Here is a 288,358-nt window from a genome sequence, read left to right as displayed (position 1 = left end):
AGGGAAGTGATCTCATTGTTGGAAGCATCCAGAATGTTGAGTGTCAGCGAAGAGGACAAGGGCAGCAGGCTGGAAATCGTGTTATTCTGAATGTAGAGCTCACGAAGCTGGGGCAGGCCCTGGATGCCATCCAGAGATTTCAACTGCAGGACAAGAAACAAGAAACTGCCAATATCATTCGCTCAGAAACATTTGCAAGACAAGTTACCTGCTGCAAACAGTCTGAGCATGGGGACTGAGGGACCGATAGCAAAAGGTCATCTTCCAGATCAGACAGCAAGGAGTTAACATTGCCCGGCTGCATCACCTGACCCTACATGAGAAGGGGGGGGGAGGTGGAACTGTAAGGGTTACCTAGATTAGGGAGCTTAGTGAGTCCAAATCCCCATCTTCTTTCCTGCCTATTGTATCTGCTCACTCCAGCACAATCTTTGTGTACACAACCATATAACTGTGTATATAATGTTTATTATCTTCCTATCTCAGTTTCCTAAGTAAAGTATCCTTGCATGCTACCACAGAAGAGTACTGAGCTATTTCTACTTCACGGTACGTATTTCTCCTGGAGGTGCAGGGGTTCTGGCCCTGACTAGTATCATCAAAAACCAAACAGCATTTACCCAGTGAAAAGGCCTGTGCTCACAACTGCAAATGATCTTCGAAGGTGATGATTCGGAGGAACTGAAGCAAATAACTGTGAAATTGGAAGGAGAAATACAGCAGGAGTGGCCACCTTCAGTCCTCAAGAGCCACAAACAGGGCTGATTTTCAGGATATCCGCATTGAATATGCACAAGAGAGATTGGCATGCGAGGCAGTTCATGCAAATCTATCCCATGCATATTTATTTTTTTATGCATTTATATTCCACTTTTGGCAAAATTATATTTCAAAGCAGATTCCAATATTCAAAGACATATCGGTTGTAAAACATAAATCAAACCATAGAAATGCAATCTGATACATAAAACCAGAAATAAAACAATTTAAAATTTTAAGAAGCTGACATCGGGTATGCCACATAACAGTCTAAAAATCTAACAAGCAGACAAGATATGCCTCCACAAATAAATAGGCTTTAACCGCTTTTAACCGCTTCCTAAATAAGGAAATAACCTTGATCCTTCTCAGGGCCAAAGGTAAACAGATTCCATAGAATTGGGCCTACAACCAAGAAAGCCTGAGCATGTGTTATCTGGAGCCGTACTTGATTTGTTGAAGGAATCAACAATTGGCAGCCATTGGTAAAACATAGCAAGACCAGGTCTGTTTGTGGCTCCTGAGGACCGGAGTTGGCCACCTATAACAGAGCAACTTGACAAACTAAAAATTAACAAATCACCAGGACCAGATTGTATTCACCCCACCAGCAATCTGCACCCTATCATTAAAATCAGCCAGTGGGCCAGAAGACTGGCCAATGTAAGGTCAGTTTATAAAAAGAGCTCCAGGAGTGATCCAGGAAACTATCGACTGGTGAGCCTGACCCTGGTGCCGGGAAAAACAGTAGGAGTTATTTTTAAGAACAGAATTACTGGGCATATGGATAAACATGACTTAATGGTGAAGAGCCAACACGGAATTAACATAGGGAAGTCATGCCTTACCAATCTATTAGAATTTTTGGAAGATGTAAATAAGCATATAGATAAGGGCAAGCCAGTTGATAAAGTGCATCTGGATTTTCAGAAGGCATTTGACAAATTCCCTCATTAGACATACCTCAAGAGATTAAGGAATCATGGGATAGGAAGCAATGTGCTACTGTGGGTTAGTAAACACAGCAGTTAAAAGATAGGAAACAGTGTTAGACTAGACGGCCACTTTTCCCAAACGAGAGAGGTGAATAGTGTTGTGTCCCAGGGATCTGTGCTGGGACCAGCGTGGTTTAACATTTATACAAGCGACCTGAAAAAGGGGGGCGATGAGCGAAGCGCTCAGATTTGCAGACGGCCTCAACCACGAAACCGTACGCGACATCAGTTGCCATCAGCCCAGGAAAAATGGGTCCAGGATAGCGGGGCGGGATTTCTGCCGTGATTGTGAGAAAGCCCCACCCCCACCCCACCCCTACCTTGTTGGAGTGTAAATGGAGCTGGGTCAGGCTGCTCAGCGACGGCAGGTCTCGGACGGCCTTCACTCGGTTGTGCGAGAGGTTGAGCAGCACCAGGCGCCGGCAGGGCTCCAGCCCCCTCACGCTCGTTACGGCATTGTAACTGAGGTTCAAAACCGCGAGGCTGGGGAGAACGCCAACCCCTTCCACACTGAAGCACAAGAAAAAAAAAACACACACACACACACACACACACGCTCACAATAAGCTTTTATAGTTTATACAATATAGTATTTATTTATTTATTTATATGCTTTTATATACCGATATTAGTGTGAAACATCATATCGGTTTACATCCAAACTGAAGATGGAAATTACAAAAAACAGGGTGTGGGGAAGGGGGACAAAGAATAAGAATCTAAACGGAGGTAGTTAACAGAAGGCAGAGTGAGAAAGGAACAAAACTGCGGAGAAGGCCAACAAGATTGCATCATAACATGATGAAGTCATAGCAACAATCAACGGCAGAGTAAATAATGAGATTACATGAACACTGAGTGAGTGAGCGGCCAAGTTGTAAGTGAGGCCTCTTAACCGGCCTAATCAAATAAATGTACGAGAAGCTTTCGAGACTCAAACTGTATTCTGTGTAAAATGCTGAAGGGAGCATACCTCTCAAATCCTAGCCACGTAAGATTAGTCCAATACTGAGGTATTGCGCTCCTGTCGGGCCGTGCATCCCCCATCCCCCAACCAAGGGGCGGGAGGGTTCGCATTTCAGGAGACCTCCTTCCCCTGTTCTTTTCAATAATAAAGATCAAGCTGCCCCTGCCCCCATCGACGACCCACCTACCCACAGTCCCTAGGTTCAGCGCTGCCCACTCAGGCCCTCCCTCCCAGACCCCCTCCTGATACCATATCATCCTCTACACAGTTCCCCCGTTCCCGGCGCTTCCAGAGCTACCCTGTAACAACTTCTGCTTTCAGCAAGCCTCTGCTTTGTAAGTGGACAGTAACTTAAAAGAGTACAAAAACGAATACAATGCCTAGGCTAAGCAAACAAAAAATTAAATTAAAAACAAACATTAAAAATCTTAATCACAACAGCAAACTAATTGCTACTTCTATGCAAGCAACAGTTCATATTTAAAAAATACTTAAATAAAAGCACTGTTAAATAGTTGATATACTCTATCTAAAATGATGAAGCCTAAATATTCCAATCTTAACAGCAATAGTGCACTGGCTCATTAGAGCAGGACAGGATCTGGACTGCATTTCTGGGGAACGACTCATAGCCCGGTGCATTCTGGTAGTTGTAGTGGTACATTTCTCACCCTTTGCTCTGATTAGTCCCCCATATATTCAGAAGTGCTGGGCGCTAGGGATGTGCAGCAGGGACGGATTCGTCCCATTCGGTATTCGTATTCGTCGGGACCCAAATCCATTGCATCCGTTCTCGGGGGACCCCGATCCGTTCATTAGTTACATATATATTCGTTTCCCCAAAAAAAGCCATCCCAATCTTTTAAATTTAATTTACTACAACCCCCCACCCTCCTGACCTCCCCAAGACTTGCCAAAAGTCCCTGGTGGTCCAGCGGGGGTCCTGGAGTGATCTCCTGCACTCGGGCCGTCAGCTGCCGGTATTCAAAATGGCATCGATAGCCTTTGCCCTTACTATGTCACAGGGGCTACCGGTACCATTGTCACATGGTAGGAGCAATGTGCTCCTACCATGTGACAGGGGCCGACCAATGGTACCGGTAGCCCCTGTGACATAGTAAGGGCAAAGGCTATCGACGCCATTTTGAATACTGGCAGCCGACAGCCCGATTGCAGGAGATCGCTCCAGGACCCCCGCTGGACCACCAGGGACTTTTGGCAAGTCTTGGGGGGGTCAGGAGGGTGGGGGTTTATTCGTTAGTGATATGTTGTATTCGTGGGGGTTTGCCATATGTTTCGTGACCCCCACGAATACAACGAATATGGCATATACGTTGTGGATTGCCAATACGCTGCAAACGAATGCACACCCCTACTGGGCGCTACTCACTTGCTCAAAGTATTGAGGGATGCATCCAGTTCACGGAGATTCTCAAAAGGCAGGAGGCTCTCTGTTCGCAATTCTTCCAACTCGTTCAGAGAAATGTCCAACTTCACTATTCTATTGAACAAGGAAGATGGCCAGACATTGTATGAAAATCTCTTCCCTTCTCCAAGCATATATACACCCACACGCGCACGAAACTGTGCACATATATGCACAAATTCATACAGCCACATGCACACTTACCACACACATAACCCCCATACACAACTGAGTACACACATGGTACATGCTTACCCCACATACTGCACCCACCTAATTCATACATGCACATCCTCCCTACACACATACACAACTGCAACACACACATTCCCCCATCTGCAAACAGCCAAAAAATGAATGCCAGGAGTTTTGCTTTTCCTTGACAAAGCTCAAAATCTGGTTACAGTGAATGAAAACCAGAGTTTCATCAACTCCAGTCAACAACGTATCACTTAAGGTAATGTCTACACAGCACTGCAGGAGGAGGTGAAGGAATTGCCGTGCATCTGGAGTCACTGAGCGATAAATTTTCAAAGGCTTGGGTGCCTGTTCCGGGGGGTTAACCCACCCACATCAGCCGTATCTGGGCATGGGGATTTTTAGCGGACTGAAAGCCCGTGTGCACTCTCACAATGCATGGACTTTTGGCCACTTAGAAAGGAGGCATTTTTTTTGGGGGGAAGGAGGTTGAAACCTAGGCACAGACATTTCGTTTTCTAAAACGCACACATGCACAGGGCCAGCTGCTAAGGTGCGCTCCTTTTGCCATCGTTTTAAACCATGTAAGGATACTTTCAGGCAACAAAGACAGTGTACACGGGCACTGTGTGTCTGAAAACCGCTCAGGTTTGTACAGATTGAAAAGTACCTGCCTACAGCGTACCCCTTACTGATTACACTTGGCAAGCTGTGACAAAGAAAAGAAAAATTGCCCTATATGATGTGACTATGAATCAAAACAGCGGGCCCCTCAACTTCCTAATAATTAAAAAACGCCATCATTTAAAATGCAATTATTCTCATAAAAACGCGAGATCAGCACTTGCAATAGGAAAAGCAACTCAACAAGGTTAATTGCTCAGTTATTGCCAGTTCTCAATCTCGCCAAAAAAAATAAATAAATAATGTAATGTGCAAAAAGTTTTTCTTTTAAAAATGATGCCCTTCACATAAATCTTCAAAGAGACCCGTGCATCACCATTTATATAAATGTTAGCACGAAGCCCAAGTCCCATCACATGCATGACCAGTACTCTTCTCGATTGTAGTCACAAATCCCCCCCAAAAAAAACCCACTCTGAAAAATACTTCTCTGATTCACAGGAGGCAAATCACTTCCATTCTCCAAAAATAATGTAATCTCGTAGGAGTCCAAAATCAGTGAAAGGCAATAAATCCCAGGATCTTCACTTTCTACTGCAACTCCCGATGAACCACGTTTCGCCAGAAGGTTGCACCAGGAGAGATTTCTTCCAATCAAACCATCATACCTCACTGAGCGGAGCAACTGCTTCCTGTAGCCTTCTGGCAAAAGCGTGGTCCGAGTCAGGACTTAGGGTCCGAGTCAGGTTTTCTCCAAGATCACTATGGGCTAGGGCAATTGTGGTCCAACAGGCCTCATGTTTCTGACACATGATTGGGTGATGACAGATAATACCAGTCCGAGGAGGAAAGTTGCCCCACGACTGCATCACTGATATGCAAATTGAGCCCTGCCCCTCTCCCCTCCCTGTACCCTCCAGCTCCACCCCTCTCCTTCAGTATTGTCCAATCCACTCTCTACCACCACATATGGAAAAATGAGCTCCAGCCCTCTCTCTGGCTGTACTCTCCAGCTCTGCCCCTCCCCTCTCTCTTTGAATAGTCAATTCACTCTCTACTGCCACACAGTACAACCGAGCTCTGCATGCACTCTCCACCACCACACATCTCAATTACGCACTTCCTACACGCCACGGTGTTTCCTCCTCCTTGGACTGGCTTTTACTACTAGTTAAGAATACTGCTCCTTCTTTCCTATCTCTTTTGGAAGCGTTCGTGCACACCTGAGACCAGGCCTGTGCTGCCTGTCTAGCCAAGCATTTGGAATCTTGTTCGGGTGACGGGGGGGGGGGGGGGGGGGCTAAACCGTTAACGATTACTGGCTTCAGCATTTGCACAAGCAATACGGGACGTCGTTAGCTTTCCACATTACCTTCCAGGAAACTCGGTCACGGGGAATTCTTGCCTGTATGGAAACAAAAACCAGCCTGCGTGTTAAAGCAGCTGCCATTGCTTTTCACCGATGATCTGCCTCTACGTGCACACCCACGCCGAGAGCCCGATTCATTCGGCCTTTCCCCCATAGACACAAAAAATGGGAAGAAAGTCTTACAGGACGATACCGTAAAGTGCAGTCGGCCGAGCGCACAGCGTTTAACAGACGGTTGGACGCGCATTTTCGACGCGCAACCACTACCCCTTATACTGAAAGGGGTTTAGCGCATCGAAAAAACGTGTCCAGCTCCCCACGAAATTAATAGCGTTCATCACATACAAATGCATGTTGATGAGGCTATTAGTTATGCACCTGGGATACCGAAAAAAAAAATGTGCGGCTTTACGCTCAGAAATTAAAGCCTGCCCAAGGGCAGGCTTTAATTTCTGAGCAGCCCGAAAAAGTGTACAGAAAAGCAGAAAATAGGTTAGGAAAACGGACGCTCAATTTTCACGGTGTCTGTTTTCCAATGGCTGACAGCGGGTTTGGAAAACCGACCCTGGTACAATTGAGCGACGGTTTCCTGAACCCGCTGACAGCCACCTCTCCTGGGTTTCCGCTAACAAGGAAGCGCTAGGGACGCGCTATTGTCCCTAGCGCCTCCTCTGTAGCGCGACCCCCCCTCATTTAAATACAGGATCGCGCGCACAGGGGAGGTGGCTGGGTGCGCGTCGGGAGAGCGGGCGCTCAACACGGAGCGCCCGCTCTCCCGCACTTCTTACTGTATCGGCCTGTTAGTAGAAAACAGTGCCATACAGGTTAGAGAAATGAATGCTTACACCTACAACATTTAGCAAAGGAAAACAATGCAAAAGCAGCAGGTTTTGCTCCTTTACCTTGCCATGGGCTGTTGGGTGAAGAGAAATGGCGACCAATCAGAAAGCAGCTATGCCGTTAGACCTGTTTAACAAGCCCAGTCCTTGTTAGTGGGGTGCAGCTCTCTTCTGTCCCACAGAAGGCTCAGTCTGACATCAGTTTCTCCTCCTTTCTGTTGAAGGGGTAGGTGGCGTCGCCGCGCCTGCCGCAGGGCACAAGTTGTAGGCCTCTCGGCAGCGGGGGAACAGGACTTTCAAGCTCATGCAGCAGCAAACTATTCTATTTTTAAAAACCAGCGTCCAGTCAGCAAGGTACTTCTAGCTGCCTGGCTGCAAGGCCTGGCCTGATAGGCAGCGTAAAAGCTGTCTGCTACCTTTCACCTCAAGATAATCAGTTAACGAGGTGAAATGGTACAGTAGCTTAGGTCACTGTTTTTTGGGGGGTTTTTTCAGCTCTACAGACCTAGAAGGTCCCAAATTAAAGGAGTCTTAGCTCCGCCTCATTACCAGCTAAAGTTAGCATGGAGAGAGGCCCAGGACTGACAGAAGAGAGCAGACAGGCCTGAGGGGCACTGATCAAGCTCTCGGGGCAGGCGTTGCATGTCAGAGCTGCATTGGTGATTGGCAAAGATGTGTTTAGGAAGCAGGGGATTAAAAAAACCCTCTACCTCCCCCTCCCTGGAGGTCACAAGCTCGACGAGGGATGCTGTCACCAACCTGGAACTGCTTTCTCAGGACCCTGGTGCTGCCTGTGCGCAAAACCTTTTGGATAAAAGTTAATTTGCGCACTGAGAATGTTGGCATTTTGGCTTTGCCTTCAAGCTCGGGCTTTTGAGGGGGAAGGTTTTTTTTATTTATTTATTAAAACGTATGGATCACTTTCCAGGTCCCATCCAGATTTCTTAAAGCGATGTCCAAAATCCTGAAAACACACATTTCTGTTTTGCATCAGAGCGGTGAATTTGCACCCTGACCCATTCCTTTTCAGTTCGGTTACACTGGCCCGGTAGCTCCTTCTTTCTCCTTTCTCTTCCAGCTCACTCGGAACCAGGCCTGCGATTCCGGTGCCAGAAGCCTTCATTCACAACCAGTCAGGCATTTTTCCCTTCTTGTCCTCGGACCCACCCTCCGGCTATTCTTAGTTTAGGTCCTGAGGCCGGGGGTCGTGCATCAGGGCTCCTTCCAGAACCCAGCTCACAGGCTCCAGATCCAGCCACCAGATGGCACCCTTTCCTGGCTTCCCTCCCCCCACTCCTACCGCAGGGGCTGTATACAGCTCCACAGCAAACCCAGCCAACACAGGGCATGGAAGGCCCAATGTGGCATTCAATCTATGGACCCTCCGCATGGCAGCGCACAGCAGTGCCACTAAGCCATTGGCCTGGCCCCCTTTCTAATTCACTAAGTAGGATGCTACTTTATGGGTTTTTTTTTTGGGGGGGGGGTTACTAGTTTGCCTGGCCTACTTTTTTAAAACACATTACCTGGGATCTGTGGCTCCAAATTCAAACCCAAAGACCAGCTCCTTCAGCCGGGACATTTTCAAGTTCAGACAGTAGTGAGGTCCCGACTGCTTAACACCCCAGATGAGGGGGAGCACGTCCATCACGGCAGCTCTGTCCTCAATGAATTGACGCTCCATCTTTCTCTCCTTTGCCAGGGAAAGCTTTGAGATAGAAAGGAGAGCGAGGACCATGAAGGCATTTATTCTTTGACCTACTTGTGTTTTCCCCCATCTCCTAGCATCATCCCCAACACCACACAACATTATGCCTCATAGTTTCTATGGGTACCCCCCTCACTACCCCCTGTTCCCAAACACAGAAGGACCCAGCTGGTTTCCAGAGACAGAGGACTCAGAGCCAGACCCCTTGCTTCACCCTTCACTGCTTCTTTCCCCTTTACCTCCTGATCGGATGATGTGCCCTTGCTTACAGTCTCCTAGCAAAGGTGGCAGGCAGCTTCTCTCAGTGCCACACTGCAGAGCAATGCAGTCTGTTTGCTCCTCTGCAGGGACTATGACCGATAACGCCTGGGCCCAAGGGTCTCCCACCGGGAGATGCACAGCAGGAACTACTGAGCTGCTGACTACAGTTTGAGAATATTTTTTTTATCTCATTAATATTGTGAAAGTTACTTTATAAACGTAATTTATTACATTTGCAGGTTACTGTCACAAAAAGCTGAATAGTTAATGCTGCTAACTAGGCAAAAATCAGCATTCCCAGTAACTCTTACTTGTTAGTTTCTTTTCAGCCACCTGAAAATTAGATGAAACATAAATCTATTCAGAAAAAAAATGAACTTCAAGAAAAACTGTGCAGGAAACGGATAAATGGAAACTGATACAGCCAGTTCATTCGTGCAGTATGGATTACTAAAGATTCATCCCAGAGGCCTGGAACCAGAGGTAACCTTTGAGATCCACAGACTTGTTCGGCATTTTAAAACTGTTGACAAAGTTAATTGTATGCCCATTAGCAAAAAATTAAAACCGTGCTTTGCAATGTCTTGCCAGAGCCTTGAAATACCAAAGCATGCATCCTTACACATAACAGAAGTAAACCTTAGTATGTTACCGTCCATGACAATGAATAGGAACAATGCCAGACAATTTCTAATTGCATTTTATTACAACAGTCTTTACTCGTTACAGGAAGCCAGCATTACTGGACACTATTAAATATCAGCCCACAAGCAAACATGAACCGGCCATGGCAGCTGAGCAAACAGTGAAAAAGCGGTAGACCCATCATCTCTACAAACCTTCTTTTTAAGTTATTATACCGTTGTTGGATTATCAAGGCAAAGTGGTGCTGTACAAACACATACAAGAGACAGTCCCTTCTGCGTAGAGCTTACAGTCTAATCATAATAAACATATAGGACAAAACAGACATCTATCCCAGCTACCCAACCACCCAGTAAGAAAATAGTTTATGATGCATGCAAGCTACTAAGATAGGGAAGATTAAAAAAAAAATTGTATTAAATTCAAACATCGCAAATAATAATATCTTCAATTCTTGGTACACTATCGTGTGCTGCTAATTTTGCATTATAGTACATAATACAACTTCTCCATACATGTTAAAGGTTTTTCAGTGATCTTCACAGAAAATGTTATCTCCATGACTTGTTATGCTCCTCTCCTTTCCGATCCACAAGCCAAAAAAAAAATGTAATTGGCTCCCATTCCTTTTGCATGGGTGTGTGCTTACCTCTATGCTTAGGGGACAACAGTTCCAATTCAATCATTCTGCTCAGGTCTTCAAACCATCTCTTACAGTAGTTGAACATACTTTACCACAGTTTCTCAGAATCACTCTCTTTCCAATCCAGATCAACTTCCTCAACACGCTCATGTTTTCTGCACCCCACCATTGGTGAGAAATTCAAAGAATGTAGAGTCTAGTACATACGGAGATGGTCAATCCCAACATATACTGTACATTTCTTTTGATATTTCCCCAGAAAAATGGCCAGGCTTGAAAACAAAGTATGCATTGAATCTGCCTTACCACCATACCTTCTCCAGCACACATTGGACCTGGTTTTGTCAATAGCTTTCACTTTTGTAGGGGAATCAAATATAATCTCAAAAAGATTCTGTACTGCTGTTATCCAAAAGAGCTGTATGTGATGGGGAGGGGGGGGGGGGGGGTGTGAAAGGCTGTTGTGCACAGACCAAAAGAGGGACCTTGGGGTGATAGTGTCTGGCGATCTGAAGATGGCAAAGCAATGTGACAAGGTGATAGCTAAAGCCAGAAGAATCCTGGACTGTACAGAGAGAGGAATAACCAGGAAGAAAAAGAAGGTGATGATGCCCTAGTTCAGATCCTTGGTGAGGCCTCACCTGGAGTATTGTGTTCAGTTCTGGAGACCGTATCTCAAAAGGGACAGAGACAGGATGGAGGCGGTCCAGAGAAGGGCGACCAAAATGGTGGGGGATCTCTATCAAATGACTTACGAGGAGAGGTTGAAGGACCTAAATATGTATACCCTGGAGGAGAGGAGGTGCAGGGGAGATATGATACAGACATTCATATACCTGAAAGGTTTTCCATTAGAAATGCTACCATGGGCTTGCTGAGCAGACTGGATGAACCGTTAGCCCTTTTCTGCTGTCATTTCTATCGGGCTGATACAGAAAACCTCGCGGGAGAGATGGCGAGCGCCCGCTCTCCCGATGCGCACCCAGGCCACTCTCCTGGGCGCGCGATTCAGGAAGCCAAGGTATGCAAATTAGGGCCCGCCAAGGTATTCAAATTAGGTCCCTAGCGCCTCCTTTTTGACAGAAGTGGCGGCTGTCAGCGGGTTTGACAGCCGACGCTTAATTTTAATGGCATCAGTTGTCAAACCCGCTGAGAGCCACGGGTTCGGAAAACGGACACTGGTAAAATTGAGCGTCCGTTTTCCAACCCTCGGGCCACAGGCAGATTTTTAATTTTTTTTTTTTAGATTTTTAATTTTTTTTTAATTTTTGGGGCCTCCGACTTAATATCGCTATGATAATAAGTCGGAGGGTCTACAGAAAAGTAGTTTTTTCTGCTTTTCTGTACACTTTCCCGGTGCCGGCAGAAATTAACGCCAGCCTTTGGGTAGGCGTTAATTTCTGAAAGTAAAATGTGCTGCTTGGCTGCACATTTTACTTTCTGTATCGCACGGGAATAGCTAATAGGCCCATCAACATGCATTTGCATGTTGCAGGCGCTATTAGTTTCGGGGGGCGGGGGGGGTTGGACGCGCATTTTCCACATGCTATTACTCCTTACTGTATAAGGTGTAAAAATAGCACGCAGAAAACGCGGGGGCTAACGGTGCGCTCAACCGAGTGCACCATACTGAATCGGCCTGTATGTTTCTATGTTTCACCGACCTTGAACAGTTCTAGATTACAGTGACTGAATAACTTGCTGCCACTCTTCTTTTGGGGTATCCATACAGTTTTTCTTTACCCCATCCTGCCCAGACTCTCAGAGGAAGCAGGTCCTTGGACCACTGAATCGCTTTGCATGTCTTGCTTATATGCCCTTTGGGAGTTTTTTTTAAGAAAATTATTCTAATAATGTAGATGGCCATGATGCATTACTCCATATCTCTTCTTTTTGTAGCTACCGGTATATCTCTCGGCTGGAAAAAGGCAAATGGGAAATCCCTCTAACTTAAATTTACTTCCAAAATCATCCCATTTACAAAATACCCCCTTATCAAATAATTGAAAGAATGTCTTTAACCCGGAATGCCGAATCATATTGTAGATATTCTGATCCCATGTATTGCTAAGATCACTGCATGCTAAAATAGGCCTCACTCCGATAATCCCTCTACCCTTCCCTTTTCCCCTCCAAAGCCCATCATTTTCAGTTGCTAGTTCAGACCCCAAAATCCTCTTTGCATTAAGAGACCCCCATGGATACCACCCTTGTTTTCTTCCCAATTCCCTCTTTTCAATTTCAATCCGACATTGTTTTTCTGGGGGATTACTCCAATGTGAAAGAAAATTAAATAGGGGATGTTAAATAATACTCAAACAAAATGGGCAAATTGATACCCCCATCTTTTATAGGCCTTTGTTGTATTTTAAGGTAATCCTCGTGGCTTTATTACCCCATAGTTGGCCTATAACAGTTTTAAGCGTATGATAAAAGCTAGCAGGCGATGCCAATGGTAACACGGAAAAAAGATACAGAGCACGCGGTGACCGGTTCATCCTAACTGCATTAGCTCTTCCCGATCAGCTCACATACAACCTTCTCCACTTGAGACCATCTTCCTGAAACGCCTTCGAAAGAGGGATGCAGTTCTGCTGGTGAAAGCACCTCTAAGCTGAGAGAAATCTTCATTCCCAGATATTTTAGACTCTTGTGGTTCCACCTAAATGGGCACCTAATGCAGCCTTTTAGGTTAGCAAACTGTTCGCTGTTAAGGGGCAAAAGTTCAGTTTTAAACTCATTCATTTTGTACCCCAACACCCCCACCCCCAAAAAAACATTCTACCATTTCTGGTAACTCTAGTATTGAACTTTCCAAGTCTGTTAAGTACAAAAATAAATGGTCTGCATACAGTGCAATCTTTTGCACCCTTCCCTTTACTGACATTCCCTTAATCCAGGAGGACTTCCTGATATACCCAGCAAGAACCTCTATTGCTAATGCAAACAGTAGAGGGATGGAGAGCATCCCTGTCTAGTTCCTTCAAAAAGATCAAAAGAGCCCAAGGAAATTCCATTCCCTCTCGCTGCCGCTCTAGGGACCTTATATATAGCTGGCACCCGCAAAGCCAAATCCGTACCTAACCAATATAATCAAACATAGCGGCCCATTCAACTCCGTCAAACACCTTTCCTGCATCCAATGCAACCAAGACAGCATCCCCCTTCCTACCACGTCCAACATCAATGAGATCCAGTGTTCTCATTAACCCCATCATTCATCAAAAAGTGTTAATAACGCATTCCCACGGATAAGCTAGGGTAGGGAGGGAGGGAGAGAGAGAGAGACTATCTACAAGACCCTCATAGTAGGGAATTATTTATATCTCTATAGGAGGGCCACCATTAATGCCATAACGCATTTTGATGAATGATGTGGTAAGATATCATTAGGATGCCTTCCTCTCTTTGTATTAATTTGCTCAATATAAGATCCTTTTTTAGGTTACCCCTCTTTATGAATCGCAGTTATGATAGCACTGCACATTGGTTTAGGGAGTTCCCCCGAAATAATCACCCCTTGGAAAAGCTGTGCCAAGATCGGGTCCAGTAATTCAGAGAACTATTTATGATATTCTTTACCCAAACCCATCGTTTCCACAAGCCTTTCCCTCCTTTCAGCTTCATAAACGTCAACTCTACTTCCATAGCAGTGACTGGGGTTGGGAGACTAACATTTCTCAGTCAACTGGGTCTAACTTGGGTAGATCAACCACCCTAAGAAACCTGTTGAGTTTCTCCACCTCAATAGCTCCCTGAGAGGTCTACAATTCTGTATCAATAATCCTTAAAAGGCTTCTGCTATCCCTTTTCGGGAAACTATAAGCTTTCCCCCTCACTTTGATTTCTTTTATTCCATTTTTCCCTCTCTTTTCTCTTAGCTGATGAGCCCATGCATTCCCTGACTATTGATTCTTTTGAAGTATTGAGATTTCGTTACTTATATCAAGTGCACTATTCGTTCATTCAATAAATCAATATTAAGCTTTCAGATTATAGCATTCTCTCATTAATTTATCCCCCCCAGCCCTCACCCCACCCTTGACTTTGTGTGCTCCGTCACCTTGCTAACAATGGTGGCTTCCAAATGTCTAACACTAGCCCTCTTTTCTTAAAAGTGTCAACAGAAATAAAATATCCTCTCATCATAACGTTGCCTGCTTCCCATAGGGGCAGATTTTAAAAGTTACGCGCGTGGCCTACATTTGTGCGCGCTACCCAGCATGCACAATTGTACGCCCGATTTTATTACATGAGTGCGTGCATGTTATAAAATTAGGGGTCGGCGCGCGCAAGGGGGTGCACACTAGTGCAACTTGCGCCCGTCGAGCCCCCCGGGGAGACCAGCTGGCTTTCCCCATTCCCTCCCCCTACCTGTCCCGCCCCCCCCCCAGCCTGAAAAACAAACAAACCCCGTACCTTTGTTGTTGAAGTTACGCCTGTAGGCAGGCGTAACTTGCGCACGCTGGCCGAGTGCTGGCGCACAATCCTCTGGCCCAGCTGCAGTACGGAGGCCTCTGGCTATGCCCCTGCCTATGCCCCGCCCCCGGACCGCCCATTTTTTCAAGCCCCGAGACTTACACGCGTCCTGGGGCTTTATGCGCGCCGCTCGGCCTTTTGAAAATAGGCCCGGGGCACATAGGGCTTTTAAAATCTGCCCCTTAGTGTTTTGATATCTATCTCTGGAAGCCATTAAAATCTAATAACTCTTTCCATTTAGCTACAAACTGCTCCCATTTATTTACAATCCACTTTTTCGTGTGCTTCAAAGCAGATTCCAGTCAGGTACTGTAGATATTTCCCTGTCCAGAGAGGGTTCACAATCTAAGGCCCAGATTCATGAAGGCCTTTCAGCTACTAAGTTAGTACCTGAGGCAGTAGAGGGTGAAGTGCCTTCCCCAAGTTTGCAAGGAGCAGCGGTGGGATTTGAACCCTGGCTTCCTTGTGTTTACTGCACTGCTCTAACCACTAGACCACTCCTCCTTGCCATAGCTCAGGCTCCTGTATGAGCAATTAATTCAGAGTCCATCGTTCTTTCCTGCCTTCTCGCAGGACCATTCTAATTCTAAAGTAACTGGGGCTTGACCTGATATTGCAATGGACCCAGTTTCACAGTCTCGCATCCTCCATACATCTTCCTTTCTCGTCCGCCACATATCGATCCTAGCGCAAGAGCCATGTGGTGCAGAGCAAAAAATGTGGTTTTTGGTTTTTTTTTTACTTGGGTTCCACAGACGCCAAGTATCTACTAAGTCCACATCCCTCAGCTTTAAAAATTAGAGAACCCCCTTCTCTACCAGATACCTTACTCAACCTATCCAGCATGAGATCTCCCACAAACCCAGTACCCCCACACTTCCGAGTACTGCACCAAATGAGCGCTCTGAGTCCTTTTTCCAGCAAATTAAACATTTCCTGGAAAAAGGACTTAGATTGCTAATTTGGTGCATGAATATTTAACAGCGTAACCACTCTCCCAATTTAGGTGACCTTGGACCAAAAGAAATCTAAATTCAGGATCCCTTATGATTTTTTTCACATTGAACGTTAACAATTGTAACCCCACTTCTTTCCCCCCCTTTGTAGGAAGATGAGATACAATCTTCCATCCATTTCCTTTTGAACAGCTTTCTTCTGTAATGTCAGGCCAACATGCTCCCTGTACGTCCAGTTTCAGCTGCTGAAGGGCTTGCAGTGCTTTCTCACTGCCCTTTTACAAGGCCGATAAAACATGCACTTAATCTGGTTGAACAGAACTTCTCTTCAAAGGCAACCCTGATGAAGAAATATCTCAAAAAAAAAAAAAAAGTCAGCCGCCATCTTAAACGTGGCTGGAGTCCCCCGTGAGAGGAAACGGGCGACTTTATCCTCTCTCAGGAGACCGCGCACAAAAGAATTCGAGGAAACAGAGAAGTTATAAAGGAAGGTTTAAGACCCTCAGCAGAGTATCATCCTGGCACGGTCTCGAGACGCAGAAAGCTCTGCCGCCAGGCATTCTTACAGTGGATGGCCACCTGCCATAGGATATGGACATCCTACAAGAGATGTTCAAAAAATGAGGGTTAATCCTGCTGAAACCCAGCCAAAATTAAAAAAAAAAATATATATCTTAAAAGAGAAGGCCACTCAGTCCTGCAGTATCTTCAGCCAGTCGACAATGAATACCCTCTCATCTTTACTCTCTCTCCCTTTCCCAGCAACCTGTCCGCTCACACATTTTATGATACTCAATACAACTTTATTGCATGTTTAACCTGAGTATCTCCTGCACGCCAATTTCCATTTAATGCACCATTCATAAAATAAAACATACAGACATAAGCCATAAAATTTTACGATAACATCACACAAAAATGTTACTTACCAGTACAAGCCACTTGGCTTGATTACACTGTAGAAATACCTCTGTTAAAGAACTGGGCACCGTATGGAAGAAGGCCTTTTCAAAGAGGTTAACATAAGAGGTCAAGGCGGTGAAGTCTTACTGCTAAGCTACGGCTCTCTCCACCTGTCATCCTAATGATTTATGTCTACCTGCAGGCTTTATCCAAACCTGATGTGGAGTCTCTTCCCTTGCTAGCAGATGGATGCAGAAAGTCATTTTCCTACATCTGGCCTCGCCGACAGCTCCAGACCCCCAAGCGCTCAGAACCCCAGGCATCGCGCTCTGTTACCAATCAGAACCAAAGTAAGCTCAGGGGGGACTTGAGAAGGTGCTGGGTCTAGGTGAAAGGGTCTGTCGGTAGAATCCAGAGACATTCTTTTATTTAAAAATAAATAAATAAATCTTGGAATATTTATTGTATGTGGAGGGACTTGTGAAGCTCACTCGATTAGAAAGCAAGACGGCCTCAAAGATTTAAATGCGGGATTGTGCAGGACACATGGATCTGATGGAATCCAAAGGCAGAGAGGTCAGCTTGGATCAAAGAGAAAGGGAAACCTCATAAAATGTAAAAGTCTGGATGATGCAGCCCTGGAAAAGTCAACCTTTAGCTCTAAAGCAAATTTGATTAAGGTATTTAAGAAGACTAAATATCTTGAGCTGCTACGAAACAGTATAGGCATGGGTGAACAGCTAAATAACCAGCACGAAGCCAGTAAAGCTGAGGGGAATAAACAAATGTAAGGTTGTATCCTCTCGAAATAGAATTTTAAGGAGCATGGTAGGAAAGCATCTGCCTATCTGCTAAGCCTGAAGCAGGCATCGATTCTGGTTTCAGGCTTCCTCGTGAGTCATCTGCTAGCTGATAGGGCTAATGGAATATACACAATTAATGATGCTAAATCACTTAATGTAGGGATTCATAGTCCATTACGCACTAGATTATGCATCAGAATAAGGAATGAGACCTGGAACAGTCATAGGACACACTGCATTTGAGCAGAAAGGAATCACCACTTTTTTTTTTTCAGTAACCTTTAGCTAATCATGATGTTCCATGATATTTATACTGAATAATCAATAATTTCACATCTTCCATTCCCTAATGGAATTTGGAATTATTTAGTAGAAAAGAGTGACGGCGTGTCATTATTTTTCGCCTGTATCACTTCAGTCCAAGCTTATTGTTGCCTCGTTCAGCTAAAGGAGTAAATATATGCCCACTTCATCTACATTAACTGAGGCTTGAGATCTGGACTGAGGTTTTATTTGCAACTAAAAGCTAAAAATAGAAAAGTGATGGCTATATCTGACACTTGCTTTGGGGTACACGATTACATCGAAGTGTTAACCAGTGTAAAACTGTTGGTTTAATGGCCACCATATGTGATACCACCTACAACTGTCCGCAAGGAACCAGTGTTCGCAGACATAAATATTTATATTCACACTCCTTCCCTCTAGGGCCCACAGAGAGGGTATCACTCCCAGATCTGTAAGAGAAGGGCCTGGTTATCTAAGAGGCATGTGTCTGTTACCTCTTTGCAAACCCGCGCTTCTTGGCTTCGAATCCCTGTGCGGTCAACCCAGCCTTTCACCCATTCAAATGAGGAGCGGACAACGTTGACGAGGGGCTCTATTCCCAGCTGCACATAAGAAATCTAATTGAGAAATAAGTGCTTCCCAAGCCATTTGCGGGCATAAAGCATGAGTTTCTGCATCTAAATGGCCTGGCTCTGAAAGCTCCGGGGATTTTGCACATAGCAATCGGCCCAGAACCTGCTTTCGGTGCATGCTATAGCTTTGTGCGCACAAGAAAAAAAAAAAAAAGAGGCATTTTGGAGAGCAGAGCTGGCACGGAGTCGGGATTTACAAGCGTGCTTTTGATTTTCAAAAGCACGCGAGTAAATTGGCACGCCCAAGCTGTGCCCTGCAAAGAGCAGGTGTAACCTCTTGCAGGTGGGTTTGTGTGTTATTTTGCATAATTTAATAAAGCAAACCTATGCACAAAAGTTCGTGGATAACTTATGCTAGATAGCTGTGGCGTAAGTTATCCACGATGTTATAAAATTACCCTTCTGAACCGCAAACTCTTCTGTCAAAGAAAAGTCTGGTGAGACCCTGAAAACTACAGCACAATAACCTCTAGGTCAAAAAGCTTTTGTTGGTTGGTCCCAATAAAAGATATCACAACTTCTGAAGGATTCATTTGACCCCCGGACCAGGGCAGTCACTGGACAAATTTGCACCCCGTGCCCTTCTTGTCTACCCCTGGCAACAACCCTGCCCGAGACTACTATGGCAACCAATGCATGATGCCACCAATCTGTCCGTGAAATGCTTGCAGCAGAGGTCTCTCAATCCTTTCCTATGGCAGAACTTCCTTTATGCCCGGGGTCTCAAACTCCGGTCTTCAAGGGCCGCAAACCAGTCGGGTTTTCAGGATATCCCCTCCCCTCCCCCCAGTGATAATGCATGAGATTGATTTGCCTACAACTGAGCCACTCTGCGTGCACTACATCTCATGCATATTCATTAGGGATGTCCTGGAAAACCCGAAGGCTTTGAGGTCCCCGTTTGTGCGGTCTTACCTTTGGCACGGACCGGCTGCCAGTCTGGGTTCCCGGGCTGGAAAGGACGTGCGCTCTGAGGCCAGGGGAAGCCGAGGCTTCAAGGAAGCAGCGATCTTGCCAGGCGCTGTGTTGTTAGGAACGAAGGTGCAGCAGGGTGGGGGAGAACCGAAACAGAACGACTCCAAAGTGAATGCATGGGCTTTCATCCATCGCCTGGCAAGGTTCAAGCAAATAGTAACGCTCTGTAAAAACATTACGGGGCTTGCGTAGCACCTTTTGTCCAAAACGCTTTGTAGGCAAGAGAAAATAACCAAGAGGATGTGTTTGCAGTTAACAGAGCAAGCCACATTTTCACTCATCTGCAAGCTTCAGGCAGGGGAAGGGACGCTTCCGAAACCTACCGACTGTTATGGGGCCGGAGCGCAGCAGCCCCCATTGCTTCCGCTGTCACAGTTTTCGGTTCCACTGGTGCCTCGCAGCTGTGGAAAGACCTTGGTGTCGCAGATTTCACTGCTGAGGTGGTTTTTAGGGTTGCAGGGAAGCGCTGCTGCCCAAGACAATGGAGCCGGCCACCCTTTCCGGGCCGTGCAGTGCATTGCTAGAAGCTACTGCTGGATCTGCAGCGTTTTTCCTCAGCAGGAAACCTCACTGCCACGAAGAGCAGGTCGCTTCGCCTCCCTGTCCGCTCAAACGCTAAGTGTAAGCTCTTCGGCGCAGGGGCATTCCGGGCCCCTGACTGCACTGGACAAATAAGCATCATTATTACCGCACTCCTAACCTCGGCATGTGGTGATGCCTGCAGAGTGGACATCAGCAGCACTTATTTTAAGGACAAGGTCTCTGGAGAAGTTTCCCTTTCTATTTTTCAGCAAAAGTTGCCCCTGGAAGTACATTTTCAGTAAGGTGCCCACCTGCAAAGCTCAATGCGTATTTTTTTTGTTTTGTTATTAAGACTTTATTTCAGTTGGAGAAATGTACAAACATGGTGCAAGCAAGCCCTCTAATCTGAAAGGGCATGAACCACAACAACAACAACAACAACATATCTTAGCTTTCCAAGTGCACAAAACATCCAAAAAGATACACAATATTTCTTTTCTTTTGTCCCCACCCCTCCTTCCCCCTCCCATCTTCTTGGGAACTGAAAATGCATTATTGGTAAAAGGATGATGAAAAGAAAGAAAAAAATGAGTACATTCTTGTGCATCAAATGTGGGCTCACATTACAGATAACTTTTCTGTTCCTAAAAGTTAGCGTCCCCATGAATTATTCAGACAGATGAGCAATAACCCCCTCTCCATCATAAAAAGGATTTGTACAATCCCGTAGCCCTCAGGAAAGATACCTAACATAGGCTGACCAAGTCGCATTGAATGAAGATAAAACAATCATTTTTAGCAGCAATCGATATAGTCGATGCATATTATCTAGGACCCGAGAGAAAGCTGGCGTCTTGTTCGTGTTTCCAATGGGCAGCCACAACCGGCCTAGCAGCAACGAAAACCTGCACACTAAGCTTTCGCTGGTATTTCGTTAACCCCGGTAGGGGATAGTTAATCAACGCCAAAGCGACGGTAGGTAGGCAAGGAGTGTCAAAAGGTTTCCCCAGTCATTCAAATTCCAGTTTCCAAAAGATCCTGACGTCCCCACATTGTCGCCAGCAAGATTGCGAAAGGTGTGGGAAAATGTTGTGGAGTCTCTCAGGCGTGAGGCACCAATGATAGAGCATCTCATAACACTGTTCTTGGAGGCGTGTAGATATAGAGCATTTACCAGCCAAAAGGTAGAGCCTCATCCATACTCTAGGCCCTAAGGTTTGACCCAAGTCCCTTTCCCAACCAGTTACATGTGATGGTGGGACTATGCTAGGGGGTTGAAAGGAGAAGACTATAAATCTTAGAGCTGATACCCTTTAAGGAATCGCTATTCAAGAAATAATTGTCAAATAGAGATCTTCCTTCACGTAGGGTTTGGGCTCTCTTCAGGAACAGTACAAAATTCTGGACTTGGCATTGGCCAGAAAATTGATTGGCCCAGTAGCGTAAGATTGCTCCAGCTCATCCTTCGATAGTACCCTGCCTAGTTTGATTATGTGTCCTATTGTAAGGACCTCAGCTGTTTTCCAGGAACTGAATAACGCTGATTGATATAAATACAGAGAACGTCCTACCAATTGCTTTTTCCAATGATCCCAGACCTTAAGAGTAGTGTGGAGGGTCCAAGGTATGCCTCGTGTGGGCAGCCAGGTTGGCCTATCTCTCAAGGGCATATCCCCAACTATTGCCTGTTCCAGTAGAACCCACTGCTTTATAGTGGATTTGCGACCAAGATCGAGTAGTGCTCTAAACTGGGAAGCTGCATAATCCCAAGCTAAGTTGGGCACCCCGAGTTCTCCCACTATTTTTGGTTGAACAATCACTCTCTTTGCCACTCTTGGAGGCCGTTTTTTCCAGATAAAATCAAATATCTTCTTCTGCCAACTTTTAAGTATGGCAGACATGATAAAAATTGGAAGAGAGGCAAATAGATACAATAATCTTGGTAATATTGACATTTTAACAATGGCTATCCTCCCAAGCCAGGAAAATGGGCCTCAGTCCCACCGCAATATATCACCAGGGGTATGTAGTTTAGGTTGAACGAGTTTCTTAGCTTTGATCCTATATGTATACCTAAGTATTTTATAGAGGTTTTTGCCCACCGAAAGGAAAAACGATTGCAAATCGTATTTATCTCATCGGCTAACAAATAATATTGAGGAGCTCTGACTTTTGAAAGTTAACCTTAAAGCCAGAAACTTTGCTAAAGACGTTTAACTCTTCCTCCACCGCCACAAGGGAGGAGCTCGGGTTTGTCAAAGTAAATAATATATCGTCTGCAAATAAAGATAACTTAAAATGGTGGGGACCCAACTTAACACCCATTATAAGAGGCGTATTCCGGATTCGAAAGGCAAAGGGCTCTAAAAAAAGGGCAAATAATAGGAGGGGATGGTGGGCATCCCTGCCTTGTCCCTCTGCCGATCAAAAACTCCTTCCCATTTTCTCCATTAACTTTGACCTTCGCCCGTGGGGACTCATATAGCCTACGTAACCAGTGAATGAAAAGGGAGCCAAATCCCATCCGCTCTAGGGTCATGAATAAGAAGGGCCAATGTACGAGGTCGAACACTTTTTCCGCATCTACTGAAAGCAGAGCAGAGGGGATTTGCTCCCTGCAAACCCACCAAATCAAGTCAATGGTTTTCCTAATGTTGTCAGGCAGCCATACGTTGGGGCACGAAGCCGACTTCGTCTAGATGGCCCAATTGCGGTAAGTATTTATTTAAGCACAAAGCCAATATTCTCGCTAGGATTTTAAGGTCCAAATTTATAAGTGAAATTGCTCTATAGGACCCACACAGGAATAGGTCTCTTCCGGGCTTTCCGCTAACTGTTATGCCTGCAACATTAGATTGTGCCGGTATATAGTCCCCTAGCCATATGTTATTAAAAAAATCAACCAAAGGTTCAGATAGCGTTACAGAGAAGTTTTTATAATAAGCACGTGACAGACCATCTAAACCTGGTGCTTTACCTGTTTTTAGGAATTTAATGGCTTGTGTAACTTCCATTATAGTAATAGGAGCATTTAACAGTTGCTGTTGATCGGCAGAGAGAGAGGACAGCGACACTGTTTGGAGATAATCATCAATTTCATTATCCATTATAGAGTTATCTTTGTTATAAAGTGAGACATAAAACTCTGTAAAGCATGCCTTTATCTCCGTGTCTTCTGTTTGGATTTTCCCCCGTATCTTTAATTTTGGATACAAGGCTTTGAGCAATTCGCTGCTTTAATTGCCGAGCTAAATATCGGCCGGCCTTGTTACCACCTTCATAATGTGCCTGTTTGGCTAAGTCTAAAGCGTGAGCTAAATGGGAATCATTTAATCTATCCAGGTTGGCCCTGGCCAATTGTAGTTTATGATAAACACTCGGGGATTGTTTGCACATATGCTTATGTGATAGGTGCGTGATTGTGTTCATTAGGGCTACCCGTTTTCTTTCCCTATCTCTCTTGCAGGCTACAGCCCTTGAAATGAAAAGGCCCCTTGCTACAGCCTTGGAACACTCCCAAACGATCCCTGGAGATGTTTCAGCCTGGGTATTTAGCTTAAAGTACTCTTCTAAGTGAGCCTCGACTGCTGATTCAAAAGAGGTATCTTTCTTTATTTCCTTTTATTTAAGTGTTTTTATATACCGTTGTTTGGAGCTGGCCTTCACAACGGTTTACAAGAGAAACAACCATACATGGAACAGTTAACATGGTACATTGAAACGAACGTAAATAGGATACTGTTATGATTGTGGCTGCCCGACATCTCCACTCCGCCCTCCTTACCTCTCTGGCGGCTCCTCCTGCGGTTAACGGACGTTTGGCTGCCGCAGCATCTGCCTGCCGTCCTCTCCGGCGTCCCCGGTTCGGCTTGGGCGCTGCCTCCCGCCATGCTGTCCAGTTGCCTTAGGGCGCACGCGGCATGCGGCCCTGCTTCAAGTACCTTCTTTGGCGTGAACCTCAGGGGCGTCCCCCTGTGATGACGTCACGCATCCTGGATACATATAGGCTAAGCGATTGCTAGCCGACGAGTTAGCAAAGGTTTCCTAACGGATGGGATTCACTCTCCGTACCTAGCTACTCTGCCTCCACCATTGGACTACTCTGTTTGGGGTACCCGCTCCTCGGGGGCCTCTCTCCCTTCTCTTTCAGGTCGCTGACTGGAACTAGTACTCGCTCCTCGAGGACCCATGTTCCTGGACTCGCTACCTGGACTTCTCTTCTGCCTGGAAGACACCGCTGCCTATACCATCAGTGAGTTACTATCTCTATCTCTCAGAGCTGTTCCCTGGAACCAGGTACTCGCTCCTCGAGGGCCTGCCTGTACTTCAGCTCCTGTGCTCCATACCGAGAGACCGCTCTGTGAGTACTATACCAACGAGGCTCTATTCCTGAACCCTGCATATTTTGCTTGTACTCACGATCTCAGTTTCTCTCCACTACAGCACAGCCATTGTGGGATCGCTGTTCCAGAGCCTGAGGGACTACAAGCCCAGCCGGGCTACATTCCTGCTCACTACCGCCACCTCTGGTGGCTCCTCAATACTGTTTAATAAAAGATCTAACTGTGTGTGTATCCTAAAGCTGAGCCTGACCTGTGGCCCTCATGGGACTTCCCCCCGTGGGCGTGGTCAGCAGCCACAGAGACCAGGGGTCCACCCAAATCTTACAAACAATAACAGATGCAATTTGTGATTGAACGTGAATAGTATACAATATGTGGCTGAATGTAAATAGGATATAGATGTGGATAAATATAATAGTATACATGTCAGATGCATTGTGGAATTACAGACAGGTCAATACAGTAAAGTGCGGCCGCGGTTACCCTGCTCCTAACCCGCTTTCTACTCACTTTTCGGCCGCGTTAGTCCAACCCGCGATACACTATCCCCTTTAACCCATTCTTACCGCCTCTTTAAATCACCGGGTAACCCCTTCCGCCCGCGGCATGTATATTAGATGTAAACGATCGAATTAGCTATTCCCTCCCATACAGTAACGCGCGCCCCGACTATCGCTTTTTTAACCTGCTGTTTTGCCGTGCGTTTAACCTGCTAACTTACCACCTACCCTTACCCCTGCGTTAGAGGCAGGGGTAAGGGTAGGAGGCAAACCTTCCCCCAGCCCCCGCTCACCTGCTCTGGCCGCGTCCATGGGTGCTGGTCTCCGGGGCAGCCCCAGTCCTCTCCCCTCCTCCCGAAGCAACGAAAGCGGAAAAAAATCGAAAAAGCGAAAAAAAAAAGCAGCGAAAAAGCGAAAAAAAAAGTAGCAACGAAGTGGACGATTCTCCTACGCTGGGGATTGCCAGTCCTCTCTCCCCTCCTCCCGAAGCAAGATGCTTAAAGTAGCCTTGCTTTGGGAGGAGGGGAGAGAGGACTGGCAGTGTAAAGCAACGAAGCGACTTACTCTTCTTGCAGCCCCCCTCCGGAGACGGACCGCGGCTCCCCTGCCTCCCGGAGGCAGCTGACGGCGAAGATGGATGCCTGCACGGGCGAAAGCGGCCCCTGTGCGTGCAATTGGGCCGTTCAAGGCGTGACATCACAACGTTTGGCGTCACGGCATGTGATGTCACGTCTTGAGCGACCCAATTACACGCACAGGGGCCGCTTTCGCCAGTGCAGGCATCCATCTTCGCCGGCAGCTGCCTCTGGGAGGCAGGGGAGCCGCGGTCCGTCTCCGGAGGAGGGCTGCAAGAAGAGTAAGTCGCTTCGTTGTTTTACACTGCCAGTCCTCTCTCCCCTCCTCCCGAAGCAAGGCTGCTTTACACGCCTTGCTTCGGGAGGAGGGGAGAGAGAACTGGCAATCCCGAGCGTAGGAGAACCATCCACTTCCTGGTATCTGTCATTTCAAATGACATTTGAAATGACAGATACCAGCGTGTCCGTGAAGCGTTAGGCCAGCGCACCCAGGATACTATATAGCGCTCTATACAGTAAAATGGGTTGCGCGGGCCTAACACTTCACGGACGCTTCTTGGACGCAGCTTGCATTTGTAAGCTATTTACATACAGTATCGAGCGGTAGGTGAGCCGGACTGTGTGTGCGGCAACCGCAGGTGCGCCCGGCACTAACACAGCTCTTCCTACCACTCCTTACTGTATCGGCCTGAGAGTTTGGAAGAAGTATTAGGGAGCTATAAAATATTTAGAGAAAGATAAAGAATTTGAAATAGTTAACACAAGATTTAACGTGCATTGGTTGATTATACGTAATGTTGGATTGGCTTATATAACAGGATAGTGACTCAGTGTGTGTTGTGTGGTGTCTGTTTGGTTATCTTATCTGATGCCTTCTTTGTAGGATTGCAGGAATAACCAGGTTTTGAGCAGTTTTTTTAACATTTTGATGTCACTTTGTAGACTTAGATTTTCAGGGAGTGTATTCCAGAGGGTCAGCCCTGCTTTTGAGAAAGCTCTTTCGTGTACAGTAGTGAGTGTGGCTGCTGCAACTGTGGGAATTTCTAATAATGCCTTGTTTGTGGATCTTGTGTTGCGCCGTGGTATTTGTGTGTGTGTATCGTCGTTGATCCATTTGACTTCATTCCCGTGTATGGTTTTGTGGAGTATGGATAGTGTTTTGATTTCTATCCGTTTGTCTATGGGGAGCCAGTGAAGTGATTTTAAGACAGGTGTGATGTGGTCTGTTTTCTTTTTTCCGGTTAGAACTCTAGCTGCTGCATTCTGTAGGATTTGGAGAGGTCGGGTAGTAGATTTGGGTAGACCTAACATCAGAGAGTTACAATAGTCGAAGCTTGAGAAGATCAGGGATTGTAGAATGGTTCTGAAGTCCAAATGATTTAACAGTGGTTTTAGTCGTTTCATTATCATTAATTTGTTAAAGCCTTCTTTGACCTTTGCCGATATGTGCTTTTTGAGATTCAGTTCTGTGTCTATCCAGATTCCTAGGTCCTTCACTTTGTCACTGAGTTTGATGTTAGTATTATTTATTTGAATTAAGAAGAGATTCATTTAATCTCCACTGTCTCAAACATCGATTAGCCATTAGGGAACTAATATCAAGCTTAATTGGGGTGTGGTCAGTCCAGGTTATTACGCCCAGGTCTGCTGCTACAACCTTAGGAAGGCGGGTCCTAGAAAGAAATCTATTCGAGAGTAGGATGCGGGAAGTGCAGAAAAAAAGGTATATGAGCGGGAAGTTAGTGGGGAGTGGCGGCAAACATCCACCAGGCCCCAATCTTCCATTACGATTAACAGAGCCCTTCTGGGTTTGGATAAAGTTGAGGTTTGTTTGTTGGAGTTATCTAAATCGGGTTTGAGAGTTATATTAAAATCACCCCCTAGAATGATAAACCCCTCTCCATATAAATTAAGGAGATTGTCGAGTTGGGAAAAGAAATTAGACTGATCCTGATTAGGTGATACACTGAAATAAGTGTAAGAATCTCCCCAATCATTCATATCTTCACAAGCACATATCTCCCACCCGGATCTGCGACCTGGAGTAACAAATCATGCATTAATGAGCTAGAAAGGAGAATGCCCGCCCCGGCATATTTTGCATGTTTCCCACTGGTTGCTAGGAATTTATAGGGGAATTCCCTAAGATTTAATAAATGCTCATGACGCCTTCGAAGATGCGTTTCCTGAATAAACGCGATTGTAGCTGCTTGTGCTGTGAGCTCCTTATCTAAGAGGTATCTTTTCCTGGGTGTATTAAGACCCTTAACATTCAGGGATACTATATAGGTCGCCATAAACTAAAGTAAGTAGGATAGGGAGCATACCCACTAAAGAATAGGAAATATAGCTGAAAGTTTAAGAAAATTAAGATGAGAGCCTCACACATTAAAACTCCAAACTTTGCTTGCACCCATTCCGGAGAAGATAGCAGTCCCCCAAACACCCACCATCCCTCCCTCCCTTTTCCGTTCGCTACTTCCACTCCAATCCTCCATTAGTGAGGTGTCCCACATGGAAAGTGCCGCTCATGACTCCAATCCCCCCCCCCCCCCCCGGTATAATGGGATTCCACTAAAAGCTAAGCTATAATGTAAAACAGTAAGAAAGATAATCAAAACTGCAAACCCTGCAAAGGAAAACGAGCAATCTTATTACAGTCAATTTGATTGCAGATATCACCTGCCACTCGTAAACTGGCAAGGAACCCCAGTGTGGAGTCACACTCTCAGAATAGTACACCTAGGTGTCTATTGTCTACAGTCAACCTTGATCTGAGAGCTGAGTGCTGGAAAGATCCTCATGTCTGCAAAGGCGGCGCCTCCCTTGCCCCGCTCGCCGCCATCTTGGAGTCGTGTTTGATGCAGATGGCGGCTGCGATGAAGTCGAAGGTATAGCAAATGGAAGTTCCAATCCGGCCTGTTTAAAAGCTTCAGCCGCTTCCACTAAGTTCTTAACCCAGTATGTAATTCCCTTAATTTGAAAGAACAAGGCGAAAGGAAACATCCAATGATATTTGATATTAGTAGCCCAGTGAACTCCAGTCACTTCCCTGAGGTCATAACGTTTCCGCAGCGTGCTTGGCGCAAGGTGACTAAAAATAGACACTTCTTCACCTTTCCACAAACATCACTGTTTTTCTTTTGCAGCACAGAGAATAGCTTCTTTTTGTTGGAAGCTATGCAAGTTTATTATGATATCTCTGGGCTTGTTATCCTTGCGGGCTCCCCAAGGCCCTGTGCGTCCTCTTGATTTTGATGATGGGGTCCATTGGCGTTGCTTCTCCATCCTGGCTGCCCTTGTTAAGCAGAAGGTATTTGCAGAACTCTACCGCTATTTCGGTGCAATTTTGAAAAGCAGGCTTTTCGGGGATCCCACAAATTCTCAAATTGGATCTCCTGGGATCTATTTTCTAGATCCTTAGGTTTATCAGCTAAGGTCTCCATCTCTGCCATTAAGGTCTTTTGCTGGCCTGATAGCACCGATAGTGTCGCCACGTGGTTCTCTACTCTCGAGTCCATGTCGTCTACTCGATGTCCGAGAGAAGCCAGGTCTTCCTTGATTTCTGTGATTGAAGCTGAGTTCAGTTTTATGTCGCCTCATGTCCGAGTGTAATTCGCTAAACCATTCCCTCAGTTCTGCTTGAGAAGGCAGATCAGCTAGCTCCGGCATGGCATCCGATGTCATAGGAAAAGTAGGAATCAAGGCTTATATGACGTGCTCGCTCGACGCCTCAGGGCCTGTGTTTTCCTGCTTGTCGTTTCCGGCGGCGAAATCTGGCAGTAATTTGCTGAAAGCAAATTGTTTGAGATCCGCAAGTTCTCTTCCTAGTAGCCATCGGGGGTCACCAATTTTCTGAATTCTAGGTTTGGCACGAAAATAATAAATATAGCTTTTAAGTACAGCTTAATGATGTTAACGCATGGGGGTGAGGATTGAAGCTCAAAGATCATGCGGCCATCTTCCAGCACAGCAGAACAGCGTGTCCCCCCCATGCGTACTTTTAAGCTCACATGTGAGCCTATTATCAAATACAAAATAAGTGCCTACTCTGTGTTTGAATGTGAGGTGTTATGTAGCTAAACATCTGCGAGCAACTTTAGCCATTTCCGAAAGAGGGTGTGAGTTTTGCGTTACTGGATGCTGGTTACGAGCCTACTTTGTGAAAATTAATGCTATGTACAGTAATTCATAATATTCCCCAAAACTTGCCCCCTCTCCACCCTCCTAAAATGTTTCATTTTTTTATGGTCAAATTTATGCACTGCCCAGTGGTTGCTGGTGGTGGACATCCATTGCTGTCTGTTCCTACGTCTCCAAAGTGAGTGACTGGTGATGGTGGTGTTCGAGATCCAGTACTGTCCGCTCCCATGTCTGCACAGCGGGCGATGGACTGCTGATGGTAATGGAGAACCAGTGCCGGGTGATGACCTGGCTGCGGTGTTGGAGATCTGCTGCCCACTCTCATGCTCGTAGAATGAGGCTGGTGGTGGTGGAGATCCCAGCAAAAAAAACGTAAGTTTTATATAATGTAAAATCTATTCAATTTAAAAAATGTTCATTTAAAATATTTTTAGCCTGTGTAGGCGTCAGCATCTGAATTATTTTTCCTTTTTCAAGTCAGAGATATTTTCCCTGAATGTATGTGCCCGTTTCATTTTATCTGTTTCACAAATTGCATCTTGCTCTCTTCTTTTGCCTCATTCTCTCAATGGGGAGTTTTCCCTTAACTGCTTCTACTCCCCTAGGGGCTGATGAAATAGAAGTGCACCGAAAGCGGACGCTGAGTGAAGCGGGCACTGAGTGTTCAGCGCCCGCTTTCCTAACGCATACCCAGGGGCGCCATGCAATATTTAAATTAGGGGTCGTGCTGCCAAGGAGGCGCTAGGGTCGATTGCTTGCCCCTAGCACCTCCTTGGCAGTGAGCCCCCCAGAAGAGGTCGGCTGTCAGCGGGTTGAGAAAGCGGACGCTCAATTTATCTGCGTCCGTTTTCCGAACCGGTGCACAGCCACAGGTTCGGAAAACGGATGCTCGTTAACTGAGCATCCATTTCCCTAACCTGACCGCTGGCAGTGTTTTCTGCTTTTCTGTACACTTTTTTGGGCTGCTCGGAAATTAACGCCTGCTCGGGGCAGGCTGTTGTGTCCGTCTCTGTCCGACGTCTCTGCTCCGCCCACCTTACCTCGTTGGCGACTCCCTTCGGGGTTGATGGAAGGCTAGCCGCTGCGGCGTCTCCATGCCGTCCTCCTCCGGTGTCCCCGGACCGGCTCGACGCTACAAGCCGCCATGTTGACCAGATGCCTAAGGGCGCGCGGCCCGACTGATGTACCAGCGTTGGCGCAAACCTCAGGGGTGAACCCCTGAGATGACGTCACCAGCTCCAGATATTTAAGGTCTCAGTTTTCGCTAACAGGACCCCACATCTGCTTATCTTTTTTTTTTTCTCTTTTAGAAGGCTGATTCATTACAGCATTTAGACACGGATGAAACAGGCGCTTAATCCCTTTTCCTGCTAGTGCCTTCTGTGCCCAGACCCACTTTTAAAATTTTAATCCAAAGAGGCGAGCGTGGGATCAGGGACAGTTGCCTCCTCACTACTCCCTAAAGCCACTGCTAGGGAAAGGAGGGGCCATTTCTACTTCAAAAAGAAACTTAAGACTTGGTTTTTCACACAAGCATTCCCTGAGAGCTAAGAGCAGGAAGAATGACAATTTCAGCTTAGTCGTTGTCCCCCAGCCCCCTGCATACAAGTTCCTGAAGAGTTCACTATTGAAATGTTAATAATCATGTTTCTGTTCACTGTAAGTTCCACTAAGTTCCTCCTTGCGCCTTCATGTTCTTTGTTAATTGTTCAGCAAATAATTATTAATTGTTCAACTGTTCAATGTAAACCGCCAACGAGGCGATAGTTTCTCTTCCTTGTAAACCGGTGTGATATGTATATTATACAGGAACATCCGGTATATAAAATCCAAAAATAAATAAATAAAAAATAAAATTTCAGACAGAGGCAGCCAGCAGCCTGACATGGGGGCTGAAGGAAGAGAGGACCCATATAATCTCTTCATTGTTCTACCTCCTACATATACAGTACCTTTATTTCGTTTGCTGCACATCATATCGTACTTTAAAGTACCTCTCTGATGTATTTTCCCTGATTTATTTTGATACTTGTGATATATAAATGTGATGTCTATGGTGCCTATTCGATAAGTCGATGCAATAACCTGGGCGTTAAGAACCTGAAATTCAGCGCACAGTTAAAAATGTTTTTTAAGCCCCGATGCAGTAAGCTAATGCTATGCTAATGCTCTGGGAGTTAAAATGTGCATACATTCGAGTTAAAATGTGAGGGAGGGGAGGGGAGGGGCTGAATGGGAGAGCACTCCACCTCTGACCAGGAATAGAATCCTAGTGCTCAGCCAGTGCACCTCTTCTGCATTGGGAGGGAATGCTTAATGCGCTCATTTGCATAGATTTTCCATGCGAGGGTGCTGAGCGCACATTTTTAAAGGAACTTTGGGCCGGATTTTAAAACATACGCGCGTGGGGGTACATGTGTGCACGCTACCCAGCACGCACACATGCATGCCAGATTTTATAACATGCGTGCGCAGCCGCGCGCTTGTTATAAAATCAGGGATCGACACGTGCAAGGGGGTGCACACTAGTGCACCTTGTGCGCACCGAGCCCTCGGGGAGACCAGCTGGCTTTCCCCGTTCCTTCCCCTCCCCCATCTTCCACTCCCTTCCCCTACCTGTCACCCTCCCCCCCCCCCCGTACCTTTATTTCAGAAGTTACACCAGCCAGAGGCAGGCATAACTTGCACACACCAGTTGACTCCAGGCGCGCAATTCCCCGGCCCAGAGGCAGTGGAGAGGCTGCTGGCCACACCCAAGCCCCACACATTTTTTCAAACCCTGGGACTTCACACGTCCCGGGGCTTTATGTATGCAGCCGGGCATTTTGACGCGCATAGGGCTTTGAAAATCTGCCCCTTTATGTGCAGGTAAAACTACTTCCTGCATGGGGAGTAAGTTTACCTGTACATAAATGTGCTTTTAAGTGTGGGTAAATCTAGGCCCACATTTAGGCAATGGCAACTGCCTAGGATGCCAAATTTTGAAGGCGCCAAATATCCAGGCCAAAGGTGTTTCTGCTGGCTTTAGAACCATGACCTGGAGGAGAAATGACCCATAGACCCTGACTGCCTAGTCTGTATGTGTGTGTAAGTAAATGGGAGGCTGCCCTTGATGGATGTGGTGTATGTGTGAATGGAAGGCTGCCTAGGATAAGTGGGTGTGTGAATGGGAGGCTGCCTGGTTTGCATATGTGTGTGTATATAAATGGGAGCCTGCCTGGGATGGGTGTATGTGTGTGTGTGTGTGTGAATGGGAGCCTGCCTGGGATCGGTATGTGTGTGAATGGTTGACTGCCTGGGATGGGGGTGTTTGTCTTTTTATGTGAATTGAGAGCCTGCCTGGGATGGATGAGTGTGTAAGTGTGTGTGTGTGTGTGTGTATACATGCATGCATGGGAGCCTTCCTAGGATGGGCAGGATGTATGTGTGTGTGTGAATGGGAGCCTGCCTGGGATCGGTATGTGTGTGAATGGTTGACTGCCTGGGATGGAGGTGTTTGTCTTTTTATGTGAATTGAGAGCCTGCCTGGGATGGATGAGTGTGTAATTGAGTGTGTGTGTGTGTATACATGCATGCATGGAAGCCTTCCTAGGATGGGCAGGATGTGTGTGTGTGTGTGTGTGAGAATGGGAGCCTGCTTGGGATGTAAATAGGAACTTGTCTGGGGTGTGTGTTTGTGTATGTGAGCGTGAGAGAGAGAGAGAATGGGGGCTGCAGATGGATCCCAACCTGCCAGCAGCATGAAATGAAGATGAGGGCTTGAGGCTGCTGGCAGATCGCAACCAAAGAAGAGCTGGAGATGCCTGCGGGTTTTCTGAGAGGGAACGTATGTGTGTATGAGCTTGTGTGTGTGTATATAAGAAAAAGAAGAGAAAGTTTGTGCACCTCATTCCCACTAATCCACGACAATCTCGGGATGACTGGAAATCAAAAGCTTCCAAGTATGGAGAACATGAATTTTTAATATCCTTTTTAGTTTTATTTTTCAGGTGTTATTGATGTCTTTCGTTTTGAAATATTTTATTGGTGTTTGGGACATTTTTTTAAAATGTGTATATTTATTTATTTATTTATATATAAACTTTTATATACCGGTATTAGTGGGGACATCATACCGGTTTACAGTTGAACAAAAAAATTGAAAGTACATATTAACAGGGGAAAATGAACAAGGAGGGGATATATGAGTTTTTAATTATTTGATCTTTTATTCATCAGCTTTTTTTGAAATAATATTATTACTATGTTTTAGTATTATGATTTATGTATTTATTTTATTTCCTGATTTTTTGTTTGATGTTTAAGGAATAGTGATGGTTCTGTTTTTTCATTCTTGCGGTTTCCAGTTGTTTTTGTATGCGCGTTTGTATTTCTACTTTATAGTTGCTCGATTCTGCATTTGGTGAGGGTCTGTTTATGTTCTGTATGTGTGACTGAGGTGAAGCATTCTCCTAATAATTCGACCTGTTCATTGTAAGACATTTACTTGTCATTGTTGTTATTGTTTAAAATGTAAACCGAATTGATCAATAATTTTGTTATTGGAAAGTCGGTATAGAAAAATGCTAAATAAATAAATAAATAAATAAATAATAGGAAGTGTATTCGTGTTTTAAGGTTTTCAGAAGGTCAAGCCCACACCCAACATCCATCACAATAGATCTAATACCATATGAGTTCCAAGTGTCTTTTTTGCAGGGATTTCTGGTTGGCATCACAACAGTGCATGTAACAATATCACTTACATTATATTTATCTCAGAATATTGTATTTTGAAATGTTTCATATAAAATATAAATGCATAACTCTTAACTATGTGTGGAATGGGAGGGGGGGGATGTTGTGCAAGGTTATAAGATTCGCCTAGGGCACCTAATACCCTTGCAACAGCCATGGATTCGGGGAATGGTGACAGTTTTTAAAGTTTGCATCACTGAAGGGGGCTGGGCGTTATTTCGGTGGGCCCGGCCCAGAGAATGAATGAATGGGGGGCACAGTAATTGTTCGCACAGGCAGCAAAAAACCTAGCACCGGCCCCTGAGAACAAATTGGGGAATATATAAAACTGATAGGACACTGCTAACTAGAGGGAGATAATTCACCACTGGTATTCTTTATTTTTTTGAGAATTTGCTGGGAGGTTTTGTGGGTTATTTCTCAGGATTGTTCACAGCAGTTCAGTGACCTGATGGAGGTGGAAGTTAATTCTTGGAAACTGCAGGACCATCCCGGGTAATCTGCAAGGCTACCAAACCATCAGCAAATTGTGCAGCACGTAGTAATAAATACAAAGCCATGCATCCATTCTCTTTCAATTCGCTAAAATCGACAAGCACAGGAAATTACCGGCGGCAAATCACGCCGTCTGATTCTGCCAGTTAGTTTAGATTGAGTTTATTGGGTTTTCTATACCGTTACATCGGCAATGCCATCACAACGGTTTACAATTACATTAAAATAGAGAAATACAATAATATCATAAAAGAGATAACAGCTAAAATTAACAATTCATTATTTTTATACAGTTTATACTCGAAACCACTTTATCAGGTCAGTTGCTACAACAGATAAGAAGTCAATATTGAAGCACACAATCTGAAGCCTATTAGGACGCTTCTGCACTAGCGCTCAAACATTTGCTGCCTGGTTAAAAAAAACCAAACAAACCATAAACTACAAACCCTACAACTCCCACAATGGTTAGCGGTCCGTCACGCAGATCGAACAAGCAGGTATTAGGCCGCGGAGTGCATTGTGGGGAGAAAGCTAATACGTCCCAGCCCGCTGGGGTCCTGGGACTTGTAGTTCTCAGGGAAGAGGTGGGAAACGCGGGGCGGAAGAGGCGGTAATACCGGGGGAGGAGAGGGCGGGACTGACGGGAGTGGAGCCGGTTACCCGTACGTTCGGCACCGCGTCATTCAGCGTCCGTGGCGCGGAGGGCTCGGGACCACCATGCACCCGGTGGTGGCGATGGGGCTGGTGTTCCTGGGCTGCTGCAGTAACGTGGTCTTTCTAGAGATGATAGCCAGGTGAGTTGGCGCGGGCAGCGGAGCAGGCTGAACGCCGCAGGACCCCCCCCCCCCCCGCCCCGGGCTGGGGAGGCCCTCCTCTTGTTGGCATAGCAACGCCGATCTCCTGGCGGGACAGCAGGGCGCTGCTTCAGATCGCCTTAGTGGCGCGACGGTTTCATGTGTGTGGCCAAAGTAATGCACCCAGCGAGTAAAACGAAAGGGTTGGAAGAACGCTACAAAATGGTAATAAGTGACGGTACAGGCCAGGCAAAGAGAGGCGTCCTGACTGCTTCCTCAGATGACAGCATGCCGGGCATGTCTCGGGGCCCACCACAGCTCTCAATACACCCACTTCCTTAGTTTTCTTGGTTTGCCCTCTCTTTGGGTCTCCTTTCTTTTCAGTCCGACTAGATTTCACGGGTTTTTTTTTTCCTTTAAATAAAAGGTATGTACTTTTTCTTATGGCCACTCGATTGAGTTTTAAAAGTCTCCTTTCCTTCATGCCCGGTTTGTACTTTTACATGAATCATCGTGTGGCTTGCATGGTGTATGGACAAAAATTGACACACAGTAATTGATGGCAGATAAAAACCAAGGAATAACATCTGCAAATATTTTTTTCACAAAAAGGGTGGTGAACGCGTAGAATGCCCTCCTGGTAGTAATGGACTTCAAGGAGGCAGGGAATAAAAACAGAAGCTCCCTTTTTGCAAAAAAAAAAAAAAAGTAAAGAGATCGTGGAAGCAAGCCTCTAGCATCACCACAGGTCATTGAACAGAGCCATGTTGGTATAGCAGGCTACTACTACCCAGGGGTTGGCTGAGTTGCTGCTGAACCCGAGCAGGATATGATGGGTCAATGTAATGGTAGTTTGAATCTGCGGTTGCTCCTTTGTTTTTTGGCCAAGAAGCAAGTTGTAGATATGAGAGGGTGAGAGGATTTAGGATTAGAACCAGATGGGTTCATGTAGAATGAGATGGGTTCAACTGGTACTAACTTTAATGTAGAGAGGAGAATTCCTCTTCATCTTGTTCTGATTCACCTAGGACAGTGATGGGTAAACTCCAGTCCTCGAGTGCCACAAACAGGCCAGGTTTTCAGGATATCCGCCATATGTATGCATGAGATCATGTGTATGCAAATTTATCTCATGCATATTCATTGTGGATATCCTGAAAACCTAGTCTGTTTGTGGCACTCGAGGACTGGAGTTCGCCATCACTGACCTAGGAGGTGATGACCTTATGGCATTACGGGAGTTGAGCTTATAGCACGAATTAGGAAAGGCTTGGATAACAGCTTTAATCTTGCAAGCTAGTAGTGTCTGGTTGGATATCAGGATCCAGATAACTTTATTGGCATGACAATTTTATGTGTGTTGCCAAAGTATTGTAGATAAAAATTAAAATTAAAGGGTAAAAAACCCTATTTAATTCATATGCAGTACTTCTCCCTTTCTATGCCAAACCGCAAAGCTGTTGCCTGAAAATATAAGCTCCTAAGTCTCTTGTCAAACAGACTTGATTATGTGAGTACCTGCGTTTCCACTAGGACTTCTAGTTAATTACAGATTTCCTAGCATGTGGACAGATAGACTTAAGACCAGTGGTTTATGCTCCCCTGCTAGCAGATGGAGACGGTGCAAGCTGACCTCACAGTATATATAGTCCTGCAGTGACCGCCATCCTGCCAGTATTCTCCGTCTCCAGCAGATGGTGGACATGCATCTCCCTATGGGGATTTAGTGTTTTTTGTTTTGGTTTTTTTTTTTTGAAGGAGAAATTTGAAATCTTAATTCAGGAAAAGAAACCCCTGCTCTCCTGTGGTTATATCTAAAGGTCCCTCCCCCAGTTGAGAATTCCTGAGGAGATTTCCGTGGTCCCTCAAAGGTGTGCCTTGGTTCGGTAGCTGGTTTTGCCGGCGTGCACTTAGCTGCTTTAGTGGCTGAAAGGCAGCAGGTACAGGAAGCCGAGTGCAACGGTGATGGCAGTTGCCCTCTCCTCTTGCAGTCGAAGACCATCTCTGTGCTCAGCAAGGTAAGGCTGCGTTCCAGTAAGGCTGCTCACATCCCTAGACCTCCGTGGGAGGTCTAGGGATGTGAGCAGCCTCTGTAGGCTAGGCCCCACTCCGAGGCTTTTCGACGCGCACAGTATGGTAGGCTGCATTGGCTTTTTGCGCGCTTTCGGAGGCTGCCCTCTACTGGCTTGTCTGTCCGGCATATGCATCTTGCTGTGCATCCAGTTTAGCCTTGGATTTTGAGCGCCCATGTTAAATGCTACCTAGTGGCTGCACACTTCCGTCAGTGCTCAAGTGGCACTGTGCGCTTGAGTTTTTTGTGCGCTCTCATTTTGGTCGCATAAGTGTGCACACACAAGTCTTGGAAGCATAATTTTTGGGCGCATAGTCAAGCACCAAAGGGTGTGTGCACAAGTATTGGACGCATGATTTTGGGCACCTAGTTGAGCGCATATTTAAAAAAAAAAAAAAAAAAGGGCAAAAAGCAGCTAGCCGCATGCCTCCGGCCGCGGCTCAGTGCACTGGATTATCGGCCATGATAGCGCCTGTGCCTCAGAAGAGGCCTTATCTTTGCACTGACTGTTCTTTTCGGACGTCTCCCCTGGAGTGCCCGCTGCTTTGTGCCAGCGCTGCTTGGAGGCTCAGAGTGTCTTGTCTTCCTCGTTTTTTGGCTAAGCCTGGTTCTTCCCAGCCGGATGTGGTCTGGTTGGAGATGTCTCAGGTGGAGCACCTGACCTTGGCCCTCCCCTAACTGTTCCTGAGCAGGGCAAGGTGGCTCAGTAAGTAGTCCTTAGATGTCTCTTGGTCTGGATGCTTCTACCTTTTTTCAGTGCCACAGTGCCCCTCGAACGGTAGTGGGGTCCTCTGGATGGAGCTCAGGCTGGCTCTGAGGATGGCGCCGGTCCTGCTTTCTTGAGGATAGGGAACCCCACCCCCTGGATTGGAGCCATATAGAACTATGTGATGGTTCATTTAGTTATTTATTTGTTTGTTTATTTGTTTGTATGCTTTTATATACCGAAGTTTAGCGAAAGGCCTTCACTCCAGTTTACAGGTATAACAACAGTTTACAGGTGTAACAGGTATAACATCAGTTTACAAAAAAAGATCAACGTTTATATTCATAACTGTGGGAGGTGGCGCAGGCCTTCACTCCGAAGAACAATTAAGAGAACATAGGTTTATAAGAACAGACATGAGGATTAGAAAGTAACTGTGGGAGGTGTTAAAACCAGAGACAAATGAATCATCAAACTGTTGGGCCGATACAGTAAAAATCGCGGGAGAGAGGGCGAGCGCACAGGCCACTCTCTTGTGCGCGCGATTCAGTAAGTTAATTTATTTAAATTAGGGCCCGCGGAAAAAAGAGGCTCTAGGGACACTAGCGCATTCCTAGCGCCTCTTTTTGGACAGGATCGACAGCTGTCAGCGAGTTTGACAGCTGACACTCAATTTTGCCGGCGTCGGTTCTCAAACCCGCTGACAGCCACGGTTCGGAAACTGGACGCCAGCAAAATTGAGTGTCTGGTTTTCAACCCGCGAGCCGCAGGCCCATTTTTAACATTTTTTTATTTTTTTTATTTTTTAACTTTTTTTAACTTTTGGGACCTCCGACTTAATATTGCCATGATATTAAGTCGGAGGGTGCACAGAAAAGCAGTTTTTACTGCTTTTCTGTGCACTTTCCCGGCACCAGCAGAAATGAATGCCTACCTTTTGAGTAGGCGCTAATTTCTTAAAGTAAAATGTGCGGCTTGGCTGCACATTTTACTTACTGTATCGCGCGGGAATGACTAATAGGGCCATCAGCATGCATTTGCATGTTGCGGGCGCTATTAGTCTCGGGGGGGTTGGACACGTGTTTTCAATGCGCTATTACCCCTTACTGAATAAGGGGTAAAGCTAGCGCGTCGAAAACACGCACTGTACTGTATCTGCCTGTGTGTATGTTAATGCAGCTGAGTATTGTTATGGTATTTGTCATCTAGTGTTAGTGGTGATATCTCGTGATTTTTATAATTTACAATAAAGATCTGTTGGGCATAATAGGCTCAGCTGGGTATGATGCAGGTATACAAGCTGGGTGATGTTTGTGGTTAGTAAAGTGCTTAATGGGGAATTGAGATTCTTGGGTGTGGCAGAGTAATCGATTAGCCTATCCCTTCTTTGTAGGCTTGTCTGAAAAGCCAGTTTTTGAGCAGTTTTCTAAATATTTTTGTGTTGTACTGTAGTCTTAGGTTTTCCTGTAGGGCGTTCCAGAGGCGAGGTCCTGCTATTGATATAGCTCTTTTTCTTATGGTAGTGAGTTTGGCGTTTGTGACTGATGGGATGTCCAGCTGTGCTTTGTTTGTTGATCTAGTGTTGCGTTGAGAATTGAGTCGTTGTATAATGGTGTTTAGGCATGTGCTTTCACTGTTGTGTATTGCATTGTGGAAAATGGTTAGAATTTTGTATTCGATTCTTTTTTCTACAGGTAGCCAGTGTAGTCCTTTTAGCACAGGGGTGATGTGGTCTGTTTTTTTGCGGCCGGTGAGGATTCTGGCTGTGGCATTCTGTAGTATTTGGAGTGGTCAGATGGTTGATTTGGGTAGGCCTATCAGGAGTGAGTTGCAGTAATCAATGCTTGTAAAAATTAGTGATTGGAGAATGGTTCTGAATTCAGGTTGGTTCAGGAGTGGTTTTAGGTGTTTGAGAATTAGTAATTTGTGGAAACCTTCTTTGATTTTCATTGCAATGTGTTTTTTGAAATTCAGCTCTGGGTCAATCCATATTCCTAGATCTTTCACGTTTTCTTTTAATTTGATGAGCATGTTGTCAATTTGGATGGCATGGTTCTGGTGATCTCCGGAGTTTTTTCTTTCAAGCAGTATACGTTCAGTTTTTTCCATATTAAGGCAGAGCTTCATTTGGTTTAGCATGTTTTTTTATAGTATTGAGGTATGTGGCCGAGAGTTTCATTGCGTTCTCGAGGGTGTTTGTTACAGGTATGATTAGTTGGATATCGTCAGCGTACATGAAATATGTGACGCCGAGACTCGAGAGTAACTGGCATAAAGGCAGGAGGTATATATTAAAGAGTAGCTGAAAGTGCAGATCCTTGGGGGACTCCGGTTTCTAGTGGTATGGCATCTGAGGAGTGGTTGTTGATCTTTACCTTGAAAGATCTGGTTTTAAGGAAAGAGGTAAACCAGTCTAGAGTTTTACCTGATAGCCTGATTTCGGCTAGTCTGGATATTAGACTTTTATGTTTGACTGTGTTGAAGGCGGCGGAGAGGTCAAGTAGGATGAGGATGTATCTTTGTCCATTGTCGAAACCTCTTATGATTGTGTTTGATAGATTGAGGAGTAAGGTTTCTGTGCTATGATTTTTTCTGAATCTGTGTTGGGTGGGGTGCAAGATATTGTTTGTTTCGAGATGATCATTGAGTTGTTTAAGTGCTGCCTTTTGCGTCAGTTTGGCGAGGAAAGGTAAGTTTGAGATTGGGTGGTAGTTGTTAAATTCATCTGGATTGAGGTTCTTTTTTTTATTATGGGTTTAATTGTGGCAATTTTTAATTTGTCTGGTAGTTCACCACCTTCTAGAGATTTATTTATAGTTGGAGTGATGGTTTGAGATAGTTCCTTTTGAGGCTCGTATCAGTAATATATCGCATTCTTTCATAGAGATGAACTGCCAGCTCTGGATTTTGGAAGGCCTGTACACTCTGGATTCAGTGGTGAGAGAGCACTTCGTTTTCTGAAGGTGGATGTACTTGTGGGTGCAGTCTACAAATGGACCACTATTCCCATGAAAGGGGGAAAGGCCTTGAAGGATGCTCATGTTAGCAAGATTGAGACTTTCCTTGAGTAGGCGTTTGAAGCTGTAGCAGTGACCTTGCATCGCTTCATGATGTTCCTTGGTGGCTCGCTCTTGTTTGCTTCTCTTCCAGGAGGTTGCTGACTCTGGCATAAATCCTAGTACTGTTCTGGAATCAGCTGCTGCCTTTTTGGCTGATGCGCGCCATGCCTTGGTCCACACCTTGACCAGAGGGGTGACTTCGATTGTGGCGGCCAGGTGCCAGATATGGTTGAGAAATTGGTCAACCAATGTGACCTCCAAGGCTAATCTCACCAAATTGCCTTTTAATGATTTGCTCTTGTTTGACAACGAATCGAAGAACCTGGCTAGTAAGTGGAGCTCCTCATTTGCTGTGCTGCAGGATCCAGGCGTTTGCGAAAGACGAGGCGCAGGCTCGGGTTGTATACCCTCCCGTACCTCCCAGTGACTGTTTGCTGACCCACCTTCGGGAACATGAGATAGGGGATGTCTCTCTCTCTCTTATCAGAGGGGGTCAAGATCACATCAGACCGGTGGGTCCTGGAGGTGCTACAAAGAGGATATGCGCTGGAATTTTGCAATATTCCTCGGGATGTGTTCACGGTGTCCCTTTGCCACTCCCAGCAGAATAAGCAGGCAGTGGAGTCCATGCTTCAAAGGCTCCTCAGGCTGAGGGCTGTGGTTCCAGTGCCCATGTCTCAAGAAAGTATGGGGTGCTATTTCATTATTTTGTTTTGCCCAAGAAGGAGGGTTCCTTTTGTCCCATCCTGGATATCAAGAGGGTAAACCATCATTTGAAGGTGATTTTTTCACATGGAAACCTTACACTGTGATAATGGTGGTGCAGTCGGGGGAATTTCTGACCTCCCTGGATCTGTCAGAGGCTTTCCTTCATATTCCCATCTAATTGGAGCATCAACGCTTTCTACGCTTTGTGGTATTGGGGCGCCATTATCATTTTCGAGCATTACCTTTTGGCCTAGCTACCACTCCCAGAACATTTTCCAAGGTTATGGTGGTCATAGCGGTGGACTTGCGAAGAGAAGGGATCCTGGTGCACCCGTATTTGGACGACTGGCTGATTCAAACGAAGTCTCAGAAAGAGAGCTGCCTGGTGACACACAAGATGATCTCCTTATTGCGGGAGCTCGGTTGGGTGGTGAACCTGACCAAGAGCAATCTTCAGCCATCCCAGTTGTTGGCGTGTCTGGGGGTCTGATTCGACACGGAACAGGACAGTTTTCCTTCTGGAAGTTCAGATTCAGAAATTGATGTCTCAAGTGCATCAGTTGGTGAACACCATGCGCCCGACAGTGTGGTCCTACCTACTGGTACTCGGCTTGATGACGGGAGCCCTGGAAGTGGTGCCATGGGTGAGAGTGCATGTGTGTTCTCTCCAGCACGTCTGTTCTCGTTGGAACCCGCAGTCTCAGGACTATGTGGTTTGGCTCCACTTGCTGATGGAAATCTGCTCCCACCTCCAGGGGTGATTGCAGGAGGGTCATTTGAAGAAGGGAGTTCTCTTGTCTTCTGCAATCTGGTTGGTACTCAAGACAGATGCGAGTCTCCATGGTTGGGGGGCTCACTGTCTGGAGTTGACGGTCCAAGAGCGTTGGCTTGTCGGAGAGGCCCGCTGGAACATCAGTTGCCTGGAAGCCCAGGTGGTAATGCTGGCATGCTTGCAGTTCAGCCACAGGCTGCGGGATCCAATGGTTCGCATGATGTTGGACAAAGCGACGATGGTGGCCTACATCAATAGCCAGGGAGGAGCCAAGAGCCAGCTAGTGTCATAGGAAATAGATCAGCTAATGATATGGGAAGAAGGTCATCTGCAAATGATCTTGGCCTCTCACATTGTAGGAAAAGACAACGTGGGAGTGGATTTTGTAAGCAGGGAGAGTCTGGACCCAAGAGAGTGGGTGTTGTCAGCCGAGGCATTTCGGCTGATTGTGGATCGGGTATTAGCTCTCCTTGCATCTTTCGGTTGGATAGTAAATTTCTCCAAGAGCAGGCTTCAGCCCTCCCAGGTGCTAGAGTTCCTGGGAGCCCACTTCGATTCTCGTGTAGGAAAAGTGTTTTTTTTCTGCCTCGTGCGCGGGCCCTCAAGTTGATCGACCAGGTTTGGAATCTGCTCTCGCTCCCTCTTCCAACGGCCTGGGATTCCCTAAAGGTCCTAGGGTCCATGGCTTCCTCATCGACTTAGTTCAGGGGTCTTTGCTCTTATGCGACTATTACAGAAAGCTTTGCTATCCCGTTGACAGCCAGTGTCTGAACAGTTTCACATAGTCCTCCCTCTTTTGGTCTCTACTGTCGCCACCTTACATTGGTGGTTTTCGCTCTCTCATCTGTTCAGGGGAATGCCACTTCGCTCTCCACAGTGGACGATAGTAACCACAGACGCCAGCCTCTCGGGTTGGGGTGCGGTCTGCCTGTCTCAGTCCACTCAGGGGTTCTAGTCACCGATTCAGATGCGCTGGCACGTCAATCACCTGGAGACCCGGGCGGTGCGTTTGGCTCTGCAGGAGTTTCTGCACCTGATATGCGACAAAGCGTCAGGGGGGCACCCGCAGCCGCTTGGTGGCCCTAGAAGCCAGTTGGCTCCTTGTCTGGGCGGAACAACATTTGGAGTGCCTGGCGGCCTCCCACATCGCGGGCAAGGAGGATGTTCAGGCTGACTTTCTCAGTCGTCAAGCACTCGATCCGGGGAGTGGGAACTCCGGACATAGCCATGGATCTGAGTGTTGACAGGTGTCCCGTCCCCCCCTGTTCCCCCCCCCCCCCCCCCCCCACCTGGACCTCATGGCAACCTTACGCATTGCCAAGGCCACTCGGTTCTTCAACCGCCGGAGGGAGCGTGGCTCGGATGGCGTGGATGCACTGGCTATCCCTTGGCCCACGGAGATCCCTCTGTACTTGTTCCCTCCGTGGCCTCTGGTGGGAAAAGTTCTCAGGTGAATAGAACTCCACCAACTGACGGACCTCTTCGGCTGGGCCATCTTCTTTGTCTACTTCAGCAGGTGCCCGTATTTTTCGACCGGGCCGATCGCCTTTGTCTAGCGGCCTGACTTTTGAACGGTGACGCCCGAAGGGCTATAGGGCGGAGGTTATCTTCACCCTGCTGCGAGCCCGGATGCGGTTGACTTCTCTATCTTATGTGCGCGTTTGGAAGGTCTTTGAGACTGTTTGTGAGGAATCTAGTGTCTCAGCGCGCCCCGTGCCGATCTTGTTGGTTCTTTCTTTCTGCAGAAGGGTCTTTCCTTCAGTTCCTTGCGCGTGCAAGTTTCCGCTCTCGGCTCTCTCCTGGGATGGATCGAGGGTCATCCCCTAGCGAGCCACCCGGACGGGGTTCGGTTCCTGAAGGGAGTCAAACACCCGCGTCCACCCACTCACAATACTTACCCGTCGTGGAGTCTTAATTTTGGTTCTCCGGGCCCCCTGTGCTGCCCCGTTCGAACCTCTCCGTCGGGCTACGGTAAAGGATCTCACACTCCAGGCAGTTTTCCTTGTTTCTATTTCCTCTGCTCAGCGAGTTTCTGAGATTCAAGTGTGGTCCTGTCGGGAACCTTTATTGCACTTCTCTGATTCCGGTGTATCCCTCAAGACTGTGCCTTCTTTCTTGCCGACAGTTGTCTCCACCTTCCGTGTCAATCAGTCGGTAGAGCTCCCAGCGTTCTCTCCAGAGGAGATTGCAGGTACCGCCGGCAGCGATCTTCGCAAACTGGATGCCAAACGAGTTCTACTCAGGTATCTCCCAGTCACCAGTGACTTTCGGGTCTCGGACCACCTCTTTGTCCTCTGGAGTGCTCCCAATCGGGGCAAACCGGCTTCTAAGACCACTATTGCGCAGTGGTTGAAGGAGGCCATTTCCTCGGCCTCTCGTTACCAAGGTTGGGTGGTTCCGGAGGGCCTAAAGGCTCATTTGCTACGTTCTTAAGCTACTTCCTGGCGGAGAGTCAGTCGGTCTCCACGCACGAGATTTGCAGGGCGCCACATGGACGTCCCTTCATACTTTTGCTCAATGCTACCTTCTGGATGTACAGGCTCCGGTTTTTTGGCTCTTTTGGCGGCAAGTGTTTCGAGCGAGACTGTCTCTGTCCCACCCGGGATAGGGAAGCTTTGGTACATCCCACTGTCTGGACTGATCCGGGTACGTATAGGGAAAGGAAAATTAGTTCTTACCTGTTAATTTTCGTTCCTGTAGTACCACGGATCAGTCCAGACGCCCTTCCCTGTTTGTCTTTCTTTTCTGTCCTCTCGAAGCTTGTTCTTGCAGATTCATAGATTTTGATACTTCATTCTTTGCAAGAATACTGAGCAATTACACCGGAAGCCTTGATTGTTCAAGCACCAAGTTTATGCAAGAGCATTTAGTCCTACCATGGTTCTTACAGTTGCTCCATTGAGCTTTCTGGTTACTTGCTTGATCCTATTCTGGTTTTGTTGTTTTCTGCTTTGACAGTGGTTATACTGAAAGGTTATAGGATATCCTTTCAGTTTTAGTCTGTCTCCAACTGCTGGAAAGGAGGCTCAACCCACGATCTGGACTGATCATGGTACTACAGGAACGAAAATTAACAGGTAAGAACTAATTTTCCTCTCTGTCCCCCTGTCATCCTACCCAATGTGCCCCTCCAATGTCTTAACACGAAGCTTTGTAATAATCTTAATAACTAGTGAGGCAGGTGCTCCAATATCCAGCGTAATAGGTCCCTTTGCCTTACTGGACGCTACCTGCTCATTGCCAGCGTGCTGGCACCAACCTGGTTGGTTTCTGGGGAGTTGTAGCTTGCTGATACTGACCCAGTTACCCATGGTCTGCAGTATTGCTAGGCTGTGCTTCCATTCTCTGCCTTTTTGTGCTTATCACCTTTCCCTTTGTTCTTGATGGTGTGAACGGTGGGCTATTTGCAGTATTGCCTACTCACCCCTGTCCCTACTACTGTTATAGAATATGAACACTAAGGACTGTTATGCCTAGCTGCTCTGCTCAGTTCCACACTGGGTGCAACATTTTTGTGTGTGTGTACATTGTCTCTGGGAAATAGGCCTTCTGTCTTGTCTCCTTAAAACAACAGTGCTAGCAAAACTATTTAGCTACGATAATTCACCTACAAAAGGCCATTTCTATTCATTTTGTTTAATGCCCTTGCTAGTCGCTCCCATTAGTTGGATGCAGAAGGGCAATGTCGTATTTTGTTTGTATTTGTTGGTTTTCTTATTTTTATGATATTTTATCTTATGTTTTTTTGCAATGGCTAGTTATGATTCTTTTAATTATTGTATTTAATTTGTACTTGCATTTTTTATTTCTGTTTTATGACTGTGACTGTATTTTATAAACCACTTAGGAATGTTGATAGGTGGTATATAAATTTAATAAATGTTTTCTCCCACACATTCTTGCCAAACATAGGCTGAGAACCCCAACTCCCAGCTGTCCATGGCACAGAAGCCTTCCTGGTGCTGGTCTTGGGTGTCTAGTATTGGTCTCCGCAAGAGTGGTGGGTAACTTAGTTGGAACAGTGAGAGCAGCACATACCAGCAGCCTTCCCTAAAGGCCCCTTATTTTTCCCCTCCTTATTTAACACCTCGCATCAGATAAGTGCCATACTGGCTCAGAATAATGGTTGGTCGCGCCCAGCATCTTTTCTTGGTGGCCAATCCTGGTCTCTTGAATTTGAATTTATTGAAAATTAATATTCCGCAGTTTCACAGGGGGAACCATTTCAATGAGGTTTACAAAATAACACTCATAATAAAACATCAGTATAAATAAAAATACATGCACAATACAAACAACAATAGATTGCCATACCCAAATGATCCTAACAGGGAAAGGAGATCCATTTCATATTGTTCACGTCCTGCTCCTGGCAGTAAGAGGTTCCCAAGAAGGGAGTTGGTTAGTGTGCAGCAGTGGCACAGGAAGGGCCGAAGGAATGACCCTACAGCCTGAGCCATTTGATATGTTGTTTGCAAAGGAAAGGATAGTGTGTATGGAAGATCCCAGCTGTGAACTGGAGAGGTTACTACACATTTCCATTCTTCTGAACTTCCTGCGTAGGTCGCTGTTTCTTCATTCAAATTTTAGATTTGACTGAACCCAGGAGAGGCAAAGTAACAGTCACACAGGAAGTTTAGGGCAAAGAAATGAAGCTGATGTGGCCTCCTATAATAAACTGGTCTAGCAGTTGTGGCTCCCTGAGCTTTCAAACTCCCCTCATTCCTACATGCTGGAATGAGCTATGTGCTATCCCCTGGTTTTCTGACTGCCCCCTAACATTTCTTTCTTTCTTTCTTCCTTGTAAACTGCAGGAGGTTTCCAGGATGCGGGAATATAGTCACATTTGCACAGTTTTTATTTATAGCAGCAGAAGGATTTATCTTTGAAGCTGATTTTGGGAGGAAGAAGCCAGCCATACCAATCAGGTAATGTGATGTAGGCTTCTTTCTATAGATGAAAGATTTGTTAATTATGTGGCCAATGGGCTCTAAGTAACTATTATATGGAATTTTTTTTAATGTCTGCTTGTGGCAATTCCCTCAATTAAACATAGGACATGGAGACAGAAAATTGATTGAGCTACATCTTATTTGTCTATATGTTTTATGTATTGTCTTTTGAGTTTTAATGGATATTGTTTTATGATATTGTTGTAAATTATGTTAATTATATCTTTTGTACATCACTTTGGGTGATAGTTTTTAACTGTAAAGCGCTAAAAAAAAATGCCAATAAATAAATAGAGCACTTGACTTATTCTCAGAGGACAAGCAGAGTGTTAGTCCTCACACGTGCGTGACATCATCAGATGGAGCCCCGGTCCAGAACTTTGATCTCTAAAGATTCTAGAACTTCCAAACATGCCGTACTGAGCATGTGCAGCCGTAGTTATTCTGCCCCCTAGGCAGAGTCCCTCAGTCTTTTTTTTTTTCTTACAAACCGTGTTGTCATAGGAGCCGTTTGTGTCACGGTATTCAGCTTTGCTCTGACTTCACAGATTTTGTAAGTAATTTTTTTCCAGAGCTGCAGTTGTTTTTCTTTCCCTTACCTTATGGTAGTTTTATTTATTTATTTTTTTTCTCTCTTCCTTTTTTCTTCTTTCCACTGTTTGCCGGCCGCATGGCGGGCCTTAGTCACTGTGCAGCCTGGCAGAGTCTAATACTAACCCTTATTAAATAAATACTGCACCTGCATGTTTGATATGTGTTCTCTCCTTGCTTTTTCTGTTTTTTGTCAGGTGCTGGCAGGACTGACAGAATGCAGACCGTGAGTGAGCAGTGTAGGCCGCTAAGCCTGGGGACTCGTCTGAGTTGTACCTGGGCAAGAGTTCCATGTCATTTCACTGATCGATCAGCATCGAAGGATGTTCAGATAGGGAAGAAATTGAAGACCTCACTGTTCCTGTGGGGGGGAGAGCTCATCCTATCCACATTCAAAGGAACTAGTCTCCATGGGCAGGAGTCCTGGGCGACATAGCCTCCCCTCCTGCTTGCCTGTGATGGCAGTGCAGTCTCCTTGTGAGAGAGAGTGAGTTAACAGCTTGCTACTGCACCTTCAGTACCATGCCAAGTAATGGTTGCCCGCGCACATCTGTGACCAGTGCACTGATGATCTGACATGTCGATGTCATGACCACTTCGGGGACCAGGACTGCCATTGAGCACCATGGTCATTCTTGATGCTGTCGAGGTGCTGGGACGCCCTCGAGGTCATCGAGGTGCATGCTGCTATAAGCATCTGTGGACTCGATGTGGCGGTGTAGTAACACCGACCAGTGTCTGGGACCAAGAGTGCCATCGAGCTCGATGCCCTTGGGACCATCAAGGCCATTGAGCGTGTTTGCCAGTGATGCCATTTGTTGCCTCTCGACGATATCAAGCACCATCAACAAGGCACTGGGATCGCAATTGAGCACCCTAGTCGCCCTTGAGCCCATCAACCGCCGAGTGCTATTGAAGCTCTCGGGTGACGGGTTTCATCCTTGGACGGACTTGGTGCTGTTATGCACCAGGCTCGCCATCTACTCAAGGCACTCTGGAATGCTGAGGCATCCAGGTCTAGTATTCCGGTGCCCTTGAGGCTCCTATGTGGTGTCCAGACAGGGCACAGAGAGGCATTGGGCTGTCCCATCACTGGCCTACTGCTATAGGGCACCATGGATGCCAGTGATCTTGGGGCCCTGAGCTGTTGGGATCAGGGGGCATCAGAAGCCCTGTCTGGCTTCATACTCCATCGGCGCTAATGAGAACTAGCGAGGCTATCGTCAGCCATAGCTGCTGGCGAAGGATGCCATCGAGCTTGCACCATCAATGCCTTCGGAAGTATAGGTGAGCCAAGAGGAACCATCAATGGTGCTGGCAGTCATTGGTTCCTTTGGGCACCAGTGAGGCGTGTTGGGGCTGCAGAGCCTATGCCTGAAGGTGCTCCTCGTATCCTCAGTACCACTGGTCCATCGATGCCTTCGGGCACCAGGGTCTCTATCGGTGCCATCGGGCTGTCAATGTCTGTGGGCGCCTGTGGTACCAGGGATGGTGCTATATATCATTGAACTGATCAAGACACAGTCAAGTGCCGTCAAAGCCTTGGGTGCAGCATCATTTGGTGCCATTGATGCGATCCATCATTGGTGAGCGCGAGAGCACTATGGGCCCTACAGGCACCGTCACCAAGGTGGGCACCATTGGATGCGGTCAGATGCCACAGGACATGACTGCGGAACACTTTGGACACTGTTGGTCGCCATGGCTTTGGTGCTGCCGTTCCATGAGGAAAACGGCGGTGAGCCATTCCTGATGCAATTTCAAGGACCTTGTCCAGCCTCTTGCAGCATTATCAGGTACTGGGGTACCATGGGGTTGACGCCATAGACGCCACCCACCACCATGCCATAATCAGAGCCCCAGTGGTACTGGGGAGCCGTCATCATACTGCTACTATCCACTCCATTGGGAGTTAGTGTGACAGTGGAGCGCAGCATGCATAGTTGGATATGGCAGGGTATCTACTGCAAGCACCTCTGTGCTGGCAGGCAGCATTCTCCATGTCTGTTCGATACACAGCCATGCCAGGATTCTGCCATCGTTGTGTCAAAGTATCAGCCTCCTCGTCTGTTCTGTAACTGGCGAGGAAGTGCCATCACACACTCTGTGATTGCATTTTGGTAGTGCGCTGCCACCATAACAAATGGTGCTCGGAACTTGCTGTGCCATGGGATTCTACTCACAAGCATGGCGAGTGGTTTTGTGGGTGTGCCGCCATCCATAAGATGGAATACCACTGTATGAGTACTGGTCAGCATGCTTTTACATTGGAGGGCCACTATTCTTCCAGTTGCTCTCGAGTGTGTGTGTGTTTCTTCGTGGCAAGCAGAAAAGGTGGTGCGCCGCAGCCTTAGGACTGACCTAAGACTACGTTTCTGGTCGAACCCCTATGAGAGAGGATACTAGGAGGGTAGTGTAGGGAGACTTCTCCTTCCTCAGCAGAGGAATATGTTTTTTGACCCCCCTCCTGTGTTAGAAGTCCCCTTTGTGGAGAAACCCCTGGGACTCCATCCCTCGCCGTTTTATTGCAGAACTGGAGCCTCGGTTCTTTTGAATCAGTGCATCTCCTCGTAGGCCAGGACCAGGGGACAACAGTGGCAGTCATTGGACTGTTTTTGCTGGGGGTCCCTCCGTTTATTACTATGGTGGCTGCAAATGGCAGATTGGTCGCTTCTGAACCTCAGCGATCGGTGACAGATTCAGAATCAAAGATTTATGGTTGTTTGTGAACGGGCGAGTCGCAGCGCAAAATCCAACTACACTTGCTGATATTGAAAACCGCTGTAACCCATTTGATTCCAGAAGGTGCGCCGTCCTGTTCTGGTGCAAAATCCTAAAAAAGTGGAGTTGAAATGCCTATGTTATTCCATGGCTAGGACAATCATACTCTTGCATACCTTCATCACCCGATGAATCTTCATCACTCGAATTGAAAGTCACACTTTTTTTTGCCACTAGTTGTAAGACTCCCCATCCAAGGGTATACCGTGCCTTTTAAATCTTTTCCATCTGTGCAAAATTTGTCATATTTTACTTTCTTCAAGTCTGAACTAAATTTCTCTTAACATATCCTCCATAGATTTTAATTGTGCAGTGTAATACTGCAAATCCATAGTTGTCTTCAACGTGGATTTGTGCAGATCAATCTCCTTGCATAATCGCAATTCCGATTTCTGAATTTGTCATCATTCCTTCTCTCTGCAGTCCAATGCAGAATTTTGGAAAAAGGATTGTCTTGTGCCAACCCCTCGTTTTGATCCATTCACTTGTGAAGTAAGCATTTTTCATTTTGTGCATTTGCTTAAAATCCAACACTTTTGTCCAACAAACGCTGTTATCGGATTCCTCCATTCTGAGTAATCTGTCGGTCTGGGTTTCCCAGGCATAGAAGATGCTGCAATCAAAACCACTCTAGCTGCAGACTGTTCATGCAGCCGTTTTTGCAATTTGAATCAGCAGGAATTTCAAATTCTGCAGGACTTTTAGAGCTTCTGATAATCGTCATAAGATCGGTAGATGAGGGGTAAGATTGTATTACTAGATCAATAAACAGTACGAAGGAAAGAACACCCGACAATTGAATGACACTCGTTTCTATTGGCTTTTGACACAAGATCCGACATCTGCTCTACAACAAGAAATTTCAGTTGTGATGACATCCGCCCTTGAAAAGGGCTTTTTGAAAGTTAAGGAGGTTTCCTTTCTATTAAAATCATTTCCTATGATTCCTGTTTTTTACACACTTCCGAAGATTCATAAGAGCTTTGTGGACCTGCTGGAGAAGGAATTCACTTTTAGAACCACTATCCCGTTTTCATAGACTAGTTTTTGGCACCATTTGTTTCCCTGCTTCCATCCTGTGTTCATGTTTCCCAAGCAATGATCACTTGTCTGGAGCAGTTTCATCTGGATACCACTGATTGGACTTTAGTAACACTGGATGTCGAAGCTCTTTATACAAACATCCCGCAAGAAGAAGCAATTTTGGTAGCCACTTATCTTGAACAATGACCAAGACCACACCGAATATCAACCACTTTTTTGATTGCCCTTTTAGAGATTGCTCTTAAGAAAAATGTTTAATCGGATGTTTTACCAGCAAGTGTGCGGTATGGCCTGGGTGCTAGCATGGCCCCAGATTTAGCCAACACTTGGTGAGTTTGAAGCCCGTTGGTTGGTGGATTTTTCTTTCAGATCACTGGTTGTATTTTGGAAACATTACATCAATGATATTTTTTTATTATGGAAAGGGTCGATGTCTGTCTTTGAGAAATTTCTACTCTGGCTCAATTCCTTGGACAGTGATTTGAAATTTACAGCTAATACACACATACACAACAGATTTCTTTGTTAGCTATATTGATTTGTAAGGCACCTACAGGTTTCACTACCATGTTGTATCCTAAGCCAGTCAACTCCAATATTTTGTTACATTTTTCCAGGTGTCATCCACTTTCCTTAAAGGAAAGCCTCCCGGTGAGCCAATTTCTTTGACTTTGCTGGGTGTGCTCTTCGATAGAGGATTTTAAGCTTCAAACTAATTACTGAATAATCAATTCTTGGATAGGGGATAACCCTAAACTTGCATAAGGAAGGCATTTCTGAGAGCAAGGTTTAGCCATCGGGAGTCGCTATTCCTTCCCCAGACAACTGAAGATACATCACACTGAACCTGCATTCTCCCTTATTCACCTCAGGTTCATGCAGTCCGGGCCTCGATGGTGCGCAATTGGAGAGTTCTAAGATACATGACACTTTTGAAGAACCCCCAAGAACTTCCTGTACAAGAGGCAATAACTTGAAAGATTTATTGGTGCATTCAGATTTTTCACGACAGTCTCTTGGATCCGCTAGTACCTCTAATGGCTCACATCGCCCTTGTAGCCATTGCTCTGTATGTTATGTGTCAATGGATGTTTCATCTTTGACAGTGGCCCAACAAATTTTCATATTAATTTCAAGCTCAACCCATCATGTCTTATTAGATGCCCCTGCAACAAATTTTATGTGGAGAAGACAATGCGTATGTTGAAAACTAGAATGATCTAGCACTGCTCGAGTCTGGCTCACCATTGCGTCAGTGCCTCTCTTGTATCCCATTGCAATGAGATGCATCATCTTTTTGACGATTTACAATTCTGTGCCTGTGATCAATGAATTGCTTATTGGTGTGGGGGTGAAAGTAATCGCAAAATTTTGCAACTTGAACAGAGATGGTTACACACAGTCTGTCTCCCCTAATGGACTGAATGCTGAGTTGGACTTGAGTGTATATCTAGGTTAAGGGGAATGTCTGTCTGTGTGTATACTGAAGTCTGTTCCTGTCATCTTGATGTGCTTAATGATTGCAGGTGGATCTCTGCTCTGACATCATCACTGACCTTTTAAATTGAAAGTTTTTCCTTCAGTGATTCAATGAGACATCTCGCTGAGACCTCGTGTCCTGCCTTGAATGGTATTCTTTGGCGTGCAGATAAGTATTTTTCATATTTGGTCTTTAATTTTGTGTTACAATGTGGTCAGTTGCTTTTTCAGACAACAGTCTTGGAGGATTACAAATGTTATCTTACTCCTGAGGAAGTTGTCTTCATGAAACACCAGCCGTGTTGGGTTTATTATTTATCGCTGATTAACTTGTCAGTAACTGGGACTGTTGTGGTTATTAAGTTTATATGCTTTTAAAAAAGTGCTTAGAAAAATGTTCTGAATTACAGGTGGACATTGACCCGTCTGGGCAGTCCTAGCTTGCCACAGCAGGACACGCCTTCGGGCTTGCTGACACTTATTTATAGAGAGAGACACTTTATTGCTGCCGACCAAAGATTTATTTCAAAAAACTTTCTTCGGGTCCTTTCTATTTTTTGATATCTTAGTATATGCCTGCAGGGAATGATACACCACTTTTTCCCTATATTCTGGCCAGTACTGCCTTTAGCTTTTCTCACTTCACTAGGTTGCCCAGAGTGCCTTCCTGTTCACCTGACAGGATGGCTAGCCCTACCCTTGACGGGGTGCAGCGTGGGTGAGCTTCAGGCCTAACTTATCTCCCTACTCGGGGGTTTGGGCTAGCGCTCCCATTCAGGAATTGCCTTTCATCACCTGAAACTCTTGATGATGTCCTGGTGGTCAGCTGTGTCTGGTGCTTTGGCTCGTAGAGTCTTGTCACACATCCTGCCATTGTTGCTGATTATTCTTCCAAGCGTTGCTTGGGTTTTTTTGCCCATTGTGGCTATCGGTCAAACATGGGTGCACTTCAGTAAATGCATTCTGTCCTTCAGATGCCAGTGGACCACAGTTTCTTTCTGGGTAGCTGTCAGGCCCCAGTTGGGTTTTCGGTTGTCTTGTAACACCGAAGGAAACTATGCAGTCTTCATCCAAGAGTCCTCCTCTTGCTTAAATCTCTAGATTTTTTCCTGTATCCAGGAGGTTCTAGACTTACTGTTGTTGTCAGGGTTTACTGATCTGAAACCCTGCTTCTAATGTTTCCGTGATGTATGTTCATTGCTAGTACTCGCATTACTCTTCTGCTATGCACGGGGGTTTTTTTTTTGTCTCAGTTGTTTCTATAGTTTTCTCTTTGTCGAGCACAACTCTTTTCCTGCCTAGACCCCTTTGTGGGTCGGCTGCCTCAGAATAGTGCGGTTTCCCACTTTGTCCTGCTTGGACAGCCTATAGCTTGGGAATCACCCATGTGTGAGTACTACCATCCCGCTTGTCCTCGGAGAAAGCAGAGTTGCTTACCTGTAACAGGTGTTCTCCGAGGACAGCAGTATGTTAGTCCTCACGAAACCCACCTGCCTCCCCCGGGAGTTGGTTTCTCCATGTATGAGCTATATTATGGACTGAGGGACTCTGCCTAGGGGGCAGGGTGATAACCACAGCTGCACATGCTCAGTACGGCATGTTTGAAAGTTCTAGAATCTTTGAGATCAAAGTTCTGGACCGGGGCTCCATACAGTGATGTTAACCATGTGTGAGGACTAACATCCTGCTGCCCTTGGAGAACACCTGTTACAGGTAAGCAACTTTGCTATCTCTTAACACCCTGCAAATTCTTGTTTCCACTCTTTTTTTGCAGTTTGTTTAGCGAGTTCTCAGTAGAGCTGTGGCACCAGGTTTTGGGTCCCACTTCTACCATGCTCTGTGTGATTTTGTGTTGTGCCACTTGAGCTCCTTCCCTTCAACTTTAAAGCTGCTTTTTTGGGCAGGGACCTTGTAACTATGTGCCTGTATCTTATATGGCACCCTGTATGCTGACTGTGTTCTGTTATATAGTTAATCTTACTTTTGTCCTCCTTTGATTTTTTTTTTTTTTTTTTTTATATATTGATTATTTAAATATGTTTGTTTTATATGCACTATTGTGTTGGCATTGCTTGTTTGTCAGTTTGTTTTTGAATCTTACTGTTTTTAAACCATTTTTTTATTTTAAGCTGTTGTACCTCCCTGAGCAAGGGTGGATTGGCCTAACTGGATCGGGCTTCCCCCGCTGGGCCAATCACTCCCATCACGTGGTCTTATTTTTTTTCAGTTTCCCGGCCAAAGAAGAGAGGGGTTACTGTGGCCCGAAAAGAAACCTGTGCCGCGGCCTGGACGAGACCTGTGGGGCCATGGCAGAGCCTGTCCTGCTGTGGCCTGGAAAAGAGGCCGGCGGCCCCACGGCAGAGCCCATCCTGCCGCAGCCTAAATGAGGCCTGTGGGCCATGGCAGAGCCCATCCTTCCGTGGCCTGGAAGAGAGGCCTGCAGGCCATGTTGGGCGTCCCACCCACCCCCCAACCTTGCAAGAGCAGTTCAGTAGCAGTGGCCTCTTTCTACCTCCCTTTCAGCAGTGAGGAGCAGCACTGCTTTTTAACAGTAGCCAAAGACAAGGCCCAGAAGAAAGGAGGAGGCCTGAAATCTGCATGTGTGTATGCTTCTGTGTGTGAGAGAGAGCCTGCATGTGTGTATGAGAGAGCCTGCATTTGTACAAGAGCGGAGCCTGCACGTATGTATGAGAGCCTGTATGTATATGAGTGAGAGAGAGCCTGTGTGTGTGAGGGGGGCAGAGAGAGGATAAAGATTGTGAGGCTCCCTCCCCTAATCCACAACAATCTGTGGGTGATTGGAAATCAAAAGGTCCCAGATAAAATATTTGGTGTTTGAGAAATATTAGAAAAAATTTGTCACTTTAATTACTGGATGTTCATTGATTGTTGCCTGCTTGACATATTTAATCTTTTATTAGTATTCAAGTTGTGAATGTTTTATATTTCTTGATTATATTAATGTTTTATGAGCAAAGTTTTGTGCTTTTAATCATTGGATATTCTATTCTTTTTAGGGGTATGATTTTACTATTACGATTGATTTATATATCTTGATTTTATTTAATATTTAATGAGAAATATTGTTTCTATTTTTTCATTGTTATACTACATACGGCGTGTCTTGTTATGATTTCCAATTCAGTTCTTGTCTGCATGTTTCTAGTTATAATTTGTCTCCTTATTCTGTATTTGGTGAGGGTCTGTCTGGGTTCTGCATGTGTGACTGAGGTGAGGAATCCTGCCAGCATGTAGTTTCAGTGTAGGGTTCTATAACAACTTGGCTTTTCTGTTTTCCTGATATCTGGTATATTGGTGTTTTAGTGCCTGGTGTAATATTTTTAGTGTTGCATTTTCATAGGTAGGGTTGTTACTATTTGAGTGTTGGCAGTTGTTGGTGCTGTTTTCGTATGGGAGGTTTACTATATTGTAATTCAGTTTACTTAAAGCTTTCTGAGGGCCGACATGCTTTACAATAATGCCAGTACCATATGGATGCAGGTGTCTTCTTTGCAGACTTTTCTGGTTGGTACCACAGCAGTGCATGTAAATAATACAAATGTAAGTGATATTTTTGACCTTAGAACACTGAATATTCTTTTTCATGTAAAATTTGTTACTATAAATGCATGTTTTTAAATTATTTGTGGGAAGAGTGGGGCCAGGAGTGTGTGCAAGGCTGTAAAGTTCACCTATGACACCTAATACCCTCGCACCAGCTCTGGCTGCACTGGGTCCACAAGAGAGAAAGTAGGATTCCATCTAGAGCTGTGCTACTTTGGGTTAATGGCTTTCCCCAGTCTTGGCCAGGCATTAATTTTCTCTTTTTATAAGCCCAGGGAACAGTAGGGGGTCACATCTGTTCTCCCCCCCCCCCCCCCCCCTCCCTGGAGTCTGTATCCAGAGCAGAGCCTGGGGAAGCATAAAAGCAGCACATTGTCAGACTATGCACAGCCTGGGACACATAACAGCTTACAAGAACAAGTCACTACATACATTTTATAAGACATGGGGCTTATACGAACGCTGGCAGCGGTCTTTTTTTGGTTGCCCGCAGCCTTCCCAGTCTGGGACATTGTAATTCACAGGGGTGCGGTGTTTGAAATAGCACACTCATGGATATCGGCGTCCTCTGGGATCCTGGAGGTCTGGTGGACTCACTATCGGGTTGAGGTGTCGAGCTCTGCCTCTCAAATGTCTTATGTCTGCATTACACTTCTCTTTGCATTGACCTATATATCATGCAATTAGTTGTACACCTCTATGGGGGGAGGGAGGGGAATCGGGGATCTCATTCTTATAATGGCATTTGCTGTTTCTATGGTGTATTCACAATTATTATGTATGTTTTCTTACTGTTTTGATTCTAGAGGATTGTGTATAGGTTTTATACTATGGCCAATAAAAGACTTAAATATTAAAAAAAAAAAAAAAAAAAAAAAAAGCAGCACATTGTGTAGCCTGCAGTCAATAGGAATGCATTAGAGTGGTGGGAGAAGTGGAGGCAAGCTTTACAGGCACAGGAAGGAAGGGGGTAAGCCAGGAGAAAGTGCCTATGCTGTGTTGGGGAGGCTTCTGTCTGAGGTGACTGTACTGAGCTCTGAGAGAAGCAGCTGGCTGGGCAACCAGCGAGTCTCCTAGAGAATGGGATTGGGAAAGGGAGGGTCCTGCTACAGAATGGGGAAGGGCTGGCAGCAAGCAAGAACTTTACACCATGATGCAGCAGTACTGGACTAGGGGCACTCGCTGTGTGAGCAGTACAAAAGTAGCATGTCTGAAAGAGTGCGTGCATGTCTGTGTCATAGAGAGTGAGACACATCCATCCATACACACTCTCTGTGTGTGGTGTGTCTGAGAAAGAGTATGTCTGTGAGTATCAGCATGTATGTGCCAATAAAATTTCTGCAATCTAAAAATCTGTTTGACTGAGCATGTGTGTGTCTGTGTTGCACCCGTCGGTCGCTGATGGCTGTGCCCTCTATTGCTCACCTTTTTTCTACCTGACTCAGTTCATTTTGGAAAGATGGCTGCCTCCGCTTCTCCTCACCCTACACTCCGGCGTCCCCGGTCGGCATGGGCGATTGCGTTTGCCATCTTTCTCCAGGAGTCGCCGTGTGCGCAGCCCCATCCTTTACATGCGTCATGGCGGGAACCTCGGGGGCGTCCCCACTGCATGACATCACCAGCTCTGGTATTTAATCTCCGTTCATGATTCCTTTTACGAGTTAGCAAGGAATCCTCCATGCTGATCTCTCCACGTTACCAGACACTCCCGCTGTGTGTACTCTCGCTCCAGGACGACTTAGGTACCCACTCCACGGGGGCCTTGCCTCGCTCCTCCTTACCCTCTAGGGTTACCTGCTACCATCTAGGACGTCTAAGGTACCCGCTCCTCGGGGGCCTTGCCGTGCTCCTACCTTTCAGGGTTGCCTACCTATTACCAGGACACTTACGGTACCCGCTCCTCGGGGGCCTTGTTCGTCCAGAACCTCCGCTCCTCGGGGGTTCCCTTCTACTTCGACTACCAGCATCAGAGTGAGAACTTCTGCTCCAGTTCTGTCTTTGTATTGTCTCCTCTCTCTCTCCATAGATCCTCGGCCTACCACAGACCACTACTGGATCTATTGGCTTCTCCAAGCTTGGGTTCTTGGCCTACCCCGCTTCGCGGACCACTACTGGACCCATCTCCCTCTTGGGACCTGGTGAACTGCCTTTTCCACCCTGCAACTTACAGATGGAACATTGCCATCTGGTTCCTCCTCTCCTAGCTGGAGTCATCACCCGTTCCTCGGGTTACCATCTACGTTGCAGTACAATAAAGCTAATTCTGTGTCCATCTCTGCCTTGAGCTAGCCTATCGCTGCAAGCCCCCACAGGGCAGAGCCCTGTGGGAGGTGCCATCTCTTACAGCGACCAAGGGCCATCTCTTACAGCGACCAAGGGCCCATGCTTCAATGTCCAAAATACAACAGATTGCTAACTCCATGGACCCGGCTCAGCTTGCAGTCTTACAGGCCATTCCTGGCCTGGCCCAGCGGATTACAGAGCAACAGAAATCTCTGGGTACACTCTCCGCCGCTTTCAATCAGTTGAATGCCCAACTTAATACTCTGGTTCCAGAAAAAGATCCTTCTCCTCAAGTGGTTGCAGTTCGCACAACTGTACCGCTACTAGCTCCTACATGCTTCTCTGGTGATGTCCAGATGTGCAGGGGTTTTATTAACCAGTGCTGTATGCACTTATCGTTGCAACCAAACTATTTTCCCAATGCTGTTTCCAAGACTACGTATATCCTATTGCTGCTCGATGGAAGAGCCCTGGCCTAGGCTTCACCTCTCTGGGAACGCAGCGACCCTGTTTTGAATGATCTGACTGGCATCTTGAACCTGTTCAAATCCGTATTTGATGATCCAGGGCATCAGACCATCGCAGGGTCTATTCTTCTTCACCTTCAACAAGGAAGCAAGCCTTTACCAGACTGTTATTGAATTCAAGACACTAGCATCTGAGCTTCATTGGGACTTGGGATGTCTACGTGCTATATTTTTAGAGGGCCTCAACACCCATATAAAAGACGAACTAGCGGCTCGTGACTTGCCAGACACTATGGAATCTCTCATTGATTTAGCTGGAAGAGTTGATCGCAGGATATGCGATCGGTCTCAAGAAGCTTGGGGGTAGATTTTCAGACGAGCGCGAACAGCCTACTTTTGTTTGCGCTCCAGGCGCAAACAAAAGTACGCTGGATTTTAGTAGATACGCGCGTAGTCGCGCGTATCGGCTAAAATCCTGGATCGGCGCGCGCAAGGCTATCGATTTCGTATAGCCTGCGCGCGCCGAGCCGCGCAGCCTACCCCCGTTCCCTCCTAGGCCGCTCCGAAATCGGAGCGGCCTAGAAGGGAACTTTCCTTTGCCCTCCCCTCACCTTCCCCTCCCTTCCCCTACCTAACCCACCCGCCCGGCCCTGTCTAAACCCCCATCCTACCTTTGTCGGGGGATTTACGCCTCCCAGAGGGAGGCGTAAATCCCCGCGCGCGAGCGGGACTCCTGCGCGCCGGGCCGCAACCTGGGGGCGGGTACGGAGGGCGCGGCCACGCCCCCGGGCCGTAGCCACGCCCCCGTACCCGCCCCCAAAACGCTGCCGACACGCCCCCGAAACGCCGCGACGACCGGGCCCGCGCCCCCGACACGCCCCCCTCCGAGAACCCCGGGACTTACGCGAGTCCCGGGGCTCTGCGCGCGCCGGGAGGCCTATGTAAAATAGGCTTCCCGGCGCGCAGGGCCCTGCTCGCGTAAATCCGCCCGGTTTTGGGCGGATTTACGCGAGCAGGGCTCTGAAAATCCGCCCCAAAGTGTCAGAAGAAGCACCCTTAAGCCATGCACACAACTTCAGCCCAATCTTCTGCGCCCAGTGAAGATGAAGAAGAGCCTCTGCAGTTAGGACGCAGTCACCTGCTTCTAAAGAGACGTTTTCGCTCCTTGGGGGCCCTGCCGTGCTCCTACCTACCCTTCGGGGTTGCCTACCTATTACCAGGACACTTACGGTACCCGCTCCTCAGGGGCCTTGTTCGTCCAGGACCTCCGCTCCTCGGGGGTTCCCTTCTACTACAACTACCAGCATCAGAGTGAGAACTTCCGCTCCAGTTCTGTCTTTGTATTGTCTCATCTCTCTCTCCATAGATCCTCGGCCTACCACGGACCACTACGGATCTATTGGCTTCTCCATCTAAGCTTGGGTTCTCAGCCTACTCCGCTTCGCGGACCACTACCGGACCCATCTCCCTCTTGGGACCTGGTGAGACTGTGGAACTGCCTTTTCCACCCTACAACCTTCGGACGGAACATTGCCTCCTGTTCCTCCTCCTGGCTGGAGTCATCACCTGTTCCTCTAGTTACCATCTATGTTGCAGTACAATAAAGCTAATCCTCTGGGTCCATCTCTGCCTTGAGCTAGCCTATCGCTGCAAGTCCCCCAGGGCCCCACCCTGTGGGAGGTGCCATCTCTTACAGTGACCAAGGGCCCACGCTTCAATGTCCAAAATACAACAGTCTGACAGTGGCTGGCAGTGTCATTACTTGCAACTGGTTCAAGAGCCAGACCAGGAATCCAGAATATATCTCTATAAGAGATATAAGCAGATGTGTAGGGGGCCCAACCAATTTGCATGGATGGAACAGGGGCTGCAGTTCTGCTCACCCTGGTCGCGAATGTGCTCAACTTCTTAGTTATTTAGGAAAGATGACATTTTATTTTGGAGAGATTTTGGCTCAATTCTGCGAGGTTCCAGGGTTGACCTGTTGTGCTTTTGGGAGCTATTGACACATGTGCATGAGCACGCCAGATACCCCATGGATTGGTTTTGCTAAAAATTCCCCGGGCCGATATTTTCCTGCAATCTGCCCTGTTTTCTGCTTCCTGGGTTAACAGGGCTGAGGATACTGCATTCACAGACCCTGGGGGGGGGGGGGGAGGGGAGGTGAGGGAGGGAGAGTGGAAGGGAATCTGCCATTGTGCAATGATGACACCTAATGGCCAGATTAGGGCCCATGTCTGCAGGGCTCCAGAAGAATACCTGGAGCTTGGATTCCCCTGGCTAAATGCTGTCATTGAAATGACTGAACCCCAAAGTAAGTTGGGAAGGGGAAAAAATCCTCAGGTGGTTGTGGTTTCCCATCTTAATTAGAGAGAGAAGTTTGTATCTACCGTATGGTGTATGATATTTTCAACATTTGCGGAGCGGGCTGTAGGGTAAACGACAGTGACCCTAAACAAGATGTGCCTCATGATCTTTTGAGGCCTACAGCTATGCACTCAGAATAAAAGTGCAGATCTAAAGCAATGCAGACATGGAGTTTGCAGCCATGTGATGATTTTGGTAACTTTATAAGAGACTTTTTTTACACAGAGGAGAAAAAGACTGTGTTTGTTTCTTCATATCAGAGAGTTGAGAGGAGAACCTTGGACAAGAAGTGAGAGCATGTCTTTGGTGAAACTTTGTATCCTGGCTGATACCAGCCATGACATGGGTATTGTTCTAATACCTGTTTTGCAGATGGATTCTAATGAGCGTATGAGAATATTCCTATGCATTGGGACCTAGATGACATCATTTGTAGCCCTCCAATCCTGTGTCTGTAGAAGGTGGCAATACCAATCCGGATCAGTGTTGGACCCCTATAGAATCAAATATTCAAGTGGTTTGACTCTGAGAAAAGAACACCTGACATTAGCCTGAGGACACTATCTGAAGGAGTCCTTTCCCCGTGGCTTTCCTTTACGGACTACCCACAGCAACCTCAGTTGGAGAGCCGTGCTGCCAAACTGATGTGCAGGTCACTGCAACTGTGACTTGTAAGCTAAGACCGAGTTCTTATTTAGCAAAGTTTCTCATTAATGTGAATGCAACTGTTTACCAAATATTCCTCTGGAAGGACTTTGGGACAGTTAGTGAATTTTATCCTTTTCTGCCTTCATGTCTCACGGAGACGTCTGTGAGAACTTTTGGGTTTTATGTGCCATCCACCAAAGGGGATTTTGCCGGCATAATCCCTTGGTTTTGAGACAGCGTCTTGTTAAAGGCGTGACCCTGGACTGGCGTAGTACAATGGAGGATGAGAACACTGGCTTAAATTACCTTGCAGCAGTGGCCATTGTGTAATTCTTAAGTGCTAAGTTGAGCTTAAGGATAACATTTATTTTCTGCTTATGTAACATTACAGTGTAAACTAAACTGTAACAAAACCAAAGAAAGAATAATTGTACCATATCACTCTTATTATACCTTAGGCTGCTAATAAATTAATTGATCACCTAACAAAAAGTGTCTGTATCTGCTCGCTAAAGCTAATGAATTCGTATCACAAGGTTATTGGTTAAATCTGATAATCTCCTGTAAGGTTATTTACACTTACAGTGCACGGTCACAAATTACATCACGCAGAATGTACCTGATTGGTTTATGCTGTGTATGATGTCCTGCACGTCAAGCAATCGGATGCCAGTGTGTGTGAAGTTAAGTTCTGATTCTGTTCTGAAGATGCTTCTCTGCGTTCTGGGTGGAGGAGGGCAGGTCAGGGTATCACAGTGGCAGCACTGCCCCCTCCTTCCAGGATCGCAGAGGAGCATATAAAGAATTAAAACGATACAAGCTTGAGAGAGCACAGCTGGGTAGAGGTGAGGGAAGAGGAGAGGAACGAAAGGTTTAGGGTTCTTTTTGGAGGGGATGACATTAAATTGTCGTGATGCAGGAGTAATTCATGTTGTGTTGGTTTTTGCAGTTATTACACTGTCATGGTAGCAATGTTCTTCACAGTCAGCGTGGTGAATAATTATGCCTTGAATCTCAACATTGCCATGCCTCTCCATATGATTTTCAGATCAGTGAGTATCCATCAGCTTTTCACTTTTAAAAGTATTATTATGTTTTCTCTGTTTTTCATTGTCTAGCATGTTGCAGCCACCATGAATATTTATTTTCAAGCAAAAATGTGTTAAATAAACTATATATAAAAAAAAAAGATGCCTCCATCACTTCCCCTACCCCCTTTATTGTGAACCTGAAAACCTCAAATATTCCAGGGGACTACATCTTCTTAGATATGCAATGGGAATATTTCTTTATGGAGGATATGATTATTGGTCTTAGTAATGTATGCTGCATACAAATACAATAGGAAAACATTGGATGAGGGCACTACCAATTGACTGCAGCTGAGACCCCTGTCACTTTCCCAGCTGAAGATCCCACAACGGAAGAGTGCGCAGTGTTGAATTAAACATGGCATTTTAAAGTCTCTCTTGTTTTCCCATTGAGCACGTGGTAAATATGGACTTCTGGGGAGGCCAGCAGTGGAAAACAGCCCCGAGGGAGGGAATGACAGAGGATGTGAATCTGTTTTAGGAAATGTGATCTCTGAAGTCCCTAATCCCTATCACAGCACCAGTCATCTTGCAGTATTGAATGAAAGTGGTGGCCCGTATTTCATTTCTTAAGCAATTCTAAAGAGGCTGCAGAGAGTTAAGGCTGTCGATGTGTTGACTGTTGGGCAGCCATGCAAGTTAAGAGGGTAATACCGTCTCACATGATCACACCTGAGCCAATAGGAAGTGCAGTTACAAATTTAAGGCATCACAAATCTTAATCTGATCTCCAGCAGCAGCTTCATTTGAACTTTTGCTTTCTATGTGTTCTTGGTGGGATGGGATGGGAGCGTTTAGCAGGTTTACTTCCATGCACCTGGAACTGCTAGTAGTTTTATTTACTGATGTTTAATTCTCAGGTTTTAAGGAATAGAGAATATAATGTTAAGGGTGTGTGGACTGTTCCCTCTTCCAGGGGTCTCTGATAGCGAGCATGGCACTAGGAATGATCATTCTGGAGAGAAGGTAAGTTGGCCCAGTTACTTGATCTTTTGATGCAGAAGACCTTGAGGGCAATTTTTGAAACTTTGTACCTTGCTTGTGTGTTCTGTACCCTGACCTAACCCCACCCACTTTTATTCGTTTACAGAAGGGGGAGAGGGCAGTATTCAAACCGCATAGGTTTTCACGCCCTTACCTGCATAAAATCTTTTGAATATTGCCCGCTTTGTATTCAGTGCTTAGTTCATCAGGAGGACTGCCAAGTAATGGTAGGACAGAGTGAGACCACTCGGATAGGAAAAGTCCCTGACAACACCACATTGCTCGTTACCGTATATTGGGAGGCACCCAGAGGTTACAGGTTATTTTTTTCCCCTCATTCTCTGTCATCTGTCAAAGAGTTATGAAGGGGATGAAGCACAGAAATAGAAACAGTGCCATTTCTCAGCTTCTGTTTTGATCCTTCTTGTGCCTCCCGGCCTGTTCTCCTGCCACTGCAGAGGGCTGGCACTCCCACACCTCCAGCCAGCAGGAATCCAGTTCTGTACTTTGCTTGCCTTATAAGTCTATGAATGAATTCTCTCATACAGAGCCAAATGGGCTCTGGGGCTGTTTTTGTATTACTCTGCCTCTTCCTCATATGTGGCAAGAATCTCCATGGATTAGGCTCTGGGGTTTCCATTGTTTTAATAACAGAACTGAAATGTTGGTTTTCACCTGTATTTATTTTTTGGCTGCAAAAAAGAAACAGAATGTAGTTGAAGGTAAATGTCTGTGAAAATTGGAAACCTGTTTCCATGGTTACAGCTGGATTCTGTGCAGGTGTGACATTTTTCATTGGCTTAACATAAGCTGAACACCTTGGGAGAATTTTTTTTGTGAGCACACAGATTCCATCTTCAAGTGATTCCCAGGTGGTCTGGAAAACTCAGCTACGAGATCATCTTTGGATAAATCCGCTGTTGATCCACAAATTATGCTTGCGCTGCCTGGCTCCTAGACCTCCGTGCTCTGAATGGTGCCTTGCACCGCGCAAGAACGCTCTGGGCTGCGTTACAAGGCGCTGTGAGGGCTCGGCCATAAGTCAGGGAGTGGGGAAAAAGGAACACTAATTGGTTCTCAAGGGTACCCAAAGAGCCAGAAAAAGCCATTGCTATACAAAAGTGCAGGTTCCCGGTACGTACCTGGATCAGTCCAGACTCCTGGGTTTATTCATTCGTGCCAGCAGATGGAGACAGAGAAAAGCCTTGCTGACACTGCTTGAAAAGCCCTGGTGCCACCTGCAGTAGCTCAGTATTTCTCTGTCTCCAGCAGATGGCGGGTGCATAAACCTGCAGTTCCTTTTTCTTTTCCCTTGCTTTTAGATTTTTTTCTCTTTTTGGGTGAGCCTTCCTCCCAGGGACGGGGTTCCTTGTGGAACCATTCCTTGTTCGGTTGAGGTGGACCAGTTAAGGTCCAATTTGGTGCCGTGGGGTGTACATCTCGTGGTCCAGATTCCTCCCCTCATGAGGCAGGCCGTGTGGTTTCCAGCCCTTCTTTTTCTTTTCAGGGGATTCTCTCCTTATCTAAGAAGCTGATTTGTGCTGGACAGCTCCTTTCAGCTTAGGAGGGAAATCTTTCTGTCACTTTTTTATTAGCTTGATTAAAGTTAAAAAAAAAAAAAAAAAAAAAAAAAGATTTTACAAGGAAAAGGAAGTCTGTTGAAGGGTAAGGTTCTGGGGCGCCTCCCCGTCCCACGGGTCACGCCGGGTTTTATCGCTTATTTTTTGAATTTTTTTTGAGTTTTTGTTTTACTTTCTTGTGTTACCGGCATGGTTCGCGGCTCGGCTTGCCATGCGTGTGAAGTGGTCCCAGGGCGTCTTAGTCGGTTGGGGCTCTGCTTGGGGTGCATTTCGGGAGGGGGAGGGGGAGGGCCCTCCCTCCTCCCTCCTCCCTCCTCCCTGGGGTTGCTAAATGCCGGTGCCTGTGAAAGCGCACGGCTGCCACGGTCAGGCCATTTTTTCAGTCTCCTGGCTCTCTTGAAGCAGGAGCGGTGGCCATTTTGGCGCTGGATTCGTGCGTGCCACCATCTTTGGAGGGGGAGGGAGATCTTCCACTGCAGCTCTCCCCTGTTCATCCCGGACTCCCTGATGCGCAGGGGCTCTCCGGGGGGGAGGGGGGCCAAATCATCCAGGTCCTTTACCTCAGGGACCTGGGGGAGACCAGATCCCCATTTTACTCCCGGATTTGCGCCCTTTTTCGCCAGATTTTATTCTTCTGCTACACCAAGCTTATCTGGTGCAGCAGGACTGTTGGGGGGGGGGGGGCACCTTTGCCTCTGGCTTCTCAGGTTCTGGGTCTGCAGCCTCCGGGTTCCGATGCAGGGTCCTCGCGGCTGCGGGACTCGGGCATCCTGTTGGTGCCCAGCAACGGGGGACTTACGGGTCCCGGTCCCTCCGGCAGGGGCAACGCCAGGCTCCTCAGCGCAGGATCTGGCTTCTCCAGATATGGATCAGTTAGATGACATAGGAATGCTATTGGTGGCAGAAGGGGATGATCCCAAAATTCTACGGTTGTTCTGGAGGGAAGAGTTGGTACCTCTGCTTCCGCAGGTCCTTGAGGAGGTGGGTTTAAAACCTCCAGAATTGGATGGAGCGGACCCTGTCCTGGACAGTCTTCGGGCTCCTCCTTCCACCTTCCCTTAACATAGGTCGGTGTGGCAGTTGGTTGAGCATGAGTGGGATTCCCCTGATTCCAGTTTGAGGGTAGGTAGGGCTATGGCCAAACTCTATCCCCTGCCGGAACAAACCTTGGAGGTTTTTGTGCTTCCACTGGTGGATGCACCAGTTTCCGCGGTCATTAAAAAGACTATGATTCCGGTGGCGGGGGCCACTGCACTCCAGGATGTCCAAGATCGGAAATTAGAGCTTCACCTCAAGAGAATTTTTGAGAGTGCGGCCTTGGGGCTCTGGGCCGCCATTTGCTCAGGATTTATGCAGAGCGTATGTCTGAGATGGGTGCAGAATTTTCAGGATGCACTTCCTGGTTCTGATACATCGGATGCAGATCGCATGGAGGCGTCTGTCGTGTATGTGGCAGATGCGCTGTATGATTTGGTGCATTCGCTGTTGCGAGTTATGAGTTCTGCGGTCGCGGCCTGATGTTTACTTTGGCTCCGTCACTGGTCTGTGGATGTATCCTCTAAGGCTCAGTTAGGTTCCTTGCCTTTTAAGGGTAGATTCTTGTTTGGGGAGCAGCTCGAACAGCTGATCAAGCAACTGAGTGAGACAAAGGTACACAAGCTGCCGGAGGACAAGCCTAAGAATCGCCAGGCTTTTCAATCCCGGTCCCGCTTCAGGGATGAAAGATGGTCTCGTCCTTCTAGAGGTCCCGTAGGGTCGCAGTCACAAAAACCTTTTCAGCCGCGGGGCTCGAATTGGGGTCAGTCCTTTCACGGCAGGTGAAGACCCTTTCAGAGCTCCCTCAGCAGCAGACAAGTCCTCCCAATGAAGTGAGGCCAGTTCACTCCACCGTTCCATATATAGAGGGCTGGCTGGACGATTTTTACGGGGAGTGGACCAAAATCACGCAGGATCAGTGGGTCCTCTCAGTAATAAGAGTCTGTTATGCTTTAGAGTTTGCACCTCTTCTTAGTCTCCCTTGCGGGTACTTAGCGAAGCGTCGTATGGTTCGGGAGACTTTGTGCAGGTTGCGCGGCTTGGGAGTGGTGGTCCTGGTACCTCCATGTGAACTGGGCAGGGGTCATTACTCCATCTATTTCGTGGTCCCGAAAAAGGAAGGAATGTTTCGACCCATTCTAGATCTCAAACGGTCAATGCGGACTCCGTCAACTCCCACTCGCCTGGATCTAAGCTCTGACGACTGAGGAAAATTGGCCTGGATGTTGTCTACCCCTGCGATATGAGAAGCCGCTAGCTGAACCAATTACCGCTCCGCCCATTGAAAAAATCCTGAGCTTCCTGTGCCATCCCCTGGCTCTTGGTACCGCCCTGACAATTGATGCAAGCAACCGTTGTGGCATTGTCCAACAGAATCCTGACCGAATGACCCTGAACGAGGGGGAGAAAGGCTTGAAGTGCCACCCGGTTGATAGGCCACGAGGCTTCCACCGCCAACCAAGTGCCCTGGGCCAACCGTCACTCACAGCCCACTCCCCAACCAGAGAGACTGGCATCGGTAGTGAGAACCACCCACTCTGGAACTTCGAGACTGACTCCACACTGTAGATTGGAAGACTGTAGCCACCACGAGAGGCTGGTCCGTGCCGATGCATCCAGCATAACTGGTAAATGAAAAGCCTGCGACCGGGGATTCCATTTGTCCAACAGGGCCCTCTGAAGTGGGCGCATATGCACTAAGGCCCAAGGTACCAAGTCCAGGGTTGAGGCCATTGATCCTAGAATCTATAAAAAGTCCCAGGCTCGGGGTATCTTCAGTGCCAACAAGCGTCAAACTTGTGACTGTAGTTTGAGTATCCTCTCCCGAGTGAGCAATACCCTGCCTTGGCTCGTGTCGAAACAAGCTCAGAGTATTCTAGCACCTGGGACAGCTCCAAGTAACTTTGTCCGGTTGACCAACCAGCCGAGAGACTCCAACAGGCGAACAACTTTCTGAACTGAAGAATGGCAGCCATCCAACGACTTCTCCTGAATTAGCCAATCGTCGAGATAAGGGTGCACCAACACCCCTTCGCGTCGGAGAGCTGCCGCCACCACCACCATCACCTTGGTGAACGTGCGAGGAGCCGTCGCGAGACCGAAAGGGAGAGCCTGGAATTGGAAATGTTGACCCAACACTGCAAACCGCAGAAAACGCTGATGCTCTGGACGAATAGGGATATGCAGATACACCTCTGTCAGATACAGGGAGGCCAAAAACTCCCGAGAGTGGACCGCCACAATAACTGACCATAGGCGGCAGTCTACATCCCTTTCGTATGTTTGGGTCTGGAAAGTGTTTGAAGCTTGGTATATGGAACGAGGGTTACATGCGGTTCAGGCCTCGATTTTCTCAAGTCTTGTCTTTCCTACAAGAGGGTTTAACTAAAGGTCTTGCCTTTAATTCTCTTAGAGTGCAGGTGGCGGCTCTTGCCTGCTTGCAAGGAAAGATTGAAGATTATTCCTTATCTTCTCATCTGGATGTACAGAGATTTCTTCAGGGAGTTAAGAATTTGTGTCCTCCGGTGCGGAAAGTATGTCCTTCCTGGAACTTTAATCTTGTTCTGCGAGTATTTTTGTGACGCTCCATTTGAACCAATTCGGAAAGCGACCCTTAAGGATCTGACTCTCAAGGTGGTGTTCTTGGTGGCCATCTGTTCCACCAGGAGGATTTCGGAATTGCAAGCCTTGTCATGTAGGGATCTGATTCCGGGATTACGTTGCGTACGGTTCCCTCCTTTGTCCCAAAGGTGGTCTCTGCCTTTCATGTTAATCAAACTATCGAGCTCCCAGCATTTGTAGACTTAGATGATTCTACGCAGCATGCTCAGGAGCTCAAGTTGTTAGATGTCCGCAGAACCTTGCTTCACTATCAAGGTTACTAATGAGTTCAGAAGGTCTGATCATCTTTTTGTTTTATGGAGCAGATCAAAGAAGGGTACCCATGCCTCCAAAGCAACTATTGCCAGATGGCTTAAGGAGGCTATTGAGTCGGCGTACATTCTCAAGGGCTGTCAAGTTTCTGAGAGTTTGCGAGCCCACTTGACGCGGGCTCAGCCCGCTTCATGGGCGGAAGCTCAGTTGGTGTCTCCGCAAGAGATTTGCAGAGCGGCGACTTGGAAGTCGCTGCATACTTTTGCATGGCATTACCGATTAGATTTGGGATTTTCTGATTCCAGGTCTTTTGGTGAAGGTGTCTTGAGAGCAGGACTCTCCAGGTTCCACCCTCTCTAGGAAGCTTTGGTACATCCCAGAAGTCTGGACTGATCCGGGTATGTACAGCGAAAAGAAAATTGGTTCTTACCTGCTAATTTTCGTTCCTGTAGTATCAATGGATCAGTCCAGAACCCACCCAGGTTGGAGGGAGAGTCTCCACTCAGCCATAATCTTTTCAGCAAACTTCTGTTCTTTGTTGTAAACTTACAAATTTTTTCAAGTTGTTTGACACATTTTTAAAGTGTTTTTTTAAGTGTTTTTCAGCTTGGGTACAGATCAGTACTGAGCTACTGCAGGTGGCACCAGGGCTTTTCAAGCAGTGTCAGCGAGGCTTTTCTCTGTCTCCATCTGCTGGCAGGGATGAATAAACCCAGGAGTCTGGACTGATCTGTTGGTACAACAGGAACGAAAATTAACAGGTAAGAACCAATTTTCTTATTTGAGACCCTGTGACTTTCTGCCCGCATCGGGGAAAACGACACAAATTTAGGTGAAAAACACAGAAAGAAAGAAAAGCTTAGAAAGAAGTAAAGGTGAAAGTGGGGCCCCTTCCTCTCCCTGTTCCTGATTGATTGGCATGGAAAGTAGCACGGGTCCCCCTCCCATCCCAGGTAGCCATATCTAAGAGATCCCAAGGGCCGGAGAGAAGTCTCCTAGGACACTGTCCCTCAGCCATGCCACCCTGGTGGCAGCCACTGCCTTCCCTCCCTTCCTGAGCTCCAGCACACACCCCCTGTGCCACGTTCCCGATCCCTCTCGGAAAAGGCAGATGCCAACCCAGGTCTGCCGCAGTATTGTGGCCTAAACCACGGGGCGGTGCTGCCGTGGTGGTATCCTGAAATCTCCTCTCTTGTGTGCATGTGCACGGTGCAATATGTCCACATTCCGGTTAGTTATTTTTATATTGTATTGTTTTGCATTTTTTAAAATTGTGATTCGCCTTGAACCATTTGCTGGTAAGAAGGCGGATGATAAGTCGCGGTGAATAAATAAGATGTTGGCCTTTGAGACGTCTCTCACCATGATGAGCTCTCTGGCTGATTTAAATGAAGGAGCCAGAAGGTTGAGATTTCTTTCTTATATCGTTTTATTTCATTCTTATTTTCACAGGTACAGTACGGCAAAATATATGTCGATAGCCCTGGTGTCTGTGGGGATTTTCATCTGCACGTTCATGTCTGCCAAACAAGTGGTAAGAAGTATGTACTGACTACAGCCCTTTTTGTGTCTGCCCTGCCACGTTCGGATCACACAAGCCTTCTGCTAGTGTTGCAGTTGGTCTCGTTAACATTTTTGTTTATTTTATTTATTTATTTATTTTTAATTTTTATATACCGGAATTCCTGTATGCAATACAAATCAATCCGGTTTACAAGTAACAAAAAGGTTGCCCTGGTCTGGGAGGTTAGACCGGGGTTTTTTACTTAGAACATTGAACAATAACAATCAACCAATGAACATTATTACAAGGAACAGTGAAATATCAATAATATTTAACAAATAATAAATAACCTTGTTCGTGTTTTGAATAGTATGTGTGTGTTCCCCTTTTTACAATGGACTTTTAGTAGCGTATATCGACTGCAACGGTTATATAATATGTCCTCTGTTAAATGACTGTTAAGTAGGCAATTTTAAATAGTTAAATGTTAAATAGGCATTGCGAATAAGCAAGTACGTGTAAGAAGTTAAGTGTCAAGCTATTCGTGACACCCTACAATGGTTGGATCTGAAAGACAGGAGGAGGTGCTTAGTTACACTCTGGGAATTGGAATGCTTGCCTGAAGAGCCAGGTTTTATTTATTTATTTTATTTAGTAACTTTTATATACCGACGAACGTTGGGAACATCTCGTCGGTTTACATATAACAGAACTGAGCAACAGGCTTTACAATTTTTGCGTAATTAGATAATTAAATAAGGAACATTCAGAGCATACAAATAACAGATTAGATTATATAAGTAAAATTATAAAAGTGTGATACATGAAAGGTTTGATGATACAAAAAAGGTTTGATGATACAAAAAAGGTTTGATGATACAAAAAAGGTTTTTAACCTTTTTTTGAATTCTGGTAGATTGGGTTCGAGTCGTAGGTCTGGTGGGAGCGCATTCCATTGGTGTGGTCCTGCAGTGGAGAGTGCTCTTTTTCTTAGTGTTGATTTGGCAGGAGCTGCGACTAATGTGCCTTTGTAGGCGCTTCTGATGGGTCTGGAAGATAAGTGTGGCTGAAGTTGAATTTGTAGAGATATAGGTGCGGCGTTATGGATTGCTTTGTGAATGATGGTTAAGGTTTTATATAGGATTCTCTGTTTGATGGGTAGCCAGTGGAGGTTGCTCAAGATGGGGGTAATATGGTCTCTTCTATTAGTGTTAGTTAGGATTCTGGCTGCGGCATTTTGTACCATCTGTAGGGGTTTGATGCTGTTAGAGGGGAGGCCAAGTAAGATTGAGTTGCAGTAATCAAGTTTCGAAAAAATAATGGATTGAAGAACGAGGCGAAAGTCATTGAAGTGAAGGAGTGGCTTTAGCTTCTTTAGGACCTGTAGTTTAAAGAAGCAATCCCTGGTGGTTGTGTTAATGAATTTTTTTAGGTTAAGTTGGTTGTCAAGCCATGCTCCTAGATTCCTGACGTCTGCAGAGAGCTCCATGTTTTGTGCCAGGCTGGGTGCGTGGGTGTTCGGTTTGTGAGAAATCAGTAGCAACTCTGTTTTGCTGGAGTTTAGAATCAGGTTCAGGCTGGAGAGTAGATGTTTAATTGGTTGAAGACAATTCTCCCAGTAGGCGAAGGTTTTTTGAATTGATTCTGTGATGGGGATGAGGATCTGGATGTCATCTGCATAGAGGTAATGAGTAAGCTTGAGTTGTGATAGGAGATGGCAGAGGGGGAGGAGGTAAATGTTGAACAGGGTGGGAGAGAGGGATGAGCCTTGTGGTACACCTTGGTCTGATAGGATGGGGTCAGATTCCTTGTTGTTAATTCTGACCTTGTAAAACCTGTTTGATAGGAACGATTTGAACCAACTGAGAGCTGTGCCTTTGATTCCTATGTTTGATAATTATTCTAGTAGTTGTGAGTGATTTACCGTGTCGAACGCTGAAGATAGGTCTAACAGGACCAGTAAGAATGACTGTTTTTTCTCCAGGTTCAAAAGTAAATTATCTGTGAGAGAAAGCAAAAGAGCCTCTGTGCTTAGTGATTTACGAAAACCATATTGTGCAGGGGAAAGAATGTTGTGCTCCTCGAGATATTCGGAAAGTTGTTTATTTACGGCTTTTTCCATCAGTTTGGAGATCAGGGGCAGGTTTGCAATGGGTCTGAAGTTGGCTGGGTCCGTGGGTGATGCAGTTGTTTTTTTCAGTAGGGGTTTGAGGATTGCAAGTTTTAGTTGATTAGGAACTGTGCCCATGGCTAGAGAGGTATTGATGATTTCTGCAATAGGTTTTGCGACGGTGCTAGGGATGGCGGTGAGCAGATTAGTAGGGAGTGGGTCCGAGGGATGTGCAGATGGTTTAATTTTTTTAAGTAAATTTTCAATCTCCATGGCTGATGTGGGCTCGAATGACTCTAGTCTAGAATTCAGCGTGGGTAGGTATGTGCTATGAGGTGTTGGAAGAGTTTGATGGGTTGTAAGGGAGCTAGTAAGGTTTGAGATTTTGTCTTGAAGTAAGTGGCTAATTCGTTGGCTTTGCTGAGCGCTAGTTGGTCTGGAATGGAAGGTGGCATTGGTTTGGTGAGAGATGACACGTAAGAGAATAGAGCTTTAGAGTCGAAGATGAAGTTATGAATTCTTTTTGCATAGAAGTCCTTTTTTGTTTTGTGTATGGCGTTTCTGTAGGTGTTGAGGGTGGCTTTGTAGTCCAGTCTGGATGTGGGTGAAGGGTTGTTTCTCCACCTTTGTTCTTTGTTTCGTAGTTTTTGTTTTAGGGCTTTGAGTTCCGGGGTGAACCACGGTTTTCTGTTGTCTCCTGCCGGTTGAATTACTTTTGAGGAGGTTGGGCAGCGTTGGTCCACTATTTTGTTCGTGAGTTTGATCCATGAAGTGGTGGCTGTGTTGGCGTCTGAGAGGTCTATTTGTTTGAGATCTTTAGAGCATTGTTCGGTGAGTAACTCCAGTGAGCATGGTTTCCTGAAATGAATGATGGTTTTGGAGATGTTTGGAGGTGGTGTGTTTTTCATTTTGAGGGTTGTGTCTATGATCTGGTGGTCTGACCAGGGGATTGGCGTGCAGGTGGGATTGGTATGGATGGACCAGCTCTCGTTGATAAATATGAGGTCTAATGTATGACCTGCTTTGTGAGTGGGCCCGCTGATTATTTGTGTGAATCCAAGGTGACTGAGGGAGGTGAGGAAGGTTTCGCAGTTAGTGGATTGCGGGATGGAGTCCACGTGAATGTTGAAGTCTCCCAATATGATGGTTGGTTTGTCTGAATTTAAGTGTTTAGCTATCATCTCTATTAGAGGGGAGGGGTTAGCCTCTAGAGTTCCTGGTGTGGCGTAAATGAGGAATATTTGTAGATGTTGAGAATTGAATATGGAGCATTCTAGTTTTGAAGTGGAGTATGATAGTTGTAGGGTTATGCCCAATTGTTTTTTTGCTGCAAGTAGAATTCCTCCTCCTTTCTTTTTCGGTCTAGGTATTGAGAAAAGGTCGAAAGATTGTGTTGGAAGTTGGTTTATTAATGATATGTCAGTGGGTTTTAACCAGGTTTTAACCAGGTTGTTGCAGGTTTCGCGTATTGTAAATGACTGAGTTTGCCTTCTTTAAAAAGTCTTCAGTGGGATGGCTTGATGCTGCACACTGTTGTACAGGAGGTGTCCTGCTTTCGCGTGGTGAGGGCCTGCCCCAAAGGCTTACTCCAGTCACACACAAGCAGCATCCAAAGATACAACTCCGCAGGACAATGCCTTTCCTGTCGTCATCTGGCAAGGAATCTCCACTCTCCCAAGTAATCATCAAGAGAATGAAAAGGGGACAGATATATCTTGAACTGTAAAGATAGTTAACTCACGTTATGAGCATCGTCTTGAAACCTATTAGCTGTTTCTGATTCACGTCAGACTGTGAAAGCCTACCTTGTGAGGAGGACTTGAAGTTAATGTGAAACCTTAACTTTCAGATTGCAGTAAAACATGCACGGACAAAGGCAGTGTGAAGCTGGATTTGTGGTGTTCCCCAGATTATTCCCTCTGCAGATTCCCGCCCCATATTCCCTGTAGATTGAGATTTTCTTCAGAGTTCTCACTTAGTGTAACTTTAGATCAACCGTTGTGACATGAGTCCAAGCCAGCTTGGCACCTTCACTAAATGGGCTAATGAAAGGGAATGTGTGTCCTGGGACAGTGACGGGATAGGCGGCTCATCCTCTCCCTCTCTTGCACTGTTCACTTGTGTGGTTTATCTCTTTCTCTAGAGCTTGCACAGAGTAATGTGTTATGTGCACAAATTCCAATTATTGCATAGTGAGGAACAGGAAGTGCATAATGTCATCTCTGGAGAAGGAGCTTAGTCTAGTGCTTGAAGCAGAGAGAGCTGCTTCTGGCTTAGAATCCCTTCTTCCTGCCAGCTTTCTGTGTCCCTCTGGGCAGATCATTTCATGTGTCATGTCCCCATGGCCTTGTTTACCCAGGTAAAGTTTTTACTTTTTATGGAAAGTGTATTGTTCTTTTTCCCTTTTAGAAGCAATCATGCAGCGTCTATGTCCTGAAAGGACCCTGCGACATACATGCTGCCACTTCTGAGGTGGCTGTTTCTCTAGAGCTGTTGTGCAAAGTATGTCCGTACCCTGTTTGAATGGAATCCACACTATTGTGATCCAGTGCCCATGTTAATGTTAATTGAGTTGCTGAGGCCGCCTTACTTCTAATGCGCTTGCTTTTATAATGCGTTTTGAGAGGATGAATTTTGTTTCTTGCATTCATATGCATTGCTGACTTTTTCCTATCTTTTGTCCCCCCCAGACGTCCCAGGCCAATTCCAGTGAGGAAGATGGATTCAGTGCATTCTTGTGGTGGCTTTTAGGTGGGTAGGGCAGAGCCTTGACGTACAAAACAAATAACTTCCACTCATGGTGATTTGCTATGCTGAGCAGCTGTTTGTTGCCACATTAAGGCCTTCATATTCAGTTATAAAAATCACCCAGAAAATGGAAAAAAATAAAGCGTGTAAATGTAACTAATGGATATGAATTTAGGCCTTGTGTAAGACAACAGTAATACCCATGCAGACTCCAGTTTGTGAGTGGGGGAGGTGTCTCGCTGGGCCTTTTGACCACTGAGAGCCAGTCACTTTGCCTGGGGCTAATTCGGAGGTGCTTGTGTGCTAAATGTTTAACTCTGGACACACGGAGCTTTAGTTTTTGGTGTGGAGCACCTGAGTATGTTCTCAGAAGAGTGGCGAGCTCTAGTAACTCCTGGAAGCTAACACAAGTACCAGTTGGCAGAGAACAGGGTATGTCCTGTCTTTAAAGTGATCCGAGATCTTAAGATAGGCAGCACAATATTAGCAGGAGTCCTGTTTCCGAGAATATTTTCTGCAGCGCTTGTTTCTTTCGTTTATATTTCATGGGAAGTAAAATGAACTCCTGCTACAGTGAGGAATCTCTGAGCAGCATGGTTTCATAATAAGAAAACAGCTTGCTTGCTTCATTGTCTGATTGTAAATGTAAAATGAACATGATTCACGATTGAATCATAAAATATAAAGGCAAATCAATGTGTTCTTTGTGCATTTGTCGGGTTTTTCTCTTGTTTACACTCAGTCTTTTGTGGGTTTCCTCTAGACAGAGAATATGTTTATAATGCCACATAGGTGTTCATCCCAAATTACTAGAGACTCTGGGTCATTGGTGATGGGCTTAGCCAGCCCTAGTTTTATCCCTCTGTGCTTGGGGACTTGTACTTCAGATATAAACTTGTAGAGAGAGAGATATTCAAAAGCCATTTAGATGGATAACTTAGTTATTTGTCTGAATGGCAAGTTTAGGTATATTCAACCTCTTTATCAGGCTAGATTTTTATCCGGATAAATCATTATCTGTCTAAAATATAGCTGGATAAAAAGGTGGCGTTCTGGCTCCATAAAAGCAAAGAGCTACATACAGGCTGGTTTAGCCGGTTAAGTAGCGATATTCAAACTTCTCTGGCAAAGGTATCCAGCTAACCTTAGACCTGCTATTGAGTAGGTCTAAAGTTAGCTGGTTATCTTATCTGGCTAACTATAAACTTAAAAACAAGAGAGGAGCACTGCTGCACGCTAACAATCAAATAAATCAGGAGAATGTGCAGGAAAAATTCAATGTCCACATACAATTTTGAGTGAGAAGTGTATTCTTTTGAAATGGCAACTCCACAGTGTTATGACAGGATATAATTCAAAACGGGTCCCCCAACACGGACCAGTGTTTCGCTGCGAGGCTGCGTCGGGAGGGACAAAACAGAACTTTATTTCTTCTACAAAGTAAAACAAGGATAACGTTACAAAAACAGCAAATCGAAAGGTGGACAACAAAGAAAATGGTGCCGGCATAACTTAGAGTGTAGTATACTATAAATCAACTTTATGGCATAACTGAAAATAGCACTAGCATGAGAACTAGTGCCTATGTAACCTCGGCAATATTTAACTTTTGGCAGGAAAAAAAAATTTTGACACAAATTTCATAGCAGTAAATATTCTAACACAGAATATTCCAACAAGACGGACGTGGGAAAGTAAACAAGGGATATTTAAACAAGCTTAGTAGAATAAATTAGAATAAAGTGGACATATTTAAACCAGATTAGCAACATATTAAAAAAGGTTAAACTGATACCTGTAATCGGTTTCACTTTCAGCATCACTGGGAGTGCAACGCTTGCATAAAGTCAGTAGCTATTTAACTTTAAACAAATTGGCACGAAAAATTCAGTAGCCAATCAGGAGTGAATGCTGTATGCCGGATGTTAAGGAACCCTACGGGAACAAGTGAAAAAAGGACCTAAAAGGTAAATGCAGCAAAAGGGTAAAACTCCACCGGGATGCCATATAGAACATGGGAAGGCATTGGATAGATGAGTTTAGATTAAGTGCCTTATATAACTACGGCAATACTTAGCAAAACCTTTTTTTTAAAAAAGACAAGTTCATAGCGGTAAAATTAACTGGCTCAAAAATTCCAACAGTCGGTGCTGAAAACAAAAGTTAAATATTGCCGAGGTTACATAGGCACTAGTTCTCATGCTAGTGCTATTTTCAGTTATGCCTTAAAGTTGATTTATAGTATACTACACTCTAAGTTATGCCGGCACCATTTTCTTTGTTGTCCACCTTTCGATTTGCTGTTTTTGTAACGTTATCCTTGTTTCACTTTGTAGAAGAAATAAAGTTCTGTTTTGTCCCTCCTGACTCAGCCTCGCGGCGAAACACGGGTCCGTGTCGGGGGACCCGTTTTGAATTATACTTTTCATAACACACTGGAGTTGCCGTTTCAAAAGAATACATTTCTCACTCAAAATTATGTGTGGACATTGAATTTTTCCTGCACATTCTCCCGATTTATTTAACTATAAACTTACCCAGGTATATTCAATGGCATGGCTGCACCACTCAATATTCTGGCTAAGTTAACCGGATAAGTCTTATCTGGCTATGTCGAACATTGACCTTCTTGTCTTGCTTTTCTCTGGAAAAAAGCAAGGACTGGAAGCTTAAAACCCAGACTGTTTCACCCTGTCTCTGGTGTACTGGATCTGCCTGGTCCATTCTTCTAAGTGGATGCATGCATTGGCTTTGAGTTGCACCCTGTATCTTTTTTTTTTTTTTTTTTTTTACTGATAGCATGGTCACCCTTTTCTTTTGCAGGCATTGCTTCCTTGACGTTTGCCCTCATAATGTCCGCCAAAATGGGAATTTTCCAAGAAACTGTTTACAAACAGTTTGGGAAGCACCCCAGAGAAGCATTGTTTTACAACGTAAGAATCTGGACAAGGAAATCCTTGTTTGTTTTTTTAAAAATCTTATATTCCACAGCTTCCAAAAATAGTTCTGTACAGTGCAGATAACAGATCAACGATCATTAAAGCTACATATAAAATTGCATAAAAATACATTCAGCAAAAACATACAATTCAGCATAAAAATAAGTACAATCAACAGTCGGCTGATTGGCGCTGCATGGAGGGGTTCAGAGCTCGACGTTTGGTTCTCCTTCTGCCCTTGGAGAATGAAATGAGCGACAGGCTAAAGTCAGTCTCAGTGCTGAGGTTCGAGAAGAATAGCCTTATTTATTTATTTTAAAAGATTTCTGTTCTTCCGCCATATTCAGATATGTTCAAGGCAGATCACATGAAAGCCTTACACAAAAAAAAATCAAGGAAAAAGTCAAACAAACAAGACTAACGAAGAAGAAAATTAGCCCGCTTCCCAAGCCACAGGTATTGGGCAGAGTGCTAAACATGTGAAAAGAATAGACTGCCACCAAATCTAAGTCCACAGAATGATGACTGGACGAGAGCAGTAATTTATGGATGGGAGAGAGTCTGAGAACGGCACACAATCCTTTCAAGCAACTTCAATGCAAGCCTGTGTAAAGAGAGAAGATTTTAAGGCTTCTTAAATGTCTTCAGGCAAGTGATAGAGCACAGTTCCTCAGGAAGAGAGTTCCAACAGCGAGGACTAACTACTGAAAAGGCTCTATGTCGTTCAAGTAAGCTAGTTTTAGTGAGGGAACTTCCAGTAAATGTTTATTTGCTGATCTAAAGAAGCAAGATGGCTGATGGAACAACAGCGTGCTATGAATATAAGGGACTAGTTTATTATGCAAAAACCTGAAGACTAAAGTAGCAATTTTGAATTGTATTTATGATTTTTTTTTTATACTGGTATTCGTGAGTACATCATATCAATTTACAGAGAACTTAACAAAAACTACAATAAACAAGGGAGGGGAGAACAGGAAGTCAGGGGACACAGAACGCAGTGTCCATAAGGAACAAGGAGAAGAGACTTTATATACAAGGGGGTAAAATACTGTACAGGGATGTGCAGGGCAGTCTATTGTGATGTAAATGCATGATATAAAAATGTAGTGAGAACAGCATAATAAAATGTAATACAAGATGATGCATGAGGGGGGGAGTGAGGGCGATAATGTATGGGTGGTCCAATATAGTACAAACATAGTAAGATGTAATAAAGATAATGCAGAAAAGAGGAGAAATGAGGATAATAGGAGGAAAAGGGTTGTACAACTATACACGGGGTGAAAAAAGGGGGGGGGGGAACAGGGCAAAGAAGGAGATTAACGGAAGGGGGACGGAGTGAAAGGAGGAGGTAGGAAGAGGGGACAGGAAAGAGCAGAGAGGAGATTACAGGGCTACCAGTGGGGCGTAACAGTGGGATAGCAACAGAAGGTAGAGAAGGAGGTGGCTATTAACAGGGAAGGTATTAAATGGGGGGAGGGGAGTGAAGAGGCTGGGTAGGCGATGGGAGGGTGCAGAGCTAAGCAAGAAATGTACGGTATTCACCAGTATATTGGCAAACCAGTGCAAGGATAACAAGATGGTTGTATGGTCCTGAATCTTGGAGCCAGTCAAGTTTCGGGCAGCTGCATTCTGAATAATCAGCTTTACTCGGATAGTGCATGCTGGGAGAGCTACAAATAAACAGTAAACTAAATTGGACAGGAGAAGAGCCTGAAGGACAGATCTGAAGACTTGCAGTGTCAACTGTGGCTTTAGATGTCTAAGCATCTGTAATTTGGAAAATGAGGATTTCACATCAGGATCTAATAGGGTCAAGTCTTACTCCCAGATTCCTGACTCTGCACGATTGGAATGATAAGATCATTATAATGAAATGCAGTGAGGATGTCCAATGGTGGAAACCTGCAACCACTCAAAACTATTACTTCTCTTTTTTTCCAATGTTAAGGTTTACTCTGTTATGTAGTAGCCACCAAATAACTGAGTTAATACATAACAAAACCCGATTAAACGTATCAGACCATGAGGATTTGTATAGAATAAAGAACTGCATGTAATGGCATAAACTTTCTCTTTCATACAGAGAAATGCCAGATCCTTGCAAAGAGGAGATAAATGTTGAAAAGCATCATAGACAAGGAGAGTATTAGTCCAATCAAATAGTCACCAATTCTAATTTGTTGTATTCGGTTAGACAGGGCTGTCCCAGGAATACCCATGGACTTCAGACGGGATGGTAGTATTTCATGGTCTAATGTAGCAGTAGCTGCCAATACATCCAAAGGGCCATGAAGTAGTCAATGCCTGCGTCAAGGCTCCTGAGGATGCTGTTGAAGCTCGAAAGCAGTTTGTTTCTGAAGTTGAAATGAAACTGATCTATGAAGAGAGTAACTTCTTTGAAATCAGTGAATTGACTAAGACCGCTGCTTTGATTATCTTTGTAAAAAAAAAAAAGGGATGTTCCCTATATGTAGCCAGATCAATCTGGACTCCTGGGTGTTGAATCCCTGCCAGCAGATGGAGACAGAAATGTTTACTGACACTGCTACATAATCACGTGTGCCACCTGCAGTTCCTTAGTATTTCTCTATCTCCAGCAGATGGTAGATGGTGCAATACCTGCAGTTCTGTAGTCTGGAGAGTACTTTGCATTTGTGAGCCTTTCTCCCAGGGGGAGTTTAGGTCCTAGTGGATTCTTCCCTGTCTAGTTGAGGTGGATGAGCTGGGGATTGGTGACCTTTTTGTAGGGTCCCTTCATTATCCCATCGGGAGTAAATCTGGTGGTCCCGATCCCTCCCTTTCACAAGGCTGCTGAGGCAACTGTGGGCTCAGGATGACTGGGTTTCTCAGACTGTCCCTTTTCTTTTTTTTTTTTTTTTATTTGGCTGATCTTCCTATGTGGTGCTGGGCCTATGTTCCATGCTAAGGGAAGTTTGTTAAAGTTTCTTAAAGTTTTCTGAAAAAAAAAAAAAAAAAGACAAGTGAGACTGAGGTAAGGAGTGGGAGGCCTCAGTGAGTTGAGGGGACTGCTCTCTGTCTTTGCGGTGTTGGCGGCCGGAGGAGGGATTTTTTTTTCTGCCTGTCCTGTGGCGTTGGCTGCGTTGACAAGTTTTAGTTGAGGGTTTTCCTGCTGAGTAGATTATGGTGCGTGGCTCTGCACCAGAGCATCTGAGCAGTATCGATTTGTATGTTGCTTGTGTTTCTGGTGGAGAAGGGCTTTCCATTGGCTGGGTGGCCACAAAAAAAGAGTAGAGGGTCTCCTGTAGAATTTGCCCTGTATGCTGGGGATCGGAGCAGGTCGGGGCCTCTGTCTCTGTTGGCACAGGAATAGTGGCCATTTTGGATTATCATGCGGTGCTGGCCGTGCCAACAGAAGAGGGGGTGGGGATTTGCCTCCAAGGCTTTCCCTGGTCTGCTCGAGCCCTGTGGAGGAGCAGGGGAGGGTAGATGGGGTAGATGCTTCCAATCTGTCTGTTGCTGGGTTCTCTGTAGCTGGGATCTTTCAGAAGTTGCCTGCTGCTTCCTGGCCTTTTTCAGCAGATTTTTTCCTGCTGCTGCATGAGGCTTATTTAGCTCAGCAGGCAGAGCTGAGGACCCAGACCCGACCTTCCGAGGGACTGGAGTTAGGTTCCGGACCAGAGCAGTCTCAGAATAAGTGGCCTTTGATGGTTTAGTGTTTGGGTCCTAATCCATCTGGTGATGAGTCAGAGGGGGCTCAAGGGGATCTGGGGCATTGCTGTTGCAGGACCAGGGGTTTGATTCGCATGCAGCTGGCACGGTTCAGGGAGATGATCTGGAGGAGATCCCGGTTCCTGAAGGGGATGACCCTAAGGTGGTCTGCTTGTTCTGTAAGGAGGAATTAGGGCCTTTGATTTCTCAGGTTCTAGAGGAGCTTGGGCTGAAGGTTCCGCAAGAAGACTTAGATATGGAAGAGGCAGACCTGGATGGGCATACGGGTCCTGAGAGGGCCTTCCCATATCATAAGTCTGTGAAGAAGTTGGTGGATCGGGAGTGGGGTGCTCCCAACGCCGGCTTGAAAGTGGGAAGGGCGATGGTGAGACTTTATCCTTTGCCTGAGCAGACATTAGAGAAGGTTTCCCTTCCAAAAGTGGATGTTGCGGTGTCTGCGGTAACAAAGAAGACTATCCCAGTTGCGGGTTCCGCGGCTTTGATGTGTAGGATCGAAAGCTGAGCTTGTGGACGGCCATCTGCTTCAGTTTTGCAGAGAACTTGTCTGTGTCGGGTGCAGCAGCTTCAGGATGGTCAGGTGAGGTCTGGTAACGAGGCATTTAACGCTGACTGCTTAAAGGCGATGGTGGCGTATGTTGAAGATGCTCTGTATGACCTGGTGAGAACTTCATCTTGGATTATGGAGTCCGCTGTGTCAGCCAGACGGTTGTTATGATTGCGCAACTGGTCAGCAGATGTGTCATCTAAGTCCCAGTTGGATTCTCTGCCTTTCAAGGGATGCCTTTTATTTGGGGAGGACCTGGAGCAGTTGATGAAAGTTCTGGGCGAGAATAAGGTGTATAGGTTGCCAGAGGATAAGCCTAAGGGCAAGCGGTTTTTTTCAGGCTCTGTCCCGTTTTTGAGACAGTAAGAGGTCTTGCACCAGTGAGAGGAGTTCCAGGTCTTCAGAAACAGTTTTCTCCCTAAGGTCAGTCTTTTCAAGGAGGCCAAAAGCCCTTCAGAGCCTCCACAAGGGGCCTAAGTCCTCACAATGAGGCGAGGCTGGTCCACTCTGCTGTTCCTTTTATAGGGGGTCACTTGGTACGATTTTATGGGGAGTGGGCTGCAATTACTCAGGATCAGTGGGTCCTCAGCGTAATAAGAGATGGTTCCACATTAGAATTTTCTCAGCCCATCCGCGACTTGTTTCTAGCCTCCCCCCTGCAGGTCTTCAAACAAACATGTGCTGTGAGAGATGCTGGACGTTAGGGGCAGTGGTTCCAGTCCCCCAGGGTGAACGAGGCAAAGGAAGGTATTCCATTTACTTCATTGTTCCAAAGAAGGAAGGCACTTTTCACCCAATTCTGGACTTGGAAGTGGGTAAATGTAGCGCTCAAGGACCCAAGGTTCCGAATGGAGACCCTGAGGTCGGTAATAGCAGTGGTGTGCAAGGAAGAGTTTCTGGCTTCTCTGGATTTGACGGCGGCGTACTTGCATATTTCCATCCGGCTAAATCATCAAAGGTTTCTGCGATTCATGGTGCTGGGTCAACTTTTTCAATTTCAGGCCCTTCCCTTTGGGTTGGCCACAGCACCTCGTACATTCACCAAGATTATGGTAGTGGTAGCAGCGGTGTTATGTTGCGAAGGAGTGCAGGTGCATCCTTACCTGGACGATTGGCTCATCAGGGCAAAGTCGGAGGACATTTGTCGTGGGTCAGTGCAGAAGGTGATCAGTACTCTGGAGTCACTCAGCTGGGTGGTAAATTTAGCAAAGAGTCGCTTGGTGCCGTCATAGTCCCTCAAGTATCTGGAAGCTCGATTCGACTCTTGGAGGGGCAAGGTGTTTCTTACGGAGGAGAGTGTTCCGAAGGGGCAGGGTCAAATTTGGTGCTTATTGGGGTTACCGGTGCCCAGAGTCGGGGATTATTTGCAGATTCTGGGTTCGATGGCTTCAACTCTGGAGTTAGTTGCTGTGGGTCTTTGTGCATATGAAACCTTTGGATAAAGCTTTGTTGGCTCGGTGGAATCCACTTTCGGAGGAATTCCAGCTTCCCTTGCCGCTCGAGGAAATTACACAGGACAGTCTGTCCTGGTGGCTGCTGGATTACAGTCTGCTTTGTGGTGTCCATCTGGAGGTTCTGGATTGAGTAATTCTTACTATTGATGCCTGTCTGGATGGGGAGCGATGTGTTAACAGCAGTCTGCTCAGGGTAGTTGGCCTGCAAAGGAAGCCTCCTGGTCTATCAATCAGTTAGAGACCAGAGCAGTGCATTTAGCTTTACTTGTGTTTCTGCTGTTAGTGCAAGGTCCTGTCGGACAATGAGACGACTGTAGCCTACATCAATCAGCAGGGAAGAACCAAAGGTCGAGCAGTGGTCCAGGAGGCTCAGGAGCTGGTTCATTGGGCAGAACAACACGTGGAGCGGATAGCAGTGTCCTACATCGCAGAAGTGGAAAACGTCCAAGTAGATTCTAAGTCAGAGTATCATGTGGGAGCTGTCCGAGGCAGCGATGCAGCTCATCCATGAGAGGTGGGGCTGTCCCCATGTGGATCTAATGGTGACTCGTCTCAATGCAAAAGCGGCTCAGTTTTTCAATCGGAGAAGAGAGCACAGGGCCGAGGGAGTCGATGCTCTCATGCTGGCTTAGCCTCGGGAGGTTCTGCTTTATGTGTTTCCTCCTTGGCCTCAGGTAAGCAAGGTGTTACGACAAATAGAGAGGCATCCAGGTGAAGCGATGTTGGTAGCCCTGGAGTGGCCACATTGGCCATGGTTTGCGGATCTAGTCAACTTAGCCATGGACGGTCCACTGTGCCTCAGTCTTATTAACACAGCGGATTAATTTTAACTGTGACATTTGTAGAGCTGTGTGTATAGATAGCCCCATTATTGAGAGAAGGCGATGTCTGTAGCTCAGACGTCCTTATCTTGTACTGAAGCAAGATACTTCCCCCTCCCCTCACCACTACTCTGGTTTCCATATCTGTAGCCGTCAAGGTTCAAGGCCTGGACTGGCGGAGACCTGGAAGTGTTGCATTCTCTACCAGTTCTGTACTCTGAAAGAGAGACAATCTTGGTCTGAAAATCCACAAATTCCAACAGTTGCCGTTAGTAGGAGAGACTCCCATTTTCTGCAGTTCTTGGGCATTAAGGGACCACTCGGGTTGCATCTCTTTTCACTAGCACACTCCTACCTTTCCCAAGCTGTAAATTCACTGGAGGGTAAAAAAAAGAATTTGGACGCGGGGGGCTGGTTTGATGGTTGCAGAAGCAGTGCTCGCAGCCCCTTGGAGCTCGGACCCAGTCACTGTTCCACAGCGACATCTCATGGTCAGGCTTACGTTGCACATTAGTCATGTCCCAGAGGGGAGCTGTGATCTGTGGTCCCAACCGAGGACTGTTGCGATGGGAAAAAATCCCGGTTAGTTGTGCATGAAGAACCTGGCACCGTAGCCCAGTAGAGAGCAATTCTATTGAGCTGGAGTTGAACGGAATAGGTGGAATCTGCTGAGCCAGACAGAGAATCTGGGTGAATACAACGTACTTCAGATTTGTGAGTTTTGGTAACATCATATGGATGTTCCATCTTGCTTGGCTTAAAAGTTTAAATTACCCCTTCTCCCCATGAGCATTTAGCATAACATATTTTATTGTGAAGGCTTGAAAGGAAAAAATAACTGTTTAATATAAAGTTCCCTTCTCATTAATTTCATGCCAACATTTCAGCCTCCTGCTGACCCTGTTCGAGAGCTGTGTGTTACCTGCTGTGATTCCGGCAGGAGAGGGGGCACCTCTGTCCCCATAAGTGAGTCTCCATGCACAGGGGCTGCAGAATGCTCCATGTTAGCACTCTACACCCAACGCATAGAGCAGGCTTATTTCAGCATAGCCAGCTTTTGAGTCGGCCATGCTGAGATGCTACCTGGCAGGTTGGGATTACCCAGTAGTCCATTCTCCCATCCCCATAGGCAGTGCTGAGGATGTTATTCCTGGTATTGATTTGAATCTTTCTTTCCTCTTTCTCCATACAGCACTTCCTACCTCTGCCAGGCTTCCTGCTCTTCGCTCCCGATATCTATAATCATGCACTTCTCTTCAGCCAGTCTGGTAAGCGGATACATTCCAGGTCGATTTGCACTTCCAGGCAGAATATCTTTCAACTCCTGCTACTTAGAAGCAAAAGCAAGCCCTCCACAGCCTCCCCTCTGAGCTTTCCTCCCTTCCTCGCACCTTTTCAGAGATTTCTGGGGTGGTGGTTTCAGTACATTTCTCCAGTCAAGCGGTGGTTTGCATAACAAGATGTGTCTGTGAGTGCCCAGGCCTTCCTGCAGTTGGCTCAATTAGTTTCATTTTGAATGCTTTGCAGTTAATTGTGGTTGCTTTTGTACATTTTGTTTTGGTAGTGATACATTCCCTCCTCCTATTACATATACACATACCCACTTGTTGCTGCTAACAATGCTTCTGCACACATCTGTTTTTTTTAATTTGGAGATAATAGTAAACCTAGATAAATCAATACAGGTTATATGATGGAGTTTTGATGCGTTAAGGACTTCTCTGCTTACAGTCTAAATGGAAAGGAAGGGAGCGTGGTGCAGTTGCTAGATCACACAGGGGAGGTGGTGGCTTTAATGCCAGGTGTGCTCAATGCTTTTTTCAGATTTTGTATCGGGGGGGGAAAAAGCCTTAGTGTATCTGCAGGCTAGACCTGGTGGTGAAAAGTTATGGGGGCCTGACATATATTGCAAGGCAGGAGATGACCAAGGGAAAGGCCCAGAAGCAAGACTCTGAGCTAAGGATACAAAAGATGGCCACCAGGAGAGAGGCATGGCAAAAGCTGTCAAGTCACACAGCCTCAGCTGACCCTGACTTGTAGTGTCAGGAATATGCTTCCTCTTTCCTCCTGACACTGTCTTGTCAAGAAGTGAACACTTTGTTCTGGATGAGCAGCTTTATAAAATGGTGATTTTCAGTAGATCATGAGTGTACATTACACATCTGCACACATTTTTAAAAAGGCTGTCCGTTTCTCTGTATTTTTAGAAAAGGCACTTCAGTGGGCTGCACTCTTTTTAATATCCAGCACTGCTCTGGCAGTGACATCTGCCGGCTGGGGCTAGCAGTGGAGGAGGCTGCCTCTCTGTTTGTTGCCACAGGACCTCACTAGAGTGCCTTAGCTTTATTCGGGGATTCTAATGGGAAAATCTGGGGGTGGGTTATTCCACAGAACCTGGTTAGAGATTGGGGTGGTTGACTTGGTTTACCCACGTGGGATGACTGGGGGAGCAAAGAGACCCCAGTCATCCCACGTGAACAAAACAGAAGTCCTTGTTATAATCCTAGCCTTCCAGTTGTTTAAAAGCCAAGCTAACATTATTCTGTCTTTCCTTGCAGAGTCGTTTCATGAACCGGTCTTGGGGTTGAAGATACCTGTCATGTGGATTTACCTGCTAATGAATGTTATTACCCAGTATCTTTTCAGTTGTTCCTAATCTTCAGTGCTGTGCTTGGTGGTAGAGAGACAGGAGCCAATCTAAGTGACGGCAGCTTTTACCAAAGAGTAGAGCTAGTTTTGGTTTGGGGTGCATCAGTAATGATCATAATCCATCTGCTTTCTTTAGCGCCAGTCATTCACTTGGACCAAAGGATTTTGCAGGTTGACCTTCAAAAGTCTTTCATGTGTGTGTTGGATTACGGTTTGGGGAAAGCCATGAGCCTGGAGGCAGGAATGCAGACACACATCTGCAGCTTACTGCTGTCAGTGTGGATATGGCGAGAAGTTCAGAACAGAGCAACAGCAAAGGCACTCGGGTGCTAAATGTTTTCTCCTGTCGCATCCCGTCGTGTTGCCTGTTGTAATGCAGTTTGGATAGCGTAAAAGCAAAACCAGTCAGAAGAGCATGTTCCAAGATTTCCTCTCTGTGTAAACACCTCTAATAGCTCAGTTAGAGCTAGCAGGTTTCTTCCTGTGGTGCTTCCTTGTGCTGCTTCAGTCCCTTTGTCTGTTCCCATGGAAGTCATTGTAGTAATAAGAACAGTTTGGTTACATGAGCTTCTGGTAGCATCTAGTGTATTCCTTCCTCTGGACAGATATTAAGGGCCAGATTTATGGTTTGGGCAAAATTTGGGTTGAAAAAATATGCCTCTGTGCTTTTTATGTACATAATTTAGAACTTTTGCCGATCAGTTTGCTTACATATTTTAGGAATAACGCATTTTTCTCTCAAGGCTTTTATTTCCTGCAACTTTTGCAAAAGACAAACTTATGCAAGCAGAATCTGTGGTAGAAAAGATTCAGCTGGGGCAAGTCTGGCCTTGTGCGTCTTTTCTCTAACCTGTGTCGGGGCAGGAAGGGCTTACTGCACCATTTTCTTTTCAAACCTGGCAGCCCGTTTGTACAGGGGAAGGAAGCAGCCCAGACAAGGGTGAGATGAAGGAGCTTCCTTTATAGCTTTCTATTCTGTGTTGCCCTTAACCCACTCTGCAGGTACATCTGCATTCGGGCGGTGTTCATCCTCACGACAGAGTGCACCTCCCTCACCGTGACCCTGGTGGTGACCTTGCGCAAGTTTGTCAGCCTCATCATCTCCATCCTGTACTTCCAGAACCCTTTCACGGCCTGGCACTGGGTCGGCTCCGGCTTTGTCCTCCTGGGGACCCTGTTGTACACAGAGATGTGGAACAGGGGTGCAGCCCTCTCTACGACAAGGGAGGGAGTCAAAAAGGATTAGTTGTATGCTGGGACTAAGGTGACTTTTGTAGGAATTTCTTTTTTTAAATCCTCCTTCAGAGCGCTGAACATAAAAGCCTGTAAATCTTCCAGGGAATCCGTGGAAGGTCTTACGGTTGAAGAGGTGCTGATGGCCATGCCATACTGTTACACGCTGTATTCGGCCCTTGTGCAATAAAAGGGTTTTGATTTAGTCTCTTGCACGGCGTGTGTGTGTATGAATATTTTATACATATATTCTGAAACTCGGTTTTAGCTGGCTCTGTGGGAAGGGAAGATGTTCTCTCTGGACTGAAAAAAAACCAGCCTCTGGACTTTTTAAATCAAATTCCTTGGCTTTCTTCTTTTTAATGGGGAAAATCCAAGGAATCTTGACCTCCTGGCATTATGGGCAAATGTGTTCTGGTCAGTTTCTCTCCCCATCCATGGGATATATCTGTGAAATTTCTCATAATTCCTTAAGTGCTAAATAGTGTTGTGGGGCTGTGGAGTTGTGATCTCACATCAGTCTTCCCCTTCCTTCCTGCTTCTGCAGTAGGTAGCCAATTAATCAGGCATCTAAATCTGAGAAGCTACCATTTTGGACCTGGCAGTTTTTCCCTCCTGCTGATTTGGGGCTTCCGGGTCTGGGAATTGGGTATCGTTGAGCCTTCATGTGCGACCACCAAAGATGTTTCTCCAATTTTATATGACCTCTGAACTTAGCGTAGCCCAGCCAGAGCAGCGACAGTCTTTTGGCCAGGGACCATGCATCGGGGCTTTCTTCGGGAACTCTGAAATCATGGGCCCTAAATTCGCCCCTAGGTATCGCCACTGCACGCTGACTACGATTCCTGCCCCTCCCATGCTATCTCCGCAGCATGCTGATTTATCCTGCACTTCTGTCACAGCAGCGCTGGAAGCACCGGAAGCAAGTAAATGAATACTTCACTCCTGGCTGGGAGAGGATGGTGGCTCGGGGTTACAGAGCTTGTGGAAGGGGTGGTGAGGCCCAAGTTTATATAAAAAAAAACCCAAAACAAGGAAAGGGGAGGGTACTGACCTGGGGGGTGCGAGTGCATAGCTCGGCTTGGCCATGTATAACTTATGGGAAAAGGGATATGGGAATTGAGCCACAGGCCCAAAAAGCACTTAAAAAAATTAATTGTGCCACCTATTCAGATAACTTTCCACTTAACTGGTATCCGTGAAGATATCTGGCCAGAAAACTTCAGACCTGCTCTAAAGCAAGTCTAAAGTTATCCCACTAGCTTAAGTATTTCAAACAAAAATTGGGCCCAGTCTGAAATGCCCTTTTTTTTTTTAATCCTTCTATAATTTAGCCAGATAAATGCCCCAATATTCAAAATGTTGCTTTGAATATGGACCTCTTAGCTTTCTCCATGGACAAGCAGGATAATAGCTGCCAGACAATTGGGGAGTCCCAGGCTGAAGGCTGCATATGCTTATCTTATTTTTGCACATCAGTTGCAAGAGTGGAGGATCGAGTTGAAGGAATCAAATAAGCTTTGAAGAACTGCCTGTCCAAAGTTTCTGTCTTGACACGAAGCAGTCTGTAGGCACTTAAAACCGCTCTCTCTGAAGAGAGAGTGGTGTTAAGCGGTGTACCGCAAGGATCGGTGTTGGGACCGGTCCTGTTCAATATTTATTATTTATTTATTTATTTAACATTTCTTATATACCGATATCCGTTCGCACATCGTATCGGTTCACAGTGAACATAAAACTTTGGGCATTGCCCTTACATATAACAAATAAAGATGGTGAACTCAGTAACATATAGATAATCTTCGGGAGGAGCCCTTAGATATAACAAGCATCAATGGGGAGATGCTGATTATAATAATTATAACTAGAACTATAGACATGAAAGTACACAGTACAGAATCAGCAGACATAAAGGCGTTCATACCAGGATATCAATCTAACAATTCACATGGGGGTTTATGTAATAGGGGGTGAAATGGAGTAGGCTTGCCGAAAGAGCCAGGTTTTAAGTTTCTTTTTGAAAATGGGGGTATAAGTCTCTATTCGAATATCATGGGGCAGTGAGTTCCATAAGGTGGGTGCGGCAAGAGAGAAGGCTCTGTTAATAGTAGAGGAGAGTTTAAAAGATTTGATAGAATGGGCATGGAGTGTTCCTTGGAGTGCTGGGCGGGTGGGTCTATTGGAGGAACGGGGTGAGATGGGGGGGTTAATCCAGTTCAGGTTAGAATTTACTAGACTCTTATGAATGATCGAGAGTGTTTTGTAAAGAATTCGTGACTGTATAGGGAGCCAGTGTAGTTGAATAAGTGTGGGGGTGATGTGGTCTCTTTTTTTTGTGTTTGACAATATCCGAGCGGAGGCATTTTGTAGGAGTTGAAGGGGCTTGGTGTGTGATGCAGGAATGCCGAGTAAGAGTGCATTACAGTAGTCGAGCTTCGATAAAATAATAGCCTGGAGGACTGTGCGGAAATCGTTGAAGTGTAGTAGGGATCTGAGTTTCTTTATTGTTTGAAGTTTAAAATAGCAATCCTTTATTATGGATTTGATGAATGGTTTGAATGAGAGGTGATTATCAATAATAGCTCCTAAGTTGCGAGTGTGCGAAGGGAAGTTGGTAGCTGAGTAAGCAAGAGGGATGTCAGGGAGTGGTTGTCTATTCGATATGATTAAAAGCTCAGTCTTGTTAGAGTTGAGAGCAAGGTGCATGTCCTTTAGGAGTTGGTTGATTGAGGAAAGACAGGATTCCCAGCTATGTAAAGCAGTTTGGATGGAGTCAGAGAATGGGAAAATGAGCTGAACGTCGTCAGCATAAATAAAATGTTTGATATGCAGGTTAGTGAGAAGCGTGGTCAGGGGAAGCATGTATATATTAAAAAGCGTAGATGAGAGTGAGGAACCTTGGGGTACACCTTGGGGAAGACTGATGGGCTCAGATTCATTATTGTCCATTGAGACAGTGAAAGAGCGATTCTGGAGATAAGATTGAATCCAATCAATGGCCTTGCCTGTGATCCCAATATTTCTGAGAATGTTGAGTAGGACATCGTGATTGACTGTGTCAAACGCAGCTGAGATGTCAAGTAATGCGATGAGATAGGAGGATCCTGAGTCGATTCCTTTGATAAGGGTATCGTGTAGGGAGAGGAGCAGAGCTTCAGTGCTTAAGTGTTTCCTGAAACCATATTGGGTGGAAGGGAGGATGTTGTTCTGTTCAAGGTGATCGGATAGACGTGAGTTCACTAGCTTTTCAAGAACTTTAGCTAGGAGGGGTAGATTGGACACCGGTCTGTAATTAGAAAGAGTGTTGGGGTCAAGGTTGGATTTTTTAAGTAGAGGTTTCACAATTGCTTGTTTCAGAAAGTCTGGGACGGTGCCATGCTCTAGTGAACAGTTGAGAATATTTGAGAGGGGTTTGGCGATCACATTGTGTATGGATAGTAGGAGTTTAGAGGGGATGGTTTCAGAGGGGTGAGTGGATGGTTTCATTTTCTTTAGTATGTTCTCCACTTCTAAGGAGGAAGCGGACTCAAACAATGAAAGGGAGACTGGAGAGTTGATATTGGGAAGACAGATATTGAGGTTATTGTGCGAAAACTGTGCTGTGATGGAAGATACCTTGTTTTTAAAAAATAGAGCTAGTTCGTTGCAACGATTTGTGGAGGAGTTAGCTAGTTGTTGTGTGTGTATGGGAGAGGTCAGGTCAGCAACCATGGTGAAAAGGGCCTTGGGGTTGTATTGCAGACCATTTATTTTTTTGGCGTAGTAATCCCGTTTGGAATGCAGGATGGAATTTCTATATTCATGCATGCGTTGATAGTAGAGGGTTTTGGTGGCAGGGGATTGGTGTTTGCGCCAGGACCTTTCGGAGGCTCTGAGTAGGGTTTTGAGATTTCTGAGGAGAGGTGTGTACCAAGGTTTTCTATTTTTGCGATTGGGATTGATAGTCTTTGTTACTAGGGGGCAATGATTATTGGCAATGCTGAGCGTACAGTTCACCCAGGAGGAGAATGCATTATCTGGGGATGAAAGGTCAATGTGTTTGTCTATGTCTGAGCATGCAAGAGTGATGGTTTCTACATCACAGGGTTTGCGAAATTTGAAGGATATGGGTTGACGGGGCGCAGACAAAGAGCTTTGAGGAAGTGAAAGAAAGGTCTTGATCAGGGAGTGATCAGACCATGGTACTGGTGTACACAATGGTGGACTGTTCACACTGATGGAGGAGTTGATGAAGATCAAGTCAAGGGTGTGGCCAGCTTTGTGTGTGGGGGAGTTTACTATCTGTTGGAAGCCCATAGCTTCGAGTGAGGACAGGAAAGCTTCACAGGCGGGTGACTGTGGTGAGGTATCCACGTGCAAATTGAAATCTCCTAGGAGGATCGTGGGAAGGTCAGGTGATAGTGCGTTTGCGAAGAATTCGATAAGGGGTGATGAATCTTTCTCGAGTAGACCAGGGGGGGTATAGATGAGACATAGTTGGAGTGATTTTGACTTGAAGAAGCCAATTTCATATTGATGTGGTATGTCACATTTATGGGCCAAGAGCTGGAGGTCTTTTTTTACAGCTAGGAGTAAACCGCCTCCTCTCTTCTTTTTCCTTGGGATTGAGAAAATATCATAGATATCTACGGGTAATTGGTTGATAAGGGGGGTGTCCTGTTGTTTGAACCAGGTTTCAGTGATAGCGCATATTTCAGGATTAGAGTCTGTGAGAATGTCTTGTAGAAGATGGGTTTTCTTTTGAAGAGATTGTGCATTAAATAGGATGATGGACATAAGAGATAGGCTAATGGCTTGAGTGCGAGTGATAGTGTGTATGGGGATGAGTCTTCTGTTTTTTTGAGGGGTTTTGTGGTGTGTGGTTTGCTGCGTGGATAAAAGGTGGTTGTATGGGTGGATTTCTGTTTGATATGTTACGGTACAATGTCCAAGGAAAGGAGGCATTGTTGCACGGTGGTGTAAAGCTAGTAACAGGGTTAGGGGGGGTACAGGAGTGATGGCAAAAATATGGCAAAACAACGAGGAGCAAACATACAGGTACATATAAAAAGGTAGGGTATCAGTATGTTTGCAAAACAACAATGCGGTAGGGATATGCAAATGACAAAGCAGGCTAAAGTAGTAGTGAGTAGCAAGACTAGCGGTGATGGTCTTGGAGAGGCCAATTCAAATGTTAAGCTGAGTAACGGAGGGGGAATGGGGATAGGGGGGGTTAGGAGGGTAGGGTAGTGTATAGCTTTAGCAGAGAGATGGTATAAATTTCATAGCTATATCGTTAATGGCTCATACATACAGCAGGCTTGGGTGCTTCACCAGAATCATTTTGGGCTGGTCGTCTGGGAATTGGTGCTGGGCAGGAACGATGGTAGTTGGAGCCGGTTAGGTGCCGCATGGACACAAATTATAATTCCTTCTTGGGTGCCTAATGGGGCTGCTCGAAGGGGCGCTCAAAGGGGCAGGCCCCTTTGACGCGCTCCTTAGGCGCGTGACGCTCGGCGCGTGACGCCTAGAAATAGATTGAGTTTTATAGAGGAACAGTCTCCTTAGTCGCTCTTCTCGGACGTCATCGGGCGTGCGACTGACTCGTGGTGGCTATGGGAAGCAAGGGGAGGCCTGCTGAAGGTAAGTAAAAATCGGGTGCTTGGTCGCGTCGAAAAGCCAGGTGGCCAGTGCGGTGCCGTCGGAGGTAGGGCGAGAAATTAAGGCCTTACCCCGATGGGTCCTGCGCCGGCTGCGCGGCCCTTCTCCCAGCGCCTACAGGATCGTGCTCGGTCAGCTCCACGGACAGGACGCAGGCGAAAGGGCGATTTTAGCTGATGCGGCTCTTTAAATCCCCCGCCTTAGTCGCTCTTCTCGGACGTCATCGGGCGTGCGACTGACTCGTAGCGGCTATGGGAAGCAAGGGGAGGCCTGCTGAAGGTAAGTAAAAATCGGGTGCTTGGTGGCGTCGAAAAGCCAGGTGGCCGGTGCGGTGCCGTCGGAGGTAGGGCGAGAAATTAAGGCCTTACCCCGATGGGTCCTGCGCCGGCTGCGCGGCCCTTCTCCCAGCGCCTACAGGATCGTGCTCGGTCAGCTCCACGGGCGGGACGCAGGCGAAAAATATCTTTGTGAGCGACATTGCGGACGGGATAGAAGGTAAGGTTTGTCTTTTTGCGGATGACACTAAGATCTGCAACAGAGTGGACACGCCGGAAGGAGTGGAGAGAATGAGACGGGATCTAAGGAAACTGGAAGAGTGGTCGAAGATATGGCAGCTGAGATTCAATGCCAAGAAGTGCAAAGTCATGCATATGGGGAGTGGAAATCCGAATGAACTGTATTCGATGGGGGGGGGGAAAGGCTGATGTGCATGGAGCAGGAGAGGGACCTTGGGGTGATAGTGTCTAATGATATGAAGTCTGCGAAACAATGTGACAAGGCGATAGCAAAAGCCAGAAGAATGCTGGGCTGCATAGAGAGAGGAATATCGAGTAAGAAAAGGGAAGTGATTATTCCCTTGTACAGGTCCTTGGTGAGGCCTCACCTGGAGTACTGTGTTCAGTTCTGGAGACCGTATCTACAAAAAGACAAAGACAAGATGGAAGCGGTACAGAGAAGGGCGACCAGGAAGGTGGAGGATCTTCATCGGATGACGTACAAGGAGAGATTGAAGAATCTAAATATGTACACCCTGGAGGAAAGGAGGAGCAGAGGAGATATGATACAGACTTTCAGATACTTGAAAGGTTTTAATGATCCAAAGACAACGACAAACCTTTTCCATAGGAAAAAAATCAGCAGAACCAGGGGTCACGATTTGAGGCTCCAGGGAGGAAGATTCAGAACCAATGTCAGGAAGTATTTCTTCACGGAGAGGGTGGTGGATGCCTGGAATGCCCTTCCGGAGGAAGTGGTGAAGACCAGAACTGTGAAGGTCTTCAAAGGGGCGTGGGATAAACACTGTGGATCCATAAAGTCAAGAGGCCGCCAATGAAGAGTGGGTGACTCGCCAGAATGATGGCTACTGCCTGGACACAATACCCTTATTCAATAAACATACACATGCTTACTGTGACTCCAACATCGCTCTAAGCTTCAACAGCAAGAGGAAATGTGAAAAAAGGATTTGCACTCACAAAGAGGGGAGTAGCTGGCTTGTTACGGCGGTTACTACCCCAAACCAAATATGCCTGATACTTCACTTTCAATGCATATACAGCATAGCTCTCTGCTTCAACGGCAGGGGAGAAGAATAACTGATACTTCACACATCCAGCAGAGCTCTTTGCTTCAACGGCATGGGAGAAAGACTGATACATCATGCATTTCCAGCATAGCTCTCTGCTTCTACAGCAGGGGAAAAGAAAAAACTGATGCTTCACGCATATCCAGCATAGCTTCAACGGCAGGGGAGAAGAAAAAAGGATTCACAATCACAAAGCGGGGAGTAGCTGGCTTGTTACGGCGGTTACTACCCCAAACCAAATGTGCCTGATACTTCACTTTCAATGCATATCCAGCATGGCTCTCTGCTTCAACGGCAGGAGAGAAGAAAAACTGATACTTCATGCATATCCAGCATAGCTCTCTGCTTCAACGGCAGGGGAGAAAAAAACTGATACTTCACGCATATCCAGCATAGCTCCCTGCTTCAACGGCAGGGGAGAAGAAAAAACAACCAACAAGGGCTGTACAACATAGTCTGGGTAAAACAAATAAGCATGGGTGTAGCTTGCTTATTGCGGCGGTTACTTCCCCTACTACCCATAACTAATCAAGCTTGATATTTCACTTGGATGCAGCTCCATCACTGCTCTCTACATTAAGGGTGGGGGTGGAAGGGAAATAGAACCAAGAGCTAAGAGAAACAGATAAGTATGAGAGAAAAAAATGTGTGAAGCTTGCTGGGCAGACTGGATGGGCCATTTGGTCTTCTTCTGCCGTCATTTCTATGTTTCTATGTTTCTAATAATGTATGGATAAAAAAAACATGCAGATATCTTCTATGGAAGCAGAGCACATATGCACTAAAGAAGCTGTTGTAGCCCTAACCAGATGGGCCTTTACTTTGAAGATGTAGTCCTGCTTGATTGTAGTAGTAAATAACACAGATATCCAAATAGAAAGAATTGTTTTTGTAGCTGAAAATCCCATTCCTCTTCATGCAGTCAGACCAGTCCAGATGAAGGGGTTATGCCTACTGACCAGCAGATGGAGATAGATCAACAGATTCGCTGACATCACCCCTTATAAGCATCCATGCTGACCTCTGCTTGCCAGTATTCTCTGTCTCCAGCAAATGGGAGGCAGCCATCCCATACTTGGATTAAAAGAAAGGAACATTTGTGAGGTCATTCCATGGCACTGTATTTTGAAAATAGAAAAGTGAAGCTCTTCTGCAGTCCAGTGTATGACAAGCATGCAGTCTCAGAAAAAATGTTGGTAACACAATGGATTGATTTAAATGAAATTGAGAAACCACTTTTGGGAGAAAATTATAATGAGTTTTTAAAACTACACTGTTGTAAAAAAACTGAATATAAGAAGAGACTAGTGTTTGTAATTCACTTATTTTTCAAGCAGAAGTAACTGCTATCAAAATAGAACTTTCCAAGAAAAGAATGTTTAATTCTGCTGTTGCCAAGGGTTCAAACTAGTTTCAAAAGCTGAGCAAGGACCAGGGCCTGCAGGACCATTAGGCGTTTACCTAGGGTTCTGGAAGTGGGCAGAGCGCCTTAACACTACACAAGGGCGGCGCTTTTGAAATGGTAGGATGATGGAAAGGCGGATGCGGGGATGCGGCTGAGATTGTGTACGCAGATGAAGCCGTGAAGGTGCATTCTGCACGAGGCGGGGGTCGGAAGAACGAGAGCATCACATGGTGATGACGTCACTGCCTAGGGCAGCTGCATCCCCTTCCACCAGCACTGATAAGGACCACATTTAGATCCCAAGAAACAGGGGCTTCTTTCATTGGAGGTTTTAGATATGTAAATTTGGCAGTTGTAGGCTGGAGGGAAATAGGAACACCTTCTGAGTCCTCATGATATGCTGCAATAGCACTAACGTGAAATCTGAGCCTTCATACTGGAGCAGGAGAGGTTTAATATGTATTCTAATAAGAGGAACAGGGCATTTAGAGGGGTTCTGTCTCAATTTTGAGCACCAGATTGTAAATCTTTTCCATTTAAAATTGTGCAGTTCTCTGAGAGTACTTCCTTGAAGCAAGAGGAATTTCCTTTACTCTGGTAAGCAACTGCATGGATGAAATTAGTTGACTTTCAACAATCAGCATCAGAGCCAAAGACTGAAGGTTAGGATGTAGTATGATAAGGAATGGGGATATCCACAACTTTTATCAGTGGTTCCCTGTACGTACCCGGATCAGTCCAGACTTTGGGTTATGCCTCCCTTCCAGCAGATGGAGACAGAGAAAAACTTGAAGGGCACCCTCTCTTAACCTGGTGTGCCACCTGCATCCCTTCAGTATTTCTCTGTCTCCAGCAGATGGAGGTGGTGCAAACCCTGCAGACTTGCCCTGATTCTGGGATTAAGACTGTTTCCCTTTAAAAAAAAAAAAAAAAAAAAAAAGGGGGCAGAAACTTTATAACTTTGAATCAAGCAAGCAAAATAAAAAAAAAAGAGGAGAAACTTTTCCAGTCCTCCCAGGGGGGGTAGGCAGGTCTATCCACAACTTTATCAGTGGTTGAACAACTAGGCATTGTTGCTAGGGAAATCATAGTTGAAGCTATAAAAATCATTTGACTTCCCACCCTTCTCAGTTTGTTTTTGTTTTTTTTAACAGTCCTTGAAATGAGCAGAATTGGGGAAAATGTGTAGAGAAGCCCCTAAATTTCACCAAATTGAGAACACATTAGCTGGCCTCTTGGAGCAATAAGTGGGAATTTTATTGTTGAGCAATGTTGCAAAGAGGTCTATTTGCAGCATGCCCCAAAGTAGAAAAAGTTCCTGTGCCATGCAGTCATGTCACGCCATTCGTCCAGCTGTAGTTGATGGCTTACACTGTCTGCTATCTGATTCTGGTTTCCTGGAAATTAAACAGCTCAAAGAAAAATTTCTTAAATTTTCCATTTCATCCTGCTACACCAGTCCAGACAGGTAGGTTATGGCTCCCCTACCAGCAGATGGAGGCAAAGCACACATCTTTCTCCGTGATGATATTGCCACGATGTAGAGGTGGGGTAGCACAGACAAAAAACATGTATTCTCTGCCTCCAGCAGATGGTAGGACAATTGGTAGCGCAGGAGGATTCTTCTGTAGGCCTGCTTCCTGCCTGGAGCGATTTAGGCAGTGGCTGTTTTCTAGGAGCCGAGGGGATAGATGCCTGGGTGCAATCTTGGCCGAAAGTGGAATTGCTATAGATGTTCCTACCTTAACCATTGACAGGGTCTTGTAAAGGATAGAATCGGAGAGGAGTCATGTGGTCCTCAGGGCTCTGGACTGGCTGAGGAGGCCTTTCTCGGTATGTGGAGCTCATAAGGGTGCAAATTGACTAGGCTTTTCAGCTTCCAGCTGCTCAGGTTTTCCTGATGCAGGGATCAATGTACATGGGAGATCCATAAGAACATAAGGCTTGCCATACTGAGTCAGACCAAAGATCCATCAAGCCCAGTATCCTGTTTCCAACAGTAGCCAAGCCAGGTCACAAGTACCTGGCAGGATCCCAAGGGGTAGATAGATTCCAAGCTGCTTATCCCAAGAATAAACAGTGGATTTCTGCAACTCTCCCTTAATAATTGTTAATAGAATTTTCCACCAGGAACTTGCCTAAACCTTTTTTTAAACCCAGCCTTATTAATAGCTTTCACCACATCCTCTGGCAATGAATTCCAGAGCTTAATTATGCATTGAGTAAAGTAAAAAAAAAAAAAGTTTCTCTTATTGGTTTTAAATGTATTACCCAGTAACTTCATTGTGTGTCCCTTGGTCTTTGCCTACTCTTTTGAAAAGTACAATTGATTAATGTTTACTCATTCATAAGAATATAAGAAGTTGCCATACTGGGTCAGACCAAGGGGCCATCAAGCCCAGCATCCTGTTTCCAATAGTGGCCAATCCAGGCCATAAGAACCTGGCAAGTACCCAAAACATTAAGAAGATCCCATGCTTCTAATGCCAGTAATAGCAGTGGCTATTCCCTAAGTCAACTTGATTAATAGCAGTTCCCTGTACATACCCGGATCAGTCCAGTCTCCTGGGTTTTGCCTCCCCTCCAGCAGATGGAGACAGAAAAGTCTTGACAGACTCTGCCCTATACCCTGAGGTGCCACCCACAGTCCGTCAATATTACTCAGTCACAAAGCAGAATGGTACAAAACCAAACTAACTATATACAGTAACCGTAACGTGAAAAACTGGATTACTAACCTCCAATGAGAAACAGAACCCGTGAAGCACAGTAGGCTAAATTGGTCTGCAGAATAAAACTAACAAATGCTGAATTGAGCGGACTCTCCATTATCTCTATGCCTGACGCAGGCGGGACTCTGGACTGATCCGTGGTACTACAGGAACGAAAATTATCAAGTAAGAACCAATTTTCCTTTCCCTGTACGTACCCGGCTCAGTCCAGACTCCTGGGATGTACCAGAGCTATCTTACCTGGGATGGGATCCAGAGAAGCCTGCTCAGAGCACACCTTCTCCAAATCCTCCAGACCCCAGAGCCTGGACAACCAGTCTGTAATGCCTCGCAAAGGTATGTAAAGATTTCCAAGTGGCTGCTCTGCAAATCTCCTGCGGCGAAATCTGTTGGCATTCTGCCCAGGACGCAGCTTGCAAACGGGTAGAATGAGCACGTAGACCAACCGGTAAAGGTTTACCACAGACCAAGTAGGCTGAACTTATGGTCTTTCAGCCAGCGGGCTAGTGTGGTCTTAGATGCCATATTACCTCTTTTTGGACCACTCCACAGCACAAAAGATGATCCGAAACACAAAAACTGTTCGTAATTTCCAAGCAAGTCTTTGAGATTGCTGGATGTTTGCCAAGTTGTCCTTAAGTATCTGGAAGTCATGAATCCTTTCTGCAGGAGAGAGGCTATTTGTATTTCTGGGAGGATGGGGAAGCAGCATCTAAAACTACTCTAGCATAGTGGGTCAAGGAAACAATTTCTTCAGCATGTTTGCTGAAAGGCTGTCGGGTGCTGGAGATTATTCAAGTTGATTCTAGCAGAGCCTAGTCTTCTGGACTTTATAAGGCAGCGACAGGGTCATCATTGCATTTGTTTTCAAAGCATTACAGGTTGGATGCAATGGTTAAACAGGACACAGCTTTTGGGACTGGCATTCTCAGAGTGACTCTTTAATTTCCTCCCTCCCAGATTAGATGGGTGTTGGTACTTCCACCTGTCTGAATTGGTGTAGCAGGATGAAATGGAAGGAGACATCGTACTACCCATTAACTTTCTTTCCGTGAATCCTGCTTTGCCAGTCTAGGATAGAGATGTGAATCGTGTCCTCGATTGTCTTAACGATCGATTTCGGCTGGGAGGGGGAGGGAATCGTATTGTTGCCGTTTGGGTGTTTAAAGTATCGTGAAAATCGTGAGCCGGCACACTAAAACCCCCTAAAACCCACTCCAACCCTTTAAATTAAATCCCCCACCCTCCCGAACCCCCCCCAAATGCCTTAAATTACCTGGGGGTCCAGTGGCGGTCCGGAATGGCCTCCTGCAATTGAATCGTGTTGTCTTCAGCCGGCGCCATTTTTCAAAATGGCGGCGGCCATAGACCAACACGATTCGACTGCAGGTCGTTCCGGACCCCCGCTGGACTTTTGGCAAGTCTTGTGGGGGTCAGGAAGCCCCCCCAAGCTGGCCAAAAGTCCCTGGGGGTCCAGCGGGGGTCCGGAAAACGATCTCCTGCCGCGAATCGTTTTCCGTATGGAAAATGGCGCCGGTAGGAGATCGACTGCAGGAGGTCGTTCAGCGCCGTTTTCCTGCCCTCCCCCTTCCCCCGATTTACGATGTTTTGACGATAAATCGGTGGAATTGGTATTGTATCGTGGCCCTAACGATTTTTGACGATTTAAAATATATCGGACGATATTTTAAATCGTCAAAAAACGATTCACATCCCTAGTCTAGGACCCTCCTGGGAAGTTGGGCTATAATAGAAGGGAAGAAATGATGGTTCCTGGGTCTGCTATGTATATTTTCTTTATGAAGTGTATTTCCTTTCCTCATCTTCATGATTCTTCTTTTGATGCTTTCTGTTTCCTTCTTTTAACTTACCTATTCATCCTTTGTTTCTGGGGTTGGAACAAGAATTGTGTTCTGAGATGATCTTCTCTTTCCATTACTGAACTTTTGACATTTTGAAGTTTATTGTGCTAATGTTCTGGGTAGTGCTTTGGCACAGGGCTACTGGTTTTCTCTGTGCTGCATCACCTCTGTCCAAGAGTGATGTCACAGTGCTCTACTGGTAGGGGGACATAACCCCCCTCTCTGGACTGGTGTAGCAAGATTCATGGAAAGAAAGCTAACGGGTAATAACATTTCTTCTTCCAAATTTTGGAGGTTTCCAGGGTAAGAACCCGTTCTCCTAAGTTTGTTGATATAAAAAATTGCCAGCTGTGGTGGTGTTAACCATTAATGCATTTTGGAGCACTTACCTTTTCTTGCAGCTGTTTCTGCTACCTCAGCACGATGAAGTTTAATTTTAGCATGCCATGGAGTTGATTAAACTCTGCATTTAGGATCCAACTTTCTTGAGATAGGAAGAACGAATAAATGTATTAATTGTAGTTTCAGTACACAAGCTATCTGCTTAGCTTTAGGAATGTATGTGAACAAGTTGAAGATATCTTTTCTAGGTTCTGATTCTTGCGATTTTAAAAGAAATTTCCCTAGTCATCTTCTTTATAAAGTTGCACCAGGACATGTTCTCAGAAGGAGATGTACACCTGTGCTCCTGCAGGGAGGAATCAGATGGAAGACCTGTGCCTTCTTTGTTCTCTGAACAGATAAAGAGTGTGCACTAGAGAGATCCAAACCTTCTTGGGATTCAGTTAAATTAATAGGATGGTGTGAGACTGTGCCCCCAGTATTCCCCTACTTACCTGTGCAGGACCAGGCTAGAGGCATGGTCCACCTTAAATTTCTTAAGGAGAGTATGCTCTATGGGGTAGATTTTAAAAGAAGCGCGATCAGCCTACTTTTGCTTGCGCATCAGACTCAAGCAAAAGTACGCTGGATTTTAGTAGATACGCGCGGAGCCGCGCGTATCCACTAAAATCCTGGATCGGCGCGCGCAAGGCTATCGATTTTGTATAGCCTGCGCGCGCCGAGCCGCGCTGCCTCCCCCCGTTCCCTCCAAGGCCGCTCCGAAATCGGAGCGGCCTTGGAGGGAACTCTCCTTTGCCCTCCCCTCACCTTCCCCTCCCTTCCCCTACCTAACCCACCCGCCCGGCCCTGTCTACACCCCCCCCCTTACCTTTGTCGGGGGATTTACGCCTCCCGGAGGGAGACGTAAATCCCCGCGCGCCAGCGGGCCTGCTGCGCGCCGGGCCGCGACCTGGGGGCGGGTACGGAGGGTGCGGCCACGCCCCCGGGCCGTAGCCACGCCCCGTACCCGCCCCCAAAACGCTGCCGACACGCCCCCAGAACGCCGCGACGACCGGGCCCGCCCCCCAACACGCCCCCGACACGCCCCCCTCCGAGAACCCCGGGACTTACGCGAGTCCCGGGGCTCTGCGCGCGCCGGGAGGCCTATGTAAAATAGGCTTCCCGGCGCGCAGGGCCCTGCTCGCGTAAATCCGGGCGGATTTACGCGAGCAGGGCTCTTAAAATCCGCCCCTATGGGTGGGATACTGTGGGGCTCAGAGGCCATAACCAGAGACTGGGGCATAAGAGCTGGGATCCAGGTAGGGATGACCAGGCCCAGGTCTTCAGGAGGAAGGCAGCTCCTGTACGTAAACACTGAGCTGAGATGAAGCAGTACAGACTGTGAGTAGAGAGTGTACACTATCTGAAGGTAAAGGCAGTCTACTGTTATGTATATGATTGAAGCTGTGAATAAAGATTGTTTTAAGAAAGGCTGGAGTCCGACTAGTTTTGTTTTCAGGCTTGTGGGAATCACCGCTCCTTCCCACTTATGTGTCTTGCATGGGTTTTTTTTCTAAAGCTCTGCACAAACCCCCCCCCCCCCCCCAGTCTCCAAGAAAGTGACTATTTGGAGTACAGAAAGAGTTTTGAAGAGAACCTGTGGTTCTAAATGTAGTACAGAACACAGGGGGCCTGTGGCTCTCAAAGTACAGAGTGCAGGGATGCACGCAGCATGGTAGCTTGTGAAAGGGTGTTGCTCAGAAGCTGCATTGAAGAAGAAAAAACAGTTAAAAGTTTCAGGTAGAGAGGAAACTGTGAGTGTGCCTGGCTGCAGGGACAGCCAGGAAGTGGTAGGTTTGCACCAGCTAACGGGAAAAGCCCAGCTGGAGGCAGATGGGAATTAAAAGTGATTTAGTTATTGCTGGTTATGCAGGCTCTTTTTTTTTGCCTTTAAAGAAAACAGGAAGGAATACTGGTGCAGCAGGACTGAGGGGAACAGAGTGTGGCCCTGGAAAAGCTGCCAGAGTGGACTGTGAGTGTGGTGAATGGAAACAGAGCGGGGACCTCTTCCAGCAAGCAAGCCATTCTGTAGGGAAGGTGTGCAGCCATGAGAGAACCTGGAGTGGAGCAGCCAGGGTCCTGCAGCAGCCTGAGAGCATGACTGAAGGAGGTTGGCAAGCACTGATCCAGAATCTTCAGGCAGGAGATAGGAAATTACAAGAGAGCCTTGCAAGGAGTCAGCAGGCCTGGACTGAGCAAAAGCAAAACCAGGAAGCACACTGAGCTGTAGTTAATTTCTATTTGGAGTGGAGCCTCATGACCTTGTCAAGAAGTGGCGAGAGAGTGCCCAGGAGGGGTCACTATAGAGTGGCCAGTGGGTTGCAACACCCATTAGCCAGAGGATGGTGCTACAAGTGGTCCTGAGGAAGACCCTGTAAGGTGCCCAAACACTATCGGGAGGCCAGAGACTGCTTCTGTGAGAATCCCCAAGAACGGGGTGGTGAAGAATCCTGAGAGCTCTGGAGAGGGCAACACAGACTACCCAGAAGGAGGCACTGTTGAGAAGTTGGGAGTTGGCGCTACATGAGGACCTGAGGAAGACTCTTTACGGTGCCCAAACACTACCGGGAGTCCAGAGACAACTCCTGTGAGAAGCCCAGAGAGAGAGGGCATGGAAAGGCAAGCAAGATATGCCATGGAGAGCCCATGAAGTGGCTCTTCGGAGACACCGGCAACTGGTATGGATGAGTCGCCAGAGTGTACAAAGGTAGAAACTGCAGAGAGCCCAGAGGGAGTTGCTGCAGAGTTTACAGACCAGAAAACCACAGACAACCTGAAGAAAGAGTCCACGGAGAGCCCAAAGGATGGCGCTGTGGAAACTCCATCAACTGAGGATATGGAGAGCCAAGGAAGGGCTCTACATCAGAGATACCAGCTGCCAGGAAGTAGGCACAGATGATTAGAGAGGAGCCAGCACTGGTGGTTCTCCAGTCAGTTCAAAAAGCTCCATCGGGGTGGAATTCAAACCTGGAGCTAGCAAAGGACTTAAAGAACTGGAGATGTGCACTGCACGAAGGGCACACTGGGTGGTGGTCATGATGCTGTTTAGCATGACCATTAGAGATGGGGGTAAGCATGCCACTAGGTCCCTGTTCCCACGCTTAGCTGATGGAAAACTAGAGGAAGGGGAATGGGTTGCACATGTAGGTCTCTTCTGGTTGGGAATCAGAAGGGAGTAGGTACGAATGTGAGGCAGTGTCCCTAGTCTTCCCCTTTTTACTTGTGCAGAATCAGGCTAGATGTCTGCTCCACCTTACTTTCCTTAAGGAAAGTATGCTTTATGGGCAGGATCCTTCAGGCCAGGTGGGGTTCAGCGGGCATAATTATAGAGACTGGGGCATAAGAGCTGGGATTCAGGTGGGGATAACCAGACCAGGCCCAGCTCTCCAGGAGGAAAGCAGCTCCTGTATGTAACACTGTCCAAACACTGAGCTGAGACAAAGCAATACAAACGGAGTAGAGAGAGATTGTAGAATAGAGGTGGTGGTCCCGTTTCACAAGAGTGGGAGAGAGAGGAGGCTGGGAGCTACAGGCCAGTTAGCCTCACCTCAGTGGTGGTAAATTAATGGAGACTCTGCTGAAGGAAAGGATAGTGAACTATCTACAGTCAGGAGGATTGCTGGACCAGAGGCAGCATGCATTCACCAGGAGAAGGTCCTGTCAGACAGTTCTGCTTGAATTTTTTGATTGGGTGATTCACGAATTGGATCGAGGAAGAACAGTCAATGTCATCTACATGGATTTCAGCAAAGCTTTTGATACAGTCCCACATAGGAGACTTGTGAATAAAATGAGAAGCTTGAGAGTGGGTGCTAAGGTGGTGGAGTGGATTACAAACTGGTTGATGGATAGAAGACAGCATGTGATGGTACATGGAATCTACTCTGAAGAGAGAATGGTGTTAAGTGGAGTGCCACAGAGCTCGGTGTTGGGACCAGTTCTGTTCAATATCTTTGTGAGCAACACTGCGTAGGAGATAGAAGGTAAAGTTTGTCTTTTTGTAGATGATACTAAGATCTGCAACAAAGTGGACATGCCGGAAGGTGTAGAGAGAATGAGACGTGTTTAAGGAAACTTGAACAATGGTTGAAGATATGGCAGCTGGGATTCAGTGCAGAGTTGTGCATTTTGGGTGTGGTAATCCAAAGGAGTGGTTTGTGATGGAGGGTGAAGTGCTGTTGAGCACGGAGCAAGAGAGGGACCTTGGGGTGATAGTGAGTAGTGATCTAAAGACGGTGAAGCAATGTGACAAGGCGATAGCTAAAGCAAGAATGCTGGGCTGTATAGAGAAAGGAATAACCAGTACGAAATAGGTGATAATCTGCTTGTTTAGGTCCTTGGTGAGGCCTCACCTGGAGTATTGTGTTCAGTGCTGGACAGAGACAGGATGGAGGCAGTCCAGAGAAGGGTGACAAAAATGATGAGGTGTCTCCATCAAATGACTTATGAAGAGAGGTTGAAGGACCTAAATATGTATACCCTGGAGGAGAGGAGGTGCAGGGGAGTTATGATACAGATCTTCAGATACCTGAAAGGTTTTAATGATGCACAATCATCAAACCATCTCCATTGGAAAGAAATCAGTAGAACTAGGGGTCACAAAATGAAACTCCAGGAAGAATGACTTAGAACTAACGTCAGGAAATATTTCTTCATGGAAAGGGTGGTGGATGCCTGGAATGCCCTTGTTTTTGGAGGTGAAAATAAAAGCTGTGAAAGATTTCAAAGGGGCATGGGATAAACACTGTAGATCCCTAAAGGCTAGAGGATGGAAATGAGGAAAAAAAAGAGTGCATGGGCGTAACTTACTGGTGTGGCAGTTACTACCCTTAATCAATAAGCCTTCATACTGTCGATGCAACTCCATTATTGCTCTCTGCTTTAGCAGCAAGGGCAAAAAATTAGTTTGACAGCAACCAACAAGGACCCTGACTTTGACTGTTTGGGAAACTAAGTAAGGGGGTAACTTGTATGGTGTGGCATATGCCACCATTAAAGGGGAGTCCTGTATGGTGCAGCTGATGCTGCTGTGAGATTGCTGGGCAGACTGGATGGACCAATTGGTCCATTTCTGCCATCATTTCTATGTTTCTTTGTAAGTACTCTATCTGAAGGTAAAGGCATAAGAACATAAGAAAATGCCATACTGGGTCAGACCAAGGGTCCATCAAGCCCAGCAGCATCCTGTTTCCAACAGTGGCCAATCCAGGTCATAAAAACCTGGCAAGAACCCAAAAACTAAGTCTATTCCATGTTGGCTACTACCTGGAGATGAATATCCTTATTCAATAATGCGACTCCAACATTGCTCTGTGCTTCAACAGCAAGAGGAAATGTGGAAAAAAGGATATGCAGCCACATAAAAGCAGGGGAGTAGCTTGCTTGTTACGGCGGTTACTACCCCAAACCAATAAAATACCTGATACTTCACTTTCAATGCATAGCCAGCATAGCTCTCTGCTTCAACGGCAGGGGAGGAAGTTTGACACTTCACGCATATCCAGCATAGACCTCTGCTTCAACAGCAGGGGAACAAGACTGATACTTCACTTTCAATGCATAGCCAGCATGGCTCTCTGCTTCAACGGCAGGGGGGAATGAAGAAAGGTGGATCTATATTCAGGCAACAATCAACAAGGACTGAATTACATAGTCTGAATAAACAGATAAGCATGGGTGTAGCTTGCTTATTGCGGTAGTTAATACTCCTAACTAAATTAAGCTATTTCACTTAGATGCAGGTCCAACACTGCTCTCTACATGAATGGTGGGGGTGGAAGGGAAATAGAATAAAAAAAAGGTTACTAAGAGCCAAGAGAAACAGATAAATATGTGAGAGAAAAAAAAGTGCGAAAGCTTGCTGGGCAGACTGGATGGGCCGTTTGGTCTTCTTCTGCTGTCATTTCTATGTTTCTAAATGTTTCTATGTTGATATACGCCACCGTGGTCGCATTGTCGGACAGAATGCGTACCGACTTGCCGCGGAGAATCGGCAGGAACGCCTGCAGCGCCAACCTCACCGCTCTGGTCTCCAGCCGATTAATAGACCACCGAGCCTCCTGTGAGGACCACCTGCCCTGCACAGACGTCCGCTGACAAACCGCTCCCCAACCATATAGGCTGGAATCTGTGGTGACCACCGTCCAATCTGGAATGACCAAAGGCACTCCCCGCCTTAAGTTGTCCGGGTTGAGCCACCAGGCGAGGCTGGAACGAGCGGAACCCGTCAGGGGTAACTGAATATGGAACTGTTCTGAGACAGGGTTTATTTATTTATTTAAAAACTTTTCTATACCGTCGTTTAGTAATACACCATCACAATGGTTTACAATTAGGCCCGTATATAAATTTCGGTTACATGTTTCAATAATATATTCTATATGGAAAGTGGATTGGAATTTCCATTTATATGATTCATTGGATAAGCATATACATTTTATACTGTCTCTCAAATTAATACTTAATTATGATAAAAATAGAAAAGAAAGCAATTACACTTTTAGGTGACTTTCAGCTGTGAGTAGGTGTTCTTACTCATCGACCTCATTCTGAAGAGCCAAGTTTTCAAACTTTTTTTTGAAGAGTTTTAAATCTTTCATCAATCTTATTTCGAGTGGCATTGTAACTTGGGTCAGTTTTGCTGTTTTGACCGAGGGTATGGTTAGTAGAGCTTTATTGGCTGATCTGAAATTTCTCTGGGGGACATGCAATCGCAATGTGGTGTTTAGCCAGTCAGCATTTTCGTCATTGATTAGTTTATGAATTGTGCATAGAGTTTTAAATTGCACTCCTTGTTCTTTTGGCAGCCAGTGTAATTCGACAAGTGTTTGAGTGATATGATCCCTTCTGCTTTTACCAGTAAGTATTCTGGCAGCCGGGTTCTGTCGTAGTTGTAGTGGTCTGAGTGTTGTATATGGTAATCCTAGGAAAAGTGTGTTACAATAGTCTGTGCTAGTGAAAATTAGTGCTTGCAGAACTGTTCGAAAGTGTGCTTGAGTTAATAAGGGTTTTAGTCTCCTAAGGACCATTAATTTAGCGTAGCCTTTTCTAACTTTCAGTGATATGTGTTGCTTAAGGCTGGGTTCCAGCAGGAGAGTAAAGCTGACTGCAAAGGCCGCATATGAGCAAAGGCCCAAGGAACCAACTCCAGAGTCGACGTCATGGAACCCAGCACCTGTAAGTAATCCCAAACAATCGGAGAGGGATTAGCTAGCAGGGTCCTTACCTGCCGCTGAAGCTTGACCCGACGCTCCTCTGTGAGGGATACCGTGCCCTTCCGAGTATCGAACAGAGCTCCCAAAAACTCCAAGAACTGGGAGGGGACCAGGTGACTCTTGGCCGGGTTGACTACCCAACCCAGAGTCCTTAGTAACTGCAGCACACGAGCGATTGCCTCCTGGCAACGCAATTCCGACTTTGCTCTGATCAGCCAATCGTCCAAATACGGATGTACCAGGTATCCCTCCTTGCGGAGCTGTGCCGCCACCACTACCATGACCTTGGTGAATGTCCTGGGCACAGTGGCGAGCCCGAACGGCAGAGCGCAGAACTGGTAGTGGCGCCCCAAGATGAAAAACCTTAAATAACGTTGATGATTGCGCAGATGGCGATGTGCAGATAGGCTTCAATGAGATCCAGAGAGGCCAGAAATTTCCCCGTTGCACCGACGCAATGATGGAGCTTAGGGTTTCCATTCGGAAGCGAGGAATCCGCAGGCATCTGTTGACCCGCTTGAGGTCGAGAATAGGACGAAGTGTTCCTTCCTTCTTGGGCACCACGAAATAAATGGAGTATCGGCCCTTCTGGACCTCCCCCGCCGGCACTGGCACGATGGCTCAGAGGGCGAGAAGCCGTTGTAGTGTCTCTTGTATCACTTCGCGTTATGGCTCCTGACCGCAGGGAGAAACTAGGAATCTCTGGCAGGGCCTGCGTGCAAAATCTAACGCGTAACCGTGTTTTATCACCGAGAGGACCCACTGGTGTGACGTGATTTTGACCCACTCCTCGAAGTACAGAGTCAATCTGCCTCCCACCACTGGGACCGAGGACTGAGCTGGCCGCCCATCATTGCGAAGTCTTTCCACTCGGTACACTCTAGCCAGAGCCAGGTCTACCGAAATGCCACCGTCAAAAGGATGGAGTGTAGGACTGCTGCCTGCTGGCATTGTGACGAAAGGAAGAACCTGCTCCCCGAGAAGTCTGGGACTTCCTACCCCCGCGAAACCGAGCCTTGGAAGAAAAAGCTCCTTTCGACTTCGGCTTATCCTCCGGCAGCCGCTGAACCTTATTCTAGCCCAAGGACTGAATCAGGTCCTCTAGCTCCTTACCAAAGAGCAGCTTTCCCTTAAACAGCAGGGAACCCAGGCGAGCCTTGAAGAGACATCCGCCGCCCAGTGGCGTAACAACAGACATCGGGCGGACACCATAGACCTGGCTGAGGTGTGCAGCAAATCGTAAAAAGTGTCCGCACTATAGGCAATGACTGCCTCCAGATGACCCGCCTGAAGAGCTTCCTCCTGGGACGAGTCATTGGCCAGTAGCTGCTGTACCCAGCGCAGACCTGCCCTCAACGAAAATTTGCTACACATCGCTGCCCGTATCCCCAGGGCCGACACTTAAAAAATCTTTTTAAGCTGAACTTCCAGTTTACGATCCTGCAGGTCCTTAAGGGCCGTGCCCCCTGTAACCGGGACGGTGGTCTTCTTCGTGATCGCTGCCACAGCTGCATCCACCGTAGGAACCCGCAAGAGTTCCAAAGCCTCCTCAGGCAAGGGGTATAACTTGTCCATCGCCTTTGCCACCTTAAGGCCCAAATCCGGAGTGTCCCAGTCCTTAAACTGCAAATCCGTGGCTGAAAAATGAAAGGGGAAGGACGAAGGAGGCCCACAGGGTCCGTAGCTCCTAGGTGCGACTCCACCTGAGGCAGTTGAATCCCAAGCTCCCCCAAAATAGCCAGGATGAGAGGCCCCAACTCATCCCTGCGAAACAGGTGGACCACCTTTGGATCATCCCCGTCCGACCCATGGACCCCTCTGAGCCCATCCTATTGCGTCTCGGCCTCTCCCTTCACCCCCCTTGGGGGCTGAGAAGGTAACTCCCGTTCGTCTGGGTCCTCCAAATCTGAGGAAGGCTCAGGGTCAGGCACCGGGTCCTTAGGGCTTTGGTCTCTGGTCGGACGAGGCCCCTGCATTCTGAGGGCCCCGAGGCCGCTTTGGAGGAAGGGACTGGGATTCCAGGGGAGGGGGGTCTTCTCTTATGTGCCCTCCGAGCCTTATGCATTAGCAGGATGAAATCTGAAGAAAAAGAAGACTCGGAAGAGGTATCATCCGTGTCCCTTGCAGCCGGATCATCAACATTCATCCTGACACTAGTCGCAGGCCTGCTTCCCCTCGGGGACTCTGCGTTGAGGTGACAAACTTGGGGGGTCATCCTCCCCTGGAACTGCCTGCGCTGCAGTGCCCCCCATTCCCAAAGGAGCAAAATGGCGTCCGCCACTGGGACCGCCGACCCCGAGGGACCTAAAATGGCGCCCGTTCCCGCGCTTCCCGGGAACGGACCAGGGATCGCGGGAGGCAGCTCCCCAATACTCCCATAAGAGTCTGCACCTGAAGGACCACTCGTTTCGGTGGCGTGGAGGCACCCTCAACCCTGGAGACGCAGGAAGTACACAGACCGTCCTGCGCGCCACAGGCCCAACATGTGGCCGGACGCGGCATGTTTGTTTGTTTGTTTGTTTGTTTATTTATTTATTTATTTATTTAAGGTTTTTATATACCGGCAATTATGAGGACATATCTTGCTGGTTTACATGAAACGGGGTGCATTAAATACATCAAACTAAAACTGTGGTGATCGAAGGAAACAGTTACAATTAACAAGGGTCACAGAACTTGGAGAAGAAGGAAGAGATAGGAAAGAATAACTGGTTCGGGCAGGCAATCAAATTCTGCACCTACCCCCCCCCCCACAACGCGGTGAAACAGCGCCAAAATACCCCGCCCCCCCACCCTGCGAACAGAAGGGTAAAGGGAGACGATGCGTGAAAAATAAAATTTTTTTTAAAAAGGGTCATTTTTTATTACCTGTCCAGCCGCCTCGGGTCCTGAATCCACTGGGGGGGGGAGTGAGCCAGGCTCCCCGATATCACCCCCAGTGGTAGTGTGGGTTGGAAAATGGGTCCTCAATCCCCAACACCAACAGCCTCTATAAGCAGGGAGGATGGTCCCCTCAGGACCTCACAACCCCCTGGGAGGTGAGAGATCCTGACCTGCAGGAACACACTGCAGTCGGTCTCCAACTAAATTGTCTCTACAAACCTTTTTTTTTTTTTTTTAAGTTTTGCCTAACTCTGTCTAAAACCCTAGGCTAGGCCCCACCAGACTGTAGGTTTTGCACGTCCTCCACCTGCTGGAGACAGAAGAAAACTGCCAGACTGTAGGTGGCACCAGCCTAGATAAGGCGGAGTTTGTTTGTTAAACTTCTGTCTCCATCTGCTAGAGGGGTGGCAAAACCCAGGAGTCTGGACTGATCTGGGTACGTACAGGGAAGTATTCAACGGTGATGGCGCTAATGGCTTTAACCTGAATGGCTCATACTGCCGCCGCCCCGACCGGAAACAAGGCTCGCCTGCCGCCCCCCCGACCAGAAGGAAGGCCCGCCTCAACAAACCTACCTGCAGCCAATCCGAAAGGGCACAGAGGCCCTTTAAATTGGCAGCGGATCCGGCGCCATCTCTCTCTCTTCGCTGCAAGCAGCTCCAGCAGCATCGGCGATTCTTCAGCGAAACGGCATCTGGAGCGAGGGAGGGCCTGCGCGGTCGGCGCCACAGACCCATCGGGGTAAGGCCATTAAACCTCTCCCTTGCCCCCGCTGGGTCCGAGGCCGACAACGAGGCCGATCGCTCCGTCCTGCCGCCGCCCCGACCAGAAGGAAGGCCCGCCTCAACAAACCTACCTGCAGCCAATCCGAAAGGGCACAGAGGCCCTTTAAATTCCCAGCGGATCCGGCGCCGCGCGCCGTGCGTCGCGCGCCGAAGGGGCGCGACAAAGGGGCCTGCCCCTTTGTGAGCCCCTTCGTGCAGCCCCCTTCGGGCTGCCCCAAGAGTCCACCCTAACTCCACACCACCGCTACCCCTCAACGCACCGACTCCATCACTGCCGCAAAAGACCACAAAAAAGAAGACCTACGAACTCCGAACCTCTCTACATGTTCAAAAAGACCCGGCAGCAGAACCCTGCACCCAAAACTTCCTAAAAAAACTTCCAAGACCAAGAGACTACATGACCTCCTACCTGCATCGGAGGCCGGATAACTGCGTGTATAAACCATTTCCTGCCAGACCCCTACCATCTATCTGGTAAGCTCACTGGAACCTCTCACTATATGTTATGCCACCACACCCATAGCCTATAATAGGCCACTGGACTATATTGCGCTGCATAGCCTGTCCCCACTACATTGAACCATACTGTACTAATATGTCTGAATTAGTTGTACCATTTTATTTACAATGTATGTTACACCACATATTACACTATCATATCACACTGTATCATTACACTATGTATCACTAAATATATAGCCCTGCTCCTGGTCACTCCCCTGAAACCTACGCCATACTATCTATCACACCTGCCCCAATCAAACTACTCTATACTCTATCTCCCCCCCCCCTAACCTCTCGACCGACCTCTACCCATCCATCTACCTACCCCCCACCTGTACCCTCCCAAAATGTGCTTCCCCACCATCCCAATCATACACCACCCCCACCAACGGACCTTCCGCCCAGCACACCCTCACTCCTCTACCCAGCACAAATCCCTTGTACCCATCATGATCTCCCCCCTAACACAGCTGCTAGGCCTAGTAACACTGACCATCTCCCTATTCAACGCTCAGTCCATCCTAAAGAAAGCCCCCATACTTCAAGACTTACTCACTGACTCCAACCCAGATATCTGTGCTATCACAGAATCCTGGCTAAAGAACTCAGACCATGTTTTTATCAACCAACTCCCAACACAGGCATACGACATTTTCTCCATCCCTAGGCCCAAAAAAAGAGGAGGCGGCATACTCCTTGCAACCAAGAAAGTCCTTAACCTCAAGCTACAGACCAGCTCCCCCCCCCCAAAACTTGAAATCGGCCTTTTTAAATCTAAATTCTTGCAAATCTGCCTCATCTACGCCCCCCCTGGCACACTTGAACAGGACCCATCACCACTCATTGAATACATCTCCGACAACATAAAGTCAGACACACCCGCAGTGATACTCGGAGACTTCAATCTCCACGTAGACACCCACCCCAACACACCTGCTTGTGAAACCCTACTTCTTACCCTCAAAGCTCTGGGCTTCAGACAGCTAATCTCTGAACCCACACACAAAGCTGGCCACACCCTCGACCTCCTCTTTGTAAACACATGCATTACAGTACCCCAAACACCCACCACCACCCCTGTCCCATGGTCAGACCATTTTCTCATCAATGCCCACCTCACCATCAATACTGATACACCAATCGCAAACTCACTTAAAAAAACAATTTCCCTCCGTAAACAATGCTCCTCGGAGGAACTCTCCCTAGCATTCAGCGAAGTAAGTGAAAACCTCGACTTAACAAACCCAGACACTGCCCTTCTATCTTGGAATAAGTCCATTTCCAACATAGCCAATGATCTTTGCCCCATAATCCATAAAACTATAACGCCCACACGTACCGAGAGAAAGCCATGGTATACCGATGAACTTAGAAAACTAAAACAAGACCTCAGAACCAAAGAACGTACCTGGCGTAAACAGCCTACACCCACACACAAAATGTCCTACAAACACACATTGCATTCTTACCGACAAGCAACCATCCACGCCAAACGCGACTTCTACGCAGCAAAAATCCACAGTTATAAATTCAATCCAAACGCCTTATTTTGCCTTGTTACGGAACTCACAAAGTCCCCCTTTCCATCCTCACAAGAAACAAACAGCATAGAGAAATGTGAGAATCTAGCCGACTACTTTCAAAATAAAATCTCCAAAATTCTAACACGCCTACCCCCTAACCCCGTACCCACAGACCCACTACCAATCGACAACAACACTAACCTCAACTCCCTTGACACTACCTCCGTAATGGAAGTGGAATCCATACTAAAAAAGATGCGACCATCCACTCATAGCGCAGACATCATCTCATCAAAAATCCTACTCTCCATTCCCTCCGCCATTGCAAGACCTATAGCAGATATCGTAAACTGCTCCATCACTTCCGGGAAAGTCCCTGACCCACTTAAACTCGCCATCGTGAAGCCACTACTAAAGAAACCCACCCTTGACCACAATGACCCTGCAAATTACAGACCCATTTCCAATCTGCCCTTCTTATCTAAAATCATGGAGAAAGTGGTTAACACCCAACTCTCCGATTTCCTAGAAGAAAACAATATCCTACACCCCACCCAATATGGTTTTCGTAAAGACCGCAGCACCGAAAAACTCCTACTCGCACTAACGGATACCGTTCTCAAAGGCATGGACCACGGACAATCATATATACTCGCCCTCCTCGATATCTCAGCCGCATTCGATACCGTAAATCATCAAATCCTCTTATCACGATTAGCAGAGATAGGCATCTCAAACACAGCCTTATCCTGGTTCTCCTCATACCTAGAACATCGCAAATACTTAGTCAAGCTCGACGATTTTGAATCCACACACATTCCCCTCACACAAGGGGTACCCCAAGGCTCCTCTCTATCCTCCACCCTCTTCAATATATACTTACTCCCCCTCTGCCACCTCCTCTCTAAACTAGGACTAAAATTCTTCCTGTACGCTGACGACGTACAAATACTTATTCCAATTCAAAAATCCATCAGCGAAACCCTTCAATACTGGGAAACATGCTTGACATCCATTAACTCTCTCCTCTCCAATCTCCATCTAGCACTTAACACATCGAAAACTGAAATCCTCATCCTAGCTAACCAACCCCTCAACTCAATCCACCAAATGACCCTCGACGCCTCACAATATCACACACTACCGCCCTGTGTCAGAGATTTAGGAGTAAGCCTAGACAATCAACTCTGCTTCAAATCCCACATTAAATCACTCCTAAAAGAAGGCTTCCACAAACTACAAATCCTCAAAAAACTTAAGCCCCTTCTCCACGCCCATGACTTCCGCACAGTTATGCAAACCACCATACTTACCAAACTCGACTATTGCAACTCCCTCCTCTTAGGACTCCCCGCCTCTACCATTAAACCACTCCAAATTCTCCAAAATGCCATGGCAAGAATCTTAACAAACACCAGAAAAACTGACCACATCACTCCCATACTCCAAGACCTCCATTGGCTCCCCATCACCTTCCGTTCCCAATATAAAACACTTACCATCCTCCACAACACACTACACAACAACAATTCACCCTGGCTTGAAGACATGCCACAATTCCGTCAATCTAACCGCCCCACCAGAAACTCCCTTGCTGGCACTCTCCAAACTCCCTCACTTAAAATTGGACACCTCACCGCCACTAGGGATAGAGCCTTCTCCATTGCGGGCCCTACCCTCTGGAATTCCCTACCCGTCACACTCCGCTTAGAACCATCCCTGAGCCATTTCAAAAAAGGAATCAAGACCTGGCTCTTTAAACAAGCATACCCTAATTCCACCCAATCCTAGCCGATGTTTACCCATTATTCACCTTAATCCCAACCTAGCCTATACCCTTACCTGATACTTTTCAACCACCCCAGAACTTCCCCCCCCCCCACACCCCCCTCCCCTGCAACCTTCCCCCCCCCCACACCCCCCCCCTCTGTAACCGTCACTGTGTATCAAGTGCACAAGCCCCGCGCTACTGTAATCAAGTTCCACATGCTAAATGTGTCAAGTGCACATGCCATGTAACATTGTATATTAATTCATTTGCATATTTAACCCTAACCGAATGCAAATAGTTGTATCGCTGCTTGTTAAATATCCTCTCTTTTACTTGTGTACTCACCCAGTTACCCCCTCCCCTGTTCATTGTAATTTCCTTTCCTTCTCAGTTTTTTGTAAACCGACATGATGTGTCCTACGAATGCCGGTATAAAAAAGTTATTAAATAAATAAATAAATAAATAAATAAATATAAATATTTTTATTCTGCTTTAATAATAAAAAAAAAAGATTAAAACAAAAAAAAAATTGTGCCATTTGTTGCCAGATGATGTGGTCGAGCTTGGTAGTATAGCTGCATATAAAAAAAGATTGGAACAAGTTTCTGGAGGATAGTTCCCTTACCAATTATGTGTCAAGTAGACTTAGGGATTGCCCCCTCTTACTTCTTGGCATGAACAATACAGCAGGGATCTTGTCATCGTGATCTCCTGGGTTCTTTTCTAGCCCAGCTATACTTCCAAGAGACCTGGATTGACCACAGGAGGCTGAACGTGATGGCCCTAGTCTGATCCACCATGACACTTCTGCTCTTAATTTAACATCTATTCTTACATCTCCAAATAAATCCTAACACAGGCAACTCTTACTCATCCTAAAGACAGGAAGCAATGTATATTATGGATATTTATTTTGCTGTATTTTCATCTAATAAAAAAGTTCAAACACAAAGACAGTAAAAAATCATGGTGGTGACTAATCTCTTCTTCCAGATCAGGGTGCTGTTGGAGTCTGTCTATGGGATTAAAGAAGGACTCTTTATCACTGAATTCATCCCAGACTTTTGTAAGCAGTGATGCTTCTAATGTAAACAGTTTCATAATGGGTTGGTGGCACTAGCACTATTTTAAAATAGCAGTGCTAGCCCTTACATCCTGCTCAGGCACCTCTTTGGGCAATGTGCAACATCTTACCAAAGTAGCACATGAAGCCAGGCAATAAAAAACATTTAATTATTTATGGTTTTTATTAAAAGCACAAAGTACTGTGAAATGAGATTTGCTTCCCACCTAGAGATTCAGGAGGGAACATGGGAAAAGGCTTTTGACATGTCCATGGTAGACTGCCTTGAAGAAAAAAAGACTTCCTTGGGTAGGTGCAGGTGACATTATTATAATACCAGTGCACCCTGGGAAAATATTGCGAAATACACCTAATTCCTGAAAACCTTGAAAAAAAAAAAAAAACCTGTTCACTGAAATTATGCTCAGGCCATGTTTAACACCTCATGATATTTTGAGTGATTAACAGAGCAGATATCATAATGGGTTATGAGCCAGAGACTAAATGGAGCTAGTCCTTGCAATGCTGCTCTGGGCAGATGGCGGCAGGTGCTCAGTTTGTTCAATATTCAGGCGGCACAGTGCTGATGTTGCACGTGGGGGTGCATGCAAGCTTAGCAAAACGCACTGTGCAAGATGGGTCCTTCCTGCAGCGCCAATACAAGTGCATCTTACGGGTGGAATACGAAAGTTGTCCTCCGCGCTTTCAAATTTCAACAGCCAGAAAGCAGAAGCCTAAAGACAACCGTACCTGCTGTGGAGAAAGCCATAACTACTTGTATTAGTGGTTTTAAAATAAAAGAGAGAGCAACAATTGAGCATTTGTGGGTTAAAACACTTTGCTAGAGAATAAACAGACTTTTTAATTTGTTTGATGCAATTTCTTCTATTTTTTTGTAGAAAGCCAGGACCAGTGTTAAGAGGGAGGAAATTCAGGGCCTGATACTGGCCATTTTTTGAGTTGCTTCAGTCTTCATGTTTGGCTATCTTGCGGCCCGATGGAATTGGTGGAAGGACAGGTTTCTTGTTGGAGCCGGGGCGGCTGACGATAGACCCTCGCCGAGGTACGGATTTCTTCCTCTTGCCTGTTTGGGTGGTAAGGGGTTCAGTGGAAGCGTCAGGAATGCTAACATCGAATTGATCCTCTGCAAAGGTTAAATACGACACGGTGTTAGCGTTGCCAAAGTAAAACTACAGAAAAGAAAACTAGCCAAGTCCTTGGCTAGAGCTTGAGACATTTGGAGGCTTACGTGAAGGTGGCACGGAGTGGCCCCTTCATTGTCTGAGGAAAGGACTTGAACTAGTCTGGAAAAGCTTCAGTCTTTAAACATATTAACCTCGTACCAGTACCACACCTTTGTCGGTTTATTATAACTAATCCCAACAACACAAAAAAAAGGATAAAAGATGTTCAGAGCCTGGGCAGTGCCACTGTATGCAGCACTGCGGTCAAGTGCCAGGGTCAGCTCTGACCTCATTTATTTTGCCCATTCTCTCTTTACAATTCTTATTCTTTCTTGGCCATGCAGTGGTGTCCTCAGACTTCTGGTCACTATCACTTGTACACAATTTCAATCAAAGGCACGTTGCCACTGGAGAAAATAACTAAAAAGCACGCATTACCCACACTGAATGAATGCCACTATGGATGCTCCTGCCTGCAAGAATACAAATCTCCCAAGAGCTGGGAAGCTGATCCTGTCAGTGGATGCCACCATGGCTGTTGGAAATATCACACAAGAGGCCAAGACAGAGCACCTATACATATCTCATTCAGCCTTAAGCCACCCCTCTGGGATCTTGATCATGCCACATAACTGGGAAAACAGCACAGAGTCAAATGGTGCTAATACTTAAATGTTAATGTGGATAGGGTGCTATGAGAAGAGGCTCACCCAGAAAGAAAGCCGGACTACAAAAACCAGTATTTGCCAGTACTGAAGGCCTTGCAATCTGCCCCATCTCTTACATTACCCCGGCAATACCTTCAGGTCCGGTCTCAACTCCTGCCAGAATCAGAGGCTCGATCTGTTCTTCCTCTGGGCCATGAATATTGATGACTGGGGTACGGAAAGAAGAGGAGCCCTCAGCGGAGAACACCCCTGCTGAGGACAGCATGGATAAACCAGAAGTGATTTCAGAGTCCCGGGAACTGCAACAAAGAAGAGTGGATTGTTTGGTTTTTCAGCTCTTTTGATTCCTTACACATAGTGTAATTTTTAGATGATTTTTATATTATATTATTATTACTGTGCTACATCTAAGGACAGGATAGAATTCATCAATCTCTAGCACATAGTACATTTTTGAGCTTCTGAAGAGTTCATAAAATTCTGAATGGAAAGCATTAGGAGTGCCAGAATTTTCCTTGCACATAGAACAGATCACTGCTTGCATTTTAGAGATGCAAGCATTCTGCATTGTGAATCTTGATTTTTGAGGTGCAGGTGCAACAGATAGCCTTTAGTGTTTTTTTCTACCTCTTCAGAGTTATTTTCCATTATTTAGTTAACTGCATTGAACAGAAACTCCAAAGAATCACTCTAATATGCTGGAGTAGGGAAAACCATACGTGCAAAAGTAAGAGGGAGCATTTTGTGGTTCAGGGGTGAAAACCAGGAAGCTGGAGAACCGCTGGGAAGCGAATCCTATCGATTGCTGACACATGTGACCCTGGGCCAGTGCGCCTGGATTTCCCTGTGCTTCTGTTTTACTCTCAGCTCTGCTGCTCAGACTGTAGGTGACCCTGGGCAAGGATCTGAATCTCCCTGTGCCTCATTTGAGTCAGAATTACAGCATTGTTCATCTTTCCTCACCAGTTGGGAAGCCTTCATGTAGATTTGTACAACCAGACCACCATCCCCGAGGTGACTGCATATTTGTTTCTAAAGTAGTACATTATAGAACAGGTCGGAATCTGTTTGGATGAAAGGATCTGTATAAATTCAAATTCTCCCCCTTCCTACCCCTAACAGGTGATGCCTGAGGCCTTTCTAATTCATCACAAGCTTGTCTCTCTGCTTGTCTTGTAGGTCACACTGTTATACTGCTGGGCTGAGGACTGCTGTGATATATTTTCACTGCAGCCTGTTCTGTATTCTGCTTCTCCTTACTCTCACCCTATTTTCCCAGGTCTGCTCTGCCCTAGCACAGAAGAATTTAAGGGCTATTTTGCATTATGCCAATTAAGGCTTCTTGGGAAGATACAGAACCCACTTAGTTTTCTGTCTTCTTGCCCCTGTTTTCTCTCCCACTGCTGCAGTCTCAAAGGGCAGGGGTGGCCCACTCCGGTCCTCAAGAGCCACAAACAAGAGATCCACATGAAATAGATCTTTATACAATGGCAACAGTAAAAGCAAATGTCCCTCATGCATATTTATTGTCGATATTCTGAACAACAGGCCCGTATGTGGTGCTTGAGGACCGGAGGGGGCCACCCCTGTCACAGGGCATTTTCCAGTTGCTGTTCAGACAGAAGCTTGAACTCTTTCACCAACAGCAGACATTCAGCTCCTGACTGAAATGTCAGGTCCAGGAACACACATTTGAAAGTTTAAACTGATTGCAACCCTGGGTGAGGGACAGGAAGGAGAAATGGGCAAAAACAATTTGGTCTGAAGCAAGCTTTAACCGTTGTGGAATGGATGGTGCCACGCTGAATTCACCTGGTATCAGGGCTGGCACCGGGGAGGCTGCGCTCCTTGGTGATGTTACTCCCACTTGGTAGCATAGAGGAATAAGATGTTGGGTCCAACAGGCGATAGTCAGGGCCCATAATCACTGGGGCAGTTGCAGGTCCCCTGAAAGAAAAGCATATACAAAACAGTTCTAAAACAAGGAAAAGACCTGAAATCTGATGGCATTACAGAGTAATACAGACTCCTACAAAGGAAAATCAATAGATAGGGACAGGCAGAAGCAGCAGAAAAAAGGAGATGATGATGTCTTTGGATAGATCATAGGTGACCATCTATGGGAGTATTGTGTCCAATTCAGGAGGTTGTGCCTCCAAAAGGATATAGACAGGATGCCAACATGGTGCAGAGCTGCACCCAAAGCCTTGTGAATTGAGATTTAAGGGTCTAAACACATATACCCTACAGGAAAGGACAGACAGAAGGGATGTGATAGAGACATAAATACATAAGAAGCAATCCTTCTACAATGGAGAGAAAATCCTAGAACAAGAAGTCAAGATATAAGCGTCCAACAAAAGGGGCACCATCAGAAAATATCACTTCACAGAAAGGGGGGTGGATACACGGAACAGCCTCTGGTCACAGAGCATCCCTAGTTATGAAGTGAGAGATAAACCAGAGATCAACTGGGGCCTAGGGCAGGGGAGGCCAACTCCAGGCCTCGAGAGCCACAAACAGGCCAGGTTTCAATGAACATGCATGACAGAGATTTGCATACAATGGAGGCAGTGCATGCAAATCTATCTCATGCATGTTCATTGTGGATATCCTGAAAATCTGGCCTGTTTGTAGCTTTCGAGGACTGAAGTTGGCCATCCCTGGCCTATGGCATTGCTAAAGGAAACAATTTGGCCTTACAGTCCTTTTCTGTCATCCTATGGCCTGTAAAACAGCTGGTATGGCAAACCCAAAATGCCAAAAAAACTCCAGGTAATATAAAAATCTCTATTACCCTAAACACATATGGGTAGATTTTCAAAGGTACACGCGGGCGTACATGTGCGCGTGCTACCCGGTGCGCACACATGGACGCCCGATTTTATAACATGCGCGTGCTGGTGTACGCATGTTATAAAATCGGGGGTCGGTGCACAATTGTGCACCCTGCGTGCGCCGACGCCCGAGGCCTTCACCCGTTCCCTTCCCCCTAATATAACCTTCCCACCCCTTCCCCTAACCTATCCCCCCCTAGCCCTATCCTAAACCCCTCCAAAATTTTATTTTACCTCCGGCACAGCGGCAAATACCCGCTGTGCCGGAGGCCTCTGGCCCCGCCCCCTCCCCTTTTTTAAAGCCCCGGGACTTAGACGAGTCCCGGGGCTTTACGCGCATCGCCAGGCCTTTATAAAATAGGCCCGGCGTGCATAACCTGATTTACGCGCGTAGAGCTTTTAAAATCCGGCCCATAACCTTTGGAGTTCATCAAATTTTTAATTCAAGCGTTACCCGCAAATCAAACCCTTTAAACGATCAGGACAATCTGATCCTGGAAAGCTCTTTAGAATGGACAGACTTCCTCTAGAGTTACCTCTGAAACAGGTGGGTATATGCAGTTGGTGACTTGCCCACCAAAGCTTGACGCACTGCCTGCTGCCGTCTCTGCACGGAGGCTTCTTCCTGAACAAAACAATACAATCACTATGTTACAGTCAGCTGCCTGAAATGGACGTGGAAGCCAGCGCGCAAGCCCAGTGGCAAGGGCTGCACGTCGCCCTGGAAAGGACCTGGGGGTCAGTTTATTAGGCTAGGTCTCGATTCGGTGGGATGCTGCATCTGAATGGTGGACGTCTTGGTCACTGCCCAATGGTGATGGCTTCACTTAGGACCCATAATTGCAGTGTCCCAGAAAGTATCCTGGTGCATAGCCTTTAGCCAAGGATGGCCACTGCAAAAGCTGGGCTAAGTCAGTGAGTTGGAAAGGTAATAAATATTGGGGGAACTCCCCAAATTATTGCAAATAAAGGCTCATGGACACTGTAGCCCAATGGAGGCTGGTTGAGACTGAATTAAAGCCCACAGGAACAGAAATGGAAATAAGATAGTGAACAAGGAGCTTAACAAACGAAGCAAAGAGTCACTGTTACTGATGTCAGTGGCAGAGGCATTTTCACCGAGCAGTACTAACAGAATACATGAAAATGGAGGTTAACTAGAGAGCTGAGAAATTATGACCCAGAAGTCCTAGAGCAGGCATTCTTCATTTTTCTCACGCATTCTTAGATATAATCATATAATATTTCCCCCATCTTTCAGAAAAGTCATACTGAATCCAACACGAGTCTCATTCAGGTAGAGTGAGACAGATCCTAGGATAAAAGGATACACAACTAACTCCAAACAAGCTATCAGAGCCACGTGAATACAAAGAATAGCCTGGCCACCGTGCTGCAGGCAGGGGCACAAGAGCCTCCCTGTTTGAGGCCACAGGTAGGCTATTGAGTATTCAAATCCATTATCTACTCATAGATGCCTTCTCCTTGGGGACATCAATTTCAGAGAGGTTTTTCTCTTTCTTCCTTACCACTAGACTCTTCTGTGCTGACAGTTTGGCTGACACTCTTGAAGAGTATTTTCTGGCAGCTGAATCAAGTAGTTCACTTGTGGCAGTCATCTGGGGAATCCTGCCAGCTGAACCCGGGTCCGCCGTGATGGAAGAATCTTGCAAAACTAAATGAATAGAGAGAAGGAATGATTAGCGATGTGAAATCTTGGTTCAAGACCAGGACATCAAAAAAAGGAAAAAAAAAAAGCATGACAGTGACATTCAGCGGGCTGATGAGTTGGAAACATGGCCTGTGTTATCCACGTAACTTCAGGACACTTATTTTTCCAACCAAACTCAAGCTATCTTTAGCCGAACAGCAGTGCTGACATTAAAATTTAACTAGAGCCCTGGAATACCTCCATCGCTGCTTCTCTTTTTCTGGCAAACGTTTGTCCAGGTAATGAGTTATCCAGATAAAATGTAGTATTCAAATCTCAGGTTTTGTCTGGGTAACTTGAAAAGACAACTGAACGAATCCTTTAAATATTGACTTTGATGTGTATTCAAGGCTGCAATCGTTAGCATTATGTAAACTAACCAACACAAACATATTCCTCATTTCTCACGGCATTAATATTTTAGCAGACAAGTTGACCGACAGAAAGTCACTTAGCTTCTTAGTCATTATACACTTGGGAGTAATTTTCAAAGCCAACAAATGCATCAAAAACATGGGTTTATGCTTAGAAATGGCTTATTGTAACACTACCCAGAGGGTGTGCACATAAAAGTATTCACAAAACCTGATTTTATGTATTCTTTTATATGTACAAAGGAGAGGGGGTGGATTTGGGACAGAGTTTGGATTTACACACATACTGTACTTTAGATTTTTCAAAACATGCTCCTAAATTCATACACACAAGTTACTCCCTGCAAAGAGCAGATGTAACTTTGCGTGGGTGCGTTTGTGCATGTTTATTTTCATTAATTTTCAAAGGGAACTTACGTGTGACTTATGTGCACAGTTGCCACATAAGTTACTTGCAAAGAGGGTAACCTGCAAAGGGACTTCTGAGGATAAAACAGTGTTTTACACTCAGAAAGGAGAAATTGTATTACCTGTTACTTTTCTTTCCTTGAATGCTACACCAGTCCTGGCAAGTGGATTAACTCCCTCTGCCAGCAGAGCACACAGCTTTCTTTGTGACATCATCACTACTCCTTAGCTGTGGTGCAGCTCAGGGAAAAGCAGTCTTCCTATGAGACAGCACTGAACATATCATAAATGTTAAAAGTGAGTTCACTTTAAAAAAACGATGAGAAGATTGTTTCCAAGCACACAGCCTGTTCTCTCCCTGAGAAAAATGTGAAACATATGAGAAGGAGGGTCAGGTACAGAAGAGAAACGTGACATGATGAAAAGGATAGCTCTTTTGGAGAAAAATGGGTACCAAAATCAAACCTGACGGCAAGCTCTCCTCACTCTCATTATGGGCCAACTTTCTGGGGGGGGCCTGGACTGGTGTAGCAAGATTCAAGGAAAGAAAATTAATAGAGGTAAAATTTCTCCATCATCATCATCATCCCGCTACACCAGTCCAGATAAGTACTAAAGCCAAACTAATCTGGAAGGGAGGAAGTCAGGGCCACTCTGAGAATACCAGCAGCTCCATAGGCTGCATTCTCTTGAGCAAGAACATCTAATCTGTAATGCTTAGCAAAAGACTGCAACAACCACCAAAGTTCCTCTGGCACTGTAGCCACTGCTTCCATCCATGAGGAAGACTGGGCCCTAGTAGAATGAGCTTGAATAATCTCCAGAGCTTGTCGCCCTTTGAGCAAATATGTTGACAGGATTGCTTCCTTGATCCACCTTGCCAGATTTGCTTTATGGGCCACTTCATCCTTACGTGACCCTCCAAACAAACAGGCCGATACAGAAAAATTTGCGAGCCACTCTTCTGGGCGCGCGATACAGAAAGCCCAGGTATGTAAATTAGGGCTCGCGGTAAAAGGAGGCGCTAGGGACACTAGCGCGGCCCTAGCGCCTCCTTTTTGACAGGAGCGGCAGCTGTCAGCGGGTTTGACAGCCACGGGTTCGGAAAACGGACGCCGGCTAAATTGAGTGTCCGTCTTCCGACCCACAGGCCGTGGCCAGATTTTTAATTTTTGTTTTTTAATTTTTGATTTTTTTTAAATTTCGGGACCTCCGACTTAATATTGCTATGATATTAAGTCGGAGGGTGTACAGAAAAGCAGTTTTTTCTGCTTTTCTATACACTTCCTCGGTGCCGGCCGAAATTAACGCCAGCCTTTGGCAGGAGTTAATTTCTGAGAGTAAAATGTGCGGCTTGGCTGCACATTTTACTTTCTGAATCGCGCAGGAATAACTAATAGGGCCAACAACATGCATTTGCATGTTGCGGGCGCTATTAGTTTTGTGGGGGGGTTGGCCGTGCATTTTTGATGTGCTATTACCCCTTACTGTGTAAGGGGTAAAAATGGCGCATCGAAAACGCGCAGCCAAACGTGGGCTAACAGTGCGCTCCGTTGGAGTGCACTTTACTGTATCGGCCTGATCATGAACAATCTATCCATCCTATGGAAGGAAACAGTGACCTCCAAGTACCTAAGGAGGACATAATGAACATCCAGAAATTATAAAGACTGCTCTGACACTCTTCTCTAGAGAAGGCTGGCAAAGTAATGATCTGATTCTGATGGAACTCTGACAGCACTTCTGGTAAGAAAGAAGGAACAGGAGGAAAAGGGAGTAGATCCGTTGCAAATAACAAAAAAGGCTCTCTACAGGAGAAAGCCTGGAGTTCAGAGATAGGATGAGCCAAACAAATTACGACAAAAAACTGCCTTTAAAGAAAGATCCTTGACCAAAGACTGCTTCAGAGGCTTGAAAGATGAAGAAATCAGTGCCTTCAGAAACAAATTGAGATCCCATTAGGGAACCACTGGTGTAAACGATGAACACAGTCTCTTACCCCCAAAGAAAAAGCAGAGTTGCTTACCAGTAACAGGTGTTCTCCGAGGACAGCAGGATGTTAGTCCTCACACATGGATGACATCATCAGATGGAGCCCGATGCACATTGAGCATGCCCTATACCACATGTCCAAGCGGGATCCCTCTTCAGTCTTGTAACATAGAATTACAATAAAAAATAAAAAATGGGAGAAACCCAGTTCTGCAGGGTGACGGGCAGGTTTCTTGAGGACTAACATCCTGCTGTCCTTGGAGAACACCTGCTACAGGTAAGCAACTATGCTTTCTCCGAGGACAAGCAAGATGGTAGACCTCACACGGGTGAACCCCTATCTACAGGCTGCTCCCCAACACAAGAGGACCAACAGATACCTAACCAAGTGCCAATGGACACAACAAAACCAGTGCTGTTGGTTAACAGAGAGGGAGACAGCCTGAACCCAAACAATGGGCCCTAGGTTGGGACAGTTGAGTTCCTTGACTCAAAGAGGTTCCAGAGAACAGACTGGCCGAACCTATTGTCACGTCAGCCATCTCTATCCAAACAGTAATGGGATGTGAATGTGTGGAGAGAACTCTATATCGCACATCTCCTCCATGGGAATTGCTCACAAGTGGGCCACTGACGTTGCCATCACTCCGACAGAATGAGCCTTGACATGAGCCCCAAGATGCAGCCCCTCCTGGGCATAACAGAAGGAGATGCATTCTGCTAGCCAACTCGATATTGTCTGTTTGGCAATGGCAACGGCCAACCTATACCTATAAAAAGAAATAAAAAGTTGGGTGAACTGTCTATGATTCTGTCTGCTCCAGGAAGAAGGCTAAGGCTCGCTTGCTGTTCAAACTGTGCAGTACTCGTTTGCCTTGGTGCAAATGGGGCCTGGGAAAGAAAACTGGCAAGATGATTGACTGGTAAAGATGGAAATCCATCACCACCTTAGGCAGGATCAAAGGGTGCAAGACCACCCTGTCATGATAGAATTTAGCATAAGTTGGATAAGTCACTAAGGCCTGGAGCTCGCTAACCCTGCATGCTGAAGTGACCGCCAACAAAAATACCACCTTCCCTGTCAGGTACTTCAGGTCACAAGTGTGCAGCGGCTCAAAAGGAGCTTTCATCAGCTGAGCTAATCCCATGTTGAGGTCCCAAGACATAGTGGGAGGCCTTAGGGGAAGCTTCAACTGAAACAGGCCCCACATTAAACGTACCACTATAGGTTGTACAGAGATGGGCATACCATCTACACAGTGATGATAAGCTTCAATTGCACTGAGATGAACTATAACAGAGTTGTTTTTCAAGCCAGCCTCCAATAGGAATAGAAGGTAATCAAGCAGTTTTTGTGTGGGCAGGAGAATGGATCTAGGGCCTTCTGCTCACACCACATGGAAAACCTCCTGCACTTCAGTCCATAGAACTTTCTAGTGGAAGGCTTTCTAGATGCCACCAGGACCAGAGATACATCCTCTGAAAGATCAAGCGGCTGCAAGATTAACCTCTCAACATCCAGGCAGTGAATGACAGGGCCCGGAAGTTGTGATGCCACAGTCTGCCCTGATCTTGCATGATGAGATCTTGGGAAGTCCCCAGACTGAACGGTTTCTGGATGGACAACTCCCGCAGGTGTGGAAACCAGACCTGTCTTGGTCAATGTGGGGCTTCCGAAGCTTCAAGAATGTCCTTGCGAAGCTTCAAGAATGTCTTTGCCACTAACAGAATTGGAGGTTACACATACAGAAGCCCCTTGCCTCAATGATGGGCAAGGGCGTCCGAGGCTGGTTTGCCGTCTGACCTGTACAGCAAGCAGAACCAAGGCACCTTCCTGTTGCAGGGGGTCACAAACAGATCTACATCTGAGCTCACCCAGAGGTGGAATATTCAATTCACTACCTCCTGGTCCAGGCACCTCTCATGTGGTCTGAAGGCTCGACTTAGCCTGTCTGCTACCATGTACTCCGTTCTGGCCAGGTACATGGCCCTGAGCATCATCTCGTGGGACAGGGCCCAAGACCAGATTTGGACCGCTTCCTGACACAGGAGGTACAATCCCGAGGCCTCCCTGCTTGTTGACATACCACATGGCTACTTGGTTATCGGTCTGGATCAGGACAACTTTGCTGGACAGCTGATTTCTGAAAGCCCATATTGCGTACGTGATCGCCCAAAGCTCCATGAAGTTGATTTGACAAGAATGTTTCTGAGTGGACCATAGTCCCTGGGTGCCGAGCCCATCTACATGAGCTCCCCATTCCAGGGTAGATACATCCGTGGTTAGCACAATTTAAGTAGGGAGACTCCAAAATGAAATCTCACATTAAAAGATTGGAAAGTCCCTGCCACCAGGACAAGGAGTCCTTGAGAGATGGGATGACTTGGATGCAATCATGGAAGCTCTGAGTGGCCTGGTGCCACTGTGACCTCAGTGTCCATTGGGCTCTGCACATGTGTAAGTATGCCAAGGGAGTGACAAGAACGGTCATGGCCATTTGGCCCAACAGTCTCAACAAGTGCCAGGCTGGTACCTGCTGGCTCTGTTGCACCTCTGTCGCAATGGTTGCCAGAGCGACGGCCCCAATGTGGCATGTTTAACCACTGAAAGCACCCAATATGAATCATAATATTCAAGAAGTATACTGACAAGCCAAAACACTGTTACAGCTAAAGAAAATAAACTTTGCCCAGATGGGAACTTTAAAACAGAACTGAAGGATACTTAGCAATCTGCCTGTTTGTAAGCTCCTGTGTAAATAAAACCAAGGCAGAGGGACAATGCAGCAACTTTAGCTCATAAGTCACGGACCGGCCAAGGGAAGTCCAGAGGTCAGAGGGACCCTCACCCTTGGATAAAGGGGGAGCATTCTGAAATGGAGAAAACACTGATGCCAGCATACAGCTTGGCATACAGCCTTGGTCCAGATGTGGCAGGACCCTCCACCCACTACATGATTGCACATGAGCTTATGCATATTTATCAGCTGGAAAGTTTAAGACAGGGGGCAAGTAAGGAAAAAGAGAGCAGACCTGAAGCAGCCCCAGCAACCCTGCTATCGAGGAGGGAAAAGACTAGGTATGGCAAGAGACCTAGTGAGTGAGAAGTGAGGGAGAAGACTCCATGCCTAGGGTCAGATGGTAACGCGGAATCTGAGGCAGTGAGGAGCCGAGAGCAGCCTGGCAGCTCTGCCAGTACCAGACCTGGAAGCAAACCCCCAGACAGCCCAGCAGTTCTGCCAGTACCAGACCCAGAATCAAGCTCCTTTCCAGATGGTTCTTCATACTTCCAGCCAAAGCCTGCTTCAGAGGTAAACACAGGAAAATCACCTGAAGCTGGGACCAGAGGTAAGTAAGTTAGCCATAAGTATTAATATATTAGGCAGACTAAGGTTTATAGCATGTTTGAAACCACCATTAGTACAGAATTGTCTTTAGGGTAAACTGGTGCTTAGTGACCAGGATGTTAGGAATAGGAATTGTTGTTATCTTCAAAATGATAAATCCTGTCAAATCTGATAAATAAAAGTCTAATTCTGAGGAGAACACTTTGTTGTTTCCTGAAGTTAAGATCATGAAGTGAAGTGGGAGTGGAACTGAAAGTGTCCTGTAGCAGACAAGTCCCTTCCACTCCATGAAATCCAATTGAGGTGACTGGCTGAGATGGGACTTTGGATAGTTGAGAATGAACTCTAGTGACTCCAACACCTGAATCGTCAAGCGCATGGACAGGATGGCCCCTGCCTGAGACGTGCTCTTGACCAGCCAGTCATCCAGATACGGGAAAAAATGCACTCCCAGTCTGCGGAGGTGCGCTGCCACCTTGGCCAGACATTTCGTGAAGACCCATGGGGCAGACACAAGCCTGAACGACAACACCTGGTACTGGAGGTGCTGTTTCCTCATCACAAGTTGGAGATGCTTCCTGTGACCAGGGAAGATCTTGATATGGGTGTCTGCATCATTTAGGTTGAGGGAACATAGCCAGACCCCTTTTTGCAAAAGGGGTATCAAAGTGCCCAGAGAAACCATCTTGAACTTTTCTTGAAACCTGTTCAAGGCCCTCAGATCTAGGATGGGACGGAGTCCTCCTGTTTTCTTTGGACTCAGGAGTAGAATCCCTGCCCTCTTTGCCCTGGTGGTATGGGCTTGACTGCTCTGGCCATTAAGAGAGATTTGGCAGGACACCCAATAGATTTAATTGGTACCCCTGGCGAACGATGAACAAAACTCACTGGTCCGAGGTTACAATGGGCCACTGGTTCGCAAAGATCTGCAGCCTGCCCCCGACCGGAGGGTCCATCGTTCCAGGTATGAGCAACTGGCTTATGCTCCTTATGGCCTAATCAAAACCCCAACCCTAGAGTTGACTGAGGAGTTGGCTGGGGCTTGGGAGCTCTCTGCTGCCTGGGACAGTCGCAGAAGCTCTGATGGTATTGACGGAATAGAGGAGGCGGAGGATAGTACTTCCTTTGGCAAAAAAAGACTTCCTTGGTCCCGGTCTTGATGGCCTCCTGGATAAGGAGGATGGGTCCAGAGTGCTGGCAGAGAGCTGTTGGAGGGTTTTATGATGGTCCTGGAGTTGGGCACAGTATCATACATCCTATGTTCGAAGAGATTCTCTCCAATGTACAGCATGTCAGTGAGTCATTCCTGTACCTCTGGTCTGAGATCCGAGGCCCGCAGCCATGCCAGTCTGCGGGTGCCGATTCCTGCTGCAGAGACCCTCGATGCCATTTCGACAACATCGTAGGTCGCATGTACCTCGTGTCTTCCACACTCCACACCCTTGTGCATCAGCGACATGAAGGTGTCTTGCTGCTGTTGAGGCAGCTGCTCAGGCACATCCTGCACCTGCTTCCAGATGTCCTGTGAGTATTGGCTCAGGTAGAGCTGGTAAGCAGCAATGCAGAAATAAGTATGGTGCCCTGGATCACCTTCTTCCCAAGCGATTCCAATTCCCTGTGGTCCTTCCCCAGGGGCAGCAAGGAGTGGGTCTGGGTGCGATTAGCACTCTTTAGGGTGGATTCGTCCACCACCGACTGGTGGGGCAGCTGATGCTTATCGAACCCGGCAGCCTTTTGGATGAGGTAAGCCCTATCCACCTTCTTATTCACAGGAGGCAGTGTAAGGAGGTGTTCCCATATCCTCTGCAGCAACTCTATAAGGATCTCTTGCACCAGGACCACCATGATCTCCTTAGGAGGCTCCACGAACTGAAGAACGTGAAGCATTTTGTGCCTGGAGTCTTCTGTCAAAAGCTGGAATGGGATGGCCTCCACCATCACCTTACAAACACTGTGAAGGTTAAGTCCTCAGGCAGAGACCTCCTTTGCTCCTTTGGAGGAGAAGGGTCTGACAGGGGACCATCCAAATCCTCGTCGGAGGACTCCATCTGATCATCCCCCCAGGGGTCATAGGGACTCTCATCCTCATTGTATACAACAGGGGATGGGGCCCTATGTGCTCAGCCAATGTCCAGAGGTGCAGGCAATAATGGAACTGGATGGGGGACAACAGGCCTCGGAGGTACTGGCAACGACCACCGTATCGGTAGGGGGAGGACTCGGTGCCCTACTGGGCACCAATGCAGCCCTGGGAATCGATGCTAGCTGGGTTGGTAAGGCACAGATGAGCACACTGAGCTTCTCCAGAAGCGGTACAAGGATGGGTGGTGGTGCCATCAGACAGAAGCCCTGCAGAGCCCACTCCTCCGCTAGCTGGACTCAATGCTCTAGCTCCTCCTCAAATGTTGCAGCTGCCAACACAGACTAGGAGGATGGAGGGGTGGCCAGATTTTCCTCAGACCTACAAGGGGGATCGGCGACTGGCACCAGGACTGGTGGAGACCACTGCAGACCCCAGGCATCGATGGAGGTTGAGCATTCCTTGCCACGGGATCACTTCAGGGACATCGTAGCAAAAGCCGGTGTGTCCCCATGCCCAGCACCTTACATCGATGGGGACCGGTGCCGATGCCTCTTAGTCTTCCCACAATACTTGGCTTGGTCTTTCCCCAGTGAAGAGGTCAATGATGTTGAACCCAACATCCTTGGCCCAGAGGAGATCGACAACAGTCAGTCTCTGGTGTCCATATCCACTGGCAACCTTGATGGAACCAACAGTCCCACCGATATTGATGGCGTGATGTCCATTGGTGCGGCTCCGAGGACCTCCGATGCCAATAGCTCAGACTTCTTTGACCTGAAGAGGTGGTCTTCTTTGACCTGAAGAGGTGGTCCTTCAGGGTCATCTGGGCGCACAAGCCGCAACCCCAGATGTCATGCGATGCCCCCAGGCAAAGGATGCAGCCATCATGAGGATCAGTGATCGACATGGTCCTCAAGCACTGGGGGCATTGTTAGAAACCAGATGCAGCCATGACGAGACAAAACAAACAGGAAAAACAAATGGAACAATGATAGCAGGCGTCGATGGAAGATGGGCACCGAGGTACCGCCACCTCGGAGGGAACCAACCGTGAAAAGAAACTTACCCAAATGCCGAAAAACTTGACTGGGGACAGTACAGGGAGGCACTGAGAGGTACAAGGCAACAGACTGAAGGAAAAGAATTACGAAAAACTGCAAATTCAAAATTTACCATAAGGCAAAAGCCAAAATTTTTAGAGCGCAATCTAACTGCAAGACTCACAGCTCTGAGGAAAAAAAGAGACTGAAGAGGGTCCCCACATGGTCGCGTGGTATAGGGCATGCTGGGCATGCTCAGTGTACTTTTTCAAAATTTCTAGAAACTTTGACATAAGTTTTCCACATCGGGCTCCATCTGGTGATGTCACCCATGTGTAAGGACTACCACCCTGCTTGTCCTCAGAGATCAAGATATGTCTGGATGGGAGACAACTGAAACATCCTGAACTCTACCCCTGTTATAGGAGATTGCAGCCACTTGAACCTTCAAAGAATTTAAAATCAAACTTTTATCCAGGCCACACTGAAGAAAGACTAGAATACAAGGGATATCCAAACAAAGAGAAACTGACCATTCTTTACAGCATACTTTGAAAAGATGCCAAACTAAAACACAAGCCAGAGAAGTTGAGCTTTTATAGGCTTTCAATAGGGTAGGAGTTATCAAGGAAGAATAGGGATGTGAATCGTTTTAGGACGATTAAAATTATCGTCCGATAATTTTAATATCGTCTTAAACCGTTATGGAACACAATACAATAGAGATTCTAACGATTTATCGTTATAAATCGTTAGAATCGTGAGCCGGCACACTAAAACCCCCTAAAACCCACCCCCGACCCTTTAAATTAAATCCCCCACCCTCCCGAACCCCCCCCCCAATGACTTAAATAACCTGCGGGTCCAGCGGCGGTCCGGAACGGCAGCGGTCCGGAACGGGCTCCTGCTACTGAATCTTGTTGTCTTCAGCCGGCGCCATTTTCCAAAATGGCGCCGAAAAATGGCGGCGGCCATAGACGAACCCGATTGGACGGCAGGAGGTCCTTCCGGACCCCCGCTGGACTTTTGGCAAGTCTTGTGGGGGTCAGGAGGCCCCCCCAAGCTGGCCAAAAGTTCCTGGAGGTCCAGCGGGGGTCAGGGAGCGATTTCCCGCCGCGAATCGTTTTCATACGGAAAATGGCGCCGGCAGGAGATCGACTGCAGGAGGTCGTTCAGCGAGGGTTCCGGCGCCTCGCTGAACGACCTCCTGCAGTCGATCTCCTGCCGGCGCCATTTTCCGTACGAAAACGATTCGCGGCGGGAAATCGCTCCCTGACCCCCGCTGGACCTCCAGGAACTTTTGGCCAGCTTGGAGGGGGCCTCCTGACCCCCACAAGACTTGCCAAAAGTCCAGCGGGGGTCCGGAAGATCCTCCTGCCGTCCAATCGTGTTCGTCTATGGCCGCCGCCATTTTTCGGCGCCATTTTGGAAAATGGCGCCGGCTGAAGACAACAAGATTCAGTAGCAGGAGCCCGTTCCGGACCGCTGCCGTTCCGGACCGCCGCTGGACCCGCAGGTCATTTAAGTCATTTGGGGGGGGGGTTCGGGAGGGTGGGGGGATTTAATTTAAAGGGTTGGGGGTGGGTTTTAGGGGGTTTTAATGTGCCGGTTTTGCGATTTTACGTTTTTTCGATTTTTCACGATTTTTCACGATATTTTACCCCCCCAAACGGCAACAATACGATTCCCTCCCCCTCCCAGCCGAAATCGATCGTTAAGACGATCGAGGACACGATTCACATCCCTAAGGAAGAATAACCTTTTCTTTGCAAGTATGATCTCTCAAGAGCCAAGCCTTAAGACAAATGGAGATTGATTCTCCATGGAGTTTGGCCTTGAACCAATAGCTCCAAGTGTCCAGCAGACAAAGAGGAAGTTCTGTCTGTAACCTCGCCAGATCTGCATATCAGAGTCTCCTCAGCCAATCTGGAGACAGTGGGACTATACAGTCACCTTCTCTATTCTTCTCAAGATTCTCCTTACTAGAGGCAAAAGAGGGAATGCATACAGTAACTTCCCTTCTGGCCACGGTTGGGCTAGAGCATCTATTCCCTTGGATCTGATCTTCCTGCAATGACTGAAAAACCAGCAAATCTTGACTTTCTTGTGAATTGGCATAAGATCTTTATGAGACATGCCTTACTGGAACACTATCTGTTGAAATATACATACTGTACATAACATAGTAACATGAGCAGAAAAAGACCAAATGGTACATCCAGTCTGCCCACTACGTTTCTTATGGTAGCTTATGGTAACTGTTGCTCCATGCAGGTTACCTCCAAGCCTTATGTTAAGGGTAATAATATTAACAATCAAAACCAAGCACTGTCAAACCCATAACAAAATTACTGCTAGCAACATTTTTACAGGGTGAGCAGGCTTCTTAATAATTCAGATAATGCAGCTTGAACATGCTTTGCTTTTGGATTTGGCCATAGAAGCAATCCCAAGTTTTTTCCCTAATGTCTGCGTATCTGTACTCTAGACAGTAAAAGTCAGGGCCTAATGCTGGCTGTCGTCTGAATCCTATTCTCCTCCCCCCCCCCCCCCTCCCAAGCAGAAAGCGATGCTGCGGTTGCATCAAAATAATAAAAGCTAATTGGTTAAGAGTAATAATCCCTATTCCTTATGTTAAGGGTAGAAACTGATGCTCTGTGCAGGTTACCCCCAGCACCCTTGCCTTGATTTCCACCTCTAGCCTTTAGGACTCAACCCTGTCAATCCCATGCCTTTTTAAATACATTTATTGTTTTTGTCGTCACCATCTCCTGACTGAACTCCCTCTACTTGGATCTAGGATATTTCTGCTGAGGAAATCAGCATGAACATTTTCCTATGCCACAATATGTGCCGCCAGCAAGAGCTAAAGATTCTCCTCCACCCAAGGTAAGAGGAGACTGGTCTCCTCCGACACCCCTAGAGTTTAAGTACCTCCTTGCCTGTTCACATAGATTACTTCTATTGTAGGTCGGAGAGCACTCTGATGGCCTTTCCCCTTATCAAAGGAAGGAAGTACAAGAGGGCTAATCTTATGGATCTGGTCTCCAATCTCTTGATGGACCAGCGGTTTCCTCCTGAGACTTTGAGCTTCCTGCTATTGGCAGTGTGCTCCCCAGCCCAACAGACTTGCATCCATAGTAACGAGTATCCATGAAGAAGGTTCTAAACTTATGCACCTCAATAAATTCTGAGAGTCTGTCCACCTAGAAAGACTCTCTTTTGCTAGAAATGGCAATGGGAGGTGATACTCCTGAGATTGAGGTGACCAATGAGACAGACGTGAAGACTGGAGGGGTTTCATGTGAGCTCTGGCCCACGGGAACTAGATCCAAGGTGGCCACTACCATCTGCTGGAGGTAGAGAATACTGGGTTTTTTTTATGTGCTGCACCATAGATAAGTAGTTGGGGGAGTTAAACCATTTATCTGGGCTGGTGTAGCAGGGTGATTAGGGTTGCCAACTGGCTCCAGAATTTCAGGACAGGTTGATCCAGTCCTGGCTTTACTCTTCTGCCTGCAGGTACTTATAAGCCTTGCTTTTCTTAGGAATGCAATAGGGAAATCAGAATAAATCCCAACATGCAATGGAGGAAAACCAGGACTGGCTCAACCTGTCCAGAAAATCTGGAGCCAGTTGGCAATCCTAAGGATGATAATGAATGGCCTTTTACAAAATTGCCTGTCCAATATGCAGATAAACTTAGTACAGAGGTGCTCCTGGGGGTGAAACTGGCGAGGGGTTTGGACTTCCTAAATACATTTCTGTGGACAATTTAGCGGGTAGATATGATGTGATAACTTTCAAAGTGGACTTAAGCAAGTAAGTACATTTTGAAAACTAGTGTGATTATCCATTATCTCCCACATCTATATAAACCCACTGAAAAAGCAGTATTTTATCATTGTTCTACTTTTGTGCATGCTTGGTGCATATTTTCAGGTTAAGGAAAGCAACCTGAGAAAGAAAAAAAAAAGCCTAACAATATTTTAAGGGTTTTATACTCAAGAGAGAAATAATGTCTGTCACTAAAGAAATCATCAAAGAAAATGGCTCTCTCCATGCTCTTCCATATTGTTGCCTTACTTACACCATTATTCCTTCATGTGCACACATACTGTACAACACAGAAAAAGGAGTACTAGAGTACAAATGGGGGGGAAAAGTAATGTAACTTATAGTCACATAAATTTATCCATAAAACAATCATTTTACAAATGGAAATTGAAAGAGCAGCTGATAGTTCATAATTGTTAGGGATGGCCAAATTGTTCATGGGAAATGTGTTCACAGGACTTAAAAGGAAGACGTCTGAGAGCAAAGACTCTGAAGCAGGTCCATCATAGTTACAGCGTATGAAAATCTAACCCATGATGCAGATCCATGAAGAAGACTTTGACCCATGAGGATCAACTTTTAAAGCAAGTGGCACAAAATGTCAAGACAAGGGTGGGAATACGGCCCTCGGGGATCTCAGAGTTCAAGGTCATGGCCAAGCCCCTGTTTGTCCTGAAATGAATGCAGCCCTGTACCTGGGCGAGCTCGGTCTCCAGAGCCAGATCTGCTAGTGCCAGAATCCATTTGTTCCGTTAGCCCAAGGTATTCCATGATCAAGTGACTCAGTTTCACATAAGCTTCGTCCAAATCATCTACAAGTAGGGTGAGGGTGTTTAAAAAAAAAAAAGAGAGATGAAAATGAATATCCATACAAAACTCATTAACCAATCCATCTGTATATCCAACCACATTTATTTCTTTATTTCTATTTATTTGAAGCTTTTATATACCGATGTTTGAGGGACATCACATCGGTTTACATGTAACAATTGTGAAGCAATACATAAAACTAGGTAACTTCACAGAGAAAAGGACAATATAAAAGGAGACGTAACAAAATATAACTAGATAAGGAGCATAAATGCGAAACAAAAGAGTAAATTAAAGGCCTGGATAAGGAAACAGAAGAAAAAATGCATTGATTATACGAGAACGGGGAGTGATATAACATAAAAAGAGGGGGGCAATAAGAATAAACGATATTAATAAATACAACATTGTACTTGAGGTGGAGTTGGTCGGGCAAGAGAGCATGAGGAGGTGGATTATGAAAAGGCCTGTTTGAAGAGCCAGGTTTTTAGAATTTTTTTAATTTAAGGGTGCAGGGCTCCAGCCATAGGTCAGGGGGCATAGCATTCCAGTTTGAGGGTCCTGCTATAGATAGAGCTCTTTCCTTTGAGGCAGTAAGGCGGGTGGCTTTAGAAGAGGGTGTGTGTAATGTGCCATTGTAGGCGGATCTGGTGGGTCTGATAGAGGTATGGAAGTGTAGGGAGTCATTGAGCCAATGTACATCATGGTTATGTAGTGTCTTGTGTATGATGGTGAGGCTCTTGTAGTGGATTCTGAAAGGGATTGGGAGCCAGTGAAGGTCTTTAAGATAGGGGTGATATGGTCTTTTCTGTGGGTGTTGGTGAGTACTCTGGCTGCAGCATTTTGTAGCATTTGGAGAGGTTTGATGGTGGATGCGGGGAGGCCTAGCAGAAGGGAGTCACAATAGTCAATTTTGGAGAATATTATGGGTTGAAGGACGGTGCGGAAATCATTAAAGTGGAGCAGAGGTTTAAGTTTTTTTAGAACATGAAGTTTGTAATATCTTTCATGGTAGAGTTTATGAATTGTTTAAGGTTCAGTTGGCTATCTAGGATAACGCCAAGGTCTCGAACGTGTTGAGTGATAGGAGTTGAAGGGGGATTCGTGTTGATGTCAGTGGTGGTCATGAAGTTAGGGTTATGTGATATAATGAGGAGTTCAGTCTTGGAGGTTTTGAGGGCGAGGTTAAGATTAGAGAGGAGGTGGGTGATGGATTTGAGGCAGATTTCCCAGATCTTGAGGGATTTGGAAATGGATTCGGTGATGGGGATAAGGATTTGGACGTCGTCTGTGTAAATGAAACGAGTGAGTCCTAAACTAGATAGGGGTTGGCATAGGGGCAGCATGTATATATTGGAAAGAGTAGAGGATAGGGAGGAGCCTTGGGATACCCCTCGAGTTAGGTTGATAGGTTCAGATTCATTGTTACCAATTTTTACTTTGTAGTGTCTATTGTTGAGGTAGGATTCAAGCCATCGATGGGCGGTGCCAGTAATGCCAATTTCAGAGAGGCAGTTTTGAAGACTCTTGTGGCCGATAGTGTCGAAGGCGGAAGAGATATCTAGCATGGCAAGGATGTAGGAGTACCCATTATCAATACCTTTAAGGAGAATGTCAGTAAAGGAGATTAGGAGGGTTTCTGTACTGAAGAATTTGCGGAAACCAAATTGAGAAGGGTATAATATATAGTTTTTCTCAAGGTGATCAGAGAGTTGGATGTTTATTACTTTTTCCATAAGTTTTGCTAGGAAGGGTAGGTTCGAGATAGATCGATAGTTGGCAGGTTCAGACGGGTTGAGATTGGGTTTCTTAAGGATAGGTTTGACAATGGCTTGTTTTAAAGAGGTGGGGACGGTTCCAAAGGTGATGGAACAGTTGATGATATCAGCTAAAGGCTTGGCAATTAGGTTAGGGATCGTCAGGAAGAATGTAGTGGGGATGGTATCAGTGGGGTGTGAAGCTGTTTTAATTTTCTTAAGAAGGGTTTCTATTTTGGATGAGGAGGTGGACTCAATGGAGTCTAAGGTTGCATGATGAGTTTTAGCAGGGATGACTGAAGTGGTGGTAGAAGGGGGAAAGCTTGATATAAGTTTAGAAATTTTGTCATGGAAAAAGCGGGCAAGGTCATCACACATGGTTTTGTTATCAGCACTGGGGTGAGGTGGGGAGGCTGTTTTAGTAAGGTCGGAAACATAGGAGCAGAGGGCCTTAGCGTTGAACTGAATATTGTGAATTCTTAGGGCATAGAAGTCACGCTTGGTATTAAGGATGGAGGTTCTGTAGTGGGCAAGGGCAGATTTGTATGAGGCCTGTTGGGAGGGGGAGGGATTGGTGCGCCATTTCTTTTCAGAGCTTTTTAGGTTGCATTTAAGTTTTTTTAATTCAGGGGTGTACCATGGTTTTCTAGAGTTGTGGGAAGGGTTTAATTCTTTGGTTATTAGTGGGCAGATTTTGTTGGCGATTTCATTGGTGATATTGTTCCAGTTCGAGAGGGTGGATTTGGGGTTGGATAGGTTGAGATCGTTGAGAGTGTCATTGAGAGAGAGAATTAAATTGTCTTTAGAGCAGGCTCTTCTGAATTGGAAGGTTGTGGGGTTTGGGGTATAGAAGTTTTCGTTATGGAGAGTTTAGTTTTGATAAGGAAGTGGTCAGACCAGGGGACGGGGGTGCAGTTCGGTGTTTCAGAAGAGAGGATGTGGGAGTTAATAAAAATTAGGTCTAAAGAGTGGCCTGCTTTGTGTGAAGGGCTCGATATGGTTGTTTAAAGCCCATGGTGATCATAGAGGCTAAAAAGGCTTCACAGGAGGGGGATGGGGGCGTGGCGTCTATGTGGAGGTTGAAATCTCCAAGTAGGATGGCCGGTATGTCCATATTGAGATTGTCAGCAATGAATTCAATAAGAGGAGAGGCAGTGTTTTCAAGGAGGCCTGGAGGGAAGTAGACTAGGCATATTTGGAGTTGAGTGGATTTGAAAAATCCAATTTAAAATTGGGGAGGGGGGGGGGGGATATGAACCGTTTGGGATGTTAGTCTGAGTTCTTTTTTGGCTGCTAATAGGATACCTCCTCCTCTTTTGTTGGGCCTGGATAAGGAGAAGATGTCATATAAGTGAGTAGGAAGTTGGTTGAGAGTAACTAGGTCGGTTTGTTTAAGCCAGGTTTCTGTTATGGCACAGATATCTGGATTGTCATCAAGAAGAATGTCGTTTAGGATGGGTGTTTTCTTAGTTAGGGATTGGGAGTTGAAGAGAATAATAGAGAGGGTTGTGAGGCAGAGTAACTGAGTCAAGGGGGATAATATGATGGGGAGTAGGAATCTTGAGTGGGTGGTAGGTTGGATAGAAGTGATTTTTAAAAGTTGCGTGGGGAATATTGGAGGGTGGGTATAGGTAGGGTTGCCATGATTGGAGATAGGAGTATGGAGGGTGGGGTGGGCTGAGGTACAGGGATAGTCTAATGAGTATGGGGTGGTTGAGGTAAGAGGAGGAGGAAGTAGGGGTGGAGGGGGTTTGGGGAGGGGAGGTAAGCTGAGGAGGACGAAGGGTAGCAAAACGATAAAGGGGGGTGCAAGGAATGCCGTGGGGTTGAGAGGGCGGTAGTTGGGGGGTGGGAGAGATGGGGGGGGTGGGATAGAATAGTAAATGGATCCAAGAGAGGATGAGAGGAAGGGTAGCTTCAGGGGCAGCGCAAAGGGGCGCGCTAAGGGGCAGGCCCCTTAGTCGCGCTCCTTCAGCGCGCGGCGCCAAAGTCTCACCGGCCCGAAATTTAAATGTCCTGTTCCACGTCGCTTCGATGAGGTAGGTCGGTAGGCAGGGTTATTGCAGGCAGGCGTTGTCGGGCGAGTCCAGAGGAGTCTGATCACGGGCCTGGGGGGACGCTGGAGGTGGTCCTCGTGGCGGTGCAGGGGAACAGGGCTGATTCAAGGCCTTGATGGGACTCCGGGCTGGGGCAACGTCGCAAGCGGATTGGGCGCAGAAGGGAGCGGCAGGGCTCACCGGCACATACTATGCATTAATCTCCTTCAGTTAGCTACTCTCCTTTATTTAGATATGTCTTGGGAAGCTTGCTGGGTAGACTGGATGGACCATTTTGGTCTTTTTCTGCTGTCATTACTATGTTATCACCAAACTCAAGTTGAATCCCATGATGTTAAATGATATAATAATAATTTGTGCTGACGTTTGCAGCTATATCATGGCTAAGTCATTCACTTGTCACTAAAAATTGACATATATGTGTTTTTTAAACTACAGCTGAATATCTTCCAGTGAGCATTTTCATTGTCAAAATTCATCCTCCTCTTTCTTTCCTTTCGAAAGCAGAGAAGCTTTCCTGCAGAAGGCTGAAGAAGCTCTAAAGTTATAAATATTTGACAAAGTATGGGTGGGGGGGGGGGGGGGAATAAAGCAGAGTTGCTTACCTGTAACAGGTTTTCTCCGAGGACAGCAGGATATTAGTCCTAAACATGTGTGACATCATCAGATGGAGCCCCAATATGAAAATCTTATGCCAAAGTTTCTAGAACTTGATTTGGGACACTGAGCATGCCCAGCATGCCCTATACCATGCATTCACATGGCGTCCCTCTCCAGTATTATAATATAGAATTATATATAAATGAAAAATTAGTCCTCATATATGGGTGAATCCCTAGCTACAGGCTGCTCCTCAACACAAAAAGGGACCAACAGACACCCAACAGGTGTCAAAAGGTACAACAACAGTGCTGTTGGTAACAGAGGGGGTAGACAGCTTGAACCCAAACAACAGGCCCTAGGCGGGGAGAGTTGGGTTCTACACCTCAGATTCCGAACCTACTGTCGCATTGGCCATCCCTATCAAGATAATAGTGAGATGTGAATGTGTGGAGAGAACTCCATGTCGCAGTCTTGCAGATCTCCTGGAACTGCTCGCAAGTGGACCACCAACGCTGTCATAGCTCTGGCAGAATGAGCCTTGACATGACCCCCAAGATTCAGTTCCAGTTGGGCATAACAGAAAGAGATGCAATCTGCTAGCAAATTGGAAAGTGTCTGTTTGACAACGGCAACGCCCAACCTATTCCTATCAAAAGAAATAAAAAGTTGTGTGGACTGTCTATGGGCTTTTGTCCACTCCAGATAGAAGGCTAAGGCTCGCTTTCAATCCAACCTGTGTAATGCTCGTTTGCCTTGGTGTGAATGGGGCCTGGGAAATAATGTTGGTAAGATGATGGACTGGTTAAGATGGAAGTCCTTCACCACATTAGGCAAGAATTTAGGGTATGTATGAAAGACGACCCTGTCTTGATAAGTTGGATAAGTCACTAAGTCTTGGAGCTCGCTGACACTGTGTGCTGAGGTGATCGCCACCAAAAATTTGACCTTCCAGGTCAGGTACGCAGTGGCTCAAAAGGAGCTTTCATCAGCTGAGCTAACACCATGTAGAGATCCCAGGACACAGCGGGAAGCCTTAGGGGAGGCTTCAATTGAAGCACACCCCGCATGAATCATACAGCTTTAGGGGTCGATTTTAAGACCCGCATGCAGTTCCCAGCGCGCACACATGAACGCGCCGATTGTATAACATGAGCATGCCAGTGCGCGCATTTTATAAAATACGGGTCCCGTGCGCACATGTGTGCCGGATTTTCATGTCCATGCGTGCATGTGCGGGTGGGTGGCCTGCTCCTCGCGCAGGTGGAGGAATTTTAGAAAAATACGCACGGCAACACAACTGAGCCTCCCTCAGTTCCCTCCCAGTCCGCTCCAATTAAGAAGCGGACTGGGAGGGTCCTTCCTCCCTCTTCCCCTCTACTCCCCACCCCATAAACCTACCCTAACTATCCCCAAATTTTTTATTTTGCTACTTACTGCTCCTCAGGAGCAGAAGTAATCTCTGTGCACCAGCCAGCTGCTGGCACACGCTTCCCTGAGACAGCGTCAAATGGTGCTGTCCTGACACGCCCCCCCACCCAGACCATGCCGCCTGGCCAGTCCCTTTCCAGAGGCTCGGCACTTTGGCGCGTTTTTGTGTGGGGCAAGAGAACGGATCTAGGGCCTTCTGCTCACAGCACATGGAAAACCTCCTCCAGTCTATATGACTTTCTAGTAGAAGGCTTCCTAAAAGCCACCAGGACCCGAGACACATCCTCTGAGAGATCAAGTGGTTGCAGAATTAACCTCTCAACAACCAGGCTGTTAGTGACAGGGCCTGGAGATTGGAATGTCGCAACCTGCCTTGATCTTGCATGATGATATCTGAGGAAGTTCCCAGACTGATCGGTCTCCAGATGGACAACTCCCGTAGGAATGGAAACCAGATCTGTCTCAGCCAATAAGGGGTTATGAGGATCACAGTCCCCTTGTCCTTGTGATGCTTCAAGAGAGTCTTCACCACTAATGGAGAATATGCTTACAGAAGACCCTTACCCCAATGACGGAAAAGGGCGTCCGAGGCTGGTTTGCTGTCTGACCTGTACAGGGAGCAGAACTGAGGCACCTTCCTGTTGCAAGAGAACATGAATAGATCTAGGCCCGGGTTCCCCCAGAGGTGGAATATTTGATTAGCCATCTCCTGGTCCAGGAAACCATTCGCGGGTCTGAAGGCATGACTCAGTCTGTCTGCCACCACATTCTCCGGCCCTGAGCACCGTCACTTGGGTCAGGACCCATGACCAGTTCTGGAAAGCTTCCTGACACAGGAGGTATGATCTTGTACCTCCCTGCTTGCTGACATACCACATTGCTACCTGGTTGTCGATTTGAATCAGGACAATTTTGTTGGACAGCCAATCTCTGGAAGCCCATAGTGCTTACCTGATCGCTTGAAGCTCTAGGAAGTTGATTTGACAACAGCTTTCCTGAGCAGACCAGAGACCCGGGGTGTTGAGCCCATCAACATGAGCTCCCCAGCTCAGGGTGGACACATCTGTGGTTAGGACAATTTAGGTAGGAGGACTTTGAAAAGAGATCCCCCTTTCCAGATTTGAAAGTACTCGCCACCAGGACAACGAGTCCCAGAGAGACGGGGTGACTCGGATGCATTCCCGAAAATTCTGTGTGGCCTGGCACCACCGCGACCCCAGGGTCCATTGGGCTCTGCACATATGTAAGCGTGCCAAGGGAGTGACATGGATGACTGTGGCCATATGGCCCAACAGCCACAACATGTGTCAAGGCTGACACCTGTTGGCTCTGCTGAATCTCTACCATAATGGTCATCAAAGTGACGGCCCTTTACGAGGCAGGAAGGCCTTGGCCTGAAAGTCCATTTGAAGTGAAGGGCAGAGATGGGACTTCAGATAGTTGATAATGAACCCTAGTGACACCAATACCCGGATGGTCAAGCGCATAGATCTGACGGCCCCTGCCTGAGATGTGCTCTTGACCAGTCAATCGTCAGATAAGGGAAAACATGTACCCCCAGCCTGCGAAAGTGTACCACCATCCCGGCCAGGAATTTTGTGAAGACTCATGGGGCAGAAGCTAGCCCAAACGGCATAACCCGGTAGTGGAAGTGCCGTTTTCTCACCACAAATCGGAGATATTTTCTGTGACTGGGGAAGATCTCTGTGAGTGTACACGTCCTGTAGATCGAGGGAGCATAGCCAGTCCCTTTTTTGCAAAAGGGGGATCAAAGTGCCCAGGGAAATCATCTTGAACTTTTATTTTCTTAGAAATTTGTTCAAGGCCTTTAGATCTAGGATGGGACGGAATCCTCCTGTTCTCTTTGGAATCAGGAAGTTTGTGGAGTAGAATCCCTGCCCTCTTTGCCCTGATGGGTTAGGCTCGACCTCTCTTGCTGTTAAAAGGGAGGAGAGCTCCATTAGCAGTTTCTCCTGATGTGCTACCGGCCCCCAAAATGAGCTCAGATTCAATTGGTACCCTTGATGGACAATGGAAAGAATCCACTGGTCTGAGGTTGTACTTGACCATTGGTTTGCGAAGAACCGCAGCCTGCCCCTGACTGGAGGGTCCAACTTCCCGGGTAGAGACAACTGGCCTATGCTCCCTATAACTCAGTCAAAACCCCAGCCCTGGAGTTAACTGAGGCACTTCCTGTGGCTTAGGGACTCTCTGCTGCTTGGGAAGGCCATGGAAGCCCTGATGCTGTTGATGGGAGCGAGGAGGCGGAGGATAGTACTTCCTCTGGTGAAAGAAAAACTTTCTCAGTCCCGATCTTGCCGACCTCCTAGAGGAGGAGAAAAGGTCTGGAGTGCTGGCAGAGAGTTGTTGGAGAGCTTCCTGGAGGTCCCTGAGCTGGGCCATAGGGTCCCTCACCCTTTCTCCATAGAGATTCTCCCTAGTACACGACACATCGGCAAGTCATTCCTGTACCTAAGAAGCCTGCAGCCATTCCATTCTGTGGGCAATGATTCCCACAGCAGAGACCATTGATGCCGCCTCAAAAACATCGTAGGTTGCTTGGACCTCGTGTTTCCCGCACTCCAGGCCCTTATGCACCAGTGACATGAGGGTATCCTGCTGCTATTGAGGCAGTTGCTCAGCCAACTCCAGCACCTTCCTCGAGATGTCCTGTGAGTACTGGCTCATGTAGAGCTGATAGGAAGCTATGTGGGCAAGGAGCATGGCTCCCTGAAAAACTTTAGAACGCCCCTGGGGAAGGGCCTGGGGAAGGGCAGCCTTCTAGACGAGGTAAACCCTGTCAGCACCCCCATCAGGGGGTGTTCCCAGATTCTCAGCAGTAACTCCTTAAGGATATTGTGCACCAGGACCACCACAATCTCTTTAGGAGGCTCCATGAACTGGAGGATCTCAAGCATTTTGTGCCTGGCATCCTCCTCCGTCAGTAACTGAAATGGAATGGTTTCCACCATCACCCTCACAAACCCTGTGAAGGTTAAGTCCTCAGGCGGAGACTTCCTTCACTCCTCTGGAGAAGAAGGGTCTAATGGGAGACCCTCAGATACCTCGGAGGACTCTGAGGTATCCTCCCCTCAGAGGTCATAGGGACCCTCATCCTCACTGTAAGCAACAGGGGATGGGGCCCTAGGCGCTAGGCCTTCATCCAGAGGTGCAGACACTGGTAAAGCTGTAGGGGGGGCTACAGGCCTCAGCATAACTGCCGGCCTGGGTGGAGTTTCCTCCTCCAAGAAACTAGCAACAACCACCGTATCAGCAGGGGAAGGCTGTGGTGCCCAGATGGGCACTGATGCCGTCCCAGGAACGAAGTGGATCAGTAATGCACCGAACTTTAGCTTTTCCAGCAGCGATTTCAGGATGAATGGTACTGGCTCCGGTGCCATCGGTGCCACAAGATCGATGCCTACTGTGAGGAAGGAGGGGTGGCCAGATCTTCTTCGGACCCATGAGGCAGATTGATGACTGGCATCAGGATCAGTGGAGACCGTCGCAGACCCCCAGCATTGATGGAGGACTGGCTCTCCTCGCCGCAGGGTCACTTTGGGGGAATTGCGGCATGAGCTGGTGCATCCCCATGCCTGGCACTTTGCATCAACGGAGACCAGATCTGATGCTTCTTCGGCTTTCCTTAATGCTCAGCTGATTCTTGCCTGGTGTCGAGGTCGATGAGGAACCCGATGTCCTCGGCCTGGAGGAGATCAATGGTGGTACATCTCTAGCACCCGTATCCCACTGATGGCATTGTTGGTCCTGCCAATGTCGATGGCATGGTGTCCATCACTGCAGCTCTGAGGTCTATCGATGCTGATACCAATGGCTTGGTCTTCCTCGGCTTGAAAAGCTGTTCCATCTTGTAGTCAAAGACGAAGTCCCTTCAGGGTCATCTGTGTGCATAAGCATCAACCCCGGACGTCATGTGATGCCCCGAGGACAGAGGACACAAATCTCATGGAGGTCCATAATGGACATGGTCCTTGAGCACCGAGGGCATCGCTGAAAACTGGACATGGCGATGATGGGATGAAATAAAAAGGGCGTAAAATCTAAATCAATGGTGGCAGGTGGCTGACGGGTACTGAGGCACCACTGCCACGGGGGAATCGACCGCGAAAGGAAACTTACCAGAAGCGTCAAAAACCCTGTCTAGGGACACTACAGGGAAGCACTGAGAGGGACCCAGCATCAAACACCACTAAGAAAACCCACGAAAAATGCAAGGAAAAAGAGGGACCGTGGAAAAAGAGAGACTGGAGAGGGACCCCTTGTGAACATGTGATGAGGGCATGCTGGGCAAGTTCTAGAAACTTTGACATAAGTTTTCCATGTCGGGGCTCCATCCGATAATGTCATGTGTGAGGACTACCATCCTGCTTTTCCTCAGAGAATACAATTTTTCCAAGATCTATCTTTATCAACTTGTTTCGACAATTTGAAACTTGTTATTAAGTTTGATGGGAGCATCTGTCTGTCACTGGAGATATCCTGGTGCCAAACACGCCTATTAAGATCTGAATAGATGTACATCTACTTATGTACAATCATAAACGTTCCAGGACACTTCTATCACCTTCCACCTTCAAGAACATACTTTAATAAGCCCCTAGGTTTATAAGTCAATCTCACTTTTCATGCTATTGAATGATTCTGAAATAAACCCATGTTTAATTTTTTTGAAAAGTATAATTTTATAAGGTACATTAATTGCCCTTTGCTTTTTTATTTTAACAGCCCCCTGCCCTCCCCCCCCCCCAAAAAAAAAGAAATGCATGCCTCTATTTCAAAACTCACCTACACTGATTACAGCATCAAAGAATCCTGGCAAATCCTGGTTTATCCGAATGTACATGTCCACCCTGGAAACAGCCAGCTCAATTTCAGGCCTGCTGAAAAGCCCTTTCCTCCGGAGAGAGCCCTCATATTTTTCTTTGTTCATTGGCAGCAACAGAACGTACCGTGGCTCAAAGTAAGTCTTTTTCAAGCTCCTTACGCCCTGTGGACGGTAATTGTATGTATAAGTTAATAAAAAGTCTGCTGATGATCTTAAAGTGGCCAAACAGATGGATAAAGCAATGGCAATGGCCAGAAAAATGCTTGGATGCATAGGGAGAGGAATGGTCATCAGAAAAAGGGAGGTCATATTGCCCCTGTATAGGTCCCTGTGAGACCTCACTTGGAATACTGTGCACAATTCTGGAGACTGTGCCTTCAAAAGGCTAGAAATAGGATGGAGTCGGTCCAGAGGGAGGCTACTAAAATGGTCAGCGGTCTTCCTTCTAAAGCATATGGGGAGAAATTAAAGATCTAAACATGTACCCCCTGGAGGAAAGATGAGATAAGGGAGATATGATAGAGACATTCAAATATCTCAAACATTTTCATGCACAGAAGGTGAACCTTTTTCAGTAGGAAAGAGACTCTAGAATGAGGGGTCATGCCACGAGGATGAAAGGGGGTAGACTCAGGAGTAATTTTAGGAAACATTTATTTATTTATTTACAACTATTTATATACAATCCTTCCTGGGGAAATCAGGGTGGTTTAGAGGGTTTAAAAACACACACAGTATAAAATTTGAACAGTGATACATAAAACAAATTATTTCTTTACGAGAGGGTGGTGGTGGGTGGTGGATGCATGCAACAGTCTCCCAGTGGAGGTGATGGAGACAAAAACAGTATCTGAATTAAAAAAGCATGGGATAAATACAGGGGATCTCTAAAGGAGTGATGGGAATTATAATGCTAAATTAGTTCATGGATGGGCAGTCTGGATGGGCCATATAATCTTTTTCTGCTGTTGTGTTTCTATGTGATCGAACCATGGATTTATCAAAGGCACTATGATATTCTCAGTTTTATTCTCTATTTCTCTCTAATTCCTAACTTTTTGTTTGTTTTGACTGCTGCTGCACACTCAGCTGGGAATTTCAGTCCACAATGATTCCAAGGTCTTTTGCCTGGCTGGTAACTCCTATAATGGAACCCAGTATTGTGTACATATAGTGAAGGTTACTTATAATACAACAGATTTTCTCCACAGACAGCAGGATGTAAGTGCTCAAGGTGCATGATGTCATCTTACGGAGTCCAGCTGCTGCAGATTCCTTCATAACTTCCAGAAGTTTTCTGCAGGCTCTACCGAGCATGTGCATACAGTCCTGTGACATGGATGTCGCATGGAGTCTCTTCAGTTCTTAAAATAGTTAAAATTAAATACAAGGTCCAACTTCAAGGCAAGGCGGGTGAGGTTTATGAGGACTTACTTCCTGCTGTCCTTGGAGAACACCTGTTACATGAAGTTAGCAAGTAGCTCATTTAAAACAAATCGAAAAAATTATTTTTCACTCAGGGCATAGGTAAGCTCTGGTTACAGCAGTTAGTATAACAGGGTTTAAAAAAGGTTTGGATAAGTTCCTAGAGGAAAAATTCATAAACTGCTATTAATAAGCAATAGTAGCTTGAGGTTTATTTATTTAATGTTTGAGTACTTGCCAGGTACTTGTGACTTAGATTGGCTACTGTTGGAAACAGGATACTGGACTTGATGGACCCTTGGTCTGACCCAGTATGATATATCTTATGTTCCATATATAAGTTTGCCACATCTGGTGCTTATGTGGCACTCATTGCTACTCCTTTCTTCTGCAAATAAAATTTGCCATCAAACATCAAAAAATTATTCAATAAGACGATAGAAGCCATTTCACAGATAAAGGTCAATGGTATCCTACCATCAGCTGAATGTATCTGAATCTCTTCCTCAATAATCCTCAAAGCCGCTTCTTGTGGTATATTTGTATATAAAGATACCACATAGCAATAGCCAAAGAAGTTGAAGGAAATAGAATGTCAGTTAGTCTTTGTAGAGTCTCAATTACATCAGTGGAGTCACGAACAAAAGAGGGCAACGATGGTATTAAATTGGCCAAAAACTATCAACAAAAATTGATAATATCTTCAACAGGGAACCTCACGCTGATATTATGGGATGCCCTGATGGGTTTTGCAAAGTCTTATGGATTTTTGGAAGTATATATATATATATATATATATATATATATATAACAATTATTCTGGGAAAATCTACCTTCAAAAAACAACTTCCTTTGCTGTAATCTATGCCTGTTCATGTGCATCATCGACTGCATCAATCCTTTGGAAAAGGAGTGTAGAAAGAACTATCCAATAACTGACAAATTATCTCCTGTTTGTACATTACCTTTCCAGCAAACGATGACTCTTCCTTTATCTGCTGTTTTTATTTTAATCATAAAGTTATTAGCCAATTCATACAAAGCTCACCACCTTATGAGGAGTTTTTGCAATGTCTCATATCTTTCAATACTAAATCTCTAAAGGTGGAAATTACTGGATCAAGCATCCCTGGTGGACACCAAAAAGACTTTTGATGCACAAATGAAATGTCAATACATTCATTAGTGAAAGAAGAAAAATATAACCGCAGCATTATAAATCTATAAAATGTTGAAAAAAACCTTCAACCTGAAAAGCATCAAACTTCACTGCGGGCATGAAAGAAAGGCCCTTATTCAAAACACTAACCAGTGTTTCAGACAGAAAATATGAAGACAGATTAATCACTGCCGATATCCCAACTGTGATTGTGTGAATGGACGATGCGATTGATAAATGTTGGTTGATGGTGGCACAGTCGATCACCTGTTATAGGTCGATGTTGTTGGTAAGAACAGGTTGCTGTCGACATATCCAACTATGCAAAGTCTGTTGCCAGCAGATCCATAAATTTGACCCATCTCCTTCTTTGAGATTAAAAAAAAGGTCTTCAATTTGAGACATTTTCACCTTCTTCCCCAGACGAATCTGAGAACTAGAAGAATCAAATGTCCGAACTTGTTTATTTCGGTGACGTTTAGGATTCATCTAAAAATAGAGAAAACCTCACTGGTAATCCTTTTCATCCTGCAAAAATTTGTTATATTTCACTTGTTTTAGCTGAGCAGTAAAGGACGTTATACTACTTTGAAATTCTTTTAGATGCTGTTCATAGTTTTCATGAGATACTGACAACTGACTCTGATGTAATTTGTGATTTGTGATGTAATTTGTGATTTGTGATTTGATCTGATGTGATTTGTAGTTCTTACAAGAACTTCGGTATATAAAAATTAAAAATCATCAACCTCTGTTTTCATTATGGCAGCTGCTAATTCAGCTTTATCAATAATTAGAATCATATAATCTAATGAGCAGTTGTTTAAAATCTGATTCCACTTTTCTATAAAACTCAGGTTTTCAGTATATAACAAAGGTTCTTTATTGATCCTCCAACCATGAGGAATACGTTGTGCTCTACAATAGTCAATAAGAATGCTGGTAGGTAAATCAGTTCTTATTAAGTGCTTATTTAATTGTATTGTTTGAATCCAAGACTCAGCACCACTCAACCCCGAAGCCTTAGAAAAAAATCAAAGGTGCCTTTAAGACTTCCTGCAGATGTGCATTTGTAAAACTAAAAACATTATCCCAAGAGAAAGCCATATTGTTAAAACAAGCTCACCAAAAATATCAAGAAAAGCACAAAAAGATCAACCACCTCCAGTACTAAATCTATAACAAAAAATAACTTGACTTCACATGGCCCATATTTCGACAATAAATATCTTTTTCAGGAGTTCACTGAAATCATTGTAAAAATAAATGACACAAAATGTTATTGAACATCCACAAAAATATAATAATTAAAAAATATATAGAAAACATAATGCAACATCTGCTTACTACAACCAGTGTCATCAATTTGACCTTGCCAGGTTCTTATGGCCTGGATTGGCCACTGTTGGAAACAGGATGCTGGGCTTGATGGACCCTTGGTCTGACCCAGTATGGCATTTTCTTATGTTCCTAATTTGGCCACATCACAAAAATGGAGACAATCCATTAGAAGACCATTCCCATTAACACAAGCATATAACAGAAATGGCAAATAACCCATCGGGATGTTCATTTCTTGCCTATTTTAATCACAAAACAACAACTTAACATCATGATCAACATAGTCAATAGACTCTCTAAAATATGGACCAATCAATCTCTTTATTCAAACTAAAAGGTTCAATTGTATTTTAAAAAAATCCATTTATGTTCTCTATGCAACAAGAATACATCAAATTTGCCCCCACACTTATTTGTTTTTTTGTTGTTAAATTACCACAAAAGTTAGATCTGTAAAATTGTGTCTTAAAGTTACACAATGTTGAACAAGAGGAGCCTCCATGCGACCACAGTTAATCGTGCACTTATATTTAATCATCTGCAGGTGCGACGCACGTTTTGTTTTACCAATGTGCAAAAGTTGACATGGGCACTCCAACTGACGAACATGTAGTTGCATATTGTAAATGAAACATTTGCTTAGATGGAAAAGGTAAAACATTTCCCGAAAATGCTTGATTACAAACAGAACACTGTCCACAAGGAAAATGACCTACTGGGACATTAGATTCAATGGATCGCCTGTCTTCACTATATTCAGAGTGTACAATATGGTTTTTAATATTCTGACCTCGCACCTAAGAATGTTCTGATACCTGCTCTCTGATATTTGAAAATTGAAACACTGTGAGAATTTTGTTTATTGAATTTATATGGTGATGTTATTGTCATGTTTTTTTCTATTGTTATAGATTTAGTACGGGAGGTGGTTGCTCTTTTTGTGCTTTTCTAAAGTAGAATTATGACACTATCTTAGGCAGGAAGTTAGGGTGGAAATCTGTGTGTTAGATGGATAAGTCACTAGGGATTGGAGCTCATTGATTGTATGCCAAAGTGATTGCCACCAAAAATATGACCTTCCAGATCAAGTACTTCAGCTCACAGGATTCTAATGGTTCAAAAGAAGTTTTCATCAACTGGGTGAGTACCATGTTGAGATTTCAAGAAACAGTAGAAGGCTTGATAGGAGGCTTTACTTGAAGCAAGCCTTGCATGAATCTGACAATTAAAGGCTGTACAGAGATGGCTATACCTTCTCTATATGGTGGTGATAACTGCCAATTGCACTGAGATGAACAGTAATAGAGTTTGTCTTCAGACCAGGCTCTGAAAAATGTAGAAGGGAAACAAAAAGATTTTTGGGTGGAGCAGGAGAAAGGAAAACCTCCTCCATTTAAAACCATATGATTTTATTATGGAATTCTTTCTAGAAGCCAGAAGAATTTGAGACACATCCTCAGATAGTTTAACAGAATTTATTACATTCAGGCTGTGAGGGCTAGGAATCTGATGTTGGGATGACCCAGTGTTTCTGGGTAATGAGAGATAGGAAATTCCCCAACCTGACTGGTTCCCAGATGGATAACTCCTGGAGGAGGGGAAATCAAATCAACCTACTGGGGGCTGTAAGGATCATGGTCGCCCAGTCTCTGCTGAGTTTAGCAAGGTTTTTGTTTCTAGAGGAATTGGTGGATAAGCATACAGAAGATCCCTCTCCCATATTCAGCAAGAAGGCACATGAGGCTAGTTTGCTTGAGCCTCGCTTCTTTAGCAGAAGTTTGGGAACTTTCTGTTCTGTTCAGAGGAGACACAAACAGATCTACCAGGGGTGTTCCCCACTCATGAAAAATCTGATTTGTTACTCCCCTGTGAAGGGACCATTCATGAGGTCTCAGGATCTGACTCAATCTGTCTGCTAGGACATTTTCTTTGCCTACTAGATATGTGGCCCTTAGGACCATCCCTTGAGAGATGGCCCAGGCCCACATCTGGACAGCATCTTGACACAGGAGGTACGAGCCTATTCCTCCCTGCTTGTTTATATAGAGTATTGCTACCTGTTTATCTGTCTAAATGAGGACAATTTTCTTGGTCAATCAATCTCTGAAGATCTTTAAAGCATTCCATATTGTCGTTAGCTCTAGGAAATTTTTCTAATGAAGCTTTTTCTGAGCAGATGAAAGTTTCTGGGTGCATGAGCCTTCTATTCCAGGCTGGACACATCTGTGATTAGGAATATTTAAGTTAGAAGAATTTGGAAGGCGATTCCTTTGGTCAGAAATGATGAAATCAGTCACCAGGGCAGAGTCCTTGAGTTGCTGTGAGATAATAGGCTGACTCAAAGATCCTAAGTGGTTCGTGTCCACCGTGATCATAGTATCCATTGGGCTTGTCTTATATGTAGACATGCCAAGAGCGTTATATGAATTGTTGATGCAATGTCGTATTCTGATGACTGTTGACTCTGTTTTATTTCTTTTGCTGTGGACATCCACATGATGATCCTTTTCCTTGGAAGTCATGCTTTCGCCTGAGTCATATCTAGCTATTCCAATTTAGATGATAGTCTTAAATGAAAATTGGGATAATTTATGATGAACCCTAGCAACTCCCAGCTCCTAGATGGTTTTGCTCATTGATTTTATGGCACCACTACCAGCCAGTTGTCCAGGCAGGGAAATATGTGCAGCCTTAGTTTGTGTAGATGCACAGCTGCCACTAAAAGACATTTTGTGAACACATGTGGTGCTGATCTAGGCCAAATGGCAGTAAGCAATATTGGAAGTGGTGTTTTCCCATTACAAATCTGGTATATTTGGTGACCTGGAAATATCTCTATCAGGCCGATGCAATATTGGCACACATTAAATAGGCACTCATGATTGAGCACCGATCCACCTCTCCTGGGTGCCTGATTTAATATTTAAATGGGCCGCCATGGTAGAAAGGAGGTGGTAGGGAAAAGTTTGTGACCCTAGCGCCTCCTTGGCATCGGGCACCCAGGAGAGGAGGCTGTCAGCAGGTTAGGAAAACGGATGCTAAGTTTTATGAGCGTCCATTTTCCCAACCTTACTGCCAGTGACACTTTTTTTTTGATTATTCTGTTCTCCTTTTTTAGGTTCCTCTGACTTAATATCGCCACAATATTAAGTCGGAGGAATTACAGAAAAGCAGTATTTCTGCTTTTCTGTGAACTTTGAGGCTCCTCAAAAATGAATGTCTGCTCTGGGGCAGGTGTTAATTTTTGAGAGTAAAAATGTATACATCGGGTGCAAATTTTTTTTTGCATCAGAAGTAATAGCCTCATCAACATTAATTTTCACGTGATGAGCACTATTAGCATTGCATTTGTTTGGACGCACATTTTGGATGCGCTAATCCCCTTATTACATAAGGAGTTTTGGACGCTCACCCAAAACTCAGGTTCAAATGCCGGTAAAATCATGAGGTCAGCCGAGCTCACTGTATGTGGGTGCAAGCGTCCTTTAGATTGAAGGAACATAGCCTGACCTTTTTTTCTATGAGGTGAATCAAGGAAATCAGGAACCCATTCTGAACGTTTTCTTTATTAGAAATCTGTTCAACACCCTTAGGACTAGGATAAGATGGAGTCTCTCTGTTTTATTTGGAACAAGGAAGTACTTGGAATAAAATCCTTGCCCTCTTTCCCCTGATCAAACAGGTCCGACTAAATTGGCCTTTAAGAAAGAGAAGAGTTCCTTTTGCAACAGTTCCTAATGTTGAGAAGCAGAACAAGAGCTTCTTGGAGGGCTAATTTAGTATGGTTTCCAATAGATGTAATCTGTGGAAAGGTGGAATGAAGGCAAAACGATTACCGGCATGGTTAAAAGGGGAGGTGAAAGAAGCTATTTTAGCCAAAAGATCTTCATTCAAAAATTGGAAGAAGGATCCAACAGAAGAAAATAGGATAATGCATAAACATTGGCAAGTTAAATGTAAGACATTGATAAGACAGGCTAAGAGAGAATTTGAAAAGAAGTTGGCCATAGAGGCAAAAACTCACAGTAAAAACATTTTTAAATATATCTGAAGCAGAACGCCTGTAAGGGAGTCAGTTGGACCGTTAGATGATCGAGGGGTTAAAGGGGCACTTAGAGAAGATAAGGCCATTGCGGAAAGATTAAATGATTTCTTTGCTTCGGTGTTTACTGAAGAGGATTTTGGGGAGGTACCCGTACTGGAGAAGGTTTTCATGGGTAATGATTCAGAGGGACTGAATCAAATCACGGTGAACCTAGAAGATGTGGTAGACCTGAATGACAAACTGAAGAGTAGTAAATCACCTGGACCGGATGGTATACACCTCAGAGTTCTGAAGGAACTAAAAAATGAAATTTCAGACCTATTTGTAAAAATTTGTAACCTATCATTAAAATCATCCATTGTACCTGAAGACTGGAGAATAGCTAATGTAACCCCAATATTTAAAAAGGGCTCCAGGGGCGATCCGGGAAACTACAGACCGGTTAGCCTGACTTCAGTGCCAGGAAAAATAGTGGAAAGTGTTCTAAACATCAAAATCACAGAACATATAGAAAGACATGGTTTAATGGAACAAAGTCATCATGGCTTTACCCAAGGAAAGTCTTGCCTCACAAATCTGTTTCACTTTTTTGAAGGAGTTAAACATGTGGATAAAGGTGAACCGGTAGATGTAGTATATTTGGATTTTCAGAAGGCATTTGACAAAGTTCCTCATGAGAGGCTTCTAGGAAAAGTAAAAAGTCATGGGATAGGTGGTGATGTCCTTTCGTGGATTGCAAACTGGCTAAAAGACAGGAAACAGAGAGTAGGATTAAATGGACAATTTTCTCAGTGGAAGGGAGTGGTCAGTGGAGTGCCTCAGGGATCTGTATTGGGACCCTTACTTTTCAATATATTTATAAATGATCTGGAAAGAAATACGACGAGTGAGATAATCAAATTTGCAAATGATACAAAATTGTTCAGAGTAGTTAAATCACAAGTAGATTGTGATAAATTGCAGGAAGTCCTTGTGAGACTGGAAAATTGGGCATCAAAATGGCAGATGAAATTTAATGTGGATAATTGCAAGGTGATGCATATAGGGAAAAATAACCCATGCTATAGTTACACAATGTTAGGTTCCATATTAGGTGCTACAACCCAAGAAAGAGATCTAGGCATCATAGTGGATAACACATTGAAATCATCGGTTCAGTGTGCTGCGGCAGTCAAAAAAGCAAACAGAATGTTGGGAATTATTAGAAAGGGAATGGTGAATAAAACGGAAAATGTCATAATGCCTCTATATCGCTCCATGGTGAGACCGCACCTTGAATACTGTGTACAATTCTGGTCGCCGCATCTCAAAAAAGATATAATTGCGATGGAGAAGGTACAGAGAAGGGCTACCAAAATGATAAGGGGAATGGAACAGCTCCCCTATGAGGAAAGACTAAAGAGGTTAGGACTTTTCAGCTTGGAGAAGAGACGGCTGAGGGGGGATATGAAAGAGGTGTTTAAAATCATGAGAGGTCTAGAACGGGTAGATGTGAATCGGTTATTTACTCTTTCGGATAATAGAAAGACTAGGGGGCACTCCATGAAGTTAGCATGTGGCACATTTAAAACTAATCGGAGAAAGTTCTTTTTTACTCAATGCACAATTAAATTCTGGAATTTGTTGCCAGAGGATGTGGTTAGTGCAGTTAGTATAACTGCGTTTAAAAAAGGATTGGATAAGTTCTTGGAGAGAAGTCCATTACCTGCGATTAATTAAGTTGACTTAGAAAATAGCCACTGCTATTACTAGCAACGGTAACATGGAATAGGCTTAGTTTTTGGGTACTTGCCAGGTTCTTATGGCCTGGATTGGCCACTGTTGGAAACAGAATGCTGGGCTTGATGGACCCTTGGTCTGACCCAGTATGGCATGTTCTTATGTATCCATTTCTGATTATGCTAAGAACCCACATGTCTGAGGTTATTCTGGGCCAACAATTTATGCAAAAACTTAGCCTTCCTCTGACAGGAAGGTTCTCTGGCATGAAACTGGGATTGAGGCTATGCTTTCCTGGAAATTGTCAAAACTCCATCTCAGGTTTTGTATGGGATGCAAATAGTAACATACATTGTAACATAGTAATGACGGCAGAAAAGGACCAATTGGTCCATACAGTCTGCCCAGCAAGCTTCTTATGATAATATTTGCTGCGCTATGCAGGTTACCCCCATGTTTTTATTTAGGGTAGCAACTGCCGCTCCGTGAAGTTATTCCCAAGCCTTATGATAATCCATAAAAAATGTACTGCTAGCAACATTTTTACTGGGTGATGAGCCTTCTTGAAAATTCAGACAGTGCTGACATGTTTTGCTTATGGACTTTTCCTTAGAAGCAGTCCTGTGCTTTTTCATATATCTTCATATCAGTACCCAGACCTTAAAAGTCAGGGCCCGTGTTATTGTCATCTGCATTGTGGCCTTTGGGCCCTCTGCTGTCTGGGATGTCAGCAAAGTCCTTGCTGCTGATGGGGGCAAAGGGGCAGAGGATAGAATGGTCTCATCAGTGCCTCCTAAATGAGGAGGGTAGATCTGGAGTGGCAGTGGAGAGGGTATGAAGTGTTGAACAGTAGTCTTTAATTGGAGTTACTACTTCCTTGACTTTTTCTCCAAAGAGATTCTCTCCATTACATACCATGTCTGTGAGTCTTTCTCTGGACATCATTCCTAGGAAATGAAGCCGGCAGTCATGTAAGTCTGTGGGTATCAGTTCTTACCACAGAGACTCTCAATGTCTTCTTAAAAACACTGTAGGTTGATTGGACCACTAGTGACTCTAGGGCATTGTTTATCTCCTAAAGGAGATGCTCTAATTCTCCTTTCACCTCTTTCAGTATCGCATATATTGGCTCATGAAGAGCCTATAAGATGCTATGAGGGCAACCTGATAAATCTTTCTCCCAATCAGGTCAAGAGTATGAGAATCCTTCCCCAGAAATGCTGAGGTGTGGATCCTAGATCTTTAGGCCTTTTTGACAACGGATTCAACTACAATTGACTGATGAGACAGTTGTTGCTTCTTGAATTTGGGAGCCTTTTGGATATGATATATTGCGTCCACCTTCTTTTTTCTACTGGTGACAGAGAGATTGGGAGTCTCCCATACTATCATCTGTCTCTCCTGCAGAATCACTGCCATGATCATCTTGCAGAGTGGGAGGTGGAGGGGGTATTCAAATTGGAAAATATTGAGCATTTTTGCACTGGACTCTTCCTTTTGTAAATAAAATGAAAATGTTTTCATCATTTTCATTACAAAATCGATTATGGAGAGGTCTTACAGAGAAGACTTTCTCATTTCGTGCAAGAGAGAGGGGTCTTAGGGGAGATATGTTGACTTCTCCTTATCAGTAGTCATCATACCCATAGGTGTAGCCTCAGAAATACTCAGACTCTGAGTCAGAATCAAAGATTTGTGGTTTGGTCTGAGTCTGCATCTGGCTAGAAGACAAGGCCTCTGTGAGGGTGCCCATTACCTACTGGCATCTAGACCATAATGAACTTCTGTGCCTTGGAGAAGCTTTCCCCCTCCTCCGATGCACTGGAAATTGACAGTAGTGTGACAGGCCTGGAGAGGTATCAGCATCGAGGAACTGGCATCAAGGTCATTCTGCCAGATGCCATAAGAATTTCCAGCAGGGGTTAGTCCTCAGTTTGCAAAGCTACCAATGATGCAGATGCTGACGCCAATGTACAGGTGCTGGTAGCCCTGTGATCTAGCATTATTTGATTCTTCTGTTGTGAGTGATGTGAGCATGAGCCACTCTTACTGTGGTGCACTTGACGCAACCTCGAGGGCCAAGCCCTAAGATTTGCACTGATGGTAGGCGAATGAGTATTTACATGGGCCAGGCTATGACAAGGTCCAAAAGAACAAGCTAAGGCTGGAAACCAGATAAGGCTGAAAGACTAGGCCAGCCTGAAGCTGATGACAGGCTTGGATGAAGGCTGAAGCAGAAGATGGTCATGGAGCAACGCTGAAGACTGGAACAAGGCTTAAAACCAGCAATGCTGAAGACAAGGCAGGCTTTAATAAAGACAACATTAACTACAAAACATCAAGGAATCTCCCTGATGTGTGGTGATGTGCGGTGGCTATATCCGAGATAACCACTCTGTGATTATCTCCTTTGTTAGCCACCGTCTTTATTCTTCAAAACTTTTATTATTATTTCTTTTTTCTTTCTTTGTTTTTTTTATCATGTGATGCTTGCCCAGTCTATGACATATACTCTCCCTTGCAGTCAACTCGACCCACTTCTAGCGATAACGCTTCTTGTGGTAAATACTTATCAAGTCCTATAAATGTATATCTTTTATTGCATCTTTAGGGTCGAAGCTGCCTGCCCGACATCAGCCATGTTTCGGCAACTACATGCCTGCTTCAGGGACCTCGGAGAGATTGTTCACCACCTCATGGTTGCACAGATTCTAGAACACATGTCTTTAAAAATACAATTCTTAATCTTATGTTTGCTCTCATTCCTAATTCATCTCACACATCAGGTTCTTATTTTACTTACAGTTTTTCTTTAAAAAGCATTCTTATGAGAGGCGCCTTCATCCTGTCACACGGCGTCCTCCTCTGTGTTACTTACTTTTAAACTACCCTAGACCAATCACAACGATCCTGCTCAGATCGAGGCTATGAGCACATGAGGGTGCTTTGGGTTTTCCATGAAACACTATGTGCTTGTTTTTATTTTTTATGATTTGTTTTATTCACCCTAGAGATCCGTTGCTATTTTCAATCTATTTCTTGCTTGATGCGATTCTTCCATTTCTTCGTGGTATTGTATTTTCACTTTGCTCATATTGAGTTGGACCTGGTGGGGGACTACATCCCTGACCGCCTACTTTGTAAAGGGTGTGTGCTGTGAAATTACCAGACCTGACTGCAACCTTTGTTTATTACGCTATGAGATTGCCGGACCTGACTGCGACCTTTGTTTATTACTGTTGTTCCCTGATCTGGACTCCTTCGCTTTTTTACTTCCTCTAGATCGAAGCACCAATCCCCCATTTTTTTGCCCAGATTCCCTAGGGCTAGCCTACTGTGTGGTCTCAAGACTGTTGAATATTTATCTTTTCCTCAATCACGGCTTTGCCTTTGCAATGCTACCCTTTCCCTCTTTCGTTTTATGCCGAAAATGCTGCTATGTCCCACCTTTCCTATTCAAAACACTGACCAATCTATCTCTAGATTTAAACCGTGAGGGGCTGTTGTGTTCCAAGCGTAGATGAATCGTTGTTCCATTTGTATCAGTCGTAGATTCAAGTCCCTGCCTCATGGATGGTTCCTTACATGAAACAAGACTGCCACTGTGAATTCTTGTGTTATATGTCCTGCCTCCCGCCAGTGGTCAACGAGAGGGGCCCCTTCTTTCTGATTTTTAATTTGACTCAGATGTTCTTGTATTCTCACTTTGATTTTACGTGTAGTCTTCCCTATGTAAATCTTATTGCAAGTACACCAAAGTGCGTATACTACATTCGTGGATTCACATGAAAAATGATGCTGGAAGTAAAACCATCTACATCTAGGAATCTCCAAATATGTTCCAATATATATGTGTGCACAAGCACTACACTTCCCTCATCTAGTGTGTCCTGCTGTAGGTTGGTCTTTTTGTTCCACAGGATCCAACAAATTGAAATGGACCACTAGATCTCTTAGATTTCTGGCTCTGGTAAGGGCAAATATCGGTTTTTCTTGGAAAATCAGGTAAATATGTAAAAGGGACCAGTATTTCAAAATGCTTGCCTTGAGTCCGTGTGTATGTGGAGTAAATGGTAACACACATACAATTCGATCATTTGGTTGATTTGTTTTTTGTTGTAATAATAAATCCCTATTGGACCATTTAGCTCTCTTATAGTCCTTTTTGATAACTGTACTGGGATACCCTCGTTGGAGAAATCTGTGTTTCATGTCCTCAGCTTGTGCCTGAAACTCTTCTATTGTTGAACATAAACTTCTATGCCAAAGAAATTGTCCTACTGGTAGGTTGTTTCTCAAATGGTTCGGATGGAATGATGAGTAATATAGAATTATATTACGATCTGTTGGTTTTCGGAATATGGAGAAGTTGAAGGTTCCCTGATTCAATGTGATCCTAATGTCTAGAAAAGAGACTGGTTGTGTACTATATTGACTAGTGAATTGTAGGTGGGGGTTACATGAATTCAACCATTCTATAAACTGCTTCAATTTCTCTTCATCACCATGCCAGATCATAAAGATATCATCTATGAAGGGTTTCCATGTGTGAATGTGTGACTTGAAGGGATTGTTTTCTATCCACCGTTTCTTAAACGCTGCCACTTATAGATTGGCTAGGTCGGGAGCCATTGTGGCTCCCATCGCTGTACCTTTTACTTGCTTATAATATTGTCCCTGAAAAATGAAATTATTTTGTTGTAAAGCTCTAGCGGCTAATTCTATAATGAACGCTGTTGGTATCCTATGTCTTGTCTGTGCACTTGATAACACCTCTGTGATAACTTCCAGTGCTTCATCCTGAGGAATGCTTGTGTATAATGCAGCTATGTCGATGGTTACCAAAACGACTTGATTCTTTGGTTGTTGATATTCTTGCAACGTAATGATTAGATGGGCAGAGTCCCGAATATATGATGGAATCTGGGGTATAAATTTGCGTAAGGCTCTATCAATGAACTGGGATAGGGGTTCAGGCAACGAGCCTTTTGAAGACACTACTGGGCATCCTGGGGGGGCTTGCAAAGATTTATGTATTTTTGGTACCAGGTAAAGAAAGGCAGGTTTTGCTGAAAACAAGATAAGCTTGGCTCAAGACAAGGCAGGCTTGGCTAGAACCAGGCAAGGGACCTGTTTGCTGAGGCGAAGAAGGAACGTGGGAGGAGTTCTTTTAAGGGGCAAAGTGTTGTGACATCATCCAAGGGCACTGTGGGCTATTCCCGCCATGGGCCATTTAAAGCTGCTGATTTTGGGCATGCGTGTGCCTAGAGGAAGGTCCAGGGTGGTGCTTCTCACAGCATCCCACCACATGTGCAGCTCGGCGACATCTTGCCAGCCTGAAGGTGAATGCAGCTACTCACAGAACCATCCCATGAGCAGTAAAACGTAACAGTATCCCCTCCTCTAAGTTCCCTCCCCAAGCCTCTTCTATTCGGCTTCTGGGGAGACATTGAAGGTACATCTTTACCATCTGGGAACCCCAGGGGTTCAGCAAGAGATCTAGGGATTCTTTGGTCTCTGCACTAAACTGAAAGAGCATCTGCTGATTGATCCTACAGACAAGGATCCTTTGGAGGGACAAAAACATGACTTGTAGATTCCAAGATCACTGTGTTGAATGAAGACAGCCTCTGCTATCTTGTCAGTGGCTTCTACCCCCATAATGATGGACCTCAGAGACTTGGAGCGGTCAGCAAAACTGTAAGACACTAGAGCTTCTGGACGTGTCTCATAACATAAACAGAAACAGGATGTATACTGGAGCAGCAGATCTGGTACTTTGGCAAGGTGGACCAGGATGAAGTACCTGGAGATAAGGACAAGATGGTACAATGCTCCTGATAGGGTGGACCCCAGTGGATGATCTGTAAGGTGCCCCAGTTGATGGATGGTTGATGGAGTCTGAGCCAGGTTAATCCAAGTATAAGAGGACTGGATGCCATAGATAGCCCATAGAACCGAAAGTTTTCTTAGTGAGACCCTATCTGCATAGAGGTACAGGGAGGCCACAGTCATGTGACAGGGTAAGGGTTCTCCATAGATGAAGGAAATACAAGGAGTGATTAAGCTAGTAGTAGGGCAGCCACATTGGTGTAACAGTGAGTCCTGTATAAAGTTGCCCCGGCTCTGGTTCAAATTGAGTGTTTTCCAAAGGTGAGAGACACAGATACCATCAATTGTGGAGGGGACGCAGACTTCTTTTTATGTAGTTTTCCAGTTTCTCAGGGTACCGACTGACAAAATATCTTTGTGCCGCAAAGTAGAGGCAGAGATTATGCAGTCTTCGCCTTTGTTTTTCATCTATTGAGAGTCAGGTGTTATCCAATTCCATCAGTTCCTCAAAGGCAAGGGCTCTCACAGGCTCTGCTGCGGATTCTGAGATATTCGGAGATTTGGGAGTCACAGGTGTGGTCTGATGGGAGGTTTTCCTCTCTCAAGCTTGTTCCTGGAATCTCAGATCTATTCAGACAGCCAAGGTGATAAGTGATTCTAGGGATGGGGGAAGGTCCCAAGCTGTTAGTTCATTTTTTATTCTTCCAGATGATCCTGGCCAAAAAATGGCAGTCTGGCAATCTTCACTTCAACTGAGTTCAGAAGTCAATGTACGAAATTCCACTGTATACTCGCCAACTGAGCAAGTGTCTTGATGAATATAAAAAAAACTCTGAGGCAGCAGATGAGATGTGCCCGGGTTGGTCAAAGCTCAGGCAAAATTGTTGTGTGAAGTTATCCAAATTCCTGAGAAGTCATTTTGCTCTCACAAGGAAGAAGCCCAGGTGAGCGTGGGACCGTCCAACAGAGAGAGGATAATCGTAATCTTTACAAGGTAGAAAAAAACCAGGCCACTGTAACTTGAATTGCATCTTGCAAACATTGAGGAATCCTTTGCACCCCTTTGGGTCAGCTCTCTACCTCAGAGGTGTTGGCAGCTGTATCATGGATTCCATAGTCTGGATGATTGCCAGTGCAAGATTCACCAGAGCTGGTATTGAGGCTAAGGCCAGACACTGGGCTTGTATCATATTTAAGTGCTGAGACAAGGTCTGTAGTAACCCATTTACTTGATCAAGTTGCTGCTGGGCCTGTTCAGGAGACTATTTAATTCAGTTTTTTGTTCCTGCATCTAGGTGGCCAATGCAGCAATGGCCCGTCGCGGAGACAAATTCACTGAGCTCATGGCCTCAGCAACCTGTTGTGAGTGACGTGAGTGTGAGCCCCTCTTGCCATGGCGCAATTGATGCAACCTCATGGTCCAAGCCCTAAGGTTTGTGCTGACGGTGTGCGAACAAGTCTTTGCACAGGACAGGCTATGACAAGGTCCAAAAGAGCAAGATAAGGCAGAAAGACTAGGCAAGGCTGAAGATGATGAAAGGCTTGGATGAAGGCTGAAGCAGAAGACAGACATGGAACAAGGCTAAAGCTGAAGACGGAAGTGGAAAAAGGCTGAAGCTGGAGAGAGACGTGAAGCAAGGCTGAAGCTGAAAAACAAAGCGGCTTGGCTGAAGATAAGGCAGACCTTGCTAGATCCAGGTAAGGAAACAACATTGAAGGAGCCATTTTAAGGGGCGAAATGTTATGATGTCATACAAGGGCACAGCAGTCTTTTCTCATCTCGGGCTCTTTAAAGCCACTGACTTCGGGTGTGCGCGCACCTAGAGGAAGGTCCGGAGGCGGCTTTCTGGTGGCATCCCACCAGCCTGAGGGTGAGTGCACCTCGAAAACTGCCAATACCAATACAGTATGAGAAGCAGGAGTGGTTACATCTTCTTGGGATATTTGAGAAAGATTTATGGCTGGCATCTGTGCCTTGGAGCTTTTGGAATTCCCAAGATTGGTGCAAGGATGAGGTGCCCTGTCTACTAGAATGCTTCGGGGGATTTACAACCACAGTCAGAATTTTCCCACTCCCTGAACCGTGCACCCACAGAAACTGAGGCGTATGTTTCTTCATCCGATGCCCGGTACTGATGAAGTAGAATTCTTCACATTCATTGGATGGAGAAGCAAGATTGTGGTTTGTCTCCCTGGCCTCTATAATAAGTGCTTGATGTCGAGGGAGATCAATCCTTTCTCAATGCTGATGCACTGCCAGCATCTGGTGCAACTCATGGGCCCTTTGATGTCATTGCCAATGGCTGGGTTTAGTCTTCCCAAAAAATTCTCCATGAGCTCCAGGTGGAAAGATATCCGCTGGGAGTCATCTTCCTGCACCTGCAACACACAGATATCAAGGTCATTCCCCAGGCAGAGCATACATCTATCATGAGGATCCATGACAGACATGATGTGTCTGCATCGAGAGAATTTATTGAAGCAGCAGGCCCTCTTCTTTTTTTTGGACACTGGCTGAAAAATTAAGGAAGCAAAATCAAATGACCCAATTTTACCAAAACTCGACCAATACCATTCAGTGCACGCGGCAGTCAATGAAAAATTTAAGAAAACTTGAACACAATTGAAAAATCTACCTAGTGAACCTAAGATAGGTGACAGAAACACATGAAAAATGCAAAAAAAAAGTTATTTTGGAGAGAATATTAATGACCTTTTGGCTCTGTAGAAAAACTAAAACTAAAGGGGCTTTACAGAATAACATACATATGCTCAAGAGAGCATGCTAATAGCTTCTAGAAACTATGAGGAAATCTTCCCCAGCCAGGCTCCGTTGGATGACATCTTCCACCTGTGAGGCCTTAGCATCCTGTTTGTCCTTGGAGAAAGTTAGGATTATTTTTCCCCATTGTCTTTCTGAATTTTTCATGCCTTTTTTAAAATTTTTACTTAGAGGACAGAAATATTTTAATCTCAGAGCTGAATTTGATCACTTCATCCGCTGTATTTTAGTTTCTCTCATGCTGAAAAACTAGTTGCTGAGAAATTTTAAGACACAGTAACAGAGACAGAGATGACTGATTATCTATCTGATAGGAATTATTTCACTTACAGAGGAATGCAGAGCAGTTCGAAATGACACACTTGGTTTATAAAATCATAAATAATGCACTGAGGGGAGGAGAGCAAGTCTATAGGAAAAGCTTCTGGGAATTCAAGGTGCAAACAATTTCTCCCTCTTAGGTATCCTATCAAATTTATCACTGCAGTTATTTTAGAAGTTCAGTGGATAACCACTTTGTAAAGGTAATTCTGACTTGGGGTAAGGCTTTCAGGATTGGTATTATTGATAGCAACAGAGAATGCCTACCTCTATTTCCATGTGTGTACAGCAGGCCAGACCCTCTCTTGCAACAGATTCTATGGTATCTCTGCTAAGTGCATAGTAGTGGTTGCTGTATTTCATTGTCACAATAAATTTACCCTGAAATGAAAATGATGAGGCATGAACATGAAAGAAAAGGTAATCAGGGAAATAAAACAGCATCAAAAGCTCTCTGGCTTTTTGCTGGATCCTGATACCCTTTCACATTTCACAGAGTTTGAATCCATGCTAATAATGAAGTCAATTGTGTTAACAAATTGCAAGAAACAAAATCTGATGTCTGAGAACCAAATGTCGCTCTGCTACTTGTTTACTATGGTCCTGTTACATGCAAATCCACTGAATGAGAGTCAAAAAATTCACTACATACATACCAAACTTCTATAAACTTTTAATATTATAGCTTCATAGAACATATACAACCTATATCTAAAAACCTCAATCACTCCACATGCACACCTTTATAAACACAAATATCAAAAAAAGTATTTGAAATATAAGTACAATGACATATATATCAAAATTATAACAGCATTTATGAAAATGTTTGAATCACATCATATCAATATGTTCTTTTCACATTATACCATCTTGGTCAAATAACATATGCATTGAAAAGGGATAGCAATTTAGAAAAGCAGTATAACATTTCAGTGCATATATTATTTGCACATGATGGTACAATGTGAAAAGAACATTGATATGATTCAAACATTTTCATAAATGCTGTTATAATTTTGATATATATGTCATAAGAACATAAGAAAATGCCATACTGGGTCAGACCAAGGGTCCATCAACATAGAAACATAGAAATGACGGCAGAAGAAGACCAAACGGCCCATCTAGTCTGCCCAGCGAGCTACGCACTTTATCCATTTTTTCCCCCTTTTTTTTTTCTCCCACCTGTTACTATTGGCTTCCAGTACCCTCCAGCCCTAATTCCCCTCCACCCCACCACCAATTTAGAGAGCAGCGCCGTATCTGCATTCAAGTGAACGTCCAGCTCAATTAGGGGTAGCAACCGCTCTAACAAGCAGGCCACACCCTTACCCCATACTCTTACCCACCCCTGTTTTTATGTTTTTATTTTTTTGAGATAGCAGCCCTCCATCCTTCCGCTCCGTGAAGGTGGAACACCAACTACTGGCCACTGGCATCCCGCTCCATGAATGCCTCTGTGGCTACTGCCGCTCCGTGCAGTGTTTGAATGCCTCTGTGGCTACTGCCGCTCCGTGCAGTGTTTGAATGCCTCTGTGGCTACTGCCGCTCCGTGCAGTGTTTGAATGCCTCCTCTTTATTCACGCCCTCTAGACTTGATGGATCCACAGTTTTTATCCCACGCCCCTTTGAAGTAGTTCACAGTTTTAGACTTCACCACTTCCTGTTTCCAACAGTGGCCAATCCAGGCCATAAGAACCTGGCAAGTACCCAAAAATTAAGTCTATTCCATGTTACTGTTGCTAATGGCAGTGGCTATTCTCTAAGTGAACTTAATAGCAGGTAATGGACTTCTCCTCCAAGAACTTATCCAATCCTTTTTTAAACACAGCTATACTAACTGCACTAACCACATCCTCTGGCAACAAATTCCAGAGTTTAATTGTGTGTTGAGTGAAAAAGAACTTTCTCCGATTAGTTTTAAATGTGCCCCATGCTACCTTCATGGAGTGCCCCCTAGTCTTTCTACTATCCGAAAGAGTAAATAACCGATTCACATCTACCCGTTCTAGACCTCTCATGATTTTAAACATCTCTATCATATCCCCCCTCAGCCGTCTCTTCTCCAAGCTGAAAAGTCCTAACCTCTTTAGTCTTTCCTCATAGGGGAGCTGTTCCATTCCCCTTATCATTTTGGTAGCCCTTCTCTGTACCTTCTCCATTGCAATTGTATCTTTTTTGAGATGTGGCGACCAGAATTGTACACAGTATTCAAGGTGCGGTCTCACCATGGAGCGATACAGAGGCATTATGACATTTTCCATTTTATTCACCATTCCCTTTCTAATAATTCCCAACATTCTGTTTGCTTTTTTGACTGCCGCAGCACACTGAGCCGACGATTTCAATGTGTTATCCACTATGACACCTAGATCTCTTTCTTGGGAACCCAACATTGTGTAATTATAGCATGGGTTATTTTCCCTATATGCATCACCTTGCACTTATCCACTTATCATTGTACTTATATTTCAAATATTTTTTTGATATTTGTGTTTTTAAAGGTGTGAATGTGGATTGAGGTTTTTAAATCTAGGTTGTATAAGTTCTATGAAGCTGTAATAAAGTTTATAGAAGTTTGGTATGTATGTAGTGAATTTTTTGACTCTCATTCAGTGGATTTTCATGTAACTTTATATTTTGAAAGTCATATGCAATGCCACCCGCATTAATTGAATTTACCTATTAGGCTACATTTATAAACAGTATCACCTTTTTGAAAATATCCTTCTTACAAGCTGTTTGGTTGTGCAAGGAAGTAGGAAGGTGATATACTAAATTCTCTACAAAAATAAAAAAAGACAGATGGATGGCACTGGAAACTGAAGTCCTTCATTAATTAGTCTTCTAAAGAAAGCATTATTACTATTGCTAGTAACATAGAAACATAGAAACATAGAAATGACGGCAGAAGAAGACCAAACGGCCCATCCAGTCTGCCCAGCAAGCTACACAGTTTATCCATATATTTTTTTTAATCTTCCCCCCCCCCCTTTTTTTCTCCCTCCCACCCGTCACTATTAGCTTCCAGCACCCTCCGGCCCCAATTCCCTTCCACCCCTCCACCAATGCAGAGAGCAGCGCCGTATCCGCATCCCAGTGAACATCCAGCTCAATCAGGGGTAGCAACTGCCGCAACAAGCGGCCACACCCCTGCCCCATACTCTTACCCACCTCTGTTTTGTTTGTTTGTTTGTTGGTTTTTTTTTTTTTTTTTGGAGATGGCATCCCTCCATCCTTCCGCTCCGTGAAGGTGGAACACCAACTACTGGCCACTGGCATCCCGCTCCGTGAATGCCTCTGTGGCTACTGCCGCTCCGTGCAGTGTTTTGCTGCCGGAAGGTGGAACACCAACTACTGGCCACTGGCATCCCGCTCCGTGAATACCTCTGTGGCTACTGCCGCTCCGTGCAGTGTTTTACCGCCTCCTCTATATTTACGCCCACTAGACTTGATGGATCCACAGTGTTTATCCCACACCCCTTTGAAGTCTTTCACAGTTTTAGACTTCACCACTTCCTCCGGAAGGGCATTCCAGGCATCCACCACCCTTTCCGTGAAGAAATACTTCCTGACATTGGTTCTTAGTCTTCCTCCCTGGAGCCTCAGCCCATGACCTCTGGTTGTGCTGATTTTTTTCCGACGGAAAAGGTTTGGTGTTGTCTTTGGATCATTAAAGTTTTTTAAGTATCTGAAAGTCTGAATCATATCACCCCTGCTCCTCCTTTCCTCCAGGGTGTACATATTTAGATTCTTCAATCTCTCCTCGTATGTCATCCGATGAAGATCCTCCACCTTCCTGGTCGCCCTTCTCTGTACCGCTTCCATCTTGTCTTTGTCTCTTTGTAATTACGGTCTCCAGAACTGAACACAGTACTCCAGGTGATGCCTCACCAAGGACCTGTACAAGGGAATAATCACTTCCCTTTTCTTACTCGATATTCCTCTCTCTATGCAGCCCAGCATTCTTCTGGCTTTTGCTATCGCCTTGTTGCATTGTTTCGCAGACTTCATATCATTAGACACTATCACCCCAAGGTCCCTCTCCTGCTCCGTGCACATCAGCCTTTCCCCCCCCCCCCCCCCCCCCCCCCCCATCGAATACAGTTCATTCGGATTTCCACTCCCCATATGCATGACTTTGCACTTCTTGGCATTGAATCTCAGCTGCCATATCTTTGACCACTCTTCCAGTTTCTTGGGTCTGGACAAAGGCTACTCCTTTCTTCTAATCCTCCTTGACATCTCGGCGGCGTTCGACACCGTCAACCACTCCATCCTCCTGAATCGCCTTTCAGACATAGGCATTTCCGGATCAGTCCACAGCTGGTTCAAGTCTTTCCTTAGTAATAGAAGTTTTAAAGTCATGATTAACAATAAAGAATCACCGTCGACAAATTCTTCTCTTGGTGTACCCCAAGGATCCTCCCTATCTCCCACCCTTTTCAACGTCTACCTCCTCCCCCTCTGCCATCTGTTAACTAGTCTCAATTTAATTCACTATATTTATGCAGACGACGTGCAGATTCTGATTCCCATAACAGAATCCATTACCAAATCACTCTCGCTCTGGAACAACTGCCTACAATCTATCACCAGTCTCCTCAGCAGTTTAAATTTAGTTCTCAATGCCTCAAAGACCGAACTACTCCTCATTTCTTCCAACCAAGACAACCCCATTCCACAGACCCAACGCAACTCACACCACAACTCCCATCTCACCCATACTCATGTAAGAGATATCGGGGTTATACTAGACAACCGCCTTAATCTAAAGAATATGATCAACACCATAACCAAAGATTGCTTCCACAGACTACAGGTGTTAAAAAGACTCAAACCTCTCCTATTTTTCCATGACTTCAGGACAGTTCTTCAATCCTTGATATTTGCCAAAATAGACTACTGCAGCTCTCTCCTCACAGGCCTACCCAGCTCAACTACCAAGCCGCTACAGATGATACAGAACGCCGCGGCCAGAATTTTGACCAACACCAACCGGAGAGAACATATTACTCCCATCCTCCGAAACCTACACTGGTTACCAGTCAACTTCAGAGTCCTACACAAATCACTCACTTTAATACACAAATCCATCCATAATCACCTTCAACTCGCCCTCAAAATCCCTTTCAAACTCCATACTTCCAACAGACCGATTAGAGAAATCTACAAAGGAGCGCTACAAGCCCCCACAACCAAAGCCACGCGCCTCATCTCGACCAAAGACCGAGCGTTCTCAATAGCAGGCCCAGCCATCTGGAACAACCTCCCAGCAGATCTCAGGCTGGAACCTTGCCTACTATCATTTAAGAAAAAACTCAAGACTTGGTTGTTCCGCCAAGCCTTCCCGGATCCTTCAGATACACATTAGACGACGAACCTGCTCACGAGCAATAGAACCTCGCTCCTCCTCTAAATACTTCACAAGCATTAGTACCTCTTCTAATAGCTTCTAGCACTAGACTTGGTTTCTTAATTTATTGCCCTTTCAAGCCTTTCCTTCCAGCTGTTTAAGCTTCCAAGTTTTTGCAGTCCTTGTTAAATGTAACTTTTGTTTCTTCTGATTATAATAAGTTGTTTATATTTACTGTTCTGTCCCTGTTCGATGTAAACTGATCTGATATGGTATTTAACCTTGAAGGTCGGTATAGAAAAATGCTAAATAAATAAAATAAATAGATAAATCTTAGTAAAAGCAAAATAAGTTCCCTTTACTACCAGGCACGCTAGCCCTCCATATGAAAAGACAGTAATTTACCACTAATGCATGTTCTATTGAGAAAACACAACAAATAAAATTGATACAAATGCCTACATGCTAGTAAAATACCTCACCTCGGTCACGCACACAGAACTGACCTTCACCATGTACAGAAAGATCACAAATTATAAATATGGAGACAGAAACTGGAATAGAAACCCAAAAAAGCCACTCTACATGCAGTGCAAACTTTTCTTCAGTTGTACATCTGCATTACGTTGTCAGCCAAAGCACAAGACAGTGATCAATGAGGGACTTGTACATTCAGCAAAAGGAAGTCTTTTCTGAATGTCAGGATATATCAAGATATCCAAGCTGGGATAGACTTTACACATGGCAACAAGATTAGCACAGGACTTCCCTACAGTCAATCACAGTTTTCCACAAGGAATATGCATGTGATAAATTTGTAGACACTGGATTAGCATCTCTGCTCTTGCCAAAGCTGCAGTCTTTGTCAGTTGTAATATCTTGTATTGGACCAATATGAAAATTATGCAGATGATGCTGTATATGAATGCTCCAAACCATATGGATCCCCACTTCAGTTGTTAATGTTATACTGCTGTCCTACTACTGCTGTCTCACAGAGCAGACAGAACCTCAGTTTAAGTGTCTTATCCCAAAGACAATGCATAACTATGGTTACCAAATTACCTCAGGTCTTCAGAGATAGGCTAAGCTAGTCCTGTTTTCTTCCAGTTTCTTAGAAAACCTTGAACTACAAGTCAACACATGCAATGCAAACAGAGATGAAAATTAAAACTGGTTCAACTTGTCTCCAATGACATGGAGCCATCTGCTCAACCTACACCACAACTGCAATGCTGATTTCTTCACACTATTCTGCAAATGTGCCCAATCCTACTCTGGAATCAGAGAAACTAGGTAATTCAGTTTCATGTCCAGTCAGGTTTTGCCCTGAAAGCCAGAGTTATCATTTGGACCCACATGATGCTTGATATGGTAATGCTTTTTTTTTTTTTTTTAATGATATAGTCATCTGCCTACTAGGAGCTAGACACAAATGCAATTTTCATATGCCACTGGACAGTTGTCAAATGATAACTTTACTTCACTTTCTAAGTTAGCTGGATTCAAATTAGCAAGCAAGAAGTATCAATCCAATCACATATCTAGTCACAAAGGTAAAAGGCTTTGTATCCCTGTGCCAATCCCCTGACTCATTCAGTCCTAGAGGTAAAAGGCTTTGTGTATCCAAGTGTCAATCCACTAAATCATCCAGGCCTAAAAGTGAAATGTTTGAACCCTTGTGCCAATCAAACAACTTTTCATTATCCTAAGAAGTATATTTAATAATGTGCACTAAGATTCTTACTCCTTGAAATATTGTTTTCTGATGATACGTGAAATAATGAAAGCAATATTCAGCACTGGGCCTCCGGCTAGGTTAGCTGGATAAACGTTTCTGCTTAACTTACACCAGATTTTCAGCAGCTGTTAGAGTTGTGGACCCTTGTGTGGTGGTGCAGTTGATGCAGCTGGACGGGCAAGCCCGTCTGGCCCACACCAACCACTGGCAGATGTACCCCGGACAGGACTGGCTGGAGCTTCACCTATATCAATCGTCATTCCCACAGGTTGAGCCCTTGGGGTAAAGATAAGAGAGAAAGTCCAAGGCCAGACGAAGGTCAGGACAGGCAGCAGACAGCAAAATCCAGCAAGCGAAACAAGGGGCAGGCAGCAGACAATGTGGGCTGGGTCCAAAGCAAGAGTCAGGTCCGGGAAGCAAACAGGAAGTCCAGGAACAAGCCAAGGTCAAACCAGGAAGTCAAGCCAAGGAAGACAGAGTGAGACAAGGGCGAGGACAGGAACAAGGTACAACAGAGAAGACAAGGACCGAGCAGGAGAAACAGGACCACTGAAGGGGACAGGAACACAGGAACATAAGCAAGAAAAACACAGGCTGACAAAACAAGGAAAAGCAACATGCACTGAGGAGCAGGTCACTCAGGAGACCTGTTGTTGAGGCAAGGAACACAGAGCTGAGCAGGTTTAAAAAGCCAAATGCGGGTGACGACATCCAAGAGCGACTGCAGTGGTTTCCCACCTAGATACATACATAATGTGCGCACTTGGGCACATACGCACCTTAGGCACCCGTCGCCAGGTCCCTGTTGCAGGCGTGTTTGTGAGCATATAATGGCAATATTCCGCCGAGCAGCGGGAGATGGACGCCGGTGAGTCGGGGAAGGCAGCTGTGGTTCGTTGGGGTCTAACAGCAGCATGGACACGCCACTGAATATCCCTTGCTAGGGGAAGGTAGCTGGATAAGTTTTATCCAGCTAACTTTAGGCCTGCTTTCTGTCTTAGCTGGATTACACCCAATATTGGCATTTATCCAAATAACAGCTGGATAAGTGACTCTGCTCCCAGAATGCCTCAGGTTATCCAGTGAAGTTTTAGCTGGCTAATTACTTAGCTAGCTATCTAGCTCTGAGATGTTCAGTGCATGGGAAATTTGTAACCCAGTGTTTGTCTGGATAAGTGCCAAACTAATACGCTGAATATTGCCCCCCATATTATTAACTTTTCAGCATACTTTTTAAATGCCAGTATAGTACTATGTCAGATGGTTTATGCCGGGGTGGCCAATTCCGGTCCTCGAGAGCCAGAAATAGACCAGGTTTTCAGGATATCTACAATGAATATGAATGAGAGAGATTTGCCTTCTGTTCACACCACACAGAACACCTCCTCCACTTCAGTCCATAGGAGTTTCTACTGGAAGGCTTTCTAGAAGCCACTAGGACCAGAAACACATCCTCTAAAAGATCAATCAGCTGCAAAATCAACCTCTCAACATCCAGGCTGTGAGCGACAGTGCCTGGAGGTTGAAATGCCACAGCCGGCCCTGATCTTGCGTGATGAGATCTAGGGAAGTTCCCAGACTGATCGGTTTCCGGATGGACAACTCTCACAGGAGTGGAAACCAGACCTTGGCCAATGAGGGGCTATGAGGGTCATAGTTCCTTTGTCCTTATGAAACTTTAAGAGAGTCTCCACCACCAAGGGAATTGGAGGATATGTATAGAGAAGACCCTTGAACCAGTGATGGGCAAGGGCATCTGAGGCTGGCTTGCCTTCTGACCTGTAAAGGAGCAGAACTGAGTCACCTTCCTGTTGCATGGGAATGCAAACAGATCTGTCTGAGCTCCCCCAGAGAAGGAATATCCGATTCGCTACCCCCTGGTCCAAGGATCACTCTCTTGGGGTCTGAATGCTTGACTCAGTCTGTCTGCTTCCACATTCTCCATCTCAGCCAGGTACATGGCTCTGAGCACCATCCCATGAGACAGGGCCATGACCAGATCTGGACCTCTTCCTAACACAGGAAGTATGACCCCGTACTTCCCTACTTGTTGACATACCACATGGCTACCCGGTTTTCCGTCTGGATCAGGCAACTTTGTTGGACAGCTGATCTCTGAAAGCCCTTAGCGCTTACTAGATCGCCAAAAGCTCCAGGAAGTTGATTTGACAAGTAGGTTCCTGAGCGGACCAAAGACCCTGGGTGCTGAGCTCATCTACATGAGTTCCCCACCCCAGGGTAGATGCATTCGTGGTTAGAACAATTTGAGTGGGGGACTGAAACGAGATCCCCTGTTCCAGATTGGAAAGTATCCGCCACTAGGACAAAGAGTCCCGGAGAGACGGCTGACTCAGATGCAATCCTGGAGGCTCTGAGTGGCCTGGCACCACTGTGACCTCAGGGTCCATTGGGCTCTTTGCATGTGTAAACATGCCAGAGGAGAAACATGGATGGTTATGGCCATATGGCCCAACAACCTCAACATGTGCCAGGTTGATACCTGCTGGCTCTGTTGAATATCTGCCGCTATGGTTGCCATAGCAATGGCCCTCTGGCAGGGCAGAAAGGCCTTGGCCTGAGCTGTGTCTAAAAGGGCCCCTATGAAGTTCAATTGAGGTGATATTGAGAATGAACCTTTGTGACTCCAATACCCAAATGGTCAAGTGCATGGACCTGTTGGCCCCCACCTAAGATGTGCTCCTGACTAGCCAATCATTCAGATATGGGAAGACATACACTCCCAGTCTGTGGAGGTGTGCCACCGCCATGGCCAGGCATTTTGTGAAGACCCTTGGGATGGTTGCCAGCCCGAGTGGCAACACTCCATACTGGAAGTGCTTTGTTCCCATCACAAATCAGAGACACTTCCTGTGTCTGGGGAAGATCTCGATGTGAGTCTATGTGTCCTTCAGGCTGAGGGAGCAAAGCCAGTACCCTTTTTGCAAAAGGGGGATAAATGTGCCCAGGGAAGCCATCTTGAACTTTTCTCTGTTTAGAAACTTGTTCAAGGACCTTAGGTCTAGGATGGGATAGAGTCCTCCTGTTCTCTTTGGAAGCAGACTACCCGCCCTCTTTGCCCTGGTAGTACAGCTCGACCACCCTGGCCATTAAGATGAAGGAGAGCTCCACTCGTAGTAACTCCTGATACACAACTGGCCCCCAATGTGGGCACAGAGGGCAATTTGGTGGGACACCCAAAAAATTTAATTGGTACCCCTGATGGATGATGGACAGAACCCACTGCTCTGAGGTTACATTGGGCCATTGGTTCGCGAAGAACAGCAGCCTGCCCCCAACCGGAGGGTCCATCATCCTGGGTACAGGCAACTGGCTTATGCTCCCTGCAGCCCAGTCAAAACCCCATCCCCGGATTTGAATGAGGAGCCAGCTGGGGCTTAGAAGCTCTCTGCTGCCTGGAACGGCTGCGGGAACTTTGATAGTGCTGACAGGATCGAGGAGGCAGAGCATAGTACATCCTTTGGTGAAAGAAAGACTTCCTGAGCCCCGGCCTCAATGGCCTTCTGGATGAGGAGGATGGGTCTGGAGTATCAGCGGAGAGTTGTTGGAGGGTTTCATGGTGGTCCTGAAGTTGGGCTACAGCATCCCTCACTCTGTCTCCAAAGAAATTCTCTCCAGTACACAGCAGGTCAGTGAGTCTTTCCTGTACTTCCGGTCAGAGATCTGAGGCCCACAGCCATACCATTCTGCGGGCATAGATTCCCACTGCAGAGACTCTTGATGCCATCTCATAAACATCGTAGGTCAGACAAGACCTCATTTTTTCCACACTCCAGACCCTTGTGCACTACGACATGAGGGTGTCTTGCTGCTTTTGAGGCAGCTGCTCAGCCACCTCCTGCACCTGCTTGCAAATGTCCTGTGAGTACTGGCTCATGTAGAGCTGGTAGGCAGAATTGTGGTAAAAAAGCATGGGACCTTGGAACACCTTCCTCCCAAGAGCATCCATTGCTCTGTGGTCCTTCCCTGGGGTGTCGAGGAATGGATCTGAGAGCGCTTGGCCCTCATAACTGCGGATTCGACCACAACCAACTGGTGAGGCAGCTGACACTTATTGAATCCAGCAGCCTTTTGGATGAGGTAGACTCTATCCACCTTCTTGTTAATGAGAGTTGCTGAGAGGGGATGTTCCCAGATCCTCAGCAGCTACTTAAGGATCTTGTGTCCCGGGACCGCCATGATTTCCTTATGAAGCTCCACGAACTGGAGGATCTCAAGTATTTTGTACCTGGCATCCTCTGCTGTCAAAAGCTGAAAAGGGATGGCCTCCACTATCATCCTCACAAACCCTGCAAAGCTTAAATCCTCGAGCGGGTAGACTTCCTTCACTCATCAGGAGGAAAAGGGTCTTGCCGGGAGACCATCAGAGTCCTCAGAGGAGGGCTCCATTGGATCCTATTCCCAGGGGTCCTAGGTACCCTCATCCTAACTGTATGGTACAGGGAATGGGCACTAGGTGCTCGACCTACATCCAGAGGTGCAGGCACCGGTAAAACCGGACAGGGGGCTGCAGGCCTAACTGTGTTGGTGGAATTTCCTTCTCAGAAGAATCGGCAATGACCACCGTATCAGTAGTGGGAGGCTTCAGTGCCCTGGGAACCAATCCCAGCTGGGTTTGTAACGCACTGATGGGCACATTGAGCTTCTCCAGAAGTGGTACAAGGATGGGTGTCACCAGCTCCTGTGCCATCGGTAACACAGGACTGAAGCGCTACAGCACCTACTCCACCGCCAGCTGGACTTGGTGCTCCAGCTCCTCCTCGAATGTTGCCGATGCCAACACCAAATGGGAGGAAGGAGTGGTGGCCAGATCTTCCTCGGACCCGCGAGGGGTATCGGTGACTGGCACCAGGACCAGTGGAGACAGTTGCGGACCCTGGGCATCAATACAGGATGGGCGCTCCTTGCCATGGGGCTGCTTCGGGGGCATCACAACAAAAGCCGATGCATTCCCGTGCCTGGCACCATACACTGATGGGGACCGGTGGCGATACTTCTTTGGTTTCCCTCGATATTCAGCACAGTCTTTACCCAGTGCTGAGGTCGAAGACAATGAACTCAGCATCCTCGGCCTGGAGGAGATTGACAACAGTTGATCTCTGGCACCCCTGTCCACCTCGACAGAATTGACAGTCCCACCGATGTCAATGGCTTGCTGTCCATCGGTGCGACTCCGAGGTCCTTCGATGCCGATGGCTCAGACTTCTTTGACCTAAAGAGCTGATCCATCTTGTTGAGTCGAAGCCGACGTCCCTTTGGGGTCATCTGGGAGCACAAGGGGCAACTCCGAATATCATGTTCTGCCCCCAGGCAGAGGATGGATGCACACCTCATAAGGATTAGTAATAGACATGGTCCTCAGGCACTGGAGGCATTGGTGAAAACCGGAAGTGGCCATGTCAGGGTGAAACAAAAGGGCTGAAGTCAAAAACGATGGCGGCAGGCATTGAGGACCGGTGGGCACTGTGGCACCACCACCATGGGGGAATCAACCGCGAAAGGAAACTTACCCGAAATGCCAAAACCCCTGACTGGGTTCACTACAGGAAGGCACCAAGAGGGACCTGGCGATGGACTGAAGAGTAAAAACTGCGCAAAAACGCGAAGAAAAAGGTTTTCCACAAGGCTAAAAGCCAAAGTTTTGATCTCAATCACACCGCAAGGCTCACAGCTCCATGGAAAAAAAGAGACTGAAGAAGGACCCCCCATGGACGAATGGAATAGGGCATGCTGGGCATTCTCAGTTCTAGAAACTTTCACATAAGTTTTCCGCATCGGGGCTCCATCTGATGTTGTCACCCACGTGTGAGGACCAACATCCTGCTTGTCCTCGGAGAATCACAGGTATGCTATAGCGCTTCTTTACTCTTTGCTCCCAGCACTAACCACGAATCCGGTAGGAAGTCAGGCAGAACACACTTTGGATTAGTAATGCAGTAAGTCTCAGCACTTAGCTGTACTTATTCTACTTTCATTTTCTAAAAAGCAAATTTCAGCATTGGCCGAATGGCACCTGTGGAAATCCCACACGCCCACTTATCCAGAGAAGAACAAGGACAAAACAAAGACAGAACAACTTTCCTAGCATTGCCCATTAAAGTTCCTCAGCCTGGATCACCAAACAGCTGATTATGACTATCACTAGAGACCTGGGTCGGATTCAAACTGCTGTGCTGAAGGGTGTTGATAAGCTCTTTATTCCAGTGCCAATAATCTAGAGAGTCATCTAGTCCCCCAACTGGCTGGAGTAATGAACCAGTTAACACTGTACAGCTGGCTGCTGCAGATCCTGGAATTCCCCAGCAGCGAACTCACTTCCTAAAGCATTTCAGCCTGAAAGAAAGAAATGTTCAAGTATTTAAACTCAATCACCATAATGCAATCAGTGTAACAGAACCGGGCAATCACCAGTAAGCAGCTCCTATTCCCCCTAAACATCTGTGACATTTCGGTTTGTTCTTCATGGAGTCATGACTTAAATCATCGCCATTAGAAACAAACGGCTTACCAAAACCAATCATGTCAGCTCCTTGTGGGCCAAGTTTCAGTTCACTGATGGACTGCTCTGCTTTGTTGATCTCTGATGATATCACAAGCCACAAAGTACAGTACAATTCTGCAAAACACCATTCACAGCTCTCAGGATTAACCCTTTGTCTCAATGATAAAAAAAAAATTCAAGGCCTGTTATAGTGCAAGGATATATTTTTGCAATGAATATGTCCCAAAAGATGAACTTTAGTTTACATTATCACTGCTGAATGTGTTTAGTTACTGGTACAAAGGCCCATTAAACATGACAGAACAGCATGACTGCACGCCTCCAGCCCTCCCCATCCCCACCCGGATCAAAGTGCCATATCTCTCTCAGCACCTCAGACTGCACTGATCCACATATACTCCCTAGCCCTGCCTTCCAACCCAGGCCAAACAGTACTCCTCGGGAGAAGGAGTGATGCCTATTCACTCCTGTCCCACCAGTAGCAATGGAAAAGATGACATCGACTTGCTGTCTGCACGTGTGCACACCAATGTTTGTGCAACAAACACCAAAGCCTGAACTGCCAGATAATAGCCACTCTTTTTCCTGCTCAATTTATAATAAATCTCAGCATTACCCAAACTGATAATCTTCTGCTCCATGTAGAGGGAAGAGAAAGAGGGTGGTGGGGTGGGAGGGAGCAAAGGGAATGAAGTGAGAGAGCTCAATTCTATATTTTGAAAGTGAATCCTGCATAAGAGATGTCAAAATTAAGATCTGTTAACTAAGCCCCATGCCATGGCATGACAAGCAACCTTGTACTTCATAGCAGAGTTACTTGGGCTAAGCTAATCATGCCCACTCATTTCAACCGATCAGTATCGGTTGCATCAGAAGACTTCACGGTAAAAGTATTTCAAGGAGGAATAGATAATTCTGTTCAGGATGGAAAACGTTCGTCTGAAACTTGGTGGCCACATGACCAGCTACTGAAGGAAACAAGTGAATAAATGGTTTTCAAAAGCCATCATTTAGAAGTACATGGGTAGCCAAATGGCATAGTTGATTAATTGTTGTGTTTGTTCGTTTCAATATTTCTGTTCCACCCATCCAAACTCCTTGTTCTAGGCAGACTTCACATCTGCCTCAGTGAATTACCAGGGGGACACATAACCTTTCACCTCTATGACTGAATAGTTCACGGGACCGACAGAACATTTCTCCTCTGGACTGGATGGCTCACGGGATTGACGGACAAAGACAGAGTCTTTCATCTCTGTGGTGCTGAAGCACAGGAACATATGATACTAAGTGTGTAACAAATAAACACGAGATACACTCATCGCAGCTTCTGAAAGGGACAATTTTTGTACACATACAGCCCCAAAGTCCGCAGGTACTCTGCTCACTGTCTTTGCACCAATTTACAAAGGAAAAATGCACACAGAGATTTGCACTTTGAAAATTGCCTAACCACAAAGTGCTCACTGAGATCTGCACCTTCTTTTTCTTATTAAGCTCCATGGCTACCTCATGCCACCATCTTGGTTCCTCCCCATACCTCCTGTTTCTGACTGAAACTGCACGCATAGTTTTGAACATTCAGAACTATGTGCAGTGTCCCTCCTTAGACTTAACCCGGCCCTGGGAATGCATCCATCACCACATTTCAGGGAAAAGCGTGTGCCTTATGGAACTATGCACATACACTTACCTACATAAAAGGTGCCAATTCTCAGACAGGGACAAAATACTTTTCCCTTTGACCACTGTCCTCCCTCTGCGTTATACCATCCAGCTCATGCTCGCCTCCATGCAGAGACTGAACGGTTGGGTTCCGTTTCCAATGAACGGGTTTCCTTCATATTAGCCTGCTTAAGGGAGCAATTTTCTACAACGTGTGAGCAAGTGCACATTTTGTGGGGATTCTGCAGCAATTTGCCAAGAGAAAGCACAAGCATACTTGCCTTTTGAAACCTGCTCAAGGAAATAATTCAGACAAAGCTTTTCGCCTGATTTTTCTGTGGGAACATTTTTGGGCCAAAACAATGCACACATAGGCTAATCTTAAAATGAACGTGCATGCACCCATACACATGCGTAATGGTGTGCGAGCGGAGATACGCTGCAATTTGAAACGGTGTGCGTACTTGCGTGCACGTGTTTTAAAAGACACCTCCCATGCATAAATATGTCCCTAATCTTAAGAGGCTGCTCAAGAAAACGTAGTTCGCGTATCTTTCCGAAGACTTTGCCAGCTTTTATGCACATATGTACGTAGATTTTAAAACATGCTCACTCGAGGGACAAACCAGTTTTTCCAATTAGCCCACCAGTTTGCCCAGTTAATATTGAGGTCTTCAAGACCCCTCTGGTTCTTCTTCCTGCACACTGCCCAGTTGAGCCAGACCCCTCACCCTATCCTATAAACCCTAAAACTTGAGATGTACAGACTTGCTCATCTGAAGCAGCAGTAAAGTTAGGCAGATACCAAGCCGATGCTCGCCGCATTCTCTGGTTTTAAAATATTGAGTTACACGCGTAACTGTTAGCCTCAACCCCAGAACACCAATGCCTGCCCATGCCCTATCCTGCACTTTTATTTTTGACACATTCATGGGTACTTCACATCTTTTTAAAATCCGCGTTAGTTGCGCATGGCCCATATACAAGCATGTGGGCAATTTTGCATGAGCAATGCTTTTAAAATTGACCTCTCAGTTTGAAAATGTCAAACTACGCATGTTGTTATTTCTCTCGACCTAATCCCACCTTGGGAGAACATCCATAATAATGCAGGTAAAAGTATGCACACTATGCAACAATGCATCTACCCTTACCCACATGCAGAGTGGGCAATTTTTAACCAGGTAACTAGCCCTTTTACATGACTAAATAGCTTTTGAAAATTGCCAGTGTCTTAAAATGGGGAAACCCTCTGGAATGAGTTAGCGTTCAGCAGTTATTTATTCTTTGACAGTGCTTTCTGCTTCATTTATGTCAAAGGTGCTTAGCAACAATAAGATTTCCTAGTCTCAGCACACAATATGATTAGGCATCGCTTAGAATTGTCTTCCTTCTCAAGTCATTATATTCAGTGGCCTTATACTATGACACAAGAGTTACATCATTGAAGAAAATCGTGAAATTATTACCATGTGAACCATTTCATGAAATATCTCTTCTGTGATGAAGTGATAGTCAAACCGTTTCTCTTCGCCAAAGTATGGATCTCTTGTAGTGTGACAGGCACTGAAAAACACAGGACAGTGTTATCAAAGAGCCTATGTTTTTATTGATTTGAAAAATCTATTCGAAAACTTTAGCCCTACCAAAATCATAGTATTACATGCACCTAATCTTTCTGAGCATTCATTCTGTTGCATACTGATTTGGCCAAATTAAGACAGCATCAGCTACTAAAGAACTAACTAGGAGAGCAGAAGTAAAAGGATGCTCTTCCTTCAACTCGTCAACAGTAGTGAGCATTCTGGAATCAAAGTGTTGGGGGCAGACCAGTTAAGCTATATGACCTGCCACGTTTCTCTGTTTCTAAATCAGCCCGCTCTGGTATCAAGACAATGGGTTTATTTATATTCCACCTTTCATGATACTTCAAATTGGATTACATTCAGGCACTGCTGGTATTTACCTGTCCCAAAAGGGCTTACAATGTAAATTTGTACCTGAGGTAATGAAGGGTGAAGTGACTTGCCCAAGGTCACAAGGAGTGGCGGTGGAATTTGAAAGTTGGCTTCCTTGGTTTGCAGCCTTCTGCTCTAACCTCTAGGCTACTCCTCCACTTTCCCTTTGATTTAGCTATTCATGCTGCAGTCTCTGAATACCTGCAGACGCCTTTGGACAGATTAACTGTTTCAGTGACAGTAATGATCTAGTGACGCTAGAAACTCTCCCCTTCGCACCGAGGCAATAACGGTCCTCAGAGTCTCCATGCGGAAGTGTGGAACCCGAAGGCATCGGTTGACCCTTTTTTAATCGAGAATGGGCCGAAAGGTGCCCTCTTTCTTGGGTACCACGAAGTAAATGGAATAGCGGCCCCTCCACTGTTCTACAGGAGGAACTGGCATAATGGCGCTGAGCTTGAGAAGGCGCTGTAATGTATCTTGAACCGCGCCTTACGTTTCTCCTCGTAAGTGCATGGGAAGACCAGAAAAAGGTCTCGAAGGCGACGTGCAAAATCTAAAGCATAGCCTTGTTTTATCATGGTGAGGACCCATTGGTTCGACGTCAATTTGGCCCATTCCTAGTAAAATAGAGACACTCTGCCACCTACGACCGGAACCGAGGAATGGACTGGCCTCACTTCATTGTGGAGATTTATCGCCCGCTGCAGATTGGGGGTTACCGGTTCTACCGAAGCACCAACCTCGAAAGGACTGGGACCATGAGTGCTGTCTGTCCGAATTTTGCCTAAAAGAGGAACTCGAAGACCAAGGTCTTCGAAATCTTCGATTCCCATGGAAGCGAGACCGAGAGGGAAAGGAGCCCCCTCAACTTGGGCCTATCCTCTGGCAATTGATGAACTTTATTCTCATCCAGAGAGTGAATTATGTCTTCCAGGTCCTTTCCAAAAAGCAACTTGCCCTTGAAAGGAAGACAGACCAGCTGAGCTTTGGAAGAGACATCTGCAGCCCAGTTTCTTAACCAGAGAAGCCGCGTGCAGAGACAGCCAAACCCATGGACCTGGCAGATGTTTGCAACAGGTCATAAAGGGCATCCGCACTATTAGCGACCGCAGCCTCCAGGTGCCCTGCTTGAAGAGCTTCTTCCTTCGACAGAGAGGCATTGGCCTGTAGTTGCTGCACCCATTGAAGACCCGCTCACAAAGAAAAACTGCTGCACATGGCAGCCCGCACTCCTAGTGCTGAAACTTCAAATATATTTTTAAGCTGAAGCTCCAGTTTTCAATCCTGGAGATCCTTGAGAGCTGTCACCCCCGTAACCAGGGTGGTGGTCTTTTTGGTGTCTGCTGACACCACCGCATTCACCTTGGGAACTTGAAGAAGGTCTAAGGCTTCCTCTGGCAGAGGATATAGCTTGTTCATTGCTTTACTGACCTTCAACCCCAAATCAGGGGTGTCCCATTCTCTGAACAGCAAGTCAGTCACTGAGAGATGAAAAGGGAAGGAAGTGGTCGGACCACAAAGTCCCAACATCACCGGATCAATGGTCCCCATCCGGGATTCCTCTGTGGAGCCTCAATACCTAACTCCTCCAAAATTGTGGGGATAAGCAGGCCCAGCTCATCCTTTCTAAAAAGGCGGACCACTTTTGGGTCATCACCCTCAACAATATGGGAACTGTGGATAGAAGCATGCTGCTGGTCTGCATCCCCGTCTACCCTCAGCAAAGGCTTGGATGGCAGAGTCTGATCATCCGGGTTGGAAACCTCTGAGGAAGAATCCGTCTTCGTATGGGGCGCCACCCACCGTAAGGGGAGTTTCAGCTTTGAGGACAAAGCACCCTCCTGAGAACTTGAAATTGGCACCTCCAAAGAAGATTTATCTCCACCATGCTTTTTCACTGACTTCCTGGACTTAAAGGCCTTATGGAGGAGCAATATAAACTCGGAGGAGAAGGAGGACGAAGAGGATTCTAAAGCCCCCTCGGGGCTCTCCTCTGTTGCACCCGAGCCATGCCCCGTTGCTCCGCCACCCCAGGGGCTGTTTGTTGCGGGGATAATGAAGGTGGGAGAATCCCCTCTCCCACCGCAGCTCTCGTCGCTGCCCTTATATATATAATTGCGATGGAGAAGGTACAGAGAAGGGCTACCAAAATGATAAGGGGAATGGAACACCTCCCCTATGAGGAAAGACTAAAGAGGTTAGGACTTTTCAGCTTGGAGAAGAGACGGCTGAGGGGGGATATGATAGAGGTGTTTAAAATCATGAGAGGTCTAGAACGGGTAGATGTGAATCAGTTATTTACTCTTTCAGATAGTAGAAAGACTAGGGGGCACTCCATGAAGTTAGCATGGGGCACATTTAAAACTAATCGGAGAAAGTTCTTTTTTACTCAACGCACAATTAAACTCTGGAATTTGTTGCCAGAGGATGTGGTTAGTGCAGTTAGTATAGCTGTGTTTAAAAAAGGATTGGATAAGTTCTTGGAGGAGAAGTCCATTACCTGCTATTAAGTTCACTTAGAGAATAGCCACTGCCATTAGCAATGGTAACATGGAATAGACTTTTTTTGGGTACTTGCCAGGTTCTTATGGCCTGGATTGGCCACTGTTGGAAACAGGATGCTGGGCTTGATGGACCCTTGGTCTGACCCAGTATGGCATTTTCTTATGTTCTTATGTTCTTATATAGTATTCAAAATGGTGTCCATTCCCGCGCTCAAAGGGAACGGATCAGGAGAAGGGGGCTGCGGTCTTCCTAGCCCCGTAGAACCTTTGCGGGCGCTCAAAATGTCGTCCCTGGCAGCTGTGGAAGTTCCCTCACACCCCCCCCCCCCCCCCGGGAGACAGGATGAACAGAGGCTGTTGCACGAAACTCGCGCATGTGCGCCGACCCACACACCCAACAAACTGCCCTTCGCAGCATCGCTGAGGAGAAAAAAACTCGGAGCCCAGCGAAAACGGTGGAGAAAGGCAGGCAGTGGTAAAGAACCCCTGTAGCAAAGGGAAGGAAGAGTTTGAGCAATAAAAAGTAAAGGCTCTTTTTTTTTTCTTTTTAGAAAACTTGCCAGGCAGTCCTCTGTGGGTCCTGGTCCTCCTGGGGTTAGTGAGCCGGGCTCCCCAGTATCACACCCAGTGCTGCTTAGAATTGGCAACAGGGCCCTCGACCCCTAGCCTCAGCTGCCTCAAGTACCGAGGGGATGGTCCCCTCAGGATCTGGCCACCCCATGGGAGGCTGAAAAGAATCCTCTTCACCTGGTTACTTTTTTTTTTTCCCCAAGAATTAAGACCTAAGCTTGAATTCAAATAAAATCTCCTTTCTTTTTTTTTAATTTTTACACTAAGTACAAACTGTAGGTTTTGCACCTCCACCATCTGCTGGAGACAGAGAAATTCTAACGCACTGTAGGTGGCACCTCAGAATATAGGGCAGAGTCAGTCAAAACCTCTCTGTCTCCATCTGCAAAACCCAGGAGTGTGGACTGATCCGTGTACGCACAGGGAAAGGGTATTTGCACCCAACCATCTATCTTTAACAAGCACCCTGTAGTATGCAGCTGGGGCCAATCGTAATCCCAGGGGTGCCCTGTGCAAACAATCTGAAGATAGTGAGGAACGGGGAGCCACCTCCTTTGCATCCCTGACTGAAGCCACAGGTGGTGGGGAGAGGAAAGCAGGAGGGAGACGGAAGGGTTGCAAAGCTCTCAGCAGTGAGCTAGGCAGTCCCTCAAAGGTTTGTGGATCACTGAGAAGGCATGGTCTCCCAAACCTCAGAATGCCTGCAGTGGTCGTTGGCCATAATTACACTGATTGACATTCTATATGACCTTATGGAATTATTAAAGACAGTAAAACAAACATTATGGATTATACAACAATGTTCCAGTATACAGTAAGTTCTCATTTTTTGCAAAGACATTTTCATGGTGTACAGAAATGTGATTTTTTTTGTAGGAATTTAAAAAAAATTGTGTGTTGATCTTTTTTTCTTTTCCAAAGAAAGGTGTGAGAATATGTATTTTAGCTCCAGGGCCTGTTGGTAAACGTTTACAGTGTCATCTCGTACTTTTGGCTTTTGGAAGGCAAATAGTGGTCAAAATAGCAGCTACTGTAAACGAAGACATTCAGGAGAAAAATCACAAAAAAGAATATAAACTGTGTCATGCCTACAAAAAAAAAGACACCTAGAGAGTGCAGAATGCATCATTATTGCTCTCCACTCCATCCACAGAAATGCCGCATGACACCTATTCAATCAAATATATCCAGGCCTGTGATTTGCCTCTGGGAACTCTTAGATCTAAATAGATTTACTGTTGTTAGAGGCCGGTCTTAGTCATTCTCATTAATTCCTAGAGGAGCAAATTGTAGCCTAATGTCCATGCCTGACATGAGTCCATGTTTCGATCTGGTCTCAGTGCTCTTCCTCAGTGGGATAATCAATATTTGTTATCTTTCATCTTGGCATCTTCATGATGGCATGGCTGTCAGACCGGAAATGATAACAAATATTGATCATCCCCCTTAGGAAGAACATTGAGACCAGTTTGAAACTCGGATCCATGTCGGGCATTGACAGGTGACTGCAAAAACGTTTCTAAATCAAGATATAACATTTTAGGAAAAAAGATATTACAAAGATAAATGTTGTTGGTTAAGTTTTGATTTTATTTGCATAACAAACATCTAAAAAAATTGATTTTGCATATTGGGCCAACGGACCTGTGATTATTCTTAAGGCAGGAGGTAACAAAAAGGTGAAAGCTGTTCTGATGGCACCAAGTATGACTGTCAATCACACACCATTATAGGACAAGAGTCCATTATTTTAAACACTGCTTAAAATTTCCCATGCAAAAGCTACTCTTAGAGCTAAATTTTTAAAGCTTTTTATAATGCAAGAATGGCTATTATAAAACGGCCGGACATCAGAGCATGTAACAGCTCACTTGTAACCTGGTTAGGCACATACTATAATGCTAACTGGAAAGATGAGCTGCAGGGGGGCAGAGCTTGAGCTTACATGCTTGCTTTTTTGATATTAAAAAGTATGTGCATAAGTCAACCCACACAAGTTACACTTCCAAAGAGGTGCGTGATAATCTGTGTGTGTACCAGGTCAACGACATGAGCATTTTCAAAGTGAACGAAAGTGTTTATTTATTTATTTATTTATTTAAAATCTTTTCTATACCGTCATTCAGTAAATTAACCATCACAATGGTTTACAAAAAGGCACATAAAGTAATAGAAATTGATTAAAATAGCTAACACATTAAAGACGTGCCAACAATGCGCGGTACAGGATTCTTTCACTATAAAACTGTTTGTTGAGTTTTGTTTTTATTAGGTTGAAAAGTTTCTATTGCAGTTCATATATAACGTTAACAATCTAAGGTGCATTTAATGGTGGGAAAGAAAAAGAAGACTAAAAACTACATACACAGTAAAAAATAAATAGCCAAGGAGCTGAAGAAAAGGCAAGGGTGACAAAACAAAATCAAGGAGTCAGCAGAAAGCGGGGAGGGGGGAGCAGTGAGGGACAGGAAGGGCGGCATTGCGGGGGAGGAGAGCAGCCATGCTGGGGGGAGAAGCGCACGACCCCACTCTTCAAGCAGTGATGTGCTCGCTTTGAAAAGTTGGCTAAAGTCAATGGGGTAGATTTTCAAACACGGCGCGTTCGTGTACTTTTGCTGGCGCTTCAGGCGCAAGCAAAAGTACGCGGGATTTTAGCGGATACGCGCGTAGTCGCGCGTATCCGCTAAAATCCTGGATCAGCGCGCGCAAGGCTATCGATTACGTATAGCCGGCGCGCGCCGAGCCGCGCAGCCTACCCCCGTTCCCTCCAAGGCCGCTCCGAAATCGGAGCGGCCTTGGAGGGAATCCTCTAACGCCCTCCCCTCACCTTCCCCTCCCTAACCCACCCGGCCCTGTCTAAACCCCCCCCTTACCTTTGTCGGGGGATTTACGCCTACCGGAGGGAGACGTAAATCCCCGCGCGCCAGCGGGCCGCTAGCGCGCCGGGACGCGACCTGGGGGCAGGTCCGGAGGGAACGGCCATGCCCCCGAACCGCCCCGGGCCGTAGCCACGCCCCCGGCCTGCCCCCGGAACGCTCCCGACACGCCCCGAAAACGCCGCGCGGTTCGGGCCCGCCCCCCCTCAGAAAACCCCGGGACTTATGCAAGTCCCGGGGCTCTGCGCGCGCCGGTAGGCCTATGTAAAATAGGCTCACCGGCGCGCAGGGCCCTGCTCGCCTAAATCCGCCCGGATTTGGGCAGATTTAGGCGAGCAGGGCTCTTAAAATCCGCCCCTATGTGTAGAAGTTCGCCTCCCTGCGCAGTAATAAAATTACCTCTTTGAAGGCCAGTGCCACTGTACCCACGGATCTGTATGGTCTCAGAAGCTCACATAATACATCAGCTCGGGATTATTCTTAAATTGATCTAATAACAGGGATCACAGCCTGCACAGAAGCCACTTTTCTGCATGACCACTATGGCTACTAAAACAATATCCCTATAACCAATACTGCACTATAATGAGAGACAATTCATACAACAGACTTAGGCTCATGGTCCCCAAATTCTTGGACTGCTGTCTCGTTACGTTAGCAAGCTGTGTGGAATGAAAAAGGCATGGAGCATGAGGACTTTGTAAAATCCTAACTTCAAAGACCTGACTTTTTTTTAATGCATTAGCCCTCCCTCCTCAGAATGGACCAGATAGCTTCAGAGTCTGAGTCCAGTTAAGGAACTGTTTCCATTTTATGTACACTGCACACCTACGCGCACACACAGACAATGAAATTCCACGTCAGTACCAACCTGTGCCTTGAGATCTTGCAGAAAAATCACTTTTTCAATGAGTGGTACAGAAGTAGGTTAGGAGAAGCTACATAAACTGGTTGCCATTTTCATAGAATGATTGAAAGTTTGGTTTCTTATTATTGGAATTTTCTAGTCCCACTTTTAAGGAACAAACTATTGAAATAGTTTTAATGTATGTGCAGAGAAAACATGTATGTGTATAGAAAAGTCTCAAGTTTGAAAGAAACTGTAACAGAAATATAAACCTGATGCTTCTCTTGCAGCATGGTGCTGGTGCAGTGCACACTGGTGCACGAGCCTTGCACACTCAGGTCTCATGTCCATGCAGGCCGGTAGACTGTGGAAATGTCATGGAAAGGAGCGACAGATGGCTGCTTACTCCGGGGTAATCCTGGGGAAATGAATGGTTCAGCCTTGGAGAAGGCTTGTCTTAGCCAATAGGGAATTGTGCTTCACCCAGAGAGGCCATCAAGAAGAAATTGGGAGAAAGGAAGAGGACAAGAAAAAGAAAGTAAAATGCTATACTGCAGCAGTACATTTCTAACAGCCCTTGCTCTGTGAACTTACCCGTATCTGAAGAAATCCTTGAACTGACGGCAGAGTCTGTGAGTCAGCTCCCGCTTCCCGCAAGACTGGGGACCAGTCAGTACCAGCATGGGATAAGGAGCATCGAGACTGGGTAAAGTACTGCAAGGCAAACAACAGGAGGACACCACAGTCTCATTATTTGATCAGTGTGTAATTTCTTCACAAGAATCTCAAAGCAGGTCTAACACACACCTTTCAGGACTTCCTGAAGGGAATAAAAACTTCTTACTTAAGAACATGCCATACTGGGTCAGACCAAGGATTCATCAAGTCCAGCATCCTGTTTCCAACAGTGGCCAATCCAAGTCACAAGTACCTGGCCAGTACCCAAACATTAGACAGATCACAAGCTACTATTGCTTATTAATTAATAGCAGTTTATGGATTTCTCCTCTAGGAACTTTCCAAACCTTTTTTAAATCCAGTTACACTACCTGTTGTAACCTCATCCTTTGGCAATGAATTCCAGAGCTTGCTTAAGAGAGCTGCAGATCACAAACACATTATAGGTTTGCTATATGATTAGTTAAAACTCATTACTGCACAATGAAACTGGTTTATAAGGCTTCATTTGTGTGCTCATCATTCCATTCAGCTACAATGGATTCTTTGATATCAGTCAGAGCTTCATTACAACATAATCCCCTTTATTAAAACTCAGACAGGTTAATTTTAAAATGAGCAAGCGTGTGCCCATACAAGGACGTATTAGTGAGCAAACGGACATACACATGAATTTTAAATCATGGGCACACTTGCACACATATGATTTAAAATTCACCTATTTTGTATATCTTTCGCAAGGACTTTGCTGTCTTTATCGTGCATATGTAAGCAGATTTTAAATATGCTTGTGCGAAGCACATCCCCAGTTTTTCCAGTCAGTTCATTGGTTTGCCCGGCCAATCTCGAGGTCATCCAGTGCCCCAGACGCCTCACCCTGTTCTGGAAGCTCTAAAACACGAGATCTGCAGACTTGCTCCTCATCAGGAGCAGCAGTACAGTTATGCGGCTAACAAGCCGCCGTGTGCTGCGGCCTCCGGTTTTAAAATGCGGAGTTATGCGCGTAAGTGTTGGCTCCGCACTGGAACGCGCGTGCCCTGCCCCTTTTCCGCCCCCCTCGTGTTCTGTTCACGCACGTGCATATATGCACATAAATCGCTGCTTTTAAAATCCATGTTGCTTATGCGTGGCCCACAAACTTGCGTCTATGGGCATTTTTGCGCAAGCATTGGTTTTTTGGGGTTTTTTTGTATTTAAAGCTTTTATTGACAAACTTGCAAACATAGTGATGCTTCATATAAGCATAATGAACAAAGCTATTGTCAACATTTTTGAAATATATATTCATTTCAAATCCCACCCTCCTCCCCCACCCCCCTACCAAACATGCTAAGACAATGCATAAGGTGGCAGCGTCGGGTGTCCACAAAATACATGGAAATCTTGAAAGCGACAAAGCAGTAGCTACGATAAGAATATTATGGAAATACTATAAGCATGTTTCACATTAAACACAATGGTAATCGTCACAGGCATATTAGTAAATAATAAGCAAGAAAAGCGCAGACATATGGGCGTGATATATAAGCAACATCAAATAGAAACTGTAAAGGAACTCAATAGTACATAGCTTTAATAATTATTATGGAGCTGGCACCAAGAAGTGAAAGATCCCAAATCGCCTGGTAGGTGGACATACGATTATATCGAAGAACTGTGATATGTTCTAGCTCCCGTATTGTATGGAGGCGACTGATAAGTGACTTCATGGTCGGGACATTGGGACTCTTCCAATTACAGGCCAGTGCTGTACGTGCTAGTAAGAATATTTGGTGACACAGCCTTTGAGAATATGAATTCATGTCCACGAAAGGTCGATTGTCGGGTCAACATGTACATCCGTCCCCAAAATCTGGGTGACCCAGGCTACTACCTGTGTCCAATAAGGGAATATCACTGGGTATTGCCACCATATGTGCAGGTAAGTGCCGATTAGTCAAACACTTCCGTCAACATTTATTGTCTAGAGTTGGGTACATGGTATGCAGGCAGGTGGGAACATAATGCCATCATTATAAAATCTTTACACAATGTTCTTGTAAGTTGGCGGACGTAGAGCATTTACGAGCTCGGAGGAACAAGTCCTCCCAATCCTCCGAGCTGAATGTGAGATTTAGCTCCCGTTCCCCGGCAAGCATGCATTCCAACTTAGTGGATTGTGGACCTTGAAACAGCTTATACAGTTTGGATATCGCCTTTTTTACATCACGAGTAGGAGTGCAGTATATTTCAAAAAGGGAGCTACCTATATGCAAACGGGATGAGGATAACACCGCCCTGAGGAAATGAGTTATTTGGGCATACTCCAGGAAGGGGAGAGAAACTGTATGAAATTGATCTACAAGAGATGTATAAGAAATTACTTTCCCCTGCTGTACCAGATTACCCATAGTGGTGAGGCCCAGGGTTTTCCATGTAGAGAAAGCATGTTTGGGTAGGCCCACCGGGAAATGGAGATTGTGGAAGAAAGAGGAAAGACAATGATAAGGTGTATTTCCCACCAGTATCGCTTTCGCAAGCAAAGTTTTTAAAATTGACCCCAATATGAGCAAGTTAATGTTACTAATGAAATAAGCAGTTGTGACCTCGAAGTCTTGGACTGCCCTCTCTGCACCTCTACTTATATTTTACAGCGCATTCTACCTTTGTAAGCTATGGACAAAACATGTTAGAAATGAACAATGCAAATGGGAAAAATGAGTCAGGAAAACACAGATAAAGGTTAATCAGATGGCAAGTTTCAAAGGCATTTCCACAGGTAAAACAGTGCTTTACGGCAGAAATGGGGGCTTGAAATCGGACTCCCCTCTACGTAGTAAAAGTAAACGTGTAGTACTACCACATGTGCACTTTCACCCACAGATAGGGTAAGCATTCCTGTGGCGGAGTCTGAGCATGGTTAGCACTAACACATGTATTTTTTTAGTTTAAAAAGTCCACGCATATATTTCTGAGGAAGCAGGTGCAGGTCTGGCTGCATACTTTTCAGACCTGAATTTCAAAGGGATCTTTTTCCCTTTGGCAACCGGGGTAAAATCTGCAGTTAAAAAGTACCCGCAGACTTTTCTCTTCTATGCAGTTTGCCAGTTGCCTGTGCAAGCTGAAGAAAAGCCTTGAAGGCTTTACTTGGCTTGAACGGGAGTTACCATCTGGGCTGCCACCATGCAGGGCTCCTCAGCCCTGTATAAAAGCCTAAGATGCCAATTCCAGAAGAAGAGGTAGGAGGGAATGTGTGACAGATTATCCTGCTGCCCACGGAGAACACCTGTTATAGGTAAGTAACTTCGTTTTCTAAGCAGGATAAATTAGCCACAGCAGCAGAGTTCCCTAGCTATGGGAGAAAACAATGCAGCAACTCGCTTTCATCTGAGGTCAGCCGATGCCATTTTGCATGGCAGAGCCAGCCAGCTCTCTTATTTCTCTCACTCTCTGGATACTGTCAGATGTTGTAGGTGGGAGTTGTCCTGGGGGGGAGGAGGTGCTGGGAAGGAAGACGACCAGGAAGGAGCCTGGATTGACATTGGGGATGAAGGCCTAGAGGAGCCACCACATTACCTAGGGGCGGGAAGTGATTGTGAGCCATGTCAGGTCTTGTTCAGCCAGTGTTATGTCCCAAAAAACACCAGGTTTGAAGCATGTAACGTGGTGTTTTCTGGGAGATAATGCCCGAGGTAAAATCAGATGTTAACACACATTAAAGGCTGATTTTACTGCGGTTTAGTACATTGGCCCCTAAATGAAATGCTTTTATAGTTTTGCTTAGTTTTAGATGGGAACCAATAAATGCTGCATAAAATAGATATTCCAAGCTAGTACATAGCTTGATCTCTGGAACACACAGAATAAGCTCGCTGTCTCTGTAAAGTTCAAGTACTCAGCACTGGTCCTATTTATAGCACAATACTGAAGTGCTGTCCTTTACAAGAGCCTAAGGACTGTTATTCAGTTCAGGATTCGGGACTAAGGATACAATCATGGTAATGCAGTAACGTAGCAGACAGCAGCACACAAAAATTAAATAGCGCCTGCAGTTTGTCCAGTTATCTTGTTCATCTTATGGCCGTTTCATATTTTTGCTTGTAAGCTGCTTTGATGCTGCTGGGAAAGGCAGATTATCAAGCCGGAAAAAAATTAAGAAATAAGGATATATCTCAGCTTCCAGCCATAGAAGTCAATTTTAAAAGCGCTGCTCGCGCAAAAATGCCCACGTACGTGTGTATGTAGGCCATGCACGGGCACCACAGATTTTAAAAAGCAGCGGAATAAGAACATAAGAACATGCCAAACTGGGTCAGACCAAGGGTCCATCAAGCCCAGCATCCTGTTTCCAACAGAGGCCAAAACCAGGCGGCAAGTACCCAAAAACTAAGTCTATTCCATGTTACCGTTGCTAGTAATAGCAGGGGCTATTTTCTAAGTCAACTTAATTAATAGCAGGTAATGGACTTCTCCTCCAAGAACTTAGCCAATCCTTTTTTAAACACAGCTACACTAACTGCACTAACCACATCCTCTGGCAACAAATTCCAGAGTTTAATTGTGCGTTGAGTAAAAAAGAACTTTCTCCGATTAGTTTTAAATGTGCCCCATGCTAACTTCATGGAGTGCCCCCTAGTCTTTCTATTATCCGAAAGAGTAAATAACCGATTCACATCTACCCGTTCTAGACCTCTCATGATTTTAAACACCTCTATCATATCCCCCCTCAGCCGTCTCTTCTCCAAGCTGAAAATTCCTAACCTCTTTAGTCTTTCCTCATAGGGGAGCTGTTCCATTCCCCTTATCATTTTGGTAGCCCTTCTCTGTACCTTCTCCATCACAATTATATCTTTTTTGAGATGCGGCGACCAGAATTGTACACAGTATTCAAGGTGTGGTCTCACCATGGAGCGATACAGAGGCATTATGACATTTTCCGTTTTATTCACCATTCCCTTTCTAATAATTCCCAACATTCTGTTTGCTTTTTTGACTGCCACAGGGCATTGAACCGAAGATTTCAATGTGTTATCCACTACGATGCCTAGATCTCTTTCTTGGGTTGTAGCACCTAATATGGAACCTAACATTGTGTAACTATAGCATGGGTTATTTTTCCCTATATGCATCACCTTGCACTTATCCACATTATCTGCCATTTTGATGCCCAATTTTCCAGTCTCACAAGGTCTTCCTACAATTTATCACAATCTGCTTGTGATTTAACTACTCTGAACAATTTTGTATCATCTGCAAATTTGATTATCTCACTCGTCGTATTTCTTTCCAGATCATTTATAAATATATTGAAAACTAAGGGTCCCAATACAGATCCCTGAGGCACTCCACTGTCCACTCCCTTCCACTGAGAAAATTGTCCATTTAATCCTACTCTCTGTTTCCTGTCTTTTAGCCAGTTTGCAATCCACGAAAGGACATCGCCACCTATCCCATGACTTTTTACTTTTCCTAGAAGCCTCTCATGAGGAATGTAGAATAGTGAATTGCATATATCCTGCACACGTGTCATTAGCACTATGAAACACTATGATAACTAAGCTTACCAGAGAACTAGCCACACGGATGACATCATTCTTGAGAAAACGAAACTAACTTGGTCTTATTCTCTGCTACTGATAACAAGAGGCTCCGGGTCACAGTGAGAGCACGCACACACATGCTAAAATGTATTGATTGGCTATAAGGTAAATGGGTTGGCTTTTGCAGACATTCTGTGATAGGCTGATGGAATCCCTTATAAGGCTGAGCATGCACGTCAGATCTTTGAGCAAGCTTAGAATCATTTTCCACTTGTTTTGTGTTGCTTCTCCATGAAGGAACTAACGCTTTCCTCCATTAATAAATCTTTTAAACTATTTGAAGCTGGTATTCATTTAGTTAATTAGTCAGAGGTTACCACTTTTAACAGGAACTTTGTCAAACGCCTTGTGAAAATCCAAGTACACTACATCTACCGGTTCACTTTTATCCACATGTTTATTAACTCCTTCAAAAAAGTGAAGCAGATTTGTGAGGCAAGACTTGCCCTGGGTAAAGCCATGCTGACTTTGTTCCATTAAACCATGTCTTTCTATATGTTCTGTGATTTTGATGTTTAGTACACTTTCCACTATTTTTCCTGGCACTGAAGTCAGGCTAAACAGTCTGTAGTTTCCCGGATTGCCCCTGGAGCCCTTTTTAAATATTGGGGTTACATTTGCTATCCTCCAGTCTTCAGGTACAATGGATGATTTTAATAATAGGTTACAAATTTTTCTAATAGGTCTGAAATTGCATTTTTTAGTTCCTTCAGAACTCTGGGGTGTATACCATCCGGTCCAGGTGACTTACTACTCTTCAGTTTGTCAATCAGGCCTATCACATCTTCTAGGTTCACCGTGATTTGATTCAGTCCCTCTGAATCATTACCCATGAAAACCTTCTCCAGTACGGGTACCTCCCCAACATCCTCTTCAGTAAACACCGAAGCAAAGAAATCATTTAATCTTTCCGCGATGGCCTTATCTTCTCTAAGTGCCCCTTTAACCCCTCGATCATCTAACGGTCCAACTGACTCCCTCACAGGCTTTCTGCTTCGGATATATTTAAAAAGGTTTTTACTGTGCATATATACCTGTGCACGCATCAAAAATAAGAGGACAAGGCAAGGGCAGAGCATGGGCGTTCTGGGGTGGGCCCAACAAGTGCACATGTAACTTCGTATATTACAACTAAAGACTGCGGTGTGTGTCGGTTTGTTGTCGGCGTAAATTTGCTGCTGCTCCAGATGAGGAGCAAGTCTGTAGATCTTGAGTTTTAAGGCTTACAGGAAAGGGGTCTGGGGCAATTGGGGGGGCGTGCAGGATGAAGAACCAGAGGGGGTCTTCAAGTCCTCGATATTAACTGGGCAAGCTGGGGGACTATTTGGGAAAATGGGGTTGTCCCTCATGCATACACATTTTAAAATCCACCTACATACGCGTGTAAAAGTTGGCAAAGTCCTAGGAAAGCTACACAAAACATGTTTTCTTGAGCAATCTTAAGATTAGGCACATACTTACGCGCAGTTGGTGTATTTTAAAACATATGTGCACAACTGCACGCACGATTTAAAATTGCAGTGTATATCTGCTTGCGCGCCGAATCTTGTGTGTATGGGCGCACGCGCACTCGTTTTAAAATTAGCCTGATAGAATGTAACCACTTGTAAGATTTCGCTCCTTATCAAAGATAAATTATGCAATCCTCCTCCTTTTTATTCCAGCCTCTTGGATAGATAAACCTTCAAGATCCCCTATTTATTTCATACCCAGTACTCTTCTTTCTTCATGTCCAACCGCAAAGCTTTTTCATCATCTAGAAAGCCACCAATACTAGCATAGTCATTGCCTGAACATCTGGCCTCATAGGCCTTTCTGGATTTATTTATTTATTTATTTATTTTTAATTTTTATATACCGACCTTCTTGCATAAAATGCAAATCAGGCCGGTTTACATTGCAAACTGAACAAGCAGGAAATATAATTCCTTAGTCGGATGCATAGAACATCTAGAATGTACCAATCTGGTGGACATGAGGCATATACAGCCTATTAGACAGATCCAGCCACATAAGAGCCTGAGTTTCCATTAGGACTGTTAGTAATTGTATTTGCAGCCTGCTAGAAACCCTGCTGCTAGTTGATTCTGTCTTCACAGCCTGCCAGACAGACCTGACTGCGTGATAGCCTACATTTCCGCTAGGACTGCTAACATCTCATATTATTCACTATGCCATTCATATGGGCAGCCCCACTACTTGTTGATTAATTGTTTAAATAGGGCACATTAAACACATGCTGCTACATCATGCTTCTGCTATCTTTTCATTTTTCTTTGCAAATAAGGATCCTTATACCACCTGCTCTGGAAGAATATTCCATGCATCCAGCATCTTTTCCTTAAAAAAAAAAAAATAATTCCTGAAGTTGCTCCTAAGTCTATCTTCTTGGAGCTTGATATTAAGACCCCTTGCTCTAGAACTTCCTTTCAATTGAAAAAGGTGTATTTCTGATACATTATTAATAACTTGCAGATATTTAAATGTTTCTACCATATGTCCAGTCTCTCCTCTCTAGTTTATAGATATTTAGATCCTCAAAACATATCTCATACAGTTCTTGGTACAGATTCCTCACAATTTTGGTAGTTCTCTGAACTGCTTCCTTTCTATCTATATCCTGCCAGAAGTATGACCTCTCAATCTGGACACAATACACTGAGATCTCATTAACAACGTGTACCATGCGCCAATCAATTCTTTTTTTCTCCCAATGCACCCTAGCGCTCTGCCAGCTCTAGCCATCCCTCTGTCACATGGTTTGGCTGTCTTGAAATCATCAGATATAATCACCTGAGGTTTCTTTCCTGCTCTATGGAGATCAGTATCTCACCCCCTTGGATTTCTGCATTTTTTCAGTACTGAATCTTAGCTGCGCAGTTGCTGGCCACTTCTTGAGCTTTCTTAAATTCTAGGTACTCCCAGTGTGTTACTCTGTTACAGCTCTTAGTGTCATCTGCAAAAAGAAACTTTTCCTCCTAACCCCTTCATAATATCGTTCACAAAGTTACAAGTTACATAATCCCTTTTTAGAGTGTTTGGCATGTTATTCTTAACCTATCCCATGCAGTTTGTTCAGCTTTTTCACATCTAAGAGCTAAACACAGAGGATGCAAATAGTCAGCACTTAGAATGCATTTAGAATAAGCTGAAAAGAATATGATTGCAGAAGTTCCTACAATGTCATGGTAAAGTTCATGCACACCTTTCATTCTGATACTTGAGGAAACAAGCACAGAGGATCCTAAACATTGTGTCTAAAGACTCGCGAGTGGATCCTGGAACACTGGCAGGTGAGTTAGGTGATACAATTGCTGCACTTGCAAAATGAGGGACAGAAGTTTATAAATTAATTTCAGTTCAGTCTGTCATTTTCAGCATTTTGAAATTATTTAACCTTATGGTGGTGCCTGGGATTTTCTTAAAATTGGGAAGATGAAAGCAAAAATTGGGGAAAAGTTCTAGCATAACAGCCCCTTTGTAAAAAAATTAAAAAATAATAAATTTGGTCTGCTGCATTTTAAAGATAATACATATTTGACTATGACACATTCTGCTGTACTTGAGCACCACCTATGGTTCAGGTTTGGAAGTGCAGCTTTGTTACCTGTCAAAGACCCTCTGAGGCTGAGTCATACTGTACATGATATTGGTCATGTGATCCCGGGCAGCTACCACTTCAGGAGGGAAGCCAAGCTTATTCTCTGCTGCCACCTGATTCCAACACATAAAGAGGAGAATGCATCAAATAAATAAATGCACTTATTTCACCCAGAATAATTTTTATTTGAATTGAATCAATAAATCCAATATATACATATTTGAAAGCAAAATAGGCTATACAAGCTTAGCAATTACACAGAGAAAAAGTTTAAAACAAAAAGAAGAAAAAGAAAAAAGCACTAAGTTGTACAAGATCTCAAATAATGGGGGGAAAGAAAAAGGTCATTAGGGCAAAGACCTAAAAAAAAAACCAAAACAAGCATGCACAAACAAATCATGGCAAAACCCAGAGCATAACAAGCCTAACGCACTAAGAGGGCTTAGGCACACCATTATGTCTGGCATCGATAAAGTCTCTCAAATGCAAAGGATTGAAAAATATATATTTAATAGCATTCAAGACCACCAAACATTTACAAAGAATATTAAACTTGAGAAACACTCAGTCATAGTCACTGCTCTCCTATGGCAGATGTACAGGAACAGTCAACCCTTCAATAGAGTTACTACTATTTATTTAGCGAAGAGGACATAGAATAAGAAAGCTTTTAGTGAACTGTAGGTGTTTTATAGAAGGGTGAGATATTTCTATAAGGAACAGAAACAGCCTGATGGTCAGAGCAGTGGGCTGTGAACCAGGAAGTCCAGAGTTCAAATCCCACCACTGCTCCTTGTGACTTTGGGCAAATCACTTTACCATTGCCTCAGGTACAAACTTACAGGCCGATTCAGTAAAAGTTGCTGGCGAGTGCACGCACAGGCCACTCTCTTGTGCGCGCGATTCAGTATTTAAATGAGGGCCCGCAGTAAAAAGAGACACTAGCGCGTACCTAGCGCCTCTTTTTTGACAGAAGCGGTGGCTGTCAGCGAGTTTGACAGCCGATGCTCAATTTTGCCGGCGTCGGTTCTTCAGCCCTCTGACAGCCATGGGTTCGGAAACCAGACGCCAGCAAAATTGAGCGTCCGGTTTTCAACCCGCGAGCAGATTTAAATTTTTTTTTTTTTAATTATTTTTACTTTGGGACCTCTGACCTAATATCGCCATGATATTAAGTCGGAGGGTGTACAGAAAAGCAGTTTTTACTGCTTTTCTGTACACTTTCCCAGTGCTGGCAGAAATTAACGCCTACCTTTAGGATGGTCGGAGATAATCGTACGTCTCAGGAATATACATGAGATGATCTGGAAAAATGGGGTAAAAAAATTGAATAGGCAGCGCGGTAAATGGTTGGGGTGGGAAGGAGGATTTTGGATTAGGCACCCATGGTCTTGGGAGGGGGAACTTGGGGTTATTTAGCGGCGATGGTATCCATTTATCAGAAGTGGGAATGGATCTCTTCAATAACGCCGTACAGGAAGGGCTCAAGCACATTATTTTACTTAGTGAATCGCGTGGGAATAACTAATAGGGCCATCAACATGCATTTGCATGTTGCGGGCGCTATTCGTTTCGGGGGGGTTGGACGCGTGTTTTTGATGCGCTATTTCCCCTTACTGAATAAGGGGTAAAGCTAGCACGTCAAAAACGCGCGTCCAAACACGGGTTAACAATGCGCTCCACTGGAGCGCACTGTACTGTATCGGCCTGTTAGATTGTAAGCCCCCTGGGGATAGGGAAATGTCTTTAGTACCTGAATGTAATCCACTTTGAAGTGCCACAAAGCACAATATGACCCTCTAGATGGCTGCTAGTGACTGAATGTTGCTGGTACATGAAATAAATCAGTCAGCTAGCCACGATACTAAAAGTTCACTGCTACAAATGGCACAAAAGTGATGAACTGAATGGGAGGGAAAGTAAACCACCCTCTCATACTACACGTGGGGCTGGGAACACTGGTAGAAGAGTATGGGGAAAGCCGGCTGTGTATGTCATGCTCTGTGAATAAATGAAGGACTTTGGTTTTCACTGCTACTCATTCAGCACGCTCTACCAAAAGGAAAACTTCTAAAAACATTTCTTAAGACTTTGCAATAAAACAAAAGAAAGAACATGTTAGCATGCTGGAGTACAAACAGGATCTGCAGAAATGTCCACTTTGATGTCACAGACCTACTGCTTCATTCCGTAACAGTATGTCAACATCTATGGAAACGTCCTTTAGCAAAGGCTTCTGTGAGGTAGTGAACAGGATTACTAATTACTGGACAGTAACCGAGATGAAGGAGCTACCTTTTCTTCCACTTCAATCTTCTTTCCATCCAGCACCAATAGCCTTGGAAGCATAAACACCACTGAGAGCCAGTAATCAGCTTTTTTCTGGTTGGGGTGAGAGAAAAACAAAAGATGAATTACAGCTGCAGCAAACCGAGAGGCCGACCTTCATAAGGAACTTAGCTTATTAAGTTGGACTTAACTAGCTAAATAGCAGTCACTGGATATTCAGCAGCTACAACTTGGCTGGTTAAGCCACTTAAGTGGTTAAGTTCTTAGCTGGCTAACTGAAGGGTGGGCAATGGGGCGGTGCTATATCTGGCTAAGTAGCGATATCTAGCCTTAGTTGGTTAAGCTACCTGGCTAAGTTAGAAACGTAGCTGGGTAATAGTTATCTGGCTAAGTAACAATTTAGCCTGGGATATTCAGCAGTATAGCCATGCTACTGAATCTCTCATAAGTCTATTTGGCTAACTTAGATAAACAGCTATGTTTTGAATATGTACCCCTGAATCTCTACAAAATAAATGATTCAAAGCACAAATCATTTTTCCATTCTGGGTTTCCTTACTGTTTTTGCTCTGGGCACAGTGGAACATACCTTAACAGGAATAAACTTCACTCTTAAGGCAGGGTAAGTTCTCAGTCTCTCAAATTGACTGCTAAATACTCTTAAGACTTGCATTGTGCCAAGAATGTTCAGTGAGCTGGAAGTTATGATCCTGTGTCAGGGCGTCAAACTTTAAAGAAATATGAGAGATTTGCAAGGAACAACCTTGAAAAGCAGGGTCCAGCTGGGCCACTAATTCCCAAAGAGAGTCTAATGTCACCACGGCCGGCTTGGGGAGTGGGGATAATATAGGCCTATGCTCAAGCGTCACAGTCGGTACCATAGCAGTTTGAGCTTTTGTTGTTGAATTCAAAGACGACTCACCTCCACGAGAGAAATCTGCTTGAAAAGTAGCTACAGAGGCCATCAAACCCACACTCCCCGCTCTTGATGTTGCAGATCCAATCACACCTTCCGCGGCTGCTCCCTCTATAGCAGATCCAGAGCAAACTAATCCTGGGTCTGCAAGAGCCAAATCCGGAGGGGGGGAAGGAAGAAAGCGCCAATGGTGTGCTTAGGACAGGGGGGCGGGCTGAGAGAAATCTCCCCAGATGGGTCGGAGGCTCCTCTTCCGGGCCCGTCAGCAGGGACCGCCTCCCCAGACAACGGGTAGGTAGTAGCGAGTTCAGAAATGGTACACTGCCCCGGAGGGAGAGGGTGGTGCCAACACCTGTACTCTCCCCTTTCGTTTAGGAGGCATGTCGTTAAAGTAGAAGAGTAGAACTACAAGAAATATATCAGGCGAGTCAAACAAACGCTACTCCCATGCCGCCATCTTGACTCCCCCCCCCCCCCCCAAGTCCACTTGGAAATTCTTTTTAACCAGGCTAGTTGCACCCGATACAACTGGGACTATTTCTATATCTTTCTGCCACTCTTTTTTTGGAATCTCTCTCTCTCTCCATACAGTCCACAGAATAGTTGCTTGGTACTGACACTTCTACCAGTAATACTGTTTTTCTGCTTTACCACAATATCAGTTTTCCAGCATCAAGTTTTTTAAGTGCGTGGAATGGGAATGTCCCGGGCGATCACACAATTTATTTATTCTCTAGTTAGGGTCATGGTCCCAGTGTTTTTTTGGTACAGAGATGTTATAGTGTTTATACAGCTCCCGGTGGATGAGCCATACCACCATGTTGTGCCTTTCTGTATACAGGCCTCCTGACATCAGTATGTCACACCCAGCAATGAGATGTGTGCCTGTTTTCCATTCTCTTTTACACAATCTGTATTGGTCTGTTTTATGCTGGCTATGAACCATTTTGTCTATAGTCCACTGTCCTCTGCTGCAATTATCAATGTCTCATTTTTTTTGTTTCATTTTACTTCTTCTTAGCCATTCCTGTGTCAAGTTTTGATCTGCATGGGGTTTCTGAAGTATATCATTGTATTTTCCATTACATTTGTGTTTCTGTCAATTGTTTGACTATGTTTGCTGGTCTGGTTCTTTGAAGAGGGTTTGTTTTTTTTCTCTTGTATTGCTAATTTTGTTGCTTCTTTCCCTTCGTGAGCTGATGGATTCTCACTTGTTAATACTTGTCCATGTTTAAGAATGAAGACCAATGATGGCCGTTCATTTTCATACGTTAGCCCTTTGGGGCATTTGGGTCTGTTGATAGCATTAAATATGCCTGGTGAGGCCTATGATGATACTTCTATAAGATCTATACCCTGGTTCTTATAAATTACTTGGTGGGCATGGAGGCGTTTTCTTGTTCTTACATCCAATTTTTCAAGATCTTTATGGGGTCAGTCTACAATTCCAAAGCTATATGAAATTGTGGAATTGCAATTTGATTGATAGCTTGTGGCTTATTCTGTGCTGTTGAAGCTTTTTTCAATCTCAGTTTCAGTCTCCTGCAGTATTCTTGGTTGATCTTTTCTCTCAGTGTTCTGTGCTAGATTGCTGCACCTTCCTCTACTTCTAGGTATTTAGACATAATGTCCTAATCAATATCCTTTATATTACAGCCTTGAGTCAGAGAGATGTTTTCTCTTTTTCTTACTTTTCCTCTAACAAAGATCATCTTTGCCCAGGCCAAAACATACCAGTGCTGGGACTCTAGTGCCATAAGCCTTCCTCAGCAACCAGTTGTGGATTTTTCCCCTACTTTACTAGATCCTCCCACTATTCCTAGTCTGGTCATTACAAAATAAGAATATAAGGACATAAGGGCTACTTCAATACCATGCACTAGCCGCTGCGCATGACCTAACACGCGATTGGACGCACACTTTGCAATTTACTGTTTATTATTACACAGTACACATACATAGGCACAGATATTTCCTTTTCCTTTAAAAGTAATCACCGCGGAATACAAGTTTTGGATAGAAGCAATTACATCAAAAGTAAAATAAATTACATTACTCAAAAATCCCTAATGCAATGTGCTGCAAACATTGACTGCATAAATCACTTCTCAATTCCTCCCTTTTCCCCCCATCACCCCCCATTCTCATCCCCATGGATGCGCGTTTTGGACATGCGTCCATAACCCCCAATCCAATATGTGAATTAGCGTGTCCAAATCTCCACATAGCTAATAGTGCTCATCACAAGGAATTCCATGTTGATGAGGCTATTAGCTAACCCTTGCGATCCGATAAATTTTCAGTGCAGCCAGTGCGCCCTTGCAACGTGTCAAATTTTACGCCAATACACACACAAGATACACAGTCCAGGCCATGTATCTTGTGTGCATATATGCCAGTAACAGGAGAAAATGGACGCTCGTAGATTAAATGTCCGTTTTCCCAACCGTCTTGACAGCCCTCGACAGCCACCTCTCCTGTACACCCGATTCCGAGGAGGTGCTAGGACACACATTTGTCCCCAGCGCCTCCTTTTTAACACGACTCCTCATTTTAATATTGAATCGGGAGCCCAGGAGAGGTAGCTGGGCGTGAATTAGGAAAACAGGCGCTATTTTCTGTGCACATTTATTGCATTGGCTCCATAAGAAGTTGCTATACTGGGTCAGACCAAGCATCGATCAAGCCCAACATCCTGTTTTCAACAATGCCAATCCAGGATACAGGTACCTGGCAAGTAGCCAAACATTAAAGAGATCCCATGCTACTAATGCTAGTAATAAGCAGTGGCTATTCCCTAAGTCAGAGCTTTCCAACCTTTTCATGTTGGTGACACATTTTTTAGACAAACATAATTTCGTGACACAGTAATTCAGTCTACTAGCAAACCAGAGGTTAAAGGTTAAACGAACAAAATGTATTTCGACAATTTATGTATGTTTCCTTAAATATATACTTAATAAAATGTTTCACGACACAACCTATCTTGTGAAAACCTTTCATTTATATTAAATATATATAATATTCCAAGATTAATGTTATTGTTATAATTTATGAGTAACAATAATAAAACAAAGTTATTGTGTTATTCAATTTACCTCTTTAATGAGATATATGAGCTTGATGGGATGAAACAGCTTTTGAATATTTGGTGTTAATAAAAAAAGTCCAAAGGGTATTCTGCGTAATTTTAAAAAGCTGGCCAGTTTCACACTATAAAATTATTTGATACCCTCATTCAACTAATTCTCTATGGCTATGAGAGTGAAGTCTGGAATTTATAGGAAGGGACAGAATGTCAATATAAATCCTGCATCTCCAGTTCTGTAACTCTGTGCATCCACTGAAATTCCCCCAAACAATGGAGCTTGGATGTTTCCCTTACAGTTCATCATAGTAAAAGATATTTTCAAATGCTGGTGTCACCTCACAGTAACAGCAGCACAAACACCTTCCACTGCCAGGCACATTGTGAACTAATACAAAACCCTGCAAAAAAGACACTCAAAATCTATACTGCAATCCCATTGTAACATAACAGCAATAACACCAAGGACTCAACAACAATAACCCTACCAGTGAAAAAGCAAGGGTAAATATTACACTGGGTCCTAGAATACCAATACACCATCTACTGAGGAAACAAACCAAACCAGATTGCTATAGATCCCTATGCTAGCAGAATCTCTCATCATGGTCACACACACAGAGCAGAGACAGACCCTCACCAAATACAGAATACAAAATAAAGGAGCACAAATTAGACAAAAATTGAAATGGAAACCCCAAGAAGCCAGACTCTGTGTATTAACAATGGAAAAACAGAACCACCATTCCTCATAAAACAAATAAAATCAAGAAACATAAAGCATCAGTTATAATAATAAAACCATACTAATAAAAGAATATTTTAAAACTACTGATAAATAGAATTTCTATTAATTAAAATCATATACATTTTTTACAAACACCAATAAAATATTTCAAAACAGCACATATATCATATAACACCCAATAATTAAAACTAATAAGGATTTTAAAAAGCCCCTGCTGTCCATACGTGGGAGCTCTTGATTTCCAGTCACCCTGATATTGTCAAGGAAGAGGAGGTTATCCTCTCTCTGGCACACATACACTGTCACATACATACACATTCATGCTCTTATATCCAACCATAACCTCTCGCTCTCACAGACACTGACACACTCTCAGGCTCTAAGACACTCTCTCCCCCTCCACACACACCCCCCACATAAACTCTTACTCCCCTGGATTTTCTCATACACACTCATGCTCTCACTCTCTCTGGCTCCCTCACATACACACAAACACACACACCCAGGCAAGCTCCCATTCATTTTCACACCACTCCCTCATCATCCCCCAGGCATGCACACATTCATTCTCACACACACAGACCCCCAGGTAGGCACCAATTCATTCTCACACACATATACACCACACACAGGCAGGCACCTATACTCACACATACAAACCCCAGGAAGACACCCATTCATTCTCATACACAGACACACCCTCAGGCAGGCACCCATGCATTCACACACATACACCCCCAGGCAGACTCCCATTCATACACATGCACACCCTAAAGGCAGACCCCTTATCTTTCTTTTGCCAGCAACCTCAGAGCCTCTCTCATTCCTCTGCTGCCACTGTCACTGATGCCGCATGGCTATTGGGGAGGCGCTGATTGCTGCTACTGGCACAGAAGCCCATTCTGCTGCCTCCTCTGTGCAGGCCCCGTGGGTTTCCACTTCCTCCATGTTGATCTCGTACATTGTGAGATCCGCATAGAGAAAGTGCTACTCTTGCACATTACCAAAGATTACATGTGCCAATCAGTAAAAAGTAATTTATTTTCTTTTTACCTTTGCTGTCTGATCTTAGTTTTCTAATCGGTTGGTCACGGGCTTTTTTGTTCCACCTTCCCTTTCTTATTTTTTTGCCAATTCCTTTCACATTGTCTTTTTTTCTATTTCTTTTCTCTCCATCTATCTTCTTCCCTCAAACACACAATCAGGTTCTCATTCTCAGATGCTTTCTCTCTCTCTCACACACACAGGCTCTCACTCTCACATGCTCTCTCTCATACAATCATTCATACACAGTCTCTCTCTTGCACATGCTGTCTGACTCTCACACACCCAGACTCTCTCTCACTCCCACATGCTGTCTTGCTCAAGCACAGGCTCTCATTGTCACATGCTCTCTCTGATACAATCATTCATACACACAGGCTCTCACTGTCACATGCTGTCTCTCTCTCACACACACAGGCTCTCACATGCTGTCTCTGCAAACATTCAGGTCCTCACTCCCACACACAGTCTCTCAACTCACTCTCACACACAGACACACAATTTCTCAACTCATCTCACACACGCACACAATCTCTCAACTCATCTCATACACACACTCTATGGGCCCTCAGCCTCTCTCTTACCTCTGGGCCTCCTCTTCACGGGTCACTGCAGGATGGGCTCTGCAGCGGCCCAGATCTTCTCAGGCCGATCCGTGGCGGCAGCAGCCCTGATCTTCTCGGGCCGATCCGCGGTGGCGGCCCGGCTACCAGGCGTCCTCCTCTTCTCAGCCCGCTGCAACAATGCTGCTCCTCTTCTGCACGTGGCTGATGCGCCTCCTCCTTCCTGCCTACGCGGCTCCGGCAACATTTTTCTTTTGGGGCCGTACGGGCAGGAAGGAGGAGGAGCACCTGCACGTTTAGACTTGACCTTTTTCTTAGGGCCGTGGTGATGTGAGCTCCACCACGGCCCTGCCGATCTTCCTGCTGTGTGTCTCCGGCACAGCACAGCGATATTTCACTACTCAGCCGCCAGTGGGATGAGGTCCACCGGCGGCTCTCTCCAGATGAGGTCAAGGCATTGGCTCCCCCTGACCTCTCCTCGGTATACCACTTGCTCCGCCCCATCACATGCACCGGGCTTGCATGACACACTGGCACACTGCAGGTGACACACTAAAGTGTCGCGACACACACTTTGGAAAGCTCTGCCCTAAGTCAACTTGACTAATAGCAATTTATGGATTTCTCCTCTAGGAACTTGTCCAAACCTTTTTTAACCCATCTAAGCTAAGTGCCTTAACCACATCCTCTGGCAATGAATTCCAGAGCTTACTTGTGCACTGAATGAAAAATAATTTTCTCCAATTTATTTAAATGTGCTACTTGTTAACTTCATGGAGTGCCCCTTAGTCCTTCTGTTATCTGCAAGAGTAAACAACCGGTTCACACTTAACTATTCTAGAACTCTCGTGATTTTATAGCCCGCCATAAAATCCCCTCTTAGCCGTCTCTTCTCCAAGCTGAACAGCCTTAACCTCTTTAGCCTTTCTTCATAGGGGAGCCATTCCATTTCCTTTCTTATTTTGGTTGCTCTTCTCTGTACCTTCTCCAGTGTTCCTTTGAGAACCCTGTATCATGGGATCTAAATTCAGCCATGGGTATCACTCTTAATAACGACCATGACTCCCTCACCCCTCCAAGGGCTGTGAATGCTTCTTCTGCAACATCCCAGCCAAGACCTGATCTAAGAATCAAACTAGGGACCTTCCACATGGAAGTGCGCAATGTCAATGAGCCAAACAGGGTGGTCAATCTCATTTCATTTTATTACACGGTCTGTGAAGTGTTTTCTCCACTCCACACTGACGTTGTTGAAACTGACATTCCAAGAAAATTTCAAGCATTATGCATGGGAATAGAGCTATGCTAGATTTCCTTCTCCCCCACCTCTTTACTAACCTTCAGTTCTGGCATCCTTTTTCTTCCTCTTCTGACTGAATACTGCCTCTAGTTATCTCACCCACATGCATGTGTCCTGGCCCATCCATAGCTACTCCTGCGCCCCTCTACCCAGCTTCTGACTGTCAGTGAAGGGACCAGTCCTGGCTGGAGTGTAGTGAATACACGAACATCTAAGTGTCAGTACCTGTCAGAACCTCTCTTTCTCCTGCTGGGGTACTGGAATGCTTTGGGGATTTAGGGGGCGAGGGTGGTGACCCACTTTTTTAAGAAAGGGGAACAGACTGCTCTGTCACTACATTTTTTTTTAACTTGGTGGGAGAGTTGGGTGTGGGATGGGGGAGGTTGGGTCACTACACCCACACCATTCTTTTGATTATTTTGTGGGTGGGGAAGATCGGGCTGCTGCTGGCCTGTTTTTGTTTTACATTCAAATATTAATTAACAGGTAGATTTTAAAAGAGTTGCTTGCGCAAAAACGGCCCCATGTACACATATGGAGGCTGTGCGAAAATTTTAAGAAGCCAGGAAGTATGCACGCACTTACCTGTACATGTGTCAAGAATAAGGAGGCAGAAGAGGGGGCGTTCCGGGATAGGCCAAGAAGTATGCGCGTAACCCCCAAATACACACGCCACGTTGTTACCTGCATAATTTTACTACAGGTCCTGATGAGGCGCAAGTCTGGAGATTTTGGGCCAGAGGGATCCTGAGCACTGAGAGAGAGAGAGAGAGAGACTCTTTTAAAGAGACAATCAGACACTCTGTATGTATCCTACTTTGGGGGGGGGGGGGAGGCAGTGTTACATTGGTCTGTAAACCCTTGTAACACTGCCCCCCCAAAACCCACCCTGAGTTAAAAGTACCCCTCTTACAGTGACATATATAGTGTGTCAGACTGTCTCTTTAAAAGAGTCTCTCTCTCTCTTTCTCTACCTCTCTACTTGTGAGTACGCGTGGTAGGAATATTTTAAATGGCACGATATAAAATTGAGCATATTTTTGCTCGTGTTCCAAATACATGTGTTTATGGGCGCACATATGCTCCTTTTAGAATTTACTTGTGAACTTTAACTGAGTATATTCAACAAAAGATAAGTTCTGTTGACTATTTGGTTAATGTTATCCATGTAAGTCTACCCATTTAAAAGGAAAATTGATGGGGATCTTTCTTTTTTTTTTGGTCTCAGGATATTGCTTTTGAAAGAGCATCTAATTCTTGGCTGGGCATAAGAGAAGATAAAGTGGTAACTGAAGGAGGACCAGAGATAAAGGATATCAATTAGCTCCAGGCCACCTGAGCAAGTGGATCCATTTCTGGATCTGCAGATTGCCTCTAGGAACGCTAAATCCTACTTTTCTTACAAAACAATTGTACTACACGTTCAATACAATGGGACTGGCTCAGTCTATCCAGACTGCTGCCCAAACAGCCGTGCCAGCTCCTCCTGGGCTTCCTCCACAATAAGCTGCCTTCTCCAATGTGTTTAGTAAGAAACATGCTAAGACACTGCACCTCACAGGTCGTATGATGGTGCCATTGACCTTCTGCCAGGGAAGGTCGCTAGACTGCATCTACCACTATCTGCTCTAAAAACCAAGGCTATGACAGCCTACATTAAGGAGAATCTGGAGCATGGTTTCATTTGGCCTTCATTTATTTATTTATTTATTTTTAATTTTTATATACCGACGTTCTTGTAGGGACTACAAATCACTCCGGTTTACATACAACGAAGAACTGCTCAACAAAGAGCGGAGCTTTACATGGAACCGTATAACATATGGAACAGTATAACTGGTTGACAATTTAACATAGTGCTAAATAAAGTAATAATATTTTAACTGGTAATAAATAAAGAAATATAATATTTTATATAAGAAGTATAACTATTTAACGTAGCAATAAATATAAATATAAGCAGTGCCTAATATATATATGAAATAAAGTGAATTTTTGAGCTCAAAGATAATTGTCCAGTTGCAGATTCTTAAAAATAGTACTTGATACAGCGTCCATAGTTAAGGGATACCTGGTAATTAGGAGGTCTGTCAGTCACAGTAAGTTTGTCAGTAATTAGGAAGTCTGTCAGTCACAGTAAGATTAAGCGTCTGGGAAAGCTTGTTGGAAGAGAAAAGTCTTCAGTCTTTTTTTGAATTCTTGATGACTGGGTTCTAGTCTAAGATCTGGGGGAAGCGTGTTCCACTGGTGTGGGCCTGCTGAAGATAGCGCTCGTTTGCTCAATGATGATTTTATTTGCGGAGCATGCAGTGTTCCTCTGTATGCGCTTCTGATTGGTCTGGAGGAAGTGTGCGGTTGGAGTTGAGAGCTTAATGTGATGGGGGCTAATTTGTTTGTCGCTTTGTGGATGATAGTGAGTACCTTATAGAGTATCCTTTGTTTAATGGGGAGCCAATGTAAGTTCCGAAGGATTGGGGTGATATGATCTTTTTTGTTAGTGCTAGTTAGAATTCTAGCCGCTGAATTCTGAACCATCTGTAATGGTTTGATAGTGTTGGCGGGAATACCTAGTAGCAGGGAGTTGCAGTAGTCGAGCTTGGAAAGAATGATGGATTGTAGTACTAGCCTGAAGTCGGAGAAGTGAAGGAGGGGTTTAAGTTTTTTGAGGACTTGCAGTTTGTAAAAGCAGTCCTTTGTGGTATTGTTTACGAACTTTTTAAGGTTTAGATGATTATCTAGCCATGCTCCAAGGTCTCTGACTTCAGATGAGAATGAGTTGTTTGTGTTTGGTAGAGAAAGGCTGGAAGAGATTGTGCGTGGATCTTGGGAGACAATGAGCATTTCGGTTTTATTAGCATTCAATACTAAGCTGAGGCTTGAGAGTAGGTTTTTGATGGGCTGTAGGCATTCGTTCCAGTACGTGATGGTTTTTTGAAGGGATTCTGTGATCGGAAGGAGGATTTGTATGTCGTCTGCATAGAGGTAATAGGTAAGCTTAAGGTTTGAGAGTAGATGGCAGAGAGGGAGGAGGTAGATATTGAAGAGGGTGGGTGAAAGTGATGATCCTTGTGGGACTCCTTGCTCTGTCAGGATTGGATGCGATTCTTTGTTGTTTATCCTTACTTTGTAGAATCTGTTGCTTAAGAAGGAATGGAACCATCTAAGGGCTGTGCCTTTGATCCCTATGTTGGCTAGTTGGTCTATTAGAGTAGAGTGTTTTACCGTATCAAATGCAGCGGAAAGATCCAGAAGAATGAGCAGGTAAGATTGTTTATTCTCCAGATTAACGAGGATTGTGTCAGTGAGAGATAGTAAGAGCGATTTGGTGTTTAGGCGTTTTCGGAATCCATATTGAGCTGGGGATAGAATGTTATGATCTTCCAAATAATCTGACAGTTGCTTGTTGACAATTTTTTCCATCAGTTTGGCGATAAGTGGTAAGTTTGCGATGGGTCTAAAATTAGCTGGGTCTGATGTGCAAGCGTTTGGTTTCTTTAGTAATGGTTTCAGTATTGCCAATTTTAACTGGTTAGGAACTAAACCTTCAGAAAGGGATGTGTTGATAATTTCTGCAATTGGTTTTGAGATGGTGTTTGGTATGGCGATGAGGAGATTTGTTGGTATTGGGTCAGATGGGTGGGAGGAAGGTTTGAATTTTTTGAGTGTGTTTTCAATCTCCAGTGAAGAAGTGAGCTCGAATGAATCCAGGCTTGTGGTTTGTTGCGGCAAGGATGTGAGATGGTGTGTTAGGGTAAGGCTGTTGGATGTGATTGATTGGGAAAGGTTGGTGATTTTTGTTTTGAAGTAGTTGGCTAGTTCGTTTGCTTTGTTGAGAGCTTGGTGGTCTGGGATAGTAGGACCCATCCTTCTTCAATGGAAAGAAGGATGGGTCCCTTAGACCAGCATAGATTACAGGGGCCTAAATGCCTTCACACATAAGAACCGGTATCCCTTACCATTGATTATGGAGTTCTTTGACTGCTTGCAGGACGTGAAGATATTTACCAAGCTGAACCTTCGGGGGGCCTATAATGATTCTGTATCCGCATTGGAGATTAGTGAAAGATGGCCTTTAAAACTCGAGACAGACACTACAAGTACTTAGCTATGTCGTTTGGCCTGTGTAATGCCCCTGCAGTTTTTCAGCACATGGTCAATGAAATTTTCTGAGACCTCCTCCAGTCCTGGGTGCTTATCTATTTAATGATATTCTCATCCTTTCCCGTTCTCTCTCTCAGCACTGCCAGCATATAAAAACGGTATTACAAAGACTCAGCGAAAATCACCTCTATGTGAAACTAGAGAAGTGCATGTTTGAGCAGGTGGAATTACCCTTTTTGGGATATATTATTTCTCATCATGGTCTCTGCATAGATCCGGAAAAGCTTCAGGGTATACAAGGGTGGCCATGACCAGTTGGCCTCAAACCTCTACAAAGATTGTTTTGCTTCATAAATTACAACTGGCAATTCTTACATAATTATTCTATCCTAGTTGCACCTCTAACATCTCTTACTAAGAAGGGTTCTGATACCAAGAACTGGCCAAAGGAGGCCATTCGAGCCTTTGAGCAGCTCAAAGTGGCATTTCTCGAGGCCTCATGGATGCAGCACCCAGATCCTTGGAAGCCCTTCACCGTAGAAATAGATGCGACAGTTACCGGAGTGGGGTCTATCCTCTTTCAGCACAATGACAACAGGATGCTTGTTCCCTGCTTCTTTTTCTCTAAGAAGTTCACATCAGCAGAGGCAAATTACACCATTAGGGACAGGGAGCTCTTAGCCATAAAACTCACCCTGGACAAATGGCGTCACCTGGTAGAAGGAGCCATTCACTCTGTCACCATGTACACTGACCACAAAAAACTCCAATATTTTCAGTAGGCACAACGGTTAAACCCTTGACAGGCCAGATGTTCCTTGTTCTTTAATCACTTTGATTTTGAGCTTAAGTATCGGCCAGCAAAGAGGAACTGATGCACAGATGCTCTCTCCAGATCCTTTGAGGCATCCAAAACACAGGAACCATCCCATCACATTATTGATCCTGCATGAATCCTGGCGCTGCCGCAATCCCAGTAGCTCCTGGGAAGACAGTCATCCCTAAATAACTTAGGAAGAAGGTTCTTCATTGGGCACATGATTCCTGCCTAGCTGGCCATCCCTGCACCAAGAAAACTTTGGAATTACTCTCTTATCACTATTGGTTGTCCCAAGAGACACAAGATGTCTGTCATTATGTTGAATCCTGCCCTAATTGCACAGCCAACAAGTCATTTCACGCCTGACCTTGGGGATTGTTACAGCCGTTGCCAGTCCCTGATAAGCCATGGTCCCACACAGCCATAGATTTCATCACAAATTTTCCCACATAATCATGGATCTTCCTCTCTCCAAAGGCTGTACCCTAATCTGGGTGGTAGTAGACCACTTGTCAAAACTCTCACTTGGTTGCTGTCAGCTTCAAAGCTGACCTAACTCTTTTTTCAATGTGTATTCTGTCTCCGTGGCCTACCTGAATATGTGCTCTCAGATTGAGGAGTCCAGTTCACTGCTAAGTTCTGGAAGAATCTTTGCCGAAAATTCAAGATCTCCTCAGATTGTGCATCTGCTTACTATCTGCAAGCCAGTGTCCAGACACAGCAGACTAACCAGATTCTCAAGGCTTTCCTAAGAGCATATGTAAACAACTGACAACAGGACTTGCCTAATACCATGGGCAGAATTTTGCCATAACAACCATGCTAATGAATCTGTGGGCACCTCATCCTTCTATATAGCCTACGGCAGGCAGCCTCGAATCCCACTTCTGATTCCCCTGACAGTTCCGTGTCCCATGGCTAATACCCTAGCCCGAGATCTTGAAGAACGCTGGCAGCAGACCTGACAGCTCCTTTTCGCAGCCATAGAGAAATACAAGAAACAGGCCAATAAGAGCTGCCATCCAGCGTCACAATTCAAGCCGAGAGACAAGGTATGGCTCAGCACTCAAAATCTCTGCCTAAAGAACCCCTCCATGAAGTTCTCCCCATGATTCATCAGGCCTTTACCAGTTCTCCACCAAGTAGGACTGGTCAGCTACCGACTTCAGCTGCCTCCTACTTCAAGAGTTTGTAATATTTTCCATGTCTCCTCTCAGTCCCTACCCAAGCCTACTAATGTGGTTTCAGAAGTGGACACTGAATATGACATGCAGTCCATCTTGTATTTCAGACGCATCAGAGGAAAATTGTGTTATCTCATCTGCTTGGAATGTTCAAGCCCCTCAACTCACTGCAGAATTCCATCGCTTCTTTCCCCAAAAGCCTAAGCCTGGAGGCCTGGGGAGGGAGTACTGTAATGTTCAGTCGGTCATGGGAGGGGCCCCACAACTGGCCTCTCTCATTCCAGGATGACTCAATTGCTGCAAGTGGCTCCGACATCACCATCTGGATTCTGGCCCGCCGCCATTGCCTTTCTTAGGCATGTGTGCGCACACCTCAACCCCATATGAAAGCCCCGTGATGGGAAAGAGACTTGCAGTGTCCCAGCCGGTGCCTCAGCAGCAGGTTCTCCTGCCATGCCTCGTTGCCTGCAGTACATGTTGCCTTGTCTTCTGCCCTGATCCTCACCTGATTTGAACCTGGTCCTGCTCTTTATCTACCTTGTTTCCAGGCCAGTTCCTTGCCTTGCCTCCTGTCTAGTTCTTTATCTTGTCTTACTCCAATTCTTCTCCGTTCTTTAGTTACTACCCCTCTTGCCTCAGTTTCTTCTCTCTTTGATTGTTTCTTGGATTTGACCTCTGCTTGGGTACTGACACTTCCTGACTTTCATCTGCCCTGACCTTTGCTTGGATACAGATGCTGCCTGACCTCTACCTGCCTTGATATCTGCTTGGAAACCGACGCTGCTTGATCTCCGCCTGCCCTGACCTCTGCCTGACCTCTGATGCTGCTTGACTTCTGCCCATCCTGACCTTGGCCTGCTCATTGACTCTGCCCAACTGCTCTCTGCGAGACCATTACCTAAGTCCTATTGGCCCCAGAACCCAAGGACTCAACCTGCGGGGAAAGGGGTTGGTATAGCTGAAGCCCTAACATAGAATCAGCTTGAACATGTCTGCCTGATGTCGGCGTAGGCCCAGATGGTTTGTCTGCTGGGCTGTATCAACTGCACCACAGCCTAAGGACTCAGACCCCATGGCAAAACAGTTCCCCAAAATGGGACCTCATTAGAAAAAATGGTCCCAGCAGCTTTGGTTCTAGCAAAGTTGTGCTTTTTCACACAGAAAATGTTCATTTACTATGACTATGCGGAGCATCTACCCCATCATTTTACCCTACTTATAAATCATCTCCAAAAATGGTTAGCCACTGAGAAGCCAATTTTAAACTGGCTATGGTGCTTGCAGGCCTGCAGGTAGAAGACTTTCCCTTTGAAAATCTTATGATGGATGGTGCCATGGAAATTCTTTAGCCCGTGTATTTTGCAACTGCAAAGTTCACAGAGTAAGACAAGATTTCAAGATGAAATTCCTGCACATACTTTACTCGGCTTCAGCCCCTTTTTCCTGCATAGATGGGAAGCAATTTTCAAATGGGTTTTTTCCGCAGGTAACCCATCCACTTACCTGCAAAAATCCCTTAGAAAATTCCCCCCTGAATGAGATTTTCCATGCACCAATGCAAATTTGACCTTTTTTTTTTTTTTTTTAAAGTGTGAAGTATGCACAGCATACTTCAAATTCAGTCTAGTGTTTAATTTTTAAATAGGTGACACAGCTCCATGACAAATCTCTAATCACCTTTCATTATCTAAGACGCTGAAGCTCCCGGTTAGTTCCTTCTTACCTGTATGGGGTTATTTAAAAGATTAAGTTCCTGAAGAACAGGCACATCTTCAATATTTCTTATTTCTTGTAAATCAGCAATCTGTTTAAGAACAGAAACATAACCTCAGAACATTTTACACAGTGAAAAAATGGATCTGGCATCCTTTATCAGTTCCTTAAGTTTTTCATCACCTGGTCAGCAAAAACCTGAAAACGGGTATCTGTTACTTAAGAACGGTAGGAACATTCATCCCTAGTAAGCAATCTTTTTGGTTCAATACCATGGTACCAATATACAAATTAAATCATCTGCATTTAAGTTCTTCCCGTATAGTACGGACATACTGTAGGAACTGTCCTGTGGCCCAAGCACAATAAAATCTTGTATTTCATAGTAGACACACATAAAATAAACAATGGGAAACTATGACTTTGAAGACTCTGATTCTAATGAGGACTCAATTATTTGTACCCTGCTTTTTCTAGGTTGCTATATTCTGATTGTGGACTTGAGGCAAACAAAGCCTGCCTTCTGGAAAATATACGGTACTTGGCAAGATCTCTGTCTTTATTCAGTTCATCCCTGATCATGTCCATCACTTGAAAACTCAAGTTGCTGCCACTGGCCTGTAAATCACAGGATTTCTTTCCCATTGATATTGGACAATAACCAATCAATTATATGCACCTAAGGGTCCAATATTCAAAGATATCTGGTTATTCAAGTTATCCGGATAAAACTAATCCAGTTAACTTAGAAGGGATATTCAGCAGCATGGCTAAGCTGCTAAAAATAATCGGATAAGTTCTAGTTAGCTGGATATGTTATATCTAGATAACTCTAACTTATTCAGTTAACTGGATAAGTTTAAATATTGGAGAAATTACTTACCTGATAATTTTGTTTTCCTTAGTGTAGACAGATGGACTCAGGACCAATGGGTATAGTGTACTCCTGATAGCAGTTGGAGACGGATCAGATTTCAATCTGATGTCAGCCCTAGTACATATACCCCTGCAGGAAGTGCAGCTCTTCAGTATTCTCCTCGAAAAGCATTGTGGATATATGTGTGACTGACTAATTTGAATAACTTGATTAACTTTATAACTTGGTTAACTTGATTAATTTGAACTGGTTGAATTGGCTATAGCTGGAGACGGCCAGTGCCCTCAACCGGGAAACGTCGACACCCGGTAGGTTGGGTGTCCTAGATGAAGGAAAGCATGGCTTACCCTTGAATCACTCGCTACCGGGGATGTCCCCCGGGAATTCCATGAGTAACGGCAGCCATGGGCAGGATGCTGAGTCCATCTGTCTACATTAAGGAAAACAAAATTATCAGGTAAGTAATTTCTCCATTTCCTAGCATGTAGCAGATGGACTCAGGACCAATGGGATGTATAAACGCTACTTCCGAACCAGGCGGGAGGCTGCCCGTGACCCACTTAGTACTGCCCTTGCAAATGCTGTGTCCTCCTGAGCCTGAACATCCAGGTGGTAAAACCTGGAGAAGGTGTGGATGGAGGACCATGTTGCCGCCCTGCAGATCTCGGCGGGTGACAGCATCTTGGTTTCCGCCCAGGACACTGCCTGGGCTCTAGTAGAATGGGCCTTGGCTTGTAAAGGCGGTGGCTTGCCTGCTTCCACGTAGGCCGCCTTGATGACTTCTTTGATCCAGCGGGCTATGGTTGCTCGCGAGGCTGCTTCCCCCTGCTTCTTCCCGCTGTGGAGGACGAATAGATGGTCCGTCTTTCGTACGGATTCCGACCTTTCCAGGTATCTGACTAGGAGCCTGCCGACGTTGAGATGTTGTAGACTTTGAGCCTCTTCCGAATTCTTATGTTCATCTGGTGATGGTAGCGAGATGGTTTGGCTGAGATGAAAGTGAGACACCACTTTGGGGAGGAACAACGGAACTGTGTGTAACTGGATGGTTCCCGGGGTGAGTCTGAGGAACGGCTCTCGGCAGGACAGTGCTTGTAGCTCGGATATACGACGAGCTGAACAGACTGTCAGCAGGAAGACTGTCTTCAATTTAATAGTCGGAGAGACAGGTCGCGAAGAGGTCTAAAGGAGGTTCCTGCTAAGAAATCTAGGACCAGGTTGAGGTTCCAAAGAGGCACTGGCCACTTTAGGGGTGGTCGGATGTGCTTGACTCCTTTCAGGAAGTGGGAGACATCCGGGTGAGAGGCTATGCTGCCGCTCTCGTTCTTGGTTCCATAGCATGACAAGGCCGCCACCTGTACCTTGATGGAGTTGAGGGACAATCCCTTCTGTAGTCTGTTCTGTAGGAATTCCAAAATCGTAGGAATTTTGACTGTGTGTAGTATGATGTCGTGGTCCTCACACCAGGATTCAAATACTCTCCAAATCCTTATGTATGTTAAGGATGTGGAGAACTTGCGTTCTCGGAGTAGGGTGTCAATTACTGCTCCCGAGTATCCTCTCCTCTTTAGGCGAGTCCTCTCAATGGCCAGACCATAAGAGAGAATCGAGCTGGATCCTCGTGGATGATCGGTCCCTGTTGGAGCAGGTCTCTGTGTGGAGGCAGCAGCAGGGGGTTCCCTGCCAACAGTCTTCGCATGTCTGCGTACCATGGTCTTCTTGGCCAGTCCAGGGCCACTAGAAGTACTGTCCCCTGTGGTGTTCTATCTTGTGGATGATCGCGCTCAATAGGGGCCACGGCAGGAAGGCGTATAACAGAGTCTCCTGTGGCCAGGTCGGTACCAGGGTATCGATTCCCTGGGACTGGGGTTCCCGCCTGCGGCTGAAGAAACTGGGTACTTAGGCATTGGACCGGCTTGCCAGGAGGTCCATGGTTGGTGTTCCCCAACGGTTTACTATCAATTGGAATGCTGTGGTTGACAGTTTCCATTTTCCTGGATCTAGACTCTCTCTGCTGAGGTAGTCCGCTGTGACATTGTCTTTCCCGGCAATGTGGACGGCCAAGATCTCTTGAAGATTCACTTCTGCCCATGACATTAGGGGGTCTATTTCCAGAGACACCTGTTGGCTTCTGGTTCCTCCCTGATGGTTGATGTAGGCCACTGTTGTGGTGTTGTCTGACATCACTCTGACCGCTTTTCCTCGGAGTCTGTGACTGAACCTTAGGCAGGCTAGTCTGACTGCCCGGGCTTCTAGGCGATTAATATTCCATCCCGACTCTTCTTTGTTCCATTGCCCTTGGGCAATTAGCTCCTGGCAGTGTGCTCCCCAACCTCGTAGGCTGGCATTCGTGGTGAGTAGGATCCAGGGTGGGGAGGATAGTCTCATTCCCTGGCGCAGATGGGCTTCTTATAGCCACCATCGTAGTTGGGCCCGAACTCTGTCCAGAAGCTGAAGCCGTACGGTGTAGTTCTGAAACAGAGGATTCCATCGTGATAGTAGTGAGCGTTGTAGGGATCTCATGTGAGCCTGTGCCCATGGGACTACCTCCAGTGTGGATGCCATGAGGCCGAGAACTTGTAAGTAATCCCATGCTGTGGGGGGAGGTTCGCTCAATAGTGTTCGTAACTGGGTCATCAGTTTTGATGTCCTTGTCGGTGTCAGGATGACCTTGTCTTCTTTGGTGTCGAACCGGACTCCCAAGTATTCTAGAGACTGGGAGGGCTGCAGGCAGCTCTTGTTTGTGTTGACCACCCACCCGAGGCTCTCCAGTACAGTTTGGACTCTGTTGGTTGCCTGGTGGCTTTCTTCTGGTGATTTCGCTCTGATCAGCCAATCGTCTAGATAAGGGTGCACGCGGATTCCTTCCTTCTTCAGTGTTGCTGCCACCACCGCTATGATCTTGGTGAACGTCCGGGGTGCAGTGGCTAACCTGAAAGGTAGTGCAGGATCGAGAACCGTAGAAAACGCTGATGCTCTTGATGGGTCGGAATGTGTAGGTAGGCTTTCGACAGATCCAGGGAGGTAAGGAACTCTCCCGGTTGTATCGCCCTTATTACCGAGCGTAGGGTTTCCATGCAGAAGCTGGGAATCTTCAGGTAACTGTTGTCCGCCTTGAGGTCCAGGATAGGTCTGAACGTTCCTTACTTCTTGGGAACGATAAAATAGATGGAATAATGGCCAGTGTTTATTTGTTGTGAAGGCACCGGTGTTATAGCCTCTAAGGCTAGTAACCTGGTCAGTATAGCTTCCACTGCCATTCTCTTGGAAGGGTCGTGGCAGGGAGATTCCACAAACTTGTCTGGAGGGAGGTGGTGGAAATCCAGATAATATCCCTCTCGAATGTTGGAGAGGACCCACTTGTCCGAAGTTATCTCGACCCATCTTTGGTAGAATAGGGCCAGACTGCCCCCTATGGCTTCTTTCTTTGGATGGGTCAGCTGATTTTCATTGTGGGGTGCGGCTGGGGCCTGGGCCCAAGCTGGCTCCCCTTTTATTGTGCTTGTTCCGAAAGAACTGGCTCCGGCCTGTGGGGCAGGCCGCTTGATATGAGCTTCTATATGGGTTGAAGCGCTGTGATCGTCTGCCCCTGAAGGTCCGGGGGAAGGATCGCTGGTTTCTCTTATTCCTGTCCTCCGGTAGCTGTGGCAGTGGGGACTCGCCCCACTTGTTGGCTAGTTTCTCTAGTTCGCTTCTGAACAGGAGTGTTCCCTTGAAAGGCATCTTGATGAGTCTCATTTTGGAGGATACGTCGGCTGACCAGTTTCGGAGCCAGATTTGTCTTCTGGCTGCCACGGTGGATAAGACTCCTCTAGCTACCTTGCATATCAGATCCAAAGCAGCGTCCGTGAGGAATGATACGGCTGATTCCAGGGCTTCCCCAGGAGTGTTGTTCCTGGTCTGCGCTAAACAGGCACGTGTCACCATGTCACAGCAGGCCGCGATCTGTAAAGACATAGCGGAGACGTCAAAGGACTGTTTGAGTATAGATTCCAGACTTCTGTCTTGAGCATCCTTGAGTGCTGCTCCTCCCTCCACTGGGATAGTAGTGCGCTTCGAGACCGCACAGACCATGACATCCACTTTTGGACATGCCAGGAGATCTTTGGCGGCAGGGTCCAGAGGATATATGGCTGCCAGAGCCCGGTCCCCTTTGAACGTAGTTTCTGGGGCCTCCCATTCCAGGTCAATTAGTTGCTGGACGGCTTGTAATAGTGGGAAATGGCAGGAGGTCTGACGAAGTCCCTCCAAAAGTGGGTTCGGCTTAGGTTCTCCCGAGGCGCTTGTGCCCGGGATGGCAAGCTCTTTCAAGCTGTGAGTGACCAGGTCTGGAAATTCGTCCTTGGTGAAGAAGCATCTCATGGTTCGATGGGGTTCTGTCCCCGGAAGGAATTCCCCTTCCTCCAGGGGTTCTGACTCCTCATCTGAGATGTCTGTGTCCCCGAAGGTGGGGCTTCTGGGTGATGGGATCACCTTCCTGGGCATAGAGGGTCCTGGCATGTTGAGGTCCTCTGGTGGTGCCTGTGACCGCATTGTAGGAGGCCCTGGTTGCATGTGGACGAAGGTATGCAGATGTTTGAAGAATTCCACCCAGGAGATAGAAGCTGGGTCTGGACTAGGGGGCACCGTGTCCCTGGGGAGCCCTGTTTGAGGGGGGATCCCGCTGTGTGATGCTAGGTCTGGCGTACCGCTCGAAGGGCTGGGGTCCGGTACCGGCTGGGGAGGGCCATGAGTTGGGTCCCCTAGGGCCTCTTCGCACTGTATACACAGGGCTGTGGCCTCCTCATGCTGTGCAGCTCTAATGTGGTATGCAGGGCAAAGGCCTTGAGCATTGAGCTTATTTTCAGGTGGAACCATGGTTTGTGCGCATACAGTACAGTTGGGCGTCGAAGATGCGCGTGTAGGTTTAGTGCGTGGGTGCCGAGCGATGTGCGCACTGTTGTGCGCAAGGGTCGAAGTTATGCGCCCAGCACAGTGAGCACATGGCTATGCGCTTCGCTTGTGCGCCTAGCACTTGTGCGTGCATCGTTGTGCACACAAGGTATTTTTGCGCACGGCTCGCCTCTGTGCGCACGGATCGAGACGGCAGACAGGGCGGCAAACAGGGCCAAAATGGTGACGGTGACCATGTGGACAATATGGCGACCACCTCGGAGGGTCTCCACGTGGGAGGGCCCTAGGATCTGACCAGGGTCTAGCCCTGCTAGGGCCGATCAACCCGGTGGCACCGGTTCCGGTTGGCGACCTGTGCGTCTCCTCGAGCTTCGGAGACTGGAGACTTGTAAATAGATTTCTATCTTACCTTGTTTCGGCGCTTCCCGGTTTCATTCCAGGCGGTCTCCGGCTGCAGGGGGAGAGGGAAAATACCTTCACTGCCGCGCTCGAGGTTGCACCCACTGCCTCCAGCCTCACCCGATGTCGGGGGCTAGGTCCCCGCCAAAGGTCGGCCGCTGGACCAAGGCTCACCTCCGAGGGATCGCGGAAATCACCTCGGGAATCTCGACTGGGGGAGGGACCCAACGGGTGTCACCACAGGAGAGCGGGGCTCGTCTGTAGAGGTAAGATTTCTTCTTAATTTGGATTTCTTTGGTAAAATTTACTCTAACGCTATGCTAGCATGCATAGAGTCCCTAACTGCTATGGAGACGGAAAATACTGAAGAGCTGCACTTCCTGCAGGGGTATATGTACTAGAGCTGACGTCAGATTGAAATCTGATCTGTCTCCAACTGCTATCAGTAGTACACTATACCCACTGGTCCTGAGTCCATCTGCTACACGCTAGGAAAAGACATTTATTTGGTTAAGATAATCGGATAACTTGCCCTGCCTTGATCCGCCCATTGCCCACCCCCAAGATATCCAGCTACCTATTTAGCTGGATAAATACTTATCTGGTTAAATGATGGACACTGAACATAGCTAGATATTTAGTGTCTACCATTTAGCCAGATAAGACACTATTTATCAGGCTAAGTAGTGCTAAATATCATCCTCATGTTGTTTTGTCATCTCCAGCCATTTGTTTACAAAATAAAGAAAGAACATCTAATGGACAGAACAGATTAAGGTGCTATTTGGGATTCAGCACTTGGGAAGTGAGCATAGTTGAATGTGATGGGTATTTTGGACGGGCGGGTTTCATATACAAATGCCACACCCAGTGGGAATACATCCTTTAGACTTGCTTATTTTGGCCCAGCAGTTTTCTCTTGCTCCTTTGGATCGAGCTGAGCAGGAAGCCTAGTTATAGAGCCATGAGCCTTTATTTGTAACTCATTTTGTATTTTCCCAGTTCTTAATTCTCTTCCCTCCTCCCAACTAACCTAACTGTGGCGGTGACAGAGCTCAACCAGACACTTCAGAACTGTACATCTGGTTACAAAGTGTCATCATTCCTCCTTCCAGGGGTTGGGAGCAATACCTTTCTGTTATCCCCAACCCAGGCTGGCCCAAGAAGCAGAACTCAAGCTTGGAAATCATCAGAACTAGGCCTCTGCCACGGCACATAGCACTGCCACTGAGCCACTAGGCTGGCCCAACCGCCTAAAATGTAAAGATGCGACATCTTTCCCATGAATCTGAGCATGCTGCGTCATGGGGGTGAACCAAGTGCTGCTAAGTGCACTAAATAAACCCTCTTGCCAAATGGAGGAAGTGTGATGAGAGGCCAAGCAATAGTGAGAAGATGGAGTGGAGTTAGGTTTACAGTTTCATTTTATATAATATCGTTTGATCCATTACATTACACAAAAGCAAAAACCAAGATAACCGTATACAAAGCTGCAGGAGATGGTAGTCAAAACCCTACCAGCAGTGGTACAGCTGCATTGGGCTTCCTAGAAGGCAGGGGTAACCTGCACGGAACCAGTATGGTAAAATCCCAAACATCAATGAACAGTGTGTGGGAGTGGGGAGTGGGGGGGTCGTCAGATCTTTTTGGCCAACAGCTGTGTGGATTGTAAGATACAGAAGCGGCCCTGGGTATTGGCTTAAGTACTGGCCATGTAAAAAATAAAGGGAAAGATGACAATGTCTGAAACAGCCCATCCACGGAAGTGGTGGAGGCCAGCACTGTAATAGAATCTGAGCACGCCTGGGCCAGAAATGGAGGGAAGCTGCTGTTGGTTTAAGCACTGGAATATACAGTGTACCCCCATCTACAAAAAGCAGAAGTGAACGAGAGAGGAGGAAGTTAGACTGGGTACATTAGATGGACCAAATGGTCTTTATCGCCTGCCACTTATTATGCTGCTATAAGGCCAATTCAGAGAATGCTGAACACCTGATTTAGGAGCCTCGGTTTTAGATGCCTAACGCCAGGTGAAATTTCAGTTGAGTTTAGGCACCTACAGGTCCATATTCAGTAAGCCGGCAAGTAGACAAGTTATCCAGCTAACTTTACCTGGATAACTTGTCACGGATATTCAGGGGACACGTCTCCTGCTGAATATACTCTCCTAAAGTTATCTGGCTAACTGTAGCTGGATATATTTAGACCTAATCTGATATATTCTGGGTAGATTTAAAAACAGATGGGTACCTAAGAAAACCTTCTCGGTCTTTAGGGCCAATCCCCCAGTTCCTCCACAAAAAATATACTTAAAGGTACTTTGGGCTAGTGGCCAATCCCCCTCCCAACCAGTATTCCCTCTAAGAATTGGGTTGCTGTGAGCAAAAATGTTTGGTTACATTAGGCTGTGAGCGCTGCTTTCTTTGATGCAAAATGCCTATCAATTTATATGCAATGAACTGAAATTTCATGCAGAAAGACATGAGAAAACAGAATTACAATACAATAACTTTCTATATCGAAACAGCACTCAAAGAGCAACAACTCTATCTATGAAAATGCAACACTGCAAATATTAAACCAGGCCCTAAAACACCAATCTACCCCTAGTAGGAAAAGAGAAAAATCCAAGATACTATACATCCCCTACACAGAAACTAAATGCTGGCAGAATACCTCACCTTAGTCCACATACAGACTCTCACCAAATAAATAAAGAGACCAGAAGATAAAAATAGAAACATGCAGAGAAATTCAGTATGCAGTGCAACAATGGAAAAACAGAAACATTACCATTCCTTATAAAGCAATAATATCAAGAAATATAAATATCAATAGTAGTAAAGCCATACCAACAGAAAGAATAATTTAAAAAACTAACAAATAGAACAACATCCAAGAATTAAAAACTCATATAAAATATTTCAAAACAGACACATCAAATAACACCCAATAAATAAAACTAATAAGGATTTTTAAAAAATCACCCACACTCCATAGCAGACAGAAAGGAAGGAAGGTGGTTGTTGTACAAACTTTATCCTCTTTCTCTTTCACACACACACACACACACACATGCACTCTCATGTGCATAAACATACACACATGTTTTCACAATGGCAATTGCAGGCCAGTCCCCCTCTCTTTGAAGATGGTCCTAGACAGTACAAGGAGACTTCACCCCCACAGTATCAGCAAAAACATACAAATCTATTAGTGCCACCAAGGATCCGTCTTGGCCTCTTCCTGTAAGCATGTTTAGGGGTGCAGGGACCTGTCTGCTACAGGACACTTCCAATTGCCTCCCACCTTACTTCACGATCCTAAGCCAGGAAAAGACAACAGGTATTCTCCTCAGAAACAGACTTTTATTTATCAGATTTGGCAGGATTTAGCATTTAGAAAATAACAATTCCTGTCTCTAACATCCTGGCCACTAAGCACCAGTTTTCCCTAAAGATAGTTCTCTGTATCATGGGTGGTTTCACACATGCCATAAACCTTAGCCTGCTTAATATATTAATACTCATGGCTAACTTACTTTCCCCTGATCCCAGCTTCAGGTGATATTCCTTTGTTCACCTCTGAAGCAGACGCTGACTGGAGGTCTTGTGAATGTGGGCAGGGGAGAGGCTTGCTTCCTGGGTTTGTACTGGCATTTCATTTTCATTTCATTTCATAAATGTATTAATCGCCTAACACAAAGTAGGCCTAGGCGATGAACAAGAATACATACATAGTAAAAATAATAATAAACATACACTTCAGACAAAAATTTTTGTTTCACAGATACTGGAGAAAAATACTACCAAATTCTGGTATCTATGTCCCTAGATCAAGTTATTTATTATTCGTCAGCTGACATTTACGAGAACTTATAGCAATTACTCTACTCACATTATTCTCATTTTTCTAATAACCATGTTCTCACATTCTTTTCTCTGATAACTGAATTACACATATTTCAGGCTGTTACATATTATAAACTTTATCCTCTTTCTCTTTCACACACACACACACACACACACACAGTGGGCAGGCGGTACCGGAAGGAGACTTGCTTCTGGCTTTGCTACTAGCTGGGCTATCTGGGCTTGCTCTCGCCCCTCACCATCTCAGACTCCGTGTCACTCTCTGAACCTGAGTGGGGTATCTCCTCTCTCCGGTCTCCTGGCCATACCTGGTCTTATCCCTCCTCGATAGCAGGACCACGTCGCAGCTCAGCAAATGTCAACAGAAAACAACAATCTAACATCAGCCCATGACACTGCCTGAGCCCTAGTGGAATGAGCCCTAATGTGAGTAGGCAATGGCTTTTCAGCATCCACATACCCGTAATCACCTCCTTAATCCAACGAACTACTGTAGCCCACAAAGCTGGTTTGCCCTGTTTTCCTCCACCACGAAGAACAAACAGGCGATCCGTCTTTCAAAAAGGTTTAGAAACCTCCAGATACCTCATGACATATCTCTTGACATGTAAGGGACGCAACAGGCGATATTCTTCTGCATCTCTTTCCTTATCCAAGGACGGCAAGGAAATGAACTGATTCAAGTGAAAATCCGAGACCACTTTAGGCAAGAATGAAGGAATAGTATGTAGCTGTATCACTCCTGGAGTCACCTAAAGAACGGCTCCTAGCAAGACAAGGTCTGCAGCTTGGAAATTCAAAGCGCAGAACAAATCACCTCCAGAAACAGTTTTCAAGGTCAATAACTGCAAGGAAAGGCTATGCAGAGGTTGAAATGTAGGGCCAGCCAAGAAATCCAACTCCAGGTTAATATTCCACAAAGGAACCGGTAACCACAAGGGAGGACGAAGATGTTTCACTCCTCTCAAGAAATGGGCACATCAGGGTGAGACGATAAAGATTCACCATTCACCTGGCTCCTGAAGCAGGCTAGAGCCACTATCTGTACCTTCAAGGAATTAAGGGCCAACCCTTTATTTAACCCATTCTGCAAAAATTACAAAATGAGAGGGATCTTAACTGAACAAGGAAGAACACCTTGATCCTCACATCAAGCCTCAACCTCTGCCAAACTCGCACAAAGGCTAAGGAAGTGGAGAACTTTTGAGCTCGTAGCAAGGTGGCAATCACCGCAGAAGAATATTCACGCATCAACAAGTGAGCCCTCTCAAGGACCATACCGTAAGACAAAACCGAGTCAGATCTTCGTGAAGGACAGGCACCCTGCTGCAATAGATTCCTGTGTGGAAGAAGACAAAGGGGGGTCTCTACCAGAATCTTTGCAGATCTGCATACCATAGTCTTCTGGGCCAATCTGCTGCCACCAGGAGCACCATCCCCCTGTGGCCTTCAATCCGTCAAACTATTCTGCCCAACATGGGTCATGGGGGAAAGGCATAAAGTAGCTTGTTTTCCAGCCAGACCTGCATGAGAGCATCGATAACCAAGGACTTTGGATCTCTCCTGTGAATGAAGAATCAAGGAATTTTTGCACTGCGAGAAGTCGTCAGCAGATCTTTAAATGGAAGGCTTCAGCAATCCACTAACAGCTGGAACACCTCGTCCTACATACCCATTCTCCTGGGTGCAGACTCTCCATGCTGAGAAAGTCTGCTCTTACATTGTCTTTTCCTGCAATGTGCAATGCCGAAATCACCTGAAGATGCATTTCCGCCTATTTCATAAGTTGGCTCTTGGATCCTCCCTGCTGATTGATATAAACCACCATCATTGCATTGTCTGACATTATTTGGATCGCTTGACCCTGCAGTCTGCTGCTGAACTGCAAACACGCCACACAGACAGCTCGGGCTTCCAGTCAATTCATGTTCCAGAGACTCCTCTGTATTCCAGCACCCTTGTGCCATTAGTTCCCAACAGTGAGCTCTCCAACCTTGGAAGCTTGCATCCATCATGAGTACCAACCAGTCTGGCAATGTCAGAGAAACTTCCTTTCTCAGATGATCCGCTTGCAACCATCACTGGAGGTGAGAGCAGAGTTCCATCAGAGCTAGAACTGAATCGAATAGTCAGGAGACTGTGGGTTCCAACGAGACAGCAAAGAGCGCTGAAGTGGATGCATATGTGCCCTCACCCACAGCACCACTTCCAGGGTTGCCACCATCAACTCAAGTACCTGTCGGTCGTATAGTGCTCAACAAAAGATGCACCTAAGACACCAACTTTTGAATACGAGTTTTTCTGCTAGAAACTCTGCCCTGCATTGTGTTGAATCACACACCCAAATACACCAACAACTGAGATGGCTGAAGGCTGCTCTTGGCTAGGTTCACCACCCAACTGAGCTTCTGTAACAGGGAGATCACTTTGTGGGTCACTAGACCGATCTCTTCTAGAGACTTGGACCAAATCAACCTGACATCTAAATACAGGTGTACTAGTATCCCATCCGTTCTTAGTTCTGCCGCCACCACCACCATAATCTTGGAAAAAGTTCTGGGAGCTGTGGCTAGACCATAAGGCAGCACTCGAAACTGATAATGGCACCCCGGCACCGCAAAACGCAGAAAACATTGGTGCTCCACTCGGATAAGAATATGGAGGTAAGCCTTGGACAGATCCAAGGAAGTCAGGAATTCCCCCAACTGCACAGCCATTATCACTGAGCGCAATGTTTCCATGTAAAATTTAGACACCCACAAATGACGGTTGAGATCAAGGATGGGATGAAAGAAGCTCTCTTTCTTGGGCACAATGAAATAAACAGAAAATTGACCTGCATTTTCTTGAGATGCGGGTACTGGAACCACAGCCTTCAGACTGAGCAGCCTTAACAGTGTACATTCCTCCGCCTGCTTCTTCTGCGGGAAGTAGCAGGGAGACATCATTAACACATCCCGAGGAACATTGCAAAATTCCAGCGCCTATCCTTCTCGTATCACTTCTAGGACCCACTGATCCGATGTGATCTTGACCCACCTTTGAAAAAAGAGAGAGAGGCGTTCCCCTATCTCCTGTTCCCAGGGGTGGGTCGGCAAACCTTCATTGGGAAGGTCGGGAGTCCCTGCCCCGCCTGAGCTGTCTGGGACAAAAGGACTGAGACCTGCCAAAAGGCTGAGTGCCCTGAAAGGTCGTCCCTCTGTAGGGATGAAAATGCTTGGAACCTCTGAGACAACCCCTCATACCAAAGGGGCATGGTAACTGCTTCTTATCCTCCAGCAACCAAGGAACCGGAGATTCACCCCACTTAATGGCCAGCTTCTCCAACTCGCTCTCAAACAAGAGCAAGCCTTTAAAAGGCAATTTCATAAAATTAGCTTTGGAGGTTGCATCGGTTGACCAATTCCTCAGCCATAACTGGCGTCCGGTGTAAACCAAATCGCAGCCCGCATCTGCTATAAAGGCAGTTGCGAGTTCCATAAATGCCCTGGAAGACACTCCAGAGTCATCAACTTCCTGAGAGAGAAGCAAACAAGAATGAGCCATCAGGGAACAACAGGAAGCTTATCTGCAAAGCCATTGCCACTGCTTCAAATGCTTGCTTAAGGATAGCCTCAATTCTCCTATCATGCACATTCTTCAAGGCTGCTCCTCCCTCCAAAAGGATAGTCATCCATTTAGAAATGGCACAGACAAGTGCATCCACTTTTGGAAAAAGCAGATGCTCTCTTGCCACTGGATCCAGGGGGTACAGGTCTTCCAAGATCCGATCCCCTTTAAAATTTGCCTCCAGGGCGTCCCATTCAAGATCAATGGCTTCCATAACTGGGAAAAAAGAAGAGGCTTTATGCAAAGACTCCAAAATATGATTTTAATTTGGCTCAGACATGGAATCTGCTCCAGGAACGCCCAGCATTTTCAATGTCTGGGAAATTAGGACTGGCAATTCATCTCTGGGAGGAATTTCCCCATTCTCCAGAGAGTCAGAATCTGCCTCCTTATCAGTGCCCTCTGGATTCCTGTCAGGAACAGCTGTAGCTTGAGGAGTACTTTGATGCTTAAACGTAGTACCAGAAGAGGGAGAGGCCACCGCCTAAGGGACTGACCCGACAGGATTAGACGGGGCTGAGGACTGCGCCTGAAGAATGTTTTCAGGGATTGTAATTCTTTCTACCCATAAAAAGGCAGAAGGATCCATGCCAAAATCAGGAGGCACCTGTGCTGTGCCCACTGAGCTGCTGCCCAATATCAGGCATTTATCCTGACACCTTTACCCATAACCTCATCAGGTTGGGAAGAACCAGGCTTAGTAAATTCAGAGGAAGATAATTCTTCCTGAGCCTCTAAACAGTGCTGGCACAAGTCAGAGGTCATGCCAGACTGAAGCGCCATTATAGATATTTTTTTATATATATATATTCGTCCAAAATTTAGACATCCAAAAACTAGGTGCCCAAGAACTGGGCGTCACAAAACTAGGCATCTCAACTTAAGCACACTCAAATGTATGCTCAATTTGTGCGCACAAAATAAGCACGCATCCAAGCTGGACACCGCTTAACCTGGACGCCCTTGCTGACTCTCAAATAAGCATCCAAAACCTGGATGCACAACCTGGATGCACACCGAGACATGCCGCTGAACCGACGTCCTAAAGAGGACAGCCGAATGCATAAGCAAAAGTGCACTGAAACCCTGGCACGGCCTACCATGCAGCACGCAGTGGAAAAGCCTCAGAGTGGGGCCTAGCCAAAAGAGGCTGCTCAGCCTGCCAGGCTGCCCCTGTCCCTGAACCTCCCCCTCAGGGTGAGACGAATGTTGGAACAGCATGCCGAGCTTGGAGACTGGGGAAGGGGAATCCCTGAACAACCCTCCTTTACTGTCTCTGTAAGGTATCTTATCTTTGTTTTTTGCTTTTTTTTTAAGCTTACCTGAGCTCAGCCCTTCCCAGCTGAGTACAGAGACAGTCTCCGGCTGTGGGGGGAGAGGGCATCTGCTGTTACCGCCACGCTCGGCTTTCTGCACCCGCTGCCTTTAAGCTGTACAATCAGCTAAATCCAGATTGGATGAAAAACAGCTGCCAGACCAAGGCACACATCTGAAGCAATCCCCAGTAGGGAGATGCAGGTCCACCATCTGCTGGAGATGGAGAATACTGGCAGGCTGATGTCACTGCAGGGGTATATATATTGTAACATCAGTTTGCTCAGTCTCCATTTGCTAGTAGAGGTGCATAATCCATCCTGAATCCATCCATCCTGAATCCATCTATCCACATCCTAGGAAAACGTGTGTATGTTATCAAATGGTCGTGTCCCTGGGTACAGGCAGATGTATGTGTGCAAATGTGTGCCTGTGCACCGGTTTGAAAGTTACTTTCCTTGTGAAGTAACACAAACCCCTGCAAAAAATAGAAATGTCAAGAACCTTGCCATACCATACAATCATAGCACTGACTCTCAGGACTCAACAGCAACCTTATAAAAAAGCAATGCAAATATTACATCAGGCCCTAGAATATTAATACACCACCTACTGGGGTAGCAGAACAAGCCAGACTGCTACAGAGAAACTACAAACTACACCTCAGTCACACACAGGCGAAACAGAGACTGTCCCTTACCTAATATAGAAATAAGGGACTACAAATTAGAAACTGAAAGATGTAAACAAAACCGAAATAGAAAGCCTGAGAAACCAGACCTGAACAATGGAACTCTAAAGAAAGAGCAAAATAAAAAATATAAGAAATGCACACTCCCAAAAATGGCATATTCCAATTGCTTAAATCTCATACTAATTTTCTTTTTCACCTTTGTCTAATCTTTGTATTTTTCTAATCGGTTGGTCCTGTTATCTTTTATCCCATTTTTCCTTTGTCGTTTTTTCCTAATTCCTTTTCAGGGTCTCGCTTCTTTCTGTTTCTTCTTTCTCCCTTTGTTTTCTTCTCTTCCTCCCTTACACATATACACACAAACACACATAAACACACAAGCTTTCACTCTCACATGCTTTACCAGACACACACATACACACACACACACATGCTCTCATTCTCACATGCTCTCCCACAAACACAAGCTTTTACTCTCTCAAGCACAACCCTAGGCTCCCATTCTTATACACAGAATCGCACACCCAGGTTCCTAATCTCACACCCACACACACCCACAGATACACACCCAGACTCCCATTCTCACACACAGACTCCCATTTTCACACACACACACCCTGGCTCCCATTCTCTCTGTCAACTCTTATTAGATGGGCCTGAGCCAAAATCTCCATTAATTTACCTACCAGTGAGGTGAGGCTAACTAGCCTATAATTTCCCACATCTTCCCTATTTCTGCTCTGATGAATATCTGGCCTTCTCCAAATCCGCAGAAGCACTCCCATTTCCACATACTGTCTATTTTACAATGCTACCTAATAGTTTGTTTTTAGTTGCAGAAAGTTATCATAAAGATGGCTGGTCGTAGAACATCTGGGAAAGAACATAACTTATGCCAAAGAGCGGAATATAAATCAAATAAATAAATAAAAATGTAACAAATGCATGTGGTGACATTACCTTATTATCCTTCAGATTGAGTGTCTGCAGCAGCTCAAGGCCTTCCAGTCCTTCCAAGCTACTGATATTATTATCGGACAAGTCTAGGTTCTGTAGAGCACTTAGAGTCTCCACGCCTTTTAGGTTCACTATTTGGTTGTTGCTCTAGGAATCAAGCAGAAATGGAGACACACATTGAAGTTTACAGGGGTCAAGAGACGGAAGGAGTGGTGGAAGGGGAGCATTCTGTAGTCTGAAGGGAAATTCAGACTGCAGTTCTGCATACACTCTGCTTTAAAGAAGAATACAAAAGAATAACGGTGTCCCTTTCATAAGAACATAAGAAATTGCCATGCTGGGTCAGACCAAGAGTCCACCAAGCCCAGCATCCTGTTTCCAACAGTGGCCAATCCAGGCCATAAGAACCTGGCAATTACCCAAACACTAAGAAGATCCCATGCTACTGATGCAATTAATAGCAGTGGCTATTCCCTAAGTAAACTTGATTAATAGCAGGTAATGGACTTCTCCTCTAAGAACTTATCCAAACCTTTTTTGAACCCAGCAACACTAACTGCACTAACCACATCCTCAGGCAACAAATTCCAGAGCTTTATTGTGCGTTGAGTGAAAAAGAATTTTCTCCGATTAGTCTTAAATGTTTTACTTGCTAACTTCATGGAATTCCCCCTAGTCTTTCTATTATTCGAAAGTGTAAATAACCGATTCACATCTACTCGTTCAAGACCTCTCATGATCTTAAAGACCTCTATCATATCCCCCCTCAGCCGTCTCTTCTCCAAGCTGAACAGCCATAAAACCCTCTTCAGCCTTTCCTCATAGGGGAGCTGTTCCATCCCCTTTATCATTTTGGTTGCCCTTTTCTGTACCTTCTCCATCACAACTATATCTTTTTTGAGATGCGGCGACCAGAATTGTACACAGTATTCAAGGTGCGGTCTCACCATGGAGCGATATTTATTTATTTATTTAAGGTTTTTCTATACCGAATTTCTTGATGCAGATCAAATCAACTCGGTTTACATCGAACAAAAGTTTTAACATTAACATAGCCAATAAACGTATTACAATAGGCAGATGATGGCAGAGTCAACAGTTACATTATAACAAGGGCGAGCAACTGGGGATTAGGAAAAAGAAGGGGGAAAACAAGAGTATACAACAATCGGAGATTTTATACAGGGAGTGAGGGTGGCTAGAATAGCCAATCTCTAAGGATACTGCTAAAAAATTAAGACATCTATGTGATTTAATGAGTGATTATGTGAAGGGTAACGACAAACAGTACATTAAAAGTTCATTGCTGTAAAAATTTGGTATAGGCACACGGAAAGGCTCGGCCGAACAACCACGTTTTGAGTTTCTTTTTAAAGGTTTGGAGGTAGGTTTCCTGTCGGAGGTCCGAGGGCAATGTATTCCAAATGGAGGGGCCCGCTGTCGAAAATGCCCGCTCTCTGAAGTTTAGTCTGTGTACCATTTTATTCGGGGGAACGTAGAGTGATCCCTTGTAAACGTCCCTTGTCGGTCTGGTCGTTGTGTGTAGTTTGAGCGGTTGTATCAGGTCAAGGGGGGTCTGATGGTATATGCATTTGTGAATAATTGTGAGTGATTTGTGGAGAATTCTAAAGTTGACTGGGAGCCAGTGTAGAGTTTTTAAAATGGGTGTGATGTGCTCTCTCCGATTGGTGTTAGTTAGTATTCTTGCTGCCGCATTTTGAAGCAATTGGAGGGGTTTTGTAGTAGCAGCAGGAAGACCTTGCAGTATGGAATTGCAGTAATCGACCTTGGAGAAAATGATGGTTTGGAGGACAGTTCTAAAATCATGGTGGTATAGAAAGGGTTTAAGTTTTTTGAGCACCTGTAATTTATAAAAACATTCCTTGGTAGTATGAGTTACAAATTTCTTTAAGCTCAAGTGACTGTCAATGATGACTCCGAGGTCTCTAGTGTGAGAAGTTTGGATATTAACGCACGTCTGTTGTTGGGGATGACTGATTTCTGGAGTGATAAGCAGAAGTTCTGTTTTGGAGGTGTTGAGTACCAAGTTGAGATCTGTAAGGTTCACTATTTGAACCTTACAGATCTCAATATAGAGACATTATGACATTTTCCGTTTTATTAACCATTCCCTTCCTAATAATTCCTAACATTCTGTTTGCTCTGATGTTAAAAAGCATTTACGCGCTTAAAATTGTTTTTTACACGTGTAAATGTACTTTCCTCATGTAAGAGAGCTTTTGAAAATTGCTACAATATATGCCATTGAATTGTCCATAGGATATTCGCATGTAAGTGCACTTTACATGTGTAAAAGGCTTTTTAAAATTGGTACGATAGTATGTTACATTTATACATGTAACTTTTTTTTTAATTACCTCCACAATGTTTGATGACTCAGTCTTAAAAGGGACATTTGAAAGTGGGAGGAAGGAGATAGCTTAATCTCATTAACACAGATTGGAGTAAAGTAGCTTTTAAAAAAGAGTGGAATAAAATAATAAATTTTGAGCTAAAATAAGCAAAACTTGGTTATGTAACAATCTTTTATTGGATCATTATATAATTGTTGTTACATGCACGTTGGGCTTTACCTCAGAGCCTTTTACAGAGGTCTGAAAACTGGAGCAAGAAAATCTAAAGAGATTGGTCCAAAACAGGTTCTGTCCAACTTCTCTTGTTCTCCCAAAATAACCAAGAAATTCATGCCAAAGAGAAACCAACATCAGGAAGCCATTCTCTGCCCCAACAGCAGTCAATGCAGGAAACAAATAAAGGGAGAAAATATGTAGTTGTTTCTTACAATCGGCACAAAGAGTCAAATCCAGGAGAGACACGCTTTAAAAATGTAAATACAAGAGAACACAATTGATGAAAACAGCATTTTGCTAACTTTTCTTAGCAATTTTGCATACCTGACATGTGCAAGGTCAATGCTAAAATTCCTACTTGGACTCATTCCAGTTTTTATGGCAAAGCTTACTCAGTCTGAGCAGATAAGAATCTCCATCAACACATGCAGCTCACCATAAAAGCTCAAGTACACTATGGTGTTATCTAATGAAGGTCTTAATATTTTCACTTTTACTGACAGTTTACAGCTCATAAAGATCCCTTGTTAACTGCTTTCCTTCTCCTTCTGACCACCTTGGTGGTCAAACAGCAGGAGCCAAAAGGTCCATATTTGGCAAGACGATAGAAGGAAACCTCGTATGAGATTAAATAGTTCAGTTCTGGTAGGGATGCACTGTGCAGTGTGTCAACTGATACTTGATGTCCTGTGGAATACATTGAGATGGGAGCTGTAAAACCAAGACTGAATGAAGAACTCCCGATAACATGAAATTTCTGCATTTTGGTATGTGCAATCATTTGCATCCACTGAGCCCAAGCAGGCATTGGGGTGGGGTGAAACTGGTATCAGTGCGTATGCTCAAAAGTAATTGGTTAAGATTAACAGTCTTGCACCTTCTTACAACACTGACAGTAAAAACTTGCCAATGCTGTTAGTTGGAAATGTCATTGGCAATATTAACCAACTCTTACTTTGTTAAGCATGTCTACCAGCAGGTTCAACAAATAACCAACATACACCACGCATGGGTACTAAAAAATCCTGATTGATCCACTCTCCCATGAATTATCAATACATTACCTTCATGACTTGCATTTGTTTCCCATGCATACTGGACAGAAGACCCAAACCCGGGTATCCTGCAGAGTTGTAAGATCGTCCAGGTAGGAAAGGCAACACCCTCCCTTTTTATTTATAAAATTAACATTTTCTGCTTAGCTAGTGCTGCCAGCTCTGAGTTATCAAAGATACTGGAGTCAATGCTGGATTTTTCACATCCACCTCTAGCCATTCTATCATTCTGTATTTTGCACTGAGATAAGTCATTCTAGAAATCATCAAATGTTTGGAGACTGGGATAAAAAACAACAGGACTGACTGATTTGGGATAGCAACCAAAGCTATATTGAGTACCACAGGGTGATGATCTGAGAAATGACAGGACAGCACACCACACTGTGTAATAATCCGGTCCAAAGTAGCTGAACAGAGAAAAATATCCAAAGGGCTATATGTGTTATGACGCAGGGAAAAATAGGTATACCTCTGGCTAGAAGAGTATCTTTCCCACCACATATCTAAAAGACTATATAAGATAATTAAAGGTGGGAGAAAGCCCACTTAAAGTGTCTCTGTTGGCTTGGAGTCATTTTGCAGGATCGGTTTCATTCCTCCAATATATCTTCTTTTTTTTTTCTCTTGAGCCGGCAGTTTCCTCTTTCTCCTTTGGCTTTCCAGTTCAATGGAAACCAGCACATACGAGAGCTATGGCAACAGAAACATTCATTTGCAACTAGCCTGGGTTTTTCACCGCTTTATAGGCCCTCTTTTACCTAGCCCAGCCATCATATCACAGTTCTCAGTCAGACAAAACCAGACAATGACTCCATTAAAAAAAAAAATAAATTAAAAAATGCATGAATTCTCAAGTCCGACCACTAGAAGTCACTGCAGCGTCTGCAGCCCTAGCCAGGCTTGAGAACTGAACCCAGTGGGGTCCCACAAGGCAATAGGTACTGGGATGGTTCTGCCAAATGAACATACATTATCACAACGTAATTCTCAAACTGCTCACATTGCTGTAAAGTTCACAGGTATTTTTTTTTTTACTCGTGGTCTTTGCCCTAGTTCTCAAAGAAAAAGTACACAAGCTTCAAATACTAAAAAGAATTAAGCCGCTACATCACCATCATGATTTTTGTATAGACTTACAAGCCCTCCTATTCTCCAAATTAGACTATTGTAATTCTATTTTACTTGGATTGCCTGCTTCATCCATCTCCCCTCTTCAACTTTTGCAAAACGCTGCGGCACATCTACTTAGTAACATTAAAAAATCAGATCATATTACTCCAGTGCTTAAAGATCTTCATTGGCTGCCAATATATTACAGAATACAATATAAGATTCTATCTCTAATTCATAAAGCATTATATAATAATAAGACAGACTGGATGAATTCAACACTTCTTTTTCAAATCTCAAGAAGAACTTTGCGCTCCACAAATACTGGACTTCTTGAAACCTCCATCACCTAAGTTATCTCGTCTCACCTCTACAAGACAACGTGCTTTTTCAATAGCTGGCCCGATTTTATGGAACTCTCTTCCAACAGAATTAAGACTTGAATGCTCTTTACAAACTTTTAAAAAAGAATTACAAACTTTACTCTTTCTAAAAGCTTTTTCAACGTGTTAACAAGATTTATCTCCTCAATTCAATTTAATCATTTTTTTCTTTTTTCTTTTTCTTCTATTTGTTGTTTTTCTTTCTTATCTTGTACAATGCTTTTACTTTTATTTTTCACATTGTATTTTCTACTATTTAATATATGTGAACCGATGTGATGACTACTGTTGAATGTCGGTATACAAAAATAAATAAATAAATGTACTCTTCCTTTGCAAACTACTTACAGAAAGAGAACCTGCCAAGATCTGCATCCGCTTTTTCTGTGGATACTTTTTCCGACCAAAATTACGTGTGTAGCTTCCGCGCCTGATTTAACCATGCCTTCACTACATCTTATGAAACTACCTGCGCGCCTTTACCTGCACATAGGGAGCCAATTCCCACAGGTAAAACCTTTGGAAAATGGCCCATCCTAAAACTAGACCATGCTTCCCCAATACTTTGCAGTCTCTGGCACCCTCTGTTTTGCTTGCACTTGTGTATGCTGTCTCTCGCCTCATTTTGCAAACCCTCTAAGCCGGATGGCATATTCAGAGAGGATCAGATATCCTTGCAAGCACTGATGACTAGACAGAAGTCGCCTCAGTGCCATTCTATTGTTTGCAGGGGCTGTCACAGTAGAGGCAGCTGTCTTTTCTCATCTCTAGGATGAAATGCATTGTCTCTGCTGCATGACTGACTCTTGCTGGACCTATCAGAGAGGAAGCTCCAACTTTAGAGGCAGATCTTAAATAAGTACGCGCGCACGTACTTTTGTTCGCACAACTGGCGCGAACAAAAGTACGCCGGATTTTATAATATACGCGCATAGCCGCGCGTATATTATAAAATCCGGGGTCGGCGCACGCAAGGCTGCGCAAAATCAGCAGCCTGTGCACGCCGAGCCGCGCAGCCCGACTCTGTTCCCTCCGAGGCCGCTTGAAATCGGAGCAGCCTCGGAGGGAACGTTCCTTTCATGTTCCCCAGCTTCCCCTCCCTTCCCCTATCTACCCCACCCCCCAGCCCTACCTAAATCCCCCTCCTACCTTTGTTGTGCAAGTTACGCCTGCTTGAAGCAGGCGTAACTTGCGTACGCCGCCTTGGCATCCCCCGGCACAGGCCACAGTGCCGGGGGACTCGGGACCCGCCCTCCCGGCCCACACCCGAACTATCGCCACGCCCCCGGACCCGCCCCTTTTACGAAGCCCCAGGACTTACGTGCGTCCTGGGGCTTTGCGCGCGCGCCGGCAGCCTATGCAAAATAGGTGCGCCGGCGCGCGAGTGCCCTGCGCACGTAAATCCGGCAGGATTTACGCGCGCAGGGCTTTTAAAATCTAGCCCTTAGGTTCCACCATTGTAATACACTGTGTTATGGTCTGAACCACAGAGGGGCTGAGGCTGAGCGCACTGAATAACCCGCACTCGGACGCAGGTTAAATAGGCGCTAATCCACCCCCTAATGCAACAGGGGGATTAGCTCCTATTTAACGCACGTCCAATGCGGAGGAAATACAATATTGCTCATTACATGCAAAAGCATGTGAACGAGGCTATTATTCATTCATTCCGCATTCAAAAAAAAAAGTGTGCTTCTCAGACGCACATTTAGCTCTCAGCTATTAACGCCTGCCTGGAGCAGGCGTTAATAGCTGAGCACATGTAAAAGAAGTACAGAAAAGCAGAAAAAACTGCTTTTCTGTACTTTTTTTTTTTTTACTTAAAAAAAACCTCGGCAGACCACCGAGTTATGAAGACCAACGCCGGAAAACTCGGCGTCCGTTTTTATTACTGGCAGACGGCCGGTTATGAATACTGACGCCAAATTTACCGGCGTCTGTTTTCATAACCGGCAGCCACAGCGGGGTCGCGTTAGCAAGGAGGCACTAAGGTCGCGCAAGCGACCCTAGTGCCTCCTTGCTAGCATGACCTCCTAATTTGCATATTGCACGGCACCCCCCCTTAAGAAAGCGGGCGCTGACTTTTCAGCGCCCGCTTTCCGCGCTTTTTAGTGCATCGGCCCCAGAGTTTTCCCATCGATCTCACTAATACAATGTCTTCCATTTTAGAGTCACACTCACCAGGCAGAGGGTTTTGATAGGCAAATCTGTCAGCTTGCTGATATCATCGATTCTGTTATGTGCCATGCTAAGGTGGGTTAGATTACTGCAATTCTGTAAGCCTTTGATTTCATGTATATTGTTATCTGTGCACCAAAGGTTATATTCTTAAGGAAAATCAAGCAGATAAGAATATTTCTTCAGCAAAATGTTAAAATAATATTCCCTGTACGTACCCAGATCAGTCCAGACCATGGATTGAGCCTCCTTTCCAGCAGGTGGAGACAGACCAAAACTGAAAGGATATCCTATATGAGGACAGAGCCTACCCTGTAGCCCAGGGGTCGGGAACCTTTTTGGCTGAGAGAGCCATGAACGCCACATATTTTAAAATGTAATTCCGTGAGAGCCATACAAGACCTACTAAATTAATTTACTACAACCCCCCACCCTCCTGACCCCCCTCCCCCCCCAAGACCTGCCAAAAGTCCCTGGTGGTCCAGCGGGGGTCCAGGAGCGGTCCGGGAGCGATCTCTTGGACTTGGGCTGTCGGCTGCCAATAGTCAAAATGGTGCCGACGGCCCTTTGCCCTCACTATGTCACTGGGGTCGACCAATGGCGGCGGTAACCCCTGTGACATAGTAAGGTCTGGATTGATCCGGGTACGTACAGGAAAAGGAAAATTAGTTCTTACCTGTTAATTTTCGTTCCTGTAGTACCACGGATCAGTCCAGACGCCCTTCCTTTTCTATCATCCTGTCCGCTCAAAGATCCTTATGCTATGTATTTCCTCATTGGAGGCACCGGAAGCATCCATGTGATGATGGTGGGCATTCATGCAAGAGTGTCATGCAAGACTAATCGGAGAAAATTCTTTTTCACTCAACGCACAATAAAGCTCTGGAATTTGATGCCAGAGGATGTGGTTAGTGCAGTTAGTGTAGCTGGGTTCAAAAAAGGTTCGGATAAGTTCCTGGAGGAGAAGTCCATTAATGGCCATTAATCAAATGTACTTAGGGAACAGCCACTGCTATTAATTGCATCAGTAGCATGGGATCTTCTTAGTGTTTGAGTAATTGCCAGGTTCTTGTGGCCTGGTTTGGCCTCTGTTGGAAACAGGATGCTGGGCTTGATGGACCCTTGGTCTGACCCAGCATGGCAATTTCTTATGTTCTTATGTCCATGCACGGTATTCATTCATTCATTCATTCATTCATTCATTCAATCCCTGTTGTTCCTTGTTCAACATTTTCAGAGTTCTCTTGTGGTTTGCTTGAGTTCTTCTGTTACTTGCTTGTTCCATGGTGTTTATCTTCTCTGCTTTGACAATGGTTATACTGAAGGGCTACAGGGTAGGCTCTGTCCTCATATAGGATACCCTTTCAGTTTTGGTCTGTCTCCACCTGCTGGAAAGGAAGCTCAACCCAGGGTCTGGACTGATCCGTGGTACTACAGGAACGAAAATTAACAGGTAAGAACTAATTTTCCTGTAAATGTTTCCAAACATCATTCTCTCTGTCACTAAATGGAAACCACCCATCACATGCTGTACATTCCAACAGTTTCCACAACAACTACAATAAAACTAACACTGAGAAATAGCATGTTGGGAGGTGTCATGGAAGAGAATCTAAAACCGCCATTGTCCCTGTGAGAAAGGACACCATAAACTTCAATCCAATGCATTCTGGCACTTCTACTCCCTACAATGTAGGGATGACTGGACAGGAGAGCAAATTGATTTGCCTATTGTCTCACTCTTGATCAACAACACTTGACACTGATTCTGCACAGGAGGTGCATGCTCTAGAGCCGAATCAAACACTTCCTAACATTTAAAGAGAAGATTTTTTTTTAAAGCAGATATGAGTTGGGTGTCACAAGACAGAAATACACAAGCTATCTGAAGATGTCAATATTACACAATGGGGCAGATTTTAAAAGGTACGCGCGCGGCCTACATTTGTGGGCACTACCCGGCGTGCACAAATGTACGCAGGATTTTATAACATCCGTGCACAGCCGCGTACATGTTATAAAATCAGGGGTTGGTACGCGCAAGGGGGTGCACAATTGTGCACCTTGCGCACGCCGAGCCACGCTGCCTTCCTCCGTTCCCTACCCCCCACCCCACCTTCCCTTCCCTTAACTCTCCGGCCCCCCAGCCCTAAGCTAAACCCCCCTAAAAAAGTTGCCTTACCTACCTCGGGCAGGCGCAGGTTGCGCACGCCGGCCGATGGCCGGTCCACAATCCCAGGCACAGTGGCAAATGGCCGCTGTGCCTGGAAGCTCCGGCCGCATCCCGCTCCTTTTTTCAAACCCCGGGACTTACACGCGTCCCGGGGATTTACGTACGCCACCGGGCCTTTTGAAAATAGGCACTATGCGCGAAGGGCTTTGAAAATCTGCCCAATGACTACTCTGTCCTCAGATTATAAATGTGCCAAGAATGGGTCCTATGACCATATCATTTACATGAACAGTGATGTGTGCACTAACAGAGAAACATAATTATTATACACTCTATACTAAATTATAATGCATTTATTTTGCTAGCTTACAGGAGTAATAATCTCTCACAAGAATTTCCTGTTTAATTAAGGCCAATCAGGTTAAATTACCTCTGGCTTCTCCCATCTGATTCTCTGTTACAATTAAACCTCTGACAAAGCAAGTCTTGTACAAGGATTTAAATGAGAGTGGATATACTGAAAAAGAAACAAATGGCTTAATATTCAGGTGTCATGATTTAAAAGTGAGTCATTGCTGCACCTCACATCAAAGAAATAACAGAGTTGAAAGTACACTGGGATAAATATATAAAAGGCCATAGTAAGGACCCACCCACTCATGTTCCTGGATTCTTTCTTCCCCTCTCTGATCCCAGCACTATCCTCTTCCCAATCCCTCTCCCTTTTCCGATCCTGCGAATTCGCTCCCTATTCTTCCTCCCATCACTGGTCCTCTCTCCCTCTCCAAAATCCCACCTATCTCCTCCCTCCATCCCCAAGATTCCCTGTTCCTTTGCTCCCACTATTTCCCCACTGCACTGATACTCGAGACCCCTTTTTGCCACCTACCCACCTCCAAAATTACACAGACCAATGGCTTAGAGAGAATTACATTTTGGGGGACCCAAGGTTAACATAGGTGAGCACAGGGGCAAAATGATATAATGCCCTTTGTCATACTAAGAGAGTGAAACCTCCTGATCTAAAAAAACATAATTATAATTATTTTTTTTTTAACCAGCCCTGATAGTGTCCCTTTAAAGAACTGCTGTCTGTCTATTTAAAGGCATAAAATTTATAAAAGTAAAGTTTCAGTCCACGGCTTTAATAAACAGCTTCTAATCATCCAGCACACAACAACCAATTTGAGAGTATTAATTGCTACCTCCACTGCTTTGCAAGATGTTACTACCTTAGGTTCAGATGCACTAAACATTTTCCCCATAGACACAAACATAGGGGTAGATTTTCAAAGGGCTGCACGCGTAAGATATGCGCGCAACCCCCGAAAACCTACCCCTGCCTCCCCCTGTGTGCGCCGAGCCTATCTTGCATAGGCTCGGTGGTGCGCGCAAGCCCCAAGACGTGCGTACGTCCCGCGGCTTGAAAAGATGGGCGCTCTGGGGGCGGGACCGAGGCCTTCGGAACAGCCACCGGGTCGGGGGATGGAGAGCCGGCGCGCGCAGGTTCTTCAATAAAGGTCGGGGGGGGGGGTTTAGTTAGGGCTGGGGAGCGGGTCAGATAGGGGAAGGGAGGGGAAGGTGTGGGGAGACGGAAGGAATGAGGGGGACGAGCAGCCTGCCTCCGTTCCCTCCAAGGCCGATTTCAGAGCGGCCTTGGAGGGAACGGAGGCAGGCTGCTCGGCTCGGCGCATGCAGGTTGCACAACTGTGCACCCCCCTGCGCGCGCCAACCCTGGATTTTATGACATGAGTGCGGCAGCGCGCACATGTTACAAAATCGGGCGTTACCCTGACTCCTACTTGTTTTCCCAGACCCCAAAATCCAGTGTCCTTGTTGGCTGCTGTCTGAGTCCAATTCCCCCCCTCCCTTTTTTTTCCCCCTACTGTTAAAGCAAAGAGCAATATTGGAGCTGCACCAACAGCATGAAGGCCCACCAACCAAGGGTAGCAACCACCACACAGCAAGTTATTCCCATGCACCTCACTCTTCATTTCCATCTTTTAGTCCCTAGGGATCCACAGTGTTTATCCCATGCCCCTTTGAAATCTTTCATTGTTTTTGTCTTCACCACTTCTTCCGGAAGGGCATTCCAGGCATCCACCACCCTCTCCGTGAAGAAATATTTCCCAATGTTGGTTCTGAGTCTTCCTCCCTGGAGTTGGTTCTGAGTCTTCCTCCCTGGAGTTTCATTTCCAATGGAAATGGTTTGTCATTGATTGTGCATCATTAAAACATTTCAGGTATCTGAAGGTCTGTATCATATCTCCCCCTGCACCTCCTCTCCTCCAGAGTATACATATTTAGGTCTTTCAACCTCTCCTCATGTCATCTAATGGCGACACCTCACCATTTTTGTTGCCCTTCTCTGGACCGCCTCCATCCTTTCTCTGTTTGTTTTGAAATACAGTCACCAGAACTGAACACAATACTCCGGGTGAGGCCTCACCAAGGACTTGTACACGGGCATCACCACCTCCTTTTTCTTACTGGTTATCCCTCTCTCTATGCAGCCCAGCATTCTTCTGGCTTTAGCTATCGCCTTGTCACTTTGCTTCGCCATATTCAGATCACTAGACACTATCACCCCAAGGTCCCTCTCTTGCTTCGTGCACAACAGCCCTTCACCTCCTTCACATACATCTCTTTTGGATTACCACACCCCAGATGCATGACTGTGCACTTCTTGGCATTGAAACCCAGTTGCCATGTCTTCGACCACCGTTCAAACTTCCTTAAAAATCACATCTCATTCTTTCTACTCCTTCCGGCGTGTCCACTATGTTGCAGATCTTAGTATCATCTGCAAATAGACATACTTTACCTTCTATCCCTTCAGCAATGTCGCTCACAAAGATATTGATTTAACCGGTCCCAACACTGATCCTTGCGGCACTCCACTTAACACCATTCTCTCTCTTCAGAGTAGGTTCCATTTACCATCACACGCTGCCTTCTATCCGTCAACCAGTTTATAATCCACTCCAACACCTTTGCGTTTACTCCCAAGCTTCTCATTTTATTCATAAGCCTCCTGTGTGGGACTGTATCAAAAGCTTTGCTGAAATCCAAATAGATCACATCGAGCGCTCTTCCTCGATCCAATTCTTTAGTCATCCAATCAAAAAAATCAATCAGATTTGTGTGACATGACCTTCCCCTGCTGAATCTATGCTGCCTTGAGTCAAGCAACCCACTGGATTGTAGATAGTTCACTATCCTTTCCTTCAGCAGAGTCTCCATTAATTTTCCCACCACTGAAGTGAGGCTAACCAGCCTGTAGTTTCCAGCCTCCTCTCTGCTCCCACGGTAACATGGAATAGACTTAGTTTTTGGGTACTTGCCAGGTTCTTGTGGCCTGGTTTGGCCACTGTTGGAAACAGGATGCTGGGCTTGATGGACCCTTGGTCTGACCCAGTATGGCATGTTCTTATGTTCACTCTTGTGAAGCGGGACAACCACCGCTGTTCTCCAGTCTTGCAGCACCATTCCCGTTTCCAGGGATCTATTGAATAGGTCTTGCAGCAGACCCGCTAGCACATCTCTGAGCTCCCTTAGTATCCTGGGACGAACCTCATCAGGCCCCATGGCTTTGTCCACTTTCAGATTTCCTAGCTCTTCCCATACATTTTCTACTGTAAACGGAGTTTTGTTTACTCTACCCCTCTTTGATGTCTCATTAATTAGCGACAGTTCCTCTCCAGGGTCTTCTTTAGTGAACACAGAACTGAAGTAATTGTTTAATATTTCTGCCTTTTCTTTGTCTCTCTCCGCACATTGATCCCTGTCACCTTTCAATTTCACTATACCACTTTGGAGCTTTCTCCTTTCTCTGATATATCTGAAAAATTATTTGTCCCCACTCTTTACCTCTTTGGCAATCCTTTCTTCTGCCTGACTTTTTGCTTTATTGATTGCTTTCTTCATCTCCCTTAGTTTCACCAGATATTCTTCCTTGTGTTCCTCTTTTTAGGATCCTTTATATTTATTGAATGCTGTTTTTTTTTTTATTTTATTTTATCAGCCACCTCCTTTGAGAACCAGATCGGTTCTTATTTCTCTTGCTTTTGTTTACATTTCTAACATATAGATTATTTGCCTTAGTAATAACTCCTTTTAGTTTGGACCACTGTTGTTCCACCTCTCTCATTTTCTCCCAGTCTTCAAGTTCTGCCTCCAGATACTTCCCCATTTCCAAGTCTGTATTTTTGAAGTTCAAAACTTGGGTCTTTGCGTGACATCTCCAGATCCTATTTGCAATATCAAACCATACCGTTTGACAATCACTGGTGCTGAGGTGGGCACCCACCCAGACAAGAGAGACATTATCCCTGTTAGTGAGCATTATGTCAAGTATAACTCCCTCCCTCATGGGTCCCATTACCATTTGTCTGAATAGAGCCCCTTGCAGGGCATCAACTATCCTCTACTTCTGGTAGATTCCGCAGAAGGGATACTCCAGTCTACATCTGGCAGATTAAAACCTCCAACAATCAACACTTCTCCCTTCTTTCTCATTACACTAGTAGACTACCTACCTTCCACCAGAGAGGGTTCAGGAGCTGGCTTCTCCTGGAGATGCGGGACCTCCTGTTCCCGCTGGGCTCTGCCCCTTATCCTGCCCAGCAGGATACTGCCCACAGAGCTCTCTCCCTCTGTGGGTTTAAGGTGGACCAGGCATCTAGCCTGTTTCCACTAAGGTTAAGAAAGAGTAGTAGGGCCACTTCTTTACATACACTCCCCTTCAGCTCAAACCCATTGAGTTTACTCATCCTGGATCCCATCCAGGGAAGTGACTTCTCCCCAATAGACTCCTTCTGGCCTTCTTCCAGCCAGACCCCTGGTCAGATCTAGAGGGTCATGTCCCCCTCTCTCATTAAGGGTGCTACAAATAACACCACTACTACCACACACTGTGTCCTTTGCCCAGTGTCCCTCAGTCCTTCAAAGGAATCCTTTTGTTGCTACAGGTTCCACTCCTCTCCCAGCCAGACTCTTTGGACTTTATTTGGGAGTTCCTATGGTGGCTTCCACTGTTTTCCCACTTCTCTGTGCCGTCTTCAACTGCAGAGCCTCTTTCTGGTCATTCTGCAGTTGTTGCATTGGGTACTCTACAGCCCCTCCCTTTGGCTATTCTGCATCGCCTCTGTTGGGTCTCCTTGCAGCGCCTTTCTCTGGCTCCTTTGTATCGCCCCTCTCGGGGCTCCCTGCAGTGCCTGTCTCTTGCTCCTTTGCAGTGCCTCTTGTTGGTTCCTCTGCAGCGCTTCTCCCTGGCTCCTCTATGCTGCCTTCCTCAGGCCAATCTTTGCTGCTTCCAATTGGCCACTCTATACTGCTTCCTTCTGGACACTCTGTAACGCTCCACCATGAGCTCTCTTGCATAGCAGTCACAGTCACTGAAGGTTCATTCACCTAGCATTCATTCTTTTCTCTTGCATGCATCACTGCCTGTTCTTGTAATTCTGGTTTGTCTTTCACCACCTGTTCCAATGGTGCATTCACTGGTTCCATGCTAGGTTTTCCTTTCACACCATCCACAAGCGCTGCTCTGGCTCCAGCACATTTGCTGTTCTTTTCTTACTCTGCCTTTTTGCCCATTTGTAGGGGAAAGCGTTCATCATGTGATTCATACTGCTGTGGTACTTTCTCTGCTTCCAGGTGCACGTCTGCCAGCTTGGCAATAGATCCCTATTGCCAAGGTTGCTTCAAACTCTCTCTCAGCATTTGCACAGAAAATCTGGCTTCTCGTAGTATACTCTTGTAGTTCCAAGAATTTTTGAACCACAGATTTCATTTTGGCTTCCTTGTGCTCTAGTGTTGAGCAGGCTGCCTTTCTGCTGAGAGTCATGCCCTATTTACACAAACACAGCCAACTCTGGCAGCTTCACTTTCTTTAGGGACCATGCCCAGTTCAAACTCAATCTGCACAAACTTTTTTGTTTTTTCTGTGAAAAGGTAAAAAAAAAAGGAACAACCCCCCCCCCCCCCCAGTTTGTCCAGAAACTAGCTCACTTTGTTTCCCCGTTTTAAGCCAGTGGAGCTTCTCTCCTTACTTACACACAGACCTTTCCAGCTAACTTTCCTTTCAGGCCTCAAAACACCACTCTCTGTGTTAAGCAAAAATACTTTCTGTGCTCCTCCCTAAGCCACAGTCTTTTACTCTTCAGTACTTTGTGCACAAGTAGTACCACTGCTTCCTTGGCAGGTCACACTCAACACACTTTTAATTCTTTACTACTTTCTTTTTCTTCCCCTGGAGAGTGGGTTTCTCTCAGTGTACTTGCGTACAGCAGCTATCCCACGTCTAGCACCATATGTGGGATAGCCGAGTAAACTTTCATAGGCTGGAGGCAGGAACCACCCTAACCTCCAGCATTTCTTCTTGCAACTTTCAGCTTTATTATAATAATCAGTATACAAACACTAGTAGACTGCCTACCTTCCAACAAATTACTCTCACCTTAGCTTCCACCAGAGAGGGTTCAGAAGCTGGCTTCTCCTGGAGACACAAGGGCCTCCTGTTCCCAGCTGGGCTCCGCCTTTCATCCTGCCCAGTAGGATCCTGCCCACAGAGCTCTCTCTCTCTATGGGTTTTAAGATGGACCTGGCATCTAGCCTGGCCCTGCACAGTTAAGGAGGGGTAGTAGGGCCACTCTTTTACAGAGGGTAATTATCAAAAGGTCTCCTGCAGGTAAAATAGGGTTTTACAAAACTGCCCTCCTAATGTACAGGTAAACTTACATGTGTATGTCACGTATGCACAAAAGTTTACCCAGACTAAATGAAGGCGTTCCTGGGGGTGGAGTCAGGCAGGAGTTTGGAATTACATGTATACATTTGGGTTTTAAAAAAGGTATGTGTGTAAACTTTCATGAAAAATTTGTGTGGATAATTTAGCAGGTGCAATTTGTATGGGCAGATTTGCTGGGAACATTTTCAAAGCACAAGTCTGATTTGAAAGTTGGTGTAACTTATGAGCATATCGTCTTATCTTTATGCACAATCTTATATAATTACCCTAGAAGAAATGCAGAGTAAGTGAGAGATGATAGAAATATTTAAATACTTCCAAGGTTTCCATGTGGGTCTCTTTTAATGGAAAGGAGACTCTAGAATGAAGAGTCATGAGATGAGGGTAAAAGAGGTAAATTTAAGAGGAATCTAAGGAGGATGCATGGCAGAGTCTCCTTGCAGAAGTTGTGCAGACAAGGACAATATCTGAAATCAGGAAAGCATGGGATAAACACAGAGGATCTCTGTAGGGAAAAAAAAGCTGAATACCTGGTGTGGATGGGCAGATTAGATGGGCAGCATGGTATTTTTCTGCCATCATGTTTCTATATTCTAAGGCATACTTCTTCTGTCTCTCTTTACAGAGGCAGGCCTGTCTGTCAACATAGGTGGGTTTGTGACCCATATCAAATTTTTCGGGAGGAATATGTTTTTGCAAGCGTCATTCTAATAATTCAACTATTGACATCTTTCAGGAGATTTTTATCATGTACAGTTGTGACATTATCCCCAGCATGAATATGCAAACTGAAGCAATAGTGACTCAGCAGGCGCTCAACAGGAAAGAACTCAGTAGCCTGGACCAGTGCTTTTGCTTTTTCTATATCTTTTCTGTTGCACTAAACAAATGACAGATTTTCAAAGTCTCATTGTACCAGCGCTGCGAGTGCCCTTTTAACAGAAACCAATGTGATTGCAGCAGTTTGAGATTTGGATCACTAATGTTATGATGCCTCTGAGTGACTGCAGTTGAGCATGACTACATTAATGCCTCACTGCTTTCGTAATCCCCGGAGGAGGGAAGGTTGAGCCAAGCACTGTCAGTAAAGTGACACCACATGGTATTCTTGCCAGAAGCCCTTCTACCAGCTGCGCTCTGCTCTCAGTCACAGACTGGTGATGGAGTACCTGGCCTACACATACAATATATGCTTGGCTCCGTTATCTATATTGTAATGAAAGCCCATGTAGAGCTGTGTGGGACGAAGTCTGGTGAGATGCTTTGCCCGAGAGAATGAAAATAAAAGAGCGTGACTTCATTTATAATTTATACAGAATAGCTGTACTAACAATTATTTGTAATTTATCAAAACGCAGCTTGCTCAGGCTGCCCATAGGCTTTGCTCGCCACTGATTCTTCCTGGTGCCACATCACATTCTACATTCCGTGTTCATGTTCTGAATTTCAATGGAAGCTGAAGCTTGCCATTTGCAGAGCATGTCACACTGGCTCTTAGCATTAGACCGGTGAACAAAAAAAAAAAAAAAACAAACAAAGAGGGAATAGCAGATCACTGCCACCAAAATAAGTTAATCGCCTGATTTGCTTTCCTTTTCATGGTAATAACCCTCAGTGTCTTATTACATCGGAACAAGAATGTTCTGGGGACTCTGCTCCCAGAAGGGTTTGAATAGCTTGTAGCTACTCTGAACCGTGCAATCCACGTGACCTGTATATATCTCACAGGCAGCTGTGCAGGGACCTTCCAATGCCTCGTTTCTCTGCTTTGTACTGGTCCTTCCTTTTCAGACTTTCATTCCAGTTCATATAACAATTTACCAAATGTATATCATGTGGGCACTTCATATTGTAACTATACTATATAGGAACATAAGAAGTTGCCATACTGTCTCAAATCAAGGTTCCCTCAAGTCCAGCATCCTGTTTCCAGCAATGGCCAATCCAGGTCACAAGTGCCTGGCAAGTACCCAAACATTAAACAGATCCCATTATACTAAAGCCAGTAATAAGCAGTAGCTATTATCTAAGGCAGCTTGATTAATAGCAATTTATGGATTTCTCCTTCAAGAATTTATCCATATCTTTTTTTAAACTCAGCTACACTAACTGTCTTAACCACATCTTCTGGCAATGAATTCCAGAGATTAATTGTGCATTGAGTGAAAAATAATTTTCTCTAATTGTTTTAATTGTGCTGCTTGCTAACTTCATGGACTGCCCCCTAGTCCTTCTATTATCTGAAAGAGTAAATAAGCATCTCACATTTACCTGTTCAAGTCCTTTCATGATCTTATACATTTCTATCATATTACCATTCAGCCATCTCTTCTCCAAGTTGAACAGTCCTAACCTCTATATAAAATAACTAAATGACATCTTTAACATTACATCCAACAAAGCTAATGTAAACACAAATCAGTAAATGGTGGGTGTTTTTCATTTCTAATCACAGATTCCTGTCCCTATATTAACATAAGTAAAAATATGATGGTACTGAAAGCGCGTTTAACACTAGATAGCTGGAGAAATAGGACTTATCTGGCTACTGAATATCCAGCTATGTTCAGTGGCCACCACGTAACCAAATAAGTCACTTATCTGGCTAAGTATGGGCGAATCGAAGCGGCACTACTTATCTGGTTATCTTAACCGGATAAATGCTTATATTCAGCCTTATCCAGTTAAGATAACCAAATAAGTTATCCAGATAACTAGAACTTATCCGGTTATATTCAGCAGCATAGCTGAGAAGCTAAATATTTCTTCTAAGTTATCTGGATAACTTAAATAACCAGATATCTTTGAATATTGGGCCCTTTGTGGATCAGCTTGAGCTATGAGACTGCACAAGGATATTCATGCGAGTGTATAGTCCGAGTATTTGTCCTGTGCATAGTAAAAGAGTTCTTCCATAGCGCACACCAAATCTTCCCACTTGATTTTTGCCCCTCCCCAGACAGCAAGCTCAAGCGACTCTCGCTGGCCTGAAAGCCTCTGGGTTACTTCCTCTGGGATGCACTCTCAGTTCTGTTCACTAACTGCAGTTGATGCCATTTTTCAATTCTCCCCGCCCCCAAGTACACCACTTGCATAGTGTGCCCAGGCTCCAACCCTCAACCTGGATACCCTGCATTTCAGGACTGTGGTCCGAGCTACATGGCTGGCCCTGAATGGCTATTTCTTTTTGACCTGGCAGTTTCCTCCTGGGCCTTTGTATTTCCAGGCTCAATCAGAACTAGGGCTGGGTTCTGGCTCCATGAGCTTTCATTTGCAACTAATTGGGGGTTATTTCCCCTTATTCTACATGTCCCCGCCCTTCCCCCACCTTACATTTAGTCCAGTTTTTGCAGGGATGGTCCTTGGCCAATGATCATGCACCAGGGCTCCTTCCAAAACCCGCAATCAAGGGCCCTAAATCTGGCCACCAGGTGTCAGCCTCAAGCTATGACCACGACTCCCTCCTCACTGCAGGGGCTGTGATCGCTGCTTCCACCAACCTGGGAAGTGAAAGACCCAACTTAGAAATCAAGCAGAGGACCAGCACTTGCCACCTGAGCCAGAGGGCTTGCCCTACAAATGTTTTGAAACCACATTTCTCTCACGGATTTATCTGTAGTATTATAGCTACTCATACATAGGCATCATTGTAAATGCTATTTAGCATAACTGTTTTTCTGCCGATATTATAATCATAGGTCATAAATTTAAATTTTCAAATACATCGTGAGTCCAAATTCCATGTGCAAAATCAATTCTTCTTTTAGAGTCTATATGTGAATTTCTATGTGAAAGATACAATTCATTATTTTTGGTTTTTTTTATAGCTACTTAGCTTAGTATAGTCGGAGAAACACGACTCGGTCCATGTTTCGGCATCCGCCTTCTTCATGGGGCCGAAAGTATCCGTAAAATATTATATAAGAAATTAGACAAGATTTTTCAATTCAACAAGGCACAAAAAGGTTCCATACTAATGCATTGTAGCTTCAGAAGCATTTCACCATCTTGCCGGTAGTGTGTTTCTTCTACCAGTTGTGTCTCCCTTCCAGCAGATAGAGTCAGAGAAAAGCTTGAAGGGTGCTCTCTTATAGCCTGGGGCGCCCTCTGCATCCCTTCAGTATTAAGTATATCAAAGCAAGAAGAAACCATGGAATGGATCAAGTAAACCAACCTCAAACTGTAACTATGTACAAGAATGTTTTGATTAGAAATTGTAGTGAGAACAAACTTGCAAAAGGATCCATTGGCAATACATGAACAGTCCTCATACTGTTAATCATTCAAGCTGAGATTCAAAAGTACTGTGTAGACAATCCCAAAACCCATATCTACTCTTAGGGTGGGCATCTGGACTGATCCGCAGTACTACAGGAATGAAAATTAGCAGGTAAGGAATAATTTTCTTTTCCCTGTACATACCCGGATCAGTCCAGACAGTGGGATGTACCAAAGCTTTCCTACGTAGGGTGGGCCCTGGATAGCCCTGCTCAAATGACCTGAGCGCCAAAGGAGCCAAAACCCAGTGATTGGAGATTTAAGCGATAGTGATGTGCAAAAATGTGCAACGATTTCCAGGTAGCTGCTCTGCAAATGTCCTGCGGCGAGACAGCCTGGCTTTTTGCCCAGGAAGCTGCTTGAGCATGGAGCGAATGAGCTTTGATACCTCTGGAGGTGGCCTACCAGCACCAACATACGCTGAAGAGATTGCTTCCTTTAACTAGCGAGCAATTGTGGTTTTAGAAGTCTTGTTCCCCCTTTTGGGTCCGCTCCACAGGACAAAGAGAAGGGCCGATAGGTGGAATTCATTCGTAACCTCCAGATATCGAATTAGTATGTGCTTGACATTGAGCCGTTTAAGTTCTCTGGGATCTTCGTCAGGGAAGGATGATAGTTCCACCTATTGATTCAAATGAAAGGCTGAGACCACCTTTGGCAGGAAAGATGGAACTGTGCTGAAGGATACTCCTGAATCTGTGAAACGGAGGGAAGGCTCCCTGCACGACAAAGCTTGAAGCTACGAGATTCGGTGGGCAGAACAGATGAGCACCAGGAAAACTGTCTTCGGAGTGAGGTCTTTGAGGCTTGAAAGGAGGACCACCTAGAATCCGAACTCCTTTAGAAACTGGACTATATCAGGATGTGACGAGGAAACCAAGGGCTGCCACCTGAACCCTCAGGGAATTGTATGCCAACCCCTTCTCCAGGCCTCGCTGTAAGAAGAACAGTATCTGGATTACTGAAGCGCGACATGGAGAAACATCTGTGGATTCACACCAGACCTCAAAAACTTTCCACACCCGCACGTAAGAGATGGAAGTCTTTCTAGCCTTCAGGAGGGTCGAAATAACATCTTCCAGGTAGCCCCGTCTCCTCAACCTGTGCCTCTCAAAAGCCAGACTGCAAGACAGAAGCGATCTGCCTGGTCAAAAAATACAGGGCCCTGATGCAGAAGGTTGGGAAGATGTCCCAGGCAGAGAGGTCCGTCCATTGTGAGGTTAACTAGGTCTGCAAACCACGGTCTTCATGGCCATTCCGGCGCCACTAGAATTACAGGACCTTGGTGAATCTCTATTCTTCGAAGCACCTTTCTCACCAGGGGCCATGGCGGGAACACGCAAAGTAGGAGGTTTTGCGGCCATGGGAGGACTAGGGCATCCACTCCTTCTGCGCCGTGTTTCCTTCTACGACTGAAGAAGCACTGAGTCGTCGCGTTCTTTTGAATGGCCATCAGATCCAGATGGGGAGTCCCCCACTAGGTGAAGAGGAGAGCCACTGCTTTCTTGGAGAGTTCCCACTCTCCAGGATCTATGTGTTGACGGTTTAAGAAATCCGCTTGGACATTATCCACTCCTGCTATGTGGGACATCGCCAGGCGGGAGAGGTGGAGTGCCGCCCACGCCATTAACTTGTCCATCTCCTGAGAGACATGGCGGCTCTTTGCTCCTCCTTGACGGTTGATGTATGCTACCGTAGTGGCGTTGACGGAGAATATCCTTTCGGCTTGGTGATGAACTAGGGGGAAGAAACGCTTCAAAGCAAGATGAACTGCTCTGGTTTCGAGACAATTGATCGGCCATGTCGCTTGCACTGATGCCCATCATCCCTGTGCCGACTGCATTTGACACACAGCTCCACAACCAGAGAGGCTGGCATCCATGGTGATGATCACCCACTGTGGGATCTCCAAGCCCACTCCCTGCAGCAAGTGATCCAGACTGAGCCACCAGCTCAGGCTGTCCTTGGCAACTTCCGGCAGCGGAAGGAGTGCTTGGAACTCCTGAGACACTGGCTTCCAGCGGGAGAGTAACACCCTCTGCAAAGGACGTATATGCGCAAAGGCCCAAGGAACCAAATCTATAGTTGAAGCCATCGAGCCCAGGACCTGGAGATAGTCCCATGCTGTAGGGAGTGAGAGGCAACGGAAGTGCTGTACCTGAGAGATAAGCGACCGAACACAGTCTTGACGCAGGAAGACTTTGCCCAAATTGGTATCGAACCTTGCTCCTAAGAAGTCGAGCATCTGAGAGGGAGTAAGGCTGCTCTTGGCAAAATTGACAACCCATCCGAGAGAGTGGAGAAGCTGCAAGACTCTGTCGACCGCCTGCTGGCACAAAGGTCCAGGGAATTCGCTCAAATAAGCCAGTCGTCCAGGTTGGGGTGGACTAGAATCCCCTCCCTCCGTAGGGCTGCTGCCACCACCACCATGACCTTGGTGAAGGTGCGGGGAGCGGTCGCTAGGCCGAAGGGTAGGGCCTGAAATTGAAACTGAAGGGTAGGGCCTGAAATTGAAGGGTAGGGCCTGAAATCAGCATAGGATGAACTTGACCGAGGATTTTGAAGCGAAGGAAGCGTTGATATTCCTTGAGGATGGGGATGTGGAGATAAGCCTCCATCAAGTCCAAGGAGGCTAGGAATTCTCCGCAGTGTACTGCCGCTATTACAGAGCGTAACATCTCTATCCTGAAATGTGGGGTCCTGAGGGCCCTGTTGACCATCTTGAGATCCAGGATTGGATGGAAGGAGCCTTCATTTTGGGGACAACGAAGTAGATGGAATAATGACCTAACCCTTGCTCCTTCAAGGGCACCAGGAGAATGGCACCTAAGTCCATGAGCCGGTCGAGCGTCCGACGTATTACATATTGTTTCTTCACTGAGACGCAGGGAGAAAAGAGAAACCTGTCCCATAGGGGTCGAGCAAATTCTAAAGCGTAGCTGTGCTGTAGAATATCCAGAACCCATCGGTCTGAGGTAATTTTGACCCACTCCTTGTAGAAGAGGGAGAGACGTCCCCCCATCCTGAGGGTCGAAGAGTGGGCCAGCAATTCTTCATTGGGAAGACTTGGAAGAGGCCCCCTGTCTCAAGCAGGTCTTCGACCGCGAAAGGAATGAGACCAGGAATGCGACCGCAAGGAAGGAGATCTTTGAGAGGCCAGTCTTGACTGTCGAAAATGCCGCTGACCCTGGATTCGGCTTCTAGTAGAATTGAACGTCCTGGAGGTCCAAGGACAATCCTGCGGCAGCTTATGCACCTTGTTCTCTCTCAGGGATTTAATGAGTTGTTCAAGATCTTCACCAAACAGTAATTTGCCTTTGAAGGGGAGAGATCCCAGCTGAGTCTTAAACGAAGAATCAGCCAACCAATTACGGAACCAGAGGAGATGCCTGTCAGAGACTGCTGATACCATTGATCTGACCAGGATGTCATAAGGTGCATCCGCTCCATAAGCTATTACTGCCTCTAGGCGTTCCGCCTGCTGCGCTTCCTCTTGTGGCAGGTCTTGAGCACTGAGCGGCTGTTGGACCCATCTGAGACCTGCGCGCTGCATTAAAGAGCTGCACACTGTGGCTCTTACCCCCAAGGCTGTTACTTCAAAAATCCTTTTGAGGTAGACTTCGAGCTTCCGATCCTGGAGGTCTCAGAGAGCCGCTCCTCCCTTGACTGGGATGGTAGTCCTTTTTGTGACTGCTGTTACTGACACGTCTACCTTGGGGACTTTGAGGAGTTCTAGGAATTCCTCTGGGAGAGGATAGAGCTTGTCCATAGCCCTTTCTACTCTCAGACTAGACTCTGGCGAATCCCATTCTCTAGATAGCAATTGAAGGAGCATAGGATGAAACAGAAACGTTTTCGCTGGTGGATGCATTCCGGCAAGGACGGGGTCCCCTTTCGTGGCCCCCGTACTGGTGCCAGGTGGATCCTGTGGAGCCTCAATATCCAACTCTGCTAGGACATGGGGGATGAGAGGATCAAGTTCATCCCTCTGAAACAGACGTAAGACCCTAGGGTCATCCCCTTCCATGTGTATGTGAGAAGTCAGATCATCCTGATCCGGCCCCAGAGCACCCTGGGGAGAAGGATCCGGATGGGGGACCATCCTGACTTGGGAGAATCCCTGAGGAGATGCAGTGGACCCCAGAGGAACTGCCAATCTAATCACCTTAGGAGGAGGGGGGCCTGAAGATGCAACCTGGCGCTGTTCCAAACTGGCCAAATAAGCATTGTTCAAAAGAAGCACAAAATCTGCTGAAAAAAGTCTGGGGGGTGGAGGTCCTGATGGAGGTCCTGAGTGAGGAATGGCAGGAAGGTCCCCTGGCGTTGACCCCCTGACCAGAGTTAAAACTGGTGGGGAAGGAGAACTCTGAATCCTCATTTGGCTGCCTAGGAGTGCCAGGCTCTGTAAACAAAATGGCCACCGTTCCCACGCTATACGGGATTGGGGCCGGCCCCCCAGTGAGCAGTCGTGTCTGGGAGTGCAAAGCCGAATATCCAGCCGGCCTCAAGGGACTCACCCCGCCGGGGAGGCACCTCGAACAAATGTCTTCGCGGGAGAGCCGCGTCCCGGGCTCTCCGCAGGCAGCACATCGCACTGAGTGCGGCATGGGGGAGGGGGAAGGGAAAGTCTGGTAATAAATGAGAAACACCCCTGGAGCCTGGCAGGAGTGGGTAAGAGAACCTCCGCTCTGAAAACAACGGCTTGGCTTTTTACAAAAAGCAGAGGAATGTCGCCTCTCTGCTAGCGCTGCCCCGAGGAAGGCGGCCTCTCAGGGCAGCAGGCCGTCGTGAGGGGGGAGAGGTTGGACCACCAACATTCACCCCTGGAAGTCAGAGAAGCCTGAGAAGGAAAAAGTACAAAAATTTACCAAATCTACTCTGAAAAATGCCAGGTAATACTGCTACCAGTTCTGCCTGCAAGTTTGGAAGTGACTGAGAAGCCAGAAACCCTTTTTTTTTTTTTTTTTTTTAAACTTGATCCATCCAGACAGTGAAAGAATTTAAGAAGGAATGAGAGAGAGAAATCTAAACTTCTATCCTGCTGTAGCTGAAACGGGGAACCGCATGTTCTGCAACCTTCATCTGCTAGAGTCAGAGAAATACTGGAGGGACGCAGAGGGCGCTCCAGGCTATAAGAGAGCACCCTTCAAGCTTCTCTCTGCCTCCATCTGCTGGAAGGGAGACACAACCCACTGTCTGGACCGTTCCGGGTACGTACAGGGAGCATGTGATACTGCATCAACAATGTAAAATGGTATATTCAGATAATAGTATACCCATCAATGGCAGCGTTTAAACCAGTGGGCTGCATACTATTTAAATGGAAAATCCATCTTGGTTCATGATAATTTAAAAGGCTTTGTGGATCACCTCCCCTGCTCATCATCTGAATCCTATCTATAGCCCACAACTTTAAATCCACAAATTTGTGAGCATGTTGTATACAATGAAGTACAACTGGAGCTTGGATTTTTTCTGTAGTCAAGCAACTTCAATGTTTCGCAAGCCGTATGAGTCGCTTGGTTCTACCAATGGAGTATTTATTGCACGGACAGACGATCATATAAATTACGTGACAAGTTGTGCAAGAAGGCGGGTGCCGAAACACGGACCGTGTCGTGTTTCTCCGACTATATTAAGCTAAGTAGCTATAAAAAACAAAAAATAATGAATAGTATCTTTCACATAGAAATTCACATGTAGACTCTAAAAGAAGAATTGATTTTGCCCATGGAATTTGGACTCACGATGCATTTGAAAAATTTAATTTATGACCTATGATTATAATATCGGCAGAAAAACAGTTATGCTAAATAGCATTTAAGATGATGCCCATGTATGAGGTCAATTAAATGATACAAAAATATTAATAAGAACGGTGATTGATTATTCTCAGATGATTAGGTATATCAGCCCATTTTTTGTTGCTCATATGTATATGGCGATTACCTTACTCTAAACTTTTGAGAGATTGTTGGTGTGTTATAGCTACTACCAGGAGAAGTTTTACTTATGCCTTTATTTATTTGGATTTAGCTCAGGCCTTTTCAAGGTGAGTTACATTCAACTATTGTAAGTATTTCCCTGTCCCAAGAGGGGGTCATTTACTAAGCATTTTTCAAATAGGCCCTTAAAGTTGGAGGGTAAAGTGACTTGCCCGGGGTCACAAGTAGCATTGGTGGGATTTGAACCCAGGCTTCCTCGCTTCTCAGCCTGCTGTACTAACTAGACTACTCCTATTATACTCAAGTGTTTAGAATGGCAATATATCCCCAATATAGCTGGCAAGCTTAACAGAGGCATCAGTGGATCCACTGGTAACTTGACTTGAGAAATCTTGTGAAAGCAGGAAAACTATTTTCTCCCAATTCATCTTTATGGTTGGGCCCACCCCCTGGATGTGATAAAGAGTCTCAGACCCTACATTCACTCCATCAGGTATCAGAAACTCTCAGCCCTATTTTCACCACCACACCAGAGATGAAGTGGCACCTATAGGTGAATTCAAATCCATTCTCCTGCTTGACTGTGTTAATTGAGTTGCCTTTTGAAGTTCCAAATCATCCACTTTTTGTCAAAAATCATCTCCCTGATATCGCTAGGCTTATCCCTGCTCACATGGCTCAAAACAGTGTATATATTTTATGAAATTAGATCTGCACTACTATATTGTCTATAGGGCTTCTCTTCACTGATTGTAAAATTTCATTTTGAAATAGAGATGCACAGTGGTATTGGGTATATTGATTATAGTCTTGCTTTTCTTAAAAAAAAAAAAGAAAGAAACTGCAAAACAATATACAGAACCGCTTAAAACTGCAGAATCAGTTCCCCTTATCAGTGAGGTATCTGGAGCCTTCTGATTACCAAATTCATACCTGGAACTCCAGCAGAGCAAGCAGGAAATCCCTATGAGGTAGAGTTTTAAAAAGTGTTGCCGCACACAAGCAACGCGAATTTATAAAGGCTGTGAAGTACGTGTGCATATACCAGTGCGCACGTACAAAATAAGAGGGCAGAGCATAGGTGTTCTGAGGCAGGGCCAACAGTTACGCTCATTGCTCTGTATTTTAAAACTGGAGACCACACTGCGTGTCGGCTTGTTGTCCACGTAACTTTACTACTGCTCTACATGAGAAGCAAGTCTGTAGATCTAGAGTTTTAGGGCTTATAGGATAGGGTTAGGGGTCCGGGTATACTGGGGAGCGTGCAGGATGAAGAACCAGAGGGGTCTTGAAGACCTCGGTATTATTGGAAAAACGGGGTTGTCCCTCACGCAAACAGATTTTAACATCCGCCTACATTTGTGTGTAAAAGCCGACAAAGTCCTATGGAAGCCATATGTGCTAGCTGCACTTGACTAACCCTTTAAAATTAGAAGCATACTTACGCATGGTTGATATAGTTTTAAAACATATGCATAAGTGCATGCACAATTTAAAATTCCAGCATATCTTTGCTCACGTGCTGATATGCCCATTATAGGCACACGCGCGTTCGTTTTAAAATTTGCCTGTTATGTGCTTTAACCCATTTACTCATTCCTCTCTCATTACTTTATACCCCCTCCCCCCCACTGCAGCTCTTTTCAATGCTACAAAAGGATACTGTCCAGTATGAGGCTGGTCAGCCACTGGTATGTGGAAAGGTCACTCATGTCGGTTATTTGATTGAAGGAAAAATCCACTTCCTGGAGGAAAAGGGATCAAAGGTTAATAGAGAAGCTCTACAACCATTTGTCTTTTCAGCTGATTTATATTCCTCCCCAAAACATAAAGCCTCATATGAATATTGGGAGAAACTGTACGTAAAAAAACACCAAAGTCATCTGGAACATTTGAAATGCTCCCTGGTCTTGTTTTCTAGGTCTAAGTGATCTAGACAATCTTCCTTGAGAAACTCTTTTACAAGGACAAATAGGTTTATATGTAAGCATTGTACTGTGTCGCCGTGTTCCAACAGAAGTTGCAGGTTTCTGTACCATCACTGTGGACAGCTTTGTAAAACTAATTCAGTTCACAAGTTAGGGAGCTGAACCTTCAAAGGCTTTTTATTCTGCCTTTTGAGTCTCCTTTTCATTTTTTATCTATGTTTGCTGCTCCCTGATATTCTTTTATACTCTACCTTAAGACTCTTGGGTGGCTTGAAATCAAAAAATGTTTGCAGCTCATTATTTGCGGCATTAAGTTCTAGCAAATATGGCATGTGACTCACACAGGACAAATCTAGAAAAGAAGAGAGAGGTGTTAAGTACAGGGAGAAGCTTTCAAACAAAGTACAGTCCAGGACCCATCGAAATGATGACATTGTAAAACATTGTCCTATGTACGACCAGAAATCTACTTGCAAAGAAGCTGAAATCTAACACTGACAAAACATTCACCAAACCTGCTACATAGAAAATCTTCCCCATTATTAGCCCAACCTCTCACTCAAGAAAAAATGTTGGGTGTTGGAAAACAAGAAGTACTTATGGATACTTGAGAAGTCAAGGCATCCAAGCCCAAGGACTCTACTGCAGGCTTCAGAAACACAGCACGCTCAAGATGCCGCACCAAACAGCCCCCTCGTCAAGTTTCATTTCATTTCCAAGTTGCCCTCCTCCAAAAAAAAGGGACGCAGGGAGGCTTACAACATAGCAATCCAATCCAATAGCATATAAATCAAATGTAACATATACAACAAACAACAAGAGCACCAAAGCAATAGCAAATACAAATATATAACCGATGCATCAAAAACAGGAAGATCATAAGCTATGGCATCATTTTTTTACTTTCTTGTCTGCTTACATATTATGTTTCCACTGCACACCATTTTTGTGGCTTCAGTGGGAGAAGCAGTTAATAGATTTGAAAATAAGTATATTACAATGATAAAATCTCGGATATATTCTACTCTGTTGTTTTGTTGACTTTCTTGTAACTTTCAGTTGGAACTGTAATGTATACCTGAGGGGAAAGTTAAACGGTCTCTCTTCTAAGTCACTTACCTGTGATGCACCAGAGGAAACTATGGTAAACGTTTTCTCTCATTGCTTCACCACTGTGGCTTGACACTGCTATGGAAGGAGAACTGGATGGCTCACTAGATTGGCACAAAGGCACAGAACTTTACACCTCTAAGTTGCCAGCTCAGACCCATATTGGTTGAAACTGGGCTATGTGAAATGACTTGATTGTATCAATCTATTTTCCAGTAGATGAGTGGCCACATGACTTTAAAAAAGCCAAAACAACCCACAACCTCACAGTTGGCGCTTTTGTTGTCAGTCGTAGCAGAGAGGCTAAGCATAAGAGCCTAGGAAATGCCATGCTGGGTCCAGCCAGTGGCCATTGAGCCCAGTACCCTCCCTCGGATAAAGGTTAATCAAGGTCACTTGGAAGTAAGCAGCAGATTTTAATGGGGAGATCCAGCTCATCTTGCTCACTCACAGAGGTAGGGGGTGTTGAAACTCTGTCTGTGAAGCTAACATTGTTAATGGATCCATCCGCCAAAAACCTGTCCAAACCTATTTTAACCTCATCTATACTATTAGCCTTGACTATGTCCTCTGGCAACAAATTCCACAGCTTAATTATGTTTTGACCGAAAAAATATTTTCTTAAATTTGTTTCAAATTTATTTCCAGTCAGTTTCATGGAGCAATCCTTAGTCACAGTCCTGTTTAAAAGGGTAAATAACCGTCCCTTATTAACTTGTTCCACTCCACTCATGATTTTATAAATTTCTATTGTCTCTTCTCCAAGCTGAAAAGCTCTCTCCTGCTATCCTCTCACCCTTGGAAATGGTCTTCACAAATCAGGGCCAAGACACATTTGCAGAATGATGTGAAGCAGCTCACATTGCCTCCATGAGCACCAAAATTAATTATAAAAAGGTGAAGAAAAAAAAAATTCACGAGGGAACACTTTTTGGGGTTGAGAACCATCTAATACCAATTCAATCTGCCATCTCTCTGCCCATACTAGCAAGGGTGCCAATTAAAACCCAATATGGCAATACCTTTATTTAGAAACATTTGATATTCTGCCTTTTACCAGGAATGGCCACAAGGCAGATTACAATCAAATTTAAATCAGTTACGGTGTTGCTTTTTGAGAACTTCATTTTCGTATTTTACATAGAACCATATTTTGGCCAAGAAAAGCTTGTGCAGCGAAAATAACAATCTCCGATAACTGTTTAAAATGCTCGCAGCCATCGGCATGACTAGTGCACTGTCTCTGGGAATGTAAAAGTATACAAAATTTATAGCAACCTTTATGGGATTATTTTACACATCTACAGGTCCCGATAACATGCTGGTCTACTGCCTTTTGCCTTCTAGGGCATATAGAAGCGAATGTCAACCTTAGGTTGGCACATACATTTTACTTGTCAAAGGCTGCTTAGTAGCTCTCCGTCTCATACTTATTAATTGGCTAGAGGAGAAGAGTACTTCCTTTTTGGATCTATTTTTACTGGATAGGCTAAAAGCAAGGGGTGGATCTAAAAATTTATGGGGTAAATTTTAAAAGATACGCGTGGGCGTCCATGTGAGCGCGCTACCCGACGTGCACACATGGACACGCATGTTATAAAATCGGGGATCAGTGCGCGCAAGGGGGTGCACACTGGTGCATCTTGTGTGTGCTGACGCCTTTCACCTGTTCCCTTCCCCCCTTCCCACCCCTAGCCCTATTCTAACCCCACCCCCCCCATTTCTTTAACTTACCTCTTGCGCACACTAGCAGCCTGCCGGCACGCGATCCTGCAACACAGCAGCAAATGGCCACTGTGCCGGAGGCCTCTGGCCCCGCCCCCTCCCCGAAGCTTTACGCGCATCGCTGGGCCTTTATAAAATATGCCCGGCGCGCATAGGGCTTTGAAAATCTGCCCCTATAGTTGTTGACACAACAAATATGGAGCCCATATGTTTAAAGTCTTCCTGCCCAGCTGAGAAAGGAGATGGATCTTAATGTGGCCAGAAACCAGGGTGAAACCTAATTGGACATTTCACTGGGGGAGCTATGAGGGGAGTTCTGGAGTACATATGCTGACACTCTCTGATAGCAGATATATAGGATACCGTGTTGCTGTATACTGAATGTATGCATCATTCTATGCATAATTAGATATCAAGGTGGGGGAGGGGGAGTTTTGCCAGACTGTTAAACTGTTAATATGTTTAAATGTTTAACGGCTCAGCTTTTAAACGAGGAGGATAAATGTACACTACATGCAAACATATATTGTCCAAAACTTGGATGATTAATACCTCTGGCTGTGGTTCTTGGGAAGGTATGTTAATTTGACTTAAAATTTGGAAATGTATTGGATGATATGAATAAAAAGATTTCAAACAAAAACAAATCAGTTACAGTGACACTGACTGCAGGTCATTTACAATAGAATAGGAAGGCAAGTGGTCATCGCTCTTTTGAAAACCAAAGAGAAACCAGGCCTCATGACACATAAGGAACTTATTGCCTTTGAGATGGCAGCAACCCAAGATGAATTTGAACTAAGGAGTGAGAGACTTTGCACCTTTATAACAGTACTCGGAGACACCCAGACCCTACTGCTTAAAAAGGGAACTGTGGAAGCAATACATTTCAAAAAAAAGGAATGTTTCCCAGCCTATCAAATGGGAGTTCAATGTCTCAAGCAATCCTTTACAGTATGAAAAGGATTTTCTTCAGGACTCCAGGGGCTTGATTTATCAAGGCTTTCTACTCAGAGACAGAACATGGAAGGAACCCATTGCTAAATCATACAAAATGGGAAGTTTAATGGGATGGGCATGTCTCTTCTTCCCTCACCTCTCCCACCTTGTGTCTATCAGAAAAATGTTTAGTGAATACGGCCTGTGACAGCGAGCGTAGTCTTGGGCAGGTAAGAGAGCAGACTCAGGCTGGACTCTGGCTGTTTAATTAAAGAAAAATAAAGTAGAGCTGGTTCTCTTTGCCTAAGTAGTTTTCAAAAGCAAAAAAGACAGCAATACAATTCACAGCTAGTCAGTATGGCCTCTCCTAGGCTTCCTTCTCCTCCCTGGGGCCCCCTGTTTTCACTGGGCCTAGTTTCTTATCCCTTCTAAGAAACACACCCTAAGAACAGAACTCCCTTCCTGTCTGTGCCTTAAGGTGGTCCAGACTAAATTCTTGGTCCCAGGCTTTTAAGGAGGGTCTACCATATACACTCCTTCACATACCTTCCTCCTCACATTGTCCTTGTCAGGTCAAGCATCTGCTTTTATCTGGGCTAACTCCTGGAGATGTCTACCACCTTGCAAGGTTGACAGAATACAGTCCCTGGTAGGCCTCTTTCAAGCCAAGCCTGCCTCCTCTTCTTTTGTTCCTTGGGAACTTCTGTCCAAAGCGGCCTCTAAACATGGGGACCTCTCAAATTTTCTTCTCATGTGCTGCCTCTGTGGCTTGTGTAATTTTCCCCATGGACAAGCTTCCAGAGTGGATATCTTGAAACCATCTGGGCTGGCTTGACTGTTCGTGAGCTGGCCCCACAGGGTTTCAAACTGGGGATAATCACACCCTAGAACTATGGGATATGGGAGCTCAGGAAATATTCCCACTTCCTTAATGGCTTGCCCCGCTGGAGTCATGAGCAACACTCAACTAGTTGGTCAGTGCTGCTAGTCACTATGCATACAGGCAAGTGGCACCTTCTTTATTAATTGATCTGCCTTCTCTGGGCTACGTCTTTATGAATGAGAGTTTTCTGCATCCTGAATCTACCAGAGCTTGGGTGAGAATCTTTCAGCTCTAATGAGATCACGAAGCCTGAGAGTCCAAACTATGGACCATCCACCAAATTACAACTTTGCAACTTCGCAAAAGTACACGTCCACTTGCATTCCCATTCTTCATGTTCAAGTTCTTGACAATGGCTCTTTCGCTCTACAATAAGAGCATGCCTGTGGGACTTGCTCCACCTTAATTTCAACAGTTCCCACAAAAGGTTCGTCTTTCCCTTCCTTCATTTGACTGTTCTGCTCCTTGTGGAGAATTGCTAGCTTGCACTCCCATTTTAGATCCTCAAGCCATGGACAATTGGGTCTTCTCTGCGTTAATTTTACTGCTTCCTACCAAGGGTTCATCATTCTCTTTTTTTACGTTTAAACTGTTTATTATGAGAGAAACAAATAATAAACATATGAAATACATTGATTCCTTATGCACAACAAACAGAATATGAAACCATCATAACTACAAGAAATATATATTTTTTACAATTTTTTTCCTCCCTCCTCCCCCCATCCCATATTCAGACAGGATTGTTCACATAAAAGAAATAGATATTAACCTGACACCCGAAACACATTGTCCGTATGGATATCAGGCAAGTTGACAACTCTTAATAGAACAAAATTAGGGTACCAAGTCCAATAATCCAAAGCCCCCCTTCATTCTCTTCTTTATTTGAGGGGCAAGAATCCTCATGTCGATTCCCGGCACAAAGTAAACAAAGGGTGAAAATGTTTGGGCCCTTGCTACTCCAGTGGCCAAGTCCCTCAGAGCCTTCTTTCTTCCTCCATCTCAGGAGTCATCTCTGCTTTGAAGGTCCTCTCTGGTCCATGTACGCTTTAGTTTCTAGTGCTGGCAGTGTTAGCAGGTTATATACGAAACTATCCTTCGGTCAACGAAAATAATTATGTCCTAAAAACACGTTGTATCCAACTCATATCTATGCAACTTACAAACCACATCCACTTTTAGTATTTTATATTTTATAACTTGGACCTTCATACCACCCCGCGGATACTGAGCATCATGTTCACTCTGTATTTTCACCGCTCGGGGTCACCTTTAATCACCGGTCCTTTCAAAATTTTTTATATAATAAGTTTTTTAGAATTTTTTTCTTAAAAGAAAATTATAGTCTGTTTCACCAAAGGGCTTAAATAAAGAAATAGAATGGACTCTATTCATGGAAACAGGACTAATGTCAGTCTGCTTTATTTTAAGTGATCAGGTATATGCTGGATCGCCTGTCAATCTCAATGCGTGAACTAGCGCACGAGGCACGCAAACTCGTATAAATAGACTCGTTTTGAGTCCTTTCGTCCCTAGGCAGTAAAAACTCTAAAATGGTGGTGGTATTTCAAAAGTGTCCTTTGAGTAATTTGTGATGTTGTTCCTAATGTGCATGATTCTTACTTAAAGTACTTTTCTTCTAGAAGAGACTTAGAGGACCTATTTTGACTCCTTTGAGTGGGCAACTTGTTGAAGATTATTAAGCATCTGGAGAGTCCCTGAGGCAGCAGGACGCGAAACGTGATATCATGTTGGATTCTGGACTCTAATCAAGGGGAAGTATTGCAGTTGCATTTTCTTTTAAGAAAAAATGCTAAAAAACATATTATATGAACATTTTTTGAAAGGACCGATGATTAAAGGTGACCCCGAGCGGTGAAAATACAGAGTGAACATGATGCTCAGTATCCGCGGGGTGGTATGAAGGTCCAAGTCATAAAATATAAAATACTAAAAATGGATGTTGTTTGTAAGCTGAATAGATATGAGTTGGATACAACGTGTTTTTAGGACAGTGTTACCAGGTTGACATCCATGGCTTCATGTCCTTGGTATCAACAGTCTCTGGACACTTGATCTCTCCTTCCACAGTTGAAACAAGCTGGAGATCCTGGGGGCTGTGACCTGAGACTGGAACAAGAGCTGCCCCACTCTGAGGACCTTTGCTGGGGTCCTGCACTCTCACTGCTGTGATAAAGAGCCTATGCGGGATGTCTTTCTGGCTTCCGCATCAATTTTGGCATCAACTGGGCCTGACGGAAGATGGCTGCCAACACTTTCTCCAAGGTAAGCCCTCGGTGCTGACACACCTATTTCCACGTGGGCTAGTCCAGGCCATCCAGGAACTGCTCTAGGAGAACCTGATTGGCTACTTTGAGCCTGTCTTCACCTCTGGCTGAAGCCACTTCCATCTGGCCTCTTTTAGCCGATGAAAAAGGCTGTTTGGAGTTTCCCCCGAGTGCTCCTTTGGCACTGTTGCCAGTATGCTTTGGTTGTGTAACCCGCTCTTTCTAGGATGGTGTTTTTGACATCGGAATGGCTGGCTCTCCCATCTGGACTGGCAATTTGATAGGCCACTTGGCTTTTGCTGGTACGTAGATTTGCCAGATATGTGATCCAGGTAGCTTCTGGCCAGTCAGTCAGGCAGGCGGTTCTTTTAAACATTTTTAAGAATACATCCTGGTCTTTACTTGCCTTCACTGTAAACAAAACATGAAGCGAGGGGCTTGTACAGGTTGTGGTGACTTGCATTACTTGGGCCATCTATTGCTGGTTCAACACCCCCAGATGCTGGTTAATGTTTGAGTAGGGTTTGAATCCCTCTCTGAAGTTGCCGCTGCCCTTCAGCGAGGGTCTGAATTGCTTGGTCCATGTTAGGCTATCGGCTACAACACAGACGTTTTCTTGAAGGGCCCTGCTCTGTTCAGCAGTACATGAACAATAAAAGATTCCTTTCCCTCAGGAGAAAAGAAGGAAAAAACCCTACCTGTTTGGCTCTAACTCACTATATAAATCCCTTTCTCCAGCCAGAGCTACCCTCCTTAGCCTTCTGTAAAATAATCTTCCCGCTGCAGCTGCAGTGAGACCACAAGGAAAGGGGTAAAAACATTTTTTGCTTCTCTTTTTCCTTTTTTTGGTGTGGTTTTGTGCCTGTGCAGGGCCGAGCTCAGGAATCCATGAACTGACATTGTGTGTGACACTGTGAGTGGTCTCTGGCAGGCTAAAGAACAGACTCAGGCTGGACTCTGGCTGTTTTCTCATAGACTTTTATTAATTAAAGAAAAATAAAAAAGAAACAGTTCTGCTTACCTTAGCAGTTTTCAAAAGCAAACAGGCAGCAATGCAATTCACAGCTGGTCAGTATTGACCTTCCCTAGGCCTCTTCTCTTCTTGGAGCCCTCTTTCTCACTGGACCTAGCTTTTTATCCCCTTCTAGGGAAAACATCCTCAGAACAGAACTCACTTCCAATTTGAGGCTTAAGTTGGACCAGGCCAAATGCCTGGTTCCGGGCTTTTAAGGAAGATCTACCATACCCTCCTTTATAGCGCCCTATAACTTGTTTCTGCATAGTATTAGTTCCAAAAAGATCTAATCATTGTATCACTTTGACTAGATCATTGAATCCTATGGAATGGAGATCAGCTCTGTGAAATAATATTTACCTAGTGCATGGCTCTACATTTTTTATGTTAAACTAATGCATCTTGCAATTCATTAATTTATTACAGATTCTTATATACCTGTAATGTTATTATATGAAAGGTCCAAATGTTGTAGGTGCACATATCCACAGAGAATGTCAATATTACTTAAATTACGACCCTGTGAAAAAAAAAAATTAAAAGTATTACTCAAGGTTCAAGAACACTTTGAATCAAAACAGGAGCCTTTTCCAGTTATAAGTAATTTCTTAAGCTTGCCATTTTGTGGTACTCACTTGCAAGACCAAATTCAAAAATGCCTGTTCAGTACCATTAGCTGTACAGCCCAGTACAGATAATCCCTCAGCAGCTATTTCCTCCTTTAACACCCCATCAAATTCCTCCTGCAAAACAACAGGAGGATAAAGCAGCAGTGAAGCTCTAATATTTACATTATGCAGAATATAGTAAAACTGACTTCGGAACCAAAATCTATACCTACCGTACTAAAGGGTACCATGAAAATAAAAACCATGTTTTCATATGCAGCAAATTCTTTCTCAGCACGCACATACACAAGCATACATACATAGATTAATTGTATTGTTTGAGGGTCATTGCCAGACAAATACAAAATAAATCTATAGACTAAAAGTACTTTAGGTTAACTTTATAACCCTTCTCCCTTAGAAATTTTAACTTGAAAGCAAATCAACAAAATTAAGATGCAGGAAGTAGTCCAGCAAGGAAAGGGGGGGCTTTCCAGTCTTTTGCACTGAGTGCCATGTGTATGATTATCTCCCAGCTGGCGAGAGGTTGTATCTGTGCACTTGGTGCAAAAAACTCCTAGCCCTCAGAGAACGAGTCCCATCTCTGGAGGCTAGAGTGGCAGACCTGGAGGAGCTAAGGGAGATGGAAAGGTATATAGAGGAGACCTTCAGGGACTTAGTAGAGAAGTCCCACTTCCAATCTGGTAGGCCCTGTGCTGCCTTGGAGGAGAAAAGTCACCTAGAAGCAGAGCATCAGCTTGATGAGGCAGGAAGCAATCCTGTAATTAGGACCTGCCCTCAAGGTGATGTAGGATCCTCTTACACTGAGGATAGGTCTCCAGGGGCATGTGCCCAGGAGGGAAGGCTTAGGATGGCTGTTATAGCTGGTGATTCAATTATTAGGTAGGTTGTTAGCTGGGTTGCTGGTGGACCCGGGGATCGCTTGGTAACTTGCCTACCTGGTACGAAGGTGGCAGACCTCACACATCACATAAGGGCCAATGCAATATCATGCACCCAGGCTAGCACATAGGATAGCCTGTGATTGGTGGTGCGTTTTGGACTTACTAGGCTAACACCCGATGCAAAAAGGGGATTAGTGCATCCAAAACACATGTCCAAACACGCTCATAGCTAATAGCCTCATCTACATGTCATAGATAGTGCTCTGACAAGTTATAACCTCCATGGAAATGGTTCTAATTGTCTTTTGGAATTACACTTGTTTGAACTCTTAACCAATACAAAAGCAGTGTCTATGCACCCTTGCCTCAGCTGGACATATTCAATTTCTTTACCTATATATTAAATAAAAAACCAGGTTTTTTTGTCCGTTTGCTCTGATCAGCCTCTGGCATATGGGTTCTGTAAACTATATTATTCCAACATCTCCTTTACTCCTTTGTCATAGATTTAGTTTGGCAGACTTTTCCCTCCATATTTGATCTCTCAACTTTTATGAAATTGGCCTGGCGTTTTCTCCCCCCCCCTCCTTTCCTGAGACTAACTAAGATAAGAGATTGTTGGTCCCCCCTGACGCAGCTGGGATGCAAAACACGGCCGTGTTGGGGTTCCTGGTGTTGCTGTCCGGTCCGCGAGACTCGCATCCCGGCCCTTACCTTGGAGGTCTTTTCCAGCTAGCACTGAAGTGGAGTCGGATCCTGGGCGTCTCCGCAGGGGAGACGCCATTGCTGCCCAGCCTCTAGGCGCGCGCGCGTGGCTGCCCCACACCTTTCTAGACAGTTTCCCGCCCGAGGATGGCTCCGCCCCCAGTCTGACGTCAGACGCTGCGGCCTACTTAGGGTCCCCGCGGATGCCTGATCAGCATCTTGCAACAGGGTTCCTTCGGTCCCCCGTTGCCTCGAGCCCTGGAGTTCGCTAGCGCTCTAGCCACTCCATCCTTGCCTGCCTGCCGTGCCGGTACTTGTCTTGCTCTCTTGTACCGGCTTCTTCCTTTCCAGCTTGTGCCTTCCAGGGTCCCAGCCTGCCTACAGCCCGAGCCTGGGTCCAGCCTGCCTACAGCCCGAGCCTGGTTCCTGCCAGCTTCAGCCAAGCCTGGTTCCTGCCTGCCTACGACCTGAGCGTGGTTCCTGCCAGCTTCAGTCAAGCCTAGTACCTGCCTGCTTCCGCTCCACCGGCCGCCATACCTGTCCAAGGTCCAACTCCGAGCTTCGCCTAAGTCCCAGCGGTCGGGCCCCTACGGGCTCCTCCCAGGGGGGCTCCGACTTCCAGGGTGAATCTCCTAAGTCCCAGTAGCTGGGCTCCTAAGGGCTCCTCCCAGGGAAGTACCAGCTTCCTGGGTGAAGCTGACACCGTCTGCCCACCAGAGATCTGCCTCCAGGCCTGTCTAGTTGAGACCAGTGAAGTCCTTCCCAAGTCTCCTGCAAGCCGGCCCAAGGGTCCACTAGTCTTATAGTTCACAACACCTGGGTCAATAAATGTATTATACTTTCAAAAGGTTCCTTTGCTGTCTTCAATCCAATAAAATTGGGGACCTACGTGTTAATTTTTTGAGCCACACATTCTCTCTTTATTAGAGATATACTCATGCAAAAAATGATATTCAAAGGTGCTGATTCAGAAGACTGAAACAAATCTCAGTGAACCTAGAAGATGTACTAGGGCAAATTGACAAACTAAAGTGTAGCAAATCACCTGGACCAGATGGTATACATCCCAGAGTGCTGAAAGAACTGAAAAATTAAATTGCAAACCTGCTATTAGAAACTTGTAAACTATCAGTAACATCATCTATAGTACCTGAAGATTGGAAGGTTGCCAATGCAACAGTGAGTCTGATGCCTGTGCCAAGCAAAATGGGAGAAACTATCATAAAGAACAAAATTACTGAACGTATAGATAAGTATAGTTTAATGGGACAAAGCCAACATGGATTTAGCCATGGGAAGTCTTGCCTTATAAATTTGCTACATAAGAACATAAGAAATTGCCATGCTGGGTCAGACTAAGGGTCCATCAAGCCCAGCATCCTGCTTCCAACAGAGGCCAAACCAGGCCACAAGAACCTGGCAATTACCCAAACACTAAGACGATCCCATGCCACTGATGCAATTAATAGCAATGGCTATTCCCTAAGTAAATTTGATTAATAGCCATTAATGGACTTCTCCTCCAAGAACTTATCCAAACCTTTTATGAACCCAGCTACACTAACTGCACTAACCACATCCTCTGGCAACAAATTCCAGAGCTTTATTGTGCATTGAGTGAAAAAGAATTTTCTCCGATTAGTCTTAAATGTGCTACTTGCTAACTTCATGGAATTCCCCCTAGTCTTTCTATTATTTGAAAGTGTAAATAACCAAGTCACATCTACTCGTTCAAGACCTCTCATGATCTTAAATACCTCTATCGTATCCCCCCTCAGCCGTCTCTTCTCCAAGCTGCACAGCCCTAACCTCTTCAGCCTTTCCTCATTGGGGAGCTGTTCCATCCCCTTTATCATTTTGGTTGCCCTTCTCTGTACCTTCTCCATTGCAACTATATCTTTTTTGAGATGCGGCGACCAGAATTGTACACAGTAAATAAACATGTGGATAAGGTGAGCCAGTTGATATAATGTATCTGGATTTCCAGAAAACATTTGACAAAGTCCCGCATGAGAAGACTTCTTAGGAAATTAAAAAGTCATGGGATAGGTGGCAGTGTCCTATTGTGGATTGCCAACTGGTTAAAAGATAGAAAACAGAGAGTAGGGCTAAATGGTAAATTTTCTTATTGGAAAATGATGAATAGTGGAGTGCCCCAGGGACTGTTCTGGGACCACTGTTTTTAATGTATTTATAAATGACCTGGAAATGGGAACAACGAGTGAGGTAATCAAATTTGCAGATGACACAAAATTATTCAAATTTGTTACATTGCAAGAGGATTGTGAGAGACTGCAAGAGGACATTGGGCAAGCAAATGGAAAATGAAATTTAATGTGGACAAGTGCAAAGTGATGCACTTAGGGAAGAGTAACCCAAATTATAGCTACAAAATGTAAGATTCCACATTAGAAGTCCACTACTCAGGAAAAGGATCTAGGTATCGTCACTGAAAATATGTTGAAATCTGCTTAGTGTGCAGCAGCAGCAGCCAAAAAAGCAAATAAAATAGTAGAGATTATGAGGAAAGGATGGAGAATAAAAAAGAGACTATCATAATACCTCTGTATTGCTCCCCGGTGCGACCTCATCTTGAGTATTGTGTGCATTTCTGGTCACCATATCTCAAAAATGATATAGCAGAATTGGAAAAGGTACAGAGAAAAGCAAACAAAATGATAAAGGCAATGGAACAATTTCCTTATGAAGAAAGGTTAAAAAGGTTGGGACTCCAGCTTGGTAAAGAGACGGCTGAGGAGAGATATGATAGAGGTCTATAAAATAATAAGTGAAATGGAATGAGTAAACGTTAATCAGTTTACTTTTTTGAAAAGTAGGACGACCAAGGGACACACAATGAAATTACTATGTAATACATTTAAAATAAGAGAACATTTTTTTACTCAATGCATAATTAAGCTCTGGAATTCTTTGCCAGAGAATGTGATGAAAGATGTTAGTGTAGCTGTGTTTAAAAAAGGTTTGGACAAGTTCCTGGAGGAAAAGTCCATTAACCATTATTAAGGTAGAGTTTCAGAAATCCACTGCTTATTCGTGGGATAAGCAGCTTGGAATCTACCTACCCCTGGGGATTCTGCCAGGTACTTGTGATTTGGATTGACCCGTTGGAAACAGGATACTGAGCTTGATGGAACTTTGCTGACCCAGTATGGCAAATTTTATGTTCTTATGTTATTAATATAGCGAGTATGGATTTCCTACGTTTACAAACCAGACATACATGGTCATCTTTTTTTTTTTTTCAAATCTATAACTTTTAGTGCCCTAGCTTTACTAGGACGTGTGCTATGAAACAATTGTACTCACTTGGCAACCTTTTATAATTGATGTCCCGTCCCCCAAACAAGAACACCAATATTGCTTAACTCATAACATCCTATTGAAGGTTTGAGAGGGAGATGAATGAGCAGAACAGTACGAAAATCAAACCTTGAAGGTGTTTAACTGCCCACTCTTTTCAAATCTGTTGTGATCCAGATATCTATCAGCACAAAGCACAGGGCAAATGGATCATCGATGGCACGTATACCTTTTGAAGGGCATTCACAGTAACGGTGAAGATTTTTTTTTTGGGGGGTAATAGAGGGCGTTATTTTACTGCTGGAGGAACCCTGCATGCACAGGGAAAACCAGAAACTCCAGCAAGACTAAATTCAGGCGTGACAGCCAGTCAGTGAGTAAGAGAAGACCCAAGTTATTATTAAAGCTGCTGGATCTCTCCCCCCGACCTTGCCCTGACGAGTCCAGTTGTCATTAGGCCTGACCCGAGTCACCAACCTCCATCTCCTCCTTCACTTTCTCCTGATCGACTTCGAAGGGCGTGTCCCAGCCGAACGAGATGGGCCGGGGTTGCCTGTCCACCTGCGGCCGCGCCGCCAAGTCCAGGGAAGAATCCGGCACCAGGTCGTCCCAGTGAGTCGAGGACTCGCCCTCCTCGGTGCCGGCCTCCGCCTTCGCTGCCGTCATTCTCCTCGGAGGGCGGGCGAACCCCCAGCGCAGCCTAGGAAACGGGGCCCAAGGGAGGGTGGTGATGGGGATGCTCTGGCGCTGCCTCCGTGAGATCTGCCCTCGTCGCGCCTTCAGCTCAGCAGCACCTCCGCCATGTTGTTTACCCGCCGGTTGCCTGGATACGGAGCCGGCCGGGAACGTGGAGCGCCGGGAGGCGCCTTCAAAGCAAAGGATGCTGGGAGTTGTAGTTCGCAGGGCGCGACGCGCTGGTGAGGTCTTTTCCTTTCAAATCTCACAACGATCGACAGGGAAGGAATGTTTTTGATACACCTAATTGCAACAACATTATATTTCTTGCAACAAAATACGGTACAGCGACTATAAATACTTGTATCTTGTGTTGTGCAAGCTGCTGCATCAGGGAAACCAAGAAAAAAAAAGATCTCATGAAAAAAAAGTCCCAAAATATTGTAGAAATCTGGCACTTAACCTAGCCACATTCATCCATTCTATAAGGCTCTAAAAGACTGAATTTATGCCCCCGTCTCCAGGAAAGTAACAGACATAGTATCCGTTATAAACTCAATTTTTTAAAATCAAAATGCATAAGTATCTGTTTCAGAAGTATCACAAAAAAACACTGCTTGGAGACAGGGCCAGTGCAAAGGTATTAGGCCCCTGCTCCGGCGTCATTCACTCAAATAGGGCCCCTCTCCTACACACACACTTAGGGGAAGATTTTATAAAATTACGCCCGCGCAAACAAAAGTACACTGGATTTTATAAGATACGCTCGTAGCTGTGCGTATCTTATAAAATCCGGGGTCAGCGCGCGCGAGGGGGTGCACATTTGTGCACCTTGCACGCGCTGCCCGCTCTCTCCAGCCCGGGAGCAATTTCGGAGGCCTCGGCCATGCCCCCAAAACGCCCCCAGAACGCCCCCGAATGATGCGCCGCCACGACATGCTCCCCCCCAGGAAAGCCCTGGGGCTTGCGCGTGCCGCCGAGCCTATACAAAATAGGCTCAGCACATGCAGGGGGGTTTTGAAAGGGTTACGCGCATAACTTATACACGTAACCCTTTTAAAATCTAGCCCTTATGGTCTTTGTCTCATTCACACACACACCCTTCCACAGGCTCTCTCCTACATACACAATCCCCACCACCACCACCACCACGGACCGCTGGTGGCCTGCTAAGTCTCTACTCCTCTTGACTGTGCGTGGGATGGGCTCTACTCATGGCCCCCCATGGTTGCTGTTTACCACCCCCTACTGGCTGGAGCCCTCGCCAACCACCTAGTTCACCTATTGGGACGTGCCAGCCCCGCTTGGAGAGCTTCTTTAGCAAAAGATACCTTATAAATGTAAAAATTGTAATTAGCTTGCATGGGAACCAACTTTTCAAAATGATTGACGGTGCTAAATTTACCGCTTCCTGGAGCCAGTGGAGGTTGCTTGGGGGTCCTCAAGCACCGACAGAGCTGGCACCCCGTTAGCTGGATGATCATATCAGGAACTTCCATATTCTGTTCACCCTGACATTGGAGTAGAGTAGCAGGCGATGGGGGAAGCATGTCAACTTTCTTCCACCCATCCATCTCTCCCACTTCCAAGGATGACTCTACAATGCCCCTCTCCTCACACAGAGGGACAGACTGACAGTGATCTGGGTTCCCAGGCAATAAGGATCATTGGCCCCTAACCACTCATCCGTGGTTAGGGGAGAGTGCTGTGGGCCCTTGGGCACTGCCCTATTGCACAAATAATCAAGTCAGTCCACCCCTGGCCATACTCTACATCATCTACCCCCAGCCCCAAGACTGACTCAAGCATTCTTCCCTTTCCACCCCCCCTTGTTTCTGTCCCTCCCCCCACCCCCATCCTCAAGCTGGACCCCAGCACTCTTCTCCCCCCACATCCTCTGCACCACTTCAGGCCTGACCCCCATACTCTCCTTCACCAAATCCAATCCAGTTATTTTTATATTCCACTACCTACCACCCCCAGCATTTAACTCTCTCCTTACCTCAACATTTATCCCCTCTTACAACAATCCCAAGCATTAATTTCTTTTTCAATTTTACTTCCTCTCCCTGCCTATAAATCACTTACAGGCATCACAGCTGACACCTGGGGCTGTTTCTACTCCAGTCTTCCCTGCTCCTGTCCCTAGCAGCAAACAGCATCGGTGGAAAAGGAGAAGAGGAGATGAAATGGACAGAGCAGAATACAGAACCTCCCCCCACCCCACAAATGCTTTTTTTTTTTTGGGGGGGGGGAGCAGCAAAAGATGAAAGGATTAGAGCAGGGAGAGTAGGACCTAGTCTCCATTCTCACTTCCTCCCTTGCTGTCCCTGAATGACAGGAGGGTCTGGATTTGGGAGTAAAGTGATTCTTATTTGCTCTGCTCTGTCTGCTCCCCAAGCTCTTAACCTCCTCTCCTGCTCATGAGGAGAGGAGGATCTTCTTGAGAGTTATGCACTGTCCAACAGAGCTGAGGCATGACCCCAGGGACCCTAGGTCTAAAGATGTCTCTGTTGGGAGCTTTATGTAAATTCCCAGAGCAGCTGGGTGAAGCCTGGACAGTTTCCAGTTATGTTGATGATTAATATGTAAATATGCATATATACAATTTGTGTGTGTGTATACTAATTCCAATATTAATGAGGGTGATGCCATTGACAAAGGAAGTCTAGTTACAGCTGTAATCTTAAAAACAAGCAAATAGTAGCAAATTACCAGGACCTGATGGTGTTCACCTCAGAGTTGTAAAGGAACGCAAATACAAAGTTGCAGACCACTATTTACAGTACATGCAATCAGGGTGTTTTGCTTGATTCTGATTTATCAATTCACGATCATGTGTGTAGTGAGGTGAAGTCTTCTTTTCATTAACTGTGCCTTTTGCATTGTTTGAAACCATTTCTACAACCCACTGACTTTCAGACAGTACCGGAGTCCTTGGCGCTGCTCTAATTCCCTCCATATCAGCTTCCCAGACCACTCCATATCGTGCAGAATGTGCTTGCCAGAGTTCTGATGGGTGCTCAGATCAGAGATCATGTAACTCCTGTGTTTTAATTGCTTCACTACCTCCTGACAGAGTGGCAAACACAATTTAAGTTTGCAATGATTGTACACAAAGACCCAACCAGCTAGGTTCCAATGTGCACGTCCGATCGCTTGTGCATGTCAGTTTGATAATCAAAGTCTTCTTGAAGTTGTGACAGCTAAATGAATGCCTTTGGCCGAGGCTCGCAAGAGAGTATTTTGTTGCTGGCCTAGTACGTCTCTTCCTGAGTTCCTGCATGCCATTGAATGTCCCAGATTATTTAAAAAAAAAAAAAAAAACAACAACTTAAGGTTTAGTGGTTTAGTTTTGTAAACAGACGTTTTAACTAGCAGAATAATAAAAAGTTGGTTGATAAGTTCAGGAGCAGGTTAATGTTACTAATCCCTAAAATCCATGGATAGGTATTTGGATTTCAAGAATTCACTAGATCTTTCTAGTATCTTACTCATATCAGAAGGAGCAGTGCATACTTTGATCTTAATCATGTTATGTTTACATTGGGGTTTTTTTTTTTTACTATGTGTTGATTGTTTTTATTATGGAAGTTTTGCTGTAACCCACTCCAAATGTTGGACTTAGCAGGCAATTATTTTTTATTATTAATAATAATTCAAATCTACCTATATAGCTGAGGACTGGAGGGTAGCTAAGGACCTTCATTTTCAGGTTTTATTTTATTTTACCTGGGAATTTCAAAGAACAAAAGAAATCAGTGGAAAAATGACTGTGTGTTATATCAAAATCATTTTTCCATTGACTTTGTTCCAACATTGAAATTCCCAAGCAAAATAAAATAAAAACTGAAAACAAAGGCCCCTAAAGGTAGCCAATGCAATGGCAATTTTTAAATTGGCTCCATGGTGAGCTGGAGATCAAGGCCAGGTAAAATGGTGAAAGCTATTGTTAAGAACAAAATTACTGGTCATATGGCTAAACATAGGTTAAAGGGGAAAAGCCGGCATGGATTTAGTAAAGGCAAGTTGTGCCTTAGAAATCTGTTGGAATTCTTTGAAGGTGTAAAAGTAACATGTGGATTAGGGGGAGCAGGTAAAAATAGCAGCTCTGGATTTTCAGAGGGCATTTGATCCTTCATGAAAAGAAATTAAAAAGTCACGGTACAGAAGGCAATGTTCTATTGTGGACTGGGAACTGGTTAAAAGACAGAAAACAGAGATTTGGACTTAATGGTCAGTTTTCCCAATGGGTTCAGTTAAATAGCACAATGCCCCAGAGATCTGTACTTGGACCAATGTCATTTAACTTATTCATTAATGATCTGGGAAAGTGCACAGTGAGTGAGGTGAGCAAAGTTGCAGATAACACCAGAATTAATCAAAGCGGCGGAAGATCTATTATAGTGGAGGTAGTTTGATATGCCACAGAATGGCTTTTGAATTGTTGGAATTGCCATTAAATGTTTGTCTACTTAAGCTCAAATGCAGTTTTCTCCTTGGAAGCCAGGTTGTCTGCATCTGTTGGCCCCAGATATCATTTTGTTGACCGGTCCAGATTCTGCGTTTTTACCTCTAGAAGTTTGCCATTGCACTCCCTGGTAGGACAGGCTGTCCATCAGTGTCTCCAGGCCTGGAATTATCCTTTAGCTTTAAGAAGTGGTTTCCTCTACTCCTTCCACATATGGAGCTCAACAGCAGTGGTCTGATGATGCCGGTGCGATCTTTTCAATTTGAAGAGAGAAGAATGATGTGGAAGCCAGAAGAACTGGCTCATTGCAGGACCCGGTGGGGTTGAAATAACTGCTGTACACCAAAATGGAGACCTCTGCTGAAGAGTTAATTAACTCTGGCACGTCCCCAACAGACATCATCATTTCAAGTACAAAGAAATAAGACGGCTGAAGAGGACCTCCAAGGCCTGGGCTCTGGCCTTGATCCAGACCGAGGGCCCAGACGTTGAGACCCAGCCTCCAGGCCGGGCCCTGGCATCAGGACCTGGCCTGTGTCGGGTCCTGGCATTGGGGTAGTATTGTTCACCGTGTAGATTATAAGAGTTTTGTGGTTAGGCAAGGGAAAGGTGGGGTGCAGGATGGAACTAAGAGGAGATCTTATATGCTCTTCTACCCAAGATGATTGCGTACCAAGGAGGAACATGAAAAGACGATTCTGGATGGGAAAGAGGTATCTTCCAAGTGGTGAAGCTAGCAGCTGCACTGTATCCTTAGCAGTGCGGACGAAATAACTGAGCAGATTGGTTGGGCCAATTTGTTCTTTTTCTATTGCCATTTACTTTGCTATGATGTTATTTTGAGTCAGTCCTAGATTTTCAATACCTCATTAAAAGTTTATTGCACTGAGAAATGCAAGAAGCTTTGAAAAAGAAGTTGAAAAACAACAGGGCTGACTCACTTGAACATTATAACCTGGAATCAGGCAAGGGATGGGGGTGTAGTCACTTTAAACTGAATCTCCTTCTGAAATAATCAGCACGGTACAGTTCGAACAGTGACAGTCTGGTGGGAACTGATTCAAATAACTACTGAAGCCCTGAGTGCTCTCCATATTGGTCCTCCACCTGCTGAATAACTGATTAGAAGTTAATTTTATGGATGGATTTTCAGAGAGATATTTGGTAATTGCTGTAGGTTAGTTACAATATGATTGAGGCAAATGATGTGAAGAAGAGTATAACGGCCTTAAAATGAGAGTGAGCTGAAACTGAAGAAATTTCATGTGAAGGAGATGATAAAGGACACTGCTGTTTTTTTAAACCAAGAGATAAAATGGCAGTGAATTAATTCTTTATGATGAGAAGGTCTGGGATTTCAACAGTATTTTTTCCTGTGTGCCAAGGAACATAAGACTAAAACTTTCAACTACCATGTGGTAGAACCACCAAGGGGACTTTCTTACAAGAGACATTGCATACTTATGAGGGATGTGGTGATCTCTGGTCTGCTCGCCTCCGGCCAGAAGGGGGTCCTCATTGGGCCTTATATTCTCTCTGCCCAATCCTCCAAGCCCTAGGGTTTGGAGATCCTGCTGGCAGCCATGTTCTTTGCATCACATCGAATATCATTCCTCAGCTTGGAGCTTAATTGTAGTCCTTGCTGTGGCCTCTGTTACTCTGTTCTTGTCTTTGCCTTGTCTGTATTGGCCCAAGTCTGTGACATGTTCTTGTTTGCACTGGCCTGAGTCTGTGGCCTTCTGGATTTTTTGCTCTGCTTTGTTTGTTCTTGTTCTCCAGCTGAATCCCTAGTTTGTAGCCCACTGATCTTGTGTCAGGTTCCTGCATCTCTCCGGCCTGTGTCTTGTGATGCACTCCCTGCCCTCTTTTTATATGGACACCCTTCTGTTCCCTGTTTTGTTTCTGCCTTCCAGCCTTGCCCTCAGAGTGCACCTCCTGTTGGCTACCAGAACCTGAGGGCTCAACCTGAGAGGGAGGTGGCTGGTCCAGGCAGAAGATTCTGGTTCCAGGCCAGTTCTTTCCAGCTAAGCCAGCTGCACCTGCGTCCAGCCCATTCCAACTCCAGGGGTTAAAACCATGATAAGGGAGCTCTCTCTCTCAAAGTTACATCCCAAGTGTTTGATCAAGTGACATCACATTCTGAAAACATCATGTTCATATTACACTTGTGGCTAAAAATTGTTTCCCGGAGTGCAAAATGACTCGGGTCCTATATCCTGATGTTACATAATTTGAACATTAGAAATACCATACTGAGTTAGACCAAAGGTCCATCAATACCTGCATCCTATCTCAGAGCACTACAACTACCCTAAAGAAACTTGCTGGGATGGATCATTTTGGTCTTTATCTACCATCATTTACTATATTATATATATACCTCTTCAGACCTTTTTTCTTCCAGCTGCATAAGCTTCCAAGTTCACGGTCCTCGTTAAATGTAACTTTTGTTTCTTTGATTATAAAAAGTTGTTCCTTCCGTTATCTACCCCTGTTCAATGTAAACCGATCTGATATGGTATTTTACCATGAAGGTCGGTATAGAAAAATGCTAAATAAATAAATAAATATATTACAATGGCCAATCCAGGTCATGAGTACCTGATAGGATCCCAAAGAATAGATCCACTCTTTCTTGCTCATAACCAGGACTAAGTGTTGGCTTTCTCAGGTCTACATGGTGAATAATGCTTTATGGACTTTTTCTCTAACTTGTCTCAACCCTTTTTAAACCCAGCTACATTAACTGCTTTTATCACCACCTCTGGGAACAAATTTCACAATTTAATTTTGTGCTGTATGAAAAAATGTATTGATTTAAAAGTACCACTAGCTTCATAAAGTGACCCTCAGTCCTAGTTCTTTTGGAAAGAGTTAATAATCATTCTCTGTTTCCATCCCACTCAAGATTTTATAGACCTCTATCATATGTCCCCTTGGCTGTTTCTGCTCCCAGCTGAAGAGCTCTAACCTGTTCAGCCTTTCCTCATATGGGAGCAGTTCCATCCCCTTTTATCATTTTGGTGCCCTTTTCTGTATCTTTTCTAGTTTTGCCCTATTTTTTTTTTAGATGGGGAGACCAGAACTGCACAGAATACTTGAGCTGCAATCACACCAAGGATCGATAAAGGGATTTTATTTTATTTTCTATTCCTTTCCTTATAATTCCTAACATTCTCTTTGCTTTTTTGACAACTACTGCACACTGAGTCGAAGCTTTCAAAGTATTGTGTATAATGACCCCCAAATTCTTTTTCTGGCTGGTGATGCCTAATATGGAACCCAGTATATAACTATAGTTTGGATTATCCTTCCTTATATGTATCACTTTGCACTTGTCCACATTAAATTTCATCTGTCATTTAAGTGTAAAACATTGATAAGACAGGCGAAGAGAGAATTTGAAATGAAGTTGGCCATAGAGGCAAAAACTCATAATAAAAACTTTTAAAAATATATCTGAAGCAAGAAACCTGTGAGGTAGTCGGTTGGACCATTAGATGACCGAGGGGTTAAAGGGGCTCTTAGGGAAGATAAGGCCATTGCAGAAAGACTAAGTTAATTCTTTGCTTGCGTGTTTACTAATGAGGATGTTGGGGAGATACCAGTTCCTGAGATGGTTTTCAGGGGTGATGAGTCAGACGAACTGAACAAAATCACTGTGAACTTGGAAGATGTAGTAGGCCAGACTGACAAACTGAAGAGTGGCAAATCACCTGGACTGGATGGTATGCATCCTAGGGTA

The 288,358-nt window shown here is 45.4% G+C and overlaps 3 protein-coding genes across 8 annotated transcripts in view; 1 reads left to right on the top strand and 2 right to left on the bottom strand.

Moving 5' to 3' along the window:
- The window catches only part of LOC115099208 (leucine-rich repeat and IQ domain-containing protein 1-like), a 67,968-nt gene extending 48,047 nt beyond the window's left edge, over positions 1-19,921 (bottom strand). Inside the window, exons 1-6 of one of the 5 annotated variants that reach the window (XM_029616646.1) lie at positions 19,411-19,562; positions 8,704-8,885; positions 6,342-6,374; positions 4,112-4,222; positions 2,075-2,264; positions 1-143 (exon numbers count right to left, since the gene is read on the bottom strand). The exon at positions 1-143 is cut by the window's left edge and continues 58 nt beyond it. In XM_029616646.1, coding sequence (XP_029472506.1) covers positions 1-143; positions 2,075-2,264; positions 4,112-4,222; positions 6,342-6,374; positions 8,704-8,861 — 635 coding nt within the window. In that variant the 5' untranslated portion in view covers positions 8,862-8,885; positions 19,411-19,562. Of the gene's footprint in view, positions 144-2,074; positions 2,265-4,111; positions 4,223-6,341; positions 6,375-8,703; positions 8,886-19,410 lie in introns of all 5 variants that reach the window. The other 4 variants (XR_003858710.1, XM_029616648.1, XM_029616647.1 and 1 more) reach the window with 4 other exon arrangements.
- Positions 19,922-35,417: 15,496 nt separating this feature from the next.
- Positions 35,418-90,551, top strand: SLC35B4 (solute carrier family 35 member B4). Its single transcript, XM_029615243.1, has 10 exons — positions 35,418-35,582; positions 47,713-47,826; positions 64,024-64,126; positions 65,082-65,131; positions 72,091-72,172; positions 76,943-77,003; positions 79,824-79,933; positions 87,647-87,722; positions 89,013-89,088; positions 90,106-90,551. The coding sequence occupies exons 1-10, from the start codon at positions 35,506-35,508 to the stop codon at positions 90,347-90,349; spliced, it is 993 nt and encodes a 330-aa protein (XP_029471103.1). The 5' UTR covers positions 35,418-35,505; the 3' UTR covers positions 90,350-90,551.
- Positions 90,552-119,254: 28,703 nt separating this feature from the next.
- Positions 119,255-280,275, bottom strand: LRGUK (leucine rich repeats and guanylate kinase domain containing). Of its 2 annotated transcripts, XM_029616833.1 has the most exons (20): positions 279,945-280,275; positions 274,564-274,671; positions 274,367-274,448; positions 266,217-266,317; positions 265,701-265,782; positions 244,894-245,018; positions 237,574-237,717; positions 220,969-221,049; positions 205,488-205,574; positions 203,199-203,305; positions 193,929-194,048; positions 186,046-186,142; positions 169,559-169,672; positions 150,628-150,829; positions 139,862-139,978; positions 125,904-126,049; positions 124,911-124,999; positions 123,350-123,484; positions 121,670-121,836; positions 119,255-120,829 (listed from the first exon to the last, which is right to left on the bottom strand). In XM_029616833.1, exons 1-20 carry the CDS (start codon positions 280,131-280,133, stop codon positions 120,651-120,653), a joined length of 2,472 nt encoding a protein of 823 aa, XP_029472693.1. In that variant the 5' UTR covers positions 280,134-280,275; the 3' UTR covers positions 119,255-120,650. The 2 variants fall into 2 exon arrangements, with proteins under 2 accessions (XP_029472693.1, XP_029472694.1); XM_029616834.1 differs by lacking the exon at positions 205,488-205,574.
- Between the last annotated feature and the right edge of the window lie 8,083 nt (positions 280,276-288,358).

This window comes from Rhinatrema bivittatum, chromosome 9, assembly GCF_901001135.1.
Source record: "Rhinatrema bivittatum chromosome 9, aRhiBiv1.1, whole genome shotgun sequence".
Taxonomy (NCBI): Eukaryota; Metazoa; Chordata; class Amphibia; order Gymnophiona; family Rhinatrematidae; genus Rhinatrema; species Rhinatrema bivittatum.
This window is presented reverse-complemented; position numbering and strand designations above follow the sequence as displayed.

Bases quoted from the DNA above. Each gene is read 5' to 3' on its own strand.
- SLC35B4 (XM_029615243.1), top strand. From the start codon at position 35,506: ATGCACCCGGTGGTGGCGATGGGGCTGGTGTTCCTGGGCTGCTGCAGT. The intron at 72,173-76,942 runs GTAAGAAGTATG...TGTCCCCCCCAG, and splicing joins TCATGTCTGCCAAACAAGTG to ACGTCCCAGGCCAATTCCAG. The intron at 89,089-90,105 runs GTATCTTTTCAG...CCCACTCTGCAG, and splicing joins CTAATGAATGTTATTACCCA to GTACATCTGCATTCGGGCGG.
- LRGUK (XM_029616833.1), bottom strand. From the start codon at position 280,133: ATGACGGCAGCGAAGGCGGAGGCCGGCACCGAGGAGGGCGAGTCCTCG. The intron at 266,318-274,366 runs GTATATAAGAAT...CTTCTTTTCTAG, and splicing joins TTCATATAATAACATTACAG to ATTTGTCCTGTGTGAGTCAC. The intron at 205,575-220,968 runs GTAAGAAGGAAC...CACCCCAACCAG, and splicing joins TTTTAAATAACCCCATACAG to AAAAAAGCTGATTACTGGCT.